Here is a 220,000-nt window from a genome sequence, read left to right as displayed (position 1 = left end):
CTGAATAGCTGACACCTGGAGTTACTGAAGAGCTGCTGTGAGTGCAGCAGAGCCTCGTGCAGCACCAGTGCCCACTGGGGATGCTGAGGCACTAAGAAAAGCCTCAGCTTTCACAGGGAGTGATTTATGGCCAGCACCAGGCAGGAGGACTGGCCAGGGACAGCCCCTCTTGCCGTGCAGCTCCAGCTCTGTACTGCACCAGGCTGCCCTTGCTGTGCTCTGAAGGGCAGAGGGAATGAGGAGCTGTGCCCCGTTCTCCTGGCACACGGCAGCCCCACAAACACCTGGAACAGTCCTGCACCCACCCTGGGCACTCCCTGGCTCACAGCAGCACAAATACCAACTCCCTCAAGGAAGGGCAATGATAAACTCTGTGATATTGGAGAAGAGAAGGCTCCAGGGAGTCCTCAGAGCCCTTCCAGGGCCTGAAGGGGCTCCAGGAGAGCTGCAGAGGGACTGGGGACAAGGCATGGAGGGACAGGACACAGGGAATGGCTCCCACTGCCAGGGGCAGGGATGGATGGGATATTGGGAATGAGGAATTGTTCCCTGTGAGGGTGGGCAGGCCCTGGCACAGGGTGCCCAGAGCAGCTGGGGCTGCCCCTGGATCCCTGGCAGTGCCCAAGGCCAGGCTGGACACTGGGGCTGGAGCAGCCTGGGATGGTGGGAGGTGTCCCTGCCAGGGCAGGGGTGGAACAAGTTGAGTTTCAGGTCCCACCCAACCCAAAGCATTTTGAGATCCAGTGAATGTCACCACCAGACATTTGAGTGATGAACCTTTCTCTGCTGGGGCCACTCTGCACCCGCTGGAGCAGCACTGGGATGTTCCATGCCGAGGATGCACCATCAGCCTCGTGTTCCTCACCCAGGGTAATTTGTCTCAATCAGCCACAGCAGAGAAAAATAAAGATCTGAAGGAAGAACACCACTATCTATCCAAACTACAGGAGAACATATCGGGAAAGAGCTTGAGGTAATGAACTTGGAGATTGATTCCCTTAAACAGTGCTGTGATGGGCTGCAAATTAAAGCTGGAGGGATGGGAAAAAGCTGGAATTATCAGAATTTTGTGGAGCTGAGTGAAAGCATGAAGCAGCAGAGAAGAACTTAATGATAATTAAGGATAATGTTTGAGATTCTGATTTCAGGGACACTATGTAAATTCAAAATAATACCAGAGGAACAAGCTGTATTTCCTCAGAGGCAGCCCAGCATCCCTGGCTCATGCACAGTTGTCTTTGTAACCCAAGGAAGAAAGGAGAATGCATTTCTTAGATGTTTCCTGCAGTCTAGATACATTACCAGGAGTCAGGAAAATTCAGAGATAAACAGTTTTCTGGTAGGAATTAGTGATTTGTCAAAACTGGGAAGCTCCACAGGGATTTTGATCAGTTAAGCAGGAAACCAGGCACTGCCCTTGGAACAGATCCCCCAGACTCCCACAGCCCACAGAGCCAGGGCAGAACTTTATGCCCCTCCAGGGAGTGAAATGTTGTTTTGAGTTTTTTCCAAGTTGGAGCAAACCTAAAACCCAGAAGAAAAAAGCCCAGAGGGCACAGATGCCTTCAGAGACTCCTGCTCTGGAGCAGCTCCTGAGACAGCACAGCGACACGGCACCGCCGTGGGACACTGCAGCTTGACAAGTGATGCAAAACCCAGCTCCAAATTGCTCAGCAAATGATGTTAGGGGGCAAACACAGCTTCTTCCAACCCAAATATAGCTCCAGACTGCACAAATCAAGTCGAGTTAAAAGAGAAGGACATCTAAAGGTCCAGGAGCAGGATGTGAGGAGGAGGGGATGGGAGATACAGGCTCAGCGGGAAACCGTCCCGCCTTTGAAGGCAACAGGAGTTCAGTCTTTGACTGCAGCAGGATGAGGACTTCACAGGTGTCTTTAAACTGATCTGAGGCAGCTCCTCAGGGATTGTGGCTCAATCCTGGTCTCACCCCAGGGAGCTGGGGCAGTGTCTGAGGGGCAGGCAGGAGCCAGCCCCAGGCCTGGGCCAGCAGGAGCAGCTCCTGCAGGCCCATCCTGGGCAGGCAAAGCAGCTCCTGCAGGCAGAGCAGCTCCTGCAGGCCCATCCTGCTGCAGGCAGTGCAGCTCCTGCAGGTGCATTTGGGCTGGTTATGGTGCTTTGCCACCACCACATTTTGCCATGTGTAAGGTGCCAGTTTTCTGCTCCCATTTGCCAGCAGGGATCACAGAATGGTTTGGAATGGAGGGCACCTTAAAGCACACCCAGTTCCAGCCCCCTGCCAGGGACAGGGATGGCACCACCAGGTCAGGCTGCACAGGGCCCCACCCCACCTTGGTGGGATCCCAAAACCACGTCACACCTCAGCCCAGGGATGCCCCAGAGGCAGCACTGCCCCGGGATGGGGAACCCTCCCTGGTGTGCTCAGCACTGAAATCGCTCAGCCAGGAGGTACAGACAGACCAAGGTCAGAGCAGAGCTGAGCACCAAGCAGCCCAGGGCTGTGAGGAGGTGCAGGCATTGCTGTGGGGAGGGGATGCCTTGCCTGGGGCTGCCCAGCCACTCTTGAGAAGGGATTTTCAAGGCTGGGATGTGCTCCTGCCCCAGCAACTGCAGGTGAAATAGGTTTCCTATAGGCTTTGAGGAAGCACACATTCAAATTTTGCATCGATCCTTCAAGCTGGAGAGGTTTGGCCAAGTCCCCATTAGGATCATTTGCTACTCCAGTAATAAGAGGTATGTATGCAGAAGCAGATTTCCATGTGACATTACAATACTGGCAGAAATCCTTATGCATTTAGAGCAGAAAAAAAGTGTTTCCAGTTGATATCTCAGAGAGAATTGGCACAAGCCCTGCAACAAAAGTACCTCCAGCTGGTGTGAGGTGGCTGTGCCAGGAGGACTTGCAGGTCCTGTTCCACCTTGTCTAGCAGGGGCCATGGCTGCCCTGTGAGCAGGACAGATGTGGCATGTCACATCACATCAGCACAGAGCACTCACACCAGCCCTGCACCTGCCCTGACTCACAGCAGAGCTGAGCTCGAGGCTCCAGCAGCGGGAGCCACCCCAGGCACGGCCACTGCTGCCCCTCAGGGTCCCTCCTGGGCCCCAGGACACACAGCTGGGACAGCAGGGACAGCAGCCAGGACCCCTGAGTGCTTCTCCTCCAAGAGCACCAAGGGGATACTGCTCTTCCCAGGGAGCAGTATCCTGTGCTGTCTCAGGAGCTGCTTCCTGTGTTTATTTGCTGTCTAAAGGCAGTGTGAGGGCTGGGAGCAGCAGCTTTCCAGCACATTTGCTGCTGGGATTGGCCTTGCCTGACAATGGGCAGGAGTGACTCTGCTGAGCCCCAGGCAGGAGAAGCAGGACTGTCCTGGGCTGTCAGGAATTCCCAGCAGATGCCACTTGCCAAGTCTGAGCATGAAGGACAGAGAGAGGAGGAAGAGAAGCTGGTCCCACTGTGGGGACCCAGCCTTGCTCCAAAAACACCAGGAAAGTCCTGGATCCCTGCAAGGTCCTGGATCCCTGCAAGGTCCTGGATCCCTGCAAGGTCAGGAGCATTGTTCAGGCAGCAGTCCCTCCTCACACAGCCCTGTGTGAAACAATCCCTTGCTTTACAACTCCTGGCACAGAGGTAACACTTGGCCTCAGATCCCCTGTTCAATTCCTCACACTCTTTGATTTTCTGCTCCCTGTGTCCAGGGCCAAAATTGACCTCATGCATCAGAACCCTCTGGTTTGTGCTGCTGAGCAGCCCCTTCCCTGCTCCCTGCTGCACCTGGCTGGAGACACTTAACATATTTCTTTTGATCTGGCTTTTTCAAAGAGCAGTGCAGGTTTTTCAATTCCTAACACTGATTCAAGACCATCAGAGCACTATTTGAAGCCGACAGGCTGTTGTTGGAATCACTGAAACACAGAATGGTTGGGGTTGGAAGGGACCTTACAGATCACCCCATTCCAACCCCCTGCTATGGGCAGGGACACCACAGTGGGTTCCTGCCATGGAGAGCAGGGCTTGGCTGGCACTGGCACTGCACACCCAGCTGCTGGCTCTGCAGTTGCCCACTGTCTGTGCTGGTCCCACAGGGCTGGGGGGGATGCCCTGCCTGGGCAGGGGCTGCTGTGAAGGTGGGCTGGGGCTGGGGACAGGTGTCCTGCCTTGCTGTACTGTGGTGACCACAAACCCCCACAGTCTGCATCACATCTCTGTCCTCAACCTCAGCTTATCACCCTCTACAACCTAATTTACACTCAGAGTTCTCCAGAGTTGAAAACAGTGAAGAAAAACAGCTCTGAAAGCAGGAGTGAGTGTGGGAGTTTGATTTGAAGTCAGGAATGGTGTCAGCACTTGCAGCTCTGCTGTGACTGCAGCACAACAAAGTCCCCTCTGAAGGGCAGATGTCCCTCAGCCCTGGGTGTCCCTGCCTGTCCCTGGGTGTCCCTCAATGTCCATGGGTGTTTGTGGGTGTCCATGAGTCCCCCCGGGGTGTCCCTATGTGTCCCCGTCTATCCCTGTGTCCCCAGTCTGTCCCAGTCTGTCCCCGTGTCCCCAGTCTGTCCCAGTGTGTCCCCAGTCTATCCCAGTGTCCCCAGTGTGTCCCTGTGTCCTAGTCTGTCCCTGTATCCCAGTGTGTCCCTGTATCCCCAGTCTGTCCCTGTGTCCCAGTCTGTCCCAGTCTGTCCCTGTGTCCCAGTCTGTCCCAGTCTATCCCTGTGTCCCCCACTCAGTCCCTGTGTCCCCAGTCTGTCCCTGTGTCCCAGTGTGTCCCTGTGTCCCCAGTGTGTCCCCAGTCTGTCCCCAGTGTGTCCCTGTGTGCCACTCTGTCCCTGTGTCCCAGTGTGTCCCTGTGTGCAGCTCAGGGCACCCCAGGCTCTGCTCCAGGCCCAGCCATGGCCCCAGAGCCACGGGCAGGGCCTGAGCCCAGGAGCTGCCCCTGCCCAGGAGGCAGAACTGCTGCCCTGGCAGTGCCAGCCCTGAGCAGATGGTGCAGGGGCTGTGCAGTGTCCCTGCCTGGGGACATTGCAGAGCTGTGAGCACACCCTGCTGTGCCCTGGGCTCTGGGATGGCCCTGCTGGGGCAGGAGGTGACACAGCTGAGCCCTGGGGTCCCTCAGGGATTCTGACCCACTCTGGCATCTGGGATTCAGAGGATGGCACTGGCTTGGCCATGGCTGTGCTCTGGAGGCACAAACAGCTTCCCCAGGCCTTCCCTGCAGGGCTGGACACAGTGCAAGTGCCCACACCAGGGACAGGACAATCTCCAATGGGATTTATCAGCTCCAGAGTTTGTTTCCCCAGTGGAAAATCAACATGGAAATGGATTGACTTTCCTTAACCCCTACTGAACACAGGGAAATTGGACACTGGTTTACCTGGAAGGTGCACACAGAGGACACTCCCCAGCCTCTCAGGACATGGGATATGTGTGGGCAGCACACACAGCCCTGGCCTTGAATTGCAGGGACAGGACACTCGTGCCACAGCTCCTGACAGAGCAGGGGAACCTGCTGCCCTTCCCTGATGCACAGCACTGCCATGCTGCTGTGAGAAAAGGGTTAGAAATCACTTGGCTACCAGGATGGAGTGTTGGGATGGATGCAGAACAATCCCATTGGGTTTGTGCTCTCTCCAGCACCATTCCCTCTGTGAGACACCAGCTCCACAATCCCATGGCTGAGCTTCCTGTGGCCTGTCCAGCCCTTGTTCCTGACTTCCCCTCCCTGCAGGGTCCTGGCTTGGCAGAGGTGCTTTTGCAGATTCCAGGCAGAGTGGGTACTGCAGGGCTGTGCCAAGGCTGTGCCAGGGCTGTGCCAGCTCTCTGCAGTGCTGACAGGGCAGCACATCCCACAGCATCTCCCAGCTCTGGGCTGCCACTGCCCCTGCTGAGTGAGCTGAGGGATTCACGGGGAGCCACGAGCTCAGCTGCCACCAGGCTCTGCACAGGCTCCTCTGCACAGAACAACCAGAGCTGAGGCTCAAAGGGCACAGGGCACCAGGGTTGGCCCTGCTCGTGCCCACAGCAGTGTGCCCAGCTCCTCTGAGCACACACACACAGGAGGGACCAGGGAGGCAGCTGTGAACACACACTGGGAACCCAGTGAAGCTGCTCAGGTCCAGCCTGGCCCCTTGAGATCATGTTAGGAAATAATAATTTCACTTGGCATTGTCTGGAGGCAAACAGAGCCAAGGTTCTGCAGAGGCTGTGACAAGGTGAGCACCAGAGGCAGGATTTTCCAAAACACCCAGGAGACAGAGGGATAGACCTGCCATGACTTTTCAGGATGCCCCTGATCCCCAGCCAGGTGCACAAGGTCTGCACAAAGGCCTTTCCCCAGCCCTGCTCCAGCCCCAGCCCTGCCAGACCCCCAGACTCCTCATTTTCTCCCAAACATTCACCTGCCCCTCATTCCTGAGACACATCCCAGTGACCCCAGGCCATGGCAGAGGACACAGCGCTGGTGCCAGGCCGAGGGGAGGCTGCCAGGCATGCACACAAGGCCAGCCCATATTTACCTGCACTCCCTCTGGAGCCCATCCCAGTCTGGGACCCAACACTGCTCAGAGGGGCTTCTCTGGGCCACAAGGACACTGCCTCAGAGGACAGGGGAGCAGGTTTGTTAAATGTGAGCTCTTTGATTGCAGCACACCAAGAGAAGGAGCCAGAAACTGTCACAGGTGTCAGGGGGCAAAAATGAGCCAGGGCACAGGAGCCAGCCCTGCTGCATCCCTGTGCCTGCTGGATGTGCTGCCCTGGCAGGGACAGGGAAACAGCTGCTGCTGTCCCTTGGGATACCCCACATGCTCACACTGTCCTGGCCACCCTTCCATCTCCCTTTCTGATTCCAAAAGTGATTTGAAGCTTTGAGCAGATACTTGAAGCAAGCTGAGTGCTGTTCTCAAAGCAAAAAGAGCCCCCAAAGCCTTTTTCCCTGGCAAAAGGACAGGTTTGCTTGGAGAAGAATGGAATTGCACTTTGGACTTGCTTCTTTGTCATATTTTATGTTTTCCAAGCACTGCATAGGATTAGCTGGTTAATTAATACTTAGTATTATCCTCACAGATGGAGAGAGCTTCCAAGAATTCAAGGTAAAATATTTTAGCAATACAGATTTGTGCCAACCTAAATTTATAGTCTTAAACATAATGAGATTAGTAACAAGGGGGAAAAGAAACCAGGATGAGAGTAATAAAATACAGATCCTTTCTGTTCACACACTGCTCTCTCCGCCTTTGGAAGTCCCATCCTCACCATACACAGCAAGAAGGTTTAAACTCATTCATTCGTTTCTAATCAAGCCCATGTCTGATAGAAATCTGCAGGATTTGTGGCCACTTGTGCCACTGTCCCCAGGCAGTCCCTGCCCCCAAAGGGCTCAGCACAGCCCCAGCCTCTGTGTGGGAGGGAGAAGGGAGCTGGCTCAGCCTCAGCCCATTCCCACCTCCACATCTGAAGATCTGACACAATTTTCCTGCTCAAAACCAGATAGAAAAATAAAAAGCTCTGAAAGGATCCAGAGGGGGTCAGTAAACATTCCATTTGGAAACGTTTCTTTCCATGCCAACCTTTTCAGCTACTTTCAGCAGAAGTTTCAGCTGAACTGTTTTGACAGCGATTTTGAAGGTTGCACCAAGATGAAATTTTTCATCAGATTTGCACTAAAAATGTAAAAATAAGGTATAGAATCAAAGCTGGATGCAGCTCAGGTTGAGTTTGCTTTTGGCAGGAGGGGCACAACAGATGATCCCCACGGCTCCTTCCAGCCTGAGCTTTTCCAGGTTTCCATGCAAACTATTTTAAAACACTTTCAAATATTTTGTCAGGATGAGCCTTCTCCAAAAATATCCTTTTCATCAACAGTTAATCTGAGCAGTAAAAGAGCACTTCACCTGAGAAATGCCACTGAGCTCAGGGGGCTCAGTAACTTCATCTGCTCATGGCTGCCTGACTCAAACACAGCTTGTCTTGGAATTATACAGCCCTCTGCTCTGCTCAGGGCAGCTAGGGAGGGGAAATCCCAGGTGATCACACAGGGATGGATTTTATCCTGTGTCCCATGTGCAGCTTGGGCTAGAAGAGCCAATAGAATGGGGATGGCAGCACCCTGAGCAGCTTCAGGCTCTGGCTGGGCCCTGGAGGTGCTCCTGGGTGCAGGGGCTGCCCACAGCTGCAGCTCCAGCCCTGTCATTTGTCCTTCCCCAGAGCAACATCCCGTCCCTCTGGGGATGGGGAGAAGCCCACGGTGCCAGTGCCACTCACCAGAGCCACTCATGGCTGCCAGGGCCATTTGTCCCCAGGAATGTCACCTGTAGGGCTGCAGCTCAGAGTGGAGAGGGGGAGGCAGAGCTGCCCCAGGAGGGCACACAAGGCCTCCCCTGCAGCCAGGGCAGCTGGGCTGGCATCTCTCCTGGTGTCCTGATGGCAAACAGAATTGTGGCACACTGGTGGGAGAGACAACCCCAACTCTCAGTGGACTTTCCTGAGGAATTAGGGATAATTAAAGGCAGCAGGAGGTCTCCTTACTGGAGCACCACTCTCCATCCTGGGGAAGTGCAGCCCTGGAGCAGCCCATGGGAGGGCTTCTTTTCCTGACACAGAATGGTTTGGATTAAAAGGGGCCTCTAAAGCTCATCCAGTCCAGCTGCCCTGGGCAGGGACACCTTTCACCAGACCAGGCTGAGCAGAGCTCCATCCAACCTGGCCTTTAATGCCACCAGGGATGGGGCATCTGCTCCCCTACCATGGGAGGACAAGGAACATCCATGGGGCAATTCAGGGATGATTAAATTCCAATTTCTCCACAGGGAAGGGAAAGCTCCTGCCCTGGCCAGGGGACAGCAATGCTGCTCCCTGCTAAGCACAGCCTGGCCAGGCAGACTTGGCCTTTCCTGAGGTGCTCCCAAAGACTGGCTGCTCTTTGATCCTGCCCAAGGAAAGATGATCCTTTGAGCAGGAGCATCCTGCAGCCTCCCCAGCTGTGCAGGACTATCATCTCAGTTACACCTAAAATAGAGCAGAGCATTTGCCTCTTTCACTTTGCGTGGAGACAGCGATAATTAGAACAAAGAGGAGCCTGAACTTTGCAGTGATGGGAACTTCAGTGGGGAGGAATCACACTGGCAGGAAAATCAATCCTTTGCAAAAAGGGAAAAGAAAAAACCCAACCCATGAGGCCAGAGCTCTTCAATGAGACTAACAGCATGCTCAGCCCAATTTGGGGGCCCCAATTAGACAGCTCAGATTAAACAAAGACTGGCAGAAGATCTGCCTGGAAAAAAAGAAATCTGACCTAAATAAGATATTTTCAAAGATGAGATCAGCATGGAGAGCAGCTGTGGCCTGCACATTCGCTCTCAGCTGGGTCTAGGTCTGCTCCAAGCAGCTCCATCCTGCTCTGGCTGGCCACAGCAGCACTGGCAGCGCTGGCAGCAGGGCCAGGCCTGCAGGGGAGGCACAGCCACCAGGTGAGACATCCCAGAGGGAGTTAACACAGCACACACTGCAGGAATATTAATTCAGCCCTCTTGTTCATAATCCTAAGGATTTAATTTTAGAAATCACAGCTCATCGGGAATTACTCACTGAACCTGGAAACAACAGGCTGGAAGGAAGAAGTGCAAGTGCTCCTGCCAGGCACTGCTCCAAACCAGCAGGAGACAGGAGCCAGCCTGGAGAGGGAGCAGAGCCACCACCTTCAGGGCCACTGCACCCAGACCAGCCCTGCAGGACAGCCTGGAACACTCTGGCAACACCCAGGGGTGCAAAGAGCTGAGGAGGTGACAGAGAGTGCCCAGCAGAGTGGGGTCACTGCTCAGTGGGATCACTGCTCAGTGGGGTCACTGCACAGGGGGCCACTGCAGAGTGGGGTCACTGCAGAGAGGGGTCACTGCAGAGAGGGGTCACTGCTGCCAGCCATGCTCACCCTCCCATGGCCAGGGCTCAGCACCCCACGGGCAGCTCTGCTCTCCTGCTCCAGCAAAATGAAGCCTCCACCTGCCCACATGGCACAGGAGCCTGAGCCAGGCACAGCACCCCCAAACTCCTGCAGCAAACTCAGCCCCTCAGGGATGGACACATTTGGGAATCAGCACAGGATACTGTGTGGCTTGGGGTCTGTTGTGGGACTTTCTCTGCTCCCCAGCACCACTCATCCTCTGCACACAGAGGGCTTGGGCAGCCCAGCCCATCACCCTCTGATCCTCAAATCAGCCCATCCCTTCTAGCCCCTAAACTCTTCTGCCAGAGCTGAGAGCTCTGGGAATTCACCTGCAGCTCTCTGGGAATGAGAGCACAAGGAGAGGCTGTGTGAGCGCCTCTCGGGCTCCTGCTGCAGCAGTGCCCCAGGATCTGAGGCACAGCCCCTTCTGAGGCAGATCCAGGGCTCGGTGCAGGCCAGCAGCATCCTCACAGCTTGCACAAGAGCTGTGCCAGGGCAGGCAGCCACAGAACCCTGCCAGGGGCAATGCAGCTCGCCCAGCACTTGCAGGCTGGGAGGGAGCTTCTGTGGGAGAGAAATCACAGTCCGTGGAGCTGGGGGGCTGCAGGGGGCCAGGGATGCGTTTGGGGCATCCTGCTTATCCCACAGGGCTGTGTTATTGTATATTCCCTATGCCCTGTCCCTGCACCCTGCTGGGCTCTGCAGGGGTGGAGACCCAGCAGCGCTGTCACCTCCGGGACCCAGCAATCACCTCTGGGAAGGGGGCTTGGGTGGGCTCGTGGAGGAGACCATGGCTGGGACAGGGACTGCCACAGCCACTGTCACTGCTACTGCCACTGCTCTGACACTGCCCTGCCACCGCCACAGCCACTGTAACTGCCACAGCCACTGTCACTGCTACTGCCACTGCCACTGTCACTATCACTGCCACTGCCACAGCCACTGCCACAGCCGGGTTTGTACCGTGCCTGCAGAGCCCAGAATGGAGAGCTCCAAGTGCTAAAGTCTGCCTCTTGTTTGTGGAAATACATCCTTGGGTTTCATCATGGCTTTTGTAGACTATGAACTCCGTCTGAGGTGTTTGGGGTGGACAGAGGCTCTCCCAGCCCCGCGGCGCACCTGGGGCTGGCCAGCATCACCCCGGGCACGCTCCATCCTCCCTCCTGCCGCGGCATCCTCAGGAAATGACACAGCCGTGCCGAACAACCTTGCTGTGACCCAGCCGTCCGGGCCGGAGGCAGGATGGCCAGACACACAGCACTCACCGGAACAGATGATTCCTCTGTCCCTCAGCATCGCCTCCAGCCTCGGATCCCCCAGCCCAGAGGAGCAGCAGAGCCCCCCCAGCCCCGCGGGCTGCAGCCCACGCTCCCCATCTGAAATTCAATTAAGGCAAACATTATTTTGCTGTCACCCAGTCAGGAAGGATTCCAGCACCCTGCGCACGGCCTGCGGGGGGAGGAAAACAATTCCCCGCAGAGGGAGGGGAGCAGGGGAGCGCTCCCTCCATGCGCCGCCCATTGGGGCAACTTCCACAGCAGTGCTCGGGTCAGAGCCGGGGCGATGGGCGAATCCTCAGTGTCACTGCTCAGCCCCAGGTTGGAACCAGGTAAACCCTCAGTGAGTGTCACTGCTCAGCCCCAGGATAGAGCCAGGTAAACCCTCAGTGAGTGTCACTGCTCAGCCCCAGGATAGAGCCAGGTGAATCCTCAGTGAGTGTCACTGCTCAGTCCCAGGTCAGAGCCAGGTAAACCCTCAGTGAGTGTCACTGCTCAGCCCCAGGTTAGAGCCAGGTAAACTCTCAGTGAGTGTCACTGCTCAGCCCCAGGATAGAGCCAGGTGAATCCTCAGTGAGTGTCACTGCTCAGCCCCAGGTTAGAGCTGAGGGGTTGGGTAAATCCTCAGCTGTGTCACTGCTCAGCCCCCAGGCCTCCAGGGTGAGCACAAATGAGTGAGAGCAGCCAGGAGAGGAGAGGACCCTGCTGGTGGTGGGGACCAGCCCAGGAGCGCTGGGATGCTCAGCTGCTGCTCCTGGGAGAGGGCACAGCACAGGGGAACCCCACAGAAGCTGAACCACCTCCTTCTCCCTCACCTCCAACCTGCAGCAGAAATTACACTCTAATTTCTGCAAAAACGATAAGTTTAATTTGAAAGGGCATAATTCTTAATTTATGTGTTGTCATGAACAAAGACAGCAAAAGTAGGTCATTTCATTATCTGCTGCCTGAGTATTTTGCCAAGGAGCCAAGACATAAAGCTAAACAAAATCATCACCCAAGGTTTGGGATTTGTTTGTGAAAAAAAAAAAATATTATGGTTATTTTTCTACTTGCTTGATTTGCACATCTTGGATAGCAGAGCATATTTAGCTTGGCTTTAAAGCATGCATTTATTGTGACTGTCATATTTGATAGTGCTGCCTATAGTCAAAGAGCAATCTTTCATGGATACACTGTCTCAATTTATAATTCAATATCACAGCTTTGAGAACTCGTACAATAAGTCAGCCAACAACAAAAAGCCTAAAATGTCTGTATGCAAATAAACATGTCAGTGCATGAATGAGCACCTTCCAGGAAGGGCCTGCCAGCTCTCTCCTTGCTGCAAACCTCCCAGCCAGCTGAAGGACAGGAGGCAGGAGCAGTCCAGCAGCCCCTGGGAGCCGTGCCCAGGTCCTGCAGCCTCCCTGGGCACTTGGGGAGATGCTCCCAGGGCAGGGAGAGCAGCTCCCACCACTGTGCTGTGACTGCCCAGGGAGCCCTCACTCATGACAGCAGGCACCTCAGCCCTCTGAGCACACCCAGGGGCACCCCTGAGGGTCACCATGAGGGTCACCAAAGCCTGGCTTTTCCTCAGAGAGCAGAGCAGGGACCTGCATCACCCTTGGGATGGGCACAGCCAGGCCTGGGTGAGCAGCAGTGGCTCAGGGGGAGCCCCAGGGCACTGAATCCTGCTGCTCCCTGTGTGCACCCTCTGTGTGCCCCCAGCCCTCTGCCCACAGCTGGGAGCCCCTGAAACCCCAACCCTCAGCCCTTGGGGTGGTCCCAGCCCTGTGCCCTGGGCTCCTCACTGATCTCTGGGGCACTGCAGCCCCGTGCTGGGGGTGTTTGGGTCTCCAGCCTCACCTCCTGCCTGGTTCCACACTGCTGCAGCCTGGCTTCCCACTCTTCCCAGTGTTACTGCACCGTGCTCGAGGCTGCTGAGAAATGAACCTGTGGGCAGCACAGCTCTGCTCAGCCCCAGGAACAATTCCTGTCATGGGGAGGACACAAACCCACAGAGCATCCCAACTCCTGAGATCCCAAACTCTGCTGAGCACCCCAACCCCTGAGATCCCAACCCCGCTGAGATCCCAACCTCTGCTGAGATCCCAAACCCTGCTGAGATCCCAACCCCTGCTGAGCATCCCAACCTCTGCTGCTCCTCGATGAGAGGGCACAGCTGGAGCTTATCTATCCTGTGTCCTTCTGCAGCCAAATTTGGGGTGGTTTGGGGCTGCCTCCAGGGATGCTGAGCTGACAACCTCTGCTGTCACAAAACCTGTGCTTTTCCAGGGCAGCACATTCCAGAAGTGAACATCCTGTGGGGATGGTGGAGGGGACCCCAAACCTTCCTGGGTGAATCTCAGCTGCCCTGAGAGCACAGAGCTGCATCAGCTGCCTGCAGGTGACACAGCCCCTCCTCATCCCCGTGCCAGGGCCAGGCAGTGGATCTGGTACTCAGCCTCCCACCAAGGGCAATTCCCTGCTCATGGGGGTGCAGGGTGGCTGCACGACCCTCACCTGGCTCAGGAACCACCAGCAGGGCCCTGAGAGCAAAGCTGTGCCATTGGCATGAGCACCCACTGCTCATTCTGCCTGCAGAGCCCAGCAGCTCCAGCAGAGTTTGGCAGATTGTTTGCAATCAGTCAACAAAGAGTGGAGAAAATCTTAAATCTTGAGCAATTCTGATCACAGCTGAGGAAATTGTGGCATTCTCAGACAACAAGAGGCTCAGTGACTTGAGGAAGCTGTGAATTACTGCCTTAGTCTGCACAGGGAAACTGCCTGGCCACCTCCTGCCATCACCAGGGGATGATTCCTGGTTTTCCTTCTTCAGCACTTGCTGGTGGAGAAGTCCTCATCAGCTTTGAAGCTGTGCTCCACCTGCTTGTTATTGCCCAGTTTCAGGAGCTCCCTGGGCAGGCACAGCATGACCCAGCTCACCCCAGGGAGCTCCAGAGATAATCAGAGCTTTCTACTGGCTCCTCATTAGACCTGCACCCCCTGATTCCCCTGAGAGGAGCTCTGGAGGAGGTTTCACACACCCTGACCCAAGGCCACCCTTTTCAAGCCAAGGTGATGATCTGGCAGAGCAGGGACTCCATTGCTCAGAGCCCTAAAGGACATCCTGTGGTCATTGTGCCTCCTCTAAGACATGGATTTCATTTCCAGTGGGCTGGATCCTGATGAATGCTGAGCACTTGCATTTTTTCCCAGCAGACAGCCCGATCCATAAGCATTAAATAAGAGTGAACAGTTTTCCTTTTGCCCACTGACGTATAAAATGGGTTTGTGTGAGGATTAGGGAGCAGAGGTGGGAAACATCTTTATCTGCTAATGATCCTGTGAATTATACATGTTTAGTATTCATGCATCTAAAGGAGAGGCAAACATAGCCATTTTATGTGGAATGACCTTTACCAGCAGCCAATACATTTACATTTAATTTAGAATTACAATTACTGGGTCAACTTGGGAGCAAGTGGAACTTAGATTTATGGAGAAGAGACAAAAATTGTTCTTTCTGCCTTCACCAGCAAAACACGGATTTTTCTCTTAAATAATCCCCTCAAACCCGATGTTCAGCAGAGACCTGGAGCATCCCCGATGCATTTGAGCAGCAGCACTTATGTATTTCGGCTGGGTGAAATGTGGGGGCTGTGAGTTTGGTCCATTGCCCATCAGAGCGCGGCAGGACCGAGGAGCTTCCATCGCCCTCTGCTGCCCGTGGGCAGGAGCCAGAGGCGGCACCGAGGGGCAGCATCGCCCCTGGGCACTGGGAATGGCCCTGGCCCTGGTCCCAGCTTCTGGGCCGGAGCAGCCGCTTCTGAGCCTGGAAAGGCAGCGATTGTCCCGGCCCAGCTCAGCTCCTGAGGGCGCACCGAGGGCTTGGTTTGGGCTTGTCACCCTCTGGGGGTGGCCCTGGCAGGGGGGGACCCAGCAGGACTTTTCCTCAATGACCCTTCCTGTACATCCAGCCAGGCTTGTCCGCTCACAGCTTGTTCAGGTAACCACCATAAAGGGCTCTGAGGTGCCTCTAGTAGTAGTAGCAGCAGCAGTAGTAGTAGTAGTAGTAGTAGTAATAATAGTAATAGTAATGATGATGATGATGATGATGATGATGATAATAATAATAATAATAATAATAATAATAATAATAATAATAATAAACAACCACTGCATTTGGCAGGGTTATTGCAAGTGTTCCTGCCTGTACTGAGACATCGCTGCTGGTCATCGATGGGGTCTGGTGGCCCCAGGGCGCCTCTGGGTGTTTGGGAAGGGTTAGGAAATGGTGTCCCCACCATTGTCACAGCTTCCTGCAGAACTGGGAGGAGAGGAGAGGTGCAGCTCTAGCCAAGGGACTTCCTGGAGTGCAGGGGAAAAGTAGCAAATGCCCCGTGCCAGGCAATAACTCAGCACCCCCGGCCCCGAACCAGCAAATCCAGCTGATGTTTCATTCACACACGAAGAGCACAAAGCCCAGCACAGCCTGGGAGCCCAGGGACAAACCCCGCACACGAACAGCCCCTTCCTACGCCTCCAGAGCCGTCTCCTGTATTTATTCCCGAGCCCTGAGCTCAGGAATCACCGAGCTCTGCAGGCACTAAAGGCGATTTCCCGTTCCAGCCCAGGGTGTGCCATGGATGGAGCGCAGGAGCGGCCCCGGCCTGCTCCGCCTGCCCGGCCCGGGGCTGCGGCCGCGTCCGCCTCCGGCTCCTCCAGTCCCTCCAGCAGTGCCTGTGAGAGAGCTCCGGCTCCTCCGGCAGTGCCTGTGAGAGAGCCCCGGCTCCTCCAGCAGTGCCCGTGAGAGAGCCCCGGCTCCTACAGCCCCTCCGGCAGTGCCTGTGAGAGAGCCCCGGCTCCTCCGGCCCCTCCAGCAGTGCCTGTGAGAGAGCCCCGGCTCCTCCAGCCCCGCAGGTGCCCTGTGAGAGAGCTCCGGCTCCTACAGCCCCTCCAGCAGTGCCTGTGAGAGAGCCCCGGCTCCTCCGGCCCCTCCAGCAGTGCCTGTGAGAGAGCCCCGGCTCCTCCAGCCTCACGGTGCCCTGTGAGAGCATCACCGCCCTGCCAGGGCCCCGCGGTCTCGGGGCCTTTCTGGGTCTTTCAGGGTCACTGCGACCCTGAGATTGTTAAAAGTCTCTTTTCCCAGCCCGGGTACTTGAAAAATGAGTTGGAGCTCTTCAGTTTTTGGTCTCAAGGTTGTTTATTGTGTCTTATGTATAAAAAATTGTCTCCTGCCCTGCCGAGGTCTGTCCAGCAGGACAGTTCCAGGCACTCTGCCTGCCCCAGGGCAGTGTTATGTCTTTATACTAAAAACTATGTATACAATATTTACAATAACTTCTCAATACCCATCACCTGTTCGGCAGTGAGCTTCTGCTCTAAACCAATCCAGAGGTGCCAACATCACAGCAGAAGATGGAGGCCAAGAAGGAGAAAGGCTTGACACACCCAATTCCCTCCATCTTTCCCCCTGAACCCCCATACCTAAACCCCCAAAATCTGCTTTTCCACCTTGTGATAAACTCACTATCATTCTACTTAATTTGTCATGGCTTGCAGATCTTCATCTAAGGTTGGTAATTTGCTCCATGGGTCATAATCAAAACCACAGGGGCATTTTGGGCTCTGTGCCAGGGTCTCTGAGCCCCCTGGCAGGGGTCTGGGCTGCTCAGGACAGCCAGAGGGATGTCCTGGGTTCTGACACCGCAGTGCCCTGTGACAGCCCACACCCTTGTCCAGGCTGGGAAAGCCCTCTGGCATTGCTGCTGTCCCTGGAAGCATGCAGCCGGCACAGGGCTGTTACAGGATCTTGGAGCCAGGTCTCATAAGCTCTTGGAGGTCTATAACACACCCAAGATAGCTCAGCTACCCTTAGAGGCATGAAAATCAGCAAGATGGCTTCTGTTGCAATGTTGGAAAAAAAAAAGGTTTATTAAAAGGCAAAAGAACAAACAGGGAAAAACCAAGCTGGGTGCAGAAGGTCCTTGCTCCAGGTAAAGCACCTTACAAAAATGATTTGTTGCTTTGTTCACTTATTTTTCTAGCAAATTTCCCAGGCAGGACTTTTTAGCTTCTGTCCAATTAGCTATCCTTAAATTTGAGGTGGAGTCCCCTAGGCCTATGAGGTGGCCTTTTTGCCTAATTGAGGAGAGAAACTTCTGGTCTTCTTTCCTTTTTGAAGAGACAAAAGATAGTTTTGTCACTTTGTGACAGAAGGGGCCCACAAGAGACAGCACACTCCTATACAGGGCTACCCAGCCCCACAGCTGGGCTGTGCACTGGCCATGGCCAGCACCTGCCTTGTGGCCACCAAGGGAAAGTGAGACAGCCTGCAATGTCCCTACTCCCATCCACAGTGTCCCTGCTCCCACAGTGTCCCTGCTCCCACAATGTCCCTGCTCCCACAGTGTCCCTGCGCCCACAGTGTCCCTGCTCCCACAATGTCTCTGCTCCCAGAAGATGCCCACTGGGGTAGGGCGAGGTGAAGGACAGGGATGATGAGGATGGCTGGATGTCAGCCCCCCAGAGGCCCTGGGGGCGCACCAAGAAACCTGGCAATGGCCCTGTGGGAAGCCCAGGGTGGGCAGCAGGAGCAGGCACAGCGTCTGTGTCCCTGCAGCTGCTGCTGGAAGGGTGGCAAGGCTTGAGGGCACATCGTGGTAAGCAACAGGGTTTTCCTCTACATATAGGTTGTATAGAAATATAATTGTTATTTTTTCTATAGAAATATATAGATAGACGTGTCTATCATTACATATTTCTATAGAAATATATCAATTATATAGAAATATATTGATTATATAGAAATATATATCCATCTTTAGTTCTTCCCTGTGAGGGTGGGCAGGCCCTGGCACAGGGTGCCCAGAGCAGCTGGGGCTGCCCCTGCATCCCTGGCAGTGCCCAAGGCCAGGCTGGACAGAGCTTGGAGCAGCCTGAGACAGTGGGAGGTGTCCCTGCCATGGCAGGGATGGAATAAGCTGAGCTTTACGTTCCCTTCCAACCCAAACTAGTCTATGATTCTATGATATAATGTTTCTATAATCTAGAAATACATATAAAATGCTATATTTTTCAGTGAGTTTCTCAGCTGGTCTGTGGACTAGTGGTGAACACACACAGCTCACACCAAGGAGAAGGGGGAACTCGGCCCCTGGCCAGGGCTCCATGAGGGTCTCAAGGGGCTCCCCCTGTGTCCCCAGCCCACCTGGTGCGTGGCCAGGGCCTTTTATCCTGGCTCCTTCCTTCCCAGCACAGCAGGAGAAGCTGATCCTGAGCCAGGGCTAATTGGAAGCCACATCAGAGCATGAGTCAGGGAGCTGATCACAGCCCAGCACTGCTTCACCATCCCGCCGGACAGAGGCACGCTCCCCTAAATCCATTACTGGCATTTTATTTTCAAGCCCGTCATGCAGCTGAAAAGGTTGTGAAGCTGTTTGGACGTTGCCCTGCAGGGGAATTCAGCTGAAGAGCTGCTTTCTCTAAGGCAGCACCTTCATCTCCCATCTCTGTGATCAGATCAACGCTGAGGCTCAAAGTTCATGTTGTGTCACCAAAAGCGACCTCACAGGACACACAGAGCACTGCTGACTCTGGTGCCTGCACAGGGCTCTCCTCCATGGGGAAATGGTGGCTGTTCCCAGCAGCTGCAAGCAGCTCCATCCAGGAATCCCCTGGGCACTGCTCTCCCCATCAAACTAAACCTTGCTCTCGTTCATGCGGGTCTGAGTTCAGAGCCTGCCCAGATTTTGGGCCCACATTAACATGTGTAAGCACAGCTCCAAAATTCACCTTTTCCATGATGTTTGGAAGGATTTCTCCAAGCAAATCTTGGAAGGATTCCTCCAAGCCAATGCCCAGCACTCTCCTGAAAAGCTGAGGCACGTGGCTGGCAGTGCTCTGTGCCTCAGTCCCCAAGGGCAGCGTGGGGCAGAGCTCTGCTGACTCAGGAGATCAAGGGAGGAGCTGCCCTGAGCTGCTCAGGAGCAAGGAGCCATTGCAGGGGCAGGAGGTCTGGGCAGGATCACAGGAGAGGGAATGGCAGCCTGGAGCCTGGGATCAGGCAGCTGGGCTGCTGACAGGCTTTTCTCCAGCTGAGAGAGAAGGAACTTCTCCAGCTCCAACAGGGGCTGCTGGAGTTTGAATAACCTCCCAACGTGTGTCAGACCTGGCAGAATATCACACTGCTCATGGGCTGGCCTGGCTGTGGCAGCACCCAAATGAAAAGGTTCATGACCACTGGGTCACTGGCAGTGCTGCTCCCTCCCTCGGGCAGAGGCTCAGAGCTCCTGGGTCTCAAAACCTCTTGTAGAGCCCCAAGTCCCTCTCCAAGCACCCAGAGAGGGGGACAAGCTGGTTGGTCTCTGCCTGGCAGGGACAGTCACTTCCCTGGGGGCAAACCTGGGCCAGGAGCTGGTGGCTTTTCCAGCACTGTGCATCACACCCTGCTCAGAGCAGCAAGCCCTCTGCCAGGTGCTCTTCAGCCTCTGCTGGGCTTTTCCTCCACTTCCCCTTGTGTAATGGATCATCTTCTAGAAATGTGGAGAGCAGTGATTTTGTTTCCAACACTACACCCAAGCATGAGCCAGCCCAGGAGAGCCCATCTCCTTCACCATGGCAGGGACAGGGACAGCAGGAAAACAGCACAGATCTATTTAAAAGCATTTAAAGCCTGAGCTAAGCCCCAAACTATCCATTTCCTTAAACAGACTGCTTGGAAGAGCTCCAGCTGGGCCATTAGCTCAGGTAAGTTCCCCACCATCCAGCCACGTCACTTTTCTGCTTCATAAAAAGAAATACATTAAAAATATGTACTTGCTCCTGAAATTGGCTTCAGCAGCCCTGAGCATCCCTGGAGTGATGAGTTTCGCTCCACACACCCAGCTGCTTTCTGTGGAAAATCTTATTCTGAGTTAAGATAATAGTCTGGGCAGGGTTTGGTTAACCCTTGCATCCCACAGTGTGGCTGGCACCAGAGCAGAGGGATCATCCTGAGTGTGTCCAGTGCTGGCTTGGCTGCGAGGATGCCCCCACTGAAGCCACCTGTCCTACCTGAAAGGATTTCTCAGTCACAGAGGCAGACAGAGCCAAGCTAAAGAGCCCCCAGGTGAGGTGAGATCCAGCCTCTCCTGCACGCTGCTCTGCCCGAGTGCCACAGGGACTGGCCCTAAGTGAAGGTGCAGGGCAGTGAGAATCACTCCATGCCCGGGTTTGCACTGCTCAGCAGAGCCCAGGGCATTGATCTCCTCCTGAGCTGCCCCGTGGCACTCAGCATTGCTCTCTGAGGTGCTTTTCAAGCAGCCCATCCATTTTCCCAGCTCCCTGGCCATGTTCCAAGGTCTTCTCATCTCTGTTTCTGATGTGACACATTGAGGCAGGGTGAGCACAGCCACTCACTCCCTACAGCCCATTGGATCTGCCTGAGGATGTGGAACTTCCAGAGGCTCCAGGGTGCAAAGCAGAGCTCCAGCTCTTACTGGGCCTGCTTGCTGGGCTCCAGGGTCATTTTCTCCCCACTGAGGGAAGATGCAGTGCTGGAAGCCACTGGTATCTTGCTGAGCCAGCAAAAGAAAGCAAAAGCACTGCCAGGGCTGCCATGGACGAGGCTCTCCCAGGGGAGATGTTGGGCTGGTGGCTTCACGGTGACCCTGGATGGGATGAGGTTTGCAGCCAGGGGGTGATGTGGGGCTGGTGGCTTCACGGTGACCCTGGATGGGATGAGGTTTGCAGCCAGGGCTGAGGTGCAGCTCCTCCTCCACCTCCTCGATGACATTCCATGAAACAGAGCCTCACCTCACCCTGCTGATGCCAGGGAGCATCACCCAGGGCATCACCTTGTCACAGAGGGCACCGAGAGCATCCCTTGGGGCACAGCAGAAGGAATGATAGCTCTGGGTCCTACTCAGAGTGTTTGTGCACAGGGGACTGTGCACAGAGCAGCCTGGGCTGCAGGAGCAGCTTTCCTCTCTCCCAGTGCCCCTTGCAGCATCTGTACCAGTCCCTGAACCTCTGTGAGGACCCTGCATGCCCCAGGAGCAGGTTTTGCTGGATGGAGCCCCCCAGGGCTGTGGCACGGTGGGTACAAGGCTTCTGGGTGCTGCTCCCTCCAGTTTGTGCACTGAGCTGCGAGCACCTGACAGAGCTGCAGGGATTTCCAGGAGAGGCAGTTTCACCAAGCCTGGCATCATTTCAGCACATTTCAAATAATGGCAGAGATCTTCCAGGGAGCCTGGGAAGTGTAAGAGATGCTCATGGGCCCAGCAGGGCTGAGATCTGATAAAGGCAAAGGCTCAGACTGATAAACCCCAAGTTAATTGGCAAAAAGATGTGATTAGTGACCGACTGTGGGCAGGCAAAGAGCCCAGCACCCAGCAGAAATAATCTGCTTATCAGGGGAGTGCCACCACCATTTCCAGTTCCCCGAGAGCAGCTGGAGAGTCAAAGGAGTCACTCTGGCAGGGCTGATTTTGGCCCAGTGCCTCAGCTGGGAGGAGAGGTGTCTGCTCTGGAGGGTGCTGCAGTGTCCCCTCGCTCTGCTCTGTCCCACCCTGCCCTGTCTGCTGCAGAGGAGCCAGCAAGGGCCATTCCCAACAAAGTGATAGCCCAGGGAGCAGTGACTCATGCTGGGGATGACTCATGAAATCACACCGAGCCACAGCTCTTTCTGCCTTGGGGACAGAGGCAAAGGCCATCTCTGCCCTTGGAGGGCTCGTGGCCGTTCCCAGTGTTACCGTGGGACAGCCTTTCCCAGTCTGGGCACTGATTCTGCCCTCTCGAGCAGGGATGCCCAAAACTGAGTTTCCCTTATTGCCATGGTTATGAGATGAGCATTTTCCACAGAAAATCACTTTTTTAAGGGTGTAAGCAACATGGCCAATATAACAGAGGTGGTTGCAAGTGTTTGTGACACCTCCTAGGCCACTGAGGCAGGCAGCTGGCTCAGAGCATCCCCTTCTCTCTAGGAAAGAGAGACCCTTCCAGTGGAGGAAATGTGGGTGACCAAATGTCCTTCACCTCCAAATCAAGGAGGACAGGGAGCAGATTTCTGCTGCTGGTGGAAAGGAATAGGAGATAAAGCAAGATCAAACCAGGCCCCCATGCAGCTGTGGGAATCCTGAGGGCCACAGAGATCAGCTCTGTCCCCATGGAGGCTGTCCCCAACCTCCATGTGGTGACACAGCTGGAGGGACACCAGGTGAAAGGGACACCCAGGTGCAGCAGCTGTGTGCCACCACAGCCATCACTGGGGGCTCTCTGCAGCCAAGTCCCAGCCTGCATAAACAGTGATGGAGCTATGAGGGGTTTCTCACTTTGTGGCAGATTTTCCCTTCCCTTTCCCACAAGAGACTTCATTGCCAATTTAAAAATATTTACAACCAAGAAACTCTTCACCTTGCCTTTGGGCATGAATTTCTCCTCCTGCTTGGCTCAGCCCACGGAGCACCCAGGGTTATTTCATGGCCTCTCCTGGTGGCACTGTGAATAATTTTCTTCCAAGGGCACGATGGGACAGGCTTCATGTGAGCTTTTCCTCCACTTCCCCTTGTGTAATGGATCATCTTCTAGAAATGTGGAGAGCAGTGATGAATTCCTGGCAGGACAGAGGGATTAGTCTGGGGGAGACTGTGATGAAGCAGTTGAGGAGCTTCCTGAACAGAGAAGCTGCAGCTGCGCTGGAGAATAACGAGAGCATCCACTTGTTCAGAAGAGGTGTTAAGATCTTTTGCCCTGTGTTTAGTCTGAGAGCTGCACTGTGGATTAAGCAAAGACATTTGCACCTTTCATTTAATAAGGGCATATCTGGGCATCTGACTCTCCTTCATTATTAAATACCAGGCTCTTATTAGAAGCTGAAAGAAGATAAGTAGTATTTTTCTTTTATTTTAGCATTTATTTCCTTCTCTTGTGGGTACTCCTCCTGCTCTGATATCAGAGTTTTCTGGAGGACACATGATGGGAACTTCTTCATCCAGTGCCACCAAAGGACCATAATGCAGAAGACTCCCCTTTCACAAATGGCAAATTTATAATTTTGCCACAAAATTCATCACAAAATCACCCATTTCCCCTAAAAGACTTTGAAACCTTGTGAAAGAAAAGCCAAGCTTGTTCAGAAGCAGCTCCCATTGCCAGCACTGTCCTCAGGGTACATCCCAGGGGGGCCAGGGTGGATTTGCAGACCCCAGCCAGCAGGGACAGCTCTCCTCCTTCATGCTCATCCCAAACTGCACCACTCTCTTGCTGGCTGCTCTCCTGGTTGCATTTTGCTTTGGGCTGGAAGCAGCTCCTGTTGTGACACCTGAAGCCACAGCCAGCTGGGTGGGACGTGGCCAGGCTGCTCAGCCCTGTCCCCAGCACCCTGGGGCTGGTGCCACCGTCCCTCGTGTGCAGCAGCAGGGAGGGAAAGCGCTGGGCCAGCGCTGCCATTCAGCACTGCCTATTTATATCTGAGAGGGAGATGAGCACCAGCCGTGCAGCTGAGCCAGCCCCTGCGAGCGGGGGATATTTTTAAGCTCTGGATTTGAAGAGGTTGGTAATGAACCCACAGCTTTGCTCAGCAGCAGCTGCACCCACTCCCCAGCCCCTGCTCCGGGGTCAGGGCCCGGCCTGGCCAGGGGATGCTCCAGGGGAGCTGTGCTTGTGCTGGGCTCTGAGCAGGGGTCAGGGGATGCTCCAGGGGAGCTGTGCTTGTGCTGGGCTCTGAGCAGGGGTCAGGGCACAGCTTGGTTCTGGCACAGCCCTGCTGGCTGCAGACCCAGAGCCTGGCCCAGCGCCGGGCTCTCTGAGCTGCGTTTATCCTCCCGACAGCCCAAGAGGTTACAGACAGCAATTACAGCCCGCTGCTAATTGCACACACATTAGCGGCTGCCATTTGGGCACAGCAGGCAGGACACAGGAGCCCTTTGGCCAGCAGGTCCAGCAGCTCTGCTGGGACAACTCTCCCACTGCAGATCCTGCTGGTCCCTGCTTCCTGCCCAGCCTCTGGGCCAGGATGGCTTTGGGGATCACTGTCCCCTTTGGGGGACCCCCAGTGCCCTTGGGAACATCCCAGCTGTGCCAGCTGCTGCCCAAAGAGCTGTCCTGTGCTCTCCTGGCTGAGGGTGCTCACTGGCAAAGGGAGGGAAGGGGATGCTGAGTGTCTGCAAGTCTGAATCCATCCCTCACACCTGGGAAACCTCCCAGAGAGGACTGGGACAGGGAACAGCACCCCAAACCTGCCCGACCTCAGCTGCCTCGTGTCCCCAAGCTTTTGTACATCCACAGTCTGGGGCTAATCCAGCTGGAGCTGAGAGCAAGAGAAAAACCCCTGCTGGTCCCAGGCAGGCAGGCTGGGAGCTCGGGCAGGGTCCTGGTGGGGAGCAAGGGGGAGCCCTGTCTGGGGCCATACTGGCAGAGTGAGGGGGGACCCACCAAAGCAGAGCCTCGCTGCCCAGCCAGACACTCTGCCACCTGTGTGATCTGTTTCTGTTTTCCTGCTTTTTTCTTTGAAGCCAGGCGGGTCTGAGCCTCTGGGCCAGGGAATAGCTGGGGGCTGCCACAGCTCTTCTCTCTCCATTACCTTTCTTATTGAGCTGTCTCTCACACTGCTCACGGCAGCAAGCCACGCTACAGGCGTATTAAGGATTCTCCATGCAAAACTGATAAGCTGAAGCCTCATTATTATCCCGCCAAGTGATTATCTATCCTTGATGAAGCCTCATATTTGCCCAATTTCAGATGGAAACCTTCCCCTTTTCAATTTGAGACTAATTCATTTCTTGACTCCTGGTTACAGTGCAAGATATCACAAACACTCCCTGGCTCTGATTTATATCGTTAAGAATCATTTACTTGCAATTAAAATGAGCCTTCAGGGCTTTTGCAAACAAGGCGGATTAGCCAACGGTAAAACATTTGCTTTTTGTAAACAGCAGCTTCAGGCTATGAAACAGTCTGGGAGGGGAGGGAACCAGCCAGAGCTGCCCCAGGGCTGTGGGTGGAGGAGAACCAGAGGGGACCTTTCCAATTTCCCCCTGAATCCATCAGAATCCCCTGGGGTGCTGGGTGCATCCCCAGGCTCAGCTCCAGGGAGTCCTGGCACGGTGTCCCCAGCACCCTCAGCATCCCCATCTCCCAGCTCTTTTCCTCCTTTGGGTGATGGAGCTCTCCCTGCACCTCTCAGGGCTCATTCCCTGCTGCTTTGAGCCCCAGAAAGGGTCTGGATGAGGCTCCATGTGCAGACCCCAGGATTCAGGACCTGAACGCTGCAGCACAAGCCTCCAGTGGAGATGTCACCTAGCAGTGTACTCATAATTAAGATAATTAACAATAGGATCATATAATTGGCAAACTCTCCTGCTCTTATAGGTGTTCCCGGCTCTGAGCAACAAGAAGACAAACAACCCTTTAAAACATTAACTTGGCCAAATCCTGGGCATGGAGGATGGAAAGAGTCCAAAGCCCAGCATGGAGAGCAGCACACTGGGCATTTCCAGGAGCTAATGAGGAGCTGAGGCAGTGTCAGGGAGGTGCTGGGCAGTCTCTTTGTCCGCATCAGCTGGGTACCCAAGGGCCTGGCATCAGCTGGTGGGGAAGTCAGAGCTCAACCCCTTGGAGAGCACCCAAAAGGAGGGTCTTAAACCACCAAGTGTAAATATAGCACACACCAAATGCTGGGCTCCTTGGAAAGCACCATCCCTGCTAAAAACAGGAGATAAACCACGGCAAGGCACCACTCTGCTGATGGGTGTGGCTCCTGCCCTGATTTCTGGGGAGATGGGCACCGAGGGGCTCTCACCCCTCCTGAGCCCACTCCCTTCCCTTGAAGGAGGCACCCTGGAACAGACACAGAAGCCTCAGGGAAAGTGTCCTGGGCAGCAGGGTTAGCACATGGCCTCGGTGAGCTGAGGGCACTGCTCCAAAGGCAGCTCTTGCCTCCTGAAGACCTCTGAGTAGGACACGAATTCCCTCAAGTTATCAGCTGTGGCTCCCTCTGATTACATGGAGAATTTATTGGGTGACTGGATAATTTGAACCTATAGAGTTATTAATTATGACCTTAATCTGATCATCGCTTTGTTCCATTTTTAATTAGCTTAGTAAAACTGTAGTCATTTAACTTGGTAATATACTTGCTTAAGTGCACGTCTGATTGCATATCCTTTTTATATCCATCAGAAGCACTTGGGACTGCTTCACTCCATCTAACTGCAACCTGGGGCATGAACTCTGAGCAAACCTCAAGTAACATTAAGTTTACAAGCGGGCTGCTCTGCTCCTGAGTGGGCTGAGTGCTCCCCTGTAACTGTGTTAGGGCAGAAGGAGGAGGGTGTGGATAAAGTTCCCCAGTGCCAGGCAAAAAATGGGAATTTGAACTCCAGGGGCTGTGCAGTCAAGACTCAGCCGTTTGTGGTCAGCACACGGGGCAGTTTCATGCAGCAGGAGGTTTTGGGAGCACAAAGGAGGCGTTTCAGAGCCCTGCCCAGAGGGGACTCAGCCTGCTCTGTGCCTGCCTGCAGGCAGGTGGATGGCTCGGAGTTATCTGCTCTCAGCGATCTTAGTGGTGCTCACGGGAAGCTTTTATCCTTGGGAGGGATAAAAGTGAAGCAGAGGGTGTGGGGCTGGGCAGTCTGAGCTGCCTGTCAGACCTGCCAGCCCCAAGACATCCCCAGATGCACCGGCCAGCAGGGCTCAGGTTTTACAGCCTTTGGCGCTGACATCTGAGGACTCACTTATGGTCCAGGGGCTGAGATTCCCCTGGGCTGGGATCCTGCTGCATTGCCAGCACTTCTGGCTTACACAAGGCAAATAATTCCCTTGCTTTTCCCATCTGTAAGGAGGGGATAATGGTGCTGGCTGCCACTGCCCTTTGAAAGCCATGGATTTGAAGTGCACTCACTGGAAGGTCTTTACTATTGCTTTTCCCAACCTCCCTACTTTCAGACTTCCACAGGATTTTGGATAGTTTCTGCAAAAGTGTGGAGGTACTGCTGGAATCTGCCTGTCCTAAAAATATGTGCTGCTACTCTGCACCACAAGGTACCTGTTGCACCATCCCCCTGGGATCAGCTACAGTGGTCAGAGGAGATGCTGGGGGTGGAAGTGTGGCACAGATGGGATTTTTATTCAGAATATCAGCACAAGGAAGTGGCAGTAGTTCAGTGCACAGCCGTGTTTTCCCCTGTTTCTCCCTCCTGATTGTGTTGCTGCTCCTTGCACAAGCACCTGTGGCTCTGGCTGAGGGCTGGGTGTGCCAGGGTCCCAAAATCCCATTGCAATCACACCTGCACTGGGCAGAGGTGCCAGCACCAGCAGGCATGAGGGTGCTAATGAAATAGAACCACTGCCCTGCTATGTTTTTTATCTTTTCCCACTTTATTACTTAATTCACAGCAGGGCAGTTCCCCATCCATCCTCCTGGGATTGGATGTAATCAGAACTGTATTTAATCACCTGTCTCATTAATCCCTAACATTGTGTGTGCCAGCCTCACTAACGGGGCTGTGCAGGAAGGCAGTGCTGAGGTGGGAAGGAATTAAACAGCTTTATCCTAATTGAAGGCCACCAGTTCCTCAGCAGTCAAATGCTGTAGCTTTTACTGATTTCACTGCATGATGTGGCCCAAAATCTCCCATGCAAGAAGGAAAAGAGGCCTCAGAAACAGGTGATGCTCCCAGGGACAGGTCAAGGCTTGTCTCAGATCTTGAGCAAAAGGGCTTTTCATGCAGACCCTCTTATGGCACCTTTGTCCTTAACCCCTGTGTGAGAAACGACTGCTCACTTTTAAAAATTTTATTAAGCTTTAACAAAAACTACAACAAAAGGACTAAGTAAGTTAAAATTACAGCACTGGGAGCCCCCATGACTGCCAGCCACATGCTCATCTTCAGAATGGATGCTCCCCATTTTATACCTCCAGCCCTTCCCAGAGTCTTGCCAGCCCACTCCTTCCTCGCTGTCCAGGGGTGCAGATCCCTTTCTTACACCTTGATTTGAGGCCAGGTGTTGCCATAGTACCAAGCCAACCCTCCCAAATGCCCAAGTTCCCAGGCTATGCTGTGATAACAGGGGAGGACACATTGCAGTAACAGAACTCTACATCTGCAGAACTTCTCTCAACATACACGAGATGTTCACCCCTTAATTGTGAGAGCCACCATCTCATTACTCATCTCTAACACCTGGAGATGTTGGCACCTGGCTGGTGATCCAGGTGCTGGTGACCAGCTGCAAGTTATCAGGGGTTGTTTCCTTCAGATGGGAGGTGTCCTCTACCCCTGGACAATACAGGTGGCAGGACCAGTTCCTGCTGGCTGCAGGACAAGGGGTGGCTCCAGCTCCTCTGGCCAGGGCTGCAGGGGGAAGGCTGTGGCTGCAGAGCATTGCCATGGTTACAGGCACTTTCCTCATCATCCCTGACGTTTTTAACCACTGCTCAGTGCAACACACCACAAAGCAGCTGAGTGCAAGGCTTTCAGGATTTCAGAGCCCTCCTGATGCCCATGTTCTCCAGGACAGGAGAATGAAGTCTGTCCCCCAGGAGGGAGCAGGGAGAAGGGGTGGCTGTTCTCTCATTCCAGATAAAATCCCACAAATGAGGGTACTTAATTGGGCTCCAAACCATCCCTCCACCTCATGGTCCTCATGCTCCTGCCTGTCCATGAGCACTGGGCACCAGTGAGGAACTCAGCAAGGGAGAAAGGCTCTACCAAGCTGTAATGATTCAATTCTGTTCTAAAGCCATGGAAAATTCTTCCAATCCCCATCCAGAAGCCATGTAACACTTGATGTCTTTACATCATCTGGTCTCTGATTTTTGCTTTCCCTTTCCTCTTCTCTTGCTGCTCCTCCTGTCATTTGTGACTGCAGGTTGTGGTGTGTTGTTCCTTCACTAGGCAGGGACCTGCAGTGCCCACTCCCCATGCCAGGCCCACAGAGAGAAAAACAAAAACAAGTTTAAGCAGAGAGTCCTCCTCTGGAGGAACTCCCACAGGTTCCCTCCTAAAAAGCTGTTAATTCTGCAAAGCACCCCTTCAACACAGCATTTGTGGGCTACAAAACCTGTCCCTCCCCCTGGTCTGCCAGGAGAACCCTGTACTTAAGGAACTACCCACCCCAACTAACTGGGGATAATTAACACCCAGCCATGAAGGCAAGAGTTGGGACCCCTCAGGCTTGCCATGGTTTGGGTTTGACCGTGTTCCTGAGTGAACTGGCTCTGCTTTCAGGCACTACTTGCTCCTTGTTCCTCATCCCCCTGTCCAGATCTCATGACTCTCAGGCATTGTGCAAGCAGTGGGTGATGGGGACCAGCACGTTCTGCTTCAGCACGACAAATGAGGTTATTTTTTTTCCCCAGCATTTCAGCTATAAATAATTGAGCATTTTAAAACTCCATTTCTGCCACGAGACTCTGGAGGAAAGGGTTCAGATGTGGTATACAGATATATTTTTAAGCAGTGAGAGATTGATTTGTGCTGCTCCTGCCTGGCTGACACCTGCATTCGGTCACCTCGGGAAGGCTCAGCCTGCTCCTGCAAAGAGGAAAAATTGCTGGATCCTGAGCAGCCCTGCTGCAATACCTGAGCATGGGGAGACAGAGGTGTTCCAGCCCTGCCAGTGGCACTTGGGAGATGCTGCTCTGGAGCAGCTGCAGGATTTTCTGCCCAGGGCATCCACAGCAGAGGAAATGGCCAGGGTGGGCACAGCTGGGGTGGGGAGGGAGCTCTCTGCAGGGCCCTGCCCATGGGAATGGGCTCAGGTGCCCAGGAACGGGCCCACATTCCCATGGGGGGCACAGAGCAGCCCCCACCCACAGCCCAGGGTTTTTCTGTGTATTACGTGGCTGGTTTCCAGGGAGGAATAACAGCTCAGAGCCTCAAGGCCTTTTAACTGGCTCTTCCTGTTATTGCTTTCTGAAAATAACAATAGTGGGAGGTTTATGTTCCTTCTCCTTTTTTCTTAATTCCATCCTTTCAGTGATGTTACAATTGCTTAAGTGGAGCTTTCCCTGATGCCATGTCAGAGTAAACTGTGTGGCAGAATTACAGCCAGCTGAATTAGCACTGTGTTTTGTGCTGCTCTCGAGCGTGTGCAACAATTATTAATTTTCCAGTGCCTGCGTGGGTAGAGTGAAATCCTTCCACCAGCTCCCAATTCTCCAGTTCTCTCCATGCTCTGGGTAGCACCAAGACCTGTCCAAGGTGCAGCTTGAGCTCTTGGGGGTGACCTGAAGTGCCTGACACAGTGCCTGCAGTGCCCTGCCCACAGCAGTGTCATCTATGGGTACTGCCAACAAGCTGGAGAGCAGAAATATGCTAAAATTGCCCATACATTCCCAGGAAGATCCAGAAATACCTTCCTTCTTTTTATCTAGTGTAGCCATACACACAGGATGAGTGAGAGCCTTTATTTCTGGGAAGCCAAGTCTCTCTGTTCTGCCCACACCTTAAAACCATGTAAATAAGCTAAGGCTCGTCCCCAAACTAGAATTTCCTTGGATTTGCTTAAACCATTGGACAGAGTGGGTTAAGCAGAGAAAGGACAGGAGAAGGCACATTTATATTCCTGAAAGAGAAATCCAGGGCAAGGCTACTGCTCTCCTCATTGTCACCCACAGGCAGGCTGGATGCATCCTGACGCAGAGGTGAAGTGGAGTTTCCCATTTCTGCCTCTGTGTCAAGCGTGCAGAAATAAATCCTCTGCAGAGCTGAGGGTGATTGCTCAGAGGCCTGGGAAAGCCCCAGACAAACCATGTAGGAGACATCACTGAACCCAGCAGGATACTTCAAAAGTCAGAGTTCTCTCTTCCTCCCTCACATAAGAAAGAGCAGAGATCAGCAGAAAAAAAGTTGCTGGGCGTGATGTTCCTGCTCTTGCTACAGTACCACAGGAGGTGGGATTTTATCCTGGTTAAAAGGGATCCTGGTGAAAGGATTTATTCACATCTTGTTAGAAAATGCTGCCCCATCCTTCCCCTGCCCCAGGGTACAGACACAAAGAGTGGCCACTTGTCCATGTGGACAAGCTCAAAGATGGGGAGGAAAAGTGTTTTTTCCTTGATGACTTTCCTCCCAGTAATCTCAGCTGCTATTTGTAAGGGCAGCAGATACCTCAGCCTCAGACAAAAGTCTGCTTTTCGAGCAATGATGTCCCTTTTATAATAAAGGCTGCCAACTCCCAGAAGTGATAGCTCACAAACAATCAGGGAGAGGACAACGGGAATGCTCTTTGAGGTGCTGTGCAGAATAGATCATCCACTGTACAGCAACAAATCAAATTTAGGGAGAAAGAATTTGGAAACAAATTACCAGCAAGATATTTCAAGCTGACAGCAATTTGGAGTAACTTAGGCCTGTCTGGTAAGAACTGTATTCCTTTTATTTCCCTATCAATAGCAGCTATGTTATAAGATTGGTTTCTCGTTGATAATTCTGTCTGGAACAGAAACTCCTGAGTACACTTAAGTTGATAACTCTCTTTTTGATCACATTTCAGTAGCAATGCTTTTCACCTTGACGACAGCATTTCTCCTTTTGGATGAAGTTTCCATGCCTGAAAAGCCACGTGGATGTGGGATTTCCAGGCTCAGGGAGCTCTGGTGCTCTGCAGACAGTGCTTGGACTTGGGGCTGGGAATGGCAGGAAGATGAGCTTGGGGCAGGAGCCGCAGGGATTGGAGCACTCATTTGCTCTGCCTCAGTTTCCCTGATCCTACAACAGCATAGAAACTTCCTGTAGGTGTTTGTCTTTATGGGAGAGGGATAATTAATATCTGCCACCGACACCTCCTCGTAGATGCCGAAAGGAGACGGAGTACGGGTGTTTCACACAGAGCTTTGCGTGCCTGGAGGAGTGAGGAGCTCTGCATGGCATGTGGGAGTTCAGGTGCTCCCACAGGGAAGGGAACAGCAGGAACGGTGCAGCCACAGGCTCTGTGTGCCCCCACTGCCTGTGCTCACCTGGCAAAGGGGGCGGGTGTGGCTCAGGTGCGGCTCAGGTGCGGCTCAGGTGCGGCTCAGGTGCCAAGGGACACGCTGGGGTGGAGGGGCCGTGGGGACCCATCCCACCCTGCACACAGACCATGTGTTTGTCCAGCGCTGGGGACTCACACCGTGCTGCCAGCGGTGCTCAATGTGTTAATTACGGAGGGAGGTCATTAATGTCCATCAGCAGGCGGGGAGGGGACAGGAGGAAGGGAGGAATGTGTTGGGGGTAGACTGGAATGCAGCAGTGCTGACATGCCCGGAGCAGCAGAGACATAAAAAGAGTGCACTAGCCTGTAATTTCCCTGCAATTTCTCCTCGGGAAGTAATGAAAGTTTACGACTAGTCGTGGCAATGCCCGTGTCTCTCTTCCAGAAAGAGGTAGATAAAAATAGTTTAGAATCACACTGAGAAAAAGAGAAATTTGACGTTCCTTTGAAAACTCTGTGGTCAAGTGCTCCCAGCCCATTTTGGCCAAGTACTTAGTAAGAGGGGTGCCAGCTGTGGCTGACAGTCCTTTCAGTTGCCCTCATGCAAGCCAGGCCCTGCTCATCTGCTGAACAGAGCGATTTGACTTGTTTAATCTTTAGGAATAAAAATGCAGGGATTTGTGCTGGTTCAGCAAAGCCCTGGCTCCCCTCGGGGGCTGTGTCAGCCTTGGGACAGGAGGGCTCTTTCCTCCTGGTTTTCTCCATTGCCCCACTTGCTCCTTGGGGCTGGTTTTGACCTTGCTGAAGCCTCACACGATCCTGCTGAGCTTTCAGGATAAATGCAAGGGTTCGGTGTTCCGGATGCTGGGTAAGGCGCTGTCAGCGTGGGATTTGTTTCCTCCACTGGCTTTTGCTTTGTGTCTAACATTTGGGAATAAATTATCAGGAGGCAGGAAAGCCTCAATCCAATGATGGTATAAATTTGTAGTTTAGGTTGTGACCCTTTAACACCCCAAATTAAAATCACCCAGTACTTGTTCTGCACTGCATACCCCCTGGATTACAAAAGCAGTTGACAATGTTATTTACTCAAGCAGTGCCTTAGAAACGAAAATCTTTTTGTCTGTTCTCCACAGATATGAAATACTTAGTGATGTAACAGAGGCTGCATTTAAATTGAAGAACCTTTTTCACCTGTGCCCTTGGCTAAGCTCTCACAGTCCCACCTCTACAGGAACCACATTTCAATGGTGTTGTACACCCCTTAGTCTTTACAGCATTTTTGGATCTTTCCAGATGGAAAGTGCCATAGAAATGTAAAATCTTATTAATTAAAGGCTGAAATAGATGCAGTGTGTGGAGGTCAGTGACTCATGCAGGAAGATTCTCAGGCTTCTGCTATGCATTGCCTCGGGGTGCTTTTTTGAATGCTCCCTTCTCCGGGGCTATGACAGTTTATTACACAAAGGCTGTGCGAACCTGGAGGTGAATGCAAACTACTCGGGCTAGGAACAGCAACCAGTGAACCCAGTTCATGCTGAGCCTTTTGGGATGGCATAATTTCCCCTCATTACAGTTTCTGTCTGTTTATTTCAGGCAGCACAGGCATGTGCTGTAGCATGCAGGGGGATGCTGCTCCGTGCCACAGCCCCTCTGCTCCTGGCCATGCTGGCACTATGGATTGCTTCTCTTTCTGGAAGGCCCAGGAGCATTTGACAGTGCAGGAAGAGAGTGTTTCATTTAGGATCCAGTGGCTTCTTAATTAGGAACCAGGGCATGTTTCTAGCAGACAGTTTTCCTTGGAGAGGGTGGCAGTGATGGGAGCACAGCCCTGGCACCAGGACACCGTGGTGGCTGTGCTGTAGCTCCCAGAGAAGCAGTGCTGACCCCAGAGGCACTGCAGCATCAGCTGGCTCTGATCCCTGTGCTGCCAGGGAGCCCCAGTGTAGCTGCAGGTGTGCTGGGAAATCCCTTCTCCTGAGTGATGCTTATTTCACCAGGGTGAGTGTTGTAGTCACAGCTGAGGCTGTGCACCTGCAGTGCCCCCGAAGCACCACCTACCAACATATCCAAAGTTCATTGCACTACCCCAGGACACTGGAACTTGATTTCTGGCTGTACACATGCTCATTCCTAGCTGAATATTGTGAGACAATCTTAGTTCTTTATGGGTCTGAGCCCTGAAAAGGAATGGCGATGCCTCCCAGCTGCATGGAACGCTGAGATGAGCACTGGAGAGCCCCCAGGAGCTGGTGCCAGACCCTCATTCTGTCACTTTGCTACATTGTTGGCTTCATCAGAGCCCCCAGTCTTCAAGGCAGGCTGCATTTTGGGGTGACCCCTGCAGCAAAGCTCACGGGCTGAGAGTCCCTGCCCTGCCCCTGCTGGCAGCCCGGGGACAGGAGGTGACAGGGCTGTGCCCGGGGACGCTGCTCGCAGTCACACAGCTGGTGGCACAGCACGGCTGCCCTGGGGCTGTCCCCACCGCCCAGCGTGACATCAGCCTGCAGAGAGCCTCAACCAGCTGCTGGTTGAACCTGGAGATTCCTTCAGAGTATTTGGAGTTTTTCCTCTCTCTCTTGGTTCCTGCTGCCCTGGCAGGACCCTCAGCTTGCCATTACAACACTCTTTATCTTTTCTTCATTGTTTTTTATTTCTTTCCTTCTCTCATCCCTCTCAATCCCCTCACCACCTCCTGCCCCAGCAGTCCTGTCTTTGAAACTGCCTTGAGAGGCGCAATGCTTACTTCTCACAAATACCAAAACAAAACCACTTAAAAAATTCCCTCAAAACAAAACACAAAACCACAGAGACCAAACAAACATTTTGAAACGGAGCACAGATGGATGCACGGAGCAACGCTTCCCTTCAGCAACGTTGTTACAGAAATAGAAAATCCAGTTCCAGGTGAGGCACATTATTTCGACCCCGTGTTCACTGGGGCTGGCAGACAGTGGAGCTCCAGCAGGTGCTATATAAACAAGCCCCTTCCCACACACAGCCAGCCCAGGATTTACAGAAAATGCAGCTCCCCTGCGGTGGCTACACCCACAGGCATCCCCAGGTGTCCCTGGCAGGGATTGCCCTTGTGCTCACACCGAGCAGCAGGGCCAGGCTGCCCGGGGTGCCCCGAGCTGTTACTGACTGCACAAAAACCTCCCCCGGCACCGCTGCGGCCACCTCGCCTCTCCCCTGGCTCACCCTGTGTCCTCACCCAGCGAAAAAGGGCAAGAGAAACATTTTAAAAACCACCGGGAAAATGGGATTACAAAACCACAAACACAGTTACAGGAAGATTTGAGGTCAAGCAGCAGGCTTGTAACTCATTTCAGAAAATGCATTAGATTTCAAGCTGCCAATGACATGGACTGGAGGGGAGGTGTGAGCTACTGTTGCTGGGTGCCTGTCTGAACACCCCCTGCATTTTAGTCTTGTTGACAGAGCCCAGTGCTGTGATTCAGAGAGAGCTGTTAATTAAGAGACAAAGTCCAATCTCAAACTCGCTGGCTCTATTTTTACATAATTTTATGTTTTGTTTGCTGAGCCTTTTAACTCGCTCCATGAACCAACAGAGCTGGCAGCTGATCTCCTACTTTTCCCTTGACTTTTCAGTGGTGCAGTGCAGAACATGAGATTCTCTACAACTCCAGGCCTTCTACTTTTGAATCTGTAGGTTTAAAAAGGAATTTTTTTTAATCTGACATTTTGTCCTGAAAGGATGTGAGGCACACAGAACTGCCGAATGTGGAAGGCACCACAGGAGGCCAAGACATGATATTAAAACGAGTAATGAAAGAAAGCAAGCTATTGTAGTGCAAACTCCTTTTTTACTGAGAGTATGCTACAGACAGAAATGAGTAGTTTGGATCCCTGGTGCAATTGACACCAAATATTAATGGTTTGGTATAAGCAGGAAATACAATAAAGTTTAAAAAATCTGTTTTCCATGTCTTTCCATAGGAGAGTCTGTTCATTGAGGCACTGAAGACCTGTATTTTTTTTTAACAACCTGTATCTCAGTTTCATAATTACAGATCTCACATTCTTTAGACTAATTTCACTCACTGACAAGGCTGGGCTCTTGATCCCTATTTTCTTCCTGGATTATAAAACCACAGTACTCTACTTCCTTGTCTTGGATCCCTTTCTTGGATTAAACCTGCAGGATGGAAAAATGCAATCTAATTCCCTGCAGGATACAGTGTTCCTGCAGGAAAGGCTTGTAGGAATGTGGCAAAGATGGGAAACACAGCCCTGCAAATGCCATTGAACCAGGATCTGGAGGAAAGTCACAGTCCTGACCATGGTGTGGTCACCTGTGCTGTGACACTGACCTCGGGCCAGCCCCTCACTCGGTTACATACCTTGAATGAATCTTCCTTGCAGCTTACTCAATCTCTCTATTTTTTGCTTAATAACAAAGGACGGAGTGTGTAGATTCAGGTATCTCAGAACTGCTGGCAAATGAGTCATGAAATGCATTCAATTTATTCAGTTGTCTTTACAATCCAGTACAAGTGTAAGTTCTGTGGAGAGATTTGTATTAAAAACCATCTCAAAACACACCACAGAAAGTCCCAGAGTAATTTGTTGCAGTGTAAAAAATCACTCACTCTCACAACAGGCTCACTGAGACTTTTCAAAGAAAACTTTGAAACAAATTACCACATAAAGACAAGTTTCTCCACCTGCAGACCTGCCTCTGCAGGTCAAGGTTGGGTTCCCAAATCCTTCCTCTCTTCTTAGCGGGCTTCCTGTGGCCCTGCTTGTACCCCAGGATTTCCTCTCACCTGTAGTCTTGTTATTAGAGACATTCGGATGAAAACAAGGCTTTTCCTAAAAGCAGCAGCTCTCAGGAGGGTGAAAATATCTGTGTTTTCAAAACAAAACACCAATTCACAAACCCAGGGGGAACCCAGCTATAACTTTTCCTCTGTTTCCTTCAAACCCCTGCATCCATCACCTCCCCTCTCTCCAAAGACTCTCGGTATGTGTGCTTAGGAGGACAAAGACAGATTTTAAGGTCGAATTTGTTGATTCTACCTCAAAAGTGGCATCCTAAGAGCCCGGGCTGGGGGCGGCCGGTGGAGGGCTGTGAAGGGAGGCTGCCCATGAAGCGAGGGGCCGAGGGGGACAGGGAGCTGTGCCGGGCTCCGTTGCGGGGCCTGGGCGGTTTCAGGGTGCCCTGCCCGGGCTGAGGGGACCCCCGTCTGCCGGGTGGGGTCCGCCGTGCCCGTCCCGCCGGGGTGCCGGTCCCGCCGTGCCCGGTCCTGCCGAGGTCTCGCCGTGCCGTGCCGTTCCCCGTGCCGGTCCCGCCGGTGCAGGGTTCCCGCCGTGCCGGTGCCGTTCGGCGGCCCGCCACCCGGAGTTCCCGCCGTGCCCGGTGCCGTCCCCGCCGTCCCTCACCTGCGGGCGGGCGGTGCCGGCAGGGCGCGGGGGCGGCGCGGCGGGCGGTGCCGGGAAGAGCGGCCGGGCCGGGCGGGGAGGCGCCGGAAGAGCCCATTTCCTCCGCGGGACGGGACAAAGCGGCGGGGCCGAGCGCAGCCAGGGCGGCCGCCACCCTCCAGCCCAGCTCTGTCCCGGTAAAGTTGCGGCTCTCGCACTTGGAAACTTTTGGGCGCCGGGCTGGGCCGTGGGGCCGGGGCGGGGGGTGGAGAATGAGAGCGGAGCGGAGCGGGCCGCGCGTGGGGAGGGAGCCGGGCCCGGCCGGGGAGGCTGCGCTGCCCCGAGCGGTGGGGCCCGCGTGGGAGCGGGGCGGGCCCGCGGTGTTCGGGACCGCCGAGCGCGTTCTGTCGGGGGAGCAGCGCGGCCGGGCCGCTCCCGGCGAAGTTTCGGTGCGGCGGGGCGGTGTCCAGGCCCCTCCCTGCCTGGCCGGGGCCGCCCCGGCGCCGCTCCCCGGCTGCGGGCAGGGCCGGGAGCCCCCTGGGAGCGCTCCGTGCCTTTCGGACCCGCGGTCTGTCCGGGCGGCGCAGCCGGAGCCAGCCCCCTCCAGCCCCGGCCGTGCTGCTGATCCCGTGCACGGACAGCCGGGAACACCCCGCGGCCCCGCCTGGCTCCGCCACGTTTTCTTACACCCACCGCTAATCCCCTTCTGTGCTGGGAGGCGAGAGCCTCTCAATCGCTGACAGAAAGTTTCGTGCTACTTTTCCCAAACAAAAAGCAGGGAGAGCGCATTCGCTCCTGGGTTCCATGCGGCCCCCGTGTCTGCTGCCTGTGGGCCTGGGGTCCCTGGGCAGCGTGGGGTCTCCCGCCTGTTATTCATTGCTCCTACCAGTTCAGAACGCCTGAAATATTTCAGGCGGAAAGTTTGCAGGAAAGTGTGTGTTCCAGTTGCGTTTAGTGAAGGATCAGATGCGCTGACGGCACGGCTCCCTGCCTGTGTGCCCTTGGCTGCCAGCCGTGCCCAGGAGGAGTTTTCTGGCGAGGGCCATCGATCGCCCCTCGCCCTGCGAGCGCGGCCTCAGCCCGGCTCTCGGAGCTGTGACCCCAGGCGTGTCTGGGCTATCTGTATTGAACTAGTCTGGAGCTCTCTGCTGCCCTTCCCCCCTTTGTTTGGCTTTGTCTATTGTTTTTTTGGGATGGGAGTTGTGCAGAAGGTGTTTTCTGGGTGCTTCAGTCACTTGTGCTCTGTTACTGGTTTCCTGTGTTTTTCCTGCACTGGGACTGGGGAGTGGGAGAGGCTGCACTCCTCAGTCCTGCTGGCTACAGCAGGCTCTGGGGTTGTGTATTTCAGTCCCTGGGTTGGTTTGTAGGTAGGATTGCGTTGATGAAGGTGAAAGCCCAGCTCATTTTACGCTAGGTGCAGCCTTTGCTCTGTCTCGGGGCACCAAGGCCGCATTAAGTGTTTTGTTGTACTTATTTCACCCTTCTGAATCGAAACATGTTTAAAAGGACATACTTTGATGTTGAGTCACTGTTCATCATTTTCAAAGAAGCAGTTTCTAAAACATCAGGAGATGTTTTGACTTTTCACAGCAGAAACAGACAAAGGTTTGGTAGGTTTTCTTTTTAGAAAGGCTTTGCCCTAACCTTTTCCACAACAAACAATGTGCCTTCATTCTTTACGGGTTTTTTTCGGCCAGCTCTAATAATAGACCTCTGCATCGGAGATTTAAAGTTTATACAAGGTGGCCGGGGGGAGCGCAGTGGGCAGAGATTAGAAATCCTGTGCTCAAATCGATGCTTTAAAATACAAATGTAAATACTTTTCTCACAATTGATTTTCAGGGTTTGAAACATCAGCATTTCTGTGCTGATACGTGTAAGGACAGACATTAATGTGTAGCTTCTTCATAGGGCTTCTGTTGGTCTGATAAATTTAACTGGAACATGTAGTAGAAGAGTAATTTGTGGTTTTTTTCAGCAGCATGAATATCTTTCTCTGCAGCTGTAACATCCAGAAGCTGATCTTGCAAAGGAATCCACATTAAGTAGAAATGTTTATGAGTTGGAAATACACTTTTGTGGGACTTCAGGCCTACCTTGAGTTTACATCTGCTGTTACTGTTTGGTTTCTAGATGACCTTTCTTATGTAGAGAATTATTTAAGATCACAGAAACACTCAGTGGCCAAACCAGCCTGCTGGTCATGGGTGGGCTGCTCTGGAGTGAGGGCCCTCGTGGTGCTTCTGTTCACCACTTGCCAGGTTCTGTTTTACTGGTGTCTCTCAGCTCTGCTGGACACCAGAGGAAACAGGATGAATAAAAGAGGACTGAATGTCACTTGGTCAGGACAGTGCTTCATGAGACAGTCACTCAGCATGATGAGTCACAGACTGGCTTGGGTTGAAAGAGACCTTAAAGCACTGGTTCCACTCTGCTGCCATGGGCAGGGACACCTTTCCTGCCCAAACCCTGCCCCTGCTCCCAGCTGGCCTTGAATGCTTCCTGGGATGGGGCTTCCTGCCCTTACCTCACTCCAAAGCTTGTGCTGCTCAACTTCAGTGCTGAAAGTGTGACCTTGAGGAGTGGGATCTGTTTCTGCTGTGGGAATTCACCCGAACTGTTCTCCAGCTAGTCTGGAATAGCTCCATTCGTGTGTTGGTTAAACAGCATTGCAGCTTTAGAGAAAGTGCAGATGTTTGATAATTACTACTTTTAACTCCATACTATTTTAATCCAGCAAACGAGATTTAAAATAGAGCTACCACAAAATTGTATGCTAGCACCCTGACTGGATGAGCTCCTCTGGAAAGACGAGCACTGAGAGTGGCCTGCTGTGTCACCAAGCAGAACTGGCTGCAGATGGATTTACTGAGGAAATTTTGCACTAGGTGCAGCCTTTGCTCTGTCTCGGGGCACCACGGCCACATTAAGTGTTTTGTTGTACTTATTTGGTGAGGTGAAGGAGTGGCAGGAGGAATGAGGTCACTGCAACTGCAAGTGGGATTGTTCTCCATAAACTGAGACTCCTTATCTGCTAGTCAGGGTGAGAATGGGTGTAACTATGATTTCTGGTGTGCAGAAGGTTAGTCCAGGCTCTTCTGTTGGCAAATCTGATACTTGAATATGATTCATAATTCCTTGTGACTAATGGATTTAAAGAGCCAGCTACCTTTTCTCTCAATATGATTACATATTTTTACTTGTTAATCCCAGATGTACTACAGAAAACATCTGTTAGTCCTTTAATATGTGTTTATAAATATCTCTGGTGGAATTAGAGGAGTAACCTTTTTTTCCCCATGCTTTGTGAAGTGGCAGAAATTATTCCATACACAGATCTAAACTAACACAGTTTGCAAAGTGCAATTCTCCCCTAGTCTGGAGTTCCCTTCTGATACAATTTCTCTAATTTACAAGACAGCTACTTATTAATCAGTTAGACTCCCAAGAGCCTCTTCTGAAAGGTTTTAAATTCAGGGATCAATGCCTGTATCCTGGGCTTACCCGAAGCTCTGTGGGCAGCAGATCAAGGGCAGGGATTCTCCACCTGCTCTCAGGTGATTTCCCACCTGCAGAGCTGCCCCAGCACAGGCAGGAGCTGGAGCTGCTGGGGCCGGGCCAGAGGAGGCTCCAGGATGATCCCAGGGACGGAGCAGCTCTGCTGGGAGGAAAGGCTGGCACAGCTGCCATTGCTTTACCTGCACAGGAGAAGCTTGGGGGAGCTCAGGGTCCTTGCAGGGCCTGAAGGAGCCCAGGAAGCTGGAGGGCATTGACAAGTTGGGACAGGAACAGAATGGCTCCCTGCCAGGGCAGGGATGGATGGGATATGGGAAGAGAATTTTGCCTGTGAGGGTGGGCAGGCCCTGGCACAGGGTGCCCAGAGCAGCTGTGGCTGCCCCTGGATCCCTGGCAGTGCCCAAGGCCAGGCTGGACACTGGGGCTGGAGCAATTTGGGCTTGTGGAAGGTGTCCCTGCCCATGCCAGGGGTGCAATGAGGTGAGCTTTAAGGTCACTCCCAAGCCAAACCATTCTCTGATAAACTCAGGGATAGAAAAACCAAACATGAGGCCAGCTATAGCTAAGGGAATAACCATTACCAAGGCAGAGAGTGGAACAGTGCCCATGAAGCCAAGCTGGAGGCCAGCTGGTTCTCTGCTAGCTCTGTTTTAGTGCATGGAGCAACGCAAGAACAGATAAATGTTGATGTTACAGCCCAAGAGTGAGTGAAACTTCTGGTAGTGAGGGGCTTGAAGCAGACTGGGAACCGGCACCAGTGTGGCAGGTAGGATTGCACTGGGCATGGTGTGGGATCCTCAGCTTGTGGTGTGCTGTTTTTCCCAGAGAACACCCAGTTTCTCAGCAATCAGTGCCCTATTATGGAATAGATCTGCATATGACTGTATATGCTTAAGAAGAATTTCTGTGTGGAGCTGATGTTGAGCAAATGAGGAGTTGATGTGGAGCAAATGAGATTGTGGTGCAAATTAGGGTAGAAGAGGGAGTTGGTTCACCCTGTTCTAAAGTAGCCGTCAATAGCTAGTTTAAGGAAGAGGCTGAAACTAATGAGCTTGGTAGGTGGGTGGGTGCTGAAGGATCAGGAGAAGAAAAATATAATGTGTTTTTTTTTTTTTACCTGGATGTTAACTGAGGGGAGATTGTAGGCCTTACAGTTCTGTCATTGCCTTGTTCAGCAGAAAGTCAAGAGAACATTTAGGTAAATACTGAATTTGTGGCTTTTTATTTAAGTCAGTAGGGGTCAATGCTATCAGGAACATGTGGCCTTGGTGGCTTGTGTGGTTTCCTGTGCTCCGCCTTCCACTGCTGTTCCCACTTCTTCAAGGGCTCTCAGTTTTCATTCACTTTGGGCACTTGTAGAGGTGATATCTATGCAGATCTAAGGCTCTAGGGGGAAGATTCTTTTTCTATATCTTTGTCTGGTTGATACAACCTGAGCACAGGAGATCCACTTAAATAAATGGTCTGCACAAGGGCTGCACTAGCAATGTAGCTTTACAGAGCCACAAAGGTCAGTTGAATTTTTCATGTAAACAGGGCTGAGCTGTGTGCCTATAAAACGGTGTTTAACCTGCGTAACACTGAGCAGGTCAGTATTCATCTTAGCAAAGTGCTCTTGAGATCTCCAGCTGAAGCTATAGGTGGGTAAATGTTTTTCTTAATTGACTGGAATATTGAATTCAGAGCCTGTGTTGTTGAACAGCAGAGGACAGAGCTGTGGTGTGCTCAGAAGCAAGAAGGTGAAAGTGGGTGTGAGTGCAACTAATCAAGATGTACAAGCTGCCAGTTTTTGCCCTCTTTCTTGCAAGTATGTCCTTGTAATGTACACTTGTAAAACTAATCTCTTTTAGCATGACTTAAAGACCTAGAGCATCTCACTGCTCAGTGCTGAAGAGTTGCTTCTGGTCCTGGATAATTCATGATGGGCTCTGGATGTGTGTGCAAGTGACACATCTCATAATAAGTACACTTACAAACCATAGCATTCATGCCAACCAGTACCTGATGTCCAGGTGTTTTGGAGTCTCTGCATCCTGAAATTTCAATTATTTATTGATTTCAAAGGTGAAAAGTTGAACAATGAGCTGTAAGTGGTGCACAGAGGGCTTGATGTGTTCTGATTGCTATAGCTGAGAGGTCTGTCCTGCCGTGACCCTCATCAGGAGGTTTTGGTTGTACTGGTCCCGTCAACTTTTTATTAGTCTAGCCTTTGTCTGAGGCCCTAAGGTACGATCCCTTCATGTGGTCTTGGCTGAGCTGACTGGTAGCAACAGCTGAACGAAGGAGTAAAGCAGGAGCTCTGCTTGTTGCAGTCCTGAGCAGTATTCTCTGGCTCTTGGATGCCTTTGTGGAGTGATGAATGCTCTAGGATGGGGTTTGGTGTCTCCTTCTGGTTCTCTGGTCGTAATTACCAACCCCTGCCACTTTTCTTTTTCCTGATCCCTGCAATCATTTATCATCATTTATTTTCCCTCCCTCATATCCTCCCCCACCTTTTTCCTGGGTGGTGGCAGTGTGTAAAGCCATCCCTAAAAGGGAAAGCAACAGGCAGGCAGTAAAACACGCAATAAAACCATGAGAGAAGAGCAAACAAGCAGCATTGCTTCCCTGAGGTTCTCTGCCAGGGTCCAGCAGCTGAGGAGCTTCCTGAGGCAGCAGCTGGGGCCTGGCCTGGCTGTTGTGCCGCTGTGCCAGGAGCCCACACGGCCTCTGCCTCTGGCAGGCCCGGCTGCAGGTGCAGAGCAGCTCTCCCATCATCGTGTTCAGCTGATGACTTCGTGGCTTTTAAATTTAGAAACCTTGGGAGTTAAACAACTTCATACAAGCTACGAGTAAAATGAAAGATTTTTTTGGAATATTTCTTGAGTGAAAAGCAGGAATCTGGTTTGGCTCTGTGAGAGGCTCTGGAGTGGTTTAAATGTTAGTACAAAGTATGGCTTTGTAGTTCCTGCCGCTTCCACTCTTTGGAAGATGTGTTTAATTAGAAACCACTGCCCTTGCAACTGGAAACACATTTCCTGAGTAACATGAAACAGTGCATTCTGAAAGTGGAGATGTAGAGAAGCCTTTTTGGACAGTGGGCACAGCCTGTGTCTGTTACTCCATGACCCTTCACTGCTGCTGGAGTCCTCAGTCACAGCCCTCTGACTTTGCACAGGTTATAGAGAAGAGTGCAGTAGGATTGTGAGCAGGGGGTTTTCCCCTCTCTCCTAGCTGGGGGTTAGGGATAAAAAATAATTACGTAAAATCCAGTAAGAGTAGCACAAAAAATGAAACAGCTAGAGGGTTTATATGTAGCCAAACAGAATAACGTAGATTACTTGTGCAGGGTTCAAAGCTTATAACCTCAAGGAGAAAAAGTTAATTTCTGGTCTTTATGCATCAGTACTTTAGTGTCAGGTGTTCTCAGCTGGTTTACTTAGTTTACAGAACTGGTTAAGACAATTTGAGTATGATTATTTGATTTAACAGACTGTTATTGTGGGCTTAGGGAAAAGTCAGTGGCTGTCAGTGAAAGATGCAGTGTTCAGCAGAACCAGAGGCAAAGCACTGGTGCAAAGCCAATGGAACAGGATTTTTTAGCTCATCTGGTTTTTGTTCTGTAGGTTTGTCATGTTTCTTATTCCTGGGGGTGAAAAGAAAGGGTGGAGAGAGAAAAATGTGTCTTTAATCAGATGTGAGTTCTACTTAGTAAATGGCTGTGTCACTACATTAATTTTTTTTCCCTCCAACAAGACTATCTAAGCAGTGACTCCTTTTTCTCAAACCTGGTTCCTTCTTGTTGCTTCTATGGAATGTAGGTGGGACAGTGGCTTTGTTTTTTTAAGAGAAGTGGCTTTAATTGGTGATCTATCTGTGAAGGCAGTGACTCAAAAGGATTCCTGCCCAGGCAGGTCACGGTTAGCTCTGCACCGTGGTGCAGCCTTAGTGAGTTTGTGCTTGGCAGAAAGTGGTTATGGCTGTACAGGAACTCTGGGAAGCATCCAAAAATGCATCACCCCACTGTGTTTAATTTTATTATGACTTGCTTTGCTCTCCTGGAGAGGCTGTGAGGTTCTCACCAGTCAGTGCCCCAGCGTTCCAGTGCCTGCAGCCTTGAGGGGATGGGGTGTGGGAGCATCCTGCCTTAGTGCAGGCACTGAGAGGTGCTTCCCTCCTCCAAGCCATGCTTGTGCAGCCCATTCATGGGCACTCTTTCTTCTGGGGTTTGTTTTTATGAATTTCCCCTTCCCCCTCCCAAAGCCACAGCGGGAGCTGCAAGTTGGGAGTTGTCTGCGGGTGTGTGTGATGGTGCAACTCTTCTGTCAGAGGAACTCATTGTTTATAGCTGAGAGATGCTGCTGGAGGCTGCCCTGAGCCTGAAGTGAGCATCTCAGCCTCGTCACCTGTGGGTATTGTTACTTTTTTCTTTAAAAAAAAACCTGCTTTGTAATTTTTAGCTTAGACTGACAGAGTGTTCCTGAATCAAAGTGGAAGACTGCAAAAGGACTTCTGAAGTTTTCATAGGAAACTTAGAAAACATTTTACTTTGAAGAGTCTTCACACTCATGTTCTCCTTTTGCTTTGGTGGGTGCTTTTAGTAAGTTTTGCAAAAGGAGAAAACTGGGAAGCTTTTTCCATTCTTAAAACACAGAAGTTTGTTGTGTAGTCCTTAGTTGCTGCTGTGCTGAACATGCAACTGAGAAAGAATATGGTATTTAGTCTCTAGTAATACAAGGCTGTCCATTTACTCCATGTTTAAGTAAATTTTCATCAACCCCCCAATTATAGCGAGTCTTTTTTATTTTTTTTTCAAAACACATGTGTCGGCTCCCACAGCTCCATTATTTGTGGACTCCTGACAGTTTTAAATTGCTAATGAAGGTGTAGATTTCGAAGATGTGGTCAGCTAAAAGCACTGAAGGATATTGCATAACAACATATCAATTTAGGAATGAAAATGCAGTTTGAGTGGGGTCAGATTCTGGTTATTTCTGACTCTTTAGCATAAACAGCACTTTTTATTGCAGGTTGAGTGCTGAAGAAGATCAGAACAAAAATCCCTGGGTTTTCTTTTCCCTTTATTGCCAGCCATCAGTGAGGTTTTGCAGGCTAAGCAAGAATCAATTTTGCAGCTGTGGCAAATTCTTCTGCCAGCTGATAAAGTGGACTAATTTATAACAACCTTTTCCTTATTTAATGTGTAGTTGTGGCAAAAATTATCTTGTTAAAAGGTTGCCCCTTCTTGCATTCATTGTTAGCTTAAGGTTGGTAATTGGAACCTGTGCTGGTGTAGTCTGGGGTTTGAAGAGCCTTGCTCTGAAGCCACAGCCTAGTTATTATATCTGCACTGACTGTGTGTCCCTAGGGTCTGAAATGTGTGCTGTGGTTCAGAGAGTGCCAGAAAGCTGTTCTTTAGTTCTTTCTCAGTGATTCAGGGAAGCTTCACGGAGTTTTCTGCCTCAAGAGTAGTGGAAAGAGGCACTGAGGTTGGAAGGACTCCTGGTAGTTGGATTCAAGTGGTCCAGTGACCGCTCCGGCTGTTCGTCTCTGCATGGACACGCGTAGGATGGCCTTGGGACAGCCCGCGCTTCAAAGGGCTCTTCAGATTTTCAGTCTTTGCTATTGTTTATTATTATCTACAAAATTTTCTTCCAGCCCGACAGAGGTCTGACCAGCAAGGCAGCCAAGGGCACTCTGACCTCCCACTGGGCAGTCGTCTATTTTTATACTAAAAACTACCTACATCATATTTACCTTTATTTCCCAATACCTTTCACCCATATTAGCAAGTGCACCCTCACCATGGACCAATCCCAAAGTGCCAACACCACCACAGAAAATGGGTGACAAGAAGAAGAAAGAAGGACAAGACATGCCCTGATCCCTCCATCTTGTCTCCATAACCCCCCTGTACCAAAACCCTAAAATCTATATTTCCACCTTGTAAATACTTAATTCTTACACCATTCATCCCCAAGTGACTCTCATGTCCTCAGACAGGTGGCACATCCCTTGCAGGGTCAAAATCCAACCACCAGGCGCTTCTGGCAACATTCCAGGATTTCCGAGCCCCCCAAGGGTTGTCTCAGTAACTCTGGACATCCGGAGTGATGTGCTGAGTTCCCACAGTCCAGCAGATGCACAAGACCCTGCTGGGTTCTGACCTCCTGTCTCCAGGCTGAGCCCCCTTGTTGTGTTTCAGTGTGAACCTACAGTTTGAGCCTACAGCTTCAGTGTGAGGGATGTGGCTGAGTAAGGGCTGGCTTTGGGAGGTTGAAGCTGCCATCGCTGCAGGGATAAGGTCAGGAGAGATGTTGCTGTTTGCTTAAAATGAGGTGTGGTGTCCTCCTGCATGGCCAGAGCCTTGCAGTGCTCACCCACAGAGCAGCTGAGTACAGCAGTTACAGATCCTCTTGTTCTGATTTGGGAACTTATCTTTCATGGTGTTACTGCAGGCCTTCAGCATGAAATGCACAAACATCCATGTGAAAGCAAAGTGAGTGGTTGTTATTCATTACAGTAATAGCTTGCTGGTCATGGCACATCCTTTTTTGCCAAATACAAAGTTTTGCAGCCAGAATATAAAAATTAATCTTACTTATAGAGGAGATTCTCTTATTTAGAAAGAGCATGTGTGTCTTTCAAAGCACTCTTGATTCCCTGTCAGTCTTTTTATGGAGCTGGGATCATGCATGAGTTTGGAAACTGAAAACTGCAGAAGTGAATTGAAAGTCTGGGATGAACCAGGCTATCCATCTGAACAGCTAAGTGGGTATAAGGCTGAGTTTGGCTCCTGTATTCTTTCAGGGTGTCATCCATGAACTGGAGCCTTAGTGTGACATAAATAAGTCACTAATGCTTGTGCTGCCTGTGATTTGTCTTCCATGCACCTCCTTTTTGGACCCTTTGTAGTAAAACAATTCTGTCAGGAAGGAAACGATCAGAGCTGAACACTTGCATAACTGGAGGCAAGAAGCTGCTGTTGGCACCAGCATCTCCCAAGCAAACATCATATTTGCCATTGTGCAATCTCTGCTGGGGTCCCAGGACCAGCAGTGAAGCTGTTTGTGCACAGTGTGCCTTCATCCCCGAAGCAGCAGCTGAACCTGAGTGCAGGAGTGAAAACCTGGAGGGACAGAGCTTGTTCCTGGTTCTGAGTGAAGATGAATGGCTGAAATCCCCAGCACTGTGACAGTCTGGAAGCTGCTGGGAGGTAGCACAGACTGCTTGGGGGAGAGTGAGGCATCTTCATCTGCTGCTGTGCCCTGTGCCCACTCCCGTGTGGGCTGGGCTGGGCACTGCTGCCACAGGGAGAAGGTGAGGGGCTCTGCTCAGAGACAGCACCCACACAGGAGAGACAACAGCCAAGAATTTCATGGATTTTTGTAGGAACACTGGATCAGGGTTCATCTCTCAATTCAGTAGAAAGGTCTAAGTGAGTGGAGACTAGAGAAGCATTTGTTTGTTACTGGCTGTGTCAGACTGTCTGATAAGCATTTCAGATGCCTCTGTGTCTTCTCCACAAGAGCAGCAGAGAAAAATTTATGAAAGCAGATTAAGAGTCCTGGAACTGGGATGCACTTGTGAGGAACAGGCTTATCTGAACCTGAATATTGTCTTTTTTATTGGGTGATTACTACAGTTTGTGGGGAAAAAACCCTAAACAAACCTGTAGCAAAGTTGAATATACTTGAGTGGAAGGAAATTCCATCAAGGAAAACATGGTAATTGGTTTCTACAGAAGGTTGCTTTACTCAGTGAATTATTTCCCGCTTATTTTTCCATTATTTATATAGATACCACAATGGAAAGTTTAGTAAAATTGTATTCAATGAAAACCAAGAGTTTGGGATGAGGTGGAGATGATCTTACATTGACCCCAAGCTGGACAAGGGCAGGGTATCTACTCACACTCAGAATGTGGAGGCACTCCAAAGTTCAGTGACATGGACACAGGCAGTACATCCCATCCCACCTGTGTCACCAAGACCTGGCTCTCATCAGACAGGTTCAACTCAAACTCATCCTGCACATGCAAACAGGAGCTTTGCCACAATGTGACACCTGGGTTTGTATTAATATTTCAGACTGTGAAATTCTAGCAGTAAGGATTTCTCATGAGGTAGTACCTGCGTGGTGTTTATGGTGGGGGACAGGATTTGGTAGCTGAGCAGATGGAGTGTAAGGTTGAAGACTATGTTAGAAGAGTGTCTCTGTTTTTAGTTGTGTATACTTGATGTTAAATAAAACCAGCTTAAATAAAGCCTGCTTAAATCCTTCTTGAAAAGCATCACATACACCAAACATCCTTGACTTGCAGCTGTTTGGTTGCTGAGTGTTGCTTTATTTGTGGAACAGGGCAGACAAATTAATTTGGAGACTGTGAAGGGAAAGAATGGAACTTTTTATTTTATGGATACTCCTAGTTATATGAAAAACCAGTTTTGAGTTGTCATTGGGCCATATGAAGTCCCAGCATGTGAGCTGAGTTTTACTGAAGTGTGCCTTGATCTCTTTGAAACCAAAACTGTTCTGAAGATTTGTATTAATGGTCTGTGTTAGATACCCAGCTCCTGAAGATCTTTGCTCTCTTGTCTGCCACCTTCAGCAGGGGTCAGGTGGGTTGGGTATTTGGGTAACAAGCCAAGCAAAAGGATTCCATTGGGAACAAGGGGTCTGGTTCTCTTTCTGTCTGGAAGATAAAGCTGGGTCATTGTGTTGTGAATCCCACCATGTTCCATCCCCAGGAGCTGGGTGATGGAGTCATTATGCAGTACAGAATATCTAGAGATGGTCTGGAAGCATGGTAGGAGACCAGATTATCGTTCAAAATGAGTGAGACATATGAGACAAAGAAGCTGCAAAAAACTGCAGTGAAATGTCTCTTAGTGCTCCTGGGCACATCAGCCCTGCAGAATGGGGAACAGCTGAGGAGTCCATGAAAGGTGTTCAGATAGAGAATGTCCTCCCAGGTGTAAAATGTTCCTGTCCCATGTTCTGTGTTAGGCATTTTGGCTAGCTCAGTGCTGGAATTCAGCGTGTGGTCTGTTGTGCCTGGCAAGGTCAGCTCCTCTCTGTGCCAGTCAGACCATTCCTTGAATACTGGCTTCTCTGAGAAATACCAAGAAATCGGAGAGTGCAGCTAAAAGCTTTTAGAAAGCAGCCTGGCAGGAGAGGTAAAATGTGAAGACTGACAGCAGATGTTATGTTAAAGAGTTTCAGGTAGCACAAGGTGGTGGGACTGAAGAACAGGAGATGGACAGTTACTTTTTGCTGTGTAACCCAAGAGATTTACCCCTGCCTGGAGGCAGGGTGGCTGTGGGATGGTTTGGTACTGGGCAGGTGGAATGGACTCACTCAGTAATGTCTGAGATACAGCCAGCACTGCCTTCAGGTGTGGGTGTGGGAGTGCAACCTGGAGAAACAGGGCCCTGAGCACTCAGGCCTTTTTGCCATTCATTGGTGTGCAGAGCTTGCTGTTCAAATTGTGCTCCTTCACGGGCTTTTGGGAAAGCCTTGGGTGCCTTCAGGGCATTTCTGCAAAGCAGCTGCAGAGCTGCATTCCTCTGCTTGCCAATATGTAAAAATTATTTGCATGCCACTATTATGGAATTATGGCATCTGAAATTATTCCTAAAACTTGAATTACCAGTTTTTGAGAACATGCAGACCTACAGTTGTGGCTTTTGGAAGGAGCACTGTGTGCATCACCCTTGGTGTGCTCCTGGCAGCCCCAGCAGCTCAGAGTCCCTCTGCTCATTCTTCTCTCCAGGCAGGGCTGGGGCCTGTCCTGGGGGACACTTCGGAAGCAGAGCTCATCTCCATGTGCTCCCTCCCTGTGCAGTCCCACTCCTCCATCACGACAGGAACTTGGGAAGAGAAGTTTTAGTTACCAGCTTATTCTGAGACAGAGCTCCCTGCAGTGGCTCCTGCCTCTGCCAGTGTGGGTCTGTTTGGGCAGGGAGGGGAGCAGTTGGATGGCAGCAGTGGCTGGCAACAGAATGGAGACCTGTCCTGAATCTTTAGCTGTTGAGATCTTGACTGTTTGTAGAAAGCAAGCAAGAGCTGTCCAGGGGTGACTCTGCTTGCAGATCATTGGCTGGAGCAGAGCTCTGGAAGCGGCTCCTTTAAACCCCTGTGCTTCCCCTGCCCTCATGTCCTTGCCAGTGCCCTAAGCCCCAGGAGGACCCTGCATTACTACTGAAATCTCGATTGCAATAATGGGCACCGTCATGAACAGGAAAATTACTCAAGGGGTTTGCAGTTAATGTGCTGGGCTGGTGAGCATGGTTGGAGGTTGGAGCTTCACATGTCTGAGCATCAGATGTGTGGGGAGGGCATTCCTGCTCCTGCAGAAGCTCTGCTTGATTCTCAGTTTTCAGTGGCTCCTGGCTCAGCTTGGCGGTGGCATCCAGCTTTGCCCTGTGTTCCCACTGCAGTGGCTTTGCCAAGGGTGCCAGCTGATGGTGCCATCTCCCTTGCCATAGTGGTGTGTGTGGTGGCACAGGGAGCCAGATGGGCATCTCAGCCCACCTTGCAAAAATGGATTTCTTTCCCTTCAGCCAAATCAGTCCTTCCCCATCTGGTTAATCGCTCAGGCGTGGGGAAAGCTGTGCCAGTACGGAGGGGGTGTGATGTGCAAACGGGAATGAGTTCCTGGAGGGGTGTGGGAGGATGAACGTTGGTCCTTAAGCAGCTTTTCTGCTGCTTATGAAACCACAGGCTGGGCAACCACAACTCCCTGTGCAGTGGTGTTGTTCTATATATTCCTGCACTTGAGATTCAGCGCCGCTCACTCTTCTGCCGTGTGGTCCGTGCTGCTTTGTCCCTGAAATCAGTGGGGCTGGGCATGGGGAACGTGTTCCATGTCAGTTGGGCTGTCCCAGCTGTCAAACCAGTGCTGCACTGCTCTGCTGTGGGTTCCTCTTTCCCTGCAGGTGTTGGAGTGACTGCATGGGGGTTGTGGTGTGCTCTCCAGGAGCCAAGGATTGAGCACTCTGCCCCACTGGCCCATGGGGTGGTTTGCTGCCTGCTCCATATTTCCGTTCACTGAGGGAGAGCTTGAGCAGTCACAGGGAAGAGTCAAAATCCAGAGAACTAGAGAGAGTCACAGCCATGCTGTACCATGGCCCTGACAGTTGTCCTTTTATCCCCTAAACCCATCTCACCCCTGTGTTAGTAACCTATGGCCTGTTCCTGTGTTCTCCACAGGTTTAAGTGAATTGAATAAACATATTTATTGCAATGTACAAATGATATCCAAGCCCTTGCTGCCAAACAGGCTATTTGATACCAGGCTTTGCTTTTTTAGATAAATTTCAATAGCACTACTACTAAGTGGTTTTTATAGACCATTACTTCTGGCCAATTCATGAACTATCATGCTAACGTGTTTTCAGATGAATTGCCTTTATTATCCTACTAATACAATTAGTGTATCTTCTCATGGTTACCTCGTCCTGCACATTGTTTCTGCAAGAGGTGTAACAGCATTAACTTCATAGAAAAAGCCTTTCTTTAGAAACCTGCTGGGCTTTCCAGAGCCCTGGCTCTGTTTCTCAGAAACCACAAAGGTTGTCAGTGTATTTTTCTCGGCTTCTTACGTAGGAAGCATTTGTACTGAGCTAATGGGGAGGGAATAAACCAGTGAAATTCCTTGTGAGGGGTGGGAAGCTACTTGGGGGTGAAGGGCATTTCACAGCATGCCCTGTGCCAGCTGTGGCTCAAGCCAGTAGGTGAGTGAAATAAAAAGAGGGGATGATTGAGAGAGGAGGTTAATTAGTGAGTTCACAGTGCTTAGTGGTTGCTATCAGAGGTAGGGGAGGACAGGAGATGACCACCTTTCACCATCCTGTGGTTCCTTGGGGGCTCTGGAGCTGGGAGCCTTCCTCTGCACCCACTGCTTTCTTAGTGCAAACCATCAGAAGGGTTACATGCATGCCAGCCTCATTCTAGGCACTCTCTTTTTAAGCTTTCAGCTTTTTAAGTTTTTTTCTCCCAGCAGTGTGGGCACTCGGAGTGTGGGTGTAGTGGAGAGCTGAGTGCAGCTGGGTGAATATTCCTGCCTTGCACCTTGTGAAGTTGTACTTCAGTGTGCCAGCTTTGGTCAGCAGTGCTGGAGTGAGTTCCCGGTCTGTGCTCTGGTGCCCGTGGTGAGGGAGCCCTGGGCAGGCTGGGGAGCAGCCCTGAGCTCCTCCAGTGCCCCAGAGCTCTCGTTGTGCCCTGGGAAACAAGCAGCCCTCCTGTGCACAATTAGCTCTTGGGGTCGGCAGAGAGCAGTTGCTTGTTGGTACGTGTTGTAAACATTGTTGGTTACCAAAATTAGTGCCTTGCCTCCTGCTTTTTAAAAATAACGGGATGTTGTGCTCGTCTGGCAGCTTGGGGACATCTGGTGCTGTCAGAGCAACGTGACTGCTGAGATGCTGTGCAGGCAATGCCCTGGCCAGAGAAGATTAAAAATATCAGCAAATAAGCTTTAAAATTATCTCAACAGTAGGTGTTTAGGAAGATGGGTGGACGGAGATTTAGGAAATCTATTTATCTTCCTGACTTTTTTAAAAATAAAGAGTTACAAATGTAGGTTTAGTCTAATCTTGAATATTGAGGTCAGCCCAAAGCAGGAAGAACTAGAATCTATTATGTCTGAAGTGATATGAATTGGTTTTATGGATTTCCAGTACTTTAAATCCATTTTTTAAACTGAAATTATTGTTCCCTTTATTCTTTTGTTGTAATGTGCAGCATCATAGTGTTAATCCAGTGATTTGTTGTAGTTCCTTATTTTTAGTTCTATTTTTGTAGGCTGCTGGTCTCAACAGCAGAGCTATTTTAGTAGTTTCACTCAACTTTTCCCATAAGTATGTTTGCTGTTCCGTTGGGATGTTGATATAAAACTGTAACGGGAAGGAACGGCTCAGTGACAGCTTTGAACAGATCTCTTCATGCAAATCTGCTTTTCCCTCCTATGCAAATGTTAAGGAGAAGTGTAATAGATATGTAAGCTGTTAAGTATGAACCAGCTGGATTTTCTGGCTTTGTGAGGCTTATATTCACTCCTTTACCTTTGTATTCCCCAAAGGTGAACTGGGTGGAGGGGGAGGGAGTGTGGGTTGGATTAAACCTGGCTGCTGCTTTGCTGGAGCCTTTGGGCAGTGACTGGTGTGGAGCTGAGGAGGTGGGCAGCATCCAGAGCTGCTGGAGTCAGGGCTCCCTTCTGCTCCCCCAGGCCTGGGGCTGTGTCTGAGAGCTGCCCCTGGAAGAAAGGGGGTGCAAACTGGGCAGGGGCACCCAGCTCCATGGGCAAAGTGCCCCCACTGCCTGTGGTGCTTCTTCATTGCTCAGGGAGCACCAGTGAGTGGCCCAGGCACTGCTGATCGTGGCATTGCTCTGATAAAACACTGTGCCTTTGGGTAGGTTTGTGTGGGGGTTTATTTGCTTTTGGTTCTACTTTCTGACCAAAATGTGCAGGTAATATCTGAATATTGTAATAACATTTTCTCAAGCTCATACCATTTGAATCAAAGCTGATGTTTCTGGACATGCTGTAACTTCCACTTAGTGTAAGTGGATGTTTTGTGTTTAACAGGTTGCATTTTAATTTATTTTTAAGATGCATTAACAATAAAAAATTGTATTAATGTATCTTCTTCTGGCAGAAATGACTGCTGTCACTGCAGCCAACGTGAACTTCAAATGGGACCCCAAAAGCCTGGAGATAAGGACACTGGCAGTTGAAAGGCTGCTCGAGCCTCTTGTTACACAGGTAGGAACAAGATGAGGCATAAAAAGCCAGTCATAAACATGATTACCTGTTTTGGTGTTTTAATTAACTCACAAAGCTCAAATTCTAGGTGTACAAACTAAAAAGAAAAAAGTCTACAAGCAGTTTCTTTGCTCAGTTTCATTGCTCAGTTTCCCTGGCCATGAGTCCAGGGAGACTGTGCTGCTTCAGCACCTGATAAGACACAGTAGTTACTAACAGGCATTTCTGCACTTCTGATTGAAATAATGTTCCATGCCTATACTTTGTGCTGGATTTGTGAATAAAAGCTTCTTTCTGTGTGGTATATATGCTGCAGTGGAAAGCACTGAAGAGTACAGGCAGGCTGGAGTAAGTCTTGCAGATGGGAGCTGTGTGTATTGGGTGTTTTGGAAATTCTTGGAAGAGACTTTCTAGGAGGTCTGGAAGAGAAGGTACACAAGAGACAGTTCACTTGTTGTCTTCAGCATTGTTTTCCTGGAATGTGGAATTTCTGAAATGACAGAACGAGCTGGACACAATTCCTGCTAAGTATATATGGGAATGATCAAATTTTGTTTCCAGTATTATCCCCTTTAGTCACCCAGCTGCTGTCTGTACCTGTGACTTGTTCCCTCTGGGTCCTCAAGTGGGCAGTTATCCAACTGATGAGGCTTTTTAGCTGAAGTTACTGATGGAGTCTTTGCTTAAGAGAAATGATCTTAATTTGGCAAACTTAACTGAGCAAACTCGTTCACAGGACCTTTTTCACCCAATGCAGTGTCTGTAACTTAGTCCTCAAGGAATAAGCCCAACAGGCTGTACTGGCAATCCCCTGAATGATGTGACTGGCAAAATACAGAGGGAACTGGAGCAAATTGCCTTGTTGCAACTTGTTCTTTATTTGTAGAACACGATGAAGAACTGAGAGTACCCAGTACAAATGCTCCCCATTAACCAACCACGATATTCCCAGCTGAAGGCTTTCCCTCTCTGCATCAGCCAGCTGGGAAGATGGATTCAGCTCTGAGGACCTTTATGTCAGCAGTCCTTGGGCTTTCCAGAGTAGTAATTTTTTTAGTGTTGTAATTTAATGTCCCTCTGAAGCAGCTTTGTGTGCGTTTTCCGAGGCTTTCCAAAAAGGAGAGGAAGGAATAAGGCAAATGCAGAAGGGTGTGTGGATTTTGTGACAAAAGGGGATGGATCCTGAGCTCAGGGAGTACCTGGGGGGTCTCCTGGCCTCTGGTGATGACTCTGCTCCCACCAGGGTTTCAGTCTAAGATGGACAGCTTGGAAATATTTGTTGATTGTAGGATGATTGTGAGAGTTCAGTTGGGTTTTTTTTCAGGGAAATAATGAGCTCTAGCAAGTCCTTTGCTCTGCTTTCAGCCCTTTGGCTATAGCACTGCTTGGACTGAAAAGATACTGTGTCTCTACATTTCTACTGGCACAGACTTCAATCTTGTCTGGGATCTCTTATGACTGGAGAGTAATCCCAAACTAATTATCCCCACCTTGGTTCCTTTTATGTGGTGCCAAAGAGCTCTGGCCTGTTACTGAGACTGCAGTTTATCAAAAATACAAATAGATCTCCATTCTTAAAGTCAACTTTTGAGGAGTGCTGCTGGTAAGAGAAGTCTTTGAGCTGTTTAGTTGCATTTATTTTGCTCATCTAAAGAATCAAGAAGCATGGTAGTGTTTAAATGTGAAAAACAGTCATTAGGTTAACTTTTGGAGCTGGCAATAGTGCAGGCATTAGCAATACACTGTCTAGAAAAAAATACACGTGGCCTTACTATCAAATGGCTAAACATTAAATTTGCTGTTGGTTTTTTTCCCTTCCATCTATTCCTTTAGGTAACAACACTGGTTAACACCAGCAACAAGGGCCCCTCCAATAAAAAGCGAGGCCGTTCTAAAAAGGCTCATGTCTTGGCTGCTTCAGTTGAGCAAGCAACAGAGAATTTCCTGGAGAAAGGAGACAAAATTGCAAAGGAGAGCCAGTTCCTGAAGGAGGAGCTGGTGGCAGCTGTGGAAGATGTTCGCAAGCAAGGTAAGAGTGTGGATCTGGTGGCCTCTCAAACTGTGGCTCTTCAGAGCAAGTGGGACCATTCCCATTTCCCTTTGCTGCTCTTTCTAATGACTGTGCATGTCAACTTGTGGGTTCTCAGCTTGCCTGGCTGGCATCCCTGAGCAGTAATGTAACTGGGTAGGTCTGGAAATTGGATGGCCCAAGCAGAGATTAAGAAGAGAAGCAGAAGGGCTAATTCTTTGACGAGCATTTAAAAACTCAGTTTAGGCTCAAAAGTGAATGTGCTCCCTGCAGCTCTGAATTTTATGGGACTACATCTGAAATATGTCAATAACTTCTTCAATATCTGACTGTATACAGACCAGCACTGTAGGAGGAAGAGCCAAGTGTTGACTCAACAGAGATGTGTTTCTTGAATATGTAAAACGTAAACAACACCAAACAGAATGTGAAGACCTTGATTAAATATTCCAGGCTTCCTTCCTCACATCTAATGTTGATTTTTATAATTTTCTTTTTTACTTTCTTGGAGCAGACCTGCAAGAAAAGCCTATGGAGCTGACTTACTCTAAAATATGCACTAGTAAATATTGTTGCTCATAAATCATTTATCATTCTTCCAGTCATGAGTCTTTTCTATGCTTCAGTGAAACCCAGTCAACTGGTATTAATGGTGACGGCTGCTGCTGCAAAAAGGGGAAAACTCATTAGCATTAATTACTTGTTTGTAGCTGAAGTTGCAGAGTGGTGAAATATTAGTTGGAAATGGTTCTAAGTTCTGGATGAGGCTGGCTGATAGACCAAAGAAAGATCAAGGTAAGAAGGCTGCAATATAAGGGGCTAATTGAGTTGGCTTAATTTAACAACAACAAACAGCAGGAGAGCTCCCTTTGACTCCAGGCTTTAATTGTTGGTGCTCGACTGCTGCTCAGTTGAGAGTTAGTGCTCGTCTGTGGGTGCCTCCAAATGACTCAGTGGTGCTGGTGAGAGAGGGAGCTCTGCTCAGCCCTTGGGACTGAGAACTTCCCTGAGCTGGATTGTAGCTGAATATTGCAGTGACAGGCTGGGGGGAAGAAGAGACTGATAGAAAACCTTCCAGATGACCCTTTCCCATGTTTCTTGGCTCCTTCTTGATTCTGAGACTACACACAGGCTTGATGCCAAAACCTCTCCACTCTGTTGGCTTTGACAGAGGAGGTGAAGCTCATAACTGAGAGGTGCTGGAGTGAAATAACTTCCCATTTTAATGTTGCATGACTTCTTCCTCCCTTTTTGCTGTTTGCAGCTTGTGTGGATTGTGGTGTAGAAGGGGTGGCTGTGCCTGTTTGCTCAGGCTGGTGGGTCAATCTCCTGGACACAGGTGGTGCCCACCAGGCTCTGTGGGGACACCATTGCAGCCCAGCCCAGGGTCAGAGCTGTGCCCCATCATGGGGCCAGTGTTCGGCCAGGCTTAGCAGAGCAGCTCTTGGTGAGGAGATTCAAAGTCAAACCAGCCGTTGAGGAAAGGAGAAGCAAGTAGTAAAAATGAGCTGGAACAGAGGGAAGGGTCATTGCTGCCAGTGCCCAGGAGGATTGCTGTTCTCAGCTGGTAACAGCAGGGAGATACAACCTCCCAAGGCATGTGGTTGTACACGCTCTGTGCACCTCAGGAGCCTCCCCATACTGTGTCAGACCAGTTGAATCTGTGAACTGGGGAAACAAGGCAAGTGGGATGCAAAGCCTGTACATGTGCTCAGCAAATATTTTGCAAAAAGGGCATGAGTGGAGAGGAGAATTTGGGGGTTGTGGTCAGCAGCAGGATGATGATGAGCTGGCAGTGGGATTATGGATATAGAGCACAATTAATCTTCAGTGGAGGACAGGAAAATAGCATTAATAATGCCTCTATTTAGAGCAGGGAGTGGTTTAGTTACCATAATAAAAAAAGATGAATGAATGTAGACAGGGATTATGAAGATGATTAGGACAATAGATAACTTGTCTCATCAGAGAAAATTAAAAAAAATTTTTTTAGCCTAGCGAGCAGAAGATTGAGAGAGTACATGATTTTAGTGAGCATGCTTGTTCATAAAATCCCATTTGTTGGGGGTAAAAACAAAGAACTGAAAAGAGCTATTTTGAATGAATAATAGCATGGCTGCCTACTAAATCAATGTAAGTGGATCTTCAAAGTCTTCTTGTTTTTTACAATGGAAGAATAAATTACAGCAAGCAAGTTAATGAAATATCTTACAGTAAGATTCCTGGCCCTTTAAAGCTTTTTACTTTTGATTCCTTATAAAGTAATGAAACTTTTTAAGGTTTTGAGCAGAAAAGTGGAGATAAGGAATCAAAGTGTTCTTCAAAATAGATCCTGCTGTGGTTATTGAAAAGACTTGGTATTTGGAAAGCATTTGATGTGAACATCTTGAATTTTGGCATTGCTGTAGTGTTTGTTGAAGGCATTTCTGCCATCAGAGGTTTGCTGGGTAACAGAAGGTGCAGCACTGGTCCTGCCCAGCTCCTCTGGTGCTGTTGGGAGGTGTTTTGGAGCTTCAGCCATTCCTTTACCCAGGTGCTTGGCACTGAGGCAGCTTCCAAACTGGGCTCAAGAGGGAGATTTCTTTTGGGTCAGACTGGCAATGCTGTTCTGGTTCCCTGGAATGCTGATGGCTACAGCTCTCTGTCTCTGCATGTGAGCATGGGGATCCAGGGAATTCACTGCGCTCTCCTGGTGTTGTCTTCTATGGCAGCTTTACATAACAGACCAAAAATTAGCACTTAACATTGAAAAGTCTAAGCCTGTGTTTAGGGTTTGAGGTAAGAGAAGAAATGAATGCTTTGATGGCTCAGGTTGCAAGTGCAGGGGAATGAACCAACTGACTCAGCTCTGTGTCCTTCTGCTTCGTTCTTCTAAGTGAAGGGTTCTTCAAAACTGAACAGTGAGATGAATTATGAAAGGGGATAACAGTTTCTTCTATGTACATCATGGAGGCTGTCTGGCTTGAGGATTTCCAAAGAGCAGGAGAAGGCCAGTTGTGGAACATCTTGAAGTTAAATACTGAATTCTTCTTGGAAAATTCAACTTCAGAATTCTGTTGTGACCAGTTAGCTAAATTTCTTAGAAAGGTACAATGAGTTCGGTTGGTTTCCTGCAACAAAGCTTTAGGAGTGTGCCACTTTGAAAAGCCATACCCTGAGGGAGCTCTGAGGTGGCTGTTGGCAAACTGTAGAAGTGTTGTAGGCAGTATATGGATTTAATTAAAGGCAAGATTAAGGAATTATCAGAAGCTTTTGTTGCCATAAGTATCAACTCCTGTGTTGATATGGCAAAAATTGGTGTGGGAGCAGAGTTAATGGTGCTGCCTGGAAGTGTTGTCACACCCTATGGGTGTGGGAGAAAGAGACTAGAAAATGGGAATTTTCTTTTGATGGATTGGAGTCTGACCATTTCTGAAATGGGCTTTGTTCCATTAGATTTAAGTGAATTCTTGGTGCTTTATTGACATGATCACAGGATGGCTACTGTTGCCTCTTCTTTTCTCAAGTCTGTTTTATTTTCTTTCCCTTCTAATATCTAATGAAGATCTAAGGTTGTATTGGAAAAACAGACTACTCATGCAAGAATTTGTACCAGCTTTATAATCCGAGTCTCACAGTTGAAATCTTCTCCACTGTGTTACTTTAACTCTTAAAATCTTTCTTCCAGAGTGGTTGTGTTACCTGTGTTCAGTGTTGAAAAAGGGAAGGTTGTGCTGGATCCCCTTGGAACTGCTGATGTGCACACACTATGCAGTTCCTGCATATTGAGGCCAGGCCAGAGTGCTCTCTTGCCCTTTGAATCCAGCTAAAAGAACTACCCCAGGGTGCTTTCCCTTTATAAAAGAAACCTGAAAGTCAGCTTCCCTTAATTGGCAGAAATGTATATATATGCAACAACTTTAAATATAATCTGCTTTTAATTTTGGGAAGCTGGTTATCTTTTGACACCCTGACAAGCTGTTTGAAACTCACTAAATCTTTAAAAATCTCATGTTAAAATAAAAGGGAATAGTGTTTTATTTTAGTACTGGCTTGAAAGGTTGCAATTTAAGAGCTGGGTAGAGCATAATTTTGGCTTTTAACTTTGTTAGCAATTTCTGAGATTCACGTGAAGAAGTTGACCTCTTCAATAAGTTGTTTTGAATAGAAAATAAATGAAAACAATTATTTGGGAATTGAAAATGTGAGTATTTTATATATAAGTAAATAAGGAAGGAAAAATTTGTACTCTGTTTCGGTTCTGGCATATCACAGAATGGCCTGGATTGGAAGGGACCTTAAATCCATCCAGTCCCACCCCCTGACATGGGCAGGGACACCTTCCACTATCCCAGGGTGCCCCAAGCCCCAGTGTCCAGCCTGGCCTTGGATATTCCAGGGATCCAGGGGCAGCCACAGCTGCTCTGGGCATCCTGTGCCAGGGCCTGCCCACCCTCACAGGGAGGATTTCCCTCCCAGTATCCCATCTCACCCTACTCTGTTTGAAGCCATTCCCTTTTATTGTGTTGCTTCATGCTCTTGTAAATATATTTCCTTAAATCCTGAGGTTGTCAATGTATTTCATACTTGTGGTGATGACTTTTATTATTAGCCTGTTCCAGAAGGAATAAAGAAAGGCTCATGTCAGCTGTGTTGGGGTTTTGTAATCTCCTGGCTGTTTGAAGCTCACAGCATTGGTGGTACATCATCTCTCACCCACCTGGAAATCTGGAGTTCTTAACCCGTGTTAAAGTAATGAGTTGTGTTCCCCAGAGCTGGGTAGGGGATACCTTTGGGTTGACACTCAGAGCTGGCCTGTACTTGGACAGAAGCTTTTTTGCTGTGTCCCAGTACAGAAGTAGCATATTTTTATCTTAAAATGTTATGTGGCACTTTTGGTTGTATTATTTAAGATGATAGAAGGGTGTTACATAGGGGGGAGCATTTGAACAAAGTCGAGTATCTTGGTGTGGTTGCTTGGGCAGGCTGGCAGCTGTGCTTGGGCTGAATTTAGCTGTGAAGGTGTAGAGTGCCTGGGTGGGGAGAACTTCCTGGGAAGATATTATGTATGGGCATGGTTAACCCCAGGCTCTCCAGCTGTTGGCATTTCTGAGCAGTTAAAAATAAGCTGTTAAATAAGTGGAGCCTCCTGGGACTGCATCAGGCAGAGATTTTGGTGCAGCCCTTGCCCTGTTTGGTGTGGGGGGCTCCATGGGACTCACTGTCAGCTGTCACTTGTCAAGCGCTGGTGGAGGTTTTTCAGTCTCATCTGAGACAGGCTATTTTTATTTTGGCATTTGGCCACATGGACACTTTCTCATACAGGTTTTTGGGAAGCCTCTGGAACAGCACCTAGCATCTGCTTTCTGGTCATCTCTTGCTGCCTGCAAATCCCTGACCCTGAGACCCTATCATTTTCTAAACTAAGTCCTAGCTGTTCTCTCAGTGTTTCTCAGATGCAGAGAGATCCAAGGATAACAATGTGGATTCCAAAACTTACTGTTGTGTAGGAACTGTGGTACTGGAAGCTGGCCCAAAAAGTGAGGGAGAAATCCAAAATTTACTTCTCTGATTATATGCAGGCATTACTTTCATGCTTTGTGAATGCCTTCTGGAGGAATTGCTCTAGCTGTGCAAAGTGGCCTTTGCTTTTCATAGTTAACCAATGGCATTGTTAGCATCTGAAACCCAAATTCTTTGCTCCTGCAGCAGATGCAGCCCCACAGGCTATGAAATGTTGAAGCGTTTTACGAAGCGCTGCCTGGCTTTGAATTCCAACCAGGGCATATCCAGCCAGGTCATCGCTCCAAGTTGTTTACGGTCCCAGGAGCTGTGGCAGCTCACTGTATGTTTACAGGGCTTTCTGCTGCTTTCTGCTTAACTCCTACACGCACACAAATCAAAGCTTTTGCTCAGACTTTGAAAGCATCGCAGCTTGGGAAATAACTGCAGCCCTGCAAAGGCGTGCTGAATTCACCTCTCTAGAGAATTCTGGCACGCTGAAACACCTGTACAAATGGAAATAAGGACCAAAGTGTGATTTCCCAGCCCTTCCTTCCTGCGTGAACCCCTCTGCACAAACCCCTGTGCCCCAGTGCCATGCGGTAGCTGTACTCAGAGGTAGCCACACTGTCAGCCGTGTGTCACAAAGGTTTTGTTTTAGAGACTCAGGTTGGCTTAGGAACCTTTCCAGCGGCTGATGGATGCTGTGTGATGCTGAAGGCAGCCCCTGCTGTGTCCCCATGCAGGTGACCTGATGAAGAGCGCCTCGGGGGAGTTTGCAGATGACCCCTGCTCGTCGGTGAAGCGCGGGAACATGGTGCGGGCGGCGCGCGCCCTGCTCTCCGCCGTCACCCGCCTGCTCATCCTGGCTGACATGGCCGACGTCTACAAGCTGCTCGTGCAGCTCAAAGTTGTAAGTGTGCTGCTCCGCCAGGTGCCCGCTCTGTGTGTGACCCTGTGGGGCCTGTGCTGGCAGCAGCTTCCTTCTGCAGTGGGGGGCTCTGGGGGTTTTCCCTCTCGGCAGAATGTGGGGAGGGTCTGGGGGTTTTCCCTCTCGGCAGAATGTGGGGAGGGTCTGGGGGTTTTCCCTCTCAGCAGAATGTGTGCAGTGGGTCTGTGTCACTCACTTTTATTCTCACTGTCAGTAGCTTTTGACATTGAGCTGCACTCTGTTCTGAACTTTTAGTACAAAAACTAACTGAGCCCTGGTCTGAAGCTGCAGGTGAGAGCCAGCCCTTTCATCTTACAGAATTTGGCTTTCTTATAACCAGTACTCCTTTGCAGCTGCTAGGGATGAGTAGCTTCAGCAGGCTAAATAAAAATGAAAGTGGACTACTGTTTGAGGAAGCCTTTTCTTCCCATGGGCAACAGGGTGGGCGAGTGGTTTGTGCAGAATCTGAAGTGAAATGACATTGGGTACTGGGTCTTCCTTTGCAAATGAGCTTTGAGGACTCTCCTTGTGCCCTTTGGCCACTGCTATGGCCCTGCCAGGGCTCTTGACTCCTTCATGCTCTTTCAGATGTGTGTTCCTGACTTTCTCTGGTAGCTGCTGACTATGAAATAGTAGCTAAGCACTGTATCCTATTGGCCTTTAAAGTGTCTCTCTTGAAAAAATAATGGGGCAGGGGAAGATTGCTTTCTCTGACTGCCATGAAATACATTCTGAACTACCTCCTGACCTGTGGACTGTATTGCTTGGAAAAATACGTGAATATATATTTTTTTAGGTGGAAGATGGTATCTTGAAACTAAGAAATGCCGGCACAGAGCAGGATTTGGGTATCCAGTACAAAGCCCTCAAACCAGAAGTGGACAAGCTTAACATCATGGCAGCCAAAAGACAACAGGTATAGTGTGGCCATTTTCTTCTGCATATTAATTCTTGTTTTTCTTTTCCAAAATACCTTGATGCTCTTGGAAAGTGCCTGTTCTGTTAAAACTTTTCACTTTATTTTTTTACTTTATTGCTGAGTACTGCTCTGCCACACTAAGGAACTGTGAGCTTGCCTGGTAAACAAGGAAAGTGTGCTTGGCTGTAGGGTGCTGCTTCTGATGGAATTTGTTCATAGTAGCACTTGTAAATGTCAGTGTTTTGGTGCTTTAATGGCATGCTGCTGCCCAAGAGCTGCACTTGAGGACAGGAGCTGAGATGTGTCCCAGTCCTGGGGCACTCCCCGCTAGACCCTGTTGCTGTTGTGGTTCATGCAGATGGACTGAGCATGCCCATGTGCACTGAGGGCAAAATCCATGGCTGGGCACAGCTACAACTTCCTGAGGAAGTGAGTGATGCTGCTCACTGGTCTTGCACTGAAATGTCCATTGGAGGAGGGGTTGAAATTCCTGTTTGTTGTGGGTATGTTCTGTGTTTGGATAGCTTGTGCTTAGCCTTAAATTGCGTGTGAAATTTGTTTTGTTCAACAGCACTGGTGTGACTCATTCTTGAGTAGTTAAGTTTTCAGAGGAAAGCAGAGGTGTGGGCAGTTTAAATTATCAGAAATACCATAATTCTTTTAGAGCATTTTTTGCCTCTTTGTTCTGTAGATATGTACAAACCAAAACTGCTTATGCACCTCTGACACTGCTTGATTTTTTTTTTGCACAGATTTGTCTTAGAAAATAAGCTGGGTACAGTCAAAAAGGGATTGTCAGTTGGTTATGTATCTCAAATCTGATTGTAGTAAATGGGGAGTAAGGTTGTGATGGCAATGCAATAAATGCTCTAAAACTGCTTTGTGATGGATTGTTCCATACTATGGGAAGTGGTTGTACAAAATCTGTAAATCTCTGTGCCTGCTTGGAGTGCCCTCCCAGCTCAGTGTGTACCTTACAGAGGTCACCTATTGCCCATTCATTTTAGAGAGTCTGACAGAATTTTTTTCCCTTTTCTCAGTAAGGCAGTCCTTGTCTTCATTTTCACTGCCTCTTTGTTAGATTTAAGAGGTAATTTTGAAATGGTGCTGCTGCTAATAACTGTGGTTGTTCCTCCTTTTATAAACTTACTGCTCGTGCTGGACTCAGAGGCTTTATCTGATCATGGTGCTCTGTTCCAAAACAGAGGTGATGGTGCTTTAGAGAATTACAGCACAGAGTGTTTGGGAAAAGACTTATGGACTTGCTCACTAATCTTGAATTAGTGGTAATTACAGTCATTGGATTAATTTTGTCTCATTGGAGGTGAACAAGAAGTTGAATGAGATGATATATTTGTTCTTCTGAAATTAAGTACCTGAGTCTCTTGAGGAGCGTAAATGCCATCTTCTAGGTGTGATTAAAGAAAACATTCTGGTTGTGAGCCTGGGAGTTTAAATTAAAGATGATCTTGCTTCTCATCTGCGAGTGCAAGACAGGACAGCTTCTAAAATGCCGGTCCAATGCTGCAGAGGAACAAAAATCCAACGTCAGGTTTTGAATTGTGGTGTTGTGAATCGCCCTGCGGTGTTGTTGTTTTCTGGCTTTATGAAGCTGTCGTGTTTTGCAATTAGTTGAGCCCTTAAGGATAGGAATGCTCAGCAGACGGATTTGAGCAGATTTGAGGCAAAGAACCTGCCTGTCTTTTGAAGATGCGGGGAGACAGTGCATGGATGTTGAACGTGGGCAATAATCTCAAATGTTTTTTTTCCCCCTTTAATTTTCCTAACAGGAGCTGAAAGATGTGGGTCACCGCGATCAGATGGCGGCAGCCAGAGGAATCCTGCAGAAGAACGTGCCCATCCTGTACACGGCGTCCCAGGCCTGCCTGCAGCACCCCGACGTGGCTGCCTACAAGGCCAACAGGGACCTGATCTACAAGCAGCTGCAGCAGGCGGTCAGCGGCATCTCCAACGCCGCCCAGGCCACGGCCTCGGACGACGCTGCCCAGCAGCAGGGCGGCGGCGGAGAGCTGGCCTACGCCCTCAACAACTTCGATGTGAGTGCCTGGGCAAAACCCCTCCTGTACTTCACCTGCTTGCTTTTATTGATGCTGCCTGGAAGATCATTTTCTATTGAAGTTGTAGGCAAAGTAGGCTTTTTTTAAAAAAGCCATTTTCCAAACTAGGGTTGATGGAATATAGAAAGTTACATATGTGGTTCTTGGTGATGGAAGGCTGTCAAGTTAAACTAGCTCTGAAATAGCAGCCTACTGCTACATTAGATGGTTTGTTTGAAATTGATTATTTCATAATATATTTATGTAATGTATTCTTGGAGGTGACAGAAGTGATTTATTAAAAGTGAATCATGTATTTGGGATTGCTGGAACTACCTCTTGAGAGGAACATGAAGTGGGAAGTTTTAATATGATCTTTGGTTGGAAATGAAGTCATTTCATACTGATAGGTTGTACTGATCTGTCATGTTCTTTATCTTGCATTCAGCGTGTTGCTGAGGACAGCCATGCATTTTTACTGAGATCGCTTTCCTTTTGAAGCCAGGATTCGGTGTCTACCTGATTCAGCCTCTGAATTTTAAACACTGTAGCACTAACTTACTCCAGAGCTATATTTAATATTGCAAAGCTGTCACTGAAAAGGCATTTAATAGTTGTGGTTTTGCCAAATTTTGCTCACTTTCTCCTTTTTGCTCTTACCACTCTTGTTCCTCCCGTTCTGCCACGTGTATTTTGCCAGGATAAAGTTCTGATTGAGTTCTCCCTGTGTCTGATGGGAAGCCTTTCCCTGTGATCTCTTGAGTAACAAGAGGATATCATGGCAGTCTTGATCTTTGTGACTGATTTCAGTTTTGAGTTTGCCTTTCTGAAATTCCATCAGATGCTCAGTAAGCCTTCAAAGCATGCCTCAGGTTAGCCCCGATGGGCTGCAGGTTCTCACAGGTGCCTGTGGGAGGGGAAGGCAGCCCTGCAGCAGCAGCACCGTCCCAGGGGCTGGCAGTGAGGAAACAATTCAGTGCAAGTTGGTGGAATGGCTTGTACAGCTCAAGCCAGCTAATGGGCTGGCTGATAAATAACACTATTTTACTATACAAACTCTCCAATATACAACTGCAGACTACTTTTTGAGTGTTGCAGTTCACATGAAGCTTTTTGAGCTTTTAATTCCACTTTGTGAGGCTCTCTAATAGCAGCAGTGCCTGATCAGCAGGCCAGCTTCACGATAGCTTTGTCTCATCCCTGCCAAAGGAGGCTGACAAAACAAATGTGTTGAGGTTCTTGGCAGATGTTATCCTTGCACTTCATTTCCTGCTACTGCTTGAGTGTTATTACAGTCCTGTAATAGAGGCTTTGAGCACACGTGCCCTCAGATACTCCAGTGATGGTAAAATATGAAATGGCTACCAGACGATAACAAACTGATTGTTATCTCTTTTTTGGTGGTGCAGTTCTGGAGTGGTAGCACACTGCATTGTATTAGCCAATGGCTAAAAGTTTCAGGAAGGAGGAGGAGGGAATGTGTTGGAGAGCACATGCCATGTTCTCATCCTGCAGTGATGGCTGCGTGGTTACTCTGTAGGGATATGAAATGTGCTGGCTGGCAGAAGGAGGTGGTTGTGACGTGGCTGCTGAGGTTAGTTTGAACACAAACTGGCTGAAAAATTTCCCATTTCAAAAAGCTGTGGATCTTCTTTTAGAATTAAAAAATTCTGCCCTTGAAATAACTGAGCCTAAGCCTAAACAAACAACCCCAGACCATGAAATGGCCAAATTATTTTTCTTTCCTAAATTACAGACCTGTTTAAACAAATCACCTGAAAGGACTCAAAGGTGATAAATACTGTGCAGTTTCTTCCTGGGTAGCTTCCATGGGTGGTGGTGTTGGCCCCTTGAGAGCAGATGCATCAGTGCTGCTGTTTCAGCCCTGAGTCTCTTGGTATGAGCTGTGCTTGCTAACACTCTGGCAAGAGAAACCTGTGGTAATTTTCTGCCATGAAGAAATTGATTTCTGTGTGGTTTGAAACCTTTATGTTGATATTTCACTTGGAGAATTTTCGAGAACACAGTTGTATTTACCTGCTTAACACTGAAGAGAAGAAAGACTGCAAAGTAGGGCAACAGAACACAATATATAGAGTTAATTTTGGATGTTTGTTTTCTTGTTCATGATGGGATAATTATATCTGACAAGTTAACTAGTGAAGGCCTGTCCAAATTGACATGTCATTAGGAAGAGTTCTGTACTTTGAACCTTATTTTTGCTGGCACATTTGATTTTTGCCATTCATGTAACAAGGCTTCCTATGGCCAAGTTTTGTTTAGCTGTCAAAGCAGCACAAGAAATGAGTAGCAATATAATCTGTTGGGAAACCTCTTAGTAATTTTACAGAACTACTCATGAAAATCTTCCTCAGTGCCAAAATAGTGTTGTTTGCCTCTTAATGCCTGATCAGGGGGTTGCTCTAAGTGTTGGTTGTTTGCATGACTTAACAGTAATACACTGCTTTGATGCCTTAGAGTGGCTACCTAGAACAGAGGCTGGACAAGATTAGGAGAATAAAAGTGGTTATTTATTGAAGGCCTTCAATAGATACACCTTGGGCAGTCAGAAGCCTCAGAGAGGGGCTGCACCCAAGATGGATGATGGTCATGAATTTTTCAGGAAATTATACGCTTGGTCTATTTATATATCAGGGATTAATCCTCCAATTACAGTTTCAGGTAGTGAAGTAATTTACTCCAAGTTTGCCCCCCCCAGTTCCCTGTTTATTACATCTCTTGTGGCCTGAGACAGTGAGATGTCCTTAAGTTTCAGGCCCAGAGAGGAATTGTCTGACCAAAATGTGAAGAAAGTAGCTAACACTGTATAAGGAGTTTAAGAGTTATACACTAAAGCACTACAGGATTGGAAAAGTATAAAAGCTGAATCCTAAGGCATCACTTGGGCTGGTGACTGATTTGCAGAACTTTCTCTTTCTAGAAACAAATCATTGTGGACCCGTCGACGTTCAGCGAGGAGCGGTTCCGGCCGTCCCTGGAGGAGCGGCTGGAGAGCATCATCAGCGGGGCCGCCCTGATGGCCGACTCGTCCTGCACGCGCGACGACCGCCGCGAGCGCATCGTGGCCGAGTGCAACGCCGTGCGCCAGGCCCTGCAGGACCTGCTCTCCGAGTACATGGGCAACGTGAGTACCCTGCTCTGGGCTCCCTTCGGGGTGTGACTGCATGGGGTCAGCTGAAACATGGAATTGAAACTCTGAGTACATGGGCAATGTGAGTACCCCGCTCTGCTGGCTCCCTTCAGGGTGTGACTCCATGGGGTCAGCTGAAACATGGAATTGGAACTCTGAGTGCATGGGCAACATGAGTACCCTGCTTTGCTGGCTTCCTTCAGGGGTATAACTCCATGGGGTCAGCTAAAATACGGAATTGAAGCCACGTCCCTCAAAGCTGGTTTGTTCTCCTGTACTTGGCACTGGTGAGGGCACAGCCTGAGTGCTGTGTCTTCTTCTGGCCCCTCAGTTTGGGAAGGATGTTGAGATGCTCGAGTGCGTCCAGAGGAGGCAGCAAGGCTGGAGAGGGGCTGGGAGCACAAACCCTGTGAGGAACAACTGAGGGAGCTGGGGGTGCTCAGCCTGGAGAAAAGGAGACTCAGGGGTGCCCTCATCACTCTGCACAGCTCCTGAAAGGTGCCTGTGCTCAGCTGGGGCTGGGCTCTTTCTCCAGGCACCACTGACAGAACCAGAGCACACAGTCTTAAACGGAGCTAAGGGAAATTCAGGTTTGATATCAGGAAAAAGTTTTTCACAGAAAGAGTGATAAAGTTCTGGAATGGCTGCCCGGGGAGGTGGTGGAATCACCATCCCTGGGTGTGTGTAACAAAGCCTGGATGTGGCACTGGGTGCCAGGGTTTAGTTGAGGTGTTGGACTCGATGGTCTTGAGGGTCTCTTTGAACCTGGTGATTCTGTGAATTCTATTTTGTCCCAAACAGAATTTGAGCAATAACAAGTGGTCCTGAAAGCTTTGTCCTGAGGTGTGATGAAACCTTCTTAAATCGCCAACCTCAAAGCTGATCTCCAGTCTTCCAAACAAGTGTTGTCATCATAAAGTGTTAATCCCTTGGCACTGCTTCTATTTGTCTTTTATGACTGTTGACATGGTTTTCTAGAGAAATTCAAACCTTGGTTTACATAAGGTAACTGGGCTTATGCAAAAAGTCCTACTTCACTTCTGTTGTCTCTTGGAAACTTTAACAGTCCCATCTTTGTAGCTGAAAGCATGAATTGTCAGAATCAAGTTGATTATTGGTCCTACTTGGTTTGAGTAGAAGTGATGTATGAAGTTAAATATGTAGTAGAAAATCTGAGAGCAGTTTGGTGTAAATATTGGGCTTAGAGCAGTTCTTTTCCAGTGTTTAGGCACTGAATGTGCACACAGTGTCTGAAGCCTGAGTGTTTCCATAGCTGGAGTGAGTGTCATGTCATGCGGATGAGCTTCTGCATTTGAGGGCATTATGGTGAAATATTGGACTTCCTTCCCCTCCACTGCCCCTTTGCTCTTGTTCCAGTGGGTTTTAAGCTGAAGAACTTGATGTGTTGAGAGGTGACATCAGGATATCATAAGATTATAGATGAGACTATATATAATTGTTTAACTTCAATACTGATAAAGCTGATTTCAGAAATAAAGTTGCAGAAATGGCAACAACATAAGCAAACTTAGTGGCTTGTAGTGCTGTGGCAAGTAAAATTGTCTGAAGAAATCTTTGTTGGGGGACTTGAGGTCTTATTTATGCTTTTGAACTTGTTTGAGGTGCAACTGAGTTCAGAGATAATTTTTTTTTTTTAGGCAGTAACACTTATTGAGGAACCTTGCTGCACTAGATACTTTACCTTCAAATCTTTTGGCCAAAGTGATTTCAACATAGAACAAAACTGGTCCAGGGGCTGCTATGTGTGGGTTGGGGTGGTGGAATTTGGAAAACAGATGCAGTGTGTGGTAGAGAGAAAGGAAAACAAGGATTTCTGTTTACCAAGGAGAAGGGCAAAGTAATTGAACAAAATTGAAAGGCAAGTCTGATGTAGCCTGCGGGCTGAGCTAGGTATTCATGTAGTCTGTCTTAATTGCTTGTGAAAGTAGCTTGTGCTCAGCATTGACTTTTGTAGAACTTCAGACTGCAGCTGGGAAGCAAAGCATGAAGTTGTGCCACTCAAAACTCCTTTGAGCAGGGTGTTTTATGAGTCTGTGAAGTATCAGCAATAATCCCTCAAATGTGCTGCTGGATTGGATGGAGCCCTGTCAGCACAATTCCAAGTGGAGCAGCCACCAAAGGGTAATTAAACATGTGCAGGAGGTAAATGCTCGGTCTTGCATGGAGGAGTTGGTGGCATTTGTCTCATTGAAAGTTGGTCAGATAGCCATGTGAGAGTGCAGAGCTTTGACTTCCTCTCACAGCAATGCCTGTCCTCCTCAGCCATGTGCTTTTGTCTCTGATAGGCACGTTAAAGTAATCACGCTGAGATGGGAAGAATGTATTCCCTCTGTTATCTCCTTTGGCACATTGTGAAATTAGTGGAGCATACTGCATTTTTTAAAGTCACTGTTATGTTATGATTGTAGACAGTGTAGTTGGGGAAATGAGATTAGAAATTCAGTGAAATGGAGTGGAAAAAGCAATTGATAAATTATGGTGAAAATGTGGGATGGTGTGTAAAAATCCATACTGTAAACCCCTCTGTGATTAAGCTGAAGAATGACTAATAGTTGGGAATCTAAACAGTGAAAATGGTTTGATACATCTGCAGGAAGAGTAGGGATGTGCTGACTTAGAGTAGTGGCAGAGGAAATGTCATTTCATGTATATGTATGATATACCCACAGCTCCTGGGATGCTTTCCTCCAGTCTCCCTTTGAAGGAGGAAGTGAATTGGGCATTAAATCTGTTAATTGCACAGCACTTGCAGTGCATCGTAAATCCTATCCAAGTGCTAGAGTAAGAGGTATTTATTGGCCAAGTGTAAAAATTCAGAGCAGATTGGATGAGGAATAGACTGGAAAGGCTGAAGCACAGGACTGTCTTGAGACAGATTTCCTTTTTAACTTTAAATGCCTTCTCTTCGGTGACTTCCTCTGGCTTTTGGGCTTTCTTTCTGATTTCTGGCAATAACAAGACTTTTCTAGACAGTTTATAACTCAAAGTTTAGTGTTTTGGACCCAGAGTTTAACTGTTTCTCTGTGCCTGTCCTTGAAGGTCTGGAAGCATTGGCAGCTGTGTTATGGAGTGTGGCAGAAGTTTTTAGCTGAATAACGGGTTTTAGCAATAAACTGAATTGTAGGATCTCTTGACCCCCACTGCATCTGCTGGCAAGGTGATGAATCCTGTGATTATGCCCTTAAAAAAAGGGCAAGATTTGCTTTTTCAGTAGTTTGTTACAGAAGTTTGAATCCCCTTTTTCTTAGATTGGTGTGTGTATGATTTCCTTTTTCGTCTAGTACAACTTCTCTTGCCATTTTCAAGAGCAGCTTGGTCAGACTAAATCTTGCACATTAAGGCCAGCATTGTGTCAGAGTGGTCAGTAGTGGGTCCTGCAAGCAGAAGGACAGGAACAGGGGAGCTGTTTATTTTATCTTACCCCAAGTATCCCCCCAGTGTTGGCAATCTGCAGCTCAGGCACTTCTGACCTTCTGGACTGCTCTTGAAAATGGCAAGAGAAGTCGTGGCCAGTGGCAGGGGTTTGTTTCTGTGGGTGGTAAGTGAGATGGGCTTTCATTACCTGCATCCCCCAAATGTCATTGGCCACTTCCTGACCCAGCCTCTTGGTTTATAAGCTACATTCTTTGAAATCCCAGCTCTTCATCCCTTAATTGTAGCATCTCATTCTCTGGCTTTTCCCCCTCCTCTCCCACTTCGCCTGGGGAGAGCTGTTTTCCATTATGGCTTTTGCTCACTTCTCACAATTCCAACAGAAAATAGTTTCCCTTTTTAAACTTGCATTGCAGATCCCTCCTGGATTGAAATAGCATGGATGCCTATTTGCATTTAGGTTTTATTACTTGGAGTAAGCTTGTTTCTTGCTGCTGGTGCTGAATGGCAGAGCTGGGAGGGGAAGGCCTAAATTCATTATTGATTCTGAGTAGCTTTGTGAAAGCAGAGTAGTCCAAGGTCTTGGTTCTGGGATCAACTGCCTGGAATGCAGTAAATTCACCACATCAGTTGCAGCTAAGTTTGTAATATAACTCACAGATGGCAAGACCCAGATCTTTGTACCCAGATCTGTGGCAGTCAGGCATTCTTGGTGTGTATTTTATTAATTAAACAAAGAAATTTCAAAGCATATTTGAGTTTAGTTGAGCATTGATTCCAGACTTAGGCAGGGCAAGAGGGCAGAGCAAAGCATCGAACTGAATGATGTTAAAATTAATAGTGCAATCAATGAAGAAGTTAGTAAGGAATATCAGAAAACACAATGGAAACAGTCTTTTGGGTCTAACTTCATGGTCTTGTGTGGGTGCATGCTGACCTGTTGCAGTTTGCTCCAAGTAAAAAGGATGAAGCTGTGTATTTTTTGACTCTGCTACCAGTTTATCCTGGCATTGCCTTTGCGCTGGCAGCTGGTGAGATTCCTCCCCCATTGTAGGTACAGCCAACATCTCTGCGTTGCTGTTCTGTGCTGCTCAGCTCTGCCTCAAAGTTAACATAACTCTAATAAAAACTACATGGATATCTAAACTACTGAAATGCATGAAAAAATGCCCAGTGGGCTGACAGCTGTAAAATTTCTCTATTTTAGAAAGAAAATGTGTCACTGGCACAGGAATCCACAGACTTGGTTGTGACAGGTATGTGCTCTGTGCTGTAACCCTCTGGGTGTCATTAGCACAGGACTTGGGCAGCTTGCCTTGCTGTCAGCTCTGTGTTACACATGGCAAGTGCTGGGTTTGGTGCCTTTGAGGCCAAGCTTTGAAGGGGTTTGGGGTTCAGCAGGGTAGAAAGCACAGCCACGCCCTGGGAGTGTAACCAGCAGTTTCCAGCGTGCTCTCAGTGTGCTCTGAACTTGCAGAAGACATCAGTTACCTGACTGATGTGTAAGACTGGAAATAAAAGATTCCTTCAGCTTTTGACAGTCTGTTTTTGCTGCCTGGTGCAGGAGCCCTGAGGGCTGGGGCAGTGGGCTCCTTTCCATGGGCCAGCAGTGGTCAGAGGTGTCTGGCTCTGCTCAGTATGCACAGGGAAGTGCAGAGAGCTCTCATTTTCAGTCTATTCTGTACCCCATCAATTTCTAATGCATTCAGCTCCCCTTTCATGCACACACCAGTAACTCAGCCGTGTACCAGCAGAAACATTGTCAGGAATTGTAGTTTGGCGAGTGCGGAACGCGGACCCGCAGCCCCATTGTGTACCACATGCTCTTGTACAATAAAATCCCTTGTTACTACATTTGGAAACGATAAATCATGTTACATAAAGTAGCCTGACAGGTCCCATTTCAATGGGAATTTTAATGCTTTCATATTAACATTCTGACTGTGTCCTTGACTGTCTGGATTGCATTAGAGGTGCTTGGCAGCAAATGGAGAAAAGCCATTGGGAGCTGGTTCAGAGCAGGCATTCCAGGCACACATCACTTCAGGATGGCTTTTTATTTTCCCTGGTTTCCATCTTCTCTTTGGCCTGGAGTGCTTGAGCACCACAGCAGGGTCTGCTTGGGGGTGGGGTTGTGTTTCTGTTTGTTTTAGATTTTACCCTGACCTGTGCTGGTATGGCTCAGCTTCAAGGTGAGGGGGTGGCTGAGCCCAGGCTGTGGCCCTGCGCTGTCAGGGAACTCTGGCAGGCCAGCGTGGTTTGGATCTTGGGGTCTCCACAGAAGGTCCCAACACTGCTGAATTTGGACCTGGTGGACCCATAACTTGTTAAATGCTTGATTTGCACCCTTGTGACTGTGTTCAGTGCAGTTAGGGGAATGTCATACTTCACACAAGGGCTGTTTGCTCAACCTTAATTGCACTATTTTGCTTTTTCTTTCCTAAGCTTCTCTGAACATCTCTGATGCTTGGAAAGTGATTGGGCAGGAAAGTGCCTGGCTTATCTATTCAATATCTGCTGGGAGAAATCATTTGTCTTCAGAACTACCAGCAAAGGATATTTCTACTCCTGACACACTTGCAATTTACAGAATGGAGATGTGTTTTCATGATGAATTTGCCTATTAATAATGTTGATCCACAGCTTTGTGTTCCTATCAAGGTTCCAAGCTTGGAAAGGAACACGTGAATTTTCACATGAGTCTGAAATTCATTTATAGCAAGTATCTGTATACTGAAAGGGCTCTTGCATAGCCCTTTTAATGAAAGCATCTGTTTCTGTGGGAATAGATGTGAATTAAAATGGCACACTGATCTGTGTTGATGATAAAGATGCTGATAAAAATTCTGCCTTGAGATAATCTGCACTTTCTTTTTTAATATTGTTTGTCAGTTTAAGATGCCTGAATGCTGACGTGATGGATGTGCTTAGAAAGCCTGGATGGGTTTTCCTGTCATGGACTTTGCTGCTCAGTAGAGAGCTGTGCTGTTATGCTGGGCCCCTAATTTCCATAGACATTATTGCTTTGACAAAAATGCTGCTTTTAAAAACAGAACACTTCTGAAGTGATAGGAGTTTTAAGTTTAATGCTTATAGGCTGCCATAGAGTAAATATTTCAGCATCATTGGAGTGAAGCCAGATGAAGATGGTGAGAACTTCACACGGTGTCAGTCAGGCATTTTTGGGCTACAGAATCAAGCTTCCAGCTATTCACCCAACACCATCCTGGTTTGGGACTTAGTGTGGCGTTTTCAGGAGATGTTCTGGCACCTTCTGTTTCTTAGGGAGTAATAAAAGCACTTATGGAATTTAAGAGAAGTTCTCAAGAGTCCAGCTCCTGCAAAGTTCTGTACACCTTGTGATCTTTGGGTTTTGAAGCTCTTCAGAGTCTTCCCTGCCTCCCCAGTGGTTTCCCTGAGCTTGTCCCAGTGTTGATGTGGAGTTGCTGGTTTAGAGACCCCAAACAGCTTGGGGTGCCCAGCCCTAGAGGGGAGGGAGGGCAGCACATCTGGGCTGCAGCTGTGTGCCCTGGGAGGGGGCACAGGCCAGTGCAGCCGCTGATGCCACTGGCACAGCGTGCAAGTCCTGGATGCTTTTCCAGACCCAAGACAGTTTTTGTGCTGTGCAGATGCATCTCTGAAAGAAGCATATGGCTGGCTGAGTGCCTCCTGAGAGAATCCCAGCAAGGCCCAGCGCTCACACCTCAGGTCTGATTGCAGTAGGAGCCCAGGAGTCTCTGGAAGTCTTAAATCACTGCTGTGCTCCATCCACTGCCTTCAGCCTTTGCTGCTTGTTTGGTGCAGAGCTGCCAACGAGAACTCTCTTAAATTGAATAGATTTGACAGCAGCTGGGACTTGTTCTGAACTGCCTTGTACAGCAGAACTCACCCTTGCAGCCTTTCCACGCTTTGCAGCGTTTTTGTTACAGACTCTTAATGTATGTAAAAGAAGGAAGGTGGCTGCCCTCACTTACAGTGCTCACTGCAGGCAGCTGTGCAGCAGAGCTGAGCTCTGGTGCTGGCTCTGAGCAGGAATTGAGTCCTGTGGATGCTTTGAGTGGCAGTGAAGGCTCCCATCCTACCTGGTCCCTCCTTTCCCCCCTCACCCTTTGCTTTTGAGTTGGTGAAACACCTGGGTTTTCCTTTGTCAGGCATGTGTCCATCTCCAATGTTAACACATTCTCAACCTTTCTTAATCTCATGTTGATCAAATAACATTTAAGATTGATGCAGGGAAAACTTGCAATAAAAATGTACACCCTTGTTTGTGATATGGAGCTTGGCATTTTGCAGTGTTTTACTTCCCTTGAACTCTAAGTGCTTTTACATAAGTACGCTAATGCTGTGCATGGATTCTGCCTTAACATTGTGGTTTATGGCTTAATTCGTTTGAATTCTCCTGTTTTGTAGGAAAATATTTGAACTTTATCTGTCTACATAAGATCAAATATGTAGTCACCCCTAATGCAACTGCATTTGGTGATACTTGAGTAGTCTCTCAAAGTCAAATTCGAGGAGTATGGATGGAATGGAGCATGTAAGTTTGCACAGTGACTGCTGATCTGTGGATAAACAGTCTTTTAGCCTCCAGCAGGATCATGCTCTCAGTGTGCAGAAGTATTACACACACAACTGGGCTTTTCAATTCCTCTCGTTGGAGGAAGGGCATGATGGAATTATTACAAAGCTGGAATACAACAGTTCTTGTATTGCACACTTGATTCTCAAGTCCTCAACTTCTCCTTTTTCTTTTGCCTTGATCTAATACAAACTCTGGACTAAGTTCCATCTGCAGGATGGGATTCAGGAGATAATGAAGGGAGAGAAGGGGAACAGTCACTGTCCATGTACACATCTGTCCCTGTGGCTGTGTGGTACCACTTGTCTCCTCTCCAGTGCAACATGACATGCAAAACCTGCTGTGCTCTTTCATTTTTTTTTGCTTTCCAGTACCTCTTCATCTTTTTTACAAGCATTAGAGGTCTTGATGGAAACTGAGATATTCTCTTCTGGATGTAGTGTTTATTATCCAGACTCTGCTCTTGCTTAACCTGTTTTATCCTGTGTAAGAAAGCTGATGTTCTGTAATGCTCTTAATGTGTCCTGGAGCTTCAGACCTCCTTTGTCCCAGAAAGTCAACAGAATCAATACAGAATAATTAGCATTTGTGGCTTATCCAAATAGTGGCAGCCCTCTGGAATTTAAATAGAGTCAAAAGAGTGACTTAATCCTTCTCATGTCTGAGAAAAGGATGAGGCTTAAGCTGTATCTTGGAAAGCTGTTGAAATAGAGGAGAGAACTTTGGCTTCCTCCTGGCCTACACATTCCTTCAGCAGGAGGGATGGGAGTTAGAGGGGAAGCAGCAGAGCCAGCTTGTGTATGGCAGGGTTAAAATCCTGCTCAGGCTATCTGAAAACACTTCTTGACTTTGGAGACTGGATACTCACAAATTATTTTTGCTGAACAGGCATTCTAGAGGAGTAGTTTCCTTTCAATAAGAGCAGCAAAGCCAGAGGCTGTCAGGGCAGGAGCTGCCTTGCAGAGGTGGGCTAAAAGGTGCATTTTTCTCAGCAGCAATTAAAAAAAAGCACTGGCATGGTGCCACAAAGGGAAAACCAGGGCATGTGCAAAATTAGCAATAGGCAGTGAAGAATCAAACCCAGATGGTTCAGTGCTGGCTTTCACAAATACCTGTGCCTTCCACAAATGGAGGGTGTTTTTCTTTATTGTGTGTGTCAGAGTGAATGCAAATATTGTGGGATGTGCAGCCACTCGTGGAGTGTTGACTCCACTGTGTTCTGGTAACCTCTGCCTGTCAAGAAACAAGGCTTTTGCCATTCATTGGGTGCTCCACTGCTGCCATATGTGGCCAGAAGAGAAAAATTGCTTCTCAGCTCAGAATCTCTTTGATATGCCTGAGGTGCTGTCAGCTGTGGTTTGCTGAATATGATAACGTGAATTGACGTTATCAGTTACTGTCTGAAACCTGCAGAGCGATCTGGGGAAATGAAGCCTGCTGCTTGTCTGGGGGGAAAGGCTCTGAAAACAGAAGGTTGAGGATCAGCTCAACTTTGTACCTTGAGAGTGAAGTCTGTGAGGCACAGGAAGTGTGGGTGACATGGGGATGTGTGAGGGAGTGACTGGACAGAGAATGAGGAGCATCTTGGGGATGCAGGTGCATCAGTCCTGGGTGCCATCACTGCTCCAGAGCATCCTTCTAGCTTGCCTCTCATCTGCTGCGGTTTAGGGAATTTATTTTGACCTTGTATTTAAAGGATGGATTCCTTAAAACCAAAAACAACAACAACAAAAAAACCCACTAAACTAAACCATAAGGTACTTTTTTGTTGCCTTTGATTGATTGAGTTTTGGAGTAAGGCTTCCACCTGCAAGTGTGGCAGGCAGCTTCTTTAATATGGTGACAGATGAAGATTTGGCCATGGGGCTGCACACAGGGGCTGGTTGGGGGAGTTGGAGCTCTGACTATCCTGAACTATTCAAGACTTCAAATAATCCTGATACTATTAAATTTCTTTTCATGTTGTCTTGATATATGAATGTAGTTGCATAATTTCTCCCCAAATTAAAATACATGCAGAGACATTAAGGAATGCTGGAGATACTTTAACAATTTGAGACACCAATCTCATTATTTGCTTGAGACTTTAGCTATTTTTTTTAGTTTATTTTCTTTTCTGATATTACCTGCAGCATTGGTATGTGATGCTTTAAAAAGCAGCCGTTTGCTGAGAAGGAAGATAACCCTGGGACTTGTTTGTAGCACACACATTCTGTCCTGTATCTGGTGTTGGAAGTTGATGGATGTTTTTCCTTTCAGGCTTCCCAGCAGATGAATTGCAGCTGTGAATGTCAGTGCTGCCCAAGTCAGATCCCTCCTTGTACATGCTGTCCCCATGGTTTTTAACCCAATACTCTACCCTGCTTTTAAGTGTGCATTATTTTTATTCAAGTTCTCTTGACTAAACCCCAGAATTAATGCAATTAATTCTGCTTGCTTAGAGGTTGAGCAACTGCCTGCCTGATACTGCCCAGGTGGCTTCTGCATCTGTGGCTTCAGTCTCATTTCCCCCTTTTGCAAGGGTTTGTGTGTGTATCCCCCCCTCAGCACTCAGCCTCCTGCATTGTGCAGGGAGGGATGTGGGATGTGGGGCTGGCTTCCTCTTCCCTACTGTGCCTTTGAACCTCTCCTTTGAGGACTCTTTATTGAGTCATTTTGGGGGAAGAAGGTGACTGGAGAGCTCTGATGTCAAATACAAAATAAGACTGCAGCCATATCACTTGATACTGTTCCCCTTAAATGCCAAATTGTGAATTTCCTTAGAGGCAGAATGAGTTTTTTGGGCATCTCTCCAGGAGTCAAAGAAACCAAATTCTAGAGGTCAGTGGACTGAAAAAAGCCAAGAAAACTAGAAGTTAATGCAGAAATAACTGAAGAGAAAGAAGTTGAAAGGCCCTCTGCCTTGTGCTTGGGCAGGTGACCCCTTTGGAGCTCATGGCCTACAAGATGGGCAGGGCCCTTCCATTGGGGAAGGCAGGGTCCTCACCAGCCATGGAGAAGGTGATGTTCGTGTGAGGGTGGGTTTGCAGCTGTGGCTCTCTGGTAGCCACAGGTGAGGCGGGCTCCTGCTCCTCCCACTGTGGTCAGTCACAGCTGTGCTCAGCCCAGGGCTGCTCAGGGACCTGCAGAGGGAGGTGAGGAGAGCCTGTCAGGAATGTGTTTGGAGAGAAAAAGGTGATAATTAGCAAATCTGCCTGTCCTGTACACCACCACCGCCCCACAATGCTCTCATGAAGGCATTTTCACAGAGAATGTAAGACTGCCTTTTTGGTGGCAGATGCTGAATTCTCCAAAATTACTCTAAATTTTTATCTCTGGTCAGTTTTGTAGTGTTGTGGAAACCTATTTCCTCCATGCCCCCAAGCTATGGGTATCCTCAGCTGGACTTGAGGAACTCCTTTTGTAACAGCAGGACTACCTCAAGTACACAGGGCACTTGTATTCCCTGGGAGTATTCCTGGGGTTATTTCCAGTGGATTGATTATTTTATGCGTTGTGTAAAGTTGCTCTATGACTTTGATTCCATTACCCACTCCTGGAGCAGTGCCTGTGTGCAGGGAAGGGTGCTTTCAGTGCTAGACTGCAGTGAAGTGTAGCTTCACTTACAACTTATTTCTTGGTGTAAAACTGAATTTACCAGCTGGGTTTTTCAGATTACTGTCAGCTTAAGTGCCTTCAATCTCCAGCTTTTTCTGTGCCAGTTTTTGCAGTTCTGTGTATTAATTCTGTTTGTTTTGAATAGCTGTTACTTTATCATCTATCTAATGCTAATTCAGATTGTGTATCTAATGATCTCTTTAGAAGTAGAAGCTGATACAATAAAAGTGTGAAATGTCTTGGCATCCCATAGCACTGAGCTTTGTTTTCCTTGCTTGTCCTGGATGCTGAGGTGATGCTGCCTTTCCCCTGCACCTCAGATGTGCTGAGTGTTCCTAAATGGTTTATTTCCTTTGACATTCACTTTCTTTTGAAGAAGGACAGCCACTTCCTTTGTGTCAGGTTTGTACTGGAATTCTAAATACTTTAATGCATTCTTATTATCTGCAAGGGTGGCTGGCTAATTAGTTAGCTCAGTAAATAATAGCTTGGTGGTGCCTCTGTGAGAAATGAAGGATGCACACCACGTTTCTGGGCTTTTCAATCCCCCACAGAGCCTGGGGGTCACTGGCTCTGGGTGAGTGGAGGTGATGGGGATGAGTTTGGCTTGGTCTGAGTGCCCTCAGTGGGATCTCCCTCCTGGGCAGCCAGGGCTGCTTCTGAGCCCTTTTGGCTTCTCAGGGACTTCACCTGACTCCACACATGGTGATCCCACAGAGATGCCCCAGCACAGGCAGGAGCTGGAGCTGCTGGGGCCGGGCCAGAGGAGGCTCCAGGATGATCCCAGGGATGGAGCAGCTCTGCTGGGAGGAAAGGCTGGCACAGCTGCCATTGTTCACCTGCACAGGAGAAGCTTTGGGGGGAGCTCAGGGTGGCCTTGCAGGGCCTGAAGGAGCCCCAGGAAAGCTGGAGAGAGACAATTGACAAGGGATGGAGGGACAGGGCACAGGGAATGGCTCCCACTGCCAGGGGTAGGGATGGATGGGATATTGGGAATGAGGAATTGTTCCCTGTGAGGGTGGGCAGGCCCTGGTACAGCTGTGGCTGCCCCTGGATCCCTGGCAGTGCCCAAGGCCAGACTGGACATTGGGGCTGGAGCAGCCTGGGACAGTGGGAGGTGTCCCTGCCATGGAGGGGTGAGATGAGTTGATCTTTAAGCTCCCTTCCCACCCAGACCATTCTGGGATTCTGTGATGGAGAGGAAATTCTGCTGCTTTTTCTGCTGCCAAGGCTTCAGGTTCTTGACAATTAGTCAGCTTTTCCTGCTGTTCCTGGTTTCTAATGCCTGTTGCTTCCTTTCAAAGGCAACTTCATACCTACTTTTGTGTTGGTGTATTGCAGGTTAAGGCTGCTGAATCCCCCACCCTACAGGAAACACTTTTAAATCTGTTGCAAATTAAACCTATTTATATTTCTAATAATGAATAAAGGATACATTAATTCTAACTTTGAATGTCTTGTGACCATATTGGTAGAATTGCTTTATTATCTGTTTCTCCAAGCTGTCTTGCCAGGAGTGAGGTGGCTTTATTCCCAGATTTATAATGCATTCTCTTCCTCTTGGAAAGGGCATATGCTGCCTTGGCTCACTCCTTTTAATTTGAGTTTTGCAGGGGTCTCTGTTGTTCCAATTTTAGTTCTATTTCTAAAGCCTTTTGCACACATGTAAAAATTGATAAAAACTACAATATCTCAAGGCTTTTACAATTACTGCAGGTGTAAACTTCAGCCTGCTTTTCGTGCTTCTGGATATATCTATTAATTCATGTAATCTACAAAGGAAAAACTTGAGATATTCCTTAGATAAGGTTACTGATTAACATAAAAAAGAAAAACCAAGCCTGTAAAAAAGCAGTTCCGGGGTAGATTACTCACCAGCCCCAGCAGTTCTCTGGTGGCTCCTGCCAGAAGCGGTTTGTCCCCCTGATTTGGTATTCTGAGACATTCCCCCATCCATCCTGCTTCTCCCATCTAACCAGGCATACTGGAAGTGAGATGAATTGACCTGTAGCCAAGCTTAACCAGTCATCACTCAGCAAAATCCCTCGGGAGGAAGCAGCTGGAAGTGTTGACAGAATATTGGGCAGCCCCCGTTGAGCTGCTGTTGTCACTCAGAGCAGGCTCAGATCTCACCTGGCTGCACTTGCCTGGGGATCCAGTGTTATTGTGATCTGGGTGCTGCATGAAGGTTTAAACTCTAGGCTTAAAACTGAGCTTTTATCAGCAGCTCTGATGCACTGCAGGGCCTGTGGGGGCTGTTGTGCTGTGCTGCTGTCCTGCTCCTTTTCCAGCACAGCTTCTGTGCTCCTGTCTGGGCTGGGGGCTGTGGGCCAGGAGGAGCAGCCTGGCTGGCAGTGCTGGACTCCTAAACCCTGGCAGCTCTCAGCAGGGAGGGGCAGGAGCACAGGGTTGCAAACTGCAGCAGAAGGATGCAGAGTAACCCCTTTACACTGGTTACACTCGCCCCTGGGTGAGAGAGACACAACTGCTCTGCCTCTGTGACATGGAGCAGTATAGTAGAGGTGGCCTTTGAGTCCCAGTAAAATATCTGTATTGTAGAATATGTAAATATGTCTATGTAAAACCTGTTCCTCTAAGTAAAAGAATAGGAGGAAATGTAGTAGAGGTGGCCTTTGAGTCCCAGTAAAATATCTGTATTGTATATTGAATATCTGTATATAGGCCTTGCCCTGATAAGCCCTGGTTGTTTTTGATGGGCTGCAGCTGCAATGTCCTTCATTGGGCTGCAGCTGTGGCTAGTGAAGATAACTGGGATAAAAGGGGATGGGTTGGCCAGTCAGGGAGAGCCTGGAAGGAGCCCTGACTAAGAAGGAACAACATGCAGAAGAAGGAGTTTGTGTTGTGAAGATCTACAGCCATAAGAAACCACTGAAAGAAGGTATGGGACTCTAGAAATCTAATAACAACAGTATCTAGAAATAGAGCAACAACAGAGCAGGAACTGCCCTGATGTGGAGGGAGGGGTGACCTGAGATGGGCTTAGGGGTCAGAGGATGCTGTTAATAACCCCAAGGTGGGGGGCTCCAGCCCTGTGTGGGCCATTCCCCTGGGAGCTGGGCTCTGATCCTTGTGGGCCCCTTCCAGCTCAGGATATTGTGTGACCTGAGCGTGCTGCTGGAAGTCAGGGCCTGCAGCTGCCTCTGAGCTCAGCTAAAAAACACCGCAGGGTAACAAGAAATAGAAACCTGAGCCATTTTGCAAAGGGTTTCAGGTACTTTTGCTTGGTTAATGCTGGGTCTGGTCTGGGTTGTAGAGCCCCAGCATCATGATGTGATGGAAACTGGGGAAACTCGATTCCATGAAAAGCCAGGTTTAGCATGTGATGTATTATTGCCAATTTGGGTTTTCTTTTGCACTTTTAGGGAAAAGATGTATGTTGTTACAGGATGACTTTCTTGGCACCCTGGCACTTTCCTACTATTACTGATCTTAAAAATAGATATTTTTGCTTCAGTGGTAGAAATGTGCTGCAGAGGTGTAGAACCTTCGTGCTATATATCATAAAACATATGCTATTAACTTGCTAGATATGAGAATAAGTCTTAAGAGAACACTGGTAGATTGATCTGTTACCTAGAAGTGGTAGAAAAGTAGTACATAATGTTTGAGAATCTGTTGTTTTTCAGACCTGACAAACACCTCTCTTCATCCCTTCCCTTCCTCCTCCACACCACAGGTGCAAATAATAGTTTAAAAAAACTTTTTGCTGTTGCAATAATGTTTTTTTCCCTTCAAGAAATAATACATTGATAGCACTAGACAGTAACTTTAAAGGTTTGGTTTCACCATCACTTAAAAGAAGACTTACAGGGTCATAGAATATCCTGGCTTGGAAGAACCCACAAGGATTTCAATGCCTGCCCAGACCCCCCAGCAATCCCCCCTGTGCATCCCTGGTGCCCAAAGGCTCCTGGAGCTCCGGCAGCCTCGGGCTGTGCCCATTCCCTGGGCAGCCTGGGCAGTGCCAGCACCCTCTGGGGGAAGAACCTTTCCCTGAAATCCAGCCTGAGCCTGAAAAAGCTCACATCAGGTGGCTTTCCTCAGTCAGCCAGGTGGGATGCCCTGTTGCAGAAGGAAATCAGGTTTGGTGAGCAGGACTTTCCCCTCTGTAGCTGTGCTGGTTGTGACTGATGCCTCTATTGTCCTCCAGGTGTTTTTCAACACCTCCCAGAATAACCTCCCCAACTTCACCCGGCACTGAAGTGAGACTGACAGGCCTGTGGTTTCCGGGTCCTCCTCCTTGCCCTTCTTGAAAATCAGAACAATGTTCCCCAGCTTCCAGTCAGCTGGGACCTCTCCAGATTGCCAACACCACTCAAAAATCATCAAGAGAGGCTTTGTGATGATATCAGCAGCTCTTTGAGGATTCTTGGATGAATCCCATCAGGCCCCTGTAGGTTTGTAGGGATCCAGCTGGAGCAGCAGATCCTGCAAGGTTTCAGGGTCACTGGGAGCTGATCATTGTCACAATCATGGTCCTCCAGCTCAGGGCACTGGGACCCCCTTGGTCAATGTGGTGGTTTGACCAGGAAGAAGTGGGAATTCTGGGAAGCTGTGGTCAAACCAATGAAGGTTCTGAGTTTGAGACTGGCACCTGGTGTAGCCAGTGGGGTTTGGACACACCTCCGAGAATACACAGGGGTTAAAAAGCAGGGCTCTGGCCCTGGGAGGTCCTCTTGGGACGTTGAGGCGAAGAGGTCAGATCTCCCTCCCCCGTCCAGCCGCTGCTGCTGGGCGGGGGAGGGGCTGCCATGCGGTAGGCCCGGGGCCTGGACAGAGATGGGAGGTGAGGAGGCCCTCGAGGATGGAAGGGTGGAAGATCCCAGGGAGTCAGCCCTCGGGCAGCCATACCCCCCCTCCCCAGGAGGGAGAGAGGAGAGCCGGCGACACCGAATGTGATAGCAGCCGGCCCAGGAGGAGAAGGAGGGGGGGAAGAGTGCCCGGCCGGAGCGGCAGCGTGTGTGGGAGTGCCGCAGCTCTGGGACAGACAGAGACTGAAAGTTTTAACCCCTTTCTTTCATGATTGGGGCCTTGCAAAAATGCTAATCCTCCTCGAAGCTGAATAAGAAGAGAGATAAGAGATGAGATGAGACAAAGACCTGGCCTGAAAGACGTAGAGAAAACTGACTGAGTGAAGAAAGAGATGTTTAGAGTGGCCTTGTAGCTAAACTTTTCTTGTGGCCATAGACTCAGTTTGTTCCTGTGACACAGAGACTGCACTTAGGGGGAGGCAGTGCCTCAGAACCAGGAGGGTTCATCGTGAGGACCCCCCGGCCCCAGGGGGTTGGAAAAATATGGGGGGGACAGATGTCCCAAAGCAGAGACTGTGCCTTTTTGGAGTGAGACAAGGCATCCTTGAAAGACAACCCTAAAAGCAGCTCTGGTCCATGCGCAGTGGTGAGAGCACTGGGCATGGAAGGAAGATGTCACAAGCGGCAAAAGGACTTTTTTCCGGGCGGTGCCGAGTGACATGGAAGCACACGAGGTTTCAGTGTGTTTCCAGGGGAAGCCTATGGAACAAGAAGGACTCCTCTCCTCTTCATGAACTGAAGTTTGAGTATACTAAAGTGTGGTGCCAGGCTGGGCAGTTGGTGATTTGGGAGAATGTATCGGATTGGGAAAGTCAGGTAGTGGGGAGGAGGAAAGTGGTTTTTTGTAAGGTTTTCAATTTTTTTTTCTTTTCCTTATAGTTTTTCCCTATTTTCCTGTAGTTTAGGTAATAAAGTGTTCTTTATGTTTAAGCTGGAGCCTGTTTTGCTTATTCCTGGTCACATCTCACAGCAGACACCAGGGTGAGGGCATTTTCATGGGGGCACTGGCTCTATGCCAGGCTCAAACCATGACAGTCCATGATCCATGTTGAAGACAGAGGCAAAGAGTGCATTAAATCTCTGCCTTCCCTGTCTGTGGGGTGATCCTTCTCATCCTGGAACACACTGAAGTCATCTCTGCACTGCCTTTTGCCATTGATATCTTTATAATTGTTATTATTCCCCAGTTCTGGCACCTCCAGCTCCAGCTGAGCTTTGTCCACATGGATTTTCTGCTGGCAGTGGGGAGAGCAGCATCTCTGTGTTTTTCCCACATCACCTGACCCTGGTCTCACTGGGCACACTTCCTCCTCTTTATCCTCATTTCCAACCTGGCCTTGGACACCTCCAGGGCTGGGACAGCTACATTTGGTTGTTCTTAGGATGTGAATTCTTACAAACTCGTCTCAGTGTTTTTAGCTGCTCCCAGTTTTGCCCTTGAGTGGGAATTCCAGACTGATTACAGGGATTAGGAATTGTTTTTAGCCTGCAGCAGTCCTGAAGCTTTTGGTCAATTGCCATTAAAGTTAAAAGATGCTGTGAAATGTGGAGGAAGACCCATGTGCTCTCCCGATTTTTCTTTTTCATTAGGGAACAGACTGCAAGACTGAAGTTGCAAATTATAGCTCTCCTGTGAGAAAATAAGATTTTTTTGAGATTTTTTTAATATTAGTGAAGCGACTGAAGTATGTTACTAACTTGAAATACTTGGTTTGAAGACAGTGGTTTTGATAGCATAGGTAAAGCAGGCCTCTCTTGATTGTAACTGTATTACATAAAAGGTGACCAAACCACTTATCAGAATAGAAATCAGCCTGTGTACTTGCCTTGATAGAAATTATTTTAATAATCACCAAAAAAGTCCTATTTTCTGCTCAGAAGGAATGTGGGCTTGATTTTTTTTCCTGGCTCAGCTCACTAAAACCTGTTCATGTTCTTTATCATATTTTTCACCTTGTGCCTATGAACAATCTGGATCAAGTATGTGGACTTGTCATTTAATCCTAGTCCTGTCAGTAGTTAAAAACACTTCTCTTGCATAAGCAAATGGAGCAAACAGGATGGAGTAATTATAAAAAAACCCTTTTATAACTTCTTCCAAGAGTAAACTTTCCATTAGAAAGTTTAGGGCTTGTTTTGAGATTTGCATTTGACTTTTAAATGTTTTTTGATTGATACCAGTTAATTCCCCAGGATCACTGATTGCATTTATTTCATAAAGTGACACAGGAAATCCACAAGAAGTGTCTCTATTTTATATATATTTAATTAATTGGATATGTGTGCATAATTAATGCTTTAGAGGGATAGGGTGGTTAGGTTGTTTTGTTATTTGCATAAGCTCATATTTTTGGAGTGGTTTGCTGGTATTTTCCAGGCAGGATGGACTGGTTTTTGTTGTTGACTGTGCCAGCACAGCCTGAGGTTGGGGCAGTGGCAGTGAGCTGCTTCCTGCAGTGGAGCTATATTTGCATGACAATTGAAATTGCTTTCTAAAGCTGATGATCACTTATTAATTTGCCTGATGAAGACTACTGGTTTTGAATAAATGGACAGTAAAGGTAGGTGTCAGAAAGTTCCTCTCTTGATGATGCAGCTTTATTGGGGCATATTCAAATGATGGAGTGCCCACTAAGAAGAAGGAAGCAGTCTGCAGCCGGGTGGCATCAGCTCATTTGAATGTGGCATAAACCTTTTTCATGTGTCTCTGGACACTCTCCTGGCACCCTTTGTCAAGTTAATTGTTGTCCATAGACAGCTCTAGGTATGAAGGGACAATATTCCTGGGATTTATCTGCTGGGTGCACTGGAGTCTGCCTCCTGTTTGTGTGTGTTTCCATTTGTCCCTGTGTTGGAGGGTTGCTGTCAACAGGAGGGGCTGGGGCAGGTGTGGAGCTCTCACAGCTCCAGCAGTGATCCCAGCGCTGTGTGCTCAGGAACCTCCTGCAGGGCCCTGCTGAGAAGGGACAGCTCTGCAAGGGGGGGCAAGGACTTGGATTTCGCTCCACAAACACCTCTTGGTGTGGAACAAAGCAATGGTTTTAGCCAAGTTTCACATTTGTCAATAAATATTTACACTGCTGACTAATCCAAAACTTGGCGTGGAAGAGGCACTGCAGTTTGTTCAGCAGCTCCCGGCACTGAGGGTATTCTGAGTGGTCTGTAAATAACTGGAATTCCTTAATCCTGCTGTTGTGTTGTTACAAAGTGAGCCCTCTGGGTGTTTGCTGAGTTTAACTGGGGTGTTGTTGTAGCTGATCTGGAGACTCACTGGCAGGGAGGAATACCTGGCAAGAGCTCATTGCCTGTGAGACATCGAGGCTGAGGCTTTGGAGGTTCAGTAAAGCGTTGTCCTGGTTTGGCAAACCCAGCACAAGGGTGAACAGACAACTCCTAAAAGTTCAGTGGAAGGTGAACAGGCATCTCCTAGAAGTCCCCAGTCAGAAATATCTCATTTTTGTTCTGTTCAGGAGCATAGTGTCATGTTAAAAATGCAGTACCTGCCAAAGCTCACTGGGTTGGTTTTATTTTGGTTTCATTTTGATTTGGTTGGTTTTGGGTTTTTTTCTGGTTCATCCCAATCAGATGTCCAACTTTAGCCTTTTTGGAAGTTTCTGGATGCTATCTGCAGGCAGAAGATACAGCTTCCTCACTTCCATGCTCCACAGCTGCCGTGCTGTAAATGGATGTCCCAGAGCTAAGCTGGTCACCCACAGACAAGAATATTAAGTAGAGATGGCTTTTTCTGCCTGCCTGCCCTGTGGCTGTGGAATTCTGGAAGGCCTGGACCCTGCAGATACACCCTTGCTACCCAGAGAGCTTCCAGCTGTCGTTAGGGGCTCCCCAGCTTGGCTGCCTGTGCTCTGGTCAGCCTTGCAGTGGCTGCTGCTCCCCTGGGTGCTGAGCTCAGTGTTTGTCCTACCTGGGAGCAATTCCATCTATTTCCAGCTATTTCCATCTTCAGGACTATCTGGAAAGCTTGGGGAGGATTTCTTTAACCTTTAAATTATTCAGGCAGAATTTCAAGCAGCTGTTGCTGTTTGTGTGGGGATGTTGTGCTTCAGGGCTGGATGGGATCAATAAGTAGTTCCAGATCTTTACTGGAGCATGTTGTCTTCTCCTGAGGACAGCAGAGATGATGCTTTAATATCTCCTGCTCTTTAAGTGAGAGCTGTGTGCTTAGAGCTGGGGGCTTGCAGCATGGCCCTGCTGGGTGGTTTTCCCAAACAGGGGGTTTGCTCCTGGCTCACATCCTTTGGTAGGTGTGTGCTGAGGATGCTCAGTGCATGACCCCCCCTCTGGAGCTGCTGGGACAGCTGAAATTTGCCTTCCTCAAAGCAGAGGGTGTTAGCCAAGCTCTGAGAGCGGCTGCAGTGCAGGCAGTGTGGTTTTCCCCCAGTGAAGTGCTGTGTGGTGCCTTCAGTGATGGAGCTGCCCTTGTAGCATTGTGTCCCTGCCCCTTTCCCGTGCTCTCACTCCTTAGCACACTGTGTCATTGTTAGCTTTACTAAGAGCTCTATTAATTTTACAGGTTTGTTCTCTAAAAGAATTCAAACCTAAAGTGGTGCTAGGGTTGAAGCAATCCATTTGAGGGCAGAAATTGATAGTCCCAGCTAACAGCACATGGCTTTAGAGGCAGAGGTTCTGGATGTGTGATGGATTATTTAGGAGTTAGTGGGAAAAGAGCAAATGCTTCCTAATAGGAACAGTTGCTGTAGGGTTGAGCTGGATTCCACATTAACACACTACTCAATATTTTTAGCTCTTTGCAAACATGTGAGTAAAACTACTTCTTGCAGCGAGATTTTCTGAATATTCTGTGCACTTCATAAAGGATATTTCAAGTATTTTAGTGGCTGTACAGTTAAGAGGTATCTTGGAAGGACCTTTCTGCTTGAAATGCATTTCCTGTATCTAATGCTATCTTTAATCTCATGTGGTCTCACAAAAACCTGTTCTACCTATTAAATATGCAGTAAAGCTGTTCTGTTTGGTAGAAGATTGTATGTTTAAACAGCAGAAGTCCTCACTGCTCCTGTATTTTAAAATTAAAAATTCAGCTGCAACACTACTTCAGATTCAGAGCCATTAGAATGGATTTTTCAGATTTATTCTCCTGATTACAATACAGAAAATTAATTGCTTTTGACTGTAAAGAATTATGACTCATTCATTATTTAAGAACCTTCTTGATGGATGAACCTTTTCCACTTACTCCAAGACTTCTCATGAAATATGGCTGGATTTTTAACTGGTACAAAGGATGCCCCTCTGTCACACAGAGGCTGCACTGCCCATGCTGTGGGGAGGGAGGGGTGGAAGGAAAACCAGCAGCTCCTCTGTGTCCAGTTTGCTTGAGTATTCAGAGCACAAGGAGGAGAGTCTGCTGGGGATAACAGGGAAGTTACTTCCATGGCACTTAAAAGAAATACCTTGGTTTTATAAAAGAAAGATTGATTACTTCATTTAAACATCAATACCCTTTCATTTCGCTTGTGTGTGCACACTACAAGTGTTTGTGTTACATACTGGGGAGAAGAAATTGGGTTTAACTCAAGGGATGTTCCCCTCTGGTCTTGGTTCAGCTTCTTGCTCCTGGTTTTTATGCTTAAATGATTTTTGTGTGTGTTTAACTTTTGTCCTTTTAGAAAACTTAAAAGAAGAAGTTAAATTATAGACCTTGTGGATTAAAACCAGCTGAAGAGCTGAAATCAGGGTTTGGTTACTTGTCAGCCCAGAAGAGTTTGCTCAGTGCCCTTAGAGTTGTGCAGAAACAGAAACAAACACGGGATTGTGCTGATAGGACATTTGTAATTTTTTTTTTACAGAATCACAGAATGGTTTGGGTGGGAAGGGACCTTTAAAATCACCCTAGTCCAGCCCCCTGCAATGAGTAGGAACAGCTTCAGGCAGATCAGGTCACCCACAGCCCTGTCCAACTTGGCCTGGAGTGTTTCCAGGGAAGGAGCATCCCCCCCTCTCTGGGTAACCTGTCCCAGGGCTTCACCACCCTCACTGTAAAAAGAGTAACACCCAGAGCATGTGATTCCTACGTCAAATATGGCAAATAGAGCTTTATGTCATTATAATAAAAATTCCTAAAATCTTCATGGTAGTGAAGTTGTTGATTAGGTAACAATGATTTTGTAAAGCTTTTCCTTAAGAACAGATTACAGAAAATACTGAATCAGGGTTTTGTGGTGGGTGAACACTCTCTGAATCCTGTCCCTTACCTGGACATTCACTGCAGGAGGGAGCCAGAGTTTCCCAGTGCTGCAGTTTTCAGTTCATTTGTGCAATCCTCTCCAGTCAAATTCTTGAATCTCAATTTTTTTTGCAGTTGTCTTAACAGAGCCTACATTTAAAAGTAAGTTGCTAGTGATGTTGACATTTCCTTGTTCCTAATTGGATTTAAAAGTTTTGCATAATGTATTCAGAATACTGGTTTTTCTCTGATGTTTGTTACCTTTGCTTGTGAGAACAACGGGGTTTGTAGTTGAGAGATGCTTTTGCTTGTAAAATTAGTCTCTGAGAGTTTAAGAAAATAGATATATCATGTGCTGCTTTGAAGTATTAGAAGGATTTGAGAGGCAGTTTGCCAGCTGACATTTAAAACCCTTGAGAACTTGTTCCAGCCAAACCTTTTGATAAAAAAGTAAATGCAGTTACGGCTTAGTTACTAAAATGATTTTAGCTGGTGGTTCAGTGCATGTAATCATCTTGGAACATCCTGAGACTCGTTCTTTTGTTCAGTTCTGTGTCATGGCTTTTGGGCTGTGTCTGTGAGCTTGTCACTTCTCAAACCCAGAAATCCTTCCCGTGATTCTGAGGCACAGTGGCTCTGAATGCTGAGGTGGCTCATGCAAAGAACATTTCCTGTACCAGGAGTGGTTTTGGGACCTTTCCTGGAGGGCTGTGGCTCAGAACTGATGGGCTGTCTCACTGTGTGACACCTCTGAGCCTCACAGGCTGTTTGTCCTTGCCACACTGCTGGCAGGGTGTTCCTGTTGGAAATGCCAGCTCCTGGCTGGCACAGGGACCCACAGGTGACCTGGAGGTGTCCCTGGGGACCAGGAAACACCCAGGGGCAGAGCCAGGCTGGGCCAGGCCTCTGCTGGTCCTGATGCAGCTATTCCGGGGCTGGGAGTTTGGCTTTGGTTTGGTTTTCATTCAGTTTTGTTAGTCAGGAGACACCTGGTTTGGGAAGAGCCCTGCCCACTGAGGTACAGCACAAGGGTGTATTTTGCTCACTGTGGTACAACAGAAGGGGCTGGATTTGCTGTGACTCTGGCAAATGGGCCAAACCTGACTCTTCTGCTTGGGACACTGGGTGCAGACTGCTTTTAACATACCACGAAAGAGTGAGCTTTTGGCACCTCGGCTTGGAAAGGGAGGAAGAAAGAGGCAAATTCAGTTTTACAGTATACACAATTTTAATAACAAAATGCTTCTGTACACTGCACTTGTTTTACTCCATTACTCACACCCCCTCCCACCAGAAGTTGGTTCTTGAAACATAATTTAAACACAATGCATCTAGGACTCTCTGTAATCTTGGGTTGCTAAGCTGGTAGAATAGTTCACTTACTAGTGTTTTCATTAGTAAAAAGAAAAATGGGGTGGGTTTTGTTTGGCTTTTTACAAAGGAGTGGCTGGGAGATGGCAGGTGTAGCTTCTTGGTGCTTACACAGGGGTGTGCAACCTGCTTACACAGGGGTGTGCAATGCTGTTTCACCCCATCTGAGGGCTGACTATACCCCTCAAGGCTTCTGGTACCTTTCCCTAGATGCCTCTCACAAGGCAGATTTTTACACAAGATGTGAAATGCTGAATTTCCAGCTGATTCTGAAATTATCTCTAAGCATCCTGCTAACGTGGTGCCTTAAAAAGCAAAGCCCAGCACCAATTTTAGCATCTGGGACATTTGCAGTGGAGGAAGGTGTGGGAAGGGAGGAGCTGCTGCCTTTGGTTTCTGTTGTTTCCTTGCTTGTTCCTTTTGGGAGGGAAGGAGAAATACTGTATCCCCCTCTGAACTTGTTTAATTTTTATGGAAAACGTCATAAGAAAGATGAAATTCAGCTCCTGGGTAAGTTTCATAGGTCTGAACAGATGGATTTTGATAGCTCACAGATCACAAAATTAAATCAACTTTATTTCCATTAAAGTAGTACAGAAATTATCTTAGACACATTAAAAATAAGCATGTAGTGCAGATTTCTGGTTTAAAGCCACGGGATGTGTCTGATTTTACAAGGTAGCAATAGGCCCTGTCTTGTAAGGGGGTAATGGGACAGAAGCTCAGATTTGCATGTGGCTGATCACTGAAAAATTGGATCATTTCTGCTTGGGGGAGAAACAAACAAAACCGAACACCAATGGAGCAGCATTCATTATGTTTCCATCTGATAGGGAACGGGAGCTCAGTGCAGAGGAGTACTTCAGCTGGAGACTGAACACTCACCCATTTCACCCTTCATCGAGTCATTTTTACTTGTGTGCATTTAAACACTGATCTAATGCAGAGAGACTAACTGGGAGCGTTAATTCAGCCTGTTCCAGGAGAATGACTCAAAACCTGAACTTGTGCTGCTGGGTTTCCATTTCACTGACACAAGGGTGAGGAGCAGGGGAAGCTGCCTGGATATCAGCAAGGATGGAGGAGATCTTTGGATGGGATGAGGATCTCAAGAGCAGTACAAGAAATTCTGTTTCTAAAAGACCCAAAGACCTCTGAGGTTGTGCCTGGAGATGTTAAAGCACCTGTAAGCAGTGTAGGATCTGTACAAACCGAGGCTGTGCAGCAGAGATTGGGGAGGGCAGGTTAACAAGCTGCTGTCATCAGCCAGTGCTGGTACTGAAATACGATTAATTTAAACCAAATCATCTTGGTTCTTGTTCCATCAACAAAATAAATCAGGGACTGCTGAGTAGCACAATTATTCCAATCCCCTCCTTGCCTGGAAGAGTCACAAGCAATTGCAAATGGAAGACAGTAACTTTAAAATAAAAAATATTAACAGCCTCTGGCTGTGTCCTTGTGCAGAGCGATGGCTCTGCCTGGTGCTCGCTGTCCCTCCGCAGGGAATTCAAGTTGACTTCACTGCTGCTGTTTGACATTCTGCGAGTTTTATGATACCTGTTACCCTAAATGTAATGTTTGCTGAATTGCTTTGCTTATGCCTGGAACCTGGCAACAAATGGGTTTGGAAATAGCAGCCGTAAACCAGAGCATTTGGGAGACTGGCAGTGGAGTGCAGAGAGGGAACAGGAGCAGTGCTGGCTGGGCTGTGCCTGCTGGCCTCCTGCTCTGCTGTGTGCAGGCCAAGCCCTTGAGCACCAGTGGACACTTGGGTGCCTGGGTGGGTGTGCTTGGACAGGCACTGCAACAGTGCTTTAATGCTTGGGAAGTGACCGTGAGTGGCAGGGATGGGGAGGAGGGTTAAATGCAGCATTGCTGGGGGATCTGTCTCTGCTCTTCCTGGGTGGAATGAAAAGCTCATAAAGATGGAGTGGGACAGAGCTGGGCTGTTGGGAAAGCATCTCCTCTGGAGGAACCTCAGCTCCTCATCAAGCAGTCACTTCTTGTTCCCCTGTGGAAGACTGGGGTGGTACCCCTTGAACCGTCTGACAGCCAGGGTTCCTGGGATTGCTTCCTGCCGACACAGCTGAGGCTGTCAGAGTTCAGTGGTGACATCTGATTGGGGATGGCAGCACAGCCAGATTATTTGGTTGCCAGAATAATTAACAAGCTCAGTGATGACTTTGTCTGTGCTGGTACCCTGCAGCTGGAGGTGGAAGTCATCCCCGAGTGCCTCCTGCCCAGGCTCCCAGAGCTGGCCCTTGCCAGCCAGTGCAGGGTGAGGGGCAGTGATGCCCACTCAGTGCTCACTCACCTGCTCCTAGAGCAGCATCCTGGGCCTCGGGAGAGCCGTGAGCACTTAGTGATGGGAAGGAGCAAAGCAAATCTCCCTACAGTAGCTAAATACCCCTGGGGACCAATATGGGTTTGTATTTTTCACCTTAGCTCTGGCCTTCTGCTTCATGTGGGATTTAACCATCCAGAATATCTGCTCTTTGTCCACCTACTCCGCAGGATTTTTTGTAGTCAGTTAAAAGCAGTAATTAATTTCCATGAACAGGTGTAAATGGACTCATCTTAGTATTAACAGTAATAAGAGTTCAAAGATATCACTATGGAAATCCATTAGGTTTCACTGGATCATCTCTTCCATTAAAGTACAGAGTCAAGGGAAGTAAACAAAATATTGGTTTTATATTAAGGGCACTGTATGTAAAAGTAAAATGATGCAAATTAATATCTTCAAAACCAGCAATTGAAAAACCTTTATCTAAAATCTTACAAGAAGTTACTTATCTTGCTATAATTGCCTTGGACAAATTCATCTCACAAGAAAACATCAAACTGTTGTATAATTGCACCCTAAATACCTCACTAAGTGGCAATACAGAGAGAAAAGCAGAGTGAAATAGCAAACGGATTTTTGTGCAGTGGTTTTTCTGTTTAAAAAGTTTGCAGGATTGTTTAGTACATCACAATTAGCATACTGTAATTATGGATTTGGTCAAAGTATGGCAACACTGTGAGGAATTTCGTTTCTTCATCGGGGTGTGCTGGTAATTGTTTAACACTGCAGCATTGGACACAACACATTTTTTAGTTATACATACATGTATATATATATAAAATAATTCTCCATCCCTCTGAATCTTTTAGCTTTGGTTAGAATGTTTACAATATTTGAGCAGTTGACTTAAAAATAATGTAATCCTTTGCAGACCCCCCACCCTCCCACCCTTGTGGCATCTGAGTACCACCATCGCTGCATAGATCTGCAAATATTTACATATAATTCCATAATAGAGTATAAATAGCAATATGGTACTTCTGGCTAAAGAAACCAAATTACCCCTTAGAATGAGGTGTATGTGTATATATATTTATATATGATTTTTTAAAATGTCATACTAGTTTAGATTCTGTCCCATATCGAGTAAGAAACAAAACATTTTTCAGTGAACTATTCTATAAACTAATCATATTCTCCTAACTTATCAGAAGGGGTCTTTTTTTATCTTGAATTTTGGAAGAGGAGGACAAGTGAGAGCTTATATTACAGGGGCTAATTCTGTCTCCAGAGAAACCAGTGGAGTTAGTGCATGAAAATAGCTTCCCAGCCAGAGGAAGCCTCAGCTGGGGGGGCAGCAGGGGGACAAAGAGAGGCTTCTTCCTTCCTTCCTTTCTTCCTTCCCTCTTCTCCTTAACCTTGCTGTTGATATTTGCTTTTAATTAAGAGAACCTTGCATTAAGGGTATTTACACATGAAAAGGTGCTGAAATGCTGTTTGTTCATCATCATTAAGTAATTAGCCTGAATTCATGAAAAGCATCATCAAGTGAAACCAGGGAGCCGAGGACTGAATGTACTTAATATTTCCAATCGATGCCAGCATACTGAGCCTCTCTAAAGAAGCTGCAGTGCCAATCTGGGGACACACGGAGGGCTGTCCTGCTCCTGGAGGGGTGTGTGCCCATCCTGCCTGGGGCTCTGTATGTGTGTGTGCCCATCCTGCTTGGGGCTCTGTGTGTGTGTGTGCCCATCGTGCTTGGGACTGTGTGTGTGTGTGTGCCCATCGTGCCTGGGGCTCTGTGTGTGTGTGCCCATCCTGCCCGGGGCTGTGTGTGTGTGTGTGCCCATCGTGCTTGGGACTGTGTGTGTGTGTGCCCATCCTGCCCGGGGCTGTGTGTGTGTGTGCCCATCGTGCTTGGGACTGTGTGTGTGTGTGCCCATCCTGCCCGGGGCTGTGTGTGCCCATCCTGCTTGGGGCTCTGTGTGTGTGCGTGTGTGCCCATCCTGCCCAGGGCTGTGTGTATGTGTGCCCATCCTGCTTGGGACTGTGTGTGTGTGTGTGCCCATCCTGCCCGGGTCTGTGTGTGTGCATGTGTGTGTGTAAGTGCATGTGCCTACCCTGCTCCTGCATGTGTGTGCCCATCCTGTCCAGGTCTCTGTGTGTGTGTGCCCATCGTGCTTGGGACTGTGTGTGTGCCTACTGTACTCCTGCATGTGTGTGCCCATCCTGCCCGGGGCTGAGTGCTCATCTGTGTGTGCCCATCCTGCCTGGAGCTCTGTGTGTGCCTGTCCCGCCCATCCTGCTTGTGTGTGTGTGCCCATCCTGCCTGTGTGTGTGTGCCTGTGTGAACTGCTGCTTTCTGTGCCTGCTGTCCCTTTCAGCAAGCTGAGCCGTGAACATGCACAGAGCAAAACTATTTCAGATAAATTCACCCCAATGCACTGAAATTCCCACCTGGACCTTTGTTGCTCTTTATTTTTTTTTCCCTTTTGTTTTCCCTCCCTTCCCTTACTGGAGTGAAATGCTCAGAGGAGGAAAATCTTCCTCCTGGGCTGCCTTTAAAGTGCCCAGAGCCAGCTGCAGTGTTTGGGATCCTCCAGCTGCAGTGGAACAAACGGAGCGCACGTCCCCCACAGATCCCTGCACAGATATCCAGTCTCCTTCCCCTAAGACTGTTTGCAGTAGAAAAAGTAGAATATGGAGACTTGGGTATAAATGTTTACACACAGTCATATAATTACATAACATGAAACATTTTACATAGTTTGAGGTGAGCATCTCTTTAGACTTTTAAACATTAGGAGTGCAAGTTGAATGTAATCATTGCTTCTTTAACACTGAAAATATTATGGATTTATTTTTTAAAAAACTTAAAAATACTGCACCACTCCATAAACAATGTTTCCATTAAGTAGCTTGGAAAATTAGGCTTTATGTCAACATTTGTAAAAATTAGAATCTGATGTAGGTCCCTACAATTTTAAAGTAGGTTACTTATCTGATTTACTTTGTGATGGGCTGTAGGTATTATACTTCACATTCTTTGTAGGGCAGCTGCTGGCACTTGCACTGTCCGTAGCCATTGATGATGATGAAGGGTCCTTCGTGGGTGGGTTCGTACTCGTTATAGGGTCCTTGGTCTGACATATTGGCCATATGCAGCCGCGTTTGGGATCGGAGCTGCCTGTGGTTTTGAATCATTGAGCACTGCCTAATTCTTCTTAGTGTGGGAGGGCAGCACTTCCTGGAGATGAACACTATAAAAATGATAAAAAAGAAAGAAAACAATAAAGCCATTGTTCCTGTAATTACCCTCTGAGTGAAGATGGCATTGTTTGGCTCGGGGAACTGTTCTTCGGTGGTAACGACCATGCCTGCTGTAGTTGGAATCTCTTTGTCTCCCACATGGAAATGAGAAGAGCTTATTCTTTTCGTGTACTCGGTAGTTGGAGCTGTGTACGGTGTCGTAGCCACAGGGGTAACCACAGTCGATAAATTCCAGCAAAGCTGAAAGCCATACACTGCATCCAGAATATCCTCTCCCTGGGTGTGGTCGGGGCTGTGGCAGAGGATGGCGTGCTCCCACCGACCTTGGAAGCCACTCAACCATGTGGCCAAGGCGCAGATCTTTGAGCTGCATTCCCACAGATTGCCGGAGAGGCCCACGGTGGTGAGGGATGTCAGTGAGCTCAGGATCTTGGAATCCAGAGTGGTGAGCTTGTTGTTATCCATGAGGAGGGTTTTAAGGTTAGGCATAGTTTCAAAGACGGTGAGGTCGATGGCTTTGATTTCGTTTCCAGTCAAATCGAGCTTTGCTAAGGTGCCCCAGGTCCACTCCATCCCACATGTCAAGTTGCTAATTTTGTTCCACTGCAAGAAGAGCGTGTGCAGGCTGCTCAGCCGGAGGAAGTGAGCAAAATTAATCTTTGTCAGCTGGTTGTGCTCTAGGTGAAGCTCCCTCAGCTTGATTAATCCCGCAAATCCATTGCGAGCCAAACTTCGCAAGCGATTTGTGCTCAAATCCAGGAATTCCAGGCTACGACAGTCCCAGAACAGGCGGACCGGGATGGTCCGCAGGGAGTTGGATCGCAAGTGCAAGGTCTGTAGCTTGCGAAGGCCGTAGAAGAGCTCGGGGTGCAGAGAGGATAACTGATTAAAAGAGAGGTCCAAATTCTGCAGGTTAAGCAGCTGGCTAAAAGTTGTGTTTGGCAAATGAAAGATTTTGTTGGAACTTAAGACTAATTCCTTAAGTTTATACAGTCCTTGAAAAGAATCTTCTCTGACTGTTGCAATTTGATTATGATCTAAGTGAAGCCAAGTAAGTTGACTGAAGCTTGCAAATTGATCCCTTTCAAGTTCAGTAATATAATTGTGCCTCAGTGACAAACCTAGCGAGCCCTTTTCAGTGGTGTTTGGCACTGAGTGAAACCCCTGAGAGTCACAGTAAAAGAGCAGCTTCTCACAGCGACATTTTGGTGGACAAGCCATGCCCAAGGCAGGCAGCATTTTTAAAACCATACTCATTGCATATAGTGCTGCCAGCATACGAGCCCCTAATGGCCACTTGAAATGTAAGCCTGCAGAATATAATTTAGGAAAACAACAAGATAGGATAGCCTTATCAGTACACTTGGAATATCACGGTGGAAGATTTCACTGCAGATAACATTGCCATGCATTTCCAACAAGCTAATTCTAAATGCAAGAAACAACTTACTACGACAAACCGAATACTTGGACATTACACTTAGGAGGAGGCTTTATCTCGATTACGGAGGGTTACAGTGGCGCTATCGGAAAACATTTTTTTCATAAGGTTCAGTGCAGAGCAATCAGCTTTAGCATCTTAACTGCTCCTTTAAAGCAGAGCTGTCATTCATTATACAAGGAACAGAGAAACGCAGGAACTTACCCATTCTTTTGAGTACATTGGAGGGTGCATTCAGTCGTAGTTTGAGACTCAACCCTGTGAGTCTGTGAAAGGCTCTAATGTAAGACAGCCTTGAATAATCGACTGGGTTTAGTGTCCTTTGATATTAGTGCAAAATCCACGATGCTCTATTGGAATATTCCTTTTGAAATTGCTGCCTTGATCTCCTCTGACAGGTCTGCAATTTTTAAATCTTAACACAAGTTTTCGTCCTCCGTGGCTGCTCAGCTGGTTAATTGAAGCTCACGTTTTCCTTTTCCGCAGCTGTGGCTTCCTTTAGTCCTAACTTGTTGATGGCAGATGGGTGGCTTATTGCTGAGAGAAGCTCCTGTAGTAGCATGAGTGCATTTACTGAAAAGCTTTTCAGGGAAGCGGTACAAGAATGGATTTGCTTATGCGCTGCGACCACACAGGGCTCTATATAGGCTGACGTCACCTGGTGACGTTCCTTTTGTTTGGGTTTTCCAGAAGCTTTGCTGTTTTAAAGCATTGTGCTGCATGCTGTGATCATGTTAAAGACCACTGATAGAGGGGGAAAAATCCCGCGGCAGGAGTCCTTGGTCCCCAGGACAGCAGGAGCAGGAGGGACTCGCAGCACCCTGCTCCCCCCACGTCTGCGCCGGCTCTGCTCAGCTGGGGTTAAAAGCAGCGCAGAGCCGCCGATGGAAGTGCCTGAGTGCTGCCTGCTCCCACTTTCCTGCTAAATCTCCCCGCATGAAAGGAACTTTTAGATGCAAAATGCGCAGAGTTTGAATAGAGGATGCTGGTCAGCACCGGCTTTCATGGAGGTGAGAGGGATTGGGCAGCTCAGAGCTCTGTCTGGCAGCTGTGTGCGACTGTGGTCCCTGCAGAAGTGCAGAGAGCAGTGCTGGAGCTGGAGCAGGAGTGTCAGGAAGTACAGCCCGGGAGCAGGGCACAGGGGCAAGCGCTTCAAGCCAGGAGAAATTTCTGGAAAAAGCAAAGCTTGCCTTAGGGCACAGGAAAAATTTAATTGGAATCCAGCTTGACAGTGTGCGGTTATGAAACTAGAAAATCTATTTTCTCCTCCCAAACGGTGGCTTTTGTACTTGCTTTTTCCTGGGCACTGGAGTGCAGGGTGGAAATGGTGAGATTGGCATTTCCAGTCAGGGCTCAGAGCGGTTTGAGGGCTTCCTTGTGGTCACCACAATGTCCTGCTGCTGTGTGTCCCCTCAGAGAGGGGGGACACCCCTGCAGGAGCCCCTGGCTGCAGGGTGGGTCTGTCACAGTTATCCTGTGAGTCGGGGGCTGCAGAGCTGTGTGTGCTCTCCAGCCCCGCCGGGCTCTGGCTGGAGCGTGCACACACGGCCAGGAGGAGGACAGTGGGCTCTCCTAGGGCTGTTTGCTTGCTTTAAAGGTTCATTGCCCTTCATTATTCAGAGCAACCTCTCCTCTGGGACAGCTGGTACTGAAAGGTAAATGACCAGGTTCGATTGACATTTTTATATGATTTTAGGATGCATGTGCAGGTAAAGCCTTTGGAGTCACTGCTCTGGTCATAGCTCAGTGTAGGTGCAGGGGGGTGCTGGTTTCCTGCTCCAGGCAACTTGGATAAGCTTTTTAAAAATTTTCTCCTTGAGATATAAAGCAACAATGGAGAGGAGGCACTTGAAAATGTTTGCTGTGTAACAGCGAGGTATCACCTCTAACCTCCAAGATCTAGAATGAGCTGAGAATATAAAATTTCCCATGATGAAGGAGGAGGATGAATTGTGTTTAAAATAAAATGGCTGTTTACCTTTGTCATTAAGTGTTGGTTCCTTGCTTTGGTTCCTTGGAGGTCACTGCTTAAAGCAAAACCTGCTATTCTCTGCCTGCTTGTCCCTTGACTGTCCTGTGGTGGAATGGTGACGCTGCCTCTGGTGCCTCCTTTCTGGGATGGGCACACTCAAGGGGAGCACTGAGTGGAAAGTAAAGTGATGGAGAACGTGAATGCACAAGAATAAAATCTCAAAAAAAGCTAAAGCAAAACAAATAAACCTTACCCTGAGCCCATCGGGAAAGTAGCATTCTTTAATCATTAAGCAAATTAGGAAATGTTAGATAAATTTCTTAAATTGCTCTGCCATAGTAAATGTTTTCACATTTGCTCCAGTGTGAAAGAAATCCATGTAAAGAAATTACATAAACTTATTTAAAGAGATTCTTCTTATTTAATGTTGAGGGTACAAAGAGCTCAGGCTCAGCTCCAGCTGTCCAGTGGAACCTCGGCTCTGCAGCACCTGCAGAGGATTCTTGGAGCAGCTCTGTGTAACCCTGATCCGAGGCATTGGTTTTAATTCTAATACATTTCAATATGTTACCATAACATTTAACTACAGCATTCCAAAGGGTATAATTAGAGGTCAACTGTCAGCTCTTTCCCTCTTCCCAGGAGACTGAAATTAGGTATGGTTGGAAACATTTTGCTTTTTTGCATCAATATCTGCTGGTAGGTTCCTCCCACGTTAAGATTGTGTAATTTGGCATAGAGTTAAGAGTTAATGTTCGAGCACGGTGAGTTGCTCCTTTTCTGAAGCTCTCCATTCTTTGGCCCTTAACCAAACAAGGGCTATTTAGCACCTTGCCAGCGAGTTTCCTGTTTAGGAAACTGTTAACGCGAACTTTATGGGCGCTTTTCTTAGCAAAACATGTTTTTATGTGCACTTGCTGTGAAATAACAGTTATTACCTCAAGTGTGCATCTCAGTCTCTGAAGTCTGGAACACTGCAGTAACATTTATATTGCTCCTTGCGAGCTGCCTAGGGTGTCAGGGTGCAACAGACTGGGAATAAACCCCCAGAAAACTCAGGCAAATGCATTTCTTCTGAGCCTGAGTAGTCATTGCCCAGCATGAAAAGCCATGTCTGATGCCACCTGGGCACTTCTGCCACAGCAGGAACTTGATGGCAGCCTGAACCCTCATATGCAGTGTGGACAGAGAAATTGGCAGGAATAAGCTTGCTAGGACCAAGGGTTTTGAGGGCTTCTCACCTACCCTGTTTCTGGAGCAGCAACACAACTGGTTTTCCTGCTAAACCCATGCGCTGGGAAAGTAGAATTGCACCCTGAGGCGAGTGTTGTCATTTAGTTAGGCTGACATCTTGTGGAAGCCTTCCTAGTGTATTAAGAGCAGTATCCAAGCTAATTTTACTGGATGGAGATGTGGGGGCTGCATGGCTTTGCTGTGCAGGGGGCCTGGAGCTGCAGGTGAGGCTGCAGCAGGTGGGACAGGCAGCCCGTGTGTGGCACTTCCAGCTTGCCCTTCTGCCTGCAGGAGTGGCAGTGGGAATGACTGCTGGACGTTTGCACCTCGGGGACCATGGGAGGATTTGATGCTTTTTGGCCAAAGGTTGTGTTTGTGCTGTGTCACAGGGCTGTGAGGCAGGAGGTGTGGCTGGAGTGTCACCATGCGTGCTGTGTCACTTGGATTTGCTGCTGTGGAAGCACTGAGCCCTAGGAGGGGACACACGGGGCAAAGGCACGTTGGAGGTGACCCAGCAGCAGAGATGTGCCCAGGGCTTCAGGCCAGCTGCAGAGTCCTTTGGGGCAGGGCAGTGGGAGGGATGGGCACTGAAGGTTGGGTGTCCTTCATGGGAGCAAAGGGCACATATGGTGGCACGGCATGGTGGCTGTCACCTCCCTTTCCAGCAGCTGGCACTGGCTGTAATTCCTCCTCGTACCAGGGTGAGTGCAGGAGCCACCCTTCGCCTCCCTGTGGTGCAGCCTGGCCGTGGGGAGGGATGTCAGGGTGGCAGTGCTGTGGCATGGCCAGCTGGGTGGGGGGACAGTGCAGGCAGCTTTATTGTCCCTCAGGTTCTTGCTGAAGCCTGGGCAATGCCATGCAGCCCATTTGCTGTGCTGAGCTGTGCCTGGCTGTGGGAGACTCCTTCCTGCAGCAAACCAGGCCACAGTCCTGCTTCCTGCACTGGGATGTGAAAACACTGCTGGAATTGGCGTGGGTCACACCTCAGTGCTCACACTGCCTGGCCTGGATCTGCCCTGCTCTGGCTGGCATTGGTTGGCAGCCCAGCTGTCTCAGTGATGGAGGGCTGTGCAGGGTTATCCTCTGGACACAGAGCGAGCCTGGGTGGCAGGGCAGAAGCAAGCGTGGGACACAGTGCACCCGAGCACTGATGTCCGGTGTCCCCTGGCAGCAGAGCTCAAAGGTGGCACAGTGACACACGGTGACACACAGTGACACATGGTGACACACTGCCTGCCCACAGGAAGGTGTGCCAAGCACCCACTTGTAGCTTACTCAGCGCCCAGCATTAACCAGGATGCTGCCTCTTGTACTGACAGCCCAGAAGTCAATTCCCAGACACCTGAAGCAGAAACCTCTCTGCCAACCATCCTTTTTGGTGCTTGTGTGGGGGTGGAGGTGGCACAGTGTGGCTCTCAGCAGTGCTGTATCTGGCTTACATCTGGGTGCTGATTTGGGAGGGACATGGTGGGCTCTGCAGGGAAGGTGTGAGGTGCTGCTGAGCAGGAGGTACTGTCTCCCTCAATACCTCTGTGGGCTCAGCTTAACCCAAACTGATGATGAACCTTTAAGATTAACAGCAGATATTTGTGATATTTAGCTACAAGAACATAACTTTGAGTAGCTGGTTATAGGACATGCTCTGTTGATCCTGGTGGAATGCACCACCGCCGCCATGCTCATGTACCTCTATAGATCAGTTGGGATTAGATTTTAACCTCCATAGCTATAGGAAAAGCTTGGGTCTGTCTTTTGCTTGTCTGAATTCAGATGGCACACCTACAGCAGGAAGGCTTTGTGACAGAAATGGTGATTCTGCTCCCCTCCCTGTGTACAAATCCTCTTTCTTTGCCTTGAGCATTAAAAGAGTCCCCTCTGGGGATGGTGGTGTGAGCTGGGATTGCAGGGATGTGGCAGGGAATGTTTGTGCAGCTCTGCAAGGGGAGCAGCAATGGTGGGGGAAGAGCAGAGATGGAGGGAGTGGGGGTAACGAGTAATTTTTAACATAAATTCTATCCTCTTTGATAAAGATCTGATTTAATTTAAAGTAAATTTGCACCATGGCTAAATTTATTATCCATGATACTGGTCAGAGTTGGGATATCATACTGCAGAATGATTGACATGGTCATCATGACCCTATTAAATCTACTGAATCTATTAGCTGCTCTCTGGCTGCAGGGTTTGTGATTCCCTCAGCAGAGTTTTGTGCTGAATATCTAAAAATCCTATTAGAAATCTGAATATTTGGGCTTCACTCTTGTGAGTCCTCCTAATCCCGTGGATAGCACGAGCTGCTGGCTGGGCTGCCTTGTCCTGCTGGGTCATTAGCTGTCTCCTCAGTGAGGGCTCACACCAGACATGAGCACCAGTTTTTAATGGTCAGACTAATTGGTTAGTGGAACAAATTACCCAGAAGAGCTAAACTGGCACTTGGAGCCTTTAAAACATGATTTATTAGTTGAGAGAGGGAGCCCAGCTCAAAGAGGACTTTTGAACTGTAGGGTGGAACCAATGGGTAAAATTCCCGACTTGTGTGGCAGCCTGGACAGAGTGACAGTGCTGTGGTCAGGGTGAGCCTCAGCATGTTTCTGTGCCCATGAGGGTTTGTGCTGCCATGGGCTGTGCAGGTCTTCATGTGTTCCACCAGCTCCTAATGGGTTTGTTTGGCACCACAGTGTTTATTATGCTGGGGGGAAAAATGGTCAGGAAACTTCAGCTGGGCAAAACTCGACATTGTTGTCTCGAGGACCTTGGTTGGAATTGGCTGTGATGGTTAAGATGTGACAGCAGGGTGTGTGTATCCACTGAGGTGTCCTGGGTCTGTCCTGCTCTGCCCCCACTCAGCCCTAGCAAAGGATCCCAATTAGTGACTCCATGTGCTAAATCACCAGAGCTAAATTAGCAGGATGCTTTATCCTGTAGCCTTCTGAAGTAAATTCTGGTCATGCTCTTGACAAGCTTCTGTACTAAAACTTATGCATACCAGCAAGGTAGAAATAAACTGGAGCTGCCTTCCTAAAGGGGGGTTGGATTCTACAGCTCTTTCTGTGCTAGGATGTGGTGTGGTTTCATAGGAACAGATGAGCAGTGAGAAATCAGTGCTGCTCAAGCTTTAATGTGCTTTGTTGGGTGTTTTGCATAGTGTTCCATTAGTGGAGGCCATCTCTTGGTTTTCCTCTCATCCCAAAGGCATCTGGTGCTGTGCACCGAGGCTGTGGGCTGTGAAGCCAGGGACAGCAAAGTGGAATTGATGGGTGGTATCGCCTCAAATCCCTGCTCCTGCTTCTTGTTAAAATGGTAATGTGGGAGCACCCGGGGAGAAGTAAAATGGCACTTCTTGGAACAGCTGAATGTTTGGCTTTCTGCATAATAGATGAGCATATATCTTAGATCCAAACTTATTCCTGGCAAAAAAACCCACTGTGTGGGGAGGGTGCTGTGGGTTCAGTGAAACGTTCACGTTGCCGTGGGTAAACAGGGGTGAAGCAGCTGCCACTGCAGGTTGGTGTCTTGGAGCAGTTGTGGCTGGGGCAGTGCCTGGTGGCAGCTTCTGGGGTCACTGTCCCCCTGTCCCCCACAGGTGCCACCAGCATGCCGGGGCCAGAGCCATTGCCCAGGGAGTTTGTCTGTCATATCCCCTGAGCAGGGCAGCAGCAAAGTGTTGGGTAAATCAGTGCATTAATCTTCACTTTATTTAGAGCCTTCAGCTTTGATTTTTGAATGTAGAGCAAAGAGGGGGCCAGTGCTGGGCTGCTGCAGGTTTGGCAGTGTCACAACAAGCTCCTGGGTTTAGCTCCAGTCACTTTTCAGTTACCTTTTGTGATGAGAATCAAATAACTTGATCATGGCGGTGACAAATCTTCAATAATTCATTACACTATAATGACATTACAACATCCTAACTCCCTCCCCCCCATTTTTTATTTCTGCTGTAGAGTGGACTTGATGTTTTAGATTCAAGGCTGTTCATCCAGATATTTCACACCAGCCTGTCACCTGGAGAATTGATACCTGGCATACACTCACTGCAGCACTGCTAAATGGTTTTTCTTCTCAACTGGATAATTATATTGATTGTGGCTTAGGACTTCAGAAATTGGATTGTGGTTGAATAAAGTGTGTTTTGAAACCCTAAATAAGCTATATTAAAGAGAAAAATCTCCTAGCAAAACCAGACCACCACCACTGTCTTATCTGACTCCTAATTTGTTAGAAATGAGGATATTTTTGACCCAGTGTCTGATGGAAAAGGGAAGCTGCCCCTGCTGCTTGGCCCTTTGGCCTCTCTAACAACGGGGCTCAGGCGAAACGTGCAGGATCAAACCTTGGCAGCTCCCCACGGGTGGGCCTGGAGACTCACTTGAAATTTCACTCACTTTGAATGTCTTATCTAACAAATGGTTTATAAGGATTTGACTTTTGATTCTGGGCTTTTGGCTGCCTGCTCAGGAGCAGTGTTGTGTGATCCCTGGGTGGGGTGTGCAGGGAGCAGTGCCTGCCTTATCGGGGAGGTGGAGACTCCACAAACCTCAAAAATAGAAACAGAAGCTTACCATATGCTTGAAATGAATAACAACTGGTTTAACTTTGAGATCCTGGATACCTGTTCACCTCTTTGTCTGCTGTTTTCCAGGCTGGCCGCAAGGAGAGAAGTGATGCCCTGAACTCTGCCATTGATAAAATGACCAAGAAGACCAGAGACCTGCGCAGGCAGGTGAGGAGTGGCCACAGGTGGTGCTGGCTGAGGCACAGGAGTGCAGTGCTGCCTGCTGGGGATTGGTTCCTGGTGGCACTGGGTTTGCTGGCCTGTCTTCAGTGAATTAAAGGCCAGAAGCTTCCAGTGGGAAGCATGGCATGGGAACGTAATTCTCTCTTAATTCCCTGTGAACTGTGTGATACAGATGTTGGAGTCTTAATTATCCTCATGTCAAGAGAGATTAAAAAACCCAACCAAAGTCCCCCAAAAACAGCTTTTACTTGATGGACTTGGAAGATAATCAGTGATATTTTATAGTGCTGGTGGTGTTCATCTCAACCTGTTTTATTTGAGAACTGTTTTTATGTAGCATCAGCTTTTTGTCTGTTTGGCTTTAAAGCAATATATTTCCATTTTTGAGTATGTGAGAATATGGATCACGTTTGTTGAAAAATGTTTTTATTCTAGCAGAAAAATAAAAAAGTTAAATCAGTGTGTTGTTTAATCAGCTGAGGGAAAGCAGCAAATTTACTCAGACAAAACCAATATGAGCTGCTAAATCAATATTTGTGGCCAAACTGGTGACTTGCACTTCTATAACTAATCCATTTTTTAAGGAGATTTCATTTAAATTGAAGCAAAAAGTGTGTAGACAAGACTTAGTGCAGGGAAAGCCTTGGTCACACAAAGGAAAAAGGATCAGTGACAAAAGTAGTTTAAGCTGTACGTATTAATACAGTAAGAGGGAAACAGCAGTGGAACACTACTGCAGAATAACTCATTCTTTTATTTTTATTTTAGCTCCGCAAAGCTGTTATGGACCATGTTTCAGACTCTTTTCTGGAAACAAATGTTCCTCTTTTAGTATTGATTGAAGCTGCCAAGAATGGGAATGAAAAAGAAGTTAAAGAATATGCCCAGGTTTTCCGTGAACATGCCAACAAATTGATTGAGGTAAGATGGTACAAATTAAAATTTAATTGTTGCTAGTTAAATTAAGGCAAGACTAGGCAAAACAGGTTTTTCAATTCTGCTGAAGCACAAAGCAAATTCTGTAATAAATTTCCTTTAAAATTTTATTTGAATGAATTTAAACACAATTTAATATTTAAATAATTGAAAATGTAAGCTTATCAAAAGGAGCTGTTGAATAACCCATGTAGTTGTGGATATTACAATGTGAGTGCATGATAAAGGTTTTGTTACTTGGAGGTGGTTAGTTGGAGTAAGGGAGACCAGGACACGATTGTCCTGCTGGACAGTTTGACCCATTGCTTTGAAGCCTGGAGGGGTTTTCTTTCCAGTAAAATCCCACTGAATATAAACAGGTCTTTTGTGTGAAGGCTTTCAGAATGAAGAGCTGCCCTTGTGTGTGTAAAGAGCAAACAGAACACTTGGAGTGACAGCACAAGTGATCCCTGCCACCCCTCTGTAAGGAAAACCCAAAGGCTCTCCAGCTGGTGGAACTGCAGAGCAGAGCTCTGACTGGGGGGAAAACCAGATTAAATTGGACCAATGTGTCTTAACTGGAGTCCCAGGATCACTGAAGCTGGAAAATCCCTGCCAGCCCATCGAGTCCAAGCTGATCCCCACCTTGTCCCCAGCCCAGAGTTCTGAGTGCCACCTCCAGCCCTTCCTTGGACACCTCAAGGGATGGGCACTCCAAACCTCCCTGGGCAGCTCCTGCCAAGGCCTGAGCCCCCGTTCTACAGGGAAATTCCTGCTGTGCCCACCCTGAGCCTGCCCTGGCAGAGCTTGTAGGCCATTTCCTCTTGTCCTCTCACTCATTGCCTGGGAGAAGAGCCCAACCCTCATCTGGCTGCTCCCCCTGGCAGGGAGTTGCTCTCAGGGTCGTTCATGCCCTGCTGAGGAAAGCAATTTCCATGGGTGGTGCTGCAGAGAGCAGCAGCAGAGCCTGCCCCTGTTCATGGATCACCTCGGGGCTCTGGGCCCCTCGCCACCGCCATTGCGTGAGAGTTCTGTGCCAGCTGATGCTGAATGGCACGGAACAAACAGCTATAGGTGTTGTTGGGGAAACATGCCACTAGGAATAAGTGTCAAAAACTCCTCTTGTGCTCTTCCATGCTTTGAGGCTCTGGCTGGTTGTGCTGAACCTCAGCAGCTCCCCGGGAACAGTCCCAGGCTCTTTGTGTGGTTCTGCTCTCTCGGTGTCTGTGTTTGATAGCAGAGTCCATGTGTCTCCAGGGCTTGTGGGGAATACTCACACAGCTGGGCACATTTAAATTGTTCAAGAATGAGACTGATCAGACATCAGTAAAAGTAGCTTCTGACTTGCACAATGTATTTTTGGTAGAGTTCTGAGAGCACTTTGCAGCTGGCCCATAGTCCAGGGTGCATGAAGTTCATCCAGCTCTTTGGAGCTCCTGTCTAAGCAATGACAATCTTTTAATTCTTTGAAGGCATCCATTTTTCTCTTTTGGCTTGTCATGTTTCAGCATCAATGCTGTCCTCCTAGAGCTGCAAAGTTATCCTAATCTAAATTTTAAGTAACTGACGTTGTTCTGCAAAGCAGCATGTGGAAGGAAGGCAGGGCTGCTGTGCCCTGCCTTGGCAGCAGGATACAGCCTTGGGAACACTTTGAAGTGGGTTTGCTCTAAAGCCTCCCTTCTTCATGTTGCAAGCCTGATTTATCTAGAAAATTATTTTTAGGGCTTGTTTACAGTAGAAGTTGAATCATGTAACAATAGCAGTGCCTCTTCTGCCAGAGTTCTGCTACCTCCTCAGCAGATGTGTGGAATTTATTGGCATAATTAAAAGGAATAATTGTGCTGCTCTGTCCCTGAGCCTCTCCCCAGCCCTTGCCAGGAGCCCTTTCTCCCTGTCCCCTCGGAAGCTGTGTCCCATTGGAGCAGCCACAGTTCCATCCTCACTGGCACTGGCCCTACCTGCTGTGCAAATGCCAGGCTGCAGAGGAGCCAGACTCTCTTGTCTTCCAAGGACTATTCCCCTGAAAGTAGACATTCAGCAATATTTTTGACTGACATCAAAAGCTCCTGCTAAAATGATATGCTGCTGCAACAGCTTTTTGAAGGCTTGGTTATTGCTTTTGCTGTCTGAAATGTAACTGTAGTTGTAGTGTAGCATGATGTAGATGGTTTATAAACCCCTTCCCTGAATGGAGATGGATTAATATATACACTTAGCTTGGACAGAAGGGAATAGTGCTCCTGCAAACCCTTTGTCCTGAGGGGCAGGAGAGCCACCAGCATTGTATGAAATGTCAGATTCCCTGTGCGGGAGGATGGCTTGGGGAGGGTTGTGTTTGAAATGTCTTGTGCCTCTGCCAGAATGGAGAAGGATGTTTGCCAGTTCCCTCTTTATTCTGCTGTCGGGCAGGAAACTCAGGAGAAACAACAAAAGATTGTGTAAGAGCAGAGCTGAAGGTGTTTTGCCTGGTGAGATGGGCAGTGATTGCTTCCACTGCTTTCAGGGGAGATGAGTGTGCAGGGGGTTTATCAGAACTGCCCTCACATGTGCTGCTGGGTGACTCAGGACACCAAATGTGCCCAGCAGCTGCAGCACTGGGTGGAGCTGTGCTGTATCCTGCCCTGACAGGCTCCTGTGGTTTGGATGTAGAGGGGAGCATTGCCCTTTCCTCCCTTCCCTCCCTTCTTCCCTTTGAGTGGGGACAGGAAATGTGCAGGAGGTCCTGCTCTGTCCTGGGGAGCTCAGCACATCCCCACTGCATTGCTGGGAGGGTTTGCTCCTTGGGTTAATGCCCCTGTGTCTGTGAGCTGGAGGAGTCTGTGACCCAGCCCCTAGAGATACATAATGAGATAGATTTATTTGATTTCGTTTTTCACACTAAACCCTGGCAGGTGTTGGCTGGACAGGAGTGGCAGTGCTGGTTCTGCCCTGGCTGGGCACAGGGAGTTCTTGCTCCTGCAGTGCAGAGCTGTTTATGGGCTCTCCAAGTACCCATAAAGAGATGCAAGCACATGATTTGGGTAATTTCGTTTTGAAATGTTCCCTTCTTGGCAGCACAGCACTATCTGCTTTTGTGGTTCCTGACGCCCAGGCAGCCAAATTTGACCAAAAGGTGCAATAACCACAAAAAGCTGATTTGCCTGCTGGGTCTGTGTCTTGTAGAGAACCCATACCAAGAGCATCCCAAAGGGCTCCCATCTAATTTGTTTCCCATGTAGTAAAATCCTAACCCTTTTATCCTGCCTTTTGAAAACTGAGGAACACTAAAAAAGTAGAATGAGCCTTGTCTCAGTTGAATAATACGTTTCAAAGATAGCTTTCAAAATTGCTCTGTGCTAACAGACCATTAACTCTGGCTGGATTTGGTTAAAGGAGTTTAATTCAGGAATTGAGAAGCCAATTTCAATGTAACACACAAGAATAACAGAAAGGACAGCATTTGTGGAACCAGCCTAACAAAAAGTTAAATTCACTTGTAAACTATGGAAGTCTTCCCAATCTGCAGCCTGTGAACAGATAACTCCAATCCAGTGTTTTTTCCCACTGGGTGAGGCAGCCTTGGCTCCCCAAGCTGGCTTTGCTGTTGAGGAAGGACAGCTTGGCCCTGGCACCCTTGGAGTGCCCGTTCCTGCCCGGGGCTGTCCTGCAGTGCTGCCCATGGGCACTGATGGCACCGAGCTCCACGCTGGCTCTGTCCCTGCCAGGCTCTGAGCAGTTTGTGCTGAGCTGCCTTTGTGCTGCTCCCCGGGGGTGCTGGGGCTGCTCCTGCACAGGGACAAAGCCAGACTTGTTAAACAGAAACCTTTGCTGCGCTCTTGAATGCTTTAGAAAAGTAAAAATTAGCTTGTCAATTTGTCCCTGGTTACTCTGTGACATAGTGTAACTCTGGGGAGTTTTAATGGAAAAGTTTTTCAGACATTAAGAGATTAGGAAATAAAAGGTAAATAAGGAGAGTGTCCGGGTTAAAATCCTCCAATTTGCTTGCTGAAGAATATTTTAGAGAATATATTTGTAATTCCTTAAAAAGAACAAATGATCTCTTCTTCCTTTGGAACCCACTACCCCTGTGCCAAACTTTTTTCTCAACATAAATTTTATTTTTAAGTTTTCTTCTTACCAAGAGAAATATTGGTAAAACCAAGGAGGCAAAAGCTCTCAATGGTGTTTCATAAGCATTGATTTTTTTTCTAATTGCTTTAATTTATCTGAAAAGACTGCTCTGTGCCTTTTTTTAATGCACTGGGTTGCATCTTGCATATGGAGTGATGATTTTCTCATTTTCAGTGAAACCCATGAACAGATGCAGACGGCAAATTTATTTGCTTGGAAAGAATCACATTTGGGCACTTGCAGCTCCATAAGCTTTCTGTAGCCTCTTGCTCTGACATTTCCCCCTTCTGTTGCCCTCACTGTCTAGCCCGATGTCCTGGAGTCATTCTTCAGTCTAAAATCTAAAAATACCCCTCTCCCAAAGCCTGAAGCCTTGCACACTTGCTACATTTTTCTTGCAATTATCCTGATTTGCTCAGACTTGCAGCCTGTGTGTTCTTGGGAGAGTCTTAGCAGCTGCAGGTTTTTTACATGTGAAAGGCTTTTTAAAACGTGAAGTGGATAAAACATAACTTGGATTTAAAATAAAAACTGGTTTTTGGAGGCACAGTGAAGGTCTTGGCTGTCCCCTGTCCATTGTCACTTACCTGGGCATGGCCAGGTACCATTTATTGCAAACAAAGCATGGAATGGAAGAATCCAGCAGATCCAGAAGTTAATCTGCTCTGACAAGATTATCCTTTGTGTCTATCAGCCACCTGATTTCCAGAGTTTCCACTGAGTTTTCCAAACCTCTTTGGAGGGGGCTTTGCTCATTCTTGCAGTGCTCTGCCCCCCTGCTGCCAGCTCAGGGGTCAGTCAGTGCTGCCAGGCAGGGCTGAGGTTCCTGGGGAACAGCACAAGCACTTGGCACCCAACCCAGATATTGACTTGGAGTGTTTTTCTGAATTTTATTAAATCTCAAAACCCAGCATTTTCCAGACTAGGGTCATTACCAGGGTACTTCAGCACCTATTTTTCCAGTATTCTCATTTACAGAGGGGAAAATATCTGCCAACTCAGGTTTGTCTTTTATTGCTTTTATTTTTAAGGTAATTTTGTATTACAAGGGAAATATCCTTGCACTGTGGTCTGGAGAAAAGAGGCAGAGTTATTTCCCATTTAAAATGGAGATCAAAGTGAGCAAAATGTCTCTTCCAAAGCACAAGCACGTTTTCTGTAATTTGTCTATAGATAGCCTTGGCAGCAATTTAAAACTAATGTCTCCAATAAATGACCAGTGTAACTCTAATGTGCCCTCTAAAGTCTGACACTCTTCAACAGCCAATGCACTTTCCTTGTAAGTTCATTTTATTAGTCAACTAATTCATAAATAAATTAAATTCTTCTCGTAGAACATGCTTTCCTTACATTCATAATCAGAAAAGCAGGGAAGCCTCAGCAGAAAAATGTTCCTACATTTTTCAACAAAACTGGATATACAAATTTAATACATCATACATAAGTAAAGGCAAGTGACCTTTTAATAGGATAACTTCTGTTCTTGTAAGGTTATTTTTGAGGCCAATCTTCTAATGCTACACCAAATAATGTATGAAAGGGTTGGTAGGATGCTGGTAGAGTTTAAAAATTATGTTGGAAGAAGAATAAGAGACTTCAGGGTAATCTTTCTGTCCAGATTTCATTGTAAGTACTCATGGGCAAGCCATGACAGTGAAACTGATGGGAGGGATGAAGGGATTGAATCCTCACAAATCTGGGCAGCCATTGGGCTGTCTGGAGACAATTTTTCTCTTTGGAAATGCTCATGGTTTGCTGCTACTCATGGAGGAGAGGCATTTGTGCCACACCCCAGCCACAGGGACACTCACCTTGCTGTGTGACTGGGAAGGGCTTGCTCTGCACATCTGGGCCAAGGCATGTGTGGAGGGGGTAGAATTTGGAGTTTGAATGAGTTTGGGGTTTGGAAGATATTAATGTGCTTTTTATTCCACTAGAAACTGCCCTGTGTTTGCTCTGTTCCTTTTTCCTTTGGAAACAGAAGCTTTTTGGAAAGGGAAGTGTGTAAAAGAGGTCAGGAAGTGTGAGAACAGTTGGCATGATGTCTTCAGAGGTAGCTGAAAAGCAATAGAGTCCTTTTATTTTCCAGATATTTAAGTCTTAATTCCAACAGCATTTTTAAGTGGCTTTTTGGGTACAGTTTTTTATAGATGTGGCATAAACGTTTTAATTCTTGATATTTAACTAAAAGCTTTGATGCATGTCTGGATTTTCATCATCTTAGTCATTAGCAATATTGGATTATTAGTCATGTCATGTCATCAAGGAGGTGCCTGAAATCTGTGTGGAGCTCATTACTGACACTGTTTTGTCGTCTTCGTGAAGAGCACAGTGTACTGACAATTACAATTACACTGCCATGAACAGTTGTCTGAATCACCAAAAACTGGTTTAAGCAGCTAATAATAGGCACCAAGTTGGAAGCCTTTAGTCAGATCAGAAGGCAGCATGTTCTGAGTGCTGAGCAAACTGAGATGGAGAGAAGAACAATTTCACAGAATTCCAGACTGGTTTGGGCTGGGAGGAACCTTAAAGCCTATCCAGTGCCACCCCTGCCATCCCAGGGACACCTCCCACTGTCCCAGGTGCTCCATCCCCAACGTCCAGCCTGGCCCTGGGCACTGCCAGGGATCCAGGGGCAGCCCCAGCTGCTCTGGGCACCCTGTGCCAGGGCCTGCCCACCCTGCCAGGGAACAATTCCTCATTCCCAATATCCCATCCATCCCTGCCCCTGGCAGTGGGAGCCATTGCCTGTGTCCTGTCCCTCCATCTCTTGTCCCCAGTCCCTCTCCAGCTCTCCTGGAGCCCCTTTAGACCCTGGAAGGGGCTCTGAGGTCTCTCCAGAGCCTTCTCTTCTCCCAGCTGAACACCCCCAGCTCTCCCAGCCTGTCTTCATTTCCACTTTGACAAACACAGAGACTTTTTTAGACAAGGATAATTATTTGGGTCCTGTCCAGATATCACTACTAGAAACACTTTTATTTTAAAGAAAGGTATTTGTGTTGCTAAGGAGCATCTCAGCTGAGGGTTTGCTCTGAAGGTTTCAGCTGAAGCTGAGCTCTCCATCACACACCAGTGGTGTCATTGCTGTCGTGGTAGCTCAGATAGACTTGTATAACTAACGTGGTTTGTGATTATAACAACATTTTAACACTTTAGCTTGTTTGTCTGAGGGAGGAACAGTTCCTGTGCCAGCAGTTACATCTGCTGCCACAGCTGCATCGACAAGGGGCACGGTGCCCGCGCCGCACACTGCTGTTCCTGTGGCAGCGCTGCTCTCCCTCAGGTCTGTGCAGAGAATAATCCACCAGGCTGCAAATAAAGATATTGCTGCACTTTCCTGCTGTGGCTATGGGTTATGCTACAGATGTATTGATTCCCTTCAAACACCTCTTTTTTCTGTCTGATTGAAAACCTTCCCCATTGGCACGAGGGAAGGCGTCCCCATGCTGCCCTTGCTGCAGTGAATGGAGCCCAGTCTGGTTTGTCCTGATGCACAAACTCTGGGATTGCTCAGCTTGTGGAAAACTTCCCTTCTCTGTGAAACCTTGACAACACATGGGTGGCTCTCTGTTGCGGGAGAGCATTTCCTCAGGGCATGGAAGGAGCTCACCAATGTGGAGCAGCACCAGGACAGCTGCACCTGGAATGGCACCAGGGAGCTGGAGAGGTATTGGGAGACAGCTCTGCACAGGGTGAGAGGCAAGTGCAAAGCTGTATCCTATAATTAGAATTTTAAACACAGAGGTAGAGCTAGAAATGTGGAAGTACTAAGATGTAATCCCAAGCAAAAGGTGGTTACCCATGGAAATACTGATTGCCTCAATATAACAAGAAGCAGAAGGTGCACAATACCTTTATTTTCATACTTTTATATTACTTAAAAGAGCGTGGAGAGACAGAGCAAGGGGAAATGGCTTCCCACTGCTACAAGGCAGGGATAGATGGGATATTGAGAAGGAATTGTTCCCTGTGAGGGTGGGCAGGCCCTGGCACAGGGTGCCCAGAGCAGCTGGGGCTGCCCCTGGATCCCTGGCAGTGCCCAAGGCCAGGCTGGACACTGGGGCTGAAGCAGCCTGGGACAGTGGGAGGTGTCCCTGCCATGGCAGGGGGTGAGACTGGATGAGCTTTAAGGTCTCTCCCAGCCCAAACCAGTCTGGGATTCTGTGTCTCTGGTTTCTGTTGCCATCACTTTCCAGCCTGTTGAAATAACAAACTGTGTGACCTCCATTCCTCATCTCCAAAATGCCAGCCCTTTGCTTGCCAGTTTTGTTCCAGCCAACTGAAACTTCCCCTCCTTGTGTTTATAACCAGTCTTGGAATGAAACTGTTCTCATCTTTGTGTGAGGCTGCAGAGCTCTGGAAATAGCAGTTCTCTCAGTTTGCTCCTTCATTCTCCCCAGTGCTTTACGTCTGCAGTTTGTGTACATGTGCCTTGTTTTATTTAAAGACTTTTACTATTTTCAGTTAATACTTGGGGATTCTGTTGCCCACAACAAGCTTTTGCAAGGTACCTACTGTGGAGCTGCAGCCACATGCTACTTAAGTCATATAAAATCACAGAGCAGCTGACAGCATGACTCTGGTAACTCTGTGCACAGTCCCAGGGGATTTGATCCCTAGTCCTCCTGTATTAAAGAAGTGGAGCTGTTTTGTGTAATTCCCAGTTAACTCTGCCTCTGCAAAATGAGGGGTTTGTAGGGTTAGAGTTAACACATCTATAGCTGTAACACTTCTCCCTCATGCAGCACCTGTTAGGGCTGGATGTTAAAATGCTCAGATTTGTCCTGAATATTGAGTGTAGTGTACAGGTGAATAAATAAATGTATGGACTTAGTAAATAATGAAAGTCTTTCTGGAGAGGGATGGGGATTACATAATCAACACATCTCTTCTGAGAGTCCTCACTTGCCATTAGTTTTGCCAGAAGAGTTGTTTCTGCAGATAAATTAATTTCCTGAGCTTTGACCAGTGTGAAGGGAATCGGGATGGGCCTTTTTTAACATGGAGGAGGAAGAAATTAGCTGTGCTCTGTTTGAATTTTTTGAGAATATCAAATACACTTTTCTTTAGCAAATTCCTAGGAGAAAAATGTTCAGTGTTTGCCTGTCCATTCTTTCTTTTTTTTTTTGCTTTTAAAATGGGTGATTTTTTTTAAGCTGCTTAAAAGTTGGAATTTGCATTCCCAGAGAAATTGTAAAATGTAAAGCAAAAAAAATAGAACAAGCAGCTGAAGTTTTGAAGTTTAATCAGAAATGAAAATGCCAGGAACACCTTTGAAAAGCTTGGTTTCCGTGGCATTGAAATTCCCAAAGTATCTGTGTACACATGGATGTGGGTTTGTTATTTTTGTGTAAGAGTTTTTGAGCACCAGTTATGAGAGGATTCTGCTTAATGTTAAATTGAAAAGTTTCCCAGTGTAAGACAGTCAGAAAACTTCTTTCTGCAATGCTATTTTTACAACTGCAGGTTCAAAGGAGAGTGTCCAGACTCGGAGAATTCAATTAGTGAGTGTTTGGCTCCTGCACAGGGATGTGTAATCCTGGGCTGTGGCAATGCTGGGTGGCAGGGCCAGCTCTGACAACATTCAGTTATGCAACAATAAACACATTGCAGAGCCTTCTTGGGGCTGCACCAGCTCGAGGTGGCTGCAGCAGCACCACTTTGGAGACTTTGCCTTCTTGAGTGCCTGAAGAAGCTGTCCTAAAAATTTGAGCTGTAAACAGGAGGAAAATCTGGGTGGTGTTTCTGTGAAGTCAGTCCAGGCACATAAGTCTGAAGCTTTAACACATTTATTGTCAGCCTTTGAAATCCTTGAAAATCAAGTTTCAAAGTCCTAGAGATTATAATTCCTTTTTTTTCCTATTGCATCTTTTGTCTCTTGTTGGAAAAGCAATTGGCCAGTCCTTCAATAAAGAGTTCCCTGTAAAGTTGCTCTGCCTAAGCCAGGGAGTCTGGGCAAAGAGAAGGCACAGCAAGTACAGAGCTGGAGCATTGTTACACAGAATGACAAAATGTTCTGAGTTGGAAGGGACCCACAAGGATCATAAAGTCCATCTCTGCACTGAATGGGGGTCAGACCCACAACCCTGGTGTTATTATTAGCTTTGCTGGGTTGTGTTCAATAGTGTAATTTAAAAAGCTTAACACTGACCCCAGACTTGTATAGTTGAGACTGCTGCAGTTTTTTAATTGCTGGAAGACTTACCTTAGTCACGACCTGAACAAATTTGGAGTTTAACAAAAAAACAAAATGTATTTCATGTGGAAAAGGTACAACCTCTGTCTTGTCAGGGGAGGTGGTTCTCTGCCACAAATTGTTACTAATGGTAGAAAGAACAGCTTTAGAAATGTCAAGTTTTTCCTGATTTAAATATTAGTAAATTCTGAACAGTCAAAGTTAACTAGAATCTGAGATGGAATCACTCTGTGACAGATGGTACAATATTTTTTTAATATTGGAGTTACACCTTCTTACTAATAACATATTCCCAGCTGACCCTTTGGCCTGAGGTAACATCTGCTCCTCAAAAGGAGCAACTTAAGTTATGCCTCTTCCAAAGGCAAAAAACCTAAATGGAAAAATTTAAGTTGGAGAAGCCCTCTGAGACCCTTGAGTCCAGCTGTTTCCCCAGCACTGCCAAGGCCACCACTAAACCCTGTCACCAAGTGCCACATCCACATGGCTTTGAAATCCCTCCAGGGATGGTGACTCCACCCCTGCTCTGGGCAGCTCTGCCAGGGTTTGACAGGGTTTCTCTAAAATCCACCCTGGGCCTGCCCTGGCCCAGCCTGAGGCCGCTCCCTCTGCTCCTGTCCCTGTTCCCTGGAGCACAGCCCGACCCCCCGGCTGTCCCCTCCTGGCAGGAGCTGTGCAGAGCCACAAGGGCCCCCTGAGCCTCCTTTGCTCCAGGCTGAGCCCCTGCCCAGCTCCCTCAGCCTCTCCTGGGGCTCCAGCCCCTGCCCAGCTCTGTTCCCTGCCCTGGACACGCTCCAGCCCCTGCAGGGCTCTCTGGCCATGAGGGCCCAGAACAGGACACAGCCCTGAGGTGCCCCAGCAGTGCCAGCACAGGGGACAGTGACTGTCCTGGTCCTGCTGCCACCCCAGTGCTGGCACAGCCCTGGGGCCATTGGCCTCTGGCCCCCTTGGGCTCATGTCCAGCCACTGGCACAGCACCCCTAGGCCTTTCTTGCTGGCCCCTTCCCAGCCTGGAGCATCCCTGGGGTTGTTGTGATCCCAGGGCAGGACCCAGCACCTGGCCTGGTTGAACCTCATACAGCTGGCCTTGGCCCACGGATCCAGCCTGTCCAGATCCCTGTGCAGAGCCCTCCAGCAGATGCACACTCCTGCCCAGCATGGTGCTGTCTGTGCAGTTACTGAGGCTGCTCTCCATCCCCTCATCCAGGTCACCAACAGAGACATCAAACAGGGCTGGCCCAGTGCTGAGCCCGGGGAACCCCACTGGTGACTGGCCTGGATTTAGGGCCATTCACCGCCCCAACTGTGCCAACACCAGAGCCACTCACCTCAAATCATCCTGCAGTGTGCTGGTGTCATCACTGAGAACAATGAGAGTTGAGTTTCAGAAACTGCTCAGGGCATGGACGGCCCTTTCCAGACGAGCCTGCCCAGCTGTTCCGCTTGGCACCGTGAGGTCCCTGCACTGCATTTGTCACTGGGGGGGAATTTAAGCTCATTCCTCTAAATACCAGCAGCTGCTTGGGGTCCTGCTTGTGGGGTTTGAGAAGCCTTGTGGCGTTTGAGAAGCCATCTCTGGGCCATGGCTGTAGGCTCTGAACAGAGAGAACCTTGAAATCTACTTTAAATCAGTGTGTCAGCAGTGAGAGGTGCCTGAACCGTGCATGGCTGTGGGCTTGGGCTGTCTTCATTCCCACTGTATTTTTAACTTTTTTCAAGAGATTGCTCGTTGTGCTGATTACATTATTTGCAGTGGTTTTGTCTCCTTTGATGCCTGTGCCAGTAGTGCTTATGTAAAGGGACTTGATGATATTGAATGGTAAGAATGAACAAATGCAGCAGGAATTCAATTGCTATTTTGCTCTCAAGCACAAGTGTTCTTCTTTCTAAATCAAGTCTGACCACTTACTATGTCAGTCAGCTGCTTTTGTTGGAGACATGGAGAAACTATTTAATTCACATTTGATTTAAAGGAAATTTTTGTTCCCTTGAGGTGCATTATTTAATTTAGAAGTTTTGGAAATGTATGATTTCTAAGCGCTCTGTGGGCTTTGAAAGAGTTGATCTTCATCTCAGCTACAAAATCCAATGTATTATGGGTATGTGCCAAATAACTGGCCAGCACTACCCTATCCTCTGAAGACAGAGGGAGTTGGAAGTTATTTGTCAGATCACCCAGAAATTATTGAAGATGAGTCCTTTCAGGTAGTTTTAAAATTGAATTTCTTAATCCTGCTGCCATCCACCTCAACTGGTACATGCAATTTCAGAATTCATGTTCTAGAGCACCTGAAAATTACTGACAGTTTAAAATACCTCACTGTTACGTCATTTACAACTTGATTAATTAGAAGACACAGCTCTTCTTAAATTCCAAATTTTAAGAGGCTTGTGAGTGTTTTCCAGTAGTTAGACAGAGCCTTCCCATGGGTGCAGTAAAGGCTGCACTGCTGTGAATTTACAGCCCTGTCTGCAGCGCTCTGAAGTCATCTCAGCTGCTGCCACGTCTGTGCCTCGCTCTGATGCTCAGCAGAGTTTGCAGGGAAGTTTGTGTGCTGATCTGGCAGAGGAAGCCCCTGCCAGAGCGAGTAGCTGGCTGTTGGATGAGCGTGCTGAAATGAAGGGCTGAGCTCTGGAGGCGCAGCCTGGGATGGGATGTGGCAGCCAACAGTTGGATTGTCTTAAACTGCCAAAGACCCTCAGTCAGGGAAGCACACACGCTTCTTTCATGAGCGCTGGCAGTGCCAGTCGGGCGCTTTCTAAAGAAGAATTGCCATCAGTTGGGTATTCAGGAGAAAAATGACTGTTCAAAAATGACTGTGCAAAAAAGCAAATTTTCATTATACCACGGTGGGGACACTCCATTATTAACTTCTTTGCCTCTCTGTGTTCAGACAGAGCAGGGTTTCTGTGCGCTTGATTCATCACACTTGGCTTGAGAGACAGCACAACATCTCCAGATATCGGAGAGGCTGATTTTGTGGTGCTTCAATGTCGCTTTTATTCTGCCCCTACTCAATAGAGCTTTGTGTTCTCCTGGCTCCTAGAGGTTGTAATGCTGCTGTGGAGGCAGGAATGATGGGGAAATATGGACCATAAAAAATATTGGCAAACTGGTGTTTCTCAAAAATATGACCCGTGCTTAAACCAACAGCAAAATCTTTATTTGACTTGTAAATCATGGCATCTGATTGTCTTTTGATTCTTGTGAGCCTCTAAACAAAAGCATGATGTACTTTTATGTTATCCCAGCAGCTTGCTGGGAACTAGGGATTCAAGGCATGGCAGATATACAGAAAAACTCCCCAGAGTTCAGACACAGCCCCTGTGTGAGGGGTGTCCAGGGCCAGCTGTTTGCAGTGGTGCTTGCAGAGGGCAGGGCTGGGCGCAGAGAGGAGGAGCTCAGCTGGGCCCTGCCTGCAGGCTGTGCACAGAGCTGGGCACATCCTGCAGTTCACCCTGCACGTGTGGGACTTGAAGCCAAACACAGGTGGAAGAGAAACTTCAGGAGCAGGACACAAATATTCCTGAGGGCTGGCAGGGTTTCCTCTGTGTTGTTGATGCTGCTCAGTCTTTCTCTCGACTTCAGTTTGTTTTCCTCCAAATATGTATTGGCACATCTGTTTTCTTGCTTGTTTTGTGCTGGAAGCACCTCTCCTCCTGACACCCCTGCTTTCAATCCTCTGTAACTTGGCTTGGAGCTGGAGGGAGGAAGAGGCTCTGTACTTTGCAGTGGGAACTTGATTTTATTTCCCCAAATTGATAATGGGATTGATGAAAACTGCTGTTCCAGTGTAATGGCACGTGCTTGATGATTTGCAGGACAGTAATGTATTCTGTGTGGGAACATCTGCCATGAGGGAAGGGCTTGGGGAGGGGGGAAAAGCATGTGGTAGAACTGCAGATACTACTTCAGAATTACTTACATGAATGCAAAGAATAGTTTAATTAACGGCAGAATGCAAATTCCTCAGCTTATAGAGAAAAGTATCTGGAGAAATCTGGTTCAGCGATGTTACTGAGCATCTGCTGGCTCCTGGAGATGCTTTTATGGCATATTTACAGGGGGCTTAGCAGGTTGCTCAGCCTCTGGAAGGACAGTACTCGGTGTTCGTCTCAGTTCACTTGCTGCTATTTTTACAGCTTTCTGTGTTCAAATGGCTCAGAATAACATGCTTGTCATTCACCTGTCAGCTGAGAAATGTAACTTATTTCAGACTTCCTTCCCCTGAGAGTAGCTTTGGGATGAGGAATATCTTCAATTACCAAAAAATTCCATGTTGTCCCCATCCTCTGTGCTCTGAAAAAGCAGATGTTTACAGAGCTCCCTGCTTCAGGCTGACCTAGCTAAGGGTGATGCTGTGCAGCAGGTCAAGGTTGTGGAGTGAAGTTTTTAGCATCACAAGAGATCCTTTCAAATTTTGGAGGCCTGTGGATGCATCATGGGGATCTCCTGTGCTGGTTTTATTTGCTGAATTGCAGAGGGGAGGGCTGGAGGAGCCTTACCTGACCCCTCCTGTCACACAGGGGCCCTCATGGAGAACCAGCAACCAGCTCAGCTCCCTGGGGTTCTGCTGTGTCTCCCTGCTGGGACTGGGCTGTTAAACTGACTGCAGCTGCTGCCAGTGCTGCTCTTCAGCATCACCCTGATCGTGGCTGGCAGGGGTTCTGCCCTGTGTGAGTGGCTGGGGGTGGGAGCTGGACCTGCCCCAGCCCAGAACCCCCCGAGCCCTGGGCTGAGCCCACAGCAGGGCAGGGATTGGGATTCTGCCCCTGTGTCCTGTGCTCAGGTGATTTCCCACCTGCAGAGCTGCCCCAGCCCTGGCCCAGCACAGGCAGGAGCTGGAGCTGCTGGGGCCGGGCCAGAGGAGGCTCCAGGATGATCCCAGGGATGGAGCAGCTCTGCTGGGAGGAAAGGCTGGCACAGCTGCCATTGTTCACCTGCACAGGAGAAGCTTTGGGGGGAGCTCAGGGTGGCCTTGCAGGGCCTGAAGGAGCCCCAGGAAAGCTGGAGAGAGACAATTGACAAGGGATGGAGGGAGAGGACACAGGGAATGGCTCCCACTGCCAGGGGCAGGGATGGATGGGATATTGGGAATGAGGAATTGTTCCCTGGCAGGGTGGGCAGGCCCTGGCACAGGGTGCCCAGAGCAGCTGTGGCTGCCCCTGGATCCCTGGCAGTGCCCAAGGCCAGGCTGGACACTGGGACAGTGGAAGGTGTCCCTGCCATGGCAGAGGGTGGCACTGGATGGGCTTTCAGGTCCTTTCCAACCCAAACCATGATCCACAGTGTTACAATTTTATGTCTACAGAAGGAACAGGTGCCATTAGTGGTTTCAAAACTCTTTAGAACAGAACAAATGTGGAATCTTTTTGTTCCATGATGGATTACTGGTTAGTGGTCACTGTTGGGATTAGGCAAAAGTTTTCTCCAGAAGTAAATAACCCCCAATTCTAACAGCTGTGTTTTGTTTTCTCCCCTCTCTGACACAGGTTGCCAACTTGGCCTGCTCCATCTCCAACAACGAGGAGGGTGTGAAGCTGGTCCGGATGTCAGCCAGCCAGCTGGAGGCCCTGTGTCCCCAGGTGAGGAGACAAACCCCAACCTGCTGCTGCTGCTTAGGGCTGCTCTGCTGTCACAGTGGCTGTGTCTTGCTGCAGAACTTGATTTTTTCCCTTGGTACATGCAGAGGATGAAATGCAGCATAGGCATCAAGACTTAGAACTTTGAACTTCATGGCAAAGGAATCACTGATGTGAAAGGGTTGTTTTTATGTCACAGCTCTAATTCCATTTGGCCAGGACATTCCAGTAACCTGCAGTTAGGAAATGTGGGAAGCTTCAGTGGTATCCTGTGCACATCTGTGCTGCAGGAAGGTGCTTTGTGAAGGTGCTAGCACTGCTCCTGGGCATGCTGTAAGATGAATTATAAAATACTATTTTTGCCTGAGTAGAATATAAATATGCCAAATAATCTTCCCGATGGAGTAGGATGAGAGGAAGTTGGTTATGTGTGAACAGTGTCAGCCTGGCTGAGACTACCTTTTAATTAATAACTTTTTAATGGAAACAAGGAAATTAAGTTTATATAAGCACTAGACTATCCTCTTCCTTCTTGACAGCCTGGTGTTTTAAATGTCAACAACTAGATACTTGGATGAACCCCTGAAGACTGCAGGGTGCTGTTGATTTGTGTAATTTACATTTTTTAAAGCAACAGGAAATTCAGATCTAAAACATCCAAATAAGTGGTTGTTGCTAAGGAGGAACTAACAGAAAATATGTGCTCAGAAAAACTGGCAAAATGACATTTTATGAAAATAAAGTGTATTGTCTCAGGATTACTTGGAATTTCTTCAGGTTTTCCCATCTGTATTGGTGTTTTTAATCAAAAGGAAGAGGGGTGCTCACCTGTACCCACCCCAGCAGGAGGGGATTTGGAGGGAATGGGTGAAGGCAGTGTGAGGAGCAGGACTGGTTTGCCTTTTGTATGACCTGCAGGTAACTGTGCTGTTAAACAGGTGAAGAGAGGTCCCTGAACATAAAGCCTAAAACATTAAATCCTAACATTCAATCCTAATCCTTTGGGCATCCAGGGGTGGCTCTCTGTGCTCCCACTCCTGCATTGGGCTGAGCAGTTCGTGCCCTGCCCTGGGTGAGGGCTGTGCACGGCTGCTGAAACCAAAGGTCAGGTTCTGCAGTTGGAACAGAGCATGTGGAAGAAAAAGCTTTTAGAAATCCATCTTCCCTGATATGAGGGCTTGCTCCTTCCTGAAGGAGCCAACTAGGCTGATGTAAGTTTTTTTTAGTTATCTCCCAGAATATGGGTGTCTAACGCAGGGTGTTCCAAACAAATGCTGCTGCTTTTGAAAATAATCATCTGAAGAAAGTTAGGTTCTCTTTGAATCGAAATGTTTCTGGTGCTTGTCCAAGTCTGTGGGGGTGTTTTCCTCCCCCCATTGCTGAAATTGTGTGTATTTCAGACTCTTCTATCTTTGCTTTTCCAACAACTAACTGCCTATTTAAATAAATCTACTCCTGGATAAAATAAGCACCGTGATAGTCAGCATGAAATAATGACCCAGCTGTAGTCACCAGTGTAGCCACATCTCCTGAAGTGCAGCTGTTAACCTTTGACTGGGGATTATGGACAATATATTTAACACACATTGGAAGCTCTGAGTATCTATAAATGCACAAGGGCTTTAACTGATGGATTTTGGCTTTACAAAGGTCACATCTCTGAACTTCCAAGCCTACAGTTGAGACGCTCCTCTGCACAGTCTTGCCTTAATTTCAGGGTCGTCACCAAGAGATTAGTAAATGACACTGTAGATGTTCATAGCAGTTGAAAGAGTGCTTTTATATTACATTACATGCTCTTGGGTTGATTCTTTAATGCTCTAAGAGTATTTAAACATGTTGTGAATCCTGAGAGATAATTAGGGGCACTTGTCTAAGCTGTTTTACAAATGGCATCTGTGTTTTCTGGTAACAATGGCTCGTCTGGTGCCAGTGCAAGCAGCACAGCTCTCCATCCTCCTCCTCCTCCTCAGCTGCCTTCCTCAGCTTGTCCCCAAACCTCGGGTATTCTCCACAATCTCTAAAAGATTCTCAATATCAAGAACAGCAAAGTGAGATTTTATTGCCTTTTCTAGACAATTTATTTTGCAGTTTATTCCTAATGAGGTTCACAGCTACTTCTTAGGTGGCTGTGCTGAACAAATGTGTGCATTAGGCATAAGATACAGGATAACCCAACATTATATGCCCTATATGTTTTTAGAGGGGATTTTTTGGCTCAGATGGTGTTTTTCCAGGAAGATGCTGGATTCAGAATGAGTCAAGTCAATCAGTAATTATAATAGTCCCAGAAACGTCAAGGTATCAGTAGCACACAGAAATACAGTGTATGAAATGTAATTCAAAGTATTGCTGTGCTTGAAAGATGAAACTGAAATTTAATGCACTTGAGTCCCAGGTAACCTCTTTAGTAGTTTATCTGAGTAGAAGCCATTCTGGGAGTAGGGAATTCCTGGTTAAAGAATGATTTCTGCAGAAATCAATCTGTAGAGTTAATTATAAAAGCTGTAGCTCAAATAGAGCCATAATTTGCTCCCTTGCCATCAGGAGCCATTGAACTGGCAGCAGGAGGAAGGAACATGCAACTCTTCAAGCTGCCTGGGGAAAACCTGGAAGTTTTGTTGGTATTGACAAGCAGTCAGTCGTTGCCAGTGTCACCCTTGGGCTCAGACCTCTTCAGGTTTAAAATTTTCTTTGAGGAAAAAGAAAATGCGGAAAAATTTTCATCAAAAGGTCTCTACAGAAACAAGCAGTCAATTTATTTAGCGTGGTTTTGTTCCTGGAAATCAGCTCTTCCTCAGGAGTAACATCATCCTTCCTGCTTGTGGGTCCCCAGCCAATTAGCACAGAAATTAATGTGAAGTTGAAGACTTAATGGGATATTTAGAGCTCCCTTCGAGGGTGCAGGAGGAGCTGCTGGGATGAGCTGTGCCAGAGTAGCCAGCTGGGTGATTTTAGTCTGGGTTTACAGGGCAGAAATAAGGCAGCTTCAGAGGGTCACTGTGTTTTCTTCCTCAGGCCCTGACTTACCAGCCTGCCTGAATTCTTTCTTTTGAGAATTGCTGGGATTCTGTGTGAGGGAGCAGCCAGCTTTGTCCAGCACCTCGCAGGAGTTCCCTCAGCCCTGCCTGGATGGGTGCTGGGAACAAGCCAGGCTGGAGGGGGTTAAGCTGAAGGAGCAAAGTTCTCCATCACTACAGTTAAATCTAAAAAAAAAGCTTAAACTGTCTTTCTTAATGGAAAATTACTGCTGTGAAATGCTTGGAATAGCTGCCTGTGCCTGCCTTTGCCTCGCAGAGCAGGGGGAAGTTTTCTTTGCCTTCTCACTGAACACAGAGCTTGCCAATGGTGAATCAGGGAAAGTTTTGTTTGTTTATCTCGACTCAGGATCCTGGATCCTCTCCTCGCTCCCAGCTCTGGCGGCTGCGCTGTCTCCAGGAAGGGAAGGACTTGCCTTGGGAGCCTGCGAAGGCTGTTTTGTAACAGCATCTTGCATTAAAGATGCCTGGGAAAAGAGCTAAAACCATTGGAGTGTTTCTGATCATCCAGGCTGTAGGTGTTAGAAATCAGCAGTGAGAATGCCCCAGCCCAGCTCCTGAGAGGAGGAATTGCTCCAGCCTTTGATGTGACAGTCTGCTATGACTTGAGCTCCTTTTTTACCAGCTATGCATTGATTTGCTTGGTCTTTGCAGCCTCCATGAAGTTCATCTGTAGCCTCCTACCCAAACTGCAATCAGGCTGAGAGGTGTAAGAAATGACTGTGGGTAGAGCTCCCATCAGGTTGGGTGTTTGTCTCTGCCAGCCAAAGCTGGAGCCCATTGCCCTGGAGTCTGAGCCTCTGCTGGGAGGTGCCTGCAGGACGCACCTGCCCAGGGCACACAGGCCCTGTTCCCCTGTGAAAGGCCGGGCTGGGGCCTTTCTCCACCCCAGCCCAAGGAACTCATCCTCCACAGAAGCTTTGAGGCCCCCAGGCAGCACAGTTCCTTCCCAGCCCCCTCCGTACCTGCTGGGGTGTGCTTGGAATTGCTCGCCGCACACACGCCTCACCCATCAAACGACTCCAGAGAATTCTTGGATTAAATTACATTTTTAATAAAAATAAATTGGCTCTTCTCATATTAACATCTTGTTTTAATAACTGCTTGTTCACATCCTTCTATTCCAATTTTGAACTGCTTGAAAAGCCATTTGCTGCTTATAGATTTCTGATGAGGCAGATGGCTCATATGTGATCACACCTACTGACACAGAAACAAAATACCAAAGCAGAAGGAATCCCATGGAGAGTTCCAGAAACTTTTGTTTAAAAGTTGGAGTACCTTAGAGAAATAAAAAAACCCTGCAGACCACCCCTCAAATCAATCAAACCCAAATGTGACCAGCAGACTTAGTTCTCCTTGAGTCCCCAGTCACCACCAATTTCCTGGTGGCTGTTGGAGAAGGAGAGAAATTCATTTTTCTTGCAGTAAAGACTTAACATCAAACAATTGTCCCCTTTTTTCATCTCTCTGAAAGACTGTCAGATTTTTTGAATGTTCTAACGAGCAGATCTGTCTCCAGACTGTTTAATTGCAGGTGCTTGAAACATTTTATTGGCATTGAGTAGAAGTGCTTTTATTAAAAACTTAACACTTGGGCTGCAGATTTACATCACCCGGGCTCACTGGGAAGAACTGCCAGCACTGTCCAAGGCTGACCAGAAAAGAAGCAATTTTAGAAATTCAAACAGTTACTGGTGCATGAAAATAAGCCAAGAGCAGGAAGAGGATTCAGTTCTGTAGAAAGAAGTGTGTGAGTAAGAGCCCTTTGTTTCATCACAGGCACAGGATCTGGGGAGCACAATGGTGTAACAGCTTCCAGGAAAGAAACAAAGTCCCTGAGACCCCCAAAGTTTCAGCATTTGAAGCCAGATAAATGTGGAATGGAGCAACATAAATGGCACCAAAATTCTTGCAGCTTCTACTTGGACTGGCACTACAAAATCAGTCCTCAGCTCCAAATGAAAATGCTTTCTTCATGGATGGGGAAATTTATAGGATAATTATCTATACACAGAATGGAAATAGTCTTTATAGCAAATACTTCTGTGACAGAACATGCTGGGCTGGAGAAGAGCTTTGTGCTGAGGGGAGCACCTCCCCTATGGAGCCAGGCTGGGAGAGCTGGGAATGTTCAGCCTGGAGAAGAGGAGGTTGTGGGGAGACCTCAGAGCCCCTGACAGCGTCTGAAGGGGCTGCAAGGAACCTGGAGAGGGACTCTGCATCAGGAATTGTACCCCAGTGCCAGGGGCAGGGCTGGATGGGATATTGGGAATGAGGAATTGTTCCCTGGCAGGGTGGGCAGGCCCTGGCACAGGTGCCCAGAGCAGCTGGGGCTGCCCCTGGATCCCTGGCAGTGCCCAAGGCCAGGCTGGACATTGGAGCCACCTGGGATGGTGGGAGGTGTCCCTGCCATTGGAAAGAGATGAGCTTTAGGGTCCTTTCCAGTCCAGACCAATCTGTGGTTCTGAGTTACTCAGTGTGGATCTGTGGTCGTTCCAGCAGTGGCACAGGACAGTGAATATCTGCAGAGATCCCTCAGTCACTGCGCGTAACTCGCAGGAAAGGAAAGTGCTCAAAGTGCCTTTTGTACATGGGAACAAAGAATTGGAAATCAAAGGAAACTTTTCCTTCCTCTTTCGGTGCATCAGCCTCTGTTCATTGCTGGTCACTGCCATTAGAGCTTCTGAGAGTGTAAAACAATCTGCTGTGTGTTTTGCTCCCAGGCATTTCAGCTCATCAGAGCCTGCAGAGTGCTTTTTGCTGTACTCCAGTACGTGGAGGGCTGGCACACGCAGATGTGGGCATGCAAACCTGCCTGGGATGTGACTGGGAGTGACTGCAACATCCTCCTCAAAAACCAATTTTAACACTTGGAGCAAAATGCAGTGAGGAGCAGGGAAGGGCATGAGCAGGGTGAGCGCTGCAGGCAGCTCTGGCATCTTGTGTATGTAAAGTTAAATTATGAGGAGCTTCTGAAGAACTGCCAGGAAGCAAGCTATGCTTTCTTTATTATAGGAAAATATGGGATTAAAATCCACCTGGGCAAGGGCAGAGAGGCTTGGTGGGCTTCTTTTCATATACTCCTGAGTAAAACTGATTTCACATCCCCGCTGGGGCACTGTCTGTGTGTGCCACGTGTTCCTCTGCCCCTGGGATGAGAGCTGATAGGTGGGGGCTTGTTTTATTCGTTTTTTTCTTTTTACAAATGCAAAGTATCCTGGATCTATAGGCCACAAAGCTACTTTCCAACTCATTATCCAAATGCCACAAGAAATCTGGTGAGTCAAGATCTTTCTATAAACCCCAAGCCCAAGTGAGTTATTTAGGAACTGCAGATGTTTTGGTTGTAAAGCAGTGGTCTGTAGTGAGGGGAGAGGACTGGGGGTTCACCTCAGAGCTTCTGAAACTGAAAAACTCCTTGTTGGGGCACAGTAACATCCTAAATCAATCCTAGGAATCAAGGAAAAGCCAAACCAGCTGCAGGAAGAACATTCTCCTGAAAGGAGCAAAAGCTTCTTACCAAAAGGACTGAGGCAAAAATCAAGAAGTGCTTAAATCACTGAAATGGGTGTGGGTCACTCATGGTGTGCACTGAGTAAGATACAACAGGTTGGGATTGCAGTGCACATAGCTGGGTGATAGTGTTCCTGTCCCAAGTGATGTTTCTTCCTTTGGCCATGCCAGCCAAGTATTCAAAATTGTTCTTTGTAAGAACACCACCACATGGAAGAGCTTCCTTCTGGCCTCTCTGACTTTCAGCTGTGGTGCTATAAAGCTGAGGCTGGAAGCCATCCTAAATTTAGCCTAAAAGAATTAATTGTGGCTGGCCCAGTGGCTGTAATTTACCCACAGGTTTGTCTGTGGTTCAGGTGTTTTCTGGCCAGAATAGCTGAGCTTTTTGAGAGAGCTCCTGGGCCAAGCAGCTGCAGTGCTGTAACCCAGGCAGGAGTCACTGCAGGGACCTGCCCTGCCAAGGGGGAAGGACACAGCCCCTCTGACATCTGTGCTCTCAACAGGGAACACAAAACCAGGGAAAAGCAGCAGCTTGCTCCCATGGAAGGGATGGGAAGAGGACTCAAGGTGCAGACTGAGACATCCATTCCAATCTTTGGGATGCTGAGCCTCCCCAGGTGCTGGCAAACCCTGGCTGCTGCCATGGGAAGCTGAGAGGTGCAGGGAGAGGCTCCAAGGAACTCTCTGGAAGTGTGATACGGAGTGTGGAGCTGTCTGACTCCAACACTGCAACTGCTACATGAAACAAAGCACCGATAAAAATAGTGTGTTTTCTTGCCATGCTTCATTTCCTTCTGGATAGGCTCAAAATGTCCCTGTTTGATTCTTTTCTTTGTACAACTTCAGTGAGTCATTGTGATCACAGCGCTCTGGCAGCAACTTGAAAAGCTCTGAAATACAAAATATTTCCCTGAAATTGCCAAGTGTTTTACATGGAAGTGGCTACATTTCAGATAGTCCAGTCATGATCTTCCTGGCTTTTAACTCTGTCTGTCTCCATCCTATGAGAGTTACTGATATTTTAAAGTAGTTGCCCAATATTTTATGTGTTTTGGAGAAAGAAAGTGTATTGTGGTCCATCCCTTCCCCCAAAAAGTGTTTCCTCCTCCCCCTGAAAGTGTTTATTTTTAGATAATAAAGGGATCATAGTCCTGCTAAGTACACAGACTATTTAAGATCCAGCATCCCTGTCATTTTCCCACGTCTCTCTAAGCATCTGTTGGAAAATAAATCAATCACACTGTGCTGGATACCAGAGTATATTCCCTGGAACAGATCACATGCAGGGTGTTGTCAGTGATCCCTGGGACAGTTCCTCAGCAGAGGTGTGAGACAGGTGCAGGAGGATTTGCTCAGTTGAGTGCTGAACTCTCTCCACAGAGTGATGGCTTTTATCACCCCTGCTAAAGCTGCCTGTTGTGGCCACTTTGCACATGGAGATATGGAATGTGTGCTATAAAAAGAGATTGCTGAGCTGGGTCTGCTGCCCTGAATTTGTCCCTGAGCACACTCACACCTGTGTGGCTCTCCTGAGCTGTGGGTTTGTCTTTAGCTCCACAGTGACCATGGATAACCTTTGATATCCCCACCAGGTTTCCTCATCTGCAGCACTGCTGGCTGCTTCCCTACTGCAGGAATGTCTGTCTGAGAGGGATCAACACTGGTTTTGCTTGATCATTTTTATAAAATACATTGACCATGGCCATACATTTTTGCTGTAATGTATAAAAAATGCACTTTTTCTGGTTGAACAAGATTTCTGTTGAGAGGAGGGTGATGCTGTGCCTCCTGTGTTTGGATTTGGTGAGGACACTCAGTTAGAGGCTGTAGGGCAGTTGCAGAGCCCTCTATGTGTGGCAGCTCTGCTGTTACCTGTGACGAGGTGCTGAACATGGGCAGCTGGGCTTGACATGCGCTGTTGGCGAAGATTAATTGTGCAGCCAGCTGCTGTGGCCAGACAAACATCTCGCAGGAACCCAGGCCATATGTTCCTGCAGCATTAACGCTGCCCTGTCACAGGGCTTACAGGATATTTTATATCTGATATGGGCCAAGGCAGGTTGGGAAAAGCAGAGGAAATGTCCTGACCCTTGGTATCGCCTCGCCACCATCTCTGTCTCTGCAGTGACAGTTCCTAACAGGATAGAAGTGGGAGCAGATTTCTAGAGCATTGTCTGGTTTATCTCTCTTGTTTCCAGGACACTTGTTCAGATTCATCTTCATGAAATCTTGGATATCTAGATTTTGATTGATAGGTGGTTAATTCATTACATCCATCAGACTGGGAGGAGAGGTGGCAGTGGCTGGACTGCAAATCAGAGCTCTTGAGCAGCTGAGCACAACTTTGCCTCTCTAAAACTTCTATTTGATTTTAAAATTCTAAACATCATTTTCTTGGGTGTTGCAAGGCTTTTTGGGGGTTTTCAGGACTTTCAGTTCCATGAGTGAGAGTGGCAGAGCAGCAGGGACTGTGGCTGGCAGCAGGGACATTCCAAAGGCACATCCTGACTCCTGCCAGTGCCACAGAGGTGTCCCCCTGGGCTGGCTGGAGCAGTGGAGAAGCCCTTGGTGGCTGGGACAGGGACAGTGCTGTTCCTCCAGGGGTCAGAGGTGTGTTCCTCCCCACAGACCCCTGAGCAGATGGTGCTCAGGCTCAGGTGCTGCTGCTTGTGTTGGGCACTGTCACCAAAGCCACGGAGCTGGGCTGGGTTTGTGGCCCAGAGCTGCAGCCCCAGCTCCAGAGGCAGCGTGGGGAGCAGCCCAGCCCTTGTGTGGATTCTCCTGTCTCTGCTAACTCCTGCCATTCCTTGGGTGAGGCAGCCTCCTCCTCCTGCCTGATTCACTCAGTGCTGTCCCAGTACATTTGTCATCACCAGCATTTCCATGTTTAGTGAGTTATATATTTTTTTAAATGCTTTGTGACACTTGTAAATGAAGCAGGTAGAGAAAGTAGATTTTGGAAAAGCGGGAACATCTGGTGCTTGCATGTTTTGGTCGACAAGTTGGTGAAATTAATACAGTCCTAAAGCAGAGAAGAAAAATGACACCTTGAAGTTGTGAGTTAATTAGCTCTGACTCCAGGTGCTTGGGAGCAGGGCTGGGATTGTCACGCTCTGACTGAGGATGGCTCCTCACGCCTGGCACCTCTCCAGGTCATTCTGCTGCAGAATCAACACTGCAGGAGCAGGACCAGGCTATTGAGATTGGTTTGTCCCCACATTCAAAGAGGCTTTTGTGGTTGTTTAAATGACCAATTAGTGGACACAGCGTAAGCTCTGTGACCCAGCAGCACCTGTAGCATTTGTTCTGCTAAGAAAAACTAGGAGCTGGTGTAGATTCTGGTTTTGGGGCTTGAAGAAAATTAGGAGAGGGTATTCAGAAGAAGCATCTCCCGTTCCCTGGCTTATCTGGCTTGTTCACAGCCACAGCAGAAATCTGAAGTCTTTACAACAATTACTGGCAAGACCCAGAGTAAACCTGCAAGGAAAACTGATAAATCAAAATTTAGCTTTAATTTTGTATTTGCATATTGTTTCTACTTCAGTCTGTATAAGATTAATCCCTTTTTGACCTTTTTACTGAGGTTTTGGCAAGTAGCAAATGCAGCCTTGAGTGTACTAAATGTCATCCTGTCTAAAATACTTAACAACACAGCCTGCACTGGGAAAGCAACACCTTGTTACCACGAGCTGCTAAAGACAGGTGAAACCAGCTCTTGTGAAAACTTGCCAAGTGATTTTGCTTCTAATAACTACCCATAATAAACATGGAAGCAGGTATGAGTTGGATATGAGAGCAACAAAATTAAACACTTCTGTGTTTAAACATCGAGTTCCTCAAAACTTATTAAACTTGCTTTGTCTGCTGCTGAGTTCATTGGATAAACACACAGGCGGTAATAATTTTGTTGGGATATGTTTTAAAAATCCAGAGGTGTTTTTTGCAGGTCATCAATGCTGCACTGGCTCTGGCTGCTAAGCCCCAGAGCAAGCTGGCTCAGGAGAACATGGATCTGTTCAAGGAGCAGTGGGAGAGGCAGGTGCGCGTGCTGACGGATGCCGTGGATGACATCACTTCCATCGACGACTTCCTGGCTGTCTCAGGTAACCAGGGCCTGGCTGAGCCATAATCACCCTCCTGAGAGCTCAGTCCTGGACAGGGGTGGTTTGGACACGTGTTCTGGAGTCTGTGAGGATTTTGGAAGGGATGGTGTTGTCACATCTCACCTGGGATGACACTGTGCCCACCGAGGTGGGAAAGTGCAGCAGGAGGTCTGGTTTCATGGAGAAGACACTTTATGTCCCAAGGTTTGGAATTGCTGGCTGAACTAAGGATGAATTGCCATTTAGCTGCTGTAGACAAGGCTCACCAGTAACTCAGGGGGAAATAGAACATGTTTATGTCCAAGGTAGGAACTAGCAGAAAAAATGATCCCTCAGGTCACCTTAGACTGCCGTGTAAACAAAACTGAATATCAAACTGTGGTTGTACAAGTTAATTAAAATAAAACTGTTCATACCATGTCAGCTTTAGTAAAGTTTTAAGAGTTTTTAAAAGAGATTGGATCATTATAATAGATTAATAATTACATTTGGCAAAATACTTGCCAAGATAATCCGTTTTATCAGCATCTTGATAAAGACCCACTATCAGCTGCTGTGACCTAAAAATAATGGGAGCATTTTTATTTCCACATCCTTTAATTGTGCTCTAGTCAGAGGACATGGAAATGTAACCATGTGAATTGTGTCTGCAATGGTGTTCACAAATCACCTCTGTAAGCTGGGATTCTAATTTCCGTGGTGCAGGCAGGTTTGGGCATCTGAAGTGACTTAAAACCTGGAGTTGTAAAGAATGATTTCACAGGAGGATGTGTGGAGTCAGAAGTACCAAGTGAACATAGGTAGAAAATGTAGATGAGAAATTAAGGTCCTGAATTAAGAGGCAGTATTTTTTTAATTATTAAGAAAAACCAAACAAAGGCCCAAGTGGTGTTCCTGTGATGAGTCATCTGCATTGTCATACACACTGTATTGTGGCTGCCTGGGTTCTCAGTAAAATTCCTGTTTGCAATGAGTGAGCATTAAGTTCTGGGGCAGTTCAGTGTCCGAGCTCGCTGTATCCGTGGGTGCTCCCTGGGCAGCAGCAGCTGGAATTGCACAGCTGGGAGGAGCTTTGGGGAATCTCTGCAGAGGGAATTGTGTGCTGAGGTTTGAGGCTCCACTTGAAGCTTTCCCACAAGTGTACAAACATGTGAGAAAGAAAAGCTGGGAGTCCATACAAGCACAGCCTGTGTGGAGCTGCCAAAGCACTTTCCTTCCCTTGTAGTCCAGGTTTAGCACCACAAGACTCAAGGGAGTTGTGGGCAGGACAACCCTGTCTTCTGCAGGGATGCAGGTTAGTACAGAACTGGGAGTTTTGGCTAAATAACCAAATCTATTGCATGGCTGTACTCTCAGGAGCTTGGCAGTAAGCAGAGAAAGTTTCTTTCCTGGAGTGGTGGCACATTGACTCATGAGAGTTCACCTCAAGTGAGTGCTTACCACCAAAATGGAGCCAAGGAGATGTAGTTTGAGACAACTCCAGATATTCAAGTGCATTCAGTAACTATTTTTATGTGTGTGTTATCGAAGAGATGGTAGAAAAATATTAAAGCAATAAATACTCTTAAAGTATTATTTGTTTGAACTTTGATAAATGTTTTCCATATAATGCCACAACTCCAATTCATCTGCTAGAAGTCTGAGCTTCTCTTTGGATAAAGTCATGGCGACCATGATTTATATCAAGTGCTGTTTGGGGTTATTAGGATGTTTGTATCAGTTACTAACTGGGATGTAAGCAGAATGTAAAGGAGTTCTTGTGAGTGCATATATAAATATGTATGTAAGCCATCCCACATCCCTACTGTGTGGTGTGCTGAAGTAAAGGCTTCACCATTCAGCTCATGCTACAGAATTGTATCAATTATCCACAAGTAAAGGCTTGATAAAAGAGATGCTGGGTTTAGGTAACAGCAGAACATCATAGAAGAAAGATCCTTCATCCTTCAGTGCACAGGGCCCAGGTGAGCTTGCAGTGACAGCACTTTCACAGGTTCAGCAGCAGAAGGGCCCTGTTGAGCTGGGGCAGGGTGTGGGGAAGGCTCACTGTCAGGATGGGAGGTGGATGGCGCAGGAGCCCTGTGGCCTAGAGATGTCTGTGTGCCTCCAGCCATGAGTGATGTGCAGCTCAGGGAGCTCCAGCATCAGAGGTGCTATCTCCTGAGCAATCCTTGACAGATTTTTCTCATTTAAGCTGGTGTTAGTTGTTCTTTCGAGCATTATAAACTGCTGGCACCTCCATCATCCTGTGCAAAGATTCACAGCTGAAGTGTGCTCCCTGTGAAGAACCTCCTTGTTTTGCACTGTCGCCTGTTTGCTTCATTTGATGCCCCTACTTGTACTAAAGATGGTGAAAAGGTTTTTTTCCCCTTCTGTCTCTTCATGGTGTTTGCAAACGTGCAGAGTTCTGCCATGCACTTTGTCAGTCATTGCTTCCCTGACTGCACAGTCTCTGCCTCTTTCATTATTCCTCATTTCAAAGCTCTCCTGTACCTTCTGTAATTCTTATCTCTCTTATCAGTGCCTTCCCAAAGCACTCTGGGTGTGTTGGTGTGCCCACTATCTCTGTTCTTTAGAGCAGTTGCTGATAGCACCATGTAATTGTCAAATTCAATGTTCTGAAATTACCTGAATCTCCTTTGAAACCCTCTTTAAAACCATTCCATTTGCTGCCTTCTGTTCCTCTGCTGCTGACAGAGGTTTATGCCACAGATTGCCCATCTCAGTGGAGCTATTTTTTTCTGAAGAGCCTCCCAGTGAATATTGCCAGGATGAACAGTGTATTTACAAGAGTGTGAAGTCCCCAGTGTTTGCTCCATGTGCTGCCTGGCCTGGCTCCTGCAGTGCCCCTTGGCAGCAGAGGTTCAGCGTGGAAATGGTTCTGAGACCTTCCACAGGCGGTGCAGCAGAGAAGCACAGCTGTGTTTATGAATCTGGGGCTTCATCTCCCGACTGTTCCTCTTTGATTTTGATCTCCTGTAGCCCTCAGACTCCCGCAGAAGCTGCTGGGGTTGTTTGGAAAAGCATTGCTTCATCCCTTTAATGTGGAGGTGGGTGGAGGTGGAAGGTGTTTGGTGGGAGTGGATTGAGGATTGACAGTCGTGGGTGACTTTTTATTCTGTAGCTTTTCACAATTTAATGTATTTCCTTGTTTGGTCTAAAAATCATTTCTATGGGAAAAATACCTTTCCTTTTACCTTGTTGCCCAACCACACCACGTTCCCTGTAGCTATTTTGGTGGGACAAGGTCCCTTGGCTGTTGCCTGTGCTGTGTTGCTGTGGGATGTTTCTCGTGCTCAGCAGGAGGACAGGGGGGTTTGGATGTGGGACAGCCTTCTCCCATCCCCAGAGGTGCTGGTGGGGAGCCCATGCTCTGTGTGCCCGTAGGATGGGGAGCACTGGGGGTATTTACAAGGACTCAGCACAGTGTTGGATCTTATCTGTTATCATCCAGCTGGAAAATATCTCCAGAACAGATAGACCTGACAGTCCTGCACTTCCCTGGGCCCTTTGCAGCTGCCCTGTGGGTTATCTCCCTCTAGAAGGAACTTCCTGGCCACTTCACATCTGCAAAAGGCATTAAATGATCAGCAGACATTTAAATATTCACCTTCATTTTGTCCATGCCTTTTATTAAAGTTCAGATAATCCAAAGAGGCTTTTAAATGGTCTGTGGCTTAATTTATTCATTTAGGAATTGAAGCAATAAACAGTCTGTGTTTTGGCCTGGCGCCGAAGCTTTTTCTTTGGGCTCTTGCAGCTCCCAGGGCTGTCTCTTCTTTAAATACCCTCTGTGCTCGCCGTGGCTCCTGTGCCTGCTCACTGACTTGTCAAATCACTAATGAACCTGCTCTTTGCTCTCTCAGGGCCACATTCTGCCCTCAGCTGAACCTGCTCAGGCTGAGTTGCTTCAGAGGGATTTCACAAGTGTAATTTTTGCCCAGGTTACTTACTGAAGTCTGGCAATATTGCACCTGGCTGTGTTAATTTTATGTAAATCAGGCGTAGCTTCTCGCAGCAATCCTTTCAGACAGTTCTTCCAAATCCTCTCCCAGCCAGCACTATGAGCTTCTTGTCTCTACAAACTCTTGCAAAATGGCTCTTTTACTACCTGCAGAGGGAATAAAAGCCACTTGCAAGGGTTGGCAGTGTAGAAAGATTAAGTCAATGGTAATTAACACTGGAAACTATTTTAAGTGACAGAGCAGAAATGTTTCCAAGTTGGTTTCTTACCAGGCAGCCCAAATGCTGGTGTTGGATGATGATACTGAAACATTAGTCCTGGTACATTAAAGAGTTCTTTAGCAGAGTTTGGAAGTCTGTATTAACAGTTTGGGAGATCTTTAGGGTAGGTTTCCATAAATAAAGGTCCCAATTTCTTAAGGCATCTTCAGAAAACGCTTAAAAGGTTTTCCCCATTTTGGGCTTCTTGTACTCAATGAATAGGGAATATATCTCTTTACAAAACTAGAAAAAGTATATTTAAAAAGCTAATTGCAAACAGAGGTCTTGCTTTTATTTTTTTGTTTGTTTTCTGAACAGCCAGTGAGTGCTGTGTGGCTGGAATGCTTTCCACATTATTCACTGCATACATTATGTGTCTCAGATGGGAATGGGCGACTGACGGTGTAATGTACTCTGATGGAATGTGTGTGGCTGTAGGAAAACACTCTGGAGGAAGCTGGAAACGTGCACCAAGTGTCTGTTGGAGTGTTGAGGGGAGTAGGTGTGGTGCTGGGGAGGTGCCCATCACCCCACGTGCACCGGCAGGGGAGTGGTTTGCAGGTATTTGGAATAAGGGCTGGGGCAGTCCAGGGGAGAAATATGGAAAGGAACCAGGGGAGAGCTCAGCAGAACTCAGCTTTCATTTTGGTAAAATCGAGTACAAATAGGGGCAGGACGTGTGGAGGCCAATTGGTGAATGGATTGATGGCTTTTTGACACCTCCTGTGCAAGGGCAGCTCTTTGCTGGTTGTGACCTTCACATTAATGCCTGACAGCATCTCCATGGAGCTTCTGTAGAGCAGGTCCCACCCTGAGCAATTGCCACGCTGATGACTGCGACAGAAACGACATTACCATCTAAATCCTCCTTCTTTTACCTCCAGAGAATCACATTTTAGAAGATGTAAACAAATGTGTCATCGCTCTCCAAGAGAAGGACGTGGACGGCTTGGACCGCACGGCGGGCGCCATCCGGGGCCGCGCCGCCCGCGTCATCCACGTGGTCACCTCGGAGATGGACAACTACGAGCCCGGGGTGTACACAGAGAAGGTGCTGGAGGCAACCAAGCTGCTGTCCAACACAGGTAAGGGTCGCTCACTCCCAGGAGCCCTGATTGCTGTTGCTAGAAAGCTTGTGGGCAGCTGGGTCCCCGTGTACCTGTGAAATCTGTTAAAGACTCAATTTGCTGTAATGCAAATTAGTGGGAGTTGTTTGCAAAACTGTTGCAAAGTGAGAAGTGTGATTTTGCTGTGTTGTCTGGCTCAAAGCTCAGCTGTGCACAAGGTGTCCCTGAGTGTGCTCGCTGTCATGGACTGGGCTGTGGGAAGCAAAAACACTGGGAATGAGTCCCAGGCATGAGTGAACGCTTGGAAGTTGTGCTGTGCTCATCCTGCAGTATTGCAGCAGGCTCTGCAGCTGTTCCGGGTCCAGAGGGACGATCACATTCCCCCAGCAGAATAAATTTAGGGTAATAATTAGTGTAAATTTTGTAAAGTATCTTTAGAGCTGTTGGAAGAGCATTGTAGGTTGTAGTGCCCCACACCTAAACACCAAATCAGGGTGTTCCCATGCACTACTGGTGACATCCATAAGGGTGAGGGGTGATTCTGGCTCCTTCAGTGCCAGCCACTCGCTGCTGGTTTTGCTTTAATTACTTTGATGAAGAATCAAGGGTGACACTGAAGAAACAGCAGACTCTAACTGGTTCTGGCATGTTCTTCCTGGGGCACCATGAGTCACTGAAATGCAGCAGTGCAACCTGCCCCCTTCCAGTGCTTCTTAAACTTGAGTTTCCTGATGGTAGCACGACTTCTTTCCCCCCAAAACAGTGATGTACATCTGCAGGGAACATCTAACAAACAATTAATATTTGATCCCATAGTTTCTAGGAGCTTCCCCAGGTGTTTTCTCTTGTCCAATAGAAGGATGTGATAAACTTCACTGTCCAAGGGGAAAACACCAAAGAGCAGCAGCGTAAGCAGAAATGGGGCTGGATTAGGACTTCACCTCCTGTACCAGACGTTGTGATTTCATTGGAAGGACTGCACAGCTTGCAGGACAGTCAGGAGCAGGGCAGGAGTGGGGGCAGAGGGTGGCTGGGGTGGCACTGACCGCTCTGTGCTCTGGCCGCAGTCATGCCGCGCTTCACGGAGCAGGTGGAGGCTGCAGTGGAAGCGCTGAGCTCCGACCCTGCCCAGCCCATGGACGAGAACGAGTTCATCGACGCCTCGCGGCTCGTGTACGACGGCATCCGCGACATCAGGAAAGCCGTGCTGATGATCCGGGTGAGCACAGCTTCCCCAGCTTCCCACTGCCTTCCCTGCCTTGTTGGACTGACAGCGCCGGGATGATGGAGAGCAGGCAGGAGAACATTTTCATTTAGCTCCTATTAACATTCAGAGTCTTCAAATGTGCTAATCGCTGTGGAGCACTTGAGCAGTGTCTTTGGATTCAGATTCATTAACCAGATCTGAGCATCGATGATGGCCCGAGTTGTGATGCTAAATACCCTTCATGCATCTTTTGTAATCTCATGGTAATGCCTGGCTCGTTAATGTGCTAAAATCAGTGACCTTTCAGTTAACAACAGCAAATTAATTCAGAACTATAGATGTTTGTTGATGGTTTGGAGCTTAGAAATAAAACCTAATAGCTCTTCATTAAGTAAATTTTGAGAATTAATGTTAGTTAGTCAAAAGGAAGCTGAGATGAGTTCAGTCTGTAGTTGGTAGAGCATGTAATTTGTTAATTGGCTAACCTGGGTAAACAGGGCAGCTCTCAGAGGCCTTGACTGCTGTGTGCTTGCAGTGGGTGTGACTTGGGAGCCCTCATTTCTGGCAGGCCAGACACAGAAGGGTGCAGTTGGTTGAAGGGATGCAGAAAAGGAAGTTCTGGTTGCAGCTGATCCATGGACCTATTCCTTGGATCTTACTGGGGCAAAAATGGCCAGGAGCCAGACATAACAAAGACAAATATAGGGGGTTTATTCCTTTTTTCCTCTTTTCCTTGTATTTCTTTTACTGTGAGAAACTGCCTTGGTCTTTCATACTGGTGACCATGGCAGATGCAGCTTGTTGGTCAGTAAATCAAGAATTGTACAGCCCCAGAAGATATTACAGTAACCATTGCAGTGGCATCTTCCATGTTTTCTGTTTAAAGGAAGGATCAGATGAAAAACCAGGAGAAAAGCTGACAACCACATCTGTGCTCCCCGTGGAATTTTTGTCAGACAAGCTCAGGATTTATAGACAGCCAGTGGTAGCTGAGGGCATCCCTGCCTGCTGAAGCCCTTGTCAGTCAGGACAGGGAGCTGGGAGTGCCAGTGGGCAGCAGTTACCCAGGCTGGCAGTGCCAGGAACGCTGAGCTTTGCCCTGTGCCACCCTCCAGGGCCAGGGAGCCACAGCTCCACTGCCAGCAGCCAACAGCAGCTCCCTGCCCACACAGCAGCCACCTAGAAGGAAGTTAAAATATTAGCACTTGTTGTCCAGAGAGTTTATTTTGGGATAAAAGAGCTATCCAAATCTCTCCAGGGCTTGGTGGAACCCTGCTCACAGGGGCTCATTCACTTCAGCTTTGTCCAGAGGCTCTTGCTCTTTACAGGGACCAGCAGGAGAAGCCACTGCAACACCTCATTTTTGTGTTTATGCAGGGTATTTTCAAAACTACCATCTCACTATATCTGTATTATTGAAGAGAAGTTCTTCCCCCCTCCCTGCTGCCCAGGCTCGTCACCCCAGAGGAGTTTCTGTTCTTGGTGGCGCTTGAAAGGCAGAGTTACACTTTGTGTGTCCCTGGGCTTTGGGAGGGGTGGGCAGAGGGGAGTCACAGACACAATCATGTACAGCAGAACTGTTTTCTTTATGCTATTTCTTTTTTTTTTTAATATTGATACATTGAGCTACTTCTTAGTGTGTGTCCCTCTGCTGATGTTGTGGGTATATCCTGTTCTCCAGGGCCTGGAGAGGAGGCTGAAATACCCAAAGTCTTGATTGTCACCATACCCACCTTTGCTTTCTGGCAATTATTTTGCATGTCCATCTCTATTTTCATTGTATCACAAAGTGTCTGTTGTAGAAGACTAGTCTGTGAAATTCAAATCATAGGGAAAAAAATCTAAAGAACAGGGACTTTATTTGCATCTTATCTGTTAATCACAATTTATTGCATCTATCAGTGAAGTTCTTTGTTGACCCAGCTCTGGAGAATTGTCATGAAGTGCCTCTTTAGCAAAGATGTAGTATTTTGACAAACATGCTGTTTAAACTTGATAAGCTTTATAAAAAGTTTGCCTGCTACAGACTGGCAGTAGCAAAAATAAATCCTAGGCAAGCAGGAACTAGGTCAGATGTGTTTAGCCTACAGCATAAAAGCTGGCCCTTACTAGCTGAAATTTTTCAGCTTTTCCCAAGGGATAAGGATAAATTTTGAGATATTTTATCTGTTGTTAATTTAGTCAATGCTTTGATTCATAATTGTGCTGAAGACACTGTCTGTGCTTCTGAACCGGCCCTTAGAGCTGTGTGTAATTCCAGCTTCAGAATCTCGAGTGAAGCTTTTACATTTAATCAACTTGCAAAAGCACTGCTCGCTTTGCAAGAACTTTTTTCTGTCTTTCAGATGCTGAGTGCATTAATGTCCTAACAAATCTCAGCTGTTTAGTTACTGCTGTGTGATTCTGGGATCCCTATGGTGTTTAACAGGAGCAGTCAAGCACATAAAATCACACGTGTTCAGAGCTGGATACAGTCCCTGTATTTACCTTTTTGTTGAAAACATGGAATAATTTTTACCCCCACTGATTTCCATTCTCTCTGCTTGAAAAATAATATTCTTGTTGGTTTCCAGAGCCATGAAATCTGTAGTTTGACTCTGCTTGAATGCTTTTTCCTCAGACTCCTGAGGAGCTGGATGATTCTGACTTTGAGACCGAGGATTTCGACGTCCGCAGCAGAACCAGCATCCAGACTGAGGATGATCAGCTCATTGCTGGACAGAGTGCAAGGGTGAGGCACAAACCCCAGCTTTAGCCAAGTGTGATCTGCCTTCAAGGAACCCTTCAGCTTGCTTTGAAAACCTAGGTTAAATTTGAGGGGGGTGGTGATAAAAATGCTGGATCAGAAAACTGGCATGTTTTGTTTCCAGCATTCTCCTGGAAAGGAGGTTGAGTGAAATGCAGTTGGTCTGACGGATGTGAGAAATGTCTGTGGTTTATTTTGGGTATTCTGAAAGATCAAAATCCTTTTAGTACCAAGAAACTACATCACATTTTGATATCACAGACACTGTAGTCGAGTGAGCTTCTGCAGGAGGCAGATCACTCATTGGATTAATGTTATTTTCAACAGACAAACATTAACTTTATGAGAAAAAAATCTTCCCAAAATGTGTCCTCACACACGTGCTGGTGTGTTTGGTCACTGAGCATTTATCAAGACAACATTGAGAGGAACTCAGAAATGAAATCATTTCAACTAACTGCATTTCCTGTGACTCAAAAATGAAAGCATTGATAGGCAATATATAATCATTAAGAGGTGAAACCCTAAAATCAGTGCATTGAAGGAAGACCAAGCCTTACCTATTGCTTTTATTTGACACAGCCCCTCTGGATCAATAACAATTTACACTCTTGGGAAGTTGCCATGGCAGATTTTTTGTGGAGGCTCTTCCTGCCAGGCAAGAAGTGGCCAGACCTTATTTATCAAACCTGGGCCACGTTGGCTTGGGAATTTCACCAGCTGGGAGTGTTTTTATGCTCCCCTCCCTGGCACAAGCACTTCCTATGCCTGGACCCTCACCCCCTTCTATTTAAATGCAGACATTGCTCATTTACCTCTTAGCACATCTACTGCCAGAGGATTTTTAGTACCAAAGGCTCCTTTTTGCCTGCTCCTGGAGGCATCTGTGCTCCCAGTATTTATGAAGGCAAGGCCATGGAGTCTTACACAGGCTATAAACCCAGTCTGAGAGATTTTATTTGGGAGTAAGCACATACTCTTTATTTTCACTTACTCTTTCCTCAGCAGACATGTTTCAAAAGAGTACAGCTAGCTTTTTGCAGGGAAGAGACTGGTAATATTTCTTATTATCCTCAATACCCAAGTGGAACTTAATTTTAAAATGTTGAAATTTTCTGTAAAAGACAAGTCCTCCTTCTTCATGCAGTTTTATTTTGAGGGATGGTAATATGTGGCAAATTTGTTTGGAGTCTTAACAGCTTTATCATGCAAAGGACCATATTTTAAGTGTCAGCTTGTCTTTCTGGGCACTTTTTCTTTAAAAAGAGTATAAACTTTGATTCAAAATGGAAGCAAATGGCTCTGTAAAGCCTCTAGGTAGAGGATTGCTATTAAAGTTTTATCCCCCATCTACATGACTGAAATTGGTTATTAGTGAAATGTTCCAAAAAGCCTCTACAAGGCAGCAGGAGGCCATGTGAGAAAACTCTTCTCTTGCAGGCTATCATGGCTCAGCTCCCTCAAGAGCAGAAAGCCAAGATTGCTGAGCAGGTCGCCAGCTTCCAGGAGGAAAAGAGTAAATTGGATGCTGAAGTGTCAAAATGGGATGACAGTGGCAATGACATCATTGTCCTGGCCAAGCAGATGTGTATGATCATGATGGAAATGACAGACTTCACCAGGTGAGGCTTTTTAATTTGTGCTCACTCCCAGCTGCCTGGGCTGCTGGGCTTTCAATGAGACACGGTGCAAGTTCTCCTAAGAGTCTCACTTCTTATAATCTCTTTTAAATGGTGCCCTGTTCCAGCTGCATATTAACTGGGGAGATGCATTATTGTGCAGTGGCTGGGTGGTAATAACTGTTTAAATTGATCTAGAGATACACAGCAGTTATTGCCTGTCTTTCTTCCTTTCTTTCTTAAGGGTGATTCTTATCCCCAGGAATATATATATATATATATATATATTTGCTCAGTTCTTTACAGCATTAAATTCTATGGGCTTCTCAATATTGCCATACTGCAGAAATAGTTCCTAGTACAGTTACTGGCAGAGGAAAGAGAGGGTTTTTGATGCCTTTTGAAATTAATTTACCAGATTTTTTATAACGCTGTTTTTTAAACTTCATATTCCATTCCATAAAAATTGCAAATCCATCTTCTAAAATGTTATCTCTTATCATCATTAAGCTTCTCAAAGCAGTAAAATTTAAGATGTTTTTATTCCTGGATTTAAGCTAAATGTGGGGAAGAGCTGAAAGGGGGTAACTCTTGAAAATGAAGGTGCTGTAATAACTGCTCCAGCCCTTTGGGTGAGGAGTCACTGCCAGCACAGTGTGGGACAGAATGAGGAAAGGGACCCAGAATTCACTGCTGTGGTTTCCTGGTGCTAGGAGGGAGCGTGTGCTCTGTTTTGCAGGGGAAAAGGTCCTCTGAAGAACACGTCAGATGTGATCAGTGCAGCCAAGAAGATCGCAGAGGCCGGCTCCAGGATGGACAAGCTGGGCCGGACCATTGCTGACCACGTGAGTCACAGTCCTGGAGCTGCAGCTCCAGGGAGCAGCAGATCTGTCAGTACTGCTGATCAACAGATGAAAATGTGTTGGCTTTTGGGGTCTTTAACTGATTTTCCAGATCTGCTGCTAGGAAATTCTGTTCTTTCTGTTCTGTCCAGCTGCTCTCCTGCCTCGCTGAGCAGTGACACAGCAGCTCCTTGGCTGGAATCAGGCTCCTGGCATTTTGTGCCAGCCCTGCTGAGGTCACACAGAGCCAGGGCAGTGCCAGTGTAGGACCAGGCTGGGCTCACAGCACACCCAGAGCACTCCTCGTGCTTCCCAAAGCTCAGACTGTAGGGACAGCCCCTGCACAGTGGCACCTGGCCTGTTGCACCACCTTTAATCCTGGCTCTGAGGCAGCTTTGTAAGATCAACAATTTTCAGCTGCTCCTCAGGCTGAGTGGGGAGGGTGTCAGAGCTCTCTGGTGTTTTTCACTCCAGAGCTGATGGAGGCTTGGAGCAAGGCCTGCAGGGACCTGAGTGTGGCTGGGCTGTCCCTGTGCTGGGCAGGAGTTCTCACAGGACTGAATGAGCATGGCCAGCTCATTTATTTATGCAATCCCTGTCCTGAGCCACTTAGAAACTGGGCCAAGCAAGAGTTTGGCCTCAGCCCACACCCAAGTAGCAGGGAAACATCAACATTAGTAATAATATTCCACCTTCAAGAGAGACTCTGAAATGCAAGGAGGTTAAGTCTGAGATCATGGGCTAAACTTTGTTTTCCCAGTTGTCACTTGCTTTCCAGGCCTTTTCAGGATGGAAATTTGTGTACTGCAAGGTTTTCACTGAACCAGTGTCACTTTGAAAGTAAATCATTGCAGTGCAGGACTCTCTCTTAATGTTGCATTCAGAGGTGCTTGTCTACACCCTCCTTTATTAATGATGCAGTGAGAAATGTTCAATGGGGAGATAAATTTGATAAGTGTTTTTTCAAATGGCTTTCCTTGCTACAGCACTTTGACAGCCTTGTTTCTGCAAGAACCAGGTGTGCTGCTGGTGTAGGTAAATGAAGCAAGGAGCAGTTTGTGTTCAAGGTCTCAGGGGAGCTTGGGCTGAAGGTTTACAATGCCTTTTCTTTTTTTTTTCATTCACATGTTTTATGCAAAGTTGGTATATGGTTTTCTATACCAAGCCATTTCAAAATATAAAAGAAAACTACTTTCAGTAGCAGTAAGGTCCTTAAAAATGTAACAGATTAAGCACATGTTTGAAGGTAAATATGAGCAGCACTGTACAGTTAGTCATTTTGACAAGAATATAGCTTTTTCCTGACTCCATACTCTGCTAATACTTTGAGCCTGCATATTTCATTAGATGTGCTTCCATACTCTTTAGAAACATGTTAATGTGGAGCAGAGTGACAGCTACAGAGCAGGAGCAGCTCCTGGTTCCTGCTGCCCCTGCCCCTGGAGGAGGGAGCACAGGGAGGGGCTGTGTCCTGTGCTGGGTGACAGCAGAGCTGTGACCCTCGTGTCAGTGTGCCAGCCCTGCCATCAGGCCCTTCTGCAGCACATTCCTCTGGAGCTCCCAGAGCTGCTGTCCCACGAATTCCCTGTCTGTTGGGATCAGTTCTGCCATCAGCTGCAGGTTCTCCCCGAGGTTTCCATCCCTCACTCCAAGCAGCTGCTGCTTGCTGGGAGCAGGGGAATATGAACAGTTATGAGCACAACACAGATGACAATGATTTGCAGCAAGGGTTCTCTCTATTATTTATTTTTTCAATGTCAGAACACCTACAAAGCCAAAGGTTTTTTTCCTTCTGTGGCGGTGGGAGGCCGAGGTTACATCAGTTCTGTATCAGTTCTGATCACCCCATGAGATGCAGCTGGGTCAGGGTAGGGGGTGCCCCACTTCCAGTGAAAGGCTGCAGCATGGTCCCTGCTGGGGGGCTGGGCTGGGGACCCTGGGCACAGGCTGGTGGCAGCTGCTGGCACAGGGGGTCAGAGATGTCCCCCCAGGGAGCTGCCTCCCAAAACAGCTGCTGGCAGCTCCTGCTGGGCCCAGCGGGCACCTGGGGCTGAGGGGCATTTCTTGGGAATTCCTGCTGCAGCAGGGCCCATTCCCAAAGGGAGAGGCAGTGGGAGGAAGGAGCTCTGGGGTTGCTGGCTCTCCCCTGCAGCCACTGGGATGGTCTGTGTCCATGAGCACACATCAGCAGGGCTCTGCTGTCTTCCCCTTCTCTGTTTTTGCAGAGAAAAGGGTGATTCTGCTTCTCTGCAGGCTCAGCTGGGGTGGCAGGAACTGAAAGTGGAGGGTGTTTGCTATGTCTGGGATGGAGCCTGGATTTGACCTGGAGCAGCTAACTTAGCTTTTGCCAGTAACCTTCCCTGAGTCTGGTGCAGCAGCTCAGTTTGGGGGCTTTGGGAAGGTGGGATGGCCCCCAACACGTTCATTTCCATCTGCACTGCACTCCCTGCTGGGCTGTGCTGTGTCTGTGAGAACCCATCCATCTCTGCAGATGGGGGTTGTGGCTGTGGGTTAGTCCAGTAATGTCATCATTCTTGATCACTGTTCAAATTGTTGCCTTTTGGGTTTTTGATTTTTATCTGAGTGCTTCTGCCTAGGAAAGGACAGGGCTCCTGCAGGCACCCGCAGTGCCTTTTGTTGATGCTCTTTTTTATCTCGTGTTACATCTCCATTTAAACCTCATCTGTCTTTGAGGTCAGTCCTCGATCCTGCCTGCAGAAATAGCACACACAGGAGAGGATCTGGGTTTCCATCTCACACTGGATTGATGCACACAGCCCAGTGATGATTCCTATTCCACGAAGGTTTTGCTGCCTTCCTCAGCTGTTGGTGAATGTGCAGCAGCCTCCTGCCTTGAGAGTCTTTCCTTGAAGGGTTTCACAGCCCCACAGAGGAGCTGGAATTGTTGAGCCATCCCCTGATGTGCTGCACTGGGCATTTGTCAGCCCTGAGCCCCTGCACTGCTGTGTTAGATGAGCTCTTTGGGAGATGGAGAGCAGTTTCCAAAATGGTAATTTGGGCTTTTCATTAGCTCTTTGGCCAGGGCTATTTGTGGACTTGCTCTTAAACATCTTGTAGTGCTGACTAATATTGATTAGCTTAAAAAATTAACCTGCAAGCTTTGCTGCTTTGTTAGGCAGGGCTTCACTGCACTGATGGAAGCTGCGTGCCCACGTTGAGAGTTGCAATTACTTTGGGTGTTCCATCATTTTCCTTGGGACTCAGAAGGTGGTTTTATGTCTGTGGTGGGGTCAGATGCACATAAAGCTGTTCAGATCTCCCAGTGCAGTGCCCCTGTGTGTGTGTGGGCTCTGTGGGCACATCACTGCAGCACCTGAGTCACCTCTGCTCAGCACAGAGACCACTTTGCCTTACAAAAGCCACTTGTTCTGGCCCTGGAAAAAAACAAATGTGTGTGTTAGCTGCATTCACCTTCACTGCAGAGGGAAATGCCTGTTCTGGCAGACTGAGTGCTGTTGGGAAGGAAATGCTCCTCCATGGGAGTGGGGCCGTGTTTGCACATCCCTGTGTGTGCACCACGATCTGCTCCTCTTTTATACAAAGAAAAGAGCTTCTGCTTCCATCTCACAGCTAAGGAGAGAAGGTCTGCAGGGAGAATCAGGGCTCAGAGCCTGCTGCTCACAGCCAGGAGGGGATTTTTACCCTGCCCTCAAAGGGGAGGAGAGGCTGCATGGCCAATGCAAGAACCCTCAGCTGGAGTGAGGCTTTAGGTAATGAAGTGGTGCCACACTGAAGATTAATCTTTGAGTCATGCCATGTCCATTATGAATCTTCATCAGATGGTCCATTGCACAGGATCAGGGTCTTAGGTGAAATGGGATTTTGCTGTGAACAGGGGTGTGTGAAAAAAGAGCTCTTAAATCACTCTGGATGGGGTGCAGCTGTCCAGAGGCTGGAGATCCTGCAGGGTGTAGTCCTGTCCCTGGATAATGGTTGGTGAATTCCACTGCTCCAGCTGGAACAATGCTGGGCACAGTGCATCCAGCCTTGGAGCAGGAGATGAGGATCAGTGGGAGTCAGGTGGTGGTGCTGTCCAGAGGCCTGTGGGTGCTGGGTGGGGAGGTGATGAGTGGCCATTTCCATGGAGCAGGAGCTGTCTATGGGGTGCAATTATGCTTCTCTGGGGTTCAGAGCAGGGCTTGAGCAACGTGGGGTGTGACCCAGTGTGATGTAAGTGAAGCTGTAGGTGCTCTGTGTGTGTGTGAGCATGTGGGCTGCCCCTGGGCTGAGGTGGCCATGGGGGAGCTGCTGCTGGGACCCCACTGCTGCAGGTGCTGAAGGGGCTGCAGGGCTGCTGAGAGCAGCAGAACCCTTCCCACAGCCTTTGTCCTGCAGAGCCTGCTCTGGACTGTGGCTGCTCCTCAGCTGGGCTCCCCTCTGCTCTGGAAATCCAGCCTGAGCCTGCTCATCCGTGGCTCATTCTTCAGTTCTGTCCCAGAAAATGCCACCCTCCCAAACTGCACAGAGGACTCCTGCAGAGCCCTTTGTGCAGAGCTGAAACAGTTACATTTCTCTTACGGATGAGTGCTGCAGCAAGCACCTTAAATGTCATTCTGTGCCTGGTGAGGAACCTGCTTTCCCCACTGCTACAAGATGGGAGCAAAAGTCAGGAAAATCTCTGTTTGCTGCATGTAATTGAGTTGCTGTTGGGTTTATCATTTTCAAGCTTGGAATACTTAAGATTGAGGATTGAGGAAGGAGTTGGTAACACCTGCTAGTTGCAGCTTGGGATCTTGGCTGTCAGACCACTGCTGCTCTGTCCTGTGCAGTACAGGAAGGACCTTCTACAGCTGACAGACCTGCTCTGGGGAGGGTAAATGGTCCTCCTTCTTTTCCTCTTCCTTCTGTTCCTCCTCTGTCTCCTCCCTGGCAGGGCTGCTGAAGGGCAGTGGAAGGAGCCTGTGCAGTGCTGCCCCTGCTCATGCTCCTGGGTTTGGGTGCCTCTGTCTCAAAGCCCGGGTTCAGCAGGGAGGGAGGGAGGGAGGGCAGCGCTGTCCCAGCCCATCCCCTGCCCAGGGGAGGTGCCTGCAGTGTGTCTGGCTGTGCCCAACCCTGCCCTGTCACCCACAGTGCCCGGACTCGGCGTGCAAGCAGGACCTGCTGGCCTACCTGCAGCGCATCGCGCTCTACTGCCACCAGCTCAACATCTGCAGCAAGGTCAAGGCCGAGGTGCAGAACCTGGGCGGGGAGCTCGTCGTCTCCGGGGTACGTACGGCACACCTGCCTCAGGCAGCTCTGCTCCCACAGCTTATTCATGTGAGCTTTTGTGTTCAGCCCCACGGAGCAGAGACTGGAGATGCTGGAGCATTCCGAGTTTGTGTTGCTGCCTTGCTGTTCTGGGGAGGAACGCTTGCTGGGAAAATACAGACTTCACATTTCCTTATTCAACAGTGTTTGTAGACAGATTCACTTCACCTCTGTGTGATCTGTTTTCCAGACTGCTTTTCACTCTTAGTGAGGTTAAATCACTTTATCAGCACAGTCAAACCTGCCCCACGTCTCTGCACAGCCTTGGAACATGCTGGGGTCCTGCAACACTCCAGAGATGTTAATATTTCAGGATGGCTGTGCCCTGAAGAGTGCAGGGATTTTTAGTGGCTGCTCTGGTTTCTGACAGCTGGAAGCTGCCCCAGGCCAGCTTGCTTCCTTATTCCAGCCATTACTTTGCAAATAATTTTTTTCACTGTAGTTCATGAAATGCTGCCTCCTAAGAGGATTCTGTGTGGCAGATATTTGGGGGGAGGGAAGTGGAGCTAAATCCTTAATTTCTTCTGGCATACTCTACCTTGCCCTGCATAGGCACATTTGGTCACTTCTGGTGCTTTTGCCCAGCCGTGTCAGGACTGAGGAAGGAGGTTGGAAAAAGAGACAGAATTGGCCCTTGGATAGTCCAGAATTGCTCCCTGAGCAGCAAATGGAAAAACTTCCAACATTCCGCCATTTTGATACCACAGAATCATGGAACAGTTGGGGTTGGAAGGGACCTTAAAACTCATCCAGTGCCACCCCCTGCCATGGCAGGGACACCTTCCACTGTCCCAGGCTGCTGCCAGCCCTGTCCAGCCTGGCCTTGGGCACTGCCAGGGACCCAGGGGCAGCCACAGCTGCTCTGGGCATCCTCTGCCACTGATACTTTCCAGTGAAACCCTGTTTGATCTCTCAATTGCTTAAACTTAGTAGCACAGATTTCCCCCAAAAACCAGGGAGAGCTGTGGAAGGAGAGCTTGGGGCAGCAGAGCAGTCAGCAATAGATATCCCTGCACAAACTGAGCCCATCTGGGGGTGATGGGGCTGTGCTGCCCCCCCTGCTGCCTTTCCAGCCCCCAGAGCAGCTCCAGGGGCTGTGGTGGGATGTGCTGCTGTTGATGTTCATGGCAGGCTGAAGGCATGGTGCTGTCAAAGCAGGAGATGTGTTACTGTGCAGCAGTACGTACTCCAGGGCTTCACTGCAGTTACTCAGTGCCTCCAGGATTTACATCCCCCTGCCATAAATCAGTGATAGCACAGCCTGGCATCTGTAGCCTGATCTCCTGGTTTTATCCCTTCTCCTTGAGCCTGCCCACTGGGGCTGAGAGCTGCCAGCAGCAGTGTTGATCTCCATGGGATGATCAGATGAAGACCTCAGCCAGTGCAGAGGCATCACCACTCTGAAAGGAAGGTTGTGTGCAGTGTTAGTGCCCTGCCCCTGCACCCCAGTGCTGTGAGAGCAGAGCAGGGCCCAGGAGGGCAGAGCTGGCACCTGCAGAGTCTGGCAGGTCATTCAGAAAAGCACCTCCCTGCTCTCCTGGCCTGTAATGATTCCTGCTGCTGTGAGGATTCCTGCAGACACTCCAGCACAGTGGTTTCCAGGCTCATGAGGAGGAGGGGAGAGCACAGGGGCTTGCCAGAGGATCTGAGGTGCCATGGTAGAAACTGGGCCACAGTGGGGTAGAAGGGAGGGGACAGTGCCCCAGAAAGGCACCAGAACCAAACCCTGCCCCAGATCAAACCCCTGTGCCAGCCCATTTGGCCTGGACAAGCTGGGGATCCCACCCAGAGCAGGACACTGGCCCCTGGGGAAGGGGGTCCCAGCTGAGGTCACCACAGTGCTCCTCCCCTCTCTTCCACCCAGCCCTGGTCTCAGCTCTTTGTCCCTGCTGTGTCCTACAGCTTTGACAAATTCATGTTTTTCCTTGTTTTGATGCTCTTGTAAATCAGGAGCCAGCTGGGAAAGGGCTCCAGGCCTGGCTGTGATGCAGTTGTGTTCCTTCCTTCCCAATACAATTTAGTATTCTAGAGAGATTTAAATATTTATTATCAGTGATTAAGATATTACTACAGCTTTATTAATCTCATTAGAGAATAAGCAACTATTAAATCTTAGTCACAAAAGCAAAGGGCAGAATACAAATGTTTCCAATTGCCATTGATGTGGAAAATGCATACAGGGGGGCAGACCCTGCTTTTGTGTTGGTGGCACAAGTCAGCTTTGGAACCACTGAGTATCCAAAAAAACCCTGCCTCAAACTGGGGGCCTCAGGTTTCAACGGAAAAATATAAATCAGTTTTCAAGTGGTTTTACCCCAGGCCTGTGGTGCTGTCAGTGGACGGCTGTGTTTGGGGGTTCCATGGTGGTAACTCTGTGTCCCTTGGCAGGTGGACAGTGCCATGTCCCTGATCCAGGCAGCCAAGAACCTGATGAACGCCGTGGTGCAGACGGTCAAGGCCTCCTACGTGGCGTCCACCAAGTACCAGAAGTCCCAGGGCATGGCCTCCCTCAACCTCCCGGCCGTCTCCTGGAAGATGAAGGCTCCGGAGAAGAAACCCCTGGTCAAGAGGGAGAAACAGGACGAGACCCAGACGAAAATCAAGAGGGCATCGCAGAAGAAGCACGTGAACCCCGTGCAGGCCCTCAGCGAGTTCAAGGCCATGGAGAGTATCTAGAGGAGAGCTCTGGCTCGGGGCTGTTTTTCTCTAGCCCACTACTGCTACTTCCAGAACTCTACTTGTAATACCCTAAGGATTTTTCAAAAATTTACTATTCCTCCAAATGTATTTACTTAATATAATTTTGATAACTTTGTTTAGATTACCTGGGGAGATACTTAAATTTCTAAGTCCTATCAGTATATCCTCAGCCTGCAGAAGTGTGGTAATTTAGATGGCTTTTAGATTACAGGGGTGAATTTCTAGCTGGAAACTGGTTTTTATAATCTTGCTTTAAATGAAATATTCTATAACCAAAGAGGATTTTACAGTAACACTAACAGTTAACACTAATACTGGATCGTGATACTCAGAGACTCAGTTTATCATGGTGATCAAGAGAAAAAAAATAGATTTTTTACTCAAAAAAAATTAATGAAAGTGTTGTATGTGATAGTGTATCTCTGCTGTGGGGGTGGAGAGGGAGCAAGATCAGAGGAGTTTGAAATTGCAGCAGGCACCGGCTGTGTGAGCACAACTGGAAAACAGCTGGAAAAGCGCTACACCCGTGCCTGGGCCGGGCTTTGCTGAGGATCGTGTCTGGAGCTGGGCTCGGTGCTGCCCTGGGGCCGCGGTGCTGCTTTCGCTGGGCTGCCCCGGAGCGCTCTGGGGTTCCCTTGTGCTCCTGGCACCGATCCCTGCGGGAACCTCCCCCGGCGGGGGCGGCCGATGGCTCCGTGACACGGACGGGAATGTAATGCCTGGTTACCAATTACTAATGTATTTTGCTGCGGGACACTAATAAAGTTGCTTTTCCCAGCTGGTGCATTGTGGTGCTGTGAATGGAGCTGGGCCCAGCCCGCCCATCGCCCCCCCCTCGCCATTCAGATGCAAATCAGCTTTGTGCTCATTCCTCATAATTGCTCTGCATCCCGCCTTGGGCTTCCAGAGGCACCCAGGAAATCGTGTTTGCTCAGGCTGCAATTTAGACTGTACATTATTTGTGATAACTATAGCTACAAGGTATAATTTCACTGTCGTATTTAAATTTTATGAATTTCAGCGTGTTTCACACGTCCCAGTCGAGTGGAGTGCAGGGAAGCGGTGCCTGCACGGGGCAGCACCGCGGTGCCTGTTCCTGTGGAGCTGGAAAAGCCTGGGCTGGAGTCAATGTCTAAAATGCAGCTCCATTTTAGAGCTGAACCTTGGCACTGAAATGTTATAATTTTATTTATCTCAATCAGCTCATAATTTACTGTATTAAGGTTATTGCTGTCATGTTACTGTAATGCTGATCATAATTAAGCTAAATAGTTTTTGAGATATTTTTGCCAAATGTATTATGTTTTCAAGCATTTTAGCCTCTTGAGTACAGCTGTTAAACAGTGGAATGATAGGATATTTTCATACACCCTTAACATATAAACAGGCTCAGAGGGGGAGCTGTGCTCCACTGCCGTTTGGGGGTTAACAGGCTATAGGTCTTCTTTTAGAGATAATTATTAACTGAATTTATAGAGTTTTTTCTCCTGGTATTGTCTTAAAGGTGACATTCCCTGAGCTGTTTAGGGAGTACATCCAATGCCTCCAACCAGTACAATCTATTAATGCGCTTTAAAAAAATAACCCTTATTAAGATGTACAGACAAGTTTATGCTTATTTATCTTTTAAATACATCTTTGTTTTATTTATGCTACAAACACTGAGAGCTACAACCCCAGCGGGTGCAGGAGCAGCAGGAACGCCATGGGGACAGGAGGCCAAAAAACCTCAACTCACATTTCCTTTGTACCCAAGAATTGCTCCTCTGGGAATTGCGTTTGGGGTTGGAGCAGAGAAGGGCATCGAGGTGAATCATTATTGGTGTAACACTAAATTGCTCCGTTCAGAAGTGCAGCAGTAGCGGCTGGGGGGAGAAAACGCCTGTCCCCTTAGAAGAGGGGGGATTTTGTGTCATGAAATCCCAGTTTCCCAGTTTAGCTGAGGACGTGGTGGTGACACCGGGGCTGGGGAGCGGCAGATCCCAGGGCAGGGCAGTTCCTCATCGCGGCCCCTCCGGGCTGTTCGGCACCAGCCCCAGACCCAGGTGGTTTTTCAGGAGTTCCAAACCCAAACGCGCCGATCCCATGTCAGGGAATTCCAGCCCTGCGTGTGAAAGCGGCGCTGGAGCCGCGGCTCGGCGAGGGGGTCCGGCCGCCAGCGAAGCTGTGACTTTTATTAGGGAGCCAATTGGAGAGAATTACAGTAATTACTGCTCCATGTAATTAAGCGCTGGGGAAGGGCTCGTGCTGTCGCTCTCGCTGCCGGAGGACGATGCTCGGCTCGGGAGGGAGCGGGGAGAGCTCCGGGGGTGAGCGAGGAGCCAAACCCCACCTTCCCAATTCCCTGCCCTCCGTGGAGATGGGGGACCCGCCGTGGCTTTGGGCAGGGAAGGGCTGTGGGATTTCCCTCCCTACCCGGCAGCTCCCCATGGCTGCTCCCCAGGCACCGCCTGGAACACGCCGGACTAATTGCTGGGGGGTTTTGCAGTGATTTGAAGATTTTTGGGTTTTTTTGCAGTGCAATGGGACAGCAGCTTTGCTGGGTCTGTGCCAGAGCCCGGCAGACCTGGCACTGCAGGGATCTCAGGAAGATGAACCCACATTATCTTCTAAAGTGTATTAGTGAAACCACATTAAATCCTCAGGAGATACGTCTTATTCCAGATTTCAAGTGCTCTTAATTCAATTCCGCGGTGAATGGAGCCACGTTGAATTTATGCCGCTTTAATTGTGTGTGAAGTTTCCGTGCCACGATTTAATGGCCGTTAATGAGCGCCTTTCCCACTCCGAGCTCTGCCTGCTCCCAGCGCCTTGGGAATGTGTCGGGAGCGGGGCCGGAGAGGGGAGCGGGGCACCCCGAGCTGTGCTGGGTCCCAACCGGGCCACGGCAGCCAAACCTCAAAACAAAATTGAGGAGAGAGCAGAGAGGGTGAGGAGGGACCAGTGCGTTCCAAACCCCAACAAAGGGGTGAGAAAAGGAAAAATCCATCAAGGCACATGAGCTGCTCCAGTGCTGAGGGCTCAGGCGCCGCCTGTGCTGCGGATGGTGAGGGTTCGGGACTGCTCAGAGCCACTCCCTGCCTAAAGGGTGCCAGGGTTCCGAGAGCTCAGGCTGGGCCAGCACAGCCCTCCTGGTGCTCTGGTGGGTGCAGGGGAAGGGGTGGGAGCTGGTCCTGGCCTGGCCACCTGTGTGACTGCAGCGCTTAAAGCTTGACCCCCTCTTGAAGCTGGAGCAATGGGGGGCCCTGTTAGCTCCAGAATTAAGTATGGAAGTGCCCATCCCAGACCTGCACTGGGAAGGGGTCTGGTGAGCCCCAGGACCCCCCACCCATCCAGCCCTGCCTTGCTCCGTGCCTGCAGGGGTTTGGGGGATTCAGCACAGCGGGGCTGGCTCTGCACGGGGGCTGGGGCAGGACTGGCCTGGCCCTGCCGGGGGGAGGAGCAGGCAGCTGCAGCAGCCCTGTCATTACCCCGGGCTGTGGACCAGCAGCGCCATTTGGGACACAAAGCTGTCATTAGTGGGGACACCGGCCTGGGCTGGCATTTATGGCCAGGGAAAGCAGCCCAGGACTGGCCTGTGCTTCTCTGTCACCCTCTGGGGACACATGGCCACGCACACAGAGGAATGGGCTGCAGCCCCCAAGGCTGAGCCTTGGCCATGGCTGCCCATGGCGCAGCTCTCGGTGCCCCCCAAGGTTCCATGGCTGTCACCACCTCCCCGTGCCACCTCCCATCTGCACTGCCAGTGCTTGGACGTGACCCCTGAGGCCTGCAGGAGCTGCAGAGAGGGGGTGCCTACAGCCCAGGGGTTCCCTCTGGCCACCCCTCTCTGGGCTCCTGACCCCCCTGCAGGGCCTGGAGCCCTTTGGGCAGGGGGACTCAGGATGTGGGTGTGGGGTCCCTGATGCCAGCACTGCCCAAGACCTCACACAGCCTCTGCCCCAAGTGTGCCCTGCCAGGGCCCAGTGCCTCAGGAGCAGCACTGCCAGGAAATTGTTATTTGTTATCACTTTTTGGCCTCCTTTGAGTGTTCCACGTCCTTGGCTGTGTCACTCTGCTGGTGTGCAGCAAACAGCCCAAAGAGGTCACCAGGACCTTCCTGGGCACTTCCTGCTGCCATCTCAGGGCTGGCAGTGAGTGGCACTGACCAGGAGCCATCACTGCTCCCTCCTGAGCTGCCCTGGAGGCCCATGGGCACCTTTCCAGCCCCAGGGCCAGCACAGGCATCCCCAGTGAGCCCTTGCTCAAAAACTTGTCTTTAAGGAAGAGCGAGTGGGGTTTTGGCTTTGGGGTTGGACAGGGAGGGCTGCTGGTGGTTTTCTGCCTGACTCATTCCCTAAGGAGGTGTTAGACAATCCCCACCTTAAATGCAGCTGTGACACAGTGACAAAGCTAGGCAGGGGCTGAAAAATCCCTGTGCTGATCCCCTCCAGTTCTGCTGGATCCCTGATTCACCTGGCATCACTCCAGAGGCTCAGGTTTCCAGCAGAAAAGCCCCTTCCCATGGTTGTCCTGGCTGTTACCATCAGATTTAATTTTTTTTTAACCTACAAAGCAACGCCTTAGCAAGGCTGGCTGGGAAATGCATTTCAGATAAAAATAGGAAAAAAAAAATTAATGCCAGCAAAACAGCCTGAAACCCCAAAAAGAGAAAGATCAAAAATTAGTTATAATTAGCCCTGCTACTTAACAGTGACAAGTGACACACTGTACAAGGGAGCCTCAAATATTTGAGCACAAAGCCTGGTGGTTCCAGGGTCACGGGTGGGGAAGGATCTGGTGGCATTTGTGCCCATCCCTGGTGGTGGCAGAGCCCTGCAAGGGCTGGGGGTGGAAGGGACCAGCTGGGCTCTGCCAAGCCTGAAGGAAGTGCAGGGATTCAAACAAACATTCAAACATCCCCTCCTGGGAGTGACACAAGCATGGCCCCCATGGGAACACTGTTTGTTCCCTTTCTGCAAATCCCAAATTCCGCAGCTGAGCCCCCAGCTTGTTCCCTCCACTGTGCACCTCTGTTCTTCCAGCAGTATGCCACGAAATCAAGACATTCCTCACACCCCAATGTATTTTAATAACAAAGCTGTTGGCACACAGTGTGGGATCTCATTTAGTCCAGCAGTTTATTCCAAAGTGCACCTGCAACAAAAAGTCTGCCCATCCAAACTTGCTGTCACCCTGAATTCCCTGAAATTGGACAGAGCCCCCAGGTTCACCTCAGTTCCTGGATGATGGTGTTAATGGAGCCCAGGAGCTCCCTGAAGTAGCCATCCTTGTCCCCTTCCCTCTGCTCCTGGGCCGCCAGCTCCTCGTACTCGCTGCGCAGGAGGCTGAGGGTGGTGCCCAGGGCGGGGTCCCCCCGGTAGTGCTCCCTGCAGAAGGCCACCAGCACCCCCACCAGCTTGAGGACCTTCTCACGGGTGTCGTGCTCGGGCATGGCCAGCAGATTGGGCACCAGGGCACACCAGCCCTGCTCCACCACCGCCGGCACCAGCCTGACCTGCTGGTACTGCTGGATTTTCTCCTCCATCTGCTCTCCGTGCTGGGAGTCCTCAAGCAGCATCTGTGGAAGTGGTGGAACACAGATTAATGTCCCTGTCAGAGAGGAACTGCTCCCAGGAGGTGACACAGTAGAGGAGGATGCATGTCCTGTACCACCTGCCATGGATGGGGACTTGCCACAGAATACCAGCCCGAGGTTGTGTCCTGGCTCCCTGGCCACAGGGACTGTTTTTCCACCCTGGAGAACTCCCAGGGACTGGGGGTTTCTGTGTCACACAGCCTGGAAGGGGACTCAGGGGCAGGAAATTCAGCAAGACGTGTAAAGTCTTTGGTCTGATGCTTTTTCCTGCTGACAGGTGCCTGCAGCACCTAATGAACATCATCATCACTTGGCTCCATGCTGCTCCTTCCAGAGATGGGATCTCAGTCTCCTCCAGCCATAGCCTGACCTTCCCATGCCAGCCTGGTCCAGAAAACCCAAGTACTGAAATTCTGCAGGGGCTGCTTCCCTTACAGTGAGAGAGAGCAGCCCAGAGGGGCAAGGGGGCCTGGGGGAGGAGGGGAGACTGCCCCACACCACCCTGTGAGCCCTTTGGTGGAGAGGCTGCTGATAGCATGAGATTTCCAGACAGGGACTTGGAAGGACAACACCAAGGAGACCTCCCCTCTCCCGGTCCTCTTGAGAGCTGCCTGCTGAAGTGCAGGCAGGATTTGGGGTGAAAAGGAAGGAATGTGGCAGGAGGAGGCATTCAGAGCCCCAGTGACTCCTGGTTTGCACTGAGAGCTGCCAGGGTGCTTTATGATTCCAAACCAATCCATCTGACACTCACCCAGCCCATCCCAAACCTGCTACCCCAGCTTGGAGCAACCCCCCAGCACCCAGGGTACAGCATTCCCAATCCAAAGAGCAGCTAAAAATTGTTGTTTTAACATAAACCTGAGAATCTGCCAAGCTGTGCTTGCCCCAGACCCACAGAGGTAGGAACAGATGGGGCTGCCGGAGGGGAGAGCTGGGAAATGGGCAGCAGGATCAAATGGGAATGGTTTGAGTCAAAATGCCCTTGTCTGCTCCTTTCCCATGGAGCTGACAGGATCATGTTAGAGTCAGAACCTGATAAGATTTCAGACCTGCTAAAATAATTTGCACCTTTACAAAGTCTCCTGGAAAATAACTGATTTAACAGAGAGGTGCTGCTCTGCCGTGCCTGCAACCCAGGTATTAGAGCAGCCATAATCCGCAGGGCAAATTGGCCATAAACCGAGCCAGAGTGGATTTAATTCCCATTCTCTGGAGTCAGGGAAACACACAGACTGAACAACAAGCCATGGCAAGGAAAGACAGGCTTTAAACTGACACTTACAGCAGTAATCCAGGGTATTTGAAAATAAAACAGAACGTGGCGGGCTGGGCTCCAGCAAGGGACGTGCAGCAGGCAAAGCAGGCAAAGCTGGCCTGTCCCCTGGCCTTGGCTGGACACCACAGCCCAGGGCCAGCATTCCCTACTTGTGTCCTCTGTGTCCTGCTGTTTAAACACCCTCAGGAGGAAATGGTGGCAGTGACTTGAAGGCAAACAAAGGTTTCAGCTCCTCTAGGAATCCCCAGGCACTGGTGTGGTGTTGGCCAAGGGGCTGAAGGGGACTCATCCCCACTGATGCTGGGATGGCTCCTCCTCATCCTCGTCCTGTGAGGATTTTCAGGCCTGGCTGGGTTTGGGGGCGAAGGTGGGGAGTGCCTGGCCAGTGCCACCCCAGCTCTCACCTTCTCCATGATGAGGTCGTAGAGCAGTGTCACCACACGGACATGGAGGGGCTCCATCCCCTTCTGCCGGAAGAGGCTCCTGAGCACCTGGAGGCCGCCCAGCTTGAGGAACTGCTGCTGGGCATAGGGGAAGTGCCTCAGCATGGAGGACAAAGCAAAAAGAGCCTGGTGGAGAAAGAGAGGGCAATCAGCAAGGTAGCCACATGGCCCCTCTTGATGGCACCCCAAGGGGACAGCAGAAACACACTCCAGCCCATCTGTGCAGAGCTCCATGGAAAGTGCATCCCAACCTCTCCTTGCTGAGGGACATCTCCAGCAGTCCTGTTTGCAATCCCAATCCTCCCCAGCACTGTGAGGCTGCCAAACCGTGGGTACTTCATCCAAACCTCAGTCTGGGCTGTCACTGAGGAGCCTGTGGCCAGCCCCTTCTCCATGTTCACCCCCACAATGGGGTGAGGAGTGCCCAGCACCACCCAGCAGAGCCTGATCCCTACAAGGTGATTTGGATGCCAGGGGTGATGTCCCCACAGCCCCACAGTCAGAGGACAAGGCCGTGATGTCCCCGGCTCAGGCCGTGTCAGGGTGCAGCCCCGCAGTCTTTAGCCAGAGCCCAGCAGCCCGCGGAGCCGCAGGCCTCGGCTCGCTCGGAGCCGAGGAGGCGCTGAGGGCCAGCCCAGCGCTGCTGTCAGCCCGGCTGCTGTGCCAGGCAGGGACGGCCGCGCCGCCCGGGGCAGGGTTCGCGCTGCTCGCCTCGGCCTGCCCCGCTCCCCACACGGGGCCGGGCCGCGCCCGCTCCGCACGGACAGATCCGAGCTGACAGCCGCGTCTTCCCCGCTCCCGTTTGTTTCTATTTTCCATTTTCCGCGTTGCTGCTGGTGAATTTGAGATGCTGCTGTCTCCCTTTTGAATCGCAGGCCAGGGGACGGCGGAGGGAAGGAATGCACTTTTGGCCTCGCTGCCGTGCAGGGCTGAGAGCACCGGGGCGGAAAAACCATCGGAGCGGGAGCCCGGGGCTGCGGCCCTGTGCAGGAACGGGCTGGGCCATCAGCCTGCCCTTGGGATCCAGTCTGGAGACACAGGACACTGCACACAGCATGGAACTGGGAATGAAAACCTCTGTCCTCCTGGAAAAGAGGGTTCAGCCCTTGGAGGGTCTTGTACAGCTGTGTGTGAACGTGAACAATACTGAGCCCACCCCTCTCGTTTCTGCAGGGGCTGCCAGCACAATGCACTCAGGTTCACTGGAAAGAACTATTCTGGTTCACAGCAGAGCTGTGAGAGCCCCTGCAGCCCAGCCATCCCAAAAGGAGCTCTGGGTTGAGCCACGGGCACTCCTGGGAGGAGTTTCTGAGCATGGAGCATCCCGTGGGGTCTCCTCACATCCATGGCCAAATGCAACGGGGTTCCACAGTTTTCTCCTGTGCCTTTCACTTGCTGGAAAACTCTTACCAGGGTTAAAGGGGAACATATTTTAGGGAGCTCATTACAGGTGAATGGAAGAGCCAGAGGTCTCCCCACCCTGCTGGACCCCTCATGCAGGAGGTCCCTGTGGAAAAAAGGGCTGGGATTTGGGAGCAGCCAGGTGGTGTTACAGAGGTGGCATCACACACTAAAATGAGGGTAATGGGATCTCATGCTCCAGGGAATAGAGCAGGGAGGGAGGGAGGGGGCAAGGAAGCCCCCAGCCCGATGGACAGCACTGCACATTTGGCTTGGGGCTCTTGGTGCTGCTCCTTGCTCCAAAGCCTCTGCCAAAGGCAGGACACAGGGCTGGCTGCAGCAATTAGCTCCTCAAATGTCAGCTCCTGTGTTTGTCAGCCTGTGATGGCTGTGCTGCCCTGGGGACCCTCGCCTGTGCCCCCCAGAGCTGTGGCACTGTGCTGTCCCCACTGGCTGGCAGAGCCACTGTGAGTGCCACTGCTGGCACTGGGGGGACACCCACAGAGCCAGGGGAGTGCAGGCTCCACCGGTGCTGCTGGGGTGGTTTGGTACCCAGGGCCCCCCTTCTGCACCCCTGGGAGTGAAGCCCACCCAGCGTGGGGTCCCACACTGTTCAGATGTCCCTGATGCCCTGAGAGTGTTTACACAGAGTTCAGCACAATCCCAGCTTTGCCCAGACGTGCAGCCCCACTCCTCACCTTCTTCCTGACAGCCAGGGGCTGTTCTGTGGCCAGGATAACCAGGAGCTTCTGCAGGGCACCCCCCTCGATGGCTTCAATCTGCACTTTGGGGTTGCTGCAGGGATGAAAGCAAAAAGCAGATCACCAACAGAGTGGGGCACAGCAAGCTGGGAGACACCCTGATCTGGCTTGTGCCAGCACTGGGGTGGCAGCAGGACCAGGGCAGGGCCTGTCCCCTGTGCTGGCACTGCTGGGGCACCTCAGGGCTGTGTCCTGTTCTGGGCCCTCATGGCCAGAGAGCCCTGCAGGGGCTGGAGCGTGTCCAGGGCAGGGAACGGAGCTGGGCAGGGGCTGGAGCCCCAGGAGAGGCTGAGGGAGCTGGGCAGGGGCTCAGCCTGGAGCAAAGGAGGCTCAGGGGGCCCTTGTGGCTCTGCACAGCCCCTGCCAGGAGGGGACAGCCGGGGGGTCGGGCTGTGCTCCAGGGAACAGGGACAGGAGCAGAGGGAATGGCCTCAGGCTGGGCCAGGGCAGGCTCAGGGTGGGAGGAATTTCTTCCTGGAAGGAGTGCTCAGGCCTTGGTAGGCCTGCCTGGCGAGGTTTGGAGTCCCCATCCTCAGAGAAGTCCAAGGAAGGGCTGGAGGTGGCACTGAGTGCTCTGGGCTGGGGACAAGGAGGGGATCAGGCACGGTTTGGCTCAATGCTCTGGGAGGGATTTTCCGACTTCAGTGGTTCTATTTAATTATATTCCCACCTCACAGTGGGCATGAACAAGGGTCAATCCAGCCTGATCCCAAAACAAAATCCCCCAGTTCCCACCAACGCTGGCTCATGGTTATGGAGAAGGTACAAATTGTGCAGCCACCTCAAAGACACCTGAAATGAAGGCAGCAGGGGTGGGGAGGGCACACTGGGTCACCTGGGTCTTCCCACCATACCCCCCATCCCACCTGGCTTCCCCTGGCAAGGAGCCTTCCCCTGTGGCTCCCTGGTTCCATGAATCCTCTCACTCCACATGACATCCACTCCTGAAGAGCTCCTGAAGAGCCTTTGTATTCCAGTTCCTGCTTCCCCCTCTCCTCGCTTACTGCCAGCATGCTGATCACCCACACACCTCTCACAGCAAGAGCTCCTCTCCAAGGACTACTGTGGATAAATCCACCCTCCTGCCTGCCAGGACAGGCTGAAACCTCAGGTCAGGATGTCAGCAGCTGCCCAGGGACAGACAGACACACAGACACACAGACAGACCATTCCTCCCACCCACGCTGACACATTGCAAGCCCACTTCTAACGCATCCTGGGAGGTGGTGGAGCCATCAGACACTGCAGGCTCCCTCCTTGGCAGGGCTTTCACAGCCAGGGCACAGTGTGCCAGCTGTCTGACCCCTGATCCCAGAGCTCTCCCACTCCAGGGGCAGCTCCACTCTCCAGCCTTTGCTGGCTCTGCAGCAGCAATTGCACCGTGCCAGACAGAGGTCATGGCCCTGCTACAGCACCTGCTGCTCCCAGGGAGCTGCTGCAGCAGCCACGGCACAGCCCCTCCAGGAAATAAAACACAGAGGCAGGCAGGGTCATAAAGAAACAAAACCAGAGACAAATGGAGCTGAGCAAGGAGCAGCTTGGAGTTAAAACCATTGCTCAGAGCAAATCTGGTGTGGGACTTCCCAGCTGGCACTACCAGGCTCACCTCAGGGCAGGAAAAGGGCATTTGCTGAAAGCCACCCTGGATTTCTCCTTCCTCACCCGCTTGCTGCAGCAGACATCCAGGCACAGCCATGGCACAGGCACCCTGCCAAGGTGGGGGCATCTGTGCCCTGCCCAGACAGGGCAGGAGGGAGAAAGAACAAACCCAGGAGCTCCAGGACCCTCCTGCACATGAGAATTTCACAGCACAATTCTCAGACCCCCATGTACCAGCCCTGCAGCATCCCTGGAAGCAAACCAGCTTCTGCAGTGCCTGGTCAGGTGGGACCTGGCACATCCACCATGAGGAGCCCATCCCCAAGCTCCCCATGCCATGAGGTGCAGAAGCAGGATGCCATTTTCCACCCCAATATGTTGAGCAATGATCCATTGATGGCATCTCTGAATGGGCTGGGGACTGATTTAGGGAGTCAACAGAGGCAAACAGCACAAGCCCTAAAACTTCACCTATCCCCAGGCCACTCCTGGGTCCAAGGCCCAGCTCACAACTGGGGCTCTCATTCATCTCCAGCCAAACCTGCAGCACAGCCATGGCCCCAACAGCATGTGGTCCAAAAACCTCATCCCATTTCATGTGCAAGTCCCTCTGGGCAATGGAGACTAGAGCAAGTGCAGAAGCAGCTTGCAGGAAGACACTTTGCTGAGTAGAAATGCACTGAAAGGACAATCCCCTGGGCTGGAGACTTCCTGGTGCCATTCAAGGAGAACGGCACATTTGGGATATTCAAGCTCTTTTGTCACATCTCTCTAAAATAAATAATGAAAACTCTTACAGCAGGAGACACAACTGAGAAATTGGTATGCCTTTAATACTTGGCTGGTCACCTGGAGGATTTGATCTAATTAAAATCTCTGAACCATGGAGCTTTTGCCAAGGAGCAGCTCGGGAGGTGAGGGAGCCTTCCTGGCTGGTGGGTGTGCCGCTCTCTTCTCAATGCTCCTGTTGCTCTGTCACTGCTATCAATGGCCCTGGCTTCAAGCTAACAAAAAAGCTTGTTTGAAGGTTTGGAAAACTCAGCAGAGATCTGTACAAATTACACTGTCAAGCCCAGGGAAAAGCAGCCTGAACAAAATAAACACAATGAGACAGACTGTGGAGCACTCGCATGGGAAATTCAGCCGTGCTAATCTGTTAATGGAGACAGGATGGTGGCATCTGCAACAAAATTCACTGAAATGGGAGTCTGAGGCTGGGACAGGGCTGGGCCAGCCTATGGTGACATGCCATAATGGTGCGGTGATGGCACAGGTTTGGGTGTGCTGCACTGGTGAGATTAACCAGCCCCCATCCCGGGGGAGGAACAGCCACAGGCTGCAGGCACTCAACACCAGCCCCATGCAGCTTCCCAGGAGAGACCCCTGTGTGCTGAACAGCCCCAGTGTGCCCTGGGGGGCCCAGCCTGGCTGTGGGGTCACAGCACATCCCCTCTAGACGTGGCCCTTGCTGCACATCTGAGCTCCTTGTGCCTCCCAGCCATGCTGCCCACATTCTGTGCATTTTCACTGGCAGCTCCTGGCATGGAAGCAGTTTCCACTTTGCAGACGAAGGGAAGGGGTTTTTCACGACTACTCTCTGCTAAGAGACACCCTTGTTCCACTCCTCCTAGGACGACCCCAAGTGCACAAATTTAGGAGAGACTTCACAAAGTTTTTGCAGACTGCACATGCGGGTGTGGGAAGACTGAAAAGCAGCAACACAGCCCTGAGGCGACAGCAGCTCTGGAGTTAGGTGGGAACTTACAATAAGGCAGCAAAATTAGATTTAAATTAAAAAAAAAAAAAAGGAAGCAAGCCAAGTGGTGCAGAGGGACCTGGAGACTTGGAGGCACAGAGCAGGGCAGGCAGGCAAATGCCCTCATCTCTACTGCTCTGACAAGGACACACACAGAATATTTATTTCATGGCCTGCTTGTTGCAGAAACTGCATGAGACCTTGGGAAAGAATGGGTGACCTCCTCTCCTGGGCATCCTGCTGAAACCAGGTGTGGAAGGGAGTGGGATGGAGGGGCTGCCCCTGCCTGGGGGGGGCATCTCCCCAGGCACAGGGAGCCGAGGCTGCAGAGCTGAGCTCTGATGAAAGCCCCGGTGCTGGTGCAAAGGCATGATAATCACCGGGCTAGACGGGGCTTAATGGGTCTCTTCTCTGCTCAGAACCAGCCTCTGCGGTGCCACCTGGGAAATCAAAGCCAGGGATCAAAGTCTGTAAGTCTGTGAAACAGCCTAAAAAATTTAGTGTAGTCTATTTAGCTTGTGCTGTAACCTGAGGATCAGAAACAGGCAGCAAGGCAGCATTGCTTACCTTGCCCTCCCCCTCTTTCCCTTCCCTTCTCTTCCCTTCCCTGGTTTTCAGTCCAAAATCTGTTAATGGAGAAAACAAGAGTGAACCAACAGGGCTGAAATGTGCCTTGTCTGGCTCCTGGGGCTCTCAAACCCTCACACCTGGGTCACACTTTGACAGGCAATAGAAAAGGTCATTTCCGTGAGCCCTGGAAACAAAGCAACACAACCAGGGTCACACTTGAAAAGGCCAATGACTTCTTCATCCTTCTCAGTGTTTGGAGGGTTTCTGACAGCTCTTGTAAGCACAGTCATGTTAAAATTATTTGACAAATAATAGATAGAGAGATAAAACAGGTCATTACAGTGTCAGTAATTCCAGCCCGAACTAGAGCTGTAAATCTGAGACTGAACAAGGGCAGAAAAGAGAGGCAGGGTGATCAGCAGCTCGTTAATACTTGCATGACTGGATTTCAGATTGCAGGTTTAAGAATAAAAAAACTAAAAGCATTCAAACAGTTCAAGTGAGAAGCGACACATAAGGAGAACACAGCTTCCTTCTGCATTCCAAGCTCTGGCTATGAACTATTCCTGTGGGAAATGGCCATGGAGCAGCTGCAGTGAGCCAGATGGCTCTGATTCCATGACTTCCCAGGTATCCACATCTCCTTCCAAACTTCCTAGCTTCTTTCCTAAGAGAAGAATAACTGGGACAACTCCATATCAACAGCCCTGCAGCCTCCTCACCCTTCAAAATGACCCCCGGCTCTGCCAGGAAATGACACTTAAGCCCAGGGTGGGTGAATCCCTTCCAGAACACACATTTGACTGAGGCTTTCCACAGTCCCAAGCTGTGGAAAAGGACATTTGCATGCACAATATGAGATACAGGATAATAATAAAATAACCCCAATGTCACCAAGGCTGCCTGGGACTATTGGAGGGAGAAGCAGGAGGAATGAGACACAGTCACCCCCAAAGCCTCCCCCAAGGGCCACATGCAGCAGAACTGGCCTAAAAATCCTCTTCTCCAAGCACCAGCTCAGACCTGAGTTTATCACAGACAAAGGCCTTCAGAGATACGACTTAAGGAGATTAAAAACCACCCAGAAAAATGGAGCCCTAAGTCGTTACACCGATCAAAATACAGCGGAGAAGAAAGCAAGGGTGAGGGGGGAAAACCTGACAAAAGGAAAACTAGGTTTCAATAGGCAACACAATACAACAATTTCATATGAAAGATGTGAAGCATGAAAGAGATGTTAGATGTTCAAAAGCCCAGAATATAGGAGAGATATAAAAAAATCCCCAAGAAGATGAAAATCTCCACTTCAATGCAATGCTGCCTTCTCACTTTCTACCAAGCCAGGCGCTCGCCGCTGTGGCGTCCCTGGGAGAGCACCACGGCTGCCTGTGACATCCTGCATTACAGGGACACAGCACAGCCTTTAATGAGCAATTAGGTTATGGAGTATTTGTTGCTAAGAGGAGAACAGAACTGCAGAGAAGAAATTGGAGCTGAGTACGTGGCTCTGTGATTCTGATGGGCTCATGTGATACTCAAAGCTGGGAGCATGAATCATCTCAGAGATGCAGGAACAGCGTGGAAGGCACCTGGGGAAAGCTGGGGGAACCTTGGCTTGGCTTCCAACCACATATCTGTGTCCCAGGCAAGAGAGAGGCGAGCTTCTTGTGAGCCCTCCAGCATCCCCTCAGAAAGCAGGAGGGCTGTGACATGCCATTAGAGAGCCCCAGGCTCCCTGGGAGCACAGTGACATGGGGTTTAACTGGGAACACGCTGCTCCCAGCCACACCATGGACATGGGAATTACCTCCTGTGAGCTCCTGGCCCTTTGCAGTCACAACACTGAGCTGGAGGTGCAGAGCTTGGTGTGGTCAGGAGCCACTGGGAGCCCTGGACTCACTGGGAGCCCTGCAGGGAGCAGACCCAGCTCACCTGAGCCCAGGCAGGGCAAGTTAAGTGTTTAGAACAGGAAAAAATCTGAGGAGCTGTGATGCCCTAATGCAGCATAACAGATGGATAATTAGATTTATACAAAGAGCTGTAAAAGAAAGTAATTAAATAAAAATACAGAATAACAAATCTGCTGCAGCCAGACACCTTGTAGGGCTGCAGAAAGCCTCTGCAGCTGGGACCCAGCATTCCAGGTGTGGGATGCAGGAGCTGGGGCACTTGTGTGAATCAGGAGAATCAAGGAGTAACCCAAAGCACAGAGAAAGCAATGGGAACACAGGGACTGAGTTGAGTCCCCTCCTCTTCCTCACCTCTCTAGGGAGCAGAGTGAACACCAACTCTGGCAGTAAAATCTCAGGTGCCAGAACAAAACCAATCACACCAGATTGTTCTGCTGAACACACACAAACAACAAACTGACTGGCTCTATTTATAGCCATAGGGAAAAATGGTCCCACAAAAACAGACAGGAGATCACACACAGCCCCAAAGCGAGCCCAGGCAGGAATCTCACTGCCCCAGCAGGAATGAGGCCTCCAAGCACACCCCCAGAGCCCTTCTTTTCTCCTGACCCTTGGCTTTGCCAGCTCTGAGCTGTATTTCAGTGCCAGCATGAGCCCCTGGCTCCAAGGACACCAGCACTGTCACTGACCCTCACTGGGCTGCTCCAGGGGGGATTTGCACCTGGAACTCCCACCAGGGCAAGGGTGGGTGCAGCTTCAAGAGCCTGAGCTGACAGCTCAGCTTCTATAGGTTTAGTCAACGACCCACAGACTATTTTATGACAAAATACAAAGATTTGGGGATTTTCAGGATGATTGCCACCCCCATGTCAGCACCATCAAGGTCAGCCTGACTTCTCTGTTCTGATGGTGAAGGATGGGTTGTGCAGGCCACTCTGAGGCTTTGTCACCCCTCTGTGACACAAGGGGTGGACTAGGTGACTCATGTCCCACCTGCAGTGGTCACAGGAGCCGAGTGAGCTCTCTTCCAGCTCAGCGTGGTGAATGATTGGTTTTTTAGGTAGGTACAGGCAAGTGCTCCACAGTGCATGGAGAAAGGCATCCCAGGAAATCCCCCCAGTGTTCAATCACCCAAACTGATGCTTTGTTTCTGAGGGTAAATCAGCCTTATGGCTCTATGTGCCACACTTACAAAACACTCCCCATGGATTCCTGAAAGCCTGGTATTTACTGTAGGTCAGACAGGGATCGGTGCCGTGGGATGGGCTATGTTTCATCAGAGGCTACATTAATAAAAATGAGGAGATGCTCTCCAAGCGTGAGCAGAAGTCATTTATTTCTGTGCCATTTTAGCCAGAGCCCTCAAAAATTGTGTTGATTTCTTTTTTAAAAAATCCCAGCACAGCAAGAAACAAGAACAATAGTGCAGGATTAATACCACAGCCTCGAGCTCATCCCATGTTGTTCATCACAGAGCCTTCAAAGCACCCCCTGATTTATAGACCGGGAGACTGAAATGCTCCCAGGAGCGTTGGCAGCCGCCTCAGGGTGCGAGTGCGAGTGCTGGCTCCTGCCTCCCTGCTCCTCCTCTTCCTCACATTCCCGTTCTCTGCACGCCTCCACCCTCCTGGCTCCGGATCTGAAGTGGCCCAGGACGGTGGCAGAACACCCAAGGTCCTTCCCAGCCCTTCGCTGCTGGTGGAAGACCCCCAAGGAGCCCCTCAGACCCCGCAGTGGGGCAGCTTTGCACAGAATTCTCCCCCTGAGCATGCTGAATCACTCTGGGCATCATTCCAGGCACGCCAAGTCACTCGGATATTTCAACAAAACCTATTCACACGCCTTAGGTGAGATGAAAACACTGCAAAAAGCTGCCTGAAAGCAGCACAAGAGCCTCGCTCCGAACGCTCCCGCTCTCCGGTGCCGATGTGACACATCCCACTAATCATCCTGAGAGATGCTAAAGGGGGCCCGAGGCTGAGCCCTTCCATTGTTACTCGCTTTATTTGTTTGCTTGCTCATTTGAGCTGATTTTTCTTTAAGACAAGTGCTAATAATATCAAAAACCCGAGGAAGCCTTTGCCTGGCGCGTTCCTGCTGGGAATGCCAGCGGAGCGCAGGCACTCCGCAGTTCTTCCCGAGACACAAAGTGAAGTGTGAGAACAGGCATTTCACTCCTCTCCCTTGCAGCAGCAGCTCGGCGCAGCTCTGTCCTATTTTAACCCTGCCATCTGCTCGCAGCTCCTCCCGTCCCCGGGCGGGCAGAGCTGCTCCGTCGGAGCCTCCCGGCGCTCCCACCCGCCCGGCTCCGGCCGTGCCCCGGGTACCACGGCGGGACGGAGGGAGGGATGCTCCTTAAACACCCATCCACTCACTCATCGCTCCCGAGCCTTGGCAGGCCAGGGAAGATGCTGGATCCACCCCACTGCCGTGTCACTCTGGCTCTTCCCGGTCCCAGCGGGTTTAATGGAGCTATTAGAATCGTTTTAGTCGATAAAAGTAGATTTGTTTCACTGAGTCATGACTCAAAACCAAGACTTTGCTCCATTTACAAAAGCAAATCACCATCTTGCACATGCCAAGCACAGATTTCAGCTCTGAAAGTAAAGCCTGGGGAATGTTTCCAGCCAGAGGGAGAATGGAAAACTGCATCTGCAAAAGCTAGGAAACATTTTTCTCATTTATCTTGTTTTGATAAACAGAGAGGATATCCTGTGGAATACCAGCTCCTGAAGAAACCCGATGAACTCATTCTGCATCAAGCGACTTAATCATGGATTAATAGAGGGGAGAGCAACAGCAGGAGATGCCACGGGACCAGGGACTGCAACACAACCCACAGATAATTCCAGCCAGTTCCTAGGTGGGAAGCCCTCGAGGAAAACTTGGGAGCCACAGAAAGCACCAGCAATTCTTTCTGCTTTCTGATTCATCCCTACTCACCCACCCACATGCCACGGCAGAGGAGGCTGTAACTGCTACATTTAGGATGACATTTAAAAATCAAGGTTGTGCTGCTGATGGTCATTAAAAATCCCACAGCGTTTTTCAGAAACAAGTGGGTACTCACATCAGTGTCCCTGCCAAGTATCAGCACAGCAGTCATTTTTTTCTAGCAACTTCAGTTAAAAGATAAAAGAAAATTATGCCCACCTATAATTACTGTTGCTGTTAGTTTTTAAACATTCACTATATACCTTTACATTTCCTAAATACAAATTAAGAAGAAAACATTTCCCCAAACCTTTCCAAGTGTCAGATTCATCTCTGTTAACATCAGACAGCTACAATTAAGACTTCCAGCCCATAAAAGCTGCCTGGGCTCCCTCAGTAACATGTCCTGACCTGTGGTCTGCACATCCCTGGAGACCCTGTGTCTGTTTTTCCATGGCACTTGCCCTGGCTAGCCCAGAGAGGCAAATCCACTGCCCAGAGCTTTAGGGTCACTCTAAAGGGGGCTGCATCTGTTCTGAAAAGCATCCGAGGAATTCAAGGTCAGTGCAGCAAGCAGAAAAGATGATTTGTCTAATGGGAGATGGGGCTGCTTTTGACTCCTGCCTTAGCTGGAATGATTTGCCTGTTGGAAGATTCCCTGTCCCTGGCTGGATAGCCAGCTCAGGTGGGAACTCGTGTAGGAGCATTGAAGCTGGGTGACACAGATCCCATCTTCAGAGACAGGGTGAAGGAAACACTTATGAATGCCTGAATCAAGCTCTCAAAGAGCCAAGATGATCGAGGTAGTTAACAAAATACAGGAATAACTCAAAGGATTCGTATGCAGGTGTAAGAAACAAGGCCATGGCAGGTACCATAGCTGAACTGGGTGCTCAGGGATAGTGGGAGCAGGGAGAGGAGCCCTTCCAGAAGGGAAGATTCTGCATAAAAGATGCAATGGAATAAGATAATTATGCAGGAAGAAGAGAATGTCAGCAGTGTGCCCTACATCACTGATGGATGGAGAGAGCGGATACCTTGACAAAGAAAGCCAACGTGCTAATTAAGATTTAATGACCCTGAAGGCAAAGACAAAAAGCCCTCCTTTGCCACAGTGGAGGAGGGAGTGGACAGAAAGCCTCAGCCTGGCAAGGGAAGGGTTAGGAAAAGCCCAAAAGATCATGAGATGAACACCACCTCTGCAAGGGGGAGCATCCAGGCAGGTTCTGCCAGGCAGGAGAGAAGGGCTCCATCCCTAGGGCAGAAAAAGCTCTGAGAGCTGAGCGTGGCTGCGGAAGCTGAGCTGCCTGCATCCAGGAACAGCTTGAAGGTGAAGGAGGAAGCGGGTTCAATTCATTCCACACTCTGGAACTGTGGAAAGACATACGCCAGGCAAATGTGAGTTGTGATGATCACTTCCCACTGCTAGACTCCGCTAGGAGGGGACAGGGAGGTGACACAACCAGGAGTTCACACATGTGCTGTGAAGGCGCAGGAGCAGCCAGGGCTTGCCAGTAATTGCTGGGGTGTAAAAGCCAGGCTGACTGCAGCCTCGTAAACAAACCTGGCTGTGCCTCCCCATGGCTCTGCTGCCCACGGGTCTGCCAGGGCCAGAGTGCACACCACGGGGCTGCCAGGGGAGACTGGGTGCTGTCTCTGCCTTGAGAAGCTTCAGGAAATCACTCCAGAAATCATTGGTCCTGCACCAATGCTTCTTGCCCAGCTGCATGGCAGCAGAAGCAGCCTGTGCTGAGGTGGGGCAGAGCATCTCCAAGCTGAGTCCATCAGCAGGACTCAGACTGAGCCCGCACCATGCACACCAGGGGGATGACCACGGCCTCCAGCTGACCACACAAACCCTGCAGGAGGGGGCTGAGGAGCCACGTGCTGTGTGATGAGTGAGGACATGAGTGCAGCGTGCTCCTCTGGCCAGCCCCTGGGCTGTGACACGCTGGCCTCTTCCCAAGCCGAGCCGCCGCTGCCTCCCGCTGACAACATCCACGACTGATTTGTGGCAATGACATCAGCGCCCACAAACATCCTGCCTGCTCCTGCCCTTCCTCACATCCTGCCCTTCCTGCTCTCCCAGCAGCAAGGACACCGGCCTGCCACCAGGCCAGGGCGGAGGAGCACAGCTGGGCTGGCTCCCACCTCACCCCACGGCTGGTGGCGCCCAATGGCACCAGCACAGCACAGTGACACCTTCCCCATGCTGGGCAGTGCAGAGTCCAGGTCACAGCACTTGTGGATGATGTCTGGAAACCATCACCCCATGCAGAATAGCCATCACACTGACCTGCCTCCTTGCCATTCTCTACCGTTTGTGCAGAAGCAAGAAAAATCCTCTGCTTGATCTCAATCAGCCATTTTTAAGTTCCACAGTGGATAGCAGCTATTTCAGGGATTCACCTCCACTCTGGACACAGGCTGAAAGAGGTGGAGTGGAAAATGGAATGCTCTGAGGTTTCCCCCTTCCACTGCCTAGAGGGCTCCAGGAGAACTGGAGAGGGACTTTGGACTAAGGCCTGGAGTGACAGGACGAGGGGGGATGGCTTCACACTGATGGGGCAGGGTTAGATGGGATATTGGGAAGAAAATGAGACCCTTGCACAAGGTTTCCAGAGAAGCTGTGGCTGCCTCTGGATCCCTGGAAGTGTCCCAGGCCAGGTTGGACACGGGCTTCAAGCAGCCTGGGACAGTGGAAGGTGTCCCTGTCCTTGGCAGGGGGTGGAATGGGATGGGCTTTAAGTCCCTTCCAACCCAAATCATTCTGGGATTCTGTGATTCTTCTCTCCCAAGAGGGCTGAGTGCCCAGAGGAGCTGGACACAGACCAGTCCTCATGTTGGGAAGCAGGACTTGGACAGGCTTGGTTTAAGTCCATCTTGCAGAACCATTATGTTCAGTTCCAGTTCCCTCTCTTTTCTGTGTGTTCACTGTGAATTCCCCAAATGCAGCACAATCTTTCAGCATTCCTGCCATGGGATGAATCTGGGCAGGTTCCCGGGCCTCACTCGCTGCTCCCTGTTTATGTCCTTCACGCTGTGCTGTGACAGCCCGTGCCACAGGATGCCTTGGACAATCTGGGCCACACATTTATGGCCGTGGACCTCTGTGGTTCACAGCACAAATTTGGGAACCCACAGCTGACCATGGACACATCACTCATTCTTGAAATGTAGGCCACAAAGCTACTTTAGTTCTGCTTTTGCTTGTAAATCAAGGGCTTACATATGTAATTGGCCCAACCTTAAGAGCAAACAACAGCAGTGGTAGCACCGTGCCAGCAATTATTCATGCCTGTAATAAACGGCTGTAAAATTGAAAGCCAGCCTTTAAAAATCTGGCTCCTCACTGCACAAACAACAAAAACTCATTTGCAAGGCTTGGCCAGGGGAGTTTTTAATTTGGGGAGAGAGATTGAGGTGGGTGAGGATTTATTTTTTCTCTTTTCATTCTCTAAAAACACTATTCATGCCCACGTTTAGGTCACGGATTACCCTGGCTACATTTCAGCACTGTGGAATAAACCCAGTGAAACACACAGGGGACAAATCTGCCCTCTGCATTCCAAGAGCAGGGCCCTGGGAGCAGGCACAGCTGATCCCCATCCCCTGGCACGTGGGAACAGTGAATCGTTTGCAGCCCTTCCTGCCTCTGTGCTGAGCCAGCAGCGAGCCCGCAGATGAGCCACCATCCCTGGGGATGGCACAGCCACTGGCCCTCCAGCTCCAGCAAACCCCCTGCTGCTGTTCCACACCAGGACAGGGATGCTGAGCCTTGCACAGGTCCTGCCAGTTAACAAGAGCATCCTGGCTGATAAATCACTCCTCAGGGTCAAGCAGCAAACATCCCTCTGTCTCTCGTGCACTCTTTAACCAACCGTGGCTGCCATGCAGCGCTCCTGCACTTGCAGGGGCAAAGGGTGATGAGATCATTCCTTTTGCTGTGCACATTTCTCACCCACAACGCCAGAGCAACCCCTTCTCTTCTAGCAACTCTTCAGAGCAACTCTTCTAGCATGTGGCTGAAAATCTCCTTGGTGGTGCCGAGCAATGGCACCAGAGCTGATCCCTGCTCCCAGCACGAACAGATTTTTCCCACTCCAGCAGCAAATGACAGTAGCAAGGACCTTCCACATGCTCTGGACAAGATTAGAAGGTCTGAGGCACTGACAGACTTCCTTACTAGGGAATCAGCCGCTTTACATCTTCCTTTGGCATTTCTGGTTGGCTTCCTCCTGCTTTAAGCAGTGGCAGAGCACGAATGGAAGAGCTCTGTGAGGACTGCTCTCCCTCTCCGCTGTGGAAAGCTTCCCTCGTCAGAAATCCCCTCTAACTACCAAGTTTCAGTTTCTTCTGAAGGAAGCCGCATTCATCACAGTTCAGAAGGGACCTTTTGGCCTAATCCCCACTAGAAAAACTGCCAAACTGATCCTCCCATCACACAATTAGCAGCCACGGAGACTTTGCTACACCGGGCGATGCGGCGCTGCTATGACAACAGGAACGGGAGCCTCGTTAAGGGTCTCATCGAGAGGGATAACGAGCAATCACGGCTCCGAGAGGAGCAGGAATCAATGGGAGCTGTTGATACCAGCGCGTTTTGCTGCATCGGGCCAGGTACTCGGGAGCCCTGGAAGCCTGACTCGCATTGTTACGGCACGGTCGCCGCGAGTACAACTTCTGAGGACAGGCAGATTCCTGGGGAGTAGAGATGAATATTCATGAAGGAGCTCAGTTTGGGAGAGGAAATGAATCAAGTGTGACAAATGCCGCCTATTAGGAAAAGAGGGTGGCGTCTATTTTTAGTGGAGTTAAGCAAACATTAAAGCTCACTCTCTAAGAACTCCAAATAATACCACTCCCTGCTCTGCCTCCCCATCGGCAGATAAGAATTTAGCAGCACGTTCCCACCAGCCAAAACCCGCTCGCCTCAACAGAACTTTTCCTATTTAGCCCCCGTGAGTGTTTTATAAAAATACAAATTTTAATCTCTCATCTGCATAGGAAGATGTAACGGCTTCCACCAGGATTTATTTTTTCCCCCCCTTCTCCAGCATCATAAGGCTTGAAGGAACCTTTTTAAGACGGAAGAAAACGCTGCATTGAAATCTCCTAAAAGAGCACTCACGCGGAGCTGTAATCACTTCAGATGCACAGAATTATCAGGAGGAGAAAATTCATCTCACTTAGAATCAAGCCCCAATTTGAAGCAGAAAGGAAGAGGCTTGGTTTGCCACCGTGCCAAGCACTCAGACTTTTCACTGAAGTCAAAGAAGCTACAGCTGCTCTGAGCCATTGAAAATCATGCCCAGAATCTCTAGCGAAACTTGTTTGCAGAGATGGCAGCAGGCTGATAAGGATGTTGACTATTCCAAATAGGCTCATGTTATTTTATATTTTTAGAGATACTTAGTCTGCCTATTATTATTATGAAGCAGAGGTGGAGTATTTACTGCCCTTTTCTAGAAATCTGTACAAATGCTGCTTTTCAGCAGGCTCCTCTGTTCTTCTGGTGAACGTTCCTTCAGGCTTATAAACGTCCAGTTAAGGAAGACAACAATGAGAGGATAGTGCCTAACAAAAACACCACCATGCCCACAAATCTGCTTGAGAGGCCTTCATCCCATAAGATAAGCTGCTCCCCAGCCAAGATTAAAACCAGAGCATTTGAAGAGCAGTAGGATACGGGTGGTCCTAACAGTGAGCCCTCCAAGACCCCCTGGGTGGGATGGAGGGTCATGAGCCAGGGGTGAAGGACACAAACTTGGCACAAACTCTCCAGGCTCAGTCCAGGCTCTGCTGGCTCCTTCATGCACCAAGGGCCAACTCTTCGAGGCAAATGCCCAAACTGCCCCACGTGCAACACCACGTGGCCTCTGTCACCCCTCCTGTAGAGCACCAAACACAGTCTTAGCATGGCTTTAAAAAGAAGTTGCTCTGAAATTAGACATGCCAAGTGTTTATTATCAATACCAGTCTCTGGCACCAACAGCAGAGAGACACAGCCTTTCCCAGAGCATCCAAACCCTGGGAAATCTTCTATGGCTTTGGGATCACAGGTGGTGTCCCTTCCTGAGGTCCCCTCCTTGGCCCTTTCTTTCTGACTGAGCGTCCTCATGATTCCCCCTCAGCTTTCAGGTTACAAGCTCCCCTTCCATGTGGAGGGGAAGACACCCATGGTTAACAAATTGTGACTTGTAACTGGGTGCACTGGGGCAGCCTGCATGCCCAGCACATCTGGGACCCCACCAGGACAACAGAGCTGTCCATACATCACCTCCTGGTGCTCGGCAGGGCCATTTGTCAGGGCAGTTGGGCCCGGAGTCCTTTGGAGAGCACATCTCCGTCCCTCACCATGCCAGCCCTCAGCAACTGTTGCCATGGTTATTTTATTGGAGTGCTTTTCATCAAGGAGATACTGCAACTGCTGAATTGTCTCTTGCAAGAGTTTTATAGGAATAACTAGCTGATAAGTAGGAATAACAGGTTCAGACTGCCCACGGAAGCCAGCGATCCCAATTATTTTTGTTTTGATCCTGCCTTTCTTTTGGTCTCCGCCAGGCTCAGGTTTAAAGCGGGGGTTAGAGATAAGCAGCAGAGAAGGAACGCTTCCTGATGGGAAACGCACTTGGCTCTGCCAGGAGATTAAAGGTCTCTCCTCACACAAAGCCTCTGCTTTTCAATCAACCCTAAATAGGCTCTAACAAGGCACAGCAATCAACCAGGCAACATATATCCATCCTCACCTGTCGGCTTGGGGCGAGGAACAAGATGTATTTCCCGGTTCCATCATGCTAATTGTTAATCAAGATATTATCGGCACAGCCCCAGAGCCGTCCGTCAGTGGGGCAGTGAGGGATGGCCGGGCTGTGCCCTGCCCGCAGCGGGAGCGGCTCTGCCGCCGGCCCACGGCTCTGCTGGGGCTCGCGGTGAGGCGGCCGCTTGCAGACCCACTTTCAGCATCACAGAATGCAGGAATAAAGCCTGCTCTGGAGAGCCAGGGCCGTTTTGTTTAGTGCTCATTGAAAGCTCTGGGTAATGATGGATCTGCTCTTCCCCCGCTGACGGGGTCCCACAGCGCAGGCCGTTAGGCTTTGAGCAACAGAAATGCCTTTTTCTGCTCTCTGCTGTCCCTGGCACAGGGCTTGGGTAGGGAGGTGCTGCCTCAGCCCTGGAGAGGCACATGGAGCCCACTGCAGCCTGCACAGCCACCAGAAGCACCCAAATCCCAGCCCGTGACAGTGGAGGGGCTGCCCAAGGAAGAGGACTCTCCCCACAGAGGGATGCAAAAGAGCAGGGGAAGATCTCAGCTTCCTTCACAGGAACGAGCCCAAGGGCAAACAAAATCTATTAGATTTTTCTTTCATCTTTTTTGGGAGCATCAGGCCCAGCATTGCCACACAGGCAAGGGAAGGGATTGTCCTGCTCTATTCTGCACTGGAGGGGCTTCACCTTGAGTTCTGAGACAGTTTCGGGTGCCACAACATCAGAGCCCCAGAGCTGTCCCAGATGCCCAAAGGAGGGGCCGGGCTGGGGAAGCTCTGCAGGGGCCACCCGAGGAGGGCTGAGGGCACTGGGCTGGTTCAGCTGCAGAGAGGAGCCCAGGGCAGAGCTCAGGGAAGGAGGGAACGGCTGCAGGGGAGCTTTGGGATGGACGCCAGGGAAAGGTTCTGCCCCAGAGGGTGCTGGCACTGCCCAAGCTGCCCAGGGAATGGGCACGGCCCTGAGGCTGCCAGAGCTCCAGGAGCCTTTGGGCACCAGGGATGCACTGGGGGTCTGCTGGGGGGTCTGGGCAGGGACAGGAGCTGGACTGGGTGATCCTGGTGGATCCCTTCAGCTCCAGATAGTCTGAGTCCAGATGTAAGCCAAGCACACCTCGCACCTGGAGCTGGGCAGACACTCTGTGCTGTGCCATGGAGGCACTCGACAGAGCCACGGGGTTTGACAGGGTGTCTGCCTGGTAGAGACAGCTGAGCTGCTACCAGTGGGCTCAGACAGCCAAGCTGGAGCCCCCAGACTGGTGCCAGCCCCTCTCCCTCCCTGGGGCTGAGCTCCCCTCCTTGCACTGGCACAGGCAGACGTGGCTGCAGAGAGCCACAGCCCCTGGCAGCACCTGGACACTCTGCAACCACACATGAGGGATGGGCCCTTCCTGGAGAGAACTCTGCACTTCTGGAACAGCCACAGGCTAAAGACAAAGAAGTGAATGTGGATGATGTGACCCCAGAGAGATCAGGATTCAGCCATTCTCAGGGTACCAAAAGAGACAGAAGTCGACTTTGCCAATTCCAGCTGAAATAGCTGGATTTAAAGAAATTAAATTTGTCAGTTCATTAGTGTGTAACATAAGAATGAAAAAGGCATTTCTAATTCCTGATCCGCTAATCCACAATCCGCTGATCTGCAATCCCCAGAGTCCCCAGGGAAAGAAAAGAAAATCCAGAGCAGCCTCATAGTGTCTCTCCACAACTTCTGGCCAGCTCCTGCAGAGAGAGCTCAGCTACAGAGCCTTCCTCCCTGTACAAAATCTACCTCAGCAAACCTGCTGCCATCCTAGGGGGTCAGGGGTAACAAAAATCAAACTGCACTTGTTGGAGTGAGCAAACACTGCATGTTTGGTGAGGTGCTGTGTATGATGTCCCAGGAGTTAGCTCAGCTGCCCACAGATCTGCAGGATCAGCTCATTTCCAGCAGTGCTCCCACTCTCAGGACAATTAGCAAGGTCCCAATCACCTTCTTAACTGGGAGGGCTGATACTGCACCACAGGAAGGGGTGCTGGTGCCTGTTAAAACACTGTCCTGGCTGCATCTGGGAGATGCCCCCTGTACCTTGTTCCCAGCTGATGGCCCCATGGATGCTATTTGTTATCCAGTTTGCCCAGCAAGACCAGTTCAGTGCACACACACCTGCCGAGCACACATAGCTGTGGGCCCCGAGCCACATCCACACTTTAAACCATCATCTCCACAGCCAATTTCAACTTCCTACACCAAATCCTTCTTTAAATTATTGCCAACACTCAGCCCCATTCGGCTGCCTCAGGGGGAGGCACCCACAGGCCTCTTTTTGGCCTGTGGGCCATGGCAGCAGGGCCTGTGCACAGAGGCCAGACCAGCAGTGAGCACCAGGTGGGAAACTGGGAATCCCCTGGGGCTGCCACCACTGCCCTTGACCATCCCCTTCATGCCCTTTCCAAAAAGAAGTGCAGACATAGCTCCAGAATTTGCCTTTGCAAAGCAACTTTGCCTTCACTTGCTGCATCTCCTCAGCTCCAGAGCTGCTCAGGATCTGCTGACCATGAAAGCACCACAATGAGCAGTAAAGCAAGGGAGGACTGGCTCCCAAAACATGATGGAGAACTCTCCTTTCTGCAGCACCTTTTTCTCCTCCTATCCAGCAGAAAATGCTGTAAATGTCAGTGGCTACAGACCCCAGAAATATCCACTAATGCTGAAGCCACCACACATAACACCACATGGTGTTTCTTCATTATTCCTTTCCCTCTCACAGGCAAGGATGGGAAACCTGAGGAAACTGTGCAGGTCACACATGGAGCAGGAACCCAGAGCAGAGCTCAAATCCCCATTGCTCCACATTGCTGAGTTTTTTGGAGCGTGCCTCACAACACTCCCCTGCTCCCTGCTGAGCTCCCTGGACACGGGAGCCATCGTGCCCAGCCACGGGAGGCTCGGGGCAGGAACAGCAGCTCATTACCCAAGCACATCATCCACACAAGGACCCCGACACGCCACCATCCCTCCCTGCCCCCTGCCCACACCTGGGCCACCCTGCCCTCCCCCAGCCACAGGTCCCACCGGGAGGGGACAGCTCGGGGCTGGCTCTGCCAGGTGACAGCTGTGTGTCTCCCCCTGAGCTCTTCATGCCAACTGAATTGATCCCCAGGTGCTGCCAGGGCAGGACCAAGCCCTGATTCCACTGCACTCTTGAAGGTTTCAATTAATCATAAAGCCAATTCCATTTTGGGCTCCATCTGTCTTTATTCCTGCAGGGACTAATAATGCCACACCGTGTGTTTTCACACACTAGCTGAACTGAAATTAAGACAGATTTCAATATGAAGTACCTGAGAAGAAAATGCATTTTTTAAAAAGAAATCTCGGAGTTGTTACTGTTCTCAGCTTGGAAAAAACACCTTGTTAAGTAAAACCAGCGGGGTGTTAATTTGGAAAACAACTAAGGTGAGTTCCTGCTCATTGCAAGGTATGCAAACAAACAAAAATCATATTTAGGAGCTTTTATGACAAAGTATGTATGGAAATATAACACAACCTGCTTCCAGAAGGAGAGGAGGAACATGCAGAGGAGCTCACACAGGCTCCCATGTGCAGCCCTGAGCAGAGGGATGCTGGCAGCAGCATCCAGGCATGGACCAGCACCCAGAAACCCTCTCCAACCCTCCCTGTTGCAGTGACAGAAATAGATAAAACCCAAGAACCCTTGTGGTTCATCGTGTATGGCAGGTTTGAGCTGCTAAAGGCTTCAGGAAAGCTCATTTACATGTCAGCACACTGTTGGCACCTGGGTTTTGTGTTCTCTCCTCTGCAATCCCCCCAAAGGGGCCTTTCCAGCCAGCCAGGCCTGCACGTCCACTTCAATAAGGCAATTCCCGTGTGGATCTGGGGGGTTTTACAAAACAACAGTCCCAATTATTGATCTCAGCAGATGCAGCTAAGGATTAATGATCTGTCCCTTGGAACTGCCACTGCAGGGCTGTGCCCATTGTGCCCTGGCTGTCAGTCTGGCAGCACTCTCCTCACCCACATGCAGGTGTTGTCCCACATGGTGACAGCTGAGGCTGGGATGCCCAAAGCCAGCTTCAGGATGATTAACAGAAGGGAACAGTTATGGTGAGCCCCAGGAGGGAATAACTGAGGGAGTCATGACCGTGGGGAGCAGCAGTGACAGGACGTTTAGCATGACCCACATTTCGCCTGGGCTCCAGCTAACACCACCTTACTGCAGGAAGAGCCCTTGCTCTCTCTCATGCCCTGTGTTCAAGGCATTCAGGAAAAAAGGAGAGACAGTCTGGAAAGGATGTTTGCAAGAAATTATACGATGTGCTCTGCGTTGAATTCATAAGAGACATGTGAGACGTGAGAAGTGCAGAGCGCTGAGGGGCACGAGGATTCTGATGGAAGCCAAGATCCTTTGATGGCAGCCTTCTGGAACTGGCTGCAGTACCTTGGAAACTCATTAAATGCAGCAGAAAGGACAAGTGACGTACATCTATTGATGCTCTGAGCAGCAAATTAGTTTTCAAATCTATTCAGGGCTCCGGCAGTGGCACTGAGGGGCTGAGCCTCGGTGGGGAGCGGCTGGGAGAGTGTTCCTCCAGCCCGTGTGGGGACCCAGCTGCCCTCAGGGAGGGGCTGCCACGGGCCCAGCTCCCCAGGGACATCAGGTGGCCACAGACAGCTGCCCTGAGCGTCAGGGCCCAGAGGACTGTACGGCTGCCAGGGAGTCCTCCCCTCCCAAAACATGCCGGGCTGCTCTGAGGGCCTCTGCTGGACATCTCCTTTCAAGCAGAAAAAAAAGATTATCTAAAACAAAGGGACATCAAAACCCAGCTCAGAAGACACAGAATGTCAGCACCTGAGGGAAGAGCAAGTAGTTAACAGTGATGAGGAGTTTCTTCAGAAAGAGATAATTTCCAGTAAGTTGTTTTCTCTCATCATCCTGTGCAAACACCTGGAGAGCCTCAAAGCAGCTGAGGTTGGCAGCAGTCTGGTGGAAGGCCTGAGGAGCTGTCTGCATGGATGAATAATCACCTGTTTCAAGGAATCTTTAAGCATATGAATAGACAGATGAGAGAAAACTTATCAAAGCACTGTATTAAGAGAACAGGTAGGCTGGAAGATGCCAGCCTGGAAAAGAGGTTGATCCCTCTTCAGTCAGGACGGCCAAGGGCTGTTTGTGGATGCCATGGGAGCCTGCAGTTGCTGGTTTATGTTATTTTGCCTCCTGTGAAAGATCTGCTGCCTTCTCCTCAGCACAAGGAGAGGAGTGGGAGAGAAAATATGGCTAAATCCAGAAGAGAGGCTACAAGAGGCATGGACAGCCCCCCAACATCCCTCTGACAGCCCAGTTCTGCCAGTTGGCAATGAAATCCAACAAAAGCCACCATCGGGAAGGGCTAGGAGGGTGCAGACAGCAGGACCTACAGAGGCAGAGATGGGATCTGCACGCTCCCATAGCAAAGAGCAAATGCAGGTGCCTCCTCTTGGTGAGTGCTCTACACCTATTGCTTGGAGGGAATGCAGAGAACATGCCAAGACCTGGGAAAGGTCAGGAAAACAATGTAGGTGGTTAGGGAGGAAAATCTCTGAAGCCTGTGAAGGCATTTGCAGAGTGTACAGGCTGTAGTAAAAAGGATAAACAGAAAACATAGGATCACAAAATCATTTAGGCTGGAAAAGACATCCAAGATCATCAAGGCCAACCATTAATCTCACACCACCGTGTTCACTGCTAAGCTGTGTCCCTAAGTGCCAAATCTGTGCAGCTTTTCAACCCCTCCAGGGCTGCTCCAGTACTTCACAACCCTTTCAGTGAAAAAAAATTTCCCTAATCTAAACCTCCCCTGGCAGAACCTGAGGCTGTTTTCTCATGTCCTACTGCATGTTACTTGAGGGAAGAGACCGACCCCTGCCTGGCTCCACCCCCCTGCCAGGGAATTGTAGAGAACAAGAAGGATGAATGAATAGTGGCTGAAGAGACAGAGGAATACATGTTGTGTCCAGCTACAGAACCATGTCTGCACTGGGAAACAGCAAGTTTGGGCTGGTTTTTTTGGCAGAAAGTGATTAGGTAACCAGCCTGAACATGTATTTTAAATGGAAACCACCACAATAACTCAAAGGCTTCAGCAGAGAGCATTTACTAAACACGATGAGACAGAAACAACATGTTTTATATAATGCATGAGCTGGCTGTGATGAGTCTTCCCCTCCCTGCTGAAGCTCTGCTGGAGCAGCTTCCTGGTGTTCCCCATGCCTGTCACAGCCCTGGGCAGCACGGGCTGTTCTGTGGGGCTGTGTTTGCAGGGCAGGACACCTCCCACAGCTCTCAGAGCACCAGCAGCTGTGGACTGAGGAGGCCCTGCAGGCTCTGGGAGCACCCAGTGCTGTTGAAGCACTCAGGAGGACAAGGCCACCTGCCCGAGCCCCGGGTAAGGGGGAGAAGCCAGTGGAGCCCAGTGCTGGGGGAGTGTGTGGGAGCTCACACATGGGATGTGAGGCCAAACACACATTTCATCCCCACTGCTTGACCTCTGTGTCCTCTCACAGCACCAGCCCAAGCCAGAGAACTCACTGCAGAATTCCCCAGTTTTACAGAAAGGACAATGTCCTCAGCCTAAGCCCAGTCCCTCAGCTGAGGCCAAGGTGTCCATCCCCTCTCCAGCAGCCACAGGCACCTGGGAAAACACAGCTGGCCAAAACAAGGGCCTGACCCCACCCCCTGCCACTCCCAGCCATCAGCATTGCCCCAAATATTTCTCCCTAAAAACCCAGGAGCAAACCTTGGATTCTAGACTTTTCCCTCCTTGTCTTCCTGAGAGCACAAGGATGGCAGTTTACTCTTTAATTGTTAATTACACTTCCTTGTTAGATTTCAGAGGCTGAAAAATGTTTAGGGATTTATTCTTCTGTGTAATTAACCACAATGATGAAACACCCATTTACACTGCACTGCAGTTTTTGTTAAGGTTATTCATAATGGGGAAAGGCTAAATAGGTTGAGTTCATTATCATTACAGAAAAAAAATTGAGGTGACCCAATCAAATTAATTTGAAATTAAGTGCAGTGAGGCTGATAACTTCACACAAGTCAGGAGTTCGAATGAAAATAGAGGAGACAATCTACAAAGCAAGAAATTATAAGCAGTCAAAGAGTGGAGCTGGAATTACTGCAACTGGGAGATGGCAAACACATGGTGTGGGCAAACAGGGCCACTGAAAAAATCAGGGAAAGTGGATAAAGAGATGGGCAAATACTGCAGGATGTAAAAGGAAAAGCTGGAGGAGGAAGGGATGAAGATGGATTGGAAATAAATGGGTAGGGACAGTGCTTGTTAAGCTAACCAGATTTATTTCTCTGCACAGAAATTCTTATGTCCTTACAAGACAGCATTGAAGCAAGGTCTTTAATTTTACTTTTCCTGGGTTTATTGCTTGGGCCTCTGTGTTATTTAACACTAGTGAGCACCAGCCAGTTTCAGTGCACAGCTGGACCTAACTCAAACCCCTTAAATCTGGTGGAAGCTCTTTCCTCTTGACAGAGGCATCCTGGAGGGGCTGCTGCTTCTCCAACAGAGCAGGGAAGCCTTGTGCTCTGGGAAAATGGGCACCACCAGGGGACTGCTGGACGGAGCAAGGAGACAGCATTGCCACATCCCTCTTCCATCAGAAAAAACAATGGAAAAGCAGAACCAAAACCAGATGGATCCCACAATGCTGAGTTCCTCAGCACAACAGCAGGAATCAGAGCCCATCACTCTAGGAGCTTCTCTGAGGTTTCTCTTGAGAAGCAAACATGTTTTGTGCCTCTCTTGGCTTTACCAGAGTGGGGCAAGCTCTGAACAAGCCTCACAGTTGGTGATACAAATAATGGTAAATGGGGTATTCAGGATGCACATGGTCATCCCTTAAGGGGTTTAATCTCTGTCTCAGCTAAGATAATCCATGGAAAACTCTTGTGTGTAGCTACAGGATCGTGCTTCAATTCTCACCAGTGATGAGTTTACTCCCAAGCCTTTACCAAGCCCTGTGACATTATTTTAGCACTGAGGGCCAAAAGGGAACAGTGAGAGCCCAGCAGTGCTGGGCTTGTGGGCAGAGGCTGTGCTGGGACTGTCCTGTGCCCTTCTAGGACACATGGCAGATGTCAGCTTGGACCATCAGTGGGACATCCTTATCCCTGGCTACCCCACAGGGTGGGCTTTGGAAGGTCTGGCCAAAATGCCACGAGTCTCTCACTGCAGCTGCACAAGTGGCTGCCCTCCCAGTTCCCCACTCTGGCCAGGCCAAAATCTCACCTTCTGAGCCTTCTGCTTGTCCCCATGAAATACAAACTGCTTCCCTTTGCCTCGAAGGTCCTACAGCTTAACTTGTCTCCATCCTCTCTTCCAACTCATCCCTAAGTACACAGGGAGCGTTTGGGATAAAGCTTCAAGAAGTCATTCAACATAAATTATTATTCCCCTTCTAAACGGATTACAAAAATCCTTTTATTACAAAATACTAAAATGTTCAAATTATTGGTGTGGAAAAACGTTTCCTGTAGGTAAAATTTTCAAAAATGGAGGTTTTAATCGCACACATAATCCTTTCTGGCTAACATTTCCACTCTTGTGAAACATGGAGATACAGATTGCACAGAGGCCTGGCTGTGCCACGAACAAAGGGAGATGCTGCCTGTAAATAGCTCAGAGGACATCAGAAGACACTTCTCTCATCAGCAATCTTTTTTAGCTTAATATAGCTCCTCTTTGCATAAAACATTGACATTTTTGTAATGTTTGGACCCAATGGTGCGAATGCTGATTGTCATGCGAAGATACTGGAGTGTACCTTCAAAATATGCAGGAACATTTTACAGACAGTAGTTTCACTTGCCTCCAAAATGCTGGATCTTAATATTTCATACTTATATATATTTAAATGTTAGTACCACAGGATAAATTCTAACATGCTTTTATGCTAATGCAATCACTGGAAATCCAGATAATGCTGTGTATTGGCATATACTGTTAGTGAATTATGGATACCTAAATGTACAACCCCACATGCCTAGCAATTATTTTTGTTAGTGCATTTAACTTTTATTTGCAATCAGAGCACTTGAGGATTGTTCAAATGAAGTTTACTTTTGCAAACTGCTGAATGGAAAAACATTTTGTTAAAGGCTTAAAAACAGTAAGAGTGTGATGAGGTTTTAGACTTGCAATAAGGGCACTGCTCAGAGAACTCCACCAGATGGAATGATGTTTGATTTGGTCACAGACTCAGCAATTAAAACCCAAATGCCTGAAGTGAAGGACATATAAGAGAAACATGAGATGAAACCTTGATTTCCTCCCTGTCAAGTGAAGATATCTGCCTCTCCTATGGCAGAGGCTCCCAGAGACAGATGGATGCCAGGAGGTCAGACCCTGGCAGCTGGACCTGGGACCCTGTGCCCTGAGGTCCCAGTCATGCTGTGCTATGGCTGCTTTTCAAATCTGCTTTAAGCCAAATAAATAGGAACGATAATATCAGGAAGGGGAAATCCTGAGCTGGCCCTGTTGTGCCTTCTCCTCCTGCTGCCTTTGCTGATCCAAGTCTTGGCCAGCCCCCTGGCCTGTTGGCTCAAGATGCTGATCCCCTGGAAAACCTTTTTGTTCCAATGGGCTCCCAGCACAGCCAGAGCTCTGAGCCAGGTCCTGGCAGGGCCATGTGCAGGCAGGACCTGGGGGCTGCAGCTGTTTGTTCCCTCCCTTACCTGCTTGACTACCTGCGCAGAGTTAAGGACAGTGCAAATCTGGAGAAGATCTGGGTATTTCTGAGAGCTGAAAAGTTCTGGATGTGTCCCAGGCATGTCTGGAATCACTCTGTGTCCAGTGGTTTCCTCCTGTGTTAAACACTTGTCTACAGACAAGGCCAAACTGCCTCTTCCAGACTGAGCTGCGCCAGGAGTTACTGACCTCCTGTGCCAGGCTCTGGAGCTGCTCTCATCATGCTCTGATTTCCCTCTGGGAATGTTTGCCTGGCTTGAAACCACTGGCCTGAGCCAGCCTGGCTGAAGAGACCTGGGAGGTGGCCACAGACCCATTTGGTGAGCAGCAGACCATTGCCTCTTCCCGGGCTCAGCATCCAGCACAGGATCTGACACAGCCCCAGGCACACAAGCACAGAGCAGATCATGTCCCTGCAGCCCAGCGAGCTGTGACACCTCTGGGAATTTACTGGAAAGCCCTACCACCTCTCTAAGGCTCTCAGGAACAACCATGAGGGAAGGAAATAAAAAACAAGCCCTCAGAAAAACACAAAATGCTGTGTGAAGTACCTGAAATGCCCCCAACAGTTTAACTAGAGCATGGAGTAAGCTGAGAAAATGTATGAACAAACGAATTAAACAAGTGAGCACACAGCAGACAAGTTGGCATGTAGGTGTCTACTGAGAAAGCTTAAGCACAGCAAGGGGAAAAAAAGCAAACTCAAACCAAGGCATAATATCCCTCACATTTTGGAGCAGAGCTCTCAGACAATGTATCATCCAAACCACTCCAAATTACCATCTGCCAGAATGTCCTTCAAAGAAAAAAGGTCCACAAGTTTGCAAAGCAGCAGTTTAATGTTGTCATATCAGATGAGAGGCTCTCTCCAAAGAAGATTTTTGCACTTGAGTAAGAAACACTACACAAAATTGTGACTCTCGTGGCCGCTGCTACACTGTCAGGTACCATGAGACAATGAATTTTTGGAGTCCTGGCCATGTCATGGCAGGTACATCTGGAAAGAAGCTCTTTAGCAGTCCCTGTCATTTCATAAGTTACCTGCAAATGTTTCCAGACCCTCTGCATGATCTTCTCTGTATGCAGAAAGAGTCTACATAAAGAACCTGAGCAAACCACTCTGGTATTGTTTCAGAGACAAAGATACACCAGAATATGAAGAGCAGGTTTTGTTTCTCATGTATCTTCCTGTCATCCCTAAGTCAGGCTCTGTTTCAGACCAGAAGCTGGATCCTTCCCTGGTATAAACCTGGGTACCTGCTCCTGTCCACGAGGCCCATCCCTCCACGCACGCTGAGGGCCAACTGCATTGCATATGAGATTGCCAAGTAAATGCAGGTCTGTGCACCATGTGTTAGACTAAGCCATAAATAATTTATGATGCTGGAGAAGGTGACTGTATTTTTAGGTGTAGAAATATGCAGATAAAACAGTCCTGACCTTCAATTTTCACTCTGCACTTGTGATCCTGAAGTTTGAGTCCATCCAATGCATTTCTAAAGCCTCTGCACCTCTGAATGAGCAACACATCCCCTGCAAAGCCCCAAAACCCATAAACCAAAAGGGGGCACCAGGAAAACCCATGGAGCCCACTGGATACCTCCTGCAGCCAGCACTACACAGGATGCCTCAGCATGAGGCAGAGCAGGCTCCTTCCCCTGAACCTCAAACATTCTGCAGGTCAGTCTCCTCTGGATTCTGGCTGCTGACCCTTATTCCTGACCCCACATCTAATCAACACGCCTTTGATGTCAGAGGCACGTGTCCATGGGGCCCAGATCTCTGTCTAAAGACCACGGGAGCTGCTCAAATCAGCACCTTGCCATCTTGAAGCAGCCCAGGAGCAAGGATGAGGAAGGACAAAGGTGCTCACTGGGGTGCTTGGAACTGTACCCTCTGTCACATCTTCCTCCAGAGAGAGCTGTCAACGGGACAGAAGGAGAATTATTCCCCCCTTGGACATTGTAGAAACAGGGAGCTCAGGGAAACCAAGAAACAATCATAGATTTGACACCACATTACTTCTGGATGTGTCCAATAGCAAGATAAGGACACACTGAGGAGAAGGGGAAATGGGTGTTGGAAGGGCAAGGAAGGGGACAAGACAGTTTTGTGGTGTGTCACAACACAGTTTTTGGTCTCTGTTATCAGAAATAAACCAAGGGAGGTGGAGAGAGGCACAGAGCCCAGCTGAGGGCAGGTTTCACCTGGGCAGGGCAGGTCTCACCTGGACAGGGCAGCTCCCAGGACGAAGGCAGCATGTTCCTTCAGCGAGGCCTCGCTGCTGTTCAGCCCCTCGATCACCAGCCGGAGCCCACCCATGGACAGGAAATCCTTGGCATTGTCCACCTGGGAGAGAGCAGCTTCCATCAGCACAAAGCCCCAGAACACCTCCCTTCACACCCACAGCATCCCTTCCCTCCTGCTCTGACCAGCAGGGAGTTTTACAAGGAATTAAAAATTCCGAGGGAATGGCTGTGGCTGAGCTCAGCACAGCCCTGCCCACGAGCAGCGATGTCACAGCTGCCCAGGCACAGTGTCCTCGTGGGAGGACATTGTCACACTCAGAAGGCATCACTGGAAACTCAAATACTTTGATTATAGCTATCAAAACTGCTCTTGACACGTATTTTGGCAATTCAGGTGGTTGTCAAAAACTCGATATATCTGCTGATGTCAAAAAACTCCAGCTCTTTGCTCTCCCCTGAGCAAGCCTTTACTAGGGATCCAGGGAATTGCATGTTTTGCAAATGAAGTTAATTAATTGATGCTGTAATTGTAGCACCAGGAGTCAGGGATGTTTAGGAGCCTGTCAGCACCAACAGGGTGCAAAGGGGGCATGGGAGCGAGGAGCATGGGCAGTTCTGGGAGTTCTCCATGAGTTCCATCAACAACTTCCCATGGACAAGGAAGGAAAAAGCCAGTCCCAGCTTGGAGGTGGCATCCAGGAGCTTCCCCAGGGAGCAGCCCCACAATGACTTTTCTAAGCAAACAATAATGGATTAACTGCCAGTAGGGAAAAGTTTGCACATTAGTGGGAATTCATCAGCCTCTGGCTCTAAGTGGATCAGGGGCTAGCCAGGCACAGTCCCAGCGGGCATCTGCTCTTGGAGAGGAGATCAGAAAAGGCTCTGAGTGCTCACAGACAAAATTTAGAGAAACAGCACAAACTACTTCAAGTACAAAATTCAGTCCAAAGTCAAATCGATGCATTTTGGTATTCAATGATTTTTTTTTCAGTTTAAAAGAGGATCTGATGAATGCTCAGAACTGCCTGCACAGAAAAATCAGTTTCTGCCTGCACAGAAAAATCAGGTTTAGAAATTCGACATATCTCTCTGAAAGACAGGGACACAACAGCAATCATTGGCAGATGGAAACAGAATATAAAAATGAGTTATCAGCAGGGCAAGCCAACCCCCTGATGGGGTGGGACAGGACCACAAGCCATGCAGGGCATGTGGGACACTCTTCTAGTCAATGACTTCATGCTCAGTGTTATATTTATCTCAACCATGTACCTTCATCAAAATTGGCCCTAAGTCAGATATTTCAGGTACCCAGGAGAAGGAAGAAGCTTTGTGTCCTACGGGTCTGTCGTTACCAACCAAAGCAGGACCTGGGGAGCTCCAGCTCATCTCTGCTCCCCAGTGGGACAATACCCACCTGTCCCTCTGCAAAGCTGCTCTCTGCAGGTCTGCTGGGGCTGATTCAGGATTTGCAGCAGCTTTTGTATCCTTTCAGATGCTGTTCTTTTAACTGTCCCTATAAACCAGGCCTGCCAGAGCTCTCACTTTTCTGCAGACCCATCTTTATCTACAAAGAAATCTATGCAGCAACCCAATTTCAGCTGCCAGTGGGTCCTTTTATTACTCAGCCTCTGTAAAAACTGGTTTAGTGCTGGAATCAGACATTGACTTCTGCATGAGAGGGAATGTATGGACAGGCAGGAATTTGCATCCAGCAGCTGGTGTGGTAACACCAGCCCCTGCTGTAACCTCAGCAGCACCAGAGTCCTTTGTGCTGCCCCAGCGTCAGTGAGACACCACAACAGCAGAATGTAAATTGTGCTGTTGTGCTGTAAAGCTTATTCTGAAGATGTGTTTATCTTTTTTAACCAGAGTCTGTTGTGAGAGCTCCAGTTCTAAAACTAACAAAATCCCCAAACTTAACAACTTGAAGGTATTAACCTCTCTGGGGAGCTGTGGATGCTGCAAGGCAGCAGCTCCTACCTCACTTCAGTCCACTGAAATCAGCACAGAAGAAAAACCAAAGATCAAAAGAGCTCTTGAGTAAAGTACACAGGCAAAGCAGGCGAGGGGAGGGATGGGAGAAGAGCAAATATGACAGCAAGTTATTCAGGGAGCAGGTTTGAATTGGAGGAGAAAGAAAATAGGGAGGGAAGGTGAGAGAGAAAATGTTAGAAAACAAGAGCGAGGGAAAGCAGCATGTCAACTGCACACGATGGAGAGGAAATTAGCAGAGAGAGATGGTGTAGCATGTCAGAGCAGAGGAGAGGAGAAGATAAGCAGAGTAAATAATTGAGAGAAAGAGCCTGCAATGCCTGAGAACGGGTCTTGGCTCCACACACTGCTGTGCAAGCACCGTGAATGCTGTTTATGAGTTACGCTCTGCCCTCTTCACATTTGCATTTGGGTTTTATGCGTTACAGATAACCCAGCAAGCCAAACCCTCCTACTCCTTCTCCAAGACGGGCTCCCGAACATGCCAAGCTGAATCGTGGCAGAGGAGAAGCAAACCAGAGCTGGCAACCAAAAGCTGAGCAAAGGCAGAGCCCTTGGGCTGACTCTTCAAAGGCAGGAGAGAGCATCTCCCCGGGCTGGGCACCAGCCATGGCTCCCACAGCGTGCTCTGAGGCACGAGCTGCCCCGCACCCACTGCTCCAGGGTGACCATGGCACAGGGCAGGGACCAGCCTTTGCTTGCACGCCCTCCAGGGCATGGCATTTTCCACTCCACAGGGCATTCCATGCCCCGGAGACAGCAGCAGGATGGCCGGGAGCTGAACAGTTCTGAAAAGCCACGGCATGGCATGGTACTGCTCTGACGGAGGCTGGGGAAGGTGGGACCTGCAAAGTGGCCCTACACCTGTCCTGGGCCACCCACACCTGCAAGGATCCCCTGCTCCCACAGCAGGGCTGTGACTCGCTGCAGAGGAGTGCTGGCAGTTCAGCCCTTCCAGGGTTATGCGGCACCAGCGTCCTTTGGCTGCTGTTCAGTAATTACATTAAGCCACTGCTGCTAAAGTCAGTCCCAAGCAGAGATAATGCTCTGGACGCATTCAACTGACTGGAAGAAGAAAGAGGAGGAAAAGCCATGCTGGCTTAGAGACAAGTCATATTTCTTATCAGCTTCCTGCCTGACGAGAAGGTGCTGCCCAGCCATCTGCCCCGACAGCGCGGGCACAGAGCAGCGCTGTGATCGGCGCACAAAGGAGCCCCTGTGCTCCTGCCAGCCTCCTGCCATTCCCCCTCTCTGACCCCTTTGATGCTGCATGTGCTTCCCTTTGATGCTCCAGTCCCTGCTCCTCTGCCATTCTGAAATTGTTTGCCCCATCCTGTGCTGCAGGGATTTTCTGCTGGAATAGTCCAGACCAGCTATGCTGGAATTCAAGGCATGCCAGGGCATTTGGGGGTTGCTTTTTAGCACAATGGCCTGATGCTCTGGCACCCTTAATCAGGCAAGATTAGCCCTGAGTACAAATATGAAGCTCTTTGGGTGCCCATTGTTCACAGTTATTCTCTGAGTCACACAGATGCCGTCAGTGACACAAAAGCAGGGAGAACAAACAGCAAGGAAGCCTCTGCATGCCCACAATGACAATTCAGAGTGGAAATTCAAGACAAAGAGCCCTGGAAATAACACTTGTATCAGCTGGCACATGGACTCTCTCTCTCACAGCAGCAACACTTCAGCTACCTGCCCCCAAATACCACATTTGGTTCAACAAGTGCTGTTCCAGTGAAAGGACTTGCACTGGCACCTCCCAAGAGTTGTCCTATTCACCCTCTGAAATGACAAAGTGCCGCTGGAAACTCTCCCAGTGCACTCCAGACTCTCCCCAGTCACTGGGGAGGGAGAAGCCAAGTCCCTTCCCACACGGCAGAGCAGAGGCTGGATGCCCAGACACCCTCCCAGGGGTGGCACCAAGGCAGGCACCAAGCCCAGGGGAACAGAGCTCTGTGCCTGCAGCTGCATCCAAGGGGAGGTAGGAATGTGTGAGCTGAAAGCAGAGCAAGAGAGATCAGAGAGAGGGGGGAAAAGTGTGAGCACAAACCCAAGGAAGCGAGATGCCAGGAAATATGTTCACCCTCACACAGAGCTAATTAGCACAGCGAGGCTCTGCTTGCCACTGCTTACTCACACCAAGACAAAATAGGGGGTTTTGGGTGGCTGTCACCTTTCCTGGTACAAAGACGTTCTCTGTGAACTGATATAAGGGCACCTACCATCAACCACGGCAGCTTTCCATGGAAGCAGAGAGAAAATAATTATTTTCTGAGCAACCACCACTCTACTTACCCAAAAATGGCAGCTAAAACCCCATTTTGTAACATTAAGGAGATAAAAGAGGAAAAAGAGAGGATAAGAAGACCAGCCTGAGAACAGACAACAAATCAGGCAACCACCAGGATACTGCTGGCTCCTGGCACAAGCGATGATTAATTCCAACCTGGATATAAAATAAGCCTGCACTAGTCCTCTGCTGTCTGTTATTGTCCCAGGATTATGGTAATTAAGCAATTTGTATTACCTGATACTGATAAGAAAAATAAAGCCCCGTTTATGACACCGTATCCCCTGGATTTTACACGGTAGTTACTGAGGCATTCTTGTTACCTGGTGAACATAATATTCGAGATCATAAAGCGCCGCGACTTTCTCATCCAGCGTGGAGGCAGAGCTGTTGAATTTGCTGATTAATTTAACCATAATTTCATAATCTGTTTCTATCTTCATGTTCAGCTTTTCAAACTCCTCCTTCAGCTGCTCTATGGGCCGGAACTTCTTCCTCACCTCTTCCTCTCGGGCCTTGGAAACAAAAGGAGGAAAAACCAGATGTGAAGATAGGAGATGAAGAGAGACAAGACAGACACAGAAAGGAATGCCAGCCCCAAAATTCACAAAGGGAACCTGGCTGTCTGTGCCAATGGATTTATTGCTGTACATCAGAGGTGCAGGGGCAGGGTCCTTCTGAGAAGCCCAGGAACCCAGTTAGCTCTGATATACCCACAATACAAGTGAACAGTAGGGCTTTGTGCACCACTTCTACATCTCTACAGCATTTGTGCACTATTTCTACATCCCATTTCCATCCAGCTCAACATCAAACCCACAGGCAGCAGTACTGCTGTTCTCTGCTTGCCTGCAAGTGGATCTTCTCAAAACCTGGCTGCAAAAAGCCCTGAGGCATCTCCCTGATCTTACAGCTGAACCTCTCAGGAACCGGACATGGGGCTGGAAAGCTCCAGAGGTCCCATCCAGCCCAACGTGCCCAGGGACTCCAAGGAGTTCTCAGACACAGACAAAGATGGTTTCGCCATTCCAAGCATTGAGCAAATTCCAGGAAGGGTCTATCTCCTAGGGAGAGGTGTTAGGACAGAAGCTGTCATAAAGGGAGGCAGAAGGAGCAGTGATAAGCTGGGGGCAGCTGACATGCTGTGCCATGGGGCTTGGCCAGCACACAGCCTGTCCTGAGCTCATCTCCCTCGCAGTAACAGCACCCCAAGGGCTGCCCTGAACAGAGAGCTGACACAAAACATGTGGTGAGGAGGAAAGGCTCTGTCAGAGATCTCAGAGAGCCCCAGAGGTGCAGGAACATCAGCACTGGTGGCACTGGGGACAGAGCCTGCTGCTGCAGGGGACAGAAGCAGCAGAGAGGCCATGCTGGAGCTGGGCTGCCCCAAGGACAGGAGAAAGGCAGAAAGCCCCTTTTGGAAGGCATTTGTCACAAATGCCAAGATGTGTTTGTATGCAGAGTGAGCCTCAGCTGGAGGGTTTGCACTGTCCTGCTCCCCATGAGGGATCAGAGAGGGCTGGAGGAAAACCAAGTGAGCAATGGAGATGAAAGCTGTGTCAATGGAATGATAAATTACCAGAGGTACCACACCCAACCCATCCCTCCCCGAGCTGCCTCTGCCGGAGCACAGAGAGGCTCAGTGTAACTCCATTTCCTCTGACACTGAGCCTTCAGGGATGGATTTGCTCTCTGCAGGAGTGACTGCAAATGGAATACTTTAGGTCCATTAGATGTAGCTGCTTTTAGCCCAGTTGCTGGGACAAAAGCTATTCTAACAGGGGGTTTTAAAATATGGCTTATTTTCACCTAATAGAGTATCACTAATTTTTGCATTTCAATGATCCTCATTTCCAGCAGCCCTTTTCAGCAGCCCTGCAATCAATCAGCAATGCTGCTATGGAAATAATCTCCAGCAAATGAAATCATGCCGTGCTGCCACATAAGGGAAGAAAAAGCCTTTCTGTGACACCAGAACTTTAGAGCCTTGGCCCCTCTTTCAGTTTTTGTTTGAGTGAGCCAAGACCAAGGCAGCAGGAGGAGCGAGGGTTAAAGAAATACTGCTGAGGGGGAGAAGGGAAAGAGGCTCTGATGCACCTGATGAGTCACACATCTTCCCACCTATTTACTTCGGGTTGTGGGTTGTTTTGTAACTAAATGGACAACTTGGAGCTTGTGTAAGGAAACGTCAGCCCCTGCTTCACCATGGCCACTTGAGTTTTGCTATCCAGAGCACAAGGTTGGAAACCCAAAGCAAGGAGAGTAAAGGGAAATACCCTCTGTAAATACTGTCAGCTGCAATCCAGTTCCCTTTGGGGTCTGCAGACATTTTTGTGAATTGAGCTGCAGTGAAACAGAAAAATTACATTGTTCAGAGCAGCTGTGGCTGCCCCTGGATCCCTGGAAGTGTCGAAGGCCAGCTTGAATGGGGCTTGGAGCACCCTGAGATAGTAGAAAGTGTCCCTGCCCATGGCAGGGGTGGGACTGGATCAGCTTTAAGGTCCTATCCAACCCAAACCACTCACAGAATCTTCGAGTCATACAGAAAAGTCAGGGAACAATATCACTAACAGGTTAATAAAGGTATTTCAGGTCCATATTCACCACAAAATTAGTTTGCACAGTGTTTTCCAAGCAATCATTTTAACCATTGTGTTTCAGCAGAGAGTAACAGGGTGTTTTCAGATCCCTGAAATGTGCATTGCTTTAGAAATGGGAAACTCACCTTCCTTTCTGCCTTCTCACTTTCCTTCATTTTAGCCAAGGCCTTTTTAAGCTCCTCAGATGTGAATGAATTTGCATCGAGATCAACCTTGCCCAGCCTTGCAGAAGAAACAAAACAAACAAGAACATGTAATGAGTGAAAAACGGCCGCAATTCTATTTTCACTGTGACATTCTAGCAATGTATAAGGGCAGGAGGAAAGGAATGAAAAAACCTACCATACACAACAAAAGATTAGTCTGAGTGCTGGATTCTGTGTCAGGCTCACAGACACCTCCCCCTGACAATATAGGGCTCTGCTGACCCAAATTCTAAGATCCCATCACAATAAAAACAGCTGATGAATTGATACCTCAGAATTTCGTGTTGCAATTGAGGAACCACCCCAGCGCCACTATATAACTGCAGAGGGCCTACAAGCTTCAACTTGCAGATTTCAGCTTATGAACATTGTACAGAGAGTCACAGGAGACCTCAGAACCTTTCCAGTGAGGGAAGGGACTACAGAGAAGTGAGCAAGGACTCTTGGTCAGGAACTGTACTGACAGGACAAGGGACAATGCGATCAAACTGCAAGAGTTGGAAGACATTTGATGATGGGAAGAAGTCCTTTACTCTCAGGGTGCCTGTCCCTGACACAGGGGCCAGTGCAGAAATGCTGTGGATGCCCCATCCCCAGCAACATCCAACGCCAGGTGGGACAGGGGCCGCAGCAACCTGCTCTGCTGGGACCTTGCTCAGCTTGGAACCACATCATCTTTAGGGTCCCTTCCAAGCCAAACCATTCAAGGATTTGATCATTCTGCCATCCCCATCTCCCACTGAGCAGCGGCCCTGAAACTTCAGTGACATCACAGCTCCCACAGGGTTCCAGGTGGAACGTCCAGCACCTGGAAACGAGCACAGCAGACACTTCACCGCCTGCCAAGGGTCAGTTGCTGCTCACCCTGCGCTCTGACCCTCAGCGCTGAGCTGCTGCTGCTGCCTGGGCTATTTCTGCCACCTGCTGTGGAGCGCCAATCCCAGCAGGATGTGCTCTGCTGTGCCCGTGGAGGTACAGTGCCATGCCAGGCAGGGGGCACCCGGCTTGGGCAGGCTGCAGCCATGTGGGAATGGATGGGGTGGGACAGGAAGCCCACTGGGAGATTGTGCTGCCCCTTGCAGGCTGACAGAGACACCGTGGAGGACATGGAAGTGGACCAGGGGCTGGAGGAGGAAGAGATGATGGAGGTGGACTCCTCCTCTACTTCCATGTCCTCCCCTGTTGAGGACATGGAAGTAGACGAGGAGGACACCATCGAAGAGATGGAAGTGGATGAGGAGGATGACACCGAGGAGATGGAAGTTGACATGGAGGATGAGGAGGAGCCCATGGTCCTTGGGTGAATATGGAGCCCCACAGGTAAGACAGGCAGATGCTTGCCACGCCCTGCCCACACACACACTGGGTCCCCTGACGCCAGGCTGGGGCTGGGCTGGATGGCCCCGCTCAGGGACACGGTGCCCGCAGGGGGCCTGGATTGTGCTGCCACAAGCACCAGCCCCGGCCTGCCCTGCGCTTGCCTGGGGCCACGCCAGCCCTGCCAGCCCCGGCCCAGCCCCTGGGGCCCAGCTCCCAGCCCTGCTGGGCCCAGTGCTGCCGCCTGAGTCCAGCTCTGCTGCTTCCTTTCTTCCAGGACTCAAGCATATGATGGCAAAGATGCCACGTCTGTAAATACGTTTGAAAGTTTGAAGATTTCTGTAAATACGTTCACTACGTTGAAGATCTCTGTAAATACGTTTTGAAGATTGTTAGCCCATTGATCCCATGTAAATATCTGTACATTGTGTTGTTTGTTGTTATAACAATGTTTTTAATGACACATATTCTGTAAATCCTAGATTTGCCGATTATCGGCAAATAAATCCTGTTTCTTTTAAAACCTGACTTCTCTTGGCCATTCCTTTGGGCACAGGCAGCCTTTGCACACTGTGGGTTCCACTTGTTCCACTTCCGGGGCTGGAGGTCCCTGGGGGTGCTGGCACGGCCACCCCGGGGCTGGGGTCCCTGTGCACAGGGGCTCCCACTGACACCACTCCTGGCACTGGGCACTGCTGCTCTTCCTGGCCTGGGCACAGCGCTGTCCCCAAGAGCTCAGCTCTCTCTCACCAGCTCTCACCCAGGGGGCTCTCACAGCACTGGCCCCTGCAGCCATGCCACCAAAGCAGGCAGCAAACCTTCAGCCACCCTTCCTGCTGCAGCCACAGGCACTCCTGGGCCCAGAGCCGCCAGCAGGCCACAGCCATCCAAAATCCACCTGCACGCTCTCAAGGCCACCACAGCCTTGGCAACTGGGCCACCTGCATCTGGGCTGCTGCAGGGGCTGATCTTTAAGCCTTGCAGCCTCCAAAGGCCCTGGGCTCTGCTTCCCAGCCTGCTCTGCACTGCCCTGAGCCCGCATTGTTCCAGAGACAAAAGCCAGGCCAGGGCATCCTCACCCTGCCCGCACTCCTGCTGCTGGCAGCGGCCACTGGCCCCTGGGCCCCACTCGGGTGACAGCTGCAGGGACAGGGCAGCCTGTGCTGGGCAGGGGGCACGGGGCTTTGGGCCCTGCGCTGCTGCTGCTGCTGCTGCTGCTGCTGCTGCTGGGGGCCATGGGCCCAACAGGGCCCCGAGCTCAGCCCCTGCCCGGCCAGCTGCCCCCAAAGCCCCACACTCCCCCAGCATCCCCATCACAGCTGCCAGGGGGAAATCCCATGGGCTTCAGGAAAGAAATTCCCCATAGTGACTAAACCAAGGGGTCCAAGGGGAAAGTCAGCACCAGCTGATGTTTACAGCACCTTGACAAAGGTGGCTGCAGGGCAGCTGAGATCTCCAGGGCCTCTGGCAGTGCCTGCTCTGCACGTGAGCCTGTGGGGCTGCTCCCACTGGGACACAGCACCGGGCTCAGGCCTGCCCTCTGCCCCTCACAGCTGATCCCAAGGAGCAGGCTCACAAAGCAGTTTCAGACCACTGCCTGCAGATATTTCAATAGACTACATGTCATTCAAAGAAGCCACCTTGCACATTTAGCTCTGGTGTCGTGGCATGAGAAGCCATGAAGGTGCCTCTCAATGTGCACTCTGGGCACTTCCACTGCCATCCCAACGGGAACACAAAGGACAGGCCTCTGCTTTCAGCACTGCTGAGCTCCTCACCCAGCAATGAAGTCTCAGGAAGAGGCAGGAATTATGTGCACCAGAGATTCTGGACTCCAATAAATGGCATGAATTCCACAGGCCATCCAACCCAATGACCTGCATGTCTCTACTTTTTCCTCTTTCTCTCATCCCTCATGTCACTTTCCCCAAAACCTACCATTGCACAAATGGCTGAGGCATCTACCATTAGGGTATCCTTACACCATGATGCCAGCCTAGCTAAGGCTACATTAGTTTGAGCAGAAGCTCAAATCATTTTGGATGTTGCACTACAAGATGTCATCACTGTGGTACAGGAGAAAGGTTTTGAGATTGCAGCAGATAAAGTCCAAAGAGAGCGCCCTGTGGAAGTAGCTTGGCCTAAAAAGCACAGAGAGAACCATCACACCCAAACACTGCACATCAAGGAAAACCCAAAGACTCTGCCAGAACTCCACATGCTGTGTGGAAGCTGTTTTGATGTCGTGGCATGAGAAGTCATGAAGTGCTCTGAAAGTGCACTCTGGGCACTTCCACTGCCACCCCAAAGGGAACACAAAGGACAGGCCTCTGCTTTCAGCACTGCTGAGCTCCTCACCCAGCAATGAAGTGTCAGGAAGAGGCAGGAATTGAGTGCACCAGAGAGCCTGGCCTCTAATAAAGGGCATGAATCCCACAGCCCACCCAAACCAATGCCTTGCATGTCTCTACATTTTCCGTCTTCTCTCATCTCTCGTGTCACTTTCCCCATTTTCTCTTACTGGGAACTTGGCTTCTCTCTCTCCTGTCTGCAGGTTAGGCCACACGTGTGACCCAGCAGTAACAGCCTGACCCACAGGGAAGTGGGAGAGCCCTCTTGGTCAAGAACTGTAGTGACAGGACAAGGGAGAGTGGGATAAAACTGCAAGAGTTGGAAGAGATTTGATGATGGGAAGAAGTCCTTTACTCTCAGGGTGCCTGTCCCTGACACAGGGGCCAGTGCAGAAATGCTGTGGATGCCCCATCCCCAGCAACATCCAAGGCCAGCTGGGACAGGGTGAACAGCAACCTGCTCTGCTGGGAGCTTGCTCAGCTTGGAACCACATCATCTTTAGGGTCCCTTCCAAGCCAAACCATTCAAGGATTTGATCATTCTGCCATCCCCATCTCCCACTGAGCAGCGGCCCTGAAACTTCAGTGACATCACAGCTCCCACAGGGTTCCAGGTGGAACGTCCAGCACCTGGAAACGAGCACAGCAGACACTTCACCGCCTGCCAAGGGTCAGTTGCTGCTCACCCTGCGCTCTGACCCTCAGCGCTGAGCTGCTGCTGCTGCCTGGGCTATTTCTGCCACCTGCTCTCAGTGCCAATCCCAGCAGGATGTGCTCTGCTGTGCCCGTGGAGGTACAGTGCCATGCCAGGCAGGGGGCACCCGGCTTGGGCAGGCTGCAGCCATGTGGGAATGGATAGGGTGGGACAGGAAGCCCACTGGGAGATTGTGCTGCCCCTTGCAGGCTGCCAGAGACACCGTGGAGGACATGGAAGTGGACCAGGGGCTGGAGGAGGAAGAGATGATGGAGGTGGACTCCTCCTCTACTTCCATGTCCTCCCCTGTTGAGGACATGGAAGTAGACGAGGAGGACACCATCGAAGAGATGGAGGTGGATGAGGAGGATAACATCGAGGAGATGGAAGTTGACGTGGAGGATGAGGAGGAGCCCATGGTCCTTGGGTGAATGTGGAGCCCCACGGGTAAGACAGGCAGATGCTTGCCACGCCCTGCCCACACACACACTGGGTCCCCTGACGCCAGGCTGGGGCTGGGCTGGATGGCCCCGCTCAGGGACACGGTGCCCGCAGGGGGCCTGGATTGTGCTGCCACAAGCACCAGCCCCGGCCTGCCCTGCGCTTGCCTGGGGCCACGCCAGCCCTGCCAGCCCCGGCCCAGCCCCTGGGGCCCAGCTCCCAGCCCTGCTGGGCCCAGTGCTGCCGGCTGAGTCCAGCTCTGCTGCTTCCTTTCTTCCAGGGCACACGCACATGATGGCAAAGATGCCACGACTTTGTAAATACGTTTGAAAGTTTTGAAATTTCCTGTAAATATGTTGACTACGTTAGAAGACTCCTGTAAATACGTTTTGAAGATTGTTAGCCCATCAGATCCCATGTAAATATGTACACTACTGTTGATGTTCTTATAACGATTTTTATACGAAACTTGTTCTGTAAATCCTAGATTTGCCGATTATCGGCAAATAAATCCTGTTTCTTTTTAAAACCTGACTTCTCTTGGCCATTCCTTTGGGCACAGGCAGCCTTTGCACACTTGTGGGTTCCACTTGTTCCACTTTCCGGGGCTGGAGGTCCCTGGGGGTGCTGGCACGGCCACCCCGGGGCTGGGGGTCCCTGTGCACAGGGGCTCCCACTGACACCACTCCTGGCACTGGGCACTGCTGCTCTTCCTGGCCTGGGGCACAGCGCTGTCCCCAAGAGCTCAGCTCTCTCTCACCAGCTCTCACACAGGGGGCTCTCACACCACTGGCCCCTGCAGCCACGCCACCACAGCAGGCAGCAAACCTTCAGCCACCCTTCTGCTGCAGCCACAGGTGCTCCTGGGCCCAGAGCCGCCAGCAGGCCACAGCCATCCAAAATCCACCTGCACGCTCTCAAGGCCACCACAGCCTTGGCAACTGGGCCACCTGCATCTGGGCTGCTGCAGGGGCTGATCTTTAAGCCTTGCAGCCTCCAAAGGCCCTGGGCTCTGCTTCCCAGCCTGCTCTGCACTGCCCTGAGCCCGCATTGTTCCAGACACAAAAGCCAAGCCAGGGCATCCTCACCCTGCCCGCACTCCTGCTGCTGCCAGCGGCCACTGGCCCCTGGGCCCCACTCGGGTGACAGCTGCAGGGACAGGGCAGCCTGTGCTGGGCAGGGGGCACGGGGCTTTGGGCCCTGCGGCTGCTGCTGCTGCTGCTGCTGCTGCTGCTGCTGGGGGCCATGGGCCCAACAGGGCCCCGAGCTCAGCCCCTGCCCGGCCAGCTGCCCCCAAACCCCACACTCCCCCAGCATCCCCATCACAGCTGCCAGGGGGAAATCCCACGGCCTTCAGGAAAGAAATTCCCCATAGTGACTAAACCAAGGGGTCCAAGGGGAAGGTCAGCACCAGCTGATGTTTACAGCACCTTGACAAAGGTGGCTGCAGGGCAGCTGAGATCTCCAGGGCCTCTGGCAGTGCCTGCTCTGCACGTGAGCCTGTGGGGCTGCTCCCAGTGGGACACAGCACCGAGCTCAGGCCTGCCCTCTGCCCCTCACAGCTGATCCCAAGGAGCAGGCTCACAAAGCAGTTTCAGACCACTGCCTGCAGATATTTCAATAGACTACATGTCATTCAAAGAAGCCACCTTGCACATTTAGCTTTGGTGTCGTGGCATGAGAAGCCATGAAGGTGCCTCTCAATGTGCACTCTGGGCACTTCCACTGCCATCCCAACGGGAACACAAAGGACAGGTCTCTTCCTTCATCACTGCTGAACTCTTCACCCAGCAATGAAGTCTCAGGAAGAGGCAGGAATTATGTGCACCAGAGATTCTGGACTCCAATAAATGGCATGAATTCAAAGGCCATCCAACCCAATGACCTGCATGTCTCTACTTTTTCCTCTTTCTCTCATCCCTCATGTCACTTTCCCCAAAACCTACCATTGCACAAATGGCTGAGGCATCTACCATTAGGGTATCCTTACACCATGATGCCAGCCTAGCTAAGGCTACATTAGTTTGAGCAGAAGCTCAAATCATTTTGGATGTTGCACTACAAGATGTCATCACTGTGGTACAGGAGAAAGGTTTTGAGATTGCAGCAGATAAATGTCCAAAGAGAGTGCCCTGTGGAAGTAGCTCGGCCTAAAAAGCACAGAGAGAACCATCACACCCCAAACACTGCACATCAAGGAAAACCCAAAGACTCTGCCAGAACTCCACATGCTGTGTGGAAGCTGTTTTGATGTCGTGGCATGAGAAGCCCTGAAGTGCTCTGAAAGTGCACTCTGGGCACTTCCACTGCCACCCCAAAGGGAACACAAAGGACAGGCCTCTGCTTTCAGCACTGCTGAGCTCCTCACCCACAATGAAGTGTCAGGAAGAGGCAGGAATTGAGTTGCACCAGAGAGCCTGGCCTCTAATAAAGGGCATGAATCCCGCAGCCCACCCAAACCAATGCCTTGCATGTCTCTACATTTTCCGTCTTCTCTCATCTCTCGTGTCACTTTCCCCATTTTCTCTTACTGGGAACTTGGCTCCTCTCTCCTGTCTGCAGGTTAGGCCACACGTGTGACCCAGCAGTAACACCCTGAGCCACAGGGAAGTGGGAGAGCCCTCTTGGTCAAGAACTGTAGTGACAGGACAAGGGAGAATGGGATCAAACTGCAAGAGTTGGAAGAGATTTGATGATGGGAAGAAGTCCTTTACTCTCAGGGTGCCTGTCCCTGACACAGGGGCCAGTGCAGAAATGCTGTGGATGCCCCATCCCCAGCAACATCCAAGGCCAGCTGGGACAGGGTGAACAGCAACCTGCTCTGCTGGGACCTTGCTCAGCTTGGAACCACATCATCTTTAGGGTCCCTTCCAAGCCAAACCATTCAAGGATTTGATCATTCTGCCATCCCCATCTCCCACTGAGCAGCGGCCCTGAAACTTCAGTGACATCACAGCTCCCACAGGGTTCCAGGTGGAACGTCCAGCACCTGGAAACGAGCACAGCAGACACTTCACCGCCTGCCAAGGGTCAGTTGCTGCTCACCCTGCGCTCTGACCCTCAGCGCTGAGCTGCTGCTGCTGCCTGGGCTTTTCCTGCCACCTTCTCTGAAGCGCCAATCCCAGCAGGATGTGCTCTGCTGTGCCCGTGGAGGTACAGTGCCATGCCAGGCAGGGGGCACCCGGCTTGGGCAGGCTGCAGCCATGTGGGAATGGATGGGGTGGGACAGGAAGCCCACTGGGAGATTGTGCTGCCCCTTGCAGGCTGACACAGACACCGTGGAGGACATGGAAGTGGACCAGGGGCTGGAGGAGGAAGAGATGATGGAGGTGGACTCCTCCTCTACTTCCATGTCCTCCCCTGTTGAGGACATGGAAGTAGACGAGGAGGACACCATCGAGGAGATGGAGGTGGATGAGGAGGATAACATCGAGGAGATGGAAGTTGACGTGGATGAGGATGAGGAGGAGCCCATGGTCCTTGGGTGAATGTGGAGCCCCACGGGTAAGACAGGCAGATGCTTGCCACGCCCTGCCCACACACACACTGGGTCCCCTGACGCCAGGCTGGGGCTGGGCTGGATGGCCCCGCTCAGGGACACGGTGCCCGCAGGGGGCCTGGATTGTGCTGCCACAAGCACCAGCCCCGGCCTGCCCTGCGCTTGCCTGGGGCCACGCCAGCCCTGCCAGCCCCGGCCCAGCCCCTGGGGCCCAGCTCCCAGCCCTGCTGGGCCCAGTGCTGCTGGCTGAGTCCAGCTCTGCTGCTTCCTTTCTTCCAGGACTCATGCACATGATGGCCCAATACGATGCATTTGTAAATACGTTTGAAGTTAAGAAGTTCCTTGTAAATACGTTCACTATGTTCCAAGATCACTGTAAAGCCGTTTTGAAGATTGTTAGCCCATCGGACCCCATGTAAATACGTTCTGTACATTGTTGCTGTTGTTATAACAATTGTTATAATGACACATATTCTGTAAATCCTAGATTTGCCGATTATTGGCAAATAAATACTGTTTCTTTTTAAAACCTGACTTCTCTTGGCCATTCCTTTGAGCACAGGAAGCCTTTGCACACTTGTGGGTTCCACTTGTTCCGCGTTCCCGGGGCTGGAGGTCCCTGGGGGTGCTGGCACGGCCACCCCGGGGCTGGGGGTCCCTGTGCACAGGGGCTCCCACTGACACCACTCCTGGCACTGGGCACTGCTGCTCTTCCTGGCCTGGGGCACAGCGCTGTCCCCAAGAGCTCAGCTCTCTCTCACCAGCGCTCACACAGGGGGCTCTCACACCACTGGCCCCTGCAGCCATGCCACCAAAGCAGGCAGCAAACCTTCAGCCACCCTTCCCGCTGCAGCCACAGGCACTCCTGGGCCCAGAGCCGCCAGCAGGCCACAGCCATCCAAAATCCACCTGCACGCTCTCAAGGCCACCATAGCTTTGGCAACTGGGCCACCTGCATCTGGGCTGCTGCAGGGGCTGATCTTTAAGCCTTGCAGCCTCCAAAGGCCCTGGGCTCTGCTTCCCAGCCTGCTCTGCACTGCCCTGAGCCCGCATTGTTCCGGAGACAAAAGCCAAGCCAGGCCATCCTCACCCTGCCCGCACTCCTGCTGCTGCCAGCGGCCACTGGCCCCTGGGCCCCACTCGGGTGACAGCTGCAGGGACAGGGCAGCCTGTGCTGGGCAGGGGGCACGGGGCTTTGGGCCCTGCGGCTGCTGCTGCTGCTGCTGCTGCTGCTGCTGCTGCTGGGGGCCATGGGCCCAACAGGGCCCCGAGCTCAGCCCCTGCCCGGCCAGCTGCCCCCAAAGCCCCACACTCCCCCAGCATCCCCATCACAGCTGCCAGGGGGAAATCCCACGGGCTTCAGGAAAGAAATTCCCCATAGTGACTAAACCAAGGGGTCCAAGGGGAAAGTCAGCACCAGCTGATGTTTACAGCACCTTGACAAAGGTGGCTGCAGGGCAGCTGAGATCTCCAGGGCCTCTGGCAGTGCCTGCTCTGCACGTGAGCCTGTGGGGCTGCTCCCAGTGGGACACAGCACCGGGCTCAGGCCTGCCCTCAGCCCCTCACAGCTGATCCCAAGGAGCAGGCTCACAAAGCAGTTTCAGACCACTGCCTGCAGATATTTCAACAGACTAAATGTCATTCAAAGAAGCCACCTTGCACATTTAGCTTTGGTGTCGTGGCATGAGAAGCCATGAAGGTGCCTCTCAATGTGCACTCAGGGCACCTCCACTGCCATCTCAAAGAGATCACAAAGGACAGGCCTCAGCCTTCAGCACTGCTGACCTCCTCAGTGAAGTCAGCAATGAAGTCTCAGGATGTAGTAGTTTTTTGCTGGTCCAGGGGCCTACCCCTGGAATTCTAATACCTCATTAGAATTTTGACGAACTCAAGTAAGTTGCAGCACACCTCTAAAGCAATGATCTTGCCCATTGGCTTTTGTGGGGTCATGGGGATTCAGGTAATTTTCATGATATCATGAAGATTTTTCTTTCCTTATATGTAGTCCCATAGGTGTTCTCCCCTTTCTTATCCTCTATTAGTGTTAAGTTACTGCATACAACGTCCTTTTTTCCCGCATATAAAACCCTGTGTGCCCAGCCTCATTTTGTCTCCCTCCCTGGACCCTCTCCAGCGCAAACCACACTGTTTGGAGTTCCACACAAACGCTCCTCTCCTGCCTCATCCATCATCCATTCAAGCAAGCCTGCTCCCAGCTCTGGGAGTGCACGTCTCTCACAGAGGCTGGCTGTGGACATGCCACAACAAGGGGTGCCCAAACAGGGAACTTCTTTAGAATTCCTGAGAGCGATTCCAGTGCCGATTCGACTGTTCCACCGTCACCGGACAGAAGTCGCCTTGGGTCAGCCTCCGCCCTGGAGTGAGACCTGAGTTTTATCAGGGCTTGCTGAAGGCAGCGTTGGCACCCTCCAGCAGCAAGAGGGCCGACTTAATAGACAAAGCCCATGGGATATTTTGAAACACCTGCATACAGAGCCATCAGAGCAGTGAGCTGGGGGACAGCCACCAGCAGTGCAGGATCTTTGGGTGATATTTTAGTCCTGTGGGTGGGCCACATTTTACATCAGGGGCAGCTCTGGGTAACAAATTATCCAAAGATGAGAGGGACATATATCTTTGAGTCGGGAGGTTCTCCTGTCAGAGTGCAAGACTTTTACTAAGGGAAGTTGGAAGTCGTTTGTTCATTGGCTGTTTACGGAGCTCCAGACATTTCTGTTGATTCACTTCGTCATGTAGCATTTTGGGACTGAGTTAGGGAAAGACTCTATCTTTTGCAAACTCAGGGAGTGATAAGAGTCGCAACATTTTACCCAATTTTTCACATGTTTTATGGAGTTTTCTCAAGGGTTCAAAGTTCTAATATTCAACCCAGACTTTCTGTTCTGCCCCCAGCATTCCTGAACCCACTGACACCATTAGGATGAGAGACAGAAACTGCTGTAAAGCACCGACGAGCCACCTGCTGTCTGACATCTCCCGTCCTTCTCTACCCCTTGCCCAGATCTGTACTGATCACACAGGCTTGGATTCTACCCTAACCCATTCTCCAGTACCTCTCCTCACTGGATTCCCCTCAGATAGCTGACAAAATGGAGTCCCTCCTCTGAAGGGGATTGTCGATATCAAACTCCCTCCCACCCCCAGCTCTCTCATCAGGTCCTCCCCCTGTGTTGGGTCCCAGCTCTGTGTCAGATACCACCCCTGCATTGGGATCCAGCGCTTCCTTGCCTACTCCCGCTGCCCTACCCCCTCCAACTCAGCCCCTTGCGGATCCCACACTGTCAGAGATGGAAGTGTGAGGGGCGGTAACCGGAAGGCCGCCATCTTGGCTACCAAAGGCCCACAACACCGGGCCTGGCCAGTCACCCCAAGGCCCCGCTCCTCTGCCAAAGACCAAGTTCCCTCTTCTGGAGAGGAGAGGGAAGGTTCATCCCACCTTGAGCATGAGCCTGAGGATACTTGGCAAAGGATGTGGAAGCTGGCGGCGGAAGAGGGGGACTGGGAATTGGTAGCTAAAATACAAGCAGCACCGGTGCAGTATTGGTGGGGGGCTAAGCCCCAATTGGAAGCTCTCATACGTGGGACATGAAAGACCTTTATAAAGCACCAGAAGGCCATGGGAGCGACTCTCTGTATATTAATCATTTGTTAAATACCATCTATCCAATACATGTGTTGGTGTCCCACACTTTGCGCCATTTTATGCGCATCCTACATTCTCCCACTGAAATTATTCTGTGGGAAGGAATGGGGAAAAAACTACTACAACAACTGTTAAAAGACTATGCTAGAGAAGACAGGCGGGCACACCTAACACTAGACCATCTAGCCAGGGAGGAAGATTTCACTAAACCTCCTTCTATAGGCCTTCCCTGAGCTCTGTTAGAAGAGACCTGAATGGACCTGGGAAATCCCTTCTAAAATTTATTGACCACCTTACACAAGCAATAGAGAAGAAAGTTGAACATCCAAAAGCCAGGAAGGTACTACTTACTAAACTTGCTGAAACAAATGCTAACAACACCTGTAAAGACATTTTTACCTTCTCTACCCCTCAACAGAAAGCCTACCATTGCACAAAATGTCGTGGCATGCACCATTAGGGCATCCTTATGCTGTGATGCCAGCCTAGATAATGCTTCCTGTCACGGTGTAGTAGAGGTGCTAGTAGCCTCCCAGGTTATTCCCTGACACACACATGAAAAAGGACCTTGCATTAAATGTGGGGAGATGAGGCATTCTCAATAGAATTTGAAAAATACAGGCTATTACCAGGGACCTTCTAGTTGTCACAGCCACTGTCCTCACTGCCCCCCTCGTCCACACGCTTTCCAACATCACCAAAACCGGTGGCCTGCAGGAAACCCCACACAGACACGGAAAGGCCCCGCACGATGACACCAAATGCGAGGCCTTTCCGCCCCACTCTCCCCAACATTGTGGAGAACCAGCACAGCGACCTTCTCAGATGCATAAGGACAGCTCGATAGCTGCAGAAAACTCGAGAGAAGGCAGCTCTGCCCTGGAACCTAAAGGCAGCTAGTAAGCGCCTTTTCTATTCCAATCCATGATATTTATGTTCACCATATTCCCACAGGCAAATACGAGACTGAAGTACGGCCCAGAGACATTTTGATTTTAACCAACACCAGGAAAGGGACGGAGACACTCACTATACTGCCTGAGGTAGTCACTTCGGCATCTTTGCAGGAGATAACTGTCCAGGCTCTAAGCTTATTCCCTCCCCTTTTCATTCCAAAAGGAACAGTTATAGCCAGAGCCTACCTCCCATGGGACATGATCACCACACGAGCTGATCCAATGCTGTTGAGGGCACAGATTATGGGTTGAAACAGACCTGTTCGAAAGTGCGCTTCGTCATGCAAAGGGAGAAAGACATGTCTCTTTGGAGAATTAGATACAGGAGATGACATTACTGTAATTTCCCTCTCTGATTGCCTAAAAGAATGGCCCCTGGTTCCAGCTGCTGGAGTAAATATTACCTACCAGGGGAGCCACTACCAGCTTCTGGAGTCACAGTAACATCTGCAGGGAAGGTCCTGAGGGCACAGTTGCTACAGTAAGATCATTCGTCACCCGGGCACCAATAACGCTTTGGGGAAGAGACCTCTTGTCCCAATGGGGGACAAGGCCAGAGATCCTATCAACACCTCAGGATTTCTAGACGGGGCCACAGAGCAGCGCGCCACCCTTCAGTCAACCTGGAAGACCAACGACCCCATATGGGTGGATCAGTGGCCCCTCCCAGGCAGAAAGTTAAAGGCCCTGCAGTCCCTCGTGCAGCAGCAGCTGTCTGTGGGCCACATTGTACCATCTACTAGCCCCTGCAATGTGCCTGTCATTATCATATGAAAGCCTGGCAAAGACGAGAGGTGGCTCCTGCAGGACCTCAGGAAAATCAACGAGGTCATTGATGACATGGGTGCCCTCCAGTCCAGCCTGCCCTCAGCCTCCATGATACCTCGAGTTTGGTAGATAGTCGTTATACATATAAATGACTGCTTGTTTTACTCGTCCTGGCAGCCCAATGAAAGCCCTTCTTTGCTTTTTCCATCCCAAAATCGACAGGCACCTTTAGAAAGGTACCAGTGGACTGCATTGCCTCAAGGAATGGAGAAGAGCCCAACTACTTGTCAATGCCTTGCAGCCCAAATTCTCTCGCCCAGCTGGAAATGACATCCTAATGCTATCATTTTTCATTACATGAACGACACAGTAGTTTGTGCAGAAGCTCAAATCATTTTGGATGTTGCAGTACAAGATGTCATCACTGCGGCACAGGAGAAAGGTTTTAAGATTGCAGCAGATAAAGTCCAAAAGACAGCCGCTTGGAAGTAGCTCGGCCCAAAAACTACAGAGAGAACCATCACATCCCAAACACTGCACATCAAGGACAACCCAAAGACTCTGAAAGAACTCCAAACGCTCTATGGAAGCATCAGTTGGGTACATTCACTGCTGGGAATCACCACAGATCTCACACCACTGTTCCTGCTGCTCCTTAAACGCAGAGAAGGACTCTTTTCCCTGCAATCACTGACACTGGAGGCAGAAGCAGCTGTACAAAAGGTACCCTGGGTGATTCAAACTAAACAGGCACACAGTTACCACACTACTTTTCCTTTCTCCCTGGCAACACTTGCTGTAAGTCCAATATTCCATGCATTATTCTTTCAGGGGGACTCAACTATCTCAGATCCCCTGATAATATGGAATGTCTTTTCAGATCACACGACCTATTAAAACAATAACAACCCAACAGAAAGTTATTGCACCACTAATCAGGAAAGCTAGAGAGCATCTGTGCTCCCTTGCAGGAACAGACCTTGTGAATATATACTTACTTCTCACTCAAGAGCCCCTCAATTGCCTACTTCAAACATCTGAAACACTGCAATATGCCTTAGATCGTTTTTACACAGGCTAGGATCAGCCACCAATTCTACCACCAAAACATTCCTGCGCTGCTCAGGATGTTCAAAAACACCCGACACCCAGACAGATCCCTTGTAGCCACCTGCCCCAATTGTCAGGAACATGGCCTTGCTTCTGTCAGAGCTTGAGGCAATCCAAGAGGACTAGAGAGTCTCCACATCTGGCAATCAGACATCACACACTAAGCCCCTTTCGGCAGACTAAAGTACATCCATGTCACAATCGATGCCTTTTCCAGTGTGATTTTTGCCTCTGTCCATGCTGGTGAAAAATCCGAAGATGCTATAAAACATTACTTTTTAGTTTTTTCCACCTTAACAGCTCCACAGGAAATTAAAACTGATAAGGCTCTTGCTTACACCTTGCACTGATTCCAACAAGTTTCTGACCTCTGGTGTATAAAACACATCACAGGCATACCACACTCCGCCACAGGACAGTCCATAGCCGAGAGGGCCCACTGATCAATCCAAAGGATCCTTGAGCAACTGAGAGGGGTAATCCAGATATTATCTTCCATTGACAGACTGGCCAAGGCCTTTTATGTATTCAGCTTTTTGAACAACTCATTTATGGAGCCAACTCCCCCCATCATCAGACATTTTACTAATTCAACTGCAGCCCAATAAAAAGAAAAGCCACCTGTGCTGATCAAAGACACTGAATCTAAACAATTTATGGGCACCTTCCCATTAATTACTTGGGAAAGAGAAGATGCCCTTGTCTCTACAGCAACATTCCTAAGATGGATCCCAGCAAAACACATAAAAACTCTTTCTGGAAACGGTGTGGCAAACACCAGAGCCACCATCAGAAGAACAGAATGGAAGCCTAAGAGGGACAGCAGCACCCTCGAAAAGAACAAGAAGAAGGACAGAAGATCTCCTAAGCAGCGTTGACCACACACACCAAGACCAAGCTAGCTCAGACACCACTAACCAGGATATATGTCTTAACATTTGTAAAAATTATGTTTTAGCATTGATACATGATTCTTCTAATAAGCTGTGTTCACACCCTTGGCTTACAGAAGAGAGAGTTTGGTGGGACCACAACTTAAGTTTCATCTTCTAATCTCTTTATCTGTTTACTTTTAGGCCACCCAAGCCTCCAGGTAATAAATTAGCCTAAGTCAGAGCATGCTGCCATTGGTTGCGGCTGAACAGCAATCTGGATGCTCCTCACTGAGCCACATGCCCTCAGCTGGGTGCTTCCACAGACAAGCCACAATTTCTTGTCCATGCCTGTCAGGCACTTGAAGGCATGTGTTTTTTCTACCTGCTGTCACATAGGGAGTCAGTATACCTGGGCATCCAGCTGCTGAAAGATCAAGGAAAGAAGATCCAGACAGAAGGCAACAATGACTGGTTCACTGGACTTTGCAAACACAGGGGTTTGCGAGGCTGGCTTTCATCTTCAGTTAAGACTGTTGTGTGGGCTTGGTTTTTCGTATTCATTGTGTTGGTTATTTGATCCTTTTTTGCTAAATGTCTGCAAAACTCTATGGCAGAAGCCTTCTTAATAGACAACAAAAAGGGGGAGATGTGAGGGCCCAGGGGCCGACCATTGGAACTATAATAGTTCAGGGCAAAGTGACCAAGGTAAAAGAGAGACACAGCACTGAATGCAACGGTCTTGCCCATGGGCATTTGCAGGCTCATGGTGATGCAGCCCGTTTTGCTGGCATCACCCAGTTCAACTGCTGTATTTTCCTTATATGTACTCCCTCGGAATGTTCCAACTCTCATTTATCAATTTGGTCCTGGCTTACTGTAATGATCCTGCGCTGTTAAACCCCATATTGTGTACCCAGCCCGATTTTGTCTCCATTCCTGGACCCTCTTCAGCGCAATCCACACTATTTGGATTCCCACACAATGATCCCTCAGTTGCCTCATCCATCAGCCATTCAAGCAAGCCGGCTCCCACCTCTGGAGTGCAGGTCCCTCACAGAGGTTGCTGTGGGCAGGCTGCAACACAGGAACTGAGGGCACCAGGGACCTGGCCTCTAATAAAAGGCATGAATCCCAAACCCACCAAAACCAAAGCTTGCATCTCTAATTCTTCCTCCTCTCAGTTCTCAAGCCACATTCCGCATATTTTCTGACTGGGAACTTGGCTTCTCTCTCTCCTGTCTGCAGGTTCAGTCACACGTGAGACCTGCAGGAAAGCCTGACCCACAGGAAGTGGGAGAGGACTCTTCTCAGGAACTGTAGTGGAGGACAAGGGGGAATGGGATAAAACTGCAAGAGGTAGAGGAGATTTGATGATGGGAAGAAGTCCTTTACTCTCAGGGTGCCTGTCCCTGACACAGGGGCCAGTGCAGAAATGCTGTGGATGCCCCATCCCCAGCAACATCCAAGGCCAGCTGGGACAGGGGCCGCAGCAACCTGCTCTGCTGGGAGCTTGCTCAGCTTGGAACCACATCATCTTTAGGGTCCCTTCCAAGCCAAACCATTCAAGGATTTGATCATTCTGCCATCCCCATCTCCCACTGAGCAGCGGCCCTGAAACTTCAGTGACATCACAGCTCCCACAGGGTTCCAGGTGGAACGTCCAGCACCTGGAAACGAGCACAGCAGACACTTCACCGCCTGCCAAGGGTCAGTTGCTGCTCACCCTGCGCTCTGACCCTCAGCGCTGAGCTGCTGCTGCTGCTGCCTGGGCTATTTCTGCCACCTGCTCTGGAGCGCCAATCCCAGCAGGATGTGCTCTGCTGTGCCCGTGGAGGTACAGTGCCATGCCAGGCAGGGGGCACCCGGCTTGGGCAGGCTGCAGCCATGTGGGAATGGATGGGGTGGGACAGGAAGCCCACTGGGAGATTGTGCTGCCCCTTGCAGGCTGACAGAGACACCGTGGAGGACATGGAAGTGGACCAGGGGCTGGATGAGGAAGAGATGATGGAGGTGGACTCCTCCTCTACTTCCATGTCCTCCCCTGTTGAGGACATGGAAGTAGACGAGGAGGACACCATCGAGGAGATGGAGGTGGACGTGGAGGATGACATCGAGGATATGGAAGTTGACGTGGAGGATGAGGAGGAGCCCATGGTCCTTGGGTGAATCTGGAGCCCCACGGGTAAGACAGGCAGATGCTTGCCACGCCCTGCCCACACACACACTGGGTCCCCTGACGCCAGGCTGGGGCTGGGCTGGATGGCCCCGCTCAGGGACACGGTGCCCGCAGGGGGCCTGGATTGTGCTGCCACAAGCACCAGCCCCGGCCTGCCCTGCGCTTGCCTGGGGCCACGCCAGCCCTGCCAGCCCCGGCCCAGCCCCTGGGGCCCAGCTCCCAGCCCTGCTGGGCCCAGTGCTGCCGGCTGAGTCCAGCTCTGCTGCTTCCTTTCTTCCAGGGCACACGCACATGTTGGCAAAGATGCCACGACTTTGTAAATACGTTTGAAAGTTTTGAAGATTCCTGTAAATACGTTTGAAAGTTTAGAAGATTTTTGTAAATACGTTCACTACGTTTCAAGTTCTCTGTAAATACGTTTTGAAGATTGTTAGCCCATCGGACCCCATGTAAATACGTTCTGTACATTGTTGTTGTTGTTGTTATAACAATTGTTATAATGACACATATTCTGTAAATCCTAGATTTGCCGATTATCGGCAAATAAATCCTGTTTCGTTTTAAAACCTGACTTCTCTTGGCCATTCCTTTGGGCACGGCAGCCTTTGCACACTTGTGGGTTCCACTTGTTCCACGTTCCCGGGGCTGGAGGTCCCTGGGGGTGCTGGCACGGCCACCCCGGGGCTGGGGGTCCCTGTGCACAGGGGCTCCCACTGACACCACTCCTGGCACTGGGCACTGCTGCTCTTCCTGGCCTGGGGCACAGCGCTGTCCCCAAGAGCTCAGCTCTCTCTCACCAGCTCTCACACAGGGGGCTCTCACACCACTGGCCCCTGCAGCCATGCCACCAAAGCAGGCAGCAAACCTTCAGCCACCCTTCCTGCTGCAGCCACAGGCACTCCTGGGCCCAGAGCCGCCAGCAGGCCACGGCCATGCAAAATCCACCTGCACGCTCTCAAGGCCACCACAGCCTTGGCAACTGGGCCACCTGCATCTGGGCTGCTGCAGGGGCTGATCTTTAAGCCTTGCAGCCTCCAAAGGCCCTGGACTCTGCTTCCCAGCCTGCTCTGCACTGCCCTGAGCCTGCATTGTTCCATAGACAAAAGCCAAGCCAGGCCATCCTCACCCTGCCCACACTCCTGCTGCTGGCAGCGGCCACTGGGCCCTGGGCCCCACTCGGGTGACAGCTGCAGGGACAGGGCAGCCTGTGCTGGGCAGGGGGCACGGGGCTTTGGGCCCTGCGGCTGCTGCTGCTGCTTCTGCTGCTGCTGCTGCTGGGGGCCATGGGCCCAACAGGGCCCCGAGCTCAGCCCCTGCCCGGCCAGCTGCCCCCAAAGCCCCACACTCCCCCAGCATCCCCATCACAGCTGCCAGGGGGAAATCCCATGGGCTTCAGGAAAGAAATTCCCCATAGTGACGAAACCAAGGGGTCCAAGGGGAAAGTCAGCACCAGTTGATGTTTACAGCACCTTGACAAAGGTGGCTGCAGGGCAGCTGAGATCTCCAGGGCCTCTGGCAGTGCCTGCTCAGCACATGAGCCTGTGGGGCTGCTCCCAGTGGGACACAGCACCGGGCTCAGGCCTGCCCTCTGCCCCTCACAGCTGATCCCAAGGAGCAGGCTCACAAAGCAGTTTCAGACCACTGCCTGCAGATATTTCAATAGACTAAATGTCATTCAAAGAAGCCACCTTGCACATTTAGCTTTGGTGTCGTGGCATGAGAAGCCATGAAGGTGCCTCTCAATGTGCACTCTGCGCACTTCCACTGCCATCCCAACGGGAACACAAAGGACAGGCCTCTGCTTTCAGCACTGCTGAGCTCCTCACCCAGCAATGAAGTCTCAGGAAGAGGCAGGAATTATGTGCACCAGAGATTCTGGACTCCAATAAATGGCATGAATTCCACAGGCCATCCAACCCAATGACCTGCATGTCTCTACTTTTTCCTCTTTCTCTCATCCCTCATGTCACTTTCCCCAAAACCTACCATTGCACAAATGGCTGAGGCATCTACCATTAGGGTATCCTTACACCATGATGCCAGCCTAGCTAAGGCTACATTAGTTTGAGCAGAAGCTCAAATCATTTTGGATGTTGCACTACAAGATGTCATCACTGTGGTACAGGAGAAAGGTTTTGAGATTGCAGCAGATAAAGTCCAAAGAGAGCGCCCTGTGGAAGTAGCTCGGCCTAAAAAGCACAGAGAGAACCATCACACCCCAAACACTGCACATCAAGGAAAACCCAAAGACTCTGCCAGAACTCCACATGCTGTGTGGAAGCTGTTTTGATGTCATGGCATGAGAAGTCATGAAGTGCTCTGAAAGTGCACTCTGGGCACTTCCACTGCCACCCCAAAGGGAACACAAAGGACAGGCCTCTGCTTTCAGCACTGCTGAGCTCCTCACCCAGCAATGAAGTCGCAGGAAGAGGCAGGAATTGAGTGCACCAGAGAGCCTGGCCTCTAATAAAGGGCATGAATCCCACAGCCCACCCAAACCAATGCCTTGCATGTCTCTACATTTTCCGTCTTCTCTCATCTCTCGTGTCACTTTCCCCATTTTCTCTTACTGGGAACTTGGCTTCTCTCTCTCCTGTCTGCAGGTTAGGCCACACGTGTGACCCAGCAGTAACACCCTGAGCCACAGGGAAGTGGGAGAGCACTCTTGGTCAAGAACTGTAGTGACAGGACAAGGGAGAATGGGATAAAACTGCAAGAGTTG

At 49.4% G+C, this 220,000-nt stretch overlaps 3 protein-coding genes across 6 annotated transcripts in view; 1 reads left to right on the top strand and 2 right to left on the bottom strand.

Annotated features, from left to right (window-relative positions):
• The first annotated feature begins 37,570 nt into the window (after positions 1-37,570).
• On the top strand, positions 37,571-156,114 carry CTNNA1 (catenin alpha 1). The gene is made up of 18 exons (XM_064724604.1): positions 37,571-37,653; positions 54,610-54,716; positions 56,550-56,745; positions 62,973-63,139; positions 63,954-64,073; positions 65,867-66,133; positions 69,075-69,278; positions 108,104-108,184; positions 108,968-109,120; positions 124,917-125,009; positions 135,507-135,663; positions 140,772-140,972; positions 142,022-142,173; positions 144,782-144,892; positions 146,348-146,529; positions 147,266-147,371; positions 152,460-152,594; positions 155,025-156,114. The coding sequence occupies exons 2-18, from the start codon at positions 54,612-54,614 to the stop codon at positions 155,310-155,312; spliced, it is 2,718 nt and encodes a 905-aa protein (XP_064580674.1). The 5' UTR covers positions 37,571-37,653; positions 54,610-54,611; the 3' UTR covers positions 155,313-156,114.
• On the bottom strand, positions 98,271-100,878 carry LRRTM2 (leucine rich repeat transmembrane neuronal 2). Of its 3 annotated transcripts, none has more exons than XM_064724607.1 (2): positions 100,467-100,878; positions 98,271-99,703 (listed from the first exon to the last, which is right to left on the bottom strand). In XM_064724607.1, exons 1-2 carry the CDS (start codon positions 100,494-100,496, stop codon positions 98,582-98,584), a joined length of 1,152 nt encoding a protein of 383 aa, XP_064580677.1. In that variant the 5' UTR covers positions 100,497-100,878; the 3' UTR covers positions 98,271-98,581. The 3 variants fall into 3 exon arrangements, with proteins under 3 accessions (XP_064580677.1, XP_064580678.1, XP_064580675.1); XM_064724608.1 differs by having other exon boundaries at positions 98,271-99,682; XM_064724605.1 differs by having other exon boundaries at positions 98,388-100,131; positions 100,467-100,604.
• A 4,318-nt stretch (positions 156,115-160,432) lies between the features above and the next one.
• SIL1 (SIL1 nucleotide exchange factor) overlaps positions 160,433-220,000 on the bottom strand; it is a 118,487-nt gene continuing 58,919 nt past the window's right edge. For both annotated transcript variants that reach the window (XM_064724827.1, XM_064724826.1), the window contains exons 5-10: positions 199,347-199,443; positions 196,945-197,136; positions 192,312-192,433; positions 164,733-164,829; positions 162,595-162,759; positions 160,433-160,896 (exon numbers count right to left, since the gene is read on the bottom strand). In XM_064724827.1, the coding sequence (XP_064580897.1) occupies positions 160,546-160,896; positions 162,595-162,759; positions 164,733-164,829; positions 192,312-192,433; positions 196,945-197,136; positions 199,347-199,443 (1,024 nt within the window). In that variant the 3' untranslated portion in view covers positions 160,433-160,545. The remainder of the gene's footprint in view (positions 160,897-162,594; positions 162,760-164,732; positions 164,830-192,311; positions 192,434-196,944; positions 197,137-199,346; positions 199,444-220,000) is intronic.

Source organism: Zonotrichia leucophrys, chromosome 13, assembly GCF_028769735.1.
Source record: "Zonotrichia leucophrys gambelii isolate GWCS_2022_RI chromosome 13, RI_Zleu_2.0, whole genome shotgun sequence".
Taxonomy (NCBI): domain Eukaryota; kingdom Metazoa; phylum Chordata; class Aves; order Passeriformes; family Passerellidae; genus Zonotrichia; species Zonotrichia leucophrys.
This window is presented reverse-complemented; position numbering and strand designations above follow the sequence as displayed.

Bases quoted from the DNA above. Each gene is read 5' to 3' on its own strand.
- CTNNA1 (XM_064724604.1), top strand. From the start codon at position 54,612: ATGACTGCTGTCACTGCAGCCAACGTGAACTTCAAATGGGACCCCAAA. The intron at 69,279-108,103 runs GTGAGTACCCTG...GCTGTTTTCCAG, and splicing joins TCTCCGAGTACATGGGCAAC to GCTGGCCGCAAGGAGAGAAG. The intron at 109,121-124,916 runs GTAAGATGGTAC...TCTCTGACACAG, and splicing joins ATGCCAACAAATTGATTGAG to GTTGCCAACTTGGCCTGCTC.